Below are 288,358 nucleotides of genomic sequence, written 5' to 3'. Positions count from 1 at the left end.
ATGAGTAAATACTGGCATGATGTGACATTCTTGTTATTTATGTTACATCCAAATAAGTGGAAGATAACCTAGGCAAATTTCCATTATCTAATTATAAAAACCTTCTCATATTCCCATGAAACTAATTTTAATTTGATGAAAAACAGACAACTTGGAAATGGATTTCCTACGATTCAAGCGATAAGATTCCTTCTCAGTATGTTCTCAATTTACCAAAGGCTCCAAAATTGGAGATCTCTATTAATAAAGATTGCTTCTTGTTCATGCAGTGACTTTATGTTATTATAAAAAATAAAATTAAAAAAAAAAAAAAAAAAGGAAAAAACATTGCTAGATTTAGCAGCTCCTCTGCTGCACTGGGGGGAAGGATGTAGGGACTGAGCTATCTTCCTTACTTTTGAGAGGGAGCTGAAGTAGGCCGAGCTGCCCCATGCAGAAGGCAGGTGAAGCTCCTGCTTTGTCCCAGGCTGCTCACGCCTTGTGTTGGCCATGTGAATTTCAAATGTCAATAGCAAAAAATTCCACAAAAAGTTGTCTGTGGAGCACTGAGGAAGATAATTCCAGAAAGCACATTATGATCGTGATCTGCAGGCAATTAAGCACAATGGAAAAAAATAATGTATTTTGATCCTTACATCCTATTAAAGGTCACAAACGTGCAATGCCCTAGTCGTGGAAGTGTCATATCAGAATTTGTTGCAGGGGTAAATGTTACCCTACAGACTACAGAGTCTCTCTTGATACTTCTGCCACGCGGCAGTACGTGAGGTGACCATACATAAGGAGCAGCAGGAGAAACCTCAGCTCCGTGGCTAACGTGCAGCCGTTCAGGCCCAGGTCTGACCGCTTTTCCTGAAAACTAAGCCACGCTGAGCCACACCACCCCTCAATTTCCTGCAAAATCTAAGAGGAAGATCAATTTAACTAATGATGTGGGGGTTCTGTGTCCCCGTGGACCTCACACATATTATTTATAGAATGCATTAATATTTCATCTTTCCCATCCCTAAACAGTCTTTGAGGAGGAAAAAAAAAAAAAAAAGATAGCTTGAGACAGGTAACATTTTAATTGAAATTAATGGGATTGGTTTGATTTCACCTCTGAGAATATAAAAATCATTCATTTTTTTGTCATGAAAAGAATCTTAAATCTCCCCGGTACCTTGACAAGCACGACAAATGGTGGGTCACAGAGAGAACCCACCTCCCGCCTGTCCCTAACCTGTTCTATCCAGATCATCACCAGTTAATAAGAAACCAGCAGGAAAAAAAAAATGCATAGGTTGTGAAAGCGTACAGCCAAAACTGTGTTTTTCCTTCCTTTATTTTAATATCGGTATTGGTTCTGTGATCAGGTGGCGCTCGGGCAGCTGTAGTGCAATCTTTTCAGCGCTGCCTGTCGATGGCTTTAGCCTCTGACCGGAGCAGTACGTAGAGGAGGTCTTTATGCTACCTCTGCGCTCAGCTAGACCTGGGCTGCTAAACATGCCAAATTAATGTGCGACACAGATTGTTGTTCTCCAAAGACTTTGCTGAAACGCTGTTGGACCGTTTACAAGAGCTTTGCCAAATCGCTGCAAAACTGAAGTATTACCAAAAACGATAGTGCTGGCCAGTGGCAGGAATCGTTTCATTACGATCCTTTTATTCATCCTCCAAACAGTCCCGCCTTGCCAAAGTAGACACACGAACCTCTTTGCTTTCATTTATATTAGTAGTATTTATTTTTTCTATAAAGCGCCAGAAGTCGATGTTGTTTTCTACACCACCTGAGTTGCTCAGGAGCACAAACTCACTGGGGGCTGTGCTTTAAACTCATCTGTGTGTTTGAAAACCTGAGTCAATGGAGTCACGCTCCCAAGTCACTCCAGAGCCTCGGAAATCTGACTAAATCCTTCCACAAGCTCCGAATGGCAAACAAACAGATCGGCACCCAGCAGCCCTACTTACCTCGCGGCTCAGCCCCAGCTCTCCTCCGAGCGCTCTCCTCACTTTCCATTATGAAATAATTTTCCTTTCTTCTGGAAAATCTCTTCTGTAAAAGCTCCTTATCATGCATTTTGCAACCATTGTGTCTAATATGTCTAATACGGCACCAACAGTCAGCCTGGTGACTTAGCTGAATTGCACCGCGGATGTGAACTCAGTCCTAACACCAAGGAAGGTCTTGCAATTATTTATCTTCCAATGTGACTTGCAAATTATAAATGGGCAAGTGTGATCTGACTCACAGACAGAGCTGAGGAGCTGGACGAGAGCGGATGGACAAATCAAACTGGCATTCTCCTCTTAGGAGGTATGGAGGGCTACAAGATTTACTTAAAATTTCTTTTTATTGCCATCAAACGACACTGAGTATAAAAAGGAATCCTGTAGGATTTTCTTTTATCTTGTTTGGATCTTTTTCTGTTTGGGAAAGCCCTGGAAACACCCATAAAGAGGCCGTTTATCCCCTGTTATCCTAACTGGAGTCAGGCCAGACCCAGGGCACATGGTTATCCCAGAAAACAGGATCAAATGATGCTACAAAGACACTCTGCATATTTTTCCCCGTTTCAAGCCACACACCAGGTTAACGTAGCTCATTTCAACAAATGAATAAGGTACAACATCAATAAAACGCCTGCTTTGTACAAGGAAGCGTGACCTATATTACGGGTAGGGAAATACTCATCACGGTGACGCACAGGGAAGATCCTAGCATTAAAGGCTCTGCTAATAGCTACAGTTGTATTATTTTTCCTATAGGTGCCCAAAGGATCTTCAATTTCTATTCATGCCCTGTACGGGGCCACCTTTTGTTACAACATTAAAACCTGCTTAATATTTTTTATCATTTCACATCACAGCCACAGTAATTGTACCCTCAGGAGCAAGGCTTCTTCCTGTGTATGCTTTTCAATATTATTGGCATCTTCCTCATTTGGGGACCTGGAACGATCTTTTTTGCATTTTCCCCATGAAATGACAAACAGGGCTGGTTGTGGCTCAAGCACTATTTGGAGCATGACCCCCTCGGCTCCTGGTGTTATCCAAATTAGATTTTGATCTTTGTCAATTAGGTTTTGCCACTGCGGACCTGCTGTGCCATTATCAGGAGAATCGCTGTCAGGGTTGGTACGTCAGTGAACTTTGGAAACCTTTCTGCCACCTTCCAGGGCTGCAGCGTTTACAATTAGCACTGTGGGTTTTTATTGTCATCGTTTTTATTTTTCTGTCCACAGCATTGTTTCTGGCAACCTTTGCAGTGTTTATCCCTAAACCAAGAATCACTTACAGCACAGAGAGCTCTGCCTTCCCATAGCAAAAAAAAAAAAAAAAAGAAAAAAAAAGAACAAGCAATATTCCTTTCCTGCAAGCAATTTGGCTTTCCTTTTGCTCCTTCTAATGTTCCTAGCTTTGTAATGTACCCTGCCATGGATTTGTCTGGGGGCCAGTTTTGCTTCTGGGGAAAAATATAAAAAAAAAGTGACCAACCCGGCAAAAGAGACGCACACCAGGAAATCTTCTCCGGTTGTCGCACAGCGGGACGGTGACGTTGCAATCCCCCTCCTGCACCCTACTTGCCGTCACGGAGACCCAGCACCCCTTCTGCAGAAGCACCTGGACCGCCAGGCTCGGCAGCTGCTCTTTGTGCATTGCCTCTGGAGAAGCTGCTCTCCTGCACGCAGCTGCGAGCTGGTAGGTGGCCTGCCCGGCTTCAGCAGCAGCAAAACTGTAAATATGACGGATAGAAATAAAACGCGACAGAAAAGGGAGAAGAATGGGATACAGGTACAATCTAACGTCTGGTAGGAGAGAAAACAAAAGTGAATTAAGGGATAAAATAAGGGAAAATATACCTAACAGTTTAAAAATAATACCAGGGAAAGGTAGGAAAATGTACCACTAACACAACAACTAGAAGCATTGCAGCATGCAGAAAACATCTCCAAAAAGAGGCAAAACAGTAATTTTCAAACTCCAGAGAGATATATGATTTTCCAAACTGATCAAACTTAATATGTAACACCGGCTGTTGTGGTTTAACCCGGCTGGCAGCTAAACACCACACAGCCGTTCGCTCACCCTCCCCCCTCCCTCTCTGGGATGGGGGGAGAGAAACGGGAAAGTGAAGCCTGTGAGTTGAGATAAAGACAGTTTATTAAGACAGGAAAATAATAATAACAATAATAATAATAATAGTGATAATGGTAATAGTATTAACAATAATAATGTGTAAGAAAACAAGTGATGCACAATGCAATTGCTCACCACCCGCTGACCGATGCCCAGCCTATTCCCGAGCAGCCGGCCCCCCCACCCCGGCCAGCCACCCCTATATATTGTTTAGCATGACGTCAGATGGTATGGAATACCCCTTTGGCCAGTTTGGGTCAGCTGTCCTGGGTCTGTCCCCTCCCAGCTCCTGCTGCACCCCCAGCCTGCTCGCTGGCAGGACAGAGCAAGAAGCCGAAAAGTCCTTGGCCTGGTGTAAACACTGCTCTGCAACAATTAAAACATCAGCATGTTATCAGCGCTCTTCTCATCCTAATCCAAAACATAGCACCCTACCAGCTACTATGAGCTACTTAACTCTGTCCTAACTGGAACCAGGACACCGGCAAAAATAGAAAACAGGTATAGAAATGTACATAAACCATTGCTGTATCACAAACACATAAACCATATAAGAATAAATGTCATATTACTATATTTACTTCCTTGTCCTTCTTACAGTGGCTGGCTGAGTTATACATTGAATATGGATGAGGGAGAAGGTAACATATCCTGAGATTTCACGTATAAATATATAGTTGTAAAACAAGAACAGCCCACAAGCACATATGCTATCCACCTGTCTTTGAGAAGTGAATATGTCCTACAAGCATGTATAGTTTTTGCATGACATTTATAACTTGTGAGGGGAAACGTCCCAAGCCTTCCTTCAGGGGGCTGGCTTGGGGCTGTGCAGGGGCAGGACCCACACTTTTTCATATGCAGCTGAATTGTCACTGACCAGTTCTGAAACACCTGAGCTCAGGAGGGTGATATTTGGCATAACAGCAAACCTCACGCAAGGTCAGATTTTGAAGGAGCTTGGTTTCTGATGGAGTAGAGCATTAGGGTTTGATCCAATGCACTTTGATGTTGAAAAGTTTTGGTCCAAGCACTTAAAATACACGCTGATGATAGTTTTGTACTTCTCAGCTTTTTGAGTGTACTTAAGAACATGTACTAACCTGGCTTGACTACACATTAGCTCCATAGAGAAAACCAGTACTAGATTTTTAGGATATTTTATTGCAGAGCCTGTCTAAGAAGTGAGGCACAGATTTAAAGTTCATATATCATTTTTCAGAATTTATTTATTCTTTCTAGCCAACACAGCTCCAAAACCTCGAGGTCAAGTCCTAGAGATCTCAAAGTCCATAGTTTCTCTACTGACTTCACTGATGGCATAATTTCAAGCATGAAGACTAAGCTCTTGTTTGTAGTTTATTTTCTTGTTTTAGCTGTGCTTTTAAGACTCTTCCAAAAAAATCTCTATAAAAAACATAATGAGTATTCATATTAATGACATTCCCAACTCAAAAACTGACCAACTATCCAAAAAATGTATCAAAGAAAGTGAATGGAAACATGCACGCAGCCCTGACTTTATCAGCTTGTGCTCAAACTTTATAGCACAGTTTTTCAAGTCACCTAGTTAACTATTGCAGTACACCGCTGTATTTTGCATTAGTTGGTGGTTTTATCTGTTATTGTCAACATGTGATATTAATAGTCATGCTTTTATATACTGCAGATTATACTACTGCAAATTAAAGTATGTCTTGCCTTCACAGGTAGCTCCAACACCACAAGCAATTGCACAGGATGCCAACATAAGTATTAAATGCTTCTTAAATGCTACTGATGCCCCGCATTGCTCTCTGAAATGACAAGTGGGCCTTTTGGTGGTATCTGATTAGGGCCACTGTCAACCAGTGCAATTCCCTCTCAGCATCCCAGTCACAATGGAATTAATGGGATAAACGTCTTTCCAGATATGGACATGGACAGATGAGAATGATAAATACAACATAGGACTCATTAAATGTAAAGCTTATTTTCTCACACACCTACAAATATTTCCGTGGATAAGTTGTGAAGGAAAAAAGCCAACTCAAAGACAACTTCCAAATATCCAAATGGAACTCATTAACGTTGAGGCCAAGACTTTGTCAACGGTATGTAAACTGAAGGAAAAGCACCTCATTTAATAGAAATAACATTCTATTGTCATTTTGCATGTGTTTAAGACAAAAAGATAAAAGATAAAAGAAATTGTACATTACATAACAGACGCTATGTTAGCTAATTCTGTGAAATTAAGCTTGGAGGCCATTGGCTACTGTGCTCTGCACTAAATCTCCTTCTTACTTGTTTCCATAAATGATGTAGGAAGTTCTTTTAATGAGGTTTGATCTTAGTTGTTGAAATACATGCCATTTTAATCTCCACAGCATTCTACATGCATCTCCTTACCTTTCTGTAGCAGACAGCAAGTGATGGCAATTTTTAAGGACAAACAGGCTTGTCCATGTATGTGTGTGGGGCACTCTGGGGCAGGAGACACATGGTGTTATGATCTACGTCTACCATAACTTCTACACAATTTCTCACTTGCTGCAACAATAGCTGAATTCTCCAAGAATGACAGCTTCTGACTGAATATAAAACACAGCCAGTTTCACAGATTCACAGATTCACAGATTTTTCTAGGTTGGAAGAGACCTCAAGATCATCGAGTCCAACCTCCGACCTAACACTAAGTACTCCACTAAACCATATCCCTAAGCTCTACATCTAAACGTCTTTTAAAGACCTCCAGGGATGGTGACTCCACCACCTCCCTGGGCAGCCCGTTCCAATGCTTAATAACCCTTTCGGTAAAGAAGTACTTCCTAACATCCAACCTAAAACTCCCCTGTCGCAACTTTAGCCCATTCCCCCTCGTCCTGTCACCAGGCACGTGGGAGAATAGACCAACCCCCACCTCTCTACAGCCTCCTTTCAGGTAACTGTAGAGAGCGATGAGGTCGCCCCTGAGCCTCCTCTTCTCCAGGCTGAACAAGCCCAGCTCCCTCAGCCGCTCCTCGTAAGACTTGTTTTCCAGACCCCTCACCAGCTTGGTCACCCTTCTCTGGACTCGCTCGAGCACGTCCATGTCCTTCCTGTAGCGAGGGGCCCAAAACTGAACACAGTACTCGAGGTGCGGCCTCACCAGAGCCGAGTACAGGGGCACAATCACTTCCCTCGACCTGCTGGCCACACTGCTTCTTATACAGGCCAGGATGCTGTTGGCCTTCTTGGCCACCTGGGCACACTGCTGGCTCATATTCAGCCGACTATCCACCAATACTCCCAGGTCCTTCTCGGCCAGGCAGCTTTCCAGCCACTCATCTCCCAGCCTGTAGCTCTGCTTGGGGTTGTTGCAGCCCAGGTGCAGGACCCGGCACTTGGCCTTGTTGAACTTCATGCAGTTGACCCCAGCCCATCGCTCCAGCCTATCCAGATCCTCCTGCAGAGCCTTCCTGCCCTCGAGCAGATCGACACACGCACTTAGCTTGGTGTCATCTGCAAACTTACTGAGGGTGCACTGGACGCCCTCATCCAGATCATCAATAAAGATATTAAAGAGGACCGGCCCCAGTACCGAGCCCTGGGGGACTCCACTAGTGACCGGGCTAGTGGTCCACTAGTGACCAGTTGTAGCAGAGTATTTTGAAACACCAGCGCAGAACAGTGATGGATGAGTGCAGAAGCAGCAAAATCCGCGCTTCACCATTGCTGATTCCACAGCAATTTCTCTTCTCTAAATATGGCAATGGCCCACTGTCGTCAGCCTCTGTTGCTGACTTGCCTTGGTTTTCCCATCTGTAGAATGGAGGCTATAACACCATTCTCAAAGAATGCTTTGGGTGTTAACTTATTGAGACTATAAAGTGATCACTTTCAGGAAAAAAAAAAAGGAAAAAGTTTTTTTTGTTTTTTTTTTTTTTTAATCTCAGGTAGTATCAATAATATTCTTCATTACAGGGTACTTAAGCACACATACAGCCACACATGCATATTTGTATGTGCTTTTTATTCGTATATGCATGTGTGTGCATGTGTCTATAAAACATATTCAGATCTCCATTGATCCAGGACAACGCTAGAACATGTAAGCTCTAGTTCTAATTCTTTTTCTGCATTTTGCTGTTAATCAGGACTGAATTCACTCATATCTGCTTGAATTCAGTGACAGGTTAGAGGTGAAACCACTTCTAGAACTGCAACACCAGAGGCTACGACAAACATTAAATGACCCAATCCTGTTCCCACTGATTTCAAAAGTCTGGATATTTGTGGCAACACCCTGACCCATGCAGGGTCAACTGAGAGTTTGCCATTGACTGCGATGAAGCCAAAATTTCAAAATCCCTGATCCTGCAACTGATTCGTGTGATGTAGAGGAACAAACGCCTCCTGAGAAGATAATAAAAGTTAGTGGAACTTGAGACAAGCCAAATTCTGACCTGACAGCCTAATCAAAGCTATGTTAGAAAGCATGTAATATTATACAAATATGTATTTTCTCAAATGACTCTACAAACCCACAGGAAATTTTTTTTTCATAAATAGAAAGGAGAAAATCTATATCTTGGAGAGTGAAAAACAAATTAAAGGTTCTCGAAGGGTGTTTCTTAACATTTACCAGTGTTTTTCCCCATGGAAATGATGAAAAATTAGCTTGAACCCTAGAGCTTTTGGTCTTTTGTAATCCGTTCTTTATTTTTTTTCCCACAATGAATATAGATTTTTTTTTTTAATCCTATATACAGAAATTTCACATATTTACATTTGAAAGCTTCCAATCTTGAGATTGTTTTAAATTAAAAATGCATACGGGACTTACCTGTGCAACCAAAACTTAGAGGCATCAGCAAACGCCAGATGAATCTGAGTCGTTTTTGGAACACATTTTTAGAGCTTATAACAAAATATCCTGTAATCAAGAGCAAAACCTTGCTGTCAGGCTTCTTGTGATAAGACAAGGATCTCCGGGGTCTGCTTACATCAGGCTATACGCAGAACACACTGGTGGTCATCTGCAAGCGCTTTGCCAGCTCCCACCCAGGTCTCATCACCACCCCGGATGGTGTACGGTGCTCCAGGAGGTGCAAGAGGACCTCCAGTTTGTGGGATATGCTGTCGGCACCCAGCCGTGGGCACAACGTGCCGGTAGGCAGTGCTTGCCATCGGTAACCAGCAGGGCTGCCAGGCCCAGAAACCTGCCCTTACCTCGGGACAGCACATGGAGCAGACACTGCTCCTCATGGAGCAAAATGGCAAATCCTTCTGGAAATATTAGCTTCCTTCACAGCCCGTTTTAAAGACAGCGTCAGCCAAATGAGATGAGAAGCGCAATCTTAAGGTGAAAACAATGGATAGGGATTCAAAAATCTGGTTTACTTTTTTTTTTTTTGGGGGGGGGGGGTGGAATTACTTCCTCTTTAAAACACTTGATTCTCTGTGAGTAATAAGGGTGGTGTTATTTCTCTCTCCCCCCTTTTCTCTGCACTGCCTATTTCAATGCAAATATCTGAAGGAAGCAGCTTTGCAGTCTCCATGTTTGTGAGCCCTCAAACGTGGACAAATACACATTGGAAGACTACAAATACAAGACAGATAATGTTAGCAAGACAGATGTTATGATACGCCTGATTAAAAAAAAAGAAAAAAAAATTGACTGTTTAAAACAATTCAAACTATCAAGCTGTAATAGTTAAATTAGCTTAAAATAGACAAATTCCTATTTAGATATTCACAATTAATATTTTCAGATGTTTTTGAACACTCATTTCAAAGCTCTGTTTTGAAGAGAATTCCTCTTTCAGGTTTGATTGCAGGGATATTTCTGGGAAATAAAGACCAAAAAAAAAAAAAAAAAGGTTAAGAATGAATTCACTTAGAAAGTCCTATGAACATATGTGAAAAATACTTCAATTGCCATATTTCAAATACAAGTCAATAACTGCAAACCAAGCATGGCACAAATAGGTAATGCAAGGTTTGTTTGATTAGGAAACAATTGCAGAGTGTGACTGCAATGCTAACTTACCTGATACACCCAGACATGTGCATGACTTCCGTGGGTTTGGTATTTTCTAATTTGATGTTTTCTAATTTGGTATTTTCTATTTTTTCCAAACATTTATTTGCCGAACAGTTAAAATATTCGAAAAGAGCTACACCGTACCCTTCTCTAATCCTCAGAAAGATCCCCGTAACCAGACACGCGTGTGCCTGCAGCCATCTGGACGCTGCCCTAAGCTGCCACGAGAGCTGACCTGATGGAGCCAGGATCCAGCACTTCTTGCCGTGGTCACTGGGAGCACATCACCGCTGTCAGTGGGATTTAAGGCACAGAAAGTAGTTTGGAGGCACTTGGCGATGCTGAAAGAGATGTAAGATGAGACTTGTGTGAAAATAAAGCAGAATTTTCCATTTTTTTCATGCATTATTAAAATTGAGATTTTAAAAATTAAAACTTTATTTTTTCCTTTAAAAATGCAACAGATGTGTGTGAAGACAAAGCCTGTGCCTGCACTGCCTTGTGGAAGCCGTTTTATAGTTATGTTAAGCAGTTACCGGAGGAGAGCACAGTGGAATGACTGCGTGTATCTGTCATATGTTAATTAGGTGAATCTGTATAGAGCCAAGTTTTATAACCTTGTTCAATTTTAAGAGGTTTTTACAGTTACTGAATGCATTAAAAACCAGAAAATGTTATGGGGATTGTCCATTGAATTCTGCACACTGGAAAGCTCACTTGTTGGGCCTGTGGGGAGAGCTGATTTAGTTTTGCTATATAGCCATATGCGTACAACAAGCAAAACAACAGTATAAAACTGCAAATCAGAGTCAGCCTAAACCACAAGACACTCAGCAATAAACCTTAATTTGACTGCAAAAAGCAATTTATAAAAGAGAGCTCTTGAACATCTCCAGTTCCTCTAATCACATCTAATTAGGGATAGATATGTTCTGTATGTAGAGCATCAGGAGACACGTTGCATCTTCTCAGGTTGCAACGTTGGGCAAATTTCCCCTCTAATGCCAGTCTGCTTTTTGCCTCAGGACCGCAGGCCAGGCCCTGAGAAAAAGAGATTTGGGTGAAATGTGTTAGATAAGCAGAGGGATTGCCCTGCCAACAAGCGCAGCCCAGAATAAAAGGCGGTACATTTCATACGCAGGTTTGGTCACTACAGCAGAAGCGATCCCACCTACTTTATTTTACTCATAGGAGCTATTCGACCAGCTTCAATAGGACTACTGCCCCTGCACACCTGCAAGGTGTGCAAATACCTGCTCTCTCCCACCTGAGCCTTTTCCCATGCAGGCTGGCCTTGCAAAGGGCAGGGAGGAGCCCACCACCACCATCACCGCTATCACCACCACCATCGTGCATCACAGCATGTCCCTCCCACAGCAGGTCCCCAGGCACCACTGCGTCCCTCCCCAAACCACAGCCAAGGTGCCCAGCAGGAGCTGGAGCGCTTTCTTCTCTGCTCTTCCATCTTCGGACTCTGATGAGCCGCTGGGGGACAGCAAAGGAGGGCCCTGCTCATGGGCAAAGAGGCTGGAGGAGGAGAGAAGCAGAAAGGATCCCAGACCTTGAGATTCACTGCCCACTTGTGAGAGGCTCCCAGATGCATGGGACCAGCAGCACCACACATCGCTAGCAAGGAAGGAAATGGCTGCAGTATGAATTATCACTGCGTAATTCCCAGATAAATTGAGTTAATAAAGCTGTGGCCTAATTACACCCCATCCTTTGTTCCTTCCCTTCTCAAGATGGTGCAAATCTGTGCAGTTTTTATGTCTGGGTAGGGAATCCTGGAGCCTTTACCCAGAAAAAAAAAAAAAAAAAATCCCATTAATGACTTTCAGCATTTCTGCAAGACAGGCCCTGTGATACCTTCAGGTGAAATGCTCTGATTAAGCAGAGAAGATTGCAAGAAAACCAAAACAGCACCTTTTTTTACTTTTTCTTTTTTTCTTCACACAGTTATTTAGTAATTACATGAGAAATGGGCCAGGTTTCTATGCCTGCATTGTCCAATTAACTCTATTGAAACTGCTCACACAAGAATGACAAACAAGAATTGGCTTAACATAAATTTAAAAAAGAACAGGGTTGAATACACAAATCAGGATAGTGATATGCTATGGAAATTTCATATATCTGCTATATATTCACAGAACACACAACACAAATACAACTAAGAGATTTGGCACACCACCCTTATTTCAGGAGATTTAAAATGTAGCAGAAGCAAATTACGTTTTCCACCAGAAAAATGTGAATCAGCAGCTTGATCTGTTCCCACTTTTCTCAAGCAAAGTCGTAAAGTCCCATCTATTATAATCTTGTTTTTCGCAGGCATAAACATAGTGTGAAAAAAAAAAAAAAGAGAGAGAGAAAAAAAATTATGATGAATATGGTTATAGTTATTATTTCCCTTCTGGGGATTTATTAAGCATGTGTTAGGTGTTTAGGTATAAAATGATTTTTTTTTTCCACTACATGGATGCCTTCTGTGACTATCTGTAAAATTTCATTAAGGTGTTACACTTGAAATTGCAGATCAAAGTAACCCCAAGAGATTAAGGAGACCCTGCTAATTGACTAAGGTCATGTACTGCACTTCCCACTGGCACTTTGGCCTACACTGACAACAGAGGAGCAGTCCCATCTCAGAGGACCATTCTATAAAAATACCATTTTCTTTATCTGTAGTCCAGTTTTCACACCACTATGATAACAAGGGATTTCATAAATCCAGGTGGACTGATTAGAGTTTTGAGTATGTAACTTTCTGAGTAAAAAATATACATGATACTTTTGAACAATTTTGACATTTTATCTTACCCTTTAAAACTCACGGGAACGTATTGCACATTAGGTGTTTAAGGATAAAAAGTGTCAGCGTCTATAGCAAGTTCCATCATTCAAACCCGGCACTAAAGAGAATATTGAAAGTGTTGCTGCAGACCATTAAAACCAGCTAATTTACAACCATAGACATTGTTGCATGAAGTGCCAACTTGGTCAGTAATTGGGGCCTGGAATATATATCCAGCTTTGACAAGAGAAAGTTTCTAAAAACCTTTCCCTGTTGATCAAAACATACAATATATTGCTCTCAACTGGACAGTCATTGTTAGTTCCATATTGTGATATTATTGAAAAATATGGACTATCAAGGGGGCGTGGTAAGGAATTATTACTGCTGTCAGCAAGATTTGTGAACCCATTGCTGAGATATGTGCTCCCTACTGGATCCTGCACCAGTGAATGCTGGAAAAGACGCAGAGAATTCAGAAAAGAATTACAGGAAGGGAGCGTGATCTGGAAAATATGCCACTTTTCTGTCATCATCATGGGAGAAGTAAGGAACTCATAGCCAATTGACCAGAAGTTTAAGGGTAAGATTTACAGTTGCATCGAAATAAACAGGGGAGCTCAGATCATATGGCTCATTAATTTAGCAGACTATGAAGAAGGACAACTGACATCAGCAAGCTGAGTGAGAAAAGTGAAAATTAGCTGCCATTTTTCACTCTGTAAGTTATTTACCAAATGATTTCATCAATGTTTTTTCACTAAGAGTCTTAAAACCAAATTTTTTTCTAAAAGTTGCTGTTTCAAACTTTTTTTTTTCTTTTAATTCGATTAACTGATTGTTTTTCTTCAAGTTTATCCAAGTTCTTCTTGATTCAAACTTGAGGCAATGTCATAAGCAATGGGTTTACTGGGTACATTTTAATGATGCTAATGGATGTAGCAAGCAGCTTTCCATTCACTGGATGAAATCTCCATCTATGCAGAAGGATAGTAGAAGGCTTATGACATACATAAAATGTGTGTCGTTTGCATGGAGATGAATTTCAGACTTTAGAAGCCAACAGAATCACATTTTCCATTATGTTCACCCTGCAGAACGGATTTCATTAATCAGCCTATCATCAAGGGCTCAGTCCTACCACATTACTCATAGTAAGTAATACCTAAGATGCAAATAGGTCCACTAAAGCAAAGGACGCATCTGGAGAAGTTGTGTCATTCTGTAAGTAAAGGTGCTTTAATGGACTTTGAGAAATCCCTAGTTTAACAAATGAAATTCTCATATTCTTTCAGCTCTTCTGAAAGGTCTTGGATAAATAAGTTATTCAACAGAAGTATTTAATTGCCTGTAGCACTGGAGAACTATTAAAAAGTTAAACTGTTGAACGATGTTTCTGATGAAAACAGGCAAAATTTACCGTATCGTATTTTGTTAGCTCGTATGCACAGTTATAAATTCTTTTTCATTCAGCAATTGACATTGAACTTTTTAAGCCACCATTCTGAATAAAATATAGGAGGTTTTATATTCCAGAAATATGGAAAGATTTGATGAAGGTGAGACTTGCGTTACTCTTGATTCATTGGAATTCAACATGTTCCCATTTTTTTTTAATATTTCATATAGCCATTTAGCCATCCTATTGTTTATGGTGGCTGGGTTTATCCAGTGGTAAATAATATCCGTGTTTATACAAAATAAAATATTTGTTTTCTATCTAATTAAAAATTTCCTCAAGTTGGTTGTGTTATGTTTTCCTTGTTTGATATCTTAAGCTGTACTATAATGTTTGAATGAACAAACTAACAAAAAAACAAAGCAAGAGAAACCCCAACTTCTGTATCTGCATCCCATTGCACTTTGATAAATCCCATGAAGTTTTTCCTCCTTGTTTTTCTTCAAATGTAAATCGAATGTAGCAAAATTTATTCTTCTTAGAGAATTGAGTATTCTTGTATGATTCCTTGCAAAATGCCTAATAGATGTATGTTATTTGCACCTTTTCATTTAACTAGTTCATTAGTTGTTTACTGTTGAGATCAGTGGCACGTGAATCTTTGAAATACTCTTTGGGATAAAATGTGGAAAAAGAATGATAAATTTGTTAATTGTTGTTGCCTTTCTTGCTATGATCTTTGGCAACACCTGCTGGTGGTAGTATGCAGTGCTGTAGCCACTCTACATACATGCCTTCAACATATAGACCTTCAACTGGCATCTCAAATGCTATCCAACTGCAAAGAGCAAAGACAGGGAGTGGGCTTAAAAATATGAAGCCAAGTTCCTGAAAGCATTTGCATAGAATTTACAGGCTCAAACATTCTTTCATATTAAAATGCACCTGATTTTTTTTATCTGTGCATCTGCTGTGATTTTTGAATGTTGCAATTTTGCACTAACTTAATCCAAAGAGAATTTTTTACAGAAGATCTTCTGTGTACTTTCTAGTAACAAGGCATTTTGAAAAGCAAGATAAATAACATTTAGACATCTACTAAAAAATGTCTTTTTTTTTCCTTTTTTTTTTTTTTTGTTGTTCTCAAATCCTCTTTTTTACATAGTACAGCAGCAAAGCCCTGTGTTGTAGGTGAAAGTCTGTAAATCTGCAGTAACTGAAAAATAACAGAAGGCGCAGCAGCATTCTTTATGTTAGTCTATATTGATCGGCTCTAATGAGCACCAGTGGAGCTGTAGCTAATGGTGGTATGTCTGGTGTTAAGGGCAAATGTGGGAGAAGATTATCAACCCAAGGGGTTTAACAGTTGCTGGACTGCCCTCAGCCCTCAGGGCAATGATGCACTTGAGAGGTCACTGTATCAAATGAGGGAAAAGATTCAGCTTGTGCTGCTGGAAGAAATGCAGCAGGAGCTGTATTTTAGCTGAGACTACAGGCATCAACAAAACAGTTACTATCTGCCATTCGCTTCTTCCCCTCTCCTTTCCCCCGACCACAGCCTAGCTCGCATTGCATCTCTAATGAAGAGCGATAACATCAGCAATCCCGTAACGACCAGCATAGGTTTGCTCCGAATTAGTTAGGCTTAAATATGCACATGGGCAAAGTAGGTATCTCGGCATCATTGGTGCAAGGGACGCACACAAAACCAAGGAGAGTGACAAGTCGTGGTGCAGAATGCTCCCACACCTGAAACCTGTTTATTACCTGGGGGTCACATTGCCATTTGATGTGAATTTGCTTGATATTTCATTCACTGTGTTGCTTGCCACCCCCTTCTGAGATCTGAGAGGGGCGAGATGAGTGACCACCGGAGCAGAGGAGGCCACTGGGCTTCAAGGGGAAGTTAACTGGCAGATACGAGAAAGTGCTCCCAGTAAAATGTTAGTGCAGAAAGGAAGCTACAGGTATTCAAAAAGATAAAAATGAACTCAGAAATGCCTTGAGGTGTATGGCATGTTGCACATTCTATGCTTTAATAGCATAATGGAATAATTTTAACCATGTGAGGCTCCAAAACATACCAAGAAGGTCTGTTGAGAACCAAGCAGTGAGATTTCAAATATTTATCAGAATAAATACTAATATTAAAGAAGGAAAAGAAAAAGAAAAAAGAAGCAGAATATTTTACTTAATGTTGTAAATAAGCAAATTAAATATTACCTTAGCTCCATTATGCCATGGTACCCTGTGGTTATGGCAAATTATTTATTAGGTCTTTTAAAATTCTAAGACATGGATTCCAGTTTTTCCTTAGAGACCTATGATGGGTCGGATTATTAAAAAAATCCTCACAGATCTAATTTTTTTTTTCAGTGTTAATATATAATAAGTCTGAATATCTATATTGGCTGAATATCTATACTGGAACTATATCCAGTTCCAGTCAGGAATTTCAACCAGAGTTTTGCCTGAGTAAGAATGAAAGAAGTCAAGATTTGGTCAAAGATGAAGTATATTCCCAATTACCGTTAGCAAAAAATGAGGCTTTAGGCTGTTACCAGGATGTTGATATGAAAATACCTGAAATAAATGGAGCAGACACTAAAGCTAGCGCACACACTCACTGGGAGCAATGATGCTGGAGACAATAAGAAACATTTTCTGCAAAGAAGCAGGAGCTGACACATCCAATGCTGGCTGCCTGATGGGCTCCAGCTCAGGGGTTTTACATCTGCTGGCTCCCACACTGTCCATTAGACAGGCGCCCACACCAGGGATGCTGCAGCCACAAGTGACACTAATGTGCTCAACTGTTGACACTGGGGAACCTACAGAAAAATGTGTTCATACCCGTGGCTGCATGCACGGTTAAGAAGTGAACCAACCTGGCGAAACAGAGTGAGGGAGCTTGCATCTGTCCCTGTCCTCACGCCTGGTTAATTTCCAAATATCCTAGCAAAAAAAATAACCCACATTATTTTTAAAGTACATCCCGAGATGTGCTTATGCATTGCCTGCTGTACCTTGAATTTGTGCTTGGTTCAGGTAACACCATGCTATTTATGTACAAAATGAACCTATGAACAGATTATGTATGGCAAACTTATGGCAATGTGTTTTCTAGGGACTTGGTTTAATAAGCAGATTCAGCTTGCTCTCTCATTTAGACAGTTATTGAGATTTCTTCCTATCTGAAACACTCAATTGCTATGAGCTGTGCAACACGAGCAGAAGACAACCATCTCATCTAAGCCTCCAGAAATATTACAGGAATACTGGCTTATTGACAAAGCCAAGGCCAGATTTAGAAGCTGCAGAGAAAAGAAATAAGAAAACACGAGATTCCTGAGTAAAGATGAGGCAAAGAGCCAGACAGGTGTTTCAAAGGGCTGCTCACCCTCTTTAAATGTTTTTTGCTTTTGTTTTTGTTTTATATCAAGATATGTGTTTAAGCATGTGTTTCACTCCTGCTGCTACTTTAGTTCTAAGAGGTCAGTTACTCGTATAAAATTGGGCACCCAGGAACACAAAGGACTGTTCAAGCTTCAGAGGTGAGAGCTTGTTTTTATCACAGACTCTTCTGATACTCAAAAGCACCTCTACACTCTTTATTATTAAGTTTTGGGCATAGTTCACATTCAGAAGAAGTCATCAGTAAATTTACAGATGCCTTTTTTTCTTCTAATGAAAGAAATCTTGGTCAATACCTACCTATACAGTGGCAAACACCAGAGTACACAAGGACCTATATTCAAAATATATTTTAGATATTTCTGTCTATACACTTCAGTAAAACATATTGGCAAAATATTTCTCTAAAAGAAGAATTTGAATAATATAACAAGAACAGTTCTGTGATGACTTTTTTCTTCAGGAGACTTTACAGTTTTGTAACGTATTATTTATTTATTTCATACTTTTGTTCAACATACTGTACCTTTGGATACGTGAATGTCAGGGGTTTTAAATCGGCTTTTATTGGTTTAGCTGGACTGGCAAATAAATTACAGGTAAGAAACAATTGTTGTTGAATCATCTGATCTTTCTTTTTCAACAGCTGTATCTCTTTGTTTTTAGGCAAGTACCACATGTGCATTAGAGAGCACATCAAAGCCCATAGGAGAATGAAAAGGAAATGCACCCCGCAGCACTGACAGGACAGTGGGTCTATTACTGGGCTTACCTGGGACCCTGCCGTATTTACCCATATCATGGATGTTAACTCCAAAATCTAATTAATCCAAAATGCCACTGCCAAAGCAAATACAAAAACATAAACGAACACAAACATTAATGTTACCAAAAAGCTAAAACAACTGGTTGAAAATAATGACATTTAGCTAGGGGTTTTAGAAGTGATTTGTTTACTCAGATCTTTTGCTGTAACAGATGTATAAGGGTAGGATCTTGCTCTGACATGTCTGCAACAAAACTTCCTCAGAGTTTAATGATGTAGGAGCCCAGCTAAGGGACCTATCTTTTTTATTATTAGTCAGTATTGACTAGTCATTTTGAAATGTTTGCTTTGAAAAGGACATGCTATTTATTTTTCTTTCCATTTAAATATCAAAAATAAAAGATCTTTCTCTAGCTCAAAACAATAATCCATATAATGAATAACCACCAGCAGCATAACAAGTTTCCTCACTCAAATGAAGAAATATTTTCAGCTCTGGAGATTAAGTAGCCACCAAGTCTACCCCTTTATCCATCAGTCTCAACAAATCCTTCCAAGTCATTATAACCTAGGGACTAAATAAAATTCTTCTACTATATTTTTTTCCACATGTATTTCAACCACTTACATGAAATGTAGCTATTTCAGGGGGTTACAGGAAATACACCTTATTTTCTTTGCACCGGAGGGATTTCACTTTGCACTATCCTTGCCTTCACCCCTTAAACAGAACTAAATCCCATAAGTGATCCCCAGATGATGCTGTTTATCACAGAACTATTATTTCCAATGAAGCAGCAAGTACTGCTACATGAGCATTTGAAAATACAGGAGTCTTGCCAAGTTGTGAGAGGAACCCAGAACTTGAACCCTGTGTATTTTAAATAAAATCAAAAATAATAATAGTCTAAAACCAAAATTTGTGCTAGTTTAAAGCCACTTGAAAAATTAGCCTGTATTATCAAAAACTCTGTTTCATATCCACAGATCATAAGGAAGTCCCTTCTCACAACCAAAAGGACAATTTTGGTGTATCTATTAAAGCTCATTGCAGATGACCTCTTTTAACAGTTCAGTTAAACAAAAGCACTACTACCACCTCCTTCTACTCGTTTCGACCAACAGCTTTCTAGCTTAAGACTTATTCCTAAATTTTTCCTTCCTTCTTCTCTTTTAGTGGACCATCTCTACTGTGTTTTTGTCTCTGTTCATATAAACTCCATTTCTGCATTTGTCCTCTCCTTTTGTCTTCCTTCACCATCTCCTTAGTAAATTACCCTCTTGAGACAGTAATGTTACTCTGTATAATTTACCTTCATTTCTTACTGGTTTCTTAACATTCACACTCCATATTTATGCCCACTGCCATCATGTCACTGGGTTGAAACATCTCTTCATTTATCTGCTTTTTTTTTTTTTCCAGAGAAAGAGTAGATTAAAAAAATATATATGTTTCCTTCAAAAAATAATCTCACAACATTCAAGTGTGTGTTTGATGCTTTTCCAGAATACATACCTGGTTCTCCAGCACAGAAAAAAATTGAAGAGTGATGGTTTTCTATTTAAAGAATTATCAACAGTACTATCACTAATAGTGTCTTGATAAAGAAAATAACAGTAAGTAATTCAATATTGAGAAAAAGTTCGTTGACTGAAAAGAAAAAAAAAATAAAACAAAGAAAAATATCATATCTTTACCTGATTCTATAAAATCATTAGCAATAAAAGAACAGCAAGGAGAGAAAAATCAAGTGCTGAATCATGAAAAGAGTCAGCAGATCAAGGTCTTTCTTCTAAAAAATCTTTAGCAGGGAAAAGAACAGTGGATATTATTTCCAATTATTTCTCAAATAGGAACAGAGAAAGGAAAATAAAAAATACACACACACACACACACACAAAAAAAAAAAAAAAAATCCCTGACTTGGTGCTACTGGAGTTTGTAGCTGGAAGGAAAGTCCTTGCTTATATTGAAGTAAAGTTCTGAAAATAAGCAAAGAACAGATTTATTGATTTTTGGTGAAGTCTGGGTGTAAAAAAGAGAAAGAATAAAGAAGTGCTCTTTGCCCGCTATGTCCAAATGACATCCCCAGTGGCCTTCTTAATGGTGGGGGAGGGGAGGGGGCAGGTGCCTACCCCGGCACACGTACACAACTGCCCTTAGGCTAGGGCTAATGGTATTGGCTGAGCCTGCTGTAAGCCTCTCTTTTCTAATAGCCAACTTTCTCTGTGCGAGAAGACAGACAGATATTGATTGGTCCAAATGCCCTTGAGTTGACAACATCTGAAATGAAAATCCACAAGGCTAGCACAAACTTTCTGCAAGTTCAATTTCTGGAATCTGATTATGAAGCTGGACTGCAAAACCGTTCAGACATGTAAAAGGTCTCCTTTTGTCGCTGGCTTTATACGTGTAATTATAGGGAGGTAAGCGACTTCGCCAGATTTGCCAGACAAATGTCAATTTTAAGAGGCGATTTAAGGGTAATAGCATTTTGATTAGAAGGAGAAAAGAAACCACCTCCATCATGGAGTTTAATGACAAAGGATCTAATGCTCAAAGACACAGGTCACATTTCCATGCTTCAAGAAATAATTAGATATAAATAAATAAAATATGCATTCTCTATTCATCTGTTGCTATAAGGGATGCTTATAAAAGTTGCTCATTGATGGTAGAGAAAACTATGTGAATTTGAGAGAATTCATTTTCAGGGAAGTTAGTTCATCCACACAAAGTCTGAGGTTCAGCCTAACGTCGACTACAAGTGAGTTTAGTTTTATTTTCTAATCACTTTTTTGTCCAGAATCAACACACTGAAGTTACAGTTTACAAATGCTAAGGATAGGGAATAGAGAATGCTGGAGGAGTTTATTTGTATCTTATTAAACATTCCTTTTTATTCTGCAAATTCCTCCTAAATCAATACATTGACTACTGTATAAACCTTAAATAAAGCATTATTAAACTGGAAGCAGTGTTCATGTCTTAGTGAGTTATTTAGAAGCACAAAAGGCACACTCTTAAGAATCAGTCTTATGCCAGGTAAAGTACAGCTGGAATACACATTAAATTTATTCAGTCATTGATTTGTAATGTTGATCCTCCATGGCTTCATGTTTCTTTTCTCATTAATCTTAGTTAACCCTCTCAAAACAATGCCAACATCATCGTTTGATGTATTGAAGATCCAGCATGCAGAGTGATGCTGCTTTCAAGGCTGTGATTCCTGCCATCGGTAGGGCTAAAGTCACAGAACCAGAGAATCTTTTTGCTTGTTTTTGTGTTAAAACCAAAAAAGAGAGTTTCCTTTCAGATGGAGAAACAAATAAAGAATTTGTCCAGAGACAGGGCATCTGAATGATCTGGCTGCAGAGTGCTAATAGATCTACCTACTGAGGTCTCTTATGGGGCGAGGAGAAAACTGCTGTGGTGTTTTCACCAATATCCAGCTCCAGAAGAAAACCACTGTAGGGAAAGACAGAAAGTTGCGAAGAGATCCTAATTTCAAAATTAAGATGTCTGCCATTAAACTGCCTCCAGCTGTTTGATATGAGATTATTCTTATTAAAATATTTCCATCTTCTACCTGCAGCTCCTTCCTCTCCACAATACATCACCACTTTTGTAGAGAAACTGGTCAAAGAGCAAGAGGAGAGGTCATTTTTGGAGGAGCCAAAAGCAAATATGCACAAGTGTGCGGAGACCTGGGAGCCCCAGGCATGCAACTGCCATGCAGGAGGTGACACTCATCATTAAAACCCTGTCCTTTCCCGGGTGGACTGAACCGGCCTTAACCTGTCACTCCTGTGGACTTCACTTTGGGCAAGCAGAAACTGAACTGCCGTGATTACTAGACACTCCTGGAAATCTTGTCTGGGCTCTCCTTGTCAAGCACAGGTAACAATATATTTGTCACCGTATGTCATGACACATGACAAATAGCTGTTCAGACTAAATGGCCTACCTCTATCACGTCTCTTCCTGCAAAACCATGGCTAGGTTCACAGTCGCTTCTGAGGATGCAAATGCTTTTTTTACGCGTCAGCTCTATGGGCTTCCTCTATTTTAGCAACCAGTTTTCTTTTAAATCTGTCTTTTAATTATCAGGTCGAAACTTCCCCTTCTGACTTTTTAGCAAATTTTGAACCCCAACAACACATTATCAATATAAGACAAAAATGAAAGAATTTCTCAAGCTTCCATTTTGCTGGTAATTATTTACAGACAGTATGAGATCAAGACACAGATGAAGAATGTATGTCCGCTTTCATATCCATGGAAGTTGCACTCAGCACCAAGGGGGAAATGTTTTAGCTGAGGATAAACTATGAAGTAAACATTAGAAGCAAATGTGAGTCTTGTTTCGGTAAATCCATCCCTTGAAACTGTTTCTTCCTTCAGTACCAAATAGCCTTTCTAATCTTTTGTCTTTTCAAATAGCTGCGATAATATTAAAACCATGCTTCATGGCAAATAGCATTTCTGGGATTTTCCTAAGAGATGTGGCTTTGGATAAGAAAGTGCAATTGAGTTAAAGCAGTAGGAGAGCCCGGAGTCAGCGGGGTTTGTTGTGATCAGTTGACCACTTCCCAGTAGGCGTCTCTGCAGTCACTCAGAATTACTAAGCACCATTTCAAAGAATATAAGTAATTCAGTCAACCAAATAAATAAATAAATAAAACAGACAAGAACAACAACAAAAATAATAACAAACCCAGCTTAAAATACTTTTTAAAAAACCCTACCAGCATCCAAAAAGTAAAAATCTGTTGAGCTTGCTTTGAATCCTGGTGTACTTAACTAAGTAAAAATCAGATGGCCAAAATTTCTTTATGGAACATGGATTAAAAAACAGGTACTTCTGTGACAACTGAAATATTTTTAAGTTGGAGAAATGACAAATTCAAAAAACAAAACAAAACAAAAACATAGAACATACCACTTCTTTTGTACAAGTATGTCACATCACTTTAGAGAGTAAATAAGAATGCACTATTTGACACAACAATTTGGAGTAGACGTTAAAGCTGAAGAAATTCCTTGCTGTCAGAAAAAAAGCATGTCATGTTTGCCCTGCCTTAACCATGGCTCTCTGTAACCTGGCTCTGATTTTTGCTGGAGTGCCTAGAAAAACTTTGTAATCCCAGTCATATTTTCTCCTAATTTTTCATGTTGAATTGAAGCTGGCTGATAACAGCCAGGACAAACAGCTGAGGAGCTCTCAGGTACAGCTCACACAATTTTCAGCCTCTTGTCTTTTCACTTAAGAGTCCCTGATCTAACATAAAAAAAAAAAAAAGTAAAAAAAAAAAATCTCAGCAGGACTTCCATAGCCACTATTGACACGTAAATGCATGTATATATATATCCATACGGATGTCACACACTTTCCTAAAATACCAGCACATGCAAAATTGAATGAGCACTATCTGCTCTTATTTTACCATTATTGCACTTCTAAGACAATACCCTGCTACCTCTATAAAGAATGATAGGGCAGGCAGGCTGGAGTAGCTGCAGGGGATCCTATGCCTGTTGACTGCCAAAGCTGCTTACTACTTAACAACTGATCAACTGGCCCCCAAGGCAACAGCTTAACAAGCCCCAGTAGAAGTGGACTCGAGATTTCTTCCTCAGCAAAGAAAATGAAACCATTTACCAGGTATGACCAATATCTAGGAATCAAGGGTAGCCACACCAACAACACTTCAGCTCCTGAGCTCTTTAGAAACAGCAAGGCATTTCTAGCCTGAATTCCTAAAGCCGAGCGCAGCTTACTGGCATTGCAGCAGGCGGGGGGAGAGTGGTTGGGGGCTGCCTCCCCCGCGGGCACAGGGGCAGAGGGGGGCTGCTCGGTGGGAGCACCGCCGTGCCCATGTGTTGGGTGTCAGGAGGAGAGAAAGGAGAGGGATTCGGCACCGAAATGCAGCAGTTCCTCTGGGGTCAGATGTGGCAGCTGTTTACCAGCACAAAGCAATTCTGTACAGCCATTTCGGAGAGGAAATGAAGAATACTGTACTTGGCCGAAACTACAGGGGGGATTTTAGGAAGGCAGAATTTAATTACCCAAGTTGGAATTTGGCCAGGACACCAGGGCTCACACCTCTGCTCTCACAAAAAGTGCCAAGGGGTCTTTAATAGTAACAAACAGTCAAGATTTGGGGTTAGTGTTTCACCTAACGACAGTGCCTTCAATAACATTTTGCTCCTTGACAGAGTGCTAACAAAACTTTATTCAAAAATCCTTGGTTTTGCAGTCCTGCAGTAGCGTTACCATGAAGAACGACTTTTCTTATGAAGTTTCTGTTTATCTCAGGACCTTCTAGTGAAAGGTGCCTTGTAACACTTCTTCAGGTCCACTGCAGGAAATGAAAGCAGTCTTTCCCATTTTCAGGTGGGGTAGACTATAGAGACTGGCACCTAATATATCCAGATTAGCTGCATCAGCCCCGTAATCAACCAATAACCTGACACGTTTCCTAAAGCATCTATATCCCTGTTCTTCCATCCCTCAAGTCAGCAATATTCTCTGTAGGAGACTTTTTTTTAGCAATTTTTCAAAAGGAAACTTGAAGCTGGAGGGAGGGCAGGTATTTCTCAGTTTGTTTCTTTGACTTGCTTTTTTATAGTTTTAATCCTGCAACCATCAGGAGAGGCGTGAAGAAAACCTGCAAGGACAAACTTTATTTGAAAATTGGAATGACCTGTTGACGACTCACCTTCCTGCACACAGATTTACTAGCATATGTTACTCAGTGTATTTAGTAGGGCGTTATTTGCAGGACCAGGCAAGCGTCCCCCACTTCAAATTTTTTCTCAGTTTTCTCAGTTTTCACTTCTGCCATTTTGCCATATTTGCCAAATTAAACCTGCAGCTTTTAAAACGTTGTTTGATTCATGCCTCCAACTCTTCATTTCTAGGTCATTATTCAACCTCTCTCTTTATAAAATGTACTGAAGAAGTTGACAATTATGAGTCAAGGTCTGCAGACTGCTGATACGTCTCTGTATTATGTTAACTGGTGTCACATCATTTCTTTCTACTTGTAACAGACTGCTTTAAACTAAGATTGAAGCAAGAATTGTTTTCCATTCTGTGCCACTGCAGTGCCTTCTATAGAAGGGCTCATAAACATTTCTGTGATAATCAAATTACTGCTATTCACAATAATGAGGCACAAGATATCAACCCTGGAAACCCAATAAATTTCCACAGACTCTTCTACTAACAAAAGCTTCTTAGAAAAAAATGAGGTTTTAAAAATTCTGACTAAATCAAAAATGCATGTGACAGCTTCTGAGAAGGTCAGAGTCCTCATGAAGGGGAAACCACACAACAATGAGGTTCTAAGCTTTTGGAAGAGCTGCGCCAGGTTTCAGAGGCAGATTTTTGGCGTTTACCAGCAAGCTCCAGCTTTTCTCATATATGTTCAAACTTATGCATTTCAATCAAGCTTGCAAATAGTAATCCTTATAACATTATAACACTCTTAGACTGTAGGGAGATATAAGAAGGATCTTTAGGACCTTTCTCAGTGGGTTCCAATAAGTAGAAATTGAGCATAAAAGCAATAAACTAGTTTTACATCATACCCAGTATCACATTCAACACATGAGAAATGGATGACATGCTACGTACACATGATCTCAGTGGAAAATAAAGGGGAGGGGGGGGGAATGTTCAAATTTACTCAACAGAAGTATAAATAAAAGCTTTAACTCAAAATTCTAGGCATGACTGCTCTTGCGATGCAGCAACAGTATGTGAAATGTGAGCTCCATGTCTGCCAGCACCAAGAGGATTTCAATATCACAAGTCTTAATGATTTCTATTGCCTCATTGTAGAATTCTCTGAAAGAAAACACAGGACTGGATCAATGTAGTCATTGACTGACTCAGTGTATGGATAACTGATGCACATTAATACAGTCTGCATTCAACTGGAGTGTTCCTCAGAATTACAACTAAAGGTATAACAATGCAACCTCAACCTGAGTAATAGTTGAATTGACTTTTCCAATTTTGTTTTCTAGTAGATGCTGCTAGCTCCATTGCAAGGCATTGTTGCAAGCCCCCAAGCATCCTCTCCATAAAAAGTGAAGTATCTTTGGATGAAGTTACCCTCCAATACAAACCTTCATAGAATACGTCGGCACCGTTTAAAAGTACTTTGCACTTCTAAAGCGTCTCAGTAGAGTATACTGATCTATAGGTGCTTTATATATACTTTTAAACCTCACAGGAGATGGTGTGAGATAAGAATCAATATTCTCAGTTTATAGACGAGCAACCAGATTAAACAACATACCAAAGGCTACAGATTTTTGTACCATGTGCTCTTAAACTGGAAACCTTTTCTGTTGCTGGAATGCATATAGGACTGTCTCCTAAGCTACAAAAGTTATCCTTGTCTCAACTACCATGAACTTGCCTGTAGCATGTAACTATTCTCCAACTTTCCAACTTGCTTTTTTTTCATTTGTTTGTTTTACTGACCCTCTGTATCACCTCTATAACATGGAAACCCAGACAAACCATCAAGTCCTGCTTTCTGACATAGCAGAGCAAGGGGATTAGAGAATAACAGTTCAGCCTGTAAAAGTAAATTACATATACTGTACACGCCATACTGCATTTTATGTGCTGCAGAAGAGATCTTGTCTGTGCAGCTGAGGGCTGAACAGGGTCCTAGGTGTTACACTGTTTATTTCAATGGAAAAGTGACCAGAAGGAGGAAATCCCTATGACCAATAAAATTAACACTGCAGTTCACTAGTACCCAGAGGCCGATGGCAAGCCATACACTTTGAATTTTTGGGCCATGGATACCTAGCAACAAATAATTTATCAGTCCAAGATAACTATCCAAAGTAAACAAATACGAAGTCTCAAACACAGTTTTTAAAAGAAATAAAACCTTAAATATCTTCTTCCCAAGTGTTCATCTTGGAGTTAGATTAGTTCAGTGTTTGGTCCATTTTTTTGCACAGAAAAACAAGCAAAAGCTACTTCTGTGACAGGGGAATATTTGTAAAGAGAAATGAGGGGAAATGTACAGAGAAAGTTTAACCTTTGAACATCCAGAATTTTAGAAAATGAGATTCCAGATTCTGCTTCAGTGTGGTTAAGTTGCACCTTTGGATGTTATTTTGATTTGTTTCAGCACCAAAACTTCCTTTCTAATGAATGAAGAGAGTAAACTGGTACCGTGGTGTGAAACACAATTATGCACAGTACAGCTGCTAACAAAGTCACTGCTATAGAGTTTCTTGGTATATGTCTTCTATATTGATTGATGATGTCATTTAACAAATAATTAATAGGTAAATGTATCAAAATAATGTCAAGATTTGAATATGAAAAATGTGCTTTTTTTGCTTGCTTTTCCTTTATTGAAACTGATTATTCTAATTTCACTGTTAGAAAAGAGATCAATCATGAGAGTCATTTCTGCAACTTAGGTTATTCAGCATGGACTAGTCCTCAGTTTAAAGCAGAGTTCATTGCTTTTTGGTTCCATGCCACACAAAGTCTACCAAATTTAGTAAAGAATATAAGGCATGACTGTGACTTCTGTGCAATAAATACAAACTTTCTCCAACTTTCTCCAATCACCACGACTCTTTGCAGTATCATGTAGGTACCCCTTAGACAGAGATTTATCTATTATAGGTATACACATGGTATAAACTTCAGTTCCATTGTTCTTTCTAAAGAATGATGAGAAATAACTTATTGTGATCTCAGATCTCAGCTATGAAAGCTTTTATTTAAAAAATAAAAATAAAATCTCACACTCCTTCATTTTCTACTTGGTGTAATTTCAGAAGTTCTCAGTAACCTTTTTCCAGTTATTAGCAACTCTCAAACGAGACAAAAGGTTGTCACACATAACAATTGCAGTATGTACAAGGCTAGGTTAGTTAAAATCATACTATTAGTTAAAATCATACTATAAAAAAAAAAGTTAAAATCGTACTATTAAATTTCAATATCTAACTATTTATACATATATCTGTGTTTTTGTTTCCATGTCTTCCTTCATAGAAAAAATTTCCAAAATACGTGTTAGGTTGTCTAGACAGATGCTAGATATGTTGAAACGTTTTTGAAGATTTAAATTATAGCCACTAAAATAAAGTTCATGAATATTTTCATGTCTAGGTGTATCTACAATTTTTCTTTTCCACTGAAAGAATTTCGCTTAACATCATGGGTCAATCAAGTGTTTTAGTCTCAGGAGAAAGTGGAAGAAATCACTTGAAAATGGCTGGAAAAAATCTTAGTTCCAGAAGGAGTTTTGAAAAGGTGGACTCAAGGTCAGCAAAGTGCTAAACGCTGTTCCCGACTCTTGCCAATCCCTTGGTGCTCCCGTTCATACAGCAAGTTGATTAGAACAAGCAGAGCTGACTGCCTTAAAGATGCCTTGTAACTGGCCACACTGTATCTGTTAGACTTGTAAAAATAAGGTATGTTTTATGGAAAATGAAGGTATACGTCCTTATACATCTTAGAAAAGGAACATATGCTCTGAGTCTTAAAAGGTATAAATGTATAAGGTGTGATTTAAGTCATAAAGATACATAAATATATTTTTTGAAATCTCTCTCAATTTGCCTGGAAGATCTGAAGAATGGTGCAACTTATATGTCTAATCAAAGTAGATAGTGGCTTTTTCATGACAAAACTATTTTTCCAAACAGAATTTAATGATAGAGCAAAAGCAGTTCTGAGTTTAGTTAATCCTGTTCTATTAAGCATGTATACATAAAGCACAATGATCAAAGTAATGAATGTCATAGTATTTTGGAGGTTACTGTCCTATCTAGAGAGCAAATACTGCCATTGACCTGAATCCCAATAAACTGACATTATTATGTGCCAACCAGCCATTTTTATATTAAGAATAAGCTAGTACATGTAGAATTGATTATAAAAGCTAAATGTTCTTGTGATCCCCTACGCTGAAAATAAGCTCAACAAGCTCACAGGAAAGCTAAACAAACTGTACAAGCTTGTGAAGCTTTGTTTAGGCTGGAGATATGGGGGGAAAAAAAATAAGGTTTGAAAGTAGGTCTTCAAAAAGATCATTTCAATAACTCTACTGGATTCTTTAGCTAGAAGGAGGTTAATTTTCTTTTATTTTTTTCTTCCTAGTGTATTTATTAATACATCCCAAACCAGTTCAGAACATATTAGACTTCAATAGGTGACCTAGCAATTAGCTGACCATATTAAGTCTCTGACTTTATACAAACTTACCTTCTTGTTTAACTTCAAGGACACAGTTTTCTGCATCCGTAAATTATCAAAGGTAAAATAATGTACACAAGATTATATGATATGAAAATTGAAAATTTTAAACTCTCATAACAGTTATGTTTTGGGAGAAATCAGTATTTTCTTTTTTTTTAACATGCATTAGTGTATTTGCTTTCTAGGCACAATATGTATCTACTTTTCAACAATAATTTCAGAACTTCTGCCACCAATAATTTCAGAATTATTTTTGTAAAGTTTCAAAATGTATTAAGATAATCTAATGCAATATAATAAACTTTTTACCAAAATTTCACCTGTACAAAGCAATTTATGATTTAAACAACTGACATCACTGAGATTTACCACATGAAAAATATGGTGTTCTATATCAAAAGAATAAATTAACACTACTGTATTTTATAACTACCAATTTGAATTTCATAAAGGTAATTCAGTAAAATTATTTACCTAACTTCATTAACACAAATGTCTGAAACACAACAAAGTCAAACCTCAATTTCAAGTCAAAGTTTTTCTGTGATTGATAAACCATAAAAATAATACAACAGCACTATTAACACATTGGGTGAAGAACTAAAACAGGATGTGGACTGTAAACCAAGTTGTTTTTAGCTAGTTTTTATGATTTTCAGAATCTCACAAAGAACCTTATTTCATCTCTAACAAAAAAGCAAACAAACAAAAAACGCTTTGATGCCTACCCCTTTTGTATTATTAAAAATCACTTCAACAGGACTGCAAAAGTTTGGGGAATAATTCCATACCTTTTATACCTGTGCAAAACTTATCTTTCCATGCTCACCTTAGAGCTGCTATATTTCTACAGATTTTCTATCTAATAGGATTACAATGGCTACAAAGTTACTGTAAGCTTTTCATTTTTTATGGATTTGTTCTGAAAATAGAGGTTTAATGCATGAATTCCTTAGTGGAATTCCATGACTGCTTATGCAGAAGGCCAGACTGGATGACCATAACAGTCCCTGTAGGTCTTAACATCTACGAATCAATTAATATATGAATATGATATAATTTAGAGTGTTGTTTTCATGGATTCACTTGAGATTAAATACAAACGGTTAAGCCTTAATTATTTTAACATCTGATATTTGTCAAGCAAATTGCTTCAAAATCAAACCATGACTTTCCATCCTGGTGAAAACATTTAATTACACTAACTACTAGTAAAATTAGTTCAGTCTGGTCTCAAATGCTTTTGGTTAGTGTTAAGTACTGACATGCCTATTTATCATCCCTCTGGGTTCTGATGCTCAGTAATGTTTCCCAGTTCTGTCAAGAAAAATGTTGACACACTCACCTGTAACAGAGGCAACACAACAACATACTTGTGCCTTGTGCAAGCATTTCCAAAGCGCTGAAGTGTAATAAATATGATTATTATGAATACAAGGACATTTCAGAAGAGCTAAAAACATGAATTTTTTGTATAAGCTGAAGAACTTTTTTAAAAGCCCTCCAAACAATAACTCTAAGTCAGTAAAAGAATTGTCGGTGACAATTCCATTCAAATAAAAGGTACCAATGCTTTTGACACACGACCAATGGAAGGTATTCCGATTATTAGTAAATCACCCTTCTGCTGAGGACCTGACAGTTTTTCAATAACGTAACTCACATGGAGAAGGTGGTAGGACCAAGAGGACTATATTTTCATGAACTCTTCAATCTATTTTCCTTGCTGCATCTAAAAATTTCTCCAGGAAAATTCTTCCATGTTGCAAAGATTTTTTTGGAAATGGTCTGACAGTGAGCCGAGCCAAGAAATAGCAGAATTCTGCAGGGAAGCAGAGTGTTGTTTAAAAATGAGACATTTACAAACACCAGTGTTATGTTATTTATGGTTATTAATATGAGAGTGACCACAATAAACTGAGGTAGCGTTATATTATTTTCATTTGTTTGTACTCTACATTTTCTTCATGACAGTGAAAAAGGTTCTCTGGAATTACTCTAGCACTGCATAACTGGGAATAGTACGGTGAAATATAGCAGAAAAAAATAACATTCAGCCAAATAATGTGTTACTTAACACTGTGACAAAAACTGGCTTTTATTACAACAAGTCCACATATTTAAGTATCACATGTTCTGAATGCATAACTCATTCTTACATTCTGAGTTTCACTCATGCGGGAAGGCAGCCTGCTAAAACCCTGTTTTAAATGCACATTGTGATAAAAAATAGTGTCATTGCTTTAACACGAAGATTTCTACAGGCTCAGGTCCTGCTCAAATGCCATCACTGACAGAATAGCTGGCTCCAGGTGTGGGCAAACATTCCTGTGCTGGTGAAGAATCAAATATAGCCTATAAAACCACCTAAGATGAGCAACATACTTAGAGAGAATTAAACTAATTCATACCTATGTAGAATTGAGAAATATTAAACATGAGCATTTTAAGATTGCAAAAAATAATGTACTTTATGTTTGTCCAAAAACCAGAATGAGATAGATTAATTAGGAATTTGCAGATCTGTTAAAATGTATAAGGGTAGAGCTCAGGCTGCAAATGTAACCTTACCTTGAGAACTTCTCCCTGATAGGATCTCAGCAGAACCTGCTCCTAATAGTGTATATTTCTCTGTGTTTGTTTTTTTTTGTTGTTGTTGTTTGTTTGTTTGTTTTGTTTTGTTGTTTTTCTAGGACAAGACGCGCACTGGTAGAAAGTTGTAGTCAAACTTAAAATGCTCTTCAGGCTGGTAGTTCTGATCTCCTTTAATCTCCTTCTCTTGATTAACAGTAAGGGCTTCTGTGAAGGACAATTGACTTGGTGCAATAGGTCATTTTCCGGTCTCAACCTTGACAGTGTAATCAGATACATGGCATGCGTAATAGAGGTCAGTTAATGCAAAGATTAAAATTAACTGGAAGTCAATAAGGGAATAATAAAGGAAAATGATTATCCTGTTGCTCCTACTTTGAAAGAGTAAACCTTACATTGCAGGCCAGTAGTAAAAAAAAATTTAGTCACAACTGATCCAATAGGCCTTCATAAGCCCTCCAGCAAACAATTTAATGATTTCAGGTACCCTTTAAACTAAGTGGCCAATCACTGTTAAATCCTTTGGTATTCATTGTAATAACATTGATCATGATGAACTCTTTTGGTATTAATGTGGATGTAATATATACCTTTTTAATTATAGAACAAGAAAATCCAATTACCCCTTTGCCTCATCAAAGTTCTTTGCTAGCTGTGACTATTTAAACATACATCATGAAACATTCAAACTGAACGAGATTTTTGTGCAAAGCAAGGGCCAGATCCTGCCGGATGCTGACCCCTCTCATCTCACAGGCATTTCGGGAGAAAGCAAGTGTGCCAAGCACCTCTGAGCAAGCATATGGTCCTTTGCAGAATCAGGCCTCAGTAGCACATGGAAGGATACAGAATGTAATGAGCGGCTTTAGGTAGACCCTGATTAAAAGGGCAGAAAGCATTTGTTTATGTAACAGGGTGGAAGCTGTTCTGAATACTTAACACGGTTGGTTGGGACACAATTTATTCTGCAGGAAAGGGGAAAAAAATGATGAGCTGAGCAAACTGATTTTGTTTTATTGCATGTGCCACAGGCTGAATGCTCCAAGTTTTTGACCTGGCTGCAGGAGATGAGTTGTATTCCAGCCCAGGTCTCCCAGCCAAGCACCCAACATCTGATGGCTGTCGCCCACCGCACTGCCAAGCAGCCATGGGAACAGATTGGTCTTGTTGGACTTTCCTGAGATCTGCTCAACCCACTTACCACACCGTGTGGGCACGGACTGTTTACACAAGTAAGACCACTATGATTTCCCCCCAAACCAATAATGAGAAAGAATTATCTAGTGAAAAAAAAAAAAATCATATTCTTCCCAAAAGATTAAAAGCTACTTTCTTATTCAGTTCCTACTTCGGGAAAACTCTGACAAGCTGAGCACAGAGTTTGAGATTTAACTGTCGGGAGGTAAGAGCAAAAGAAGAATAAAGATCTGGAATTCAGCTCTTCTTTTTGAGTTGATCCTCTGATGTAAATAAAGCTAGCTTCAGAAATACATAATTACTCTGTGAATTGCACAGGTTCCCTTACACAGTGGGAACTGACCTTTTTGAAGGATGAGCTCGTGTCCAATGATTACTCTTCATTAGTTAATGAAAAACAGGGGGGCTTGTTCAAATATATCTAGAGTTGCTCCTCCCTAGTAACTGGCCAATCAAAACTCAGCTCAGAGGTTTTATATTTTGTTTGTTTTGTTTTGTTTTGTTTTCTGACCATCCCATCATTTCAGTCCCTCAGAAGCAATATTTATTTGCCAGAACAAGTCCAGCAAAACTTCTTGCTTCATAAAGTAACTAAGGTAGAGTACAAAATATTGCAGAAATCTGCTACTGAAATTAACCTGTTTGGTATTTTCTCTTATTTCGGTTCAAAACTACCACAGAATCACATAAACAAGAAAATTGCATGACAGTATATTAATCCAGGCATAGTTGCTCGAAATGGCAAGTTGCAGTGGGGATAGTAAAGCCCCTGCTTGGTAGGTATGCCATTGGACTAGGGATTGAGTGAGCGATGTACTACAGTGTATAAATATACCTAAATATATAATATATACCTAAACAATATGTGCTTTAACAGCAAAATGGCATTGTAATCATGACAGACTGGAATTCATAAGTTATCACTGAAGGTTTGTGAGCTAATTGCCTGATTTCTACAGCTCCATTGCAACTAGAACCTGTTAGTCTCAGAAGTAGGATTCAGAAGGAACAATACCAAATTTTCACAATGATTTCATGCTGCGTGAGGCAGTTAAGGATTAATAAAGATATTTTAAATGTAGAAAATCTTGTTCTTTCTTTAAAAATTACATTCTGAAAATCTTTCCTAAACATTATTTGAATAAAACCTCATTACTCACAGTCCAAAGAAGTTCATTAGGAGAAGATCACTTTGGAAAGCATTCAACTAACTAGCCTTTCTTCTCAGCAGTGAATTACATTAGCTACTTCCTAGTTATTTAAATCTTGCAATAAAAGATGTAAACGCTACAGTGACATCTTAAGATCATTGGTAAGGCAGGTCTTGCATGCACAAAAATGCCCAGCTGGTCTGGAGATAAAACAGATTGATAATTAGTTGCAAAATGTAACATTTCATCAGGAATATTTTGAATAATCCAATTTATCTTTGTCAGATATGCGGCACATATTTTTTTTTTCTTCGGATACTCTTTGTTCTTGAACATAGTATTATAATTTCAGCCTCCTAATTAAAGCGCCAGTCGGTCGGACCTGCCTTGATGTCACGCGGCGGACGGGGGGCTGGCGGCACGGCGCGCAGATAAGGTGCGTGCCCCGAGCCGCACGCTGCCGCGGCGCCTGCTGCCTCCCACCACCCTATGGAGGCTGCAGCCAGTTTGATACGGGGAGATCAAAGCCGGCCGGTTTGAAGGGAGGAGGCCTGGCTCTTCCGGCTGGGCTGCGCGACCGGGGCCGGCGTACAGCAGCTGGGACCGCTGCTTCTTTGCGCTCTCAAAGCAGAAAGCAGCCCGATGGCGCGGGCTCCCACTGCCGCATGTTTTCTAATTAAGTGATGAAACGGAGCCATCCCTCCTGGCTGCCCATGCCAGGCGTGGAGGTGTGTGTCCCCAGGGACGTCCCAGAACCGGTGGCTGTACCAGCGTTTGGTGTCCCCATCCAACAGGCGAGCGCTGCCTGCCTTTGCCAGTGCCGTCTCGGCAGTCCCAGCTGAGATGCCCACCGCCTTTCACAGCTCCAGCCTTTAGCCCCAGAGCAGCAAAGGATGTTCCTTGAGCACACACAGCTTTTCAGTGCGCCCGGTCAGGAGGCCAGGTTTACCACAGGTGTATCAAAGATGCAAAAAGGGCCTTGCGGAGACACTTGCAGAGCCTCTGAGCTCCTGTCAGAAAGCCCCATCCAGCTTATTCCGTGTCCAGATCCACACGTGTCAGAGAACAGCTTGCAAATGCCAGGAGGCATTTAGCAAAGCTATTTTCTCAGAAGTGATACAGTAACCAAATATCTCACCAGCCTAAACAAGGCTGAAAGGTTTCCTGTTGGCTCTTGTAACATACCTGTCAGCTCTTCCTCAGCCTTGCCATTGCAGCACTTATGTGAAGTTTTGCACGGTCAAGGGCCAAACAAGTTTTTGGGACCTGCAGCAAGAACTCACGCCCACCCATGCTGCTGGCTATTACGTGTACAATACATGATGCAAACTCTGTCTCACATACAAGAGTTTGACTTTTCTAATTTCTATTCATATTTATGAAAATAAAATTAATTTGGGACCTACATTAAAGTTTCTCGCTCGTTCTTTCCCAAACTACCTTCAAGAGGAGATGGAAGTCATGTAGCCTTATCAGGCTGCACCTCTGATATGATAATGATATCTGTACTGCCCAGAAAGTAGGTCACAGTAATTCTTCATAGCAGTTTTTGTAACCTACTCAGGGACTACAAGGCCAGCTATTTTAAAGATAATTCTGAATTCCTTTAATAAGATTTTATTGGATTCAGATAATTGATCCGATTATTGAAACCTGGGGAAAGTGCTATTGACCTGAATATATAAACCAGTAGTTCTGTTTCTTAAACGAATTTAGGTCATTACAAACTTATTACCTCTGCTTAGTATCAGGAAAGGTGCTCACTGCGGGCCTGACAGACACAGGTCCCGTCCTTATGCGCCCTGTGCATACAACACCCAAACTGCTCCAGCAGCTCCTTCCTCTGCATCTCAGGATGGATCAAGGATCTTGAAAGCTGAGATGAGCTCATCACAACTTCTTTCATTTATGACAATAAGAATCATGGCTTTTGCTTTCTTTAAATCTTTTTTTTCTTCCTTTTTTTTTTTTTTTTTTTTTTGGTAGTCAGCAGCGATGTCTGTACCTCTGCAGCTGCTTGTCCTCTCGTTTGCAGTACTCCATCTAGGTCTGACAACTCAGTGCTAGAAAACTCCAGTTTCTTTTCCACCTTACTCTTTGCCTAGTTTCCCTACTCTTAGCTATATTTTTCTCTGTAATTTTTTACAATATTTTTGTCCACAGCACCTAGCCTGACTGTCCTTCCCAGGCTCACTCTGTTCTCATCCATCCTCTCAGAGAAGGAGGACCCAGGAGTCCCTTCCACTCGCATCTCCTCCTGGTGCATCTTGCTCGCTCCCTGCCCGGTTGCCTGCCCTGCTGCAGGGTGGTTGGGCGAATGCCTGGCCTCGACCGTGTGGATCCACTCCACAGCCATTCCCAATCCCCAGCCCAGTGGGGCTGCATTGCACAGAATCTTTCTGTCCATGTGTCCTGCCCAGCACTGGGGTCTGTCCTTGCTTCTCCCAGCTGCACGATGCTCTGTGCGCTTGCACACGCACACATAAAGGCTTTACCTAGGTGTTGTGGAAGGAAAAAAATCCCATTTCTCCACTTCTTGCAGTTTATCAAGTCTTGGTGTGGGGTGACCATTTGCTCTGATTGCCTGGGTATGCCCCGCTGGCTGGGCCATTGCTCACCCTATTTCTTTACTTTAATGCAATGCACTTGATTAGATCTCACACACCAGATACAGCAGTGATGGACATGATAGAAATACGCACGGAGACAGAAAGCTGGAGCATCCTCATTCCCACTGGTCATATATAATGTTACTGAAATTATTTGTACAGCCATGCCAGGGATGTGCTGCTATCATCCCAGATCAGTTCCTGATGACTGGCCTGCAGAAGCAGTGGGTTGCATTCACGAGGAGTTGGAAAAAAAAAAAAAACAAAAAAAAACCATTTTTTTCCAACAATACTCAGCTGTATAGTTGTCAAAATAATTTTTTCCTTGACCTTAATAACCTCACTTTTATTTTGACTATCCAGACTAATTTTTTTCTTTTACCTGGATTTTGCTTTTTACATGTATCTTTTTCTCTCTTACAAACCCCATGCACCACACGTGCTACTTTAAGCATTTTCACTGCTCTTCTGTCCTGAAGCAAAAGACTTTCTCCAAATACTACATCAGCCTTGAATACTTGGCAGCTCCAAGCCAGTGGCAGTTCTACCCTTTTTTCTTTAACCCCTCTGAGTTATTTGAAAAGCTGAAACAATAAGAAAGCTTTATCTATTTAGGTAAAGACACAAAAACATAAAGTATTAACTAGAGAGTTTAAAATAAAGACAACAAGCAAGTCTTGCATTGCATACCATTGCTTTTAAAAGCACTTTCTCAGTGCTCTCCAGTGGTCACCTCCATCCTTTGTGTTCAGCTCTATTTTAAGATGCTTCTTGAAGACTACCTGGGCTGAGTGGCCAAAGCCATCCTGACTTTGCAACCATGAAAGCTCTCCAGAGCTTTACTCCAGCCCTCAGTAACCAACCTGTTCAGTTGTGCTTCTCTGTGATTTCTCCTGTGCTGCTGCTTTTTATTTTGTTGTTGTGGAATTACATGCTCTAATTGCGTAAATAAACAGTCAGAAACCAGCCCAAACCCCTGGGTGTCCTGAGGGCTTTCCCTTCCCTGCAGACTCACTGTCCATTTCCAGGTTCCCACTATCTTTGCTTTTCTCCTTTTTTCCTGCTTGTACTGCCTAGAGGGGAGAATTTGTCACTGAGCGCGAGCAACTCTCGAACTTCTGAGAAAATCGTAAACAGGCTGCAGTCCCCTATGAAAGTGAGGAAAACAAATTTGTGAAAGGCAGAATCAACCATCTTTAGTTTATTTACCATTGGAAAGCTAATTGCACTCATCCTCAGAGGCACTGAAAACACCTCAAAGAGTTGCAAAACCCACAAAATCTTGAGCCAACCCCTGGGATGGCTGCAACGAGCCCCTCTCACCTGTGCTGGGGGTGAATGGAGACAGCGCGGCCCTACAGGCTCCGTCCCCCCGAAAGTCCCAGGCAGGGGTGCAGGTCCCCACCCCAACCTGCCGGGCAGGGAGCAATGCCCCAGCACTGCCCAAGCAATTTTGTTGTCCTACCCTGCGAAGCAGAGGCTGGGTTCCTCAATAATGTCACTAAAATTATTAGATACTTTGTTGGTTTTTTTTTCCTCCCAAGACATTGTTCAGTCAGATGTAAGGAAACTAACTTCATGAGGGTTCAAGTATTTTCCTAAAGCTCTTGAAAAAAAAAAAAAAAAGACTTTGAAATTCAGAGTCCTACAGCATTTATTAGGTATAACTACTGAAAACATCTAAATAAACATACAGTCAATTCCTACAGAAATTACTTAGGAAAAAAAAATAGAATAAAATAAAAATAAAATGAAGAAAGAAAAGAACAGAAATGATAATGTTACCTGGTATTTTCATAAAAATAAATAAATAAATACAAATTTCTACAGTAAGATAAAACCCTCGATTAAATTTTACAGTCTAGTATAAAAAGCACTGCATAAAGGTTGTTATTTTCTATTAACTATTGGGTTTTTCTTTAGGGCTCTCGCTAGCTCAGCAGGGTTTTTCTCAGCCCTGATTTAAGACAGCCGGAGCTCAGACCAAACCAGCAAGGAGGATTTTCTTGAAAGTCAAGGGAACTGTCAGGTCAGAAGAAGAGCACGGGCATGGTACAGGCGATCATTTTCCCTTTCCCTATTCCCAGATGGACAACGCAAGGACAGGCAGAAGCTGGCCCCAGCTGCAGCAGCTCCCGAAGGAAGAGGCTGTTTGCCCAACATTAGGCAATGAGACTTAAAAAATGTAATAAAATACAATTAGCATCTTCTGTAAACACCGGCATCCAACCAGGAGACCGTATGAGGAAAAAACATTCAAACGGGAAGTTAGATGAATAGAAAAGAGAGAAACTGCAGGGCACAAGGGATGGGGTGGTGAGAAAATGTGCATGGTCCCCATCCCAGTGCCCTCACCCCCTATGGCTTTGGGTTGTGACCTGGGGCCCATCCCAAGCCTTCAAGCTCCTGAGTGTGAACAAGGACTTTTGGGGTAGTGCGAATTCACAGAACTCCTGTTTTCCTTTCCTTTGTTGTTGTAAAAAATAAATAAATAAATAAATATATGTTGTACCTAAACAATATTGAATGCATTTAGCACAAAAAAAAATAATTGTTTTTTGTCTGCTTTATCTGTATGTTATTTTGCCTTATGCTTCTTAGATATCTACAAATCTCTAATTTTGAAACATGGGTTTTTCCTTTTTTTTTTGTTGATCCTTTCCGGTGAAATAATTGCAAGTGTGGTTAAGTTCGCGTGTAATCAATATCCTCCTGCCAGGTTAAGGGGCCATGATAACAAGAAGACAGTCCCTCTCCAAAACAAATCACTGACACTTACTATTAATCATTTCTGAAGGTGGTTTTTTTCTCCAAACCAAACATAAGGAAGGAGCGTATTCTTTGTATGCACAATCATAAAGCGATCATTTGAGAGAGCTATAGATTATCTGTGTATAGTATAATCTTTCATTGAAGGTTTATGTTGGATGGGCCACAACACTTTATGTAAACTGTAAATGGTACATAGCTCAGTGGCATGCTGAGATGCATCGGTAAGTCTGCAGATTAACGAAGTAAATGCGTGAGAAGAGGAAAATACCACTTTTTCACCAAATACAAGCCATCATCTTTCCATAGGCTGTGTAAATATGTCATTTCCAATCTGAAAAACACATTTTCAGTAAATTCTCAGTGCACGAATATCAAGATGCTACTAGAAAATCTGTAACATTAGGATGTCTCAGCAGTCCTCTCTTTTTCTCCTAAAAAAGAGGTTTCATTTACTTCAGTAAAGTCCTATTTTAATTCATCCGTTTAGGAAAAAGGAAATAATATTATTTATACCAAATGGAGGTGACATATACATTGTGATATGTCCTAAAATTCAATCGTGAATTAATCATAAAGCAAAAGTAAGTTGAAGTCAGTGTGAAAAGGAAAAAGAAATAAAGCCACACCTAAATTGAAGAACTCTCTCTCTCCAGCAACTTCGTCAGCAGCTCTGACTGTCATCAGGGGATAAATCAATTTGCAGCAGCTGTGGACAGCTATTTAAGTGTGAGCCCTGAATAGCTTAATTGGGGAAGTGTGTTAAAAGTTGAAGGCATGGAGTTGCATGTGGTTTGCAGTATCCTTGCAGGTGTGTGTGCGCGTGTGTGTGTGCGTGCAAGGCAGTTGGAAAATGTGGCTCTTCAGAAAATCTCTTGCTCACCATCCTTGCAGTCATGACACGCTTGTCTCTGCTCATCCATGAAATTCCCAGATATTGTTACCTGATTCACAGAACTTTTTCAAATGAGAGGTCAAAATGATGATGCAGAGTGGACTATGGAACTGATTTAAGAGTTAAATTTTAACTTTTAAGCAGAGGTGGGCCATTGAGGACAGGAGACAAGAGTGCTGATGGTACCAGGAGGATGCATCTCTACCAACAAGCTCCAAAACCTTGGGAAAGGTTCAGGAGATCCCACAAAGCCCCTGGAAAACACCTCCCTCATTCCCCGCAGCTAATGGAGAATGAGATTATACATCCCATAGCTTTACCTTTTTATCATCTAATGTAAATATTGCTATCCAAATCTCTAATTGCTCTTTTTAAAACCCCCGACCCTCTAAACTTCTTGAAATCTTGTGGCAATGCATGCCACATCCATCTGCAAAACATCCATGTCCTTTCGTCAGCCCGAGACATGCTCCCTGTCACCTCCTTTGGCCGTACCTGTATTCTGCATCAGCAGAAGGGGAGAAAAAAGGGTATCCTCAATAATTTCCTGAGGACTACTCGTTATTTGATATCTCTTTACCATTTTCATTCTTGTTAGCCACAAAATTCGTCTCCCGATCTTGACAGCCTCTCATCATGCACAAACCTAGCCCTGTGTCTAATCATTTCCATCAACTGTCTGTGAACTTTTTATATTTCAGCTGTATCTTTTTTGAAATGGAAATGAATACAGCGTTCAAGGCAAAAGCACATCACCCCTTTATGTAACAGTATTCAAATATTTCAGCACTACTTTCCCTCCCGTATTTGCATACATCCTGTGCTGCGGTTTGCTTTGTGGCGCTGCACACAGAAATCGGTTTTGATGAAGGACGCACAATGTGATGCCCACCACTTGCATTCGGTGGGGAGAAGTCATCTGGTTCTCACTGCTGTCACCAAGGGGTGGGTCAATCTTTTTCTCCATACAGCACTTTTGCCCCTAGGACGTTAAGTCTTGTTAGGGGAGTACTCTGGGCACCGTAGGATACACTTATCATCTGTCCCGAGGAGAGTTAAGTTGCTTTATGCAACATCAGCACTTACCTTGATGTCCTCGAGAGACCTGACCACGTTGGGATCTCAAGCCAGGACTGAACTATTCCTCAGATGAAGACCTGCTCCTGACACTCCAGCATCCCAAGGACTGGGCTGTATTGGGCACAGCCAGAAGCCTTTTGCTCTGCTCGCAGTGTCAAACATACGGCATAAAGGCCATGCTCGCTCTGTCTAAATCCATTTGCTTTTGGATGCTTAATAAAGCTACTTTTAAAGCTGCGTATTTACTCATGAATGGAAGTGACACAACAGTATTATTTTTCCAAATATTGGAACCTCAATAATATATTGCACTACTCTCTTAGCCACAAAGGTATTTTATAACTAAAGCAGGGTGTTTTTTATGGGTCAGATGTTGTTGTCCTACTGTACCACAGCTTGTATCCTCCTGATACCACACATGTTTGTTCTCTACTTAATTTTTAATGTATGAATTTGTTTTTATATTAAAATTCAATAAAATTTTAATTATAAAACATAATATATCACACTGAAGTATATATATCTGCAGAGACACGCATCTGTGGTTTTACAACAGATGTGTGTATCTCTGCAAATATTTAAGATGCAGATTTTACCATTAAAACAAGCACTTACCCAGTTTGATTACAGCTGAAAATTTCAGGTAGGCCCAGGTTGAATGCCCCTAAACTAGTCCCTGATCTCACTGGAAGCTGAAAGGTGATAACTAGACACTGGGTGTCACAAGGGACCAGGAGGAAAAGGCAGAATTTGAGTCATGCGAAGTTGAAAGACATGGAGAAACTAACAATTTTAACTAGTTTTTGCACAAATGTGTTTTTGTAGATCTGAATGTTTTCTAATTTGTCTGGATTTTAGCCTTTCTAGGTAAGAACATCTTGCAGTCTGACTTTTCTGAATCTTTTATCCACCTAGCATTCAGTGGCAGAGGAGACATGGCTCTGTAGGTATCTCACATGCCATATGCACAGCATATTTTGTGTGAGGTGCTCTTTGGTAGGACTTTGTACGCTCCACTTCCTTTTCACTTGTAACCAGGAATGATTCTACCCCTGCAGAAATGAATGGCCATTCGTATCTGCCACGTCTGCCATACTCCATACATTCTTTCCTGTGCCACAGATACAAGATCAGAGTCTGACATACACTTCAGAAGACATGAGGGATGAGAGAGAGAGAATGAAGATAATAATAAAGAGTGATCAAAATTTAGGGCTGGGTCCTGTGCTTATTTAAAGTAGTCCAAAGCTTTTTTCAGTGGTCACGTAGGTATAAATAAAAAGGAACCCCAGTAGGATAAAAAAGAAAAGTTATGGGAGGAGAATGGGGTACTATGAAGAGTAGGAATGCAGAATTTTTCAGAGCAAAATGCATCAAAATGCTTTCTTCAGATTAGACCCCGGTGTTCCCAGTTTTACTGGTGCAGTTCTGGTGCCGAGGGAGCACTCTAGATTTACACCACTGTAAGTAGGTGCTAAACGTGGCTCATGATGTGCAGGGAGGTCACCCTGGAGGTAACCTGAGCTTGCACCATGGCAGCAGCCTTCAGGGTAGCAGAGGGAAGCCTCTCACATGGCCCGCGCCATGGGTCAACCAAAAGCCATCGAGGATCCGGGGCCTGGCCAGGATGGAGGGGCCACCAAAGGTCCTCTCTCACCTCCTTTGTCTCCCTTATCTCACAACCAACTTTCAGTTTCTCTTCTTACACTTTCAAATTAAAATGTGGAATATTTAAATCGTCATCTGAATAATAAATATAAATAAATCCCCATAAATCATCCAGAGGAGCCTACTTACAGCATATGACAGCTTGCTCTGCAGTGCCTCTTAAACTGGCATCTTACGCGTTGTTGCACCAAGCATTACCAGCGTTTTCTTTAAAGACAGATAAAATTCAGTTCTTGAAATGCAGCATATTTTCCTATTCATTGCCCACATCATAAGGCTGACCCACATAATTTTAAGTGAGAAGCTGAAATCTTAACCAAATTCCACAGAGATTACATGTGATATTGTTTTAACTGTTTGCTGAACTCTTTCTGTTATTATTTGTCCTTTATTTTGGTGAAATAAAGCGAATAAATAATCATGTTTCACCTGGGAGTATGAAATTCTAACAATGAGTTTTTAGCAATGAAACCATTTTTGGGAGGGATAAGGGAGAAATCTGAGTCTGCGAGCAAGGTCTGCAGGTTGTCTACATGTTTAAAATATTAATCAGTTGGCAACCTTTCTCCTCTGGAACAAAAAAAAAAAAAAAAAAAGAGAGAGAGAGAAAAAGAAAAGAAAAAAGACACATTACATAGAGCCAATAACACAACTTGAGAAACTGTAAGATGATCATTTCCTCAGAAAAATCCATCACCAGTTTAACTCCTAAAACAGAGTTAGTTCTCAGGATTGCTTTTTTTAAAACAAATGAAATAGCTGTTAGTTTTCTTAAAAGTATGAAATGGCTGATACTAACGATGAGTTTCTGTCATAATTGCAGCAAGCTGTCATCAACAAGAAATTTCAGCTAAGACCCTGCTTTGGCAGAACTCCTGGGAAGTACAGCACAAGAGTAAAATCTTCCATGTCAAACTTCTGCAGATGATGCAGATTTATGCTGTCTATTAGACTCCAGTATCATGTGCTGTCGTTCACCTTTTTCTTTCTTTTTAAAAAAATGCTATTACTAATAATCTCCATGGCATTTACCGCTCTGTGATTTCCTTTTTAAAATGATGACTGAATCTGAAATTTTTAACACCATAAATAAACTAAAACCTTTGTGCTTCAACAATGTCAATCCTGTTTGTGTGGAGCTTTCCCTTTTTTCTTCCTTTTTGTTTCTTTCAGAGAAAGACTAAGCACACCGTCTTCTTAAACTTTCAAATACGACACACAGATCTATTTTTAAGCATCTATTTTCAGATGCAGAAATAAACTCTTTCCTTGTTCATGTCTTTTTTTTTTTTTTCTTCCCAAATATTATGGGAAATATGCCTGATGTGACGTTCCCCTCATTCTCAGCACTCTCAGCCAACTTATTCACTGTTCGTGCTGGAGACAGTGAGAGCTCCAAACGTCCAAGCACAACACGCCAAGCCCGAAGTTCAGTCTTGCTCTGCCATCAGGAACTGCAGGTAGCAAACTGGACTTTGGCACCATACTCAATCCTTTGAAAATCGTTGTATTATAGATGCCACTGTTTTATAAGCCATCATCTTTATATTTCTTTTGCATATAAGAATGAAAACCGGACCCTCAAAACCCTTTGTAATTCAGTCTAGCAGCCATGAAATACAAATATTTCCGTAATCCAAGTAAGAATTAAAAGTCAAATTACTTTATGGATTTATTTATATTTGTACACCAGGGACATCATCAAAACAGACCTCAAGAGCTGAAAAACAATTTTTTTCTTAAGCACAGTTTTTCTCCTTCAGTGTTAGGTTAACAGGTTCAACTTTGTGATATTGCAAGCCAAGAGGGGAAAAGCAACCGTACTCAGCGAATTTAATGAATCTGATACTTGTGGTACAAGGCATCTAAACGTGTGTGAAAGAAGCGTGAACATGTTACAACAGCATTTTAGTGCAAATGTTCTTCTCAGACTCATCTGCACAAGCGTGTCGCTGAGATTTGCATGTGGCTGCGCCATGCCCTCAGTTCAGCACAAGCACAGGGTGATGCACCTAAAGGAGCTCCATCCTGGTGCCACAGGGACTGAGGAGTCCGGATGTGTTCCCCTTCCCTGCTGCATATTTACCACACGATTTTAATCATGGCTTTGTGGCGAGTTTGCTTCTTTTTCGCAATAGCTCACCTTTCACATTTGGGGGAATCCAGTCTTTTTACCAGCTGAAATTTGGGATTATGTTAAAAAAAAAAAAAAAAAAGTGACCTTTTGATGCAGCCTACAAAGTACTCCCACTAAACAGGCAATAAGTGAATCTAATAGACACCCCAACCCACGCCAAGTCCCATAAAATCAGGGTGTGAAGCATAAGGGAGAGAGGGATTCATATTAATAATTCATTCCAAGCAACCCCCTGGAGCAGTTTTACTATGATATGCTATGCAGAATGCTTCAACACACTAATTAATATTTTCAAAGTGTTCCATGAGCCCCTTTTAAAAGCACTTTTGCCATTCATTGAGCATTCTGCATTTTCTAAAGGAAAGATGAGTTTTGCCCCCCAAACCAACTGATGAGCTGCCCTCTTCAGCCGAGACTTTCAGAACAGAGGAAAGCACTGCGAAGGCAAACACGCCAAACATTTTACATTCACCGGATTAATAGCCTGTGCATCTTTGCTCTTCAAATCCAAAATTAACTGGAATAAATTATGCTCCCTTTGCAATACATGTAACCAAAAACGCAGGTGACCTCAAGAGATATCTCGTAATTGCAGTGAAGAGTCCCTGCCGCATTCCCCTTCCTAACTAATACGGAAATAAAAGCACTGTAAATAACTTGATATTGATACAGCACTAACTTCTTCTTATGCGCAGTACCTATTGTGGGTTTTTTTTTGCAATACGTTAGAGCATATCTGCTATTTATTCACAAAACAGCACAATTCCTTACTCCTGTTAACAAGAAAATATAGCAGGGATTATTCTATGATGAAAAAGTGGAGCTCTGTGAGGAATGGACTTAACCCAGTACTTCCACATCAGTAGAAAAATCTATCTGTAGCTGCACATCAGCATAGGTCTCCCCATCATATTTCTATTAAATGCACTATAACACGTGAAAAAAAAAAAGACCCAGGGATAACACATGACGTGCACATGCTCAAAAATCATAACAAAAGAATTTCTTTAGTAAAAATGAGGCAGAGCGTACAACGTGAGTGAACTCTGCCCAAATGATTGTTTCCTGTTTTGTACAAATAATCTCTTTTTTAATTAAGTACTGAAGAATTCAACTAGTAAATTATTTTTAACCTCTGACATGCCAGAAAATGTTTTGAAAACGTCAGGGGTGGGAAGCGGTCTTCTAATAAATGAGACCCTAATTTGGCACTGGGATAAGTTGCAAAAATCGGTTGGTTTTAGATTGAAATTGTGGAGAAATAAGCTTTCTGTGGAGCCTAGGAGTGTGGGCCAAATATGTTCAAATCTTCTGCATGTATGCAAAACTGAGGCCCTCCTTGTCCTTTGAAGAGCCATTTTTGCAGAATCCCTGCACAGGACTCGCTGCACCTCACTCTGGGGCAAATGTCAGGGTTTAACCTGAAAGAGGTGCAGTCAGCCAACCTCTAGAACAAATTGTACGTTAAACTATCATGACCCTTATGAAAAAGCAAAAAATAAGATTGTCCACTAGTTAGATGGACTAGTTGCTATCCAACAGGCACAAAGCAGGGGAGTTACTGTTCCTGCACACGTATTTACAGCAGTTCTGCCAATGCAAATAGTAATAACCGAGGTAATTGTGTTGGTTTTGGACACTCCCTGGAGAATGCCCTCGAACCCCAGCTTGGCCATTGTTGGAAGATGCAATCCAGCACAGCTCTGAAGTCCTGCTCCCCACTGCTCCCAGAGGCTCCCCCTTGTACCCAGGAGTGGTAAGGCGAAGCCTGGCAGCCCGCAAGCACCCAGAAAACAGCCAAACTGTTCAGAGAGACACGAGCGGCAGGTAGGGACTGAACCACCATGCTGGCAACACACGCAGCCTATGAGGGAATTAATACGTGAGGATTCCCTGAACCGGGATCAGTGCACACACAGATCAGGCGATCACCCCCCATTCAGCCGTGCAGCATGGAGCCAAGACCCCATTGGTGCTGTTACCCCCCCCCACAGCTCCCCCAGCCCACTGATACCCCCCGCACACCGAGGAGGAGCTCTCCTGCCTGCAGAGATGCTCCCCAGCAGCAGCCCAGTCTCCTGGCACCTTTAGGACGTGCATTACGCTGCTGGCAGGGTTCTGTCCCGTGGAAGGGCTCCTTTTGTGTGCAAGGGGTCAGAGATTTGTCCTTTTTTTTGCAACATTTGCTGCATCTGCCCGTGATTTGGTGACGCAGTGACCCACTGCTACCTCAGTTTTAGAAGGGGTTGCACACAGTTTGGTAAGGTTAAATCAGAGGATGGGCAGGCTGACATGGGGACAGCGGACATGAGGGCCATGGTGAAGGCCCTCTGAGCTTCTCTCCCGGTCCAGCTGCTGCCCTGCCTGGCGCCGATAGGGGTGGGTTTTCCAGCAGTGAGACCTTGATGCAAAACTTGCTTCCCTTGAAAAATAAGTTGGCACATGCTGCCCCAGCAGGAGCAGCGGTACCAAGTGCTGGTGGCTAAAACCTGGTGGAGAAGCTTAAAGATCTGCATCCCATAGGTAGGTGTTACCTTCAGGTGAAGAAGTGAACAAAGGAGCAAGGTCTTGTGCTTTTCCTGCCAGGAAAACATATCGGGTCAGCGACCTGTACGCAAACCCAGGGCAGGCTGCTGGCTGAGCAGCACCGTGAGGCTGCGGAGCCAGAAAATCCTTCCAGACCCTGACCACAAGACCCAAACCCACCTGGCAGGCAGGGGGAAAGGAGCAGAAATTGCTTCCACGGCTGTGCTGGTGTGCAGTGATGTGCTGACTTTTCCGACAGGCACACACATACCTCCCAGACAGGATGATATAGCCATCAGGGTAGCTGCACGGAGAAGAACAGGATCTGCCCCCAGCACCCCTCCACCTCCCTCCCCTCCCACACGCGCTTTAATATGGAGTAAATTTAGCACTCCCAGAAGTTGCCAGATTGATAGCGACGAATTCTTGTTTTTAAGAGACACTTAATAGCGAAAAGTGTTTGAGAAAACAGCCCACACTGACTTTTGTACAGCTTAGGCTGTGCAGAATAAGCTACAAAACAAAAAATATAACCTTTTCCCCCCATAAATGTCCAAACATGAGCTTGCTCTTGGGCTTGCCTCTGTGGGCACCGAGGCTGAGGAGGGGCCGGGGACAACCCGGGACGTTTGGCCTTGGCGGGGGACTCCAAGTTGCGCGCCGCGTCCCCCCAGCTCCTTCTCCTTCGCTTTTGGCAGGGGGGAAAGAAAAAACAGATTTTGCATTAAATGCAGAGTTAAATGAAATTGTTTGAAAGCTTAAGAGTGCCATCGTGTGGATGAGCAGCCCCTGCTTCTAGGGCCGGGAGCGGGGTCGGGGCCCTTGCCCCCACAGCCCCATTTCAGGGGTGCAGCAGCGAGCCCCCCGCTGGGGCTGGTGCCCACCCGGCCCCAGCCCCTGTGCAGAGCCCACCCGGTGCCCAGGGTGCCCCTCGGGAGGAACACCGCTCTGGTACACCGCCATGTCCCCCCGCTGCACGTCTGGGGAGGGGGGGTGCTGGGGGCAGGCACCAAGCCCCCCTGGCACTGGGGAGAACCAGGCAGGGCAGGGGCCAAGCCTCCCAAAATGCCCGAGTGATTCGGGAGCACAGATCCAGCAGTTTCCGAGGGAGCTCGTGAGCCTAAGAAACACAGATGTGTTTCCAAAGCCCCCTTCTCCCTCACCAAACACAGCGGGCTTTACTTTCCTAACGAGTCTATTTTGGGGTCCGCCGACTCATCCACCCCGCACTTGCAGTGCTCTTCACTCCTCTTTTTTTTTTTTTTTTTAAATACAGTCATCATTATTTTTTATTGTCATTGCACTTCATTACCGGTTTAACCTTTTCCCTTTTTTGTTTATAGAACACACTTTGTCCTGGCACAAATCACATGAAACTAAATAAACCATGTTACGGGGAAGCAAGAAGAAAATAAATGTCTTCATTCTGAAGCCATTTCCTTTGTGCTTTTGGACTACAGGGCTATTTGCATCCCAGAGTTTCATGTTTTACTTGACTTTACCGCCAGATTAGAAAATAAAATGATAAACTGCTATTTGTGCTTTTGCTTTTGCAATCTGTAAAAAATTACATTTGCACTATTGAAAATCTGTGAGGTTCTAAATTCCATACATATTTAGGAAATCTTAGCTGTTTCCATTTTTTTACTGAAAGCAGACTACGCTTTAACCAAAAAAAAAAAAAAAAGTCAGGGAAGGCCCTTTTTTCCTTCGGGTTTGAACAGCCATAGGCAACAAAAGACTTTTCTTTTTGTCAGAGTAACTGCTATTAATTAATGAAACACTGTTAACAATATATTTAAATGCATGGGACTGATCCCTCTCTGTACTTGATGGCCAAATTCCTTCCCCATTCAGGAGACCTGGGCTAAATATCTGTGGGTTTTGTGCCAGCAAGGATTTAACCCAGGCCCACTGAAGTCGATGGGGTGGCTCAGGCTGCCTTAAGGGGGGCACGTCGAGCCCCAGGAGACAGCTCTGTCCTTACATATCCGCTCTTAAGCCATCCAGGCCCCACATTAGACCTGCCTCAAAACCATCACGCGCTACTAAAGAGCAGCTTCTGGACTCCAAGCGTTTGCTTCTTTCTTGAAGAACTTCCAAATTTGAACGCCGTGGGGGGAATGCTAAAAAGACAACTCATTTCCATAGGGCCACACAAAAGCAACGCCAGGTCCCCTCTGAGGACAACTGCTCAGCACCTCCTGCCCGTTTCCCAAGCAGCGCGGCCATCAATCACCGCGACGGCACACAAAGAGCCCGCGGCCCTTCCCGGGTGGTGCGGTGCCCGCTCCACTCCACATCCTCTGCATCATCTTCTTACGAGAAATAAAATAATAAATAAATAAAACACAGCCACGCTTAGGAAAAAGAGCAGCATTTTACCTAAAATGCTTTTGTGGGGGTCAGCTACCATCCACCGCACCTCATCCCCAGGTCACCCCCTCTTCTCCGAGTGCCAGAACCTTTCTGGGGACCAACAGCTCCCCGGTGACACTTCCAGCGTGTGCCTTGTCACCAGGAGAGGCACAGCCCCAGCGCCCCACCTCGGAGCTGGGGGCTCCCCCCCAGGGGGCTGCAACCTCAGCTCCCCGCACCCCCGTGCTGCAGGGGGGAGCTGCGCCCATGCACTGCAACTGCACCCAGCAGAACAGACAGACAGAATACCGGGGTGGCAAACTGCATCTAATTTGTTTTAAATCCACAGAAGTCTTAATCTTTTGGGACGTATTTTTACTTTACATATTTGTTAATGTGAAATGTTCCCGTTGCCAAATATGCTTAATATGCAAGCGGAAACTGATTCTGCTTTCACCTCCTTACTCTTCCTAGAACAAAAATAAATCTGCTTTTGCATTACACAGATTTCCCTCGTACACCCATCCTTTAAAATGCCAGCTGAGAAAGTATAAGCACAAATGTCACCGGGAGGGTGGGATTTTCCTTTGTTGTAAAAAATGTTGTGTCAGAAAATTCCTGCGCTCTGCTTTTCTAAACAGATATTGTTGTGGCTTTGGAAGAAATAGTACAAAGCTTTTAACACGGGGCACATTTATTTCGAGTGTTAAATCTCAGCAACTGAAAGTGGCTCTTACAAACTTCATTTTAAAAGCAGACTAGATGCGGGCTATTACAGCCCTGAAATTGAATAATTCATATTATTTGCAAACACTTAGGAAAGCTGCTGAATGCAAACGAATAAATATTTTGAGAAGTACAGAAACCTGTCCTTCAACAACAGGGGAAAAAGAGACATGCTGGCACGAAAGAAGAAAAGCATCCCTGCGTCAAACAGACACATTCTGCTGTGTGGTGACACGAGTAAAGGACCAGTTTCAAGAGCATCTGCCCAGCACAGCCAAATAAAGGGTTCATAGGAAATCGTCTCTGGACGGCCGTAAGCCCAGCCTGACCTTGATGAGCCCAGGCTGTCCCCGAGGGGCTGCCCGTGGACAAGCGGCACCCCCGGCAGGGCCCAGCCACCCGCCACTCGCTACGGGTTCGGCTGTGCGGCCCCGTCCGAGGCACAATGCTCTTTAGGTTCTGGAAGAAGCCCTGCCTAACACGCATTACTTCTATTACTGCATTTGTCATCAGTCATATGATGGTAATAAAATTTGTAACTGTTTCACTTACACTAGTGCTGCGATTTACCTAGTCTAATAGACAATGCAAATGCTAAAAGGCACATATACATCTTCATTATATAAGCTGGTGCCTGAGTCATTTTCCTCCAGAGACAGTTTTATTCATTTTTATACAATTTGCCTACTGTACAGTGCAGATGGTTTCTATTAAGTAAAATATCTGTTTGCTTCCAAATTTTTAGTTTTCATGATTAAATTACTTCAGAATGATGGTACATTGTATTATCCTCTTTCATGACTTAATTTAGTTGCAACAGCACAAGTATAAGCTCTAAAACCCCGTTTCATCCACTTAGAAGGATGGATATTTCGGCCACACGCTGAGAATTTCTTAGGTCTGTTTTACGCCCGCCGCAGCGTTTTCCCATCGGCCGCACGCGTGCGGGTTATTTACCGCATGCACACCCTAACGGAGGGCTTGAACAAAAGCGTGGGACAATGCCACGGGAGGAGGATAAAACCCAGCGAGCGGAGCCCATCGCTCGGCGGCGGGGCCGAAGCGGCGGCCGGGGGTCTCGGAGCCCCCCGACAGCCGTGGCGGTGCTGCCCCCGGGTGGGCGCGGGCCCACGCTGCACACCGCAGCCCCCCGACAGCCCCCCGGGGTCCGTCTGTCCAGCCGGGGACTTCGAGCAGCCGGGGGGCCCCGTTGGGGTGGCTCTACGCTGTTGGCATCTCCCCTTTGCTCTCCTTTGACCATCCCCAGCGCCCTGCTCTGAGCGGCCATCCAGAAGGGGTGGCCGAGGGGGAGACCCCCGTAACCCCTGTCAGTCCCTGAAAGGAGGCTGCCCGAGGAGGTGTCGGGCTCTTTTCTCAAGGGACAAGTGACAGGGTGTGAGGCAACAGGCTCAAGTTGCACCGGGGAAGATTTAGGTTGGATATCAGGAAGAATTTCTTCACGGAAAGGGTGGCTGGGCATTGGGACGGGCTGCCCGGGGAGGTGTCAAAGAGATGTGTGGACATGGTGCTTAAGGACCTGGCTTAGCGATAGACCTGTAGTGTTAGGTGGTGGTAGGACTTGGTGATATTAAGGGTCTTCTCCAACCCAAATGATTCTGTAATTCTACAACTGTGGTCTCTCCCGAGCCTCTCTACTCCCCCGTTAGCCCAAAGAGTGGGTCTGGGTGCCCGGACAGCAGCACATGCCTGTGTACAGGGCCACCCCCCCCCTTACACCGAGCTTCTGCACAGCCACATCCTGCCAGCGCACGGGTACAGTGAATCACTGGGTCCTGCCACACTGTGTAATATAAAAACCCCTTTTGGGACACGGATCTACCACAGCTGGCTGCTTTTGAAGTCTGTAACAGCGGGCAGGGGTGTAGGAGGTGGGTTGGGGGTTGTAGGGTGGGGAAGGGGGAGCGCCAGGCCCTGGCTGGGGTCTGCTGCCTTAGTGAAGCCAAGCACACTGGCTTTGGGGGCAGCAGAAAACCTGCTGGGATGAAAGACTGGCACGAATAAATAAACAAAAACAAGCCACAGCACGTCTCTTAGCCAGTCCTCGATGCCAAATATGACCTAAAAACAAGCTAACAACACTTTCAGGCGTGCACAGAGCTCTACTAAATGCCAGAAATGCTAGCAAGGCAAACTGGTAAGGGAATAAGTGATCCAATTTCATGATCTGCAATGGCAATAAAAGTTCCCTCCCAGGGACCGGAGGATAGAAGCAAATCCTAAACAAGCAGCAGCCCCAAGCCGAAACAGTTCTGGTGGCTCACACAAACAGTAGCATAAACCCTTCCTGTTCCCTGCCCAGCCCAAAAAGAAAGCTTGTCGTGTCTTCCGGGATGTACAAATCTTCTGGAGGAAGATAAGAGGAAGAAACACACATCTGTAACAAGTCTCCACAACGTCAAGTAAAAATCCATTATCAGTACAGATAATCTACTGGCAATGGCAACACATACTCATAAATCAGCCAAAGCAAAATATTACTTTCATATCCGTTTGAGATGTTCAGGGAAATAAGGATCTCATCTCTTTAACTGACACAAAAATTATCTGTTACATCAGAAAAGACAGATTTTGAATGTCAGCAAAAGCAACAAGGATATCTATTATGTTCAGCTTGTCCACAGCCTTCGTCCTTGATAGAGGCCAGTGGAGAAAACATTACAGGAATGAATAGAAGCCTCTGCTGTGGTCAGAGTAGGACACATAACAGACTTTTCACCACAAAAGTTCTCTGGATGCCCACACCACACCCCCAAACATCATCTTGAAGGAGATAGGACATGGAGAGCAGATCACTGGCTCAAAGCACCAACAGGGACCAGACTTATGGTGTATCACAGAAAAGCAAAACTGTAAGCCAAACACCACTCCTGTCTCCAGCCTGGCAGGAAAAATGGCAGGCGAAAATGTTCAGATGAGCCTGGGTAATGTAATCACACACATACAGAGGAATGGAAAGCAACCACAAACACAGATTCCTGATACAGGTTGTAATCTTACAACTGTCTTATCTCTAAATTTAGAGATTTGTTGAAGATAGGAAGCAGGACATTAATACATACAGCATGCTGGCTATCAGTGAAATGTAAGATTCTTGTTTTCCCATCTGCCATCTCTCAGCAGGGTAAAGATCTTCCTCCTACAATACATGAACGGCCTTCCATTTCATAGTTTTTCTATGGAAAACAAATGAAAACTCTCAAACTTTGCATTTATCAAAGCCATCTTGAACAGTCTTTCAAAAGCCACCCTTTCTGATAGTTGCACCAGCTGCACTTAGTGATGCCAAATAATTCCTTGATGGATATCCAGTGAGGTTCAAGATGTAACTGGAGCACCTGCAGTTCAAATCTGCAGGATGACTATATGTGGTTGATAACACAGAGAAATATGGTCGCCAACAGAAACAACACTGCAAATGAATTACAGGTAAGCAATTCAAGTAAAGCCAACATTTTTTCAGAATTAAATCCCACAGTATGATAACCACAGAATAAAATCATTTCCTGGCTCTAACACACGACTTCACTCTCTGTCTACACGGGATCTTTGCAAGCATGATGCCTGAAATATGTAACTACAAAGTTGCTATCAGAAGGATGATGTCAAGCTTACAACCAATGTCCAATGCGAACCACATCACTAAAGAGGAGCAGACTGTGCTGGAGATGGATTCATAAGCAGTTAGCAAGAAAAAAAATGTTGACCTCAAATTCTGAAGATACTACTCAAAGTTTTTCATTTTAGAGCTTCTGTGCTCTTAAGATATGTCTCCATTAGCAATTTTGGGCACTCCCAGGACAGGACAGAATTGCAATGCCTTTGAAGGTTTCTGGTCCCTAGAGTCAGCAGCAGTTTGAATTTTAAGTTCACCAGGAAGTTTTGAACTTGCTGAAAAATGGAGACTGCAGACTAAGTGGAATATACTGAGGTGCCAAAGCAAAAGTACTAAAGTAAATTAAGCATTGAAACAGCACTATAAACCATAAACAGAAACAAAATCTTAGTATCTGGAGTTCTCAGAGAAACATCCAATAATTTCTTCAGGCAGGAGGAGAGGGGAGCAATGTAGTACTTGAAAAGGTACACCGATTTTCAGCTACCAAGCAAAATGATGATGAACAGAAGACACAGTCCTACCAAAAAAGTAGAGAGCAGAAGATGGCCACCACAGGGTCTCGGGTCTTTCAGCAGCCACACATCACCGTTCTCCCTGGGTGAGGGATACCACAGAAACGAGACCTCTGAGTACAAAATTGGCAGACGGTTCATCTAGAAGAGAAATATCATGTCTGTTCTGGAACTGACTTATCTCTTGAATATAACATTAGAGAATAAACCATGATGGCAAAAGGGAATAGTGCTGTGAAACCTTCCAAGGGTGGGAAAGGCCAAAAAGTCAACCACCCCATCGTCCTCCTTGCCCAGACAGAGAGGAGAGATAAGCTCACAGCATGCCAAAATCATGGCAGAAACAAGCTCATACCCTGAAAGTGCAGTGGGCTTCTGAGCAGCCTGAATTCAGAAAGACTGTAAGACAGAAAGATAGTGTCCAATCGAGCTTTACGTGAACCAAATATGGCCAAAACTGAAACTATCTCTCCTGTTCAGTTTGAAGGGCAGAGAGCAAAATAATTGGCGGTATTAGTGATATAAATAAGGCATATCAATGAAAACTCTTACAGACAGGAACGCTTTACACAAAGTTGCCTTTAGTGTTAATGTCATTTCTTTTGAAGTGTTTTTAATGCACAATGATTACTTGTACTTCAACAGAACAGGGAAGAGAAGAAGTGTTGTGATTTAATACCATTCATAACTGACCATGTCAGAGTGGCAGTCCATCTTGTAATGAAGGTGAGCGCTTGTCCCAGAGAACGTTTTGTTACACAGAAGCTCTAGCATGATGTGCTATATCATAATGAAGATTTGGGATAATAATGTGTAAATTGGAATGCAAATGCAGTATTTCAGAGGTGGAGGAGAAAAACTGAAGAGCAGGGGAAAAAAAGGAAAACTATTCTCTTTGTGGAAGAAAAAGCGACTTTAAAAAAATTTTAGTAGAGTACACGTTTTAAGTGCAGTGGTATATAATGACAAGCACCACTGCAAATGGCAAGTGAATTAATCCCCTGTTCAGCAAAATGTTTAAATCATCACCTTGACAGGACCATTCACATGCCTTTGGGATCAAGTTCTCAAAGGGAAATTAAGTCTTGATCTTAAAGCATTGGAGTGTGAGTCAAGAAACATACTTTTCAGGCTCTGCTTCAACACAGGTTTCTTTGGGATTCTGAGCAAGTCACTTATGCACTCTGTACATCCATTACAGTCGTATAAAATAGTGCATCGCTGCTGTGCTCAGGGATAAAACCTTATAAGCACTGAGATGGTCTCTCAGGAGATTTTTAAGGCGCCTTATATAAGGAGAGCCATTTTTAGTTGAGACTGCAATACAAATAAGAGCTGTTCACAGGTATTCCCAAATCAAGGTCAGCAAACCAGGTCTGCTACCACATCCAGAAAAGTAAATATGCACCTTTGTTCATATCTCCTGATATAAATCTGTTTGATTTTTATCTGATATAAATCTGTTTGATTTATATCTCCTGCAATCAAAATTGTGACTTCAACTTCAGACAGGTGGCCAGTCCAGCAAGCTTGTTTCTGTACTGTGGCAGTAGTCATTAAACCTGATAATGGACTAACACTTACAGCAGTAAAGGACTTGCCCTGTCTGCTGAATAACTCAGGTTCTAGTGAAATGAGTGGATCCATCCTGGCTGCAGGCCAGCTGAGAAGTAGAAAGATTTATGAAAACTCTCAAGAAAACGTTTCAAACAGCTGTAACAGAAAGGAAATCCATGCAACATCTGAATCACAGAATTATTACGCTGCCACTCCATACAGTATTACCAGGGTCCCTCCAGCAACTACATTATTTAATAGACCATTTAATAGACTATTACGAATCCAGTTGTCTTCATTACAGCAAACAGGCAAAATGCACAGATAATGGAGCTGTTTTGTGGGTGGAACAACTGCTTGGAACAAAAGGTGAAATAACACACAGCGCAACAGAGAAGCCTCACAACTGGCAGAAGTTAAGAGTGCATTATATGGGCTGAAAAACAAAATTTCAGATACTAAACAGCTTCATTCTCAGGCTATCTTAGACAGCAGGAAAAAATAAGTAAATCAGTTTATATGAATGGGAGGGTGGAGGCATGTGGTGCTAATTACCTGATAGGCATCACATTTTAAAGTGCTTGCACAGATGTTGACCATTTTTTAGGGTGAGTCAAGATACTCTCTGTTTCTTCAGGACAACTCCAACACCTGCAAACAATCAAGATGGAGACAAGGTCCAGCATTTCACATCACTCCTGCTGCATGCGGTGATTTAATATTTGTAGGGTCATGATTCAATCCCAAAACTGAGTGTGGATGAGCCACGCTGTGTCTGATCCGAGGAGGTACTGGAGGCATGCAAGAGAACAGAGAAAAGCATGTTTGGGAACATGCCGAGCGCTCAGCACATGACAGCACCAGCTCCTAAATCAGTCCCACCCGCGGCCCTGCTGAAGCTTCACGGGCAGTGCTGGGTTTGGTGGATGGGGATTACTGCACGGAGCTAACGAACGTGGTGCTTAACCAAAACACCAAGGTAAGGCTGGGGCAGTCAGGAAATGCTCTGCTGTGATGCAAAAACTTTTCAGATTAAAATCAAGAGTTACTTTCAAATGCTAAACTTGTAGCACTTTCCAAAGTGAGCATCGTAAAGAGTTGCTAGTTCGGAAAATATATACTAAAATAAAAATTTACGAAGAGTAAGTCCCTTTTTCACAGTTTCCCAGCCACCTTGGCTTCAGCAATGGCTTAGCAATCGGCCCCAACTGAGAAGCTGACCAAGAGCTTGCAGCTCAGAGCTCCAGGACATTCCCTGCCTCCTGCTGGTGATAACACCAGAACGCAGATTTCTTCCCCTTTTTGAATCAGCAGCACTCTCCTCTGTGACATCTGCCAGGGCTGCAATGGGGAGGAGATACGGGGTTCTCGTGAGCCCAGAAGGAAATATTGGGTGTTATTTCTCCTCCTGTTAACTCCGTGCACAGCCAGCTCGGAGCCAGAGCAGCAATTCCTCCTGAGCCTAGTGTGCATGTGGCTGTCCAGCCCTTACGAGGATCCTGGGTGTCTGCCACCAAAGGGGCCTCCCGTGTTACTTCCTGACATGGCTTTTAATGAATCATTAACTAAATATTAGAGTAAGCCGCCTAAAATGTTTTCAATTTTAGTATTTCATAAAGCAAATTCAAGATAACTTCAGTATTTTCTATATTTTAATGAAGCAAAATTCAGGGAACTTATAAAGTTTTACCTGTTCTTACAACAAGGTAGTGTATCTGCAGAGTAACGACACATCTGAAGCTTACAGAAACCTCTCGCAGCGTTCCTAAGCAAAGAAGGGGTCCCACTGAAAAGCAGAGCGACACAGTATGTTTAATACTCTTACACAAATAAGGGAAATAAGTATTCCATATAGCCTCAAAAGGAGTCAGAAAAACATATAGCTAATGTAAGTTATTTTTCAGACCCAAGCCAGCCAGGCATTTTAAGCCTGATCTCCCACCCTCTCCATGTCTCGGGGTGCATTGGGGCCATGGTGGGTGCGGACCCATGCAGACATCCCAGGGCTGCGGCCGTCAGGGATCCCACACCTGGGCACAAAGGAGGATTTGTTGTTGTTGTTTTTAAACCAGTCTTTCAGAAGAGTTCCTCGTGGTTCTGTATTGCTAGAAGAGAACTAGCGACTAATCTTGCTTTCCCGCTCTCTGTGGTGTAAATTAAAACTCCTCTAGGACTGTTTACTGCAGAAAGACAACTTTTGGTAGTAACAAGCCATTTACAGCAGTGAACCTGAAATAAACAATTTGGACACTTTGATTCTCCACACACTTCAGCTTGAAAGGGAAGTAAAATAAGCGTGTGGACTTGCAGCTCTGCCCATGTGCAAACAATTTTAAAGACAATTAACCTTTCATTTATAAGACTAAAATATAGTGCTGTGTTGGAGCAATCTATCGTGCCTGTGCTTATATCCAGTAGCTCTCACTTCTGAAGGTAACTTAGAGAAAAAGCAAATCCACTCTTTCAGAGCCTCTGCTGAGTCTTGAAACAAACAGGAATCTACTATCATTCACATTAAACATGCTAATATAATCTGAACAGAAAATTGGATCACTAGGAAAAATAAATTCATATATGAAAATTTTACCAGAGCCATCATTAACACAGATCAGGATATCTAATGTAAAGTGTGTGCTCCAGTGGTCTTAAATACAAGAAAAAGTATGTCCTGGTAAATTAGTTCTCTGGAGGCCAAAGTTGAGAACAGAATAAGAGCATATCTTCATTTTCAGCAAACATCAATTCTTTTTCATGGTAATATCATTAAACAATCCTGTCAGCACAAAATTTCTCAGGGAGCGTTCCAGGACAAAAGTCCTTTTTCCTCCGGGATTTTTATCATGCCAAGCAATCAATATTTTAGCAATGTTTCACCCATTTAAGTGCGAGCCCTGCCATAGCAGGCAGATGATAACGTGTTCATCAGAGCTCAGGGCATGTTGTCACCTGGTGCATCACCACATTGTACCATGCGTTTTAACTTTTTCTTGGTCACAGGAAGATAAAATCACTAAAGAGGTGCTAAAACTGAATATGTAACACACGGGGAATTTTCCTTGGGACTGAGCTTAATTCTCCCTTTCTGCTGAAGATGGGCAGGGTGAGTTCATGGTAAACAGATCCACTGGAAGTGCAGGAAACCAGCGCTCACAGCCAGACCTCGCTCCATCAAACCAACCAGGAAGGCATGTTCCCATCTGGATATTAAATAAGGAAGCGGCCCTCTGTTTTGAATGAGCCCGACATCCACATTTTACTATGCTAGCCACATTAACTAGGTTTTGCTTTTTCTAATTTCACAGTGTATCAAAACAGACACAAAATGTTCTAAATTACCAGTACAAAATTGTAACCCGCTCTAGAGCCAACAACAAAGCCTCATAATTTCCTAGGAAAAACACATTTTTCAGCAAAACTGAAAACTCAGAAAGTGTAAAATTTGTACCAGCATTTGCATCAGCATCCAGGGTGCAGGTGCTGCTGCACGGAGCATAAAGAAGAGGAGAAAATGGGAGGTTTTCTTGCTTTGCAGTTGAGATTCAGCCTTCACCAGTTGTGCAAGACTCCTCACCTCACAAAATAATTTCAGGAGGTGGGCTTTGAAAAAGAAAAACATTTAAATTAAAAGGTGTCACCACCTGCACGTAACTAAATGAACTTTCTTACCTCGTGGTGCCCAATAAACATTAAAACTTTGGCTTTTATTTGTCCCAGTTGTAATCCACGGAGTGCTACCATGTTTCTTTAACATCTGGGACTCATCTTATCTCTGCTAATGACTCACTGGTCTGCAGAAAAGGCATGCTGAGGCGCAGATGTGCAGTGTCACACAGGCTTAATGGCATGCAAAGGGAACAAATAAAAAGGTACGTGTTAACGATTACGGGGGTAAGTGCACGCAGTTCAAAAGGTGGAGGATTTACATTGCGAGTGGGGAGGCAGCCAGCAAAGCGCTGCAGTCGGGAGCAAGCAGGGCTGGCTTCCTCACTTCGCCATGGTTATTAGGTTGGGGAATGGGCTTCGCCAGAGATGCGCAGCGCGAGGTCTCGCCGTCTTCTACCTCCTCCGTGCCAGCAGCCGCACGTTGCCGCTGCTCGTGCTGCACCCAGCTGAGGCTACGGAGGAGACGGATATTTAGAAGACACGTAAAGTTACGGTACGCAAGGACACATCAGTCAAATCCTATTTCTGCTAAAGAAAAGGGAGACTTTTTCAAAAGTGGTCCATTAACAGAAATTTGACTTTGCCCAAGACATGTATCTTTAAACCGCACCGTTGAAGAAAAGCTATTTCAACAAGTATTTCTTTTATAATAAATACAAGGAGATTCGCAACCAGAAAGGAAATTGTATTTAGGAATAAATTTGTGTTAGGATTTTATTACTAATTCATTACATTCTTAATCTGAAAAATCCTGAAGCAGCACAACTACTTTAGAATTATCATTAATAATTACACTGATACTGAATTCTTTTATGCAAATAGTACAGTAGACTTAGAGATAGGACCCTTTGTAAACCTCCTGAGTGTTTGCAGGAAGTTTAATTCATTTCATATCTCCTCTAGTTTGCAAATGAGGTGTGAAACAATTGTCTGCTTCTGGAAGGTGTCAGCATTCAAGTGCCACACGGAGTACAGACGCAGCTCCGTTAAGTTAATGGATTGGTATATACTGTCGTCCAATATATCCAATGTCACGCAGCCATCGAGCGAGGTCATCCAGATACTATTAATTATTACAATTTATTGAGCGCTGACAGTGTGCGTGGCACCGTACGGCTGGCCTGTGTCACTTCACAGCGAGCCCGAGGTCCCCAGCTGCCTGCCGTCCTGTGGGGAGAGGCGGCAAGGGGCGCATCGCCCATGGGAAGGGGGCCGGGCATGGCCCAAGAGCACAGGACCACGCTGGTGAGAAGGGGAACAGCTCGCTCCTGCCATCCGGAGCTCCTCTGCCTTCCCCAGGGAGGGCCGAGCTCCTCAGCACATAACCATCGGGATGGCTGATTAACGAGACGCTGTAACCAGCCTCCCAGATACCTTTTTTAATATTTTTTTTTTTTAAGGGAAGACATCTTGTTGCCAAATATTTCTGTGAAAGAAACAAAACAATTTTGCTAAAGAGATTTCATTTGAATATGTTGTGTCTGAGCCTCATCCTGGAGTGTCTCAGCTTTTGCATCACTCTCTGCTAATGAGTTTATCTCCCTGGGTAGTATGTGTCTGGTAAATTTTTCAAGAACTGATCATTAACAATGTTTTGTATATTTTATTTTCCTGTTTTCACTGTATATAGAGTTGTCATTTTTAATTCATTGCCCACCGGAATTTTATGAAGGAAAACTTGCATTCTCTTAAAAATAATACGAGCATGTTGGTACAGATTTTAATAGAAACACACTGTGCTGCAGGTGAAATTTTCTGATTCTACCACAAGCACACGAGAAATTGGGTGACAGAACCAGAACTGCGCTGAGAAAGCGCAATGGTTATAGAGATGAGGAATGTGCTCTTCCCATGTAGGAGGAATATTGCACCGACAGGTTAGAAAAGAGTCCTAAATCTTCCCTGTACATACCACGGCCACTGCAGTTTCTGAAGCACATCGCTCCTTCTGGACTCTGCCACCAGATTAGAGAACTTGAGCTCAACAAATTGGGGATTTTGTTGGTGGAAAACCCTGAAAAATGCAAGTTTAATCCTGATTTATGGGGAAAAGAGTAACGTAATCTTCTTACATTATGGTATTTAAAAGCACATAGCAGAATTATCAAGTAGTTTAACTTAATTTAGCTTTTCTTCTATTAGATTTGAAAAACAAGACTAAATAAAATTAGTGAGTACTCGCATAATGCTTCTTTTCATAATGGCTCAAGAACGATTCTGGCAAAGAAAATTCCATGTTGTGCTACGGTGTTATAATGTAATACAGCGCTCACTGTTAATGCATTCTTACTTTTCAGTTTACTACACCACTACATCAGAGTGCTGACGTTTTTCTATATTTCATCATACAGGAGTTACGTGTGATTTGCACTTTGCTGCGGTGTCTCCCAAGTTGCAGCTGAGCCCCTGAAGTGCTGAAGGAGATCACCAGTACCACCTCGGTGAGCTTCCCATTCAGCACAGCGTGTCCTGGAAATAAAACCACGTTTCCTTTCTTCTCAGCTGTCTTCACCCATTTTTTCCTGCAGAGAAATGCTGGGCTCTGTGGAAGCACAAAGCACTCCATCCCCAACACCTTCCCACAACATGGAGGACCGTAAAGAAGTCCTGCTAATGAAGCCCGGGTCTATAAAGCTATACATCGCAGAAGCTGGTGGGTCTCAGTCATTTCTTCCTCCTCCTGAACTAAACCTCATAACCGCAAAGCTCAGAGCAAGCAGCTCCTTTCTTGCAGCTCCATTCACAAGAGAGCAAAGCTACCTGCGCAGCCTTTAAAATGACCTCAAAAGCATACTGATATGGGTTGCTTAGCTGCCACCACTGAATTTGAAAATCCCAGGTTCAGAGTATAGTGTAGAAAGCAGATTATATAAACAGGGCTGTTTTCAATGCACTTGACTCAGTATTTTAGAAACCATTTTCTCTTGCACTTTCGCACTGAGAGAGCACACAGTCTGGTTTGGGATTTCACTTTCTGAAGCACCCCAGTAGTGCAATGCAAATCAGCCGTTATCACAGCCCGTCCAAGCATCTTCCTGATGTAAAGAATCCAGTTTTCACATCTCTGAATGTGTCACAAACTAAAGAAAATCCACCAGAACATCACGCAGAAGACTTCTGAATTTCTACTTGAAATCACAAATGTCTTTGCTATGATGCTCATTGATCATGAGGCCAAGAATTTAAAATATCGCAACAAAACATACTGACAACTCCAGTGTCTCTCAAGGAACATACAGAGCAGAACAACGTGGACATTTTGCTGAAAACTGTGCATATTATATGACAGCATATTTATCTGTTTTTGTTCATCCTCTGAAAATGTGCTTTATTGTGACTAAAGAAGATGGATGGTCTGAATAAGTTATTGGGTAACTAAGCCCAGATACCAGAGGACAAGGAAATATTTGACATCTTAGTGGTAATTTTTAATCAGAAGACCTGCACACACAAAAAAAGAAATGAATACATAATAAAATGATTCCACAAGAGAAAAATGTATGACTTCAGTCTTACCCATAACATTATAAATGGATTTTGTCAGCTTGCAGTCTTACAAAGCTCGTTGATAGTAAATTAAATTTGGTCAGTTTATAAAGGTATTGCTTTCATGTTTCTCTCATAAGATCTTACATTCCTCTGAGGTTTGGAATCACCTTGCTTCTCCTAGCTTGTCTTCTGTCTTCTATTCTTCATTACACAACAGATGACCTATCAGATATTCTTCTTCTACTCCAACAGATTTCCCATTGCCAACCTTCAATGAGAATAAAGCCTGCAAGCCTTTTTATCTTCATTCTGCTGCTGTTTCCATCGTGTGGTTTTGTTTTTTTTTTTTTTTCCTAAAGATCGTTTGCCAGCACTGCTTTCTCAGTTTTACCCAGTGGAACAAGCAGTGTCTTCTGAACTGACAATTCTGACTTTTTGCTGCTTGTGATTTTTCTAAAGCATGACAACTACTTGCATGAAGACATGGCAAACCTTTTCAGATAAGGAACTCAAAAAAAAAGAACAGCCTTTCAAAGAACAGTAGTGGTTACTGCAGAATGAAACAAGTCTCTTATGTATTAATTTAATTCAGTCATACCTTTTCCATGGCAAGAACAATTAGAATCATGTGGTGTTTTTTTTTCTTAACACATTGTATTAAATTATTTTTTCTTTTTTTTTAGACAACGTGCATTATTATACAAAATTCAAAATGTTTTTTTTTCTAGCAACATACAAAAAAATATTTGATATTTTTTATTCTGTATGAGAAATATAAATCGAAATAAGTAGAAATTGGATCACCTCCATTATATTACAGGCAAAGGAAGGTCAGGGACATTATTTACTGAAGTATTATTCTCTGTGTGTATGTGATCTGCCACTTTGCAAATTAATTACTGGTCTATCAGTAGTCATAGGCGGGCCGAGATGGATGCCATGGTTGCTACTGGTTGTTGTTTATTCTTGGTAATTAAGCATGAAGGGGCTGACAGAGACCCAGCAGCATGTCCCAGCTTCTCATCAGGAGCAGGTGAAGCTGCAGAAGTGAAACGCTTCCATCCCCACGCCCCAGGTGCCCCAGCTTTTCTCTGCCAGAACGCGCTGGCTCCCGACTGCCCACGTGGTTACGTGGAGGGGCAGCACGCAGGTAATGCAGAGGGTAAACCAGCACCTCTGCACATCGCACGGCAGGATACATTGGGGTTTGATATTTCTTTAGCAAAATGTCTGGGAGTTTTCCCTCTCTTCCTCCCCACTACTTTTAAACAGGAACGAATTGTCAACTCTCCGCCTTTTTAGTGCTTGCGAGGGGTAGGGTCTGTTTTTCAAAAGGCTGCCCGAACTATGAAGAACTAAAAGAAAATGACTTGTTTCTGAAAGAAAGAAAAGGGTCCTTGAGTGCGTGCCTAGGAACTGCTTCTTTAAAGCCCCTGGTGTGACTAATCTAGCAGTGTGAGTAACGAGGCGAGGCCGGGGAGGGAGCAGGGGCACCGAGGGAGCTAACAGCATGGCACTGCCTAAGGCAACAGCTGGGTGCTGGGGTGCGACAAGGCAGGCTTACGGGCAGACGTGAAATAAATAAGCAGTTCTCCAGTCCACAAGTCAATATTGATGGTTGCATCAAGGCCCTGCTGTGCAGGCTGCAAGAGGACGAGGCTGAAGGGGACTTGGACGATGCTGAGGCAGCGAGGGATGCTGTCAGGGGAAGGCTTTCTCAGGTCTGCGGTTTGAGTTGTAAAAGAATTACTAACAGTGATGACAGAGGCGGTGTTTGTTTTGCACAGCTCTCCATACGGCTGATAGAAGTTAGAGGGGGAAAAGCTGGATTCTTTTCAGAGTGAAAGGCATCGCCCGTGCCTTTATCTCTGCTCTTCAGTGGGAGTTCTCATCAATACCCCACCTAGGTGAAACGCTACGAAGACATATAGTACTGAGGACAGCAACTGCTATAAATGCAGCTGGAGGAGGGTAAGTCAATAGATCCTTACCTACGGAAACAAAACTATTTTATCCCTCTTCCATAATGGATTGGGAGTACAGCTATCAGGTTATATTATCTTATTGTAAATGTGAATGGAGGCAAATAGCCTTCTCCAGTGCTAAATTAAAAGGAGGATTGAATCAATATATGTGAGAAGATGAATCAAGTGTCCATTTCCTTGAACTGATAGCAAAAATAATGTGGTAATGCATGAGAAGCCCTACTCTAACGTTGCTAGCATGTAAGTATAGGGTTTTCGCTCAGTGCCAGCAAGAGAATGGGGCTCTTCTGGCTTGGGAAGCCAAAAATGAGAGCTGATGTAAAATGCATTGCCAAAAGAAACAAGCACTGTGAGTTCAACTATTTACCAATAACTTTAGCTCGGCAGCAAATCTGTCAACTCATTTGTTTTTCTTGTCTGCCAGACTGGAAGCAGTGCAAAACAGATCCTTTAAAATCATTTATTATCATATCTGCTATTGTCTGTGCATGCTGGCAGCACCTCCACCATAAGTGATGGCCCTGTAACAATTCCAAACTGGCTTTAGGAGTTATTTTGAAAAACTAAAAGGCAGCAGTCAGTAATACATCACCTGCTATCTGCTGACTTGCCTAAGGCCAGGCAAAACAGTTTATAGGTGAGAGCAGGCAATGTGATTCGATCACACCTTACCTCCTCACAGTGTATCTTTCTTCTTAATGCCATCAGCACTGCTCATTGCCTTAAATTTTTCAGAGAATTAAACTGCAATTGCAAAACAGTGCCGTTGCCACTGCCATTATGTTTTCAGCAGTACTGATTAATCTCACAAGCTTTCAAACAAATTAGCAAGTTCCTCACTGAGATAATGTGCAAGGGAAAAAGAGGTAAACGAGATGGTTATTGACATTATTAATGTATTGATTTTGGAATAAAGAGCCTCTATTCTGTTTCCAGCCCTGTCACAGACTTTGGATGTGACCTTGAGCTTCTCACTTTCTTCATCTCATTTCCCTACCTGTACAATTGAGACAATAATAATTCCTCACCCTTCACCTTTGTGCTGCAACGGGCAACACAGATTATCTTTTGACAGCACATTAAAGTGCCTTTCCTGAACACACTTAGGTATGATATAATACAGATATGACCTTTTCCTCACACTGACAGTTTTCCTTAAAAAATAAACATTTAAAAAAAAATCTATATGAATATGGTTTAGAGCCTGCTTAGTATTTCAAATAGCCTTACCATATACTTGTACTATTGGTATCTGCAAAATAATCGTGCAATAACAGGTTGGGAGGGACCTCAAGAGAATGTCTAATCCACACAGAGCAACAGTTTTAAGCTTTTGTTCATAGGTAATAAAACTGCACAATACGTTTGCCATTGGTTAATCTAAAACATAGCCCAGAACAGCTCAAGACAGGACTATTCTGCAGTACGCCAGCAAGAAGAACTCCTTTTTCAGGGAAACTAAGGCCAGTTCTCTAATTCTGTCAACAATCCTCATCTTTGTTTCAGTCCTGTTTCAGCAGCCTCTATTCATCCTTTGAAATCCCTGGATCCATGGGCCTTTCTGGAAATCATTGCTTCCCTTCGGTTATCGCTTTCCTTCTTTGCCTGACTCTGCTGAGCACCCAACAAGGGACCTCGACCCCTGCTGGCGGTGAGGTCAGTGGCTGAGCAGCCAACCCACACAGACGGTGTAACGTCCGTTTTTACAGCAGTGGCTCTCAGACCTGCCTCTTCAGTCACATTTTGCCTCCTTTCATCGAGCAATGCCTTTCGCTCTCTCTTGACACCTATTCTGCCACGCAAATTCTAATTTAAAGTAACTAAAATTGGACTCCTGATGCGTCCTCTTAAGACAATCTCCTTCCTGAATTCGCTGTCGGCCTTGTTAATGCTCTCATCTCTCCTGTCATTCAGAACTGTAAATGAAGTGGCCATTAATGACGGCACCGTGTCTTGAACATTTTAGCCAATTAACAGTGACTAAAATGACAGAGATGTGAAGATAATGAGTACCTGTGCCATTGTTTGTATCTATGCTCAGCTAGAATTTCAGTTTTTGTCAGTGAAAAATATTATCTTAATGTACTTATATAGAATTAATATTGTACATAGTATGGATGTGCTAAATCTAAAATCTGGAAATAAAGCCTATTAACCATTACTGGTTTTCTGTAACGTCCCTGAAAAATATATTACATATTAGCAAGAACTGTTTAAAAGGGTCCCTGATTAGAAGTTTTTAATGGATGATTGATGAATAAGATGAATAGGATAAAAAGATGAAACATGAAAGTTTATATGTTAGATCTGCACTTTTAGAAAAGTAATGCATTCACATTATCCCTACATATATCTAATTCTTTCACAGCCCTAGCAAGGTCTTACAGAGGAATTAATGTGTTTTTTAAAAAATGTATTGCGGGTGAGGATGAAACTCCTGTATGTTCATACACCTTTTAGCAACAGGGACCTGATGAAGGTCACTTTGCTTCCACGCTACCCGGTGAACACAGAACCTACCGGTATCGGTCCTGCTCAGCCCAGGCTCCCGCATACAGACCCGGGTGGAGAGCTGAGCACCGCGCAGATCGACGAAGCATATGTTCGTGCACCGCAGGATCTCAGCAGTCATCATGTTTTTCCCTGATCCGTTACTGTGTGGTACTGTTAGGCAGAGGGAGGGAAAGAAGAACTAATAAATCAGCAAAGTGCAGGAGGGAGAATTATAGGCGATACTAGATGAAAATGTAGCTCTTTCCTGTAAGAAGTAACTAGTGTAAGGACTAGCACAAAGGATGCAAGCCTCTGAAGTTCTCTGCGTTCTTCCCACATGCAACAAAAGTTGTGTTCCTTGTAATTAACGCAGAGATAACGAACAAAAATTCTTGTGAAAACTTTTTTTCTTTTAAATCGCAGATACTCTAATATATCTCAGGTTTTATGCTTCCCTTCCTACTTGCTACAACAGTTTTTTAAACATAATAATTACTGACTTAGCCTGCCAGACTCTGTCATGTGGAGAAGCTACAAGACCCTTCTCCTGCTGCAAGACTGTCGTCCTGCCGCATCTCTCACATGCCTTCTGGCTGTAGATGCTTTCAAGATCCCCCAAAGGCTTCTTCACTCTGTCAGAAAATAAGCGAGCATCTTGTTTCTGTGCAAGATGTTGTTTTCTAACTTTTGTTTTTTTTTAAATTTAAGGTCTGGAACAAAATAAGGCATTGTATTGAAATGGAAAAAGCACACACTCTGCTGTCTGCCAGGTCTTGCAGCTGTTTGAGGAGCATCAAGTAAAGTTGTCCTGGCTGAGCTGTGCTTTGGTTCAGAGAAGAGCGTTCAAAGTTCACAAGGGGCAGAGATTCCCCCTGTGAAATCACTAATGGCAGGTTTGCAGAGTCTGTGTCAGTCCTGCAAAGATACTTAACACAGATCAGACAAATTAAAGTCTTACACAACCTCAGCTGGCTCATTTAATTCACTGTAAATGCATCTTGAAGCTCCAGATGATTCTAGGTGCTTGCATGAAAAGAAAGTAAGTCCTAGATAACACAAAGGAAAATTCAGAGTAGAGCTGAATAATCTTTTCCAATCAAAGACTCATTTGGGATTCCAGCAATGTTGCCAGCACAAATGAAAGCAAGACTTGTCATATTTCTTACCAAAAAAAGAGAGAGCGAGCGAGCACATATCCCAGCATTGTCTATTGCTAAATGATCGGGACTTTCATCTGGGCTGCAGGGACTCCAGTCAGTCCCTGTGATCTGCTTGATTCAGATGAAAAAGCATAAAGGTGATATTTCCTGGACCGAGATGAATAATCTGACCACATTGGTATTCTTGAACTCTCACACCCTGAGCATGAATTTCATCCTGAAATGGAGACATCTCTTCACAGAGAAGTTTTTATCAAAATTGGAAGTTCTGGCTTTTCTTGCAGGTGTGCATCTATCGAGGGAAAAAGAAAAAGGCAGTAACACAATTCCAGGCAGGGCAGTTCAAGGAGTTCTGCGTAAGGATATAAAGCAGCTTTAATACATAACATTAGACATATTAGCTGAAGGACAATTTGTTAGACTTCTCTAATTGGGTGCTGCTTCTAGCACTGCAAACGTGGTCCTGGCGACACCGCCTCAGCACGGAAAAGTACCGAGTGTTTTCTGAAAGTGGCAATTTGTTCACATAAAAGTGAGCAAGATACAGTCAGAATTGCAGTCACAGGCAGTAATGTGACAGTAAGTCACAGTCTGGCTATGGCTGGACCACAGGGGAGGCTGTGCTGGGCTCTTGGGGGCATGCGGTGGCCCTCAGGGTTGAGCCCCCCCAGCCAAAGCTCTGCTGGAGCCAGGCAGGGGCAGCAGCCACAAGCCAACCCGCACAAAGTCTCCTTCTCATCCTTCCATAAACCAAAAACATATATGCAGAAAAGCTCATAAAACTTGTGAAGAGCACTTAAGTAAACAGCTTTAGAAACTCTATTAGATTTATCATTAAAAAAAAAGAAAAAAAAGAAATCAAAGGAAAGGGAACTATCTGCCCCGAGGCAATAGTGCACTGTGCCAGTAAGAGATCTGGCTCGCAGCCTTTTAGCAGCAACTTACTTTACACTTATTTGGGGTGAAACCTGTGTTAAAAGCAATGGCTTCACACCTTGACTCAGCCTCTCCTGCAGCAGCCCCCATTGCTCGTCTTCCTATCGTCCTTGCTCCTCTCAAACCCACGGGGTGCGGTTCGACACCGCAGTCACCTGCATTCCCCCAGCACGCTGCAGGAGCAGGAGATGGGCAGGAGGAGTCCAGCATCCTCCCGCCTTGGCCTCTGCACCCCAAAGGCTCATCCCCAAGGCAGGCATCTGGCTGGTGTGCTAAAGAAACCTTGTGCTTGTCGCATCGGGGCTGCTGCTGGTTGCTGCTATGCCCTGGAGTGGTTGTGATGTTGTAGAAGAGCAGCTGAGAGCAGCCCATAAATACACGCTTGCAGCTCATTCCATATCGAAGCACTTTGATTTACTTAGGAAATAAAGTATCTTCTGTTGCTCCATTCAAATGTTATATACAGATTTAATCACAGGCCCCATGATACTTGGTGTTTTTCACAAAGCTGTGCTTCTCGACATCTCAGATTTCTTTCTTTTTTTTTCTTTAAGTACCCATAAGGTAAAAACCAAACAACAACAACAACAACAAACACAAGCAAAATACAGGGACGCCAATGACATTTTGCTTTTTAAATCTTACTCTTAAGCCAAATGACATGATCTGGGGAACTCACCTCAATTCTGAGTGCTTGGGATTGCTTGTGCACTACAAGACATGCTCTGTCACTGGCATATAGCACATCACAAGGATTTGAATACCACAAGTGACTTGACAATGCTGTAACAAAAAGGAACGCAGTCTGCTGGGGGGGTAAAACGAGGAGGAAAGGAACAGAAGCAAGCTCCTGGATTCAATTTAGGAGAAGAAAAGGGTCCCTTGAAAGCAATAAGAGCTTAGGAAAAGGAGTAAGGAGAACAAGCTAAAAATAAAAAATTAAGAAAAAAAATGGAAAGGTTGAAACAAAGATTTAAAAGGATCACACTTGTATAAAGATGCTTATCTAAACCACCAAAGCTTTGTCAAGACTGAACTTCTGAACCTGCTGAGATATCAAATCCATCTTTCACTTCCCTGGACTCCAACCACGTCCTCACACTTCCCCTCTGCGTTTCTAACCTTCCCTCCCCAGCTGCTCTCCAAGACATTTATCAGTCCCCGGGGAAGGGAGCTGTGGCTCAGCTCGACCCCTGCTCGCAGGCCCCCAGGATTTAGCTCAGAGACCTTCAGCAGCGGCACCGAGGCTGGGAAGCGCAGGAGCCACGGGGCTGGGAGCTGGAAGGCAGCACCAGAAGCGAGGAGGCAGCAGGAGGAGAAGCAGGTGCAGCGCTGGGGCTCAAACCTGCTCAGGCCTCCTCGATTTGATATGCGCACTAGGTTCAGGAGAGCTTACACTTACTGGCTCTGCTGGTCCTAAAAACATACTACTTGTGTGCCTGTGTGTATATATAAATGTATGTATATATATTCCAAAACTATGTGGGATAATTTATGAAAAAGACAGTAAAAGTTTTCACAAGAACATATTGTTGTGGATTATTGAGCAGATAAAGAGAGAACAGCCATAGCAAATCTGGCTTTTTTTTTTTTTTTTTCCAGAAGCACTTTTGGATGTGTTTCTGTTTGCTGGAGGGTCTCTAAACACCTTACTGAGCTTTCCTGGTGGCTTGAGGTCATTCACAGATTATCCAACTTGAAAACCTTCTGGTTTACTTGAATACATTACTTTTTCACAGGTATCAAAACATCTTAATCCTTGGAAACTGTACTGACAGCAGCCTATCATGCCATATCCTCTGACCTTGGATAATTGCTGACTTTCTTCATAAATACTTCATGAATTCTCACTTAAAATGGACCATACCTCTGAGCTCTCGCTTTCAGACAGCCTCTTTCATTCATCTTATAATTCAGATTATAATTTCCGAAAGCATTGTTGGTAGTCTTTTGCACTGAATCCTCTGAAAACTTCTCCTGCTCCTCTCCTTCACATGTTGTTTCTATTTCCTAAGCCATATTTTTGGTGCTTCATACAGTGTGCCTTGGAAAAATAATTATATATACCTTCCAGAAGTACTTTTTAAGGGCACAATGTCCCTTTTGCTGCTGTGCTAATACACTTCTCGCTGCCCATTTAAGCCAGGGAGCCTTGTTTGGGGGGAATCCTTTGATTCTGTTCCCTGACGTGTTTGCCAGCACTGACTGCATCACAGACAGCCTAATTGCAATTTGGCAGCCTCCCGCATCAGCGGAGGGAAGTTTGAGAGCAGGTGTAGGATCCCCCAGCCCCCAGGCACCCCTCCGGTGCCTCCTCGGCGACTCACACATCTCCTGGCCGAGGTGCCACCAGCGGCGACACACGGGGACGGGCGGCGAAGAACCAGGCTCACAGGAGCGCTCCAGGGACGGATGGACAGCAGCACAACACCGGTAGCACGAAGGATGTTCAAAGGATGAAATGACTGCTAAGCACCTCAAAGAGAGAAATGCAGAAGTAGCCTTTGTCTCTAAGTAGAAATGTACTTGTTATTTTAAGCAGTTTTGTCTTTCCTAAATGTCTGGCCATAGTCAAATTTTCTTGCCAAATTCAGCCCTGTTGTAATTAGCATATCATTTATCTATAAATTTGTTTCTCAGTATGCCATTCCTCCTGCCAAATGCCTATTGCTATTCCAGTAATCATAACCATGAAGAAAAAAAATAGATTTATGTACCTCGTGGCAGTGTTTTTTTGCAAGGCAGATCTGCAACTTAAAGCACATTTCCCCTATGTAACTGTGGCAATCACCACCCTTTTACATTTGGGGAAGATTGTATCTGGACTGCCAAATTTGCAGGTCAAATCTACATCGATTCGAGAAAAATGGACACTCATATTTCCATCAAAAACCTAAGCCAGCAGCAGTCGGGTGGGCGAAACAAAACCAGGCTGGAACAATCGGAGCCGGGGAGGGACCGATCCAGTGCCAAAGGGCATCTTTGGGAACGGTCCCACCGCCCTCGAAGCCTTGCTGGACCGAGCCGTCAGCGACCAGGTGCACGTGGCACCCACCTGCCTTGCGGTAAGCTGTAGCTGGGCTCTGACACAACGACACGGTCAGCTCTCGAAAAGTGAGCAATGAATTATTACTGCGTCCTTCAGCAAAGGCATTACGGGAACAAAATGCTGGGCACCGGACCGCCCGTAAATATGTCAAAAATCAGAGCAGACGCAAAACTTAGGCTGCTACGGTTTAAGTCTTTCCTCTGTCTTTCCTGGAGCCACAGCTACACCCCCCTGCAGATACACACGGTGCAAGGCAGAAGGCAAAGACCCTGTGGAGCCCTCCGCACTTGCAAAGGTATCTGGTTAAAACATAGCCACATGACAGAACCAGGTTCAAGGTATAAAAACCCAAGGATTTAAAACTTTGCTCATATATATTCTTCAAGTGGTGTTTAATACCGCTTCTTTTGTTTGTTTTGACAATGGATCTTATCTTTTGGTAAGGGCTGTGTTCAGGACTATTATTACCCTATATAAAAGCCTCATAGTCTTTCTTTCCACTTGTTCAGCACACCAGAGTGGCATAGCAAATTTAATCGAAGAACGCAGCTCCAGGGAGAGCCTTTTGAGACTCTCCCCTTTTTCATAATGCTGTTATCTCCACTTCCTTGTGTTGGGGATGCATAAAAATCACAAAAAAGTCATTCTGAGTATATTCTTCCTGATAATTATTGTCAGACTCCGAGATAAGTACCCTACGTGATGTAATGTGTGTTAGAACCGGCTCTCTGAATGCAAATCCTGCAACTCTTATAGGCCCAGACAATGGTAGCCCTAAACACTAGGGCCTAGTATTTTGCCACAGACAAGAGAGAGCTTTGATTTTTTGTGTTTTGATAAGGCACAATCTGGGTGCCTTTATCTCAGCTGTTATATTTAAAGATGACATTCTAGCCTTGCAGCCTTGCCTATTGTTTTGACCCTGATTATCTCCAAATGTTGTTGTTTAGTCAAACTCACCAGTTTAATGAAAGGCCTGCTCCCAATTTAAGGAAAATTATTTAAATGCAGAGTATCCTATACACTGTGGTTTCGAAAAGAACTAGGCGGTTAATCAAAAGTTAATTGTATAATTCTCATGCAGATTAGGGCCTCTTGCAAATGAATCCCAGGTTGTGATTATTAAAAAAAGGGAAAGTGCTGGAGAAATGCACAAGGGTCTTCAGTCTGGTAAACAATCAGCTAAGGTTTAATTTGTGGTAAACAAAGTGCTGATACACTAGGGGTCTCCAAAGGAGACAAAAAGGTGAAAATAAATTAAAAAACAACATACAGATATGATCTTTTTGTTTTTAGGCATCTTTCAAAAACACCAGCTAAATGAATAAAAAGTAATCCATTAATATTTACTGGCAGCATCCTGGCAATATGCAAATGACAGCAGTTGTATAATTATACTCCAACCCTCGGACAGGGATCTTGATCATGAAATGTCGCCACCATCTCCAATAAATACCTATGTGGTGCTCCCAAGTACAATAAATGGCTATAATGAACAGTTTGATTAATCGCAAACTGTTTCTCTATATGCCAATAAACAACCTTGGCAGAAAAGAGCACAAGTGGTATGCTTAAAGCCTGTAAGTATGCTTTGTATGATCTGAGCAAAGGAATAAACTAGTGATGCTTTCTATGCCAAATAATTATTACAAAGTTAAAAAAAAAAAAAAGGTTGTTGAAGTCAATCTTCGAAGCCTATCATGCTGAAGTGGTGACAATTATACTGACTGAATTGGTTTTTTTTTAGTAGTTAGAGCTATCTGTATGAAAAGTAAGTGATGTGGACACATTTATGGGAAGGCCGTATGTGACTGCAAAGCCCACTGATGTGGCGCTGTCAAGTGGGATAGGATAGCAAGAACCAGAAATGCTTGTCTGTCTGCCAAGAATTACTCTATTATTAGCTTATTTACTTACTGATGACAATATGCTTGGTCCTGTTCAAACCAGACCTCGGGAGCATCCCCAGACCAAGACACAAACCGCCGCGTAAGCCCTCATCCCGAGAGACGGATGTTTTTTGACTGGTCTTCAATTTAATACAGGGTCTCATGGACAACTGTACAGCTAACCCTAGCTCTTCAACACACCCTGAATCATAATTTTTTTCTCTGCGATGAAGAGACTTATCCTTTAGCTTTCAATTAAGAACAGGATCCTCAGCCAGATACTGCTGAATTAAGCAAAAACTTCAAATGTCTTAGCTGGCCACATTCAGGCAGACTGAACAGTCTCCTAGAAGACAAGAGGCTTCTGTATATTTGGATAATTATATTTATATATGCACAGGCTCACAAATATAAATATATATACATCTCTGTCTGTATATGTATATTTAGGTATGTATAAAACTATAATAATCATCTTCAGATTTTCAGCAAGAAATAATAATGCTATAGCAGCAGTCACAGTCAGATCCAGAATGAAAGCATTAGCAGAACATGCAGAGGTTTTACCAGAACTTGGCACAGTTTCTGAATGCATGAAATTAAATATGGAAGGAGGAAAGAAAAGCAGGGACTAACTGCAAGAAACTATAATTCTACCTTCAGTAACAAAATGCTACCATTAACTACAGTTTCAAGAAGAAATAAATGCAACACATTTCTAAATACTCAGAAATTTAAAAAAAATATATAATAATCTGCCAAGTATGAGGATTTTACAGAAATCATTGCAATATTTTAAAGACTATTTATTTAAAAGATAATCACCAAAGATAGCAAGCCTTCTGTAATTCGTACTGCAGCATTCATCTGGAGGTGAAGGGAATGCTATCTGACATTAATTAGTAATTAAGGCACACTTGTATTTGCCAGTAAATTGAAAAAGATTACTAAGAATCAAAAAAAAAAAGTCTCTAAAGGGGGGTTTTATTTTCTTTTTTTTTTTTAATTATTTATTAACTGTATTATTCTTACTTACAGCATTTTATTTTGAATGGAAGGCAGGAATAATGCTGCCTTAAAAATAAACACCTGGAAATTATTAATTGCCCATTTGTAGCTTTAAAAAACATCTACTTTCACTTCCCTATATGTGTATCATCATAATTAAAATAATTTCCCAGGGAGCTGAAGTCTGCCTGAAAACATTTCAAAACTCCGCCGTGGTATTAATGCATGCAGCTGTAGGTGCTCCAGAAGTGCGCTACAGTCAAATAGCTCTGCAGCAGGAATCTGCTGCGCCAGGTCCTCTGGATGGAGCTTGTTTTGCGGTGACCTTTGCAACCACATCTGCAAGTCATCTGCCACCATCTGCCCCCATGTTATTGGCATGGTTTTGCCCTGCATTTGTAAGAGCGGAAGCAAATGACTTTCCCTGCAAAAAGCAGGAAAGCTGGAGCGTCTCGAGACGCCGGGCCACCATACGGGCTCCTGGGGCAACAGACGAGCGATACCCACTGCACACAGAGTTTGAGATTATTGTTTCTTTTAACAGAGGAACCCCAGAACATCAGAGACCTTTAAATAGCATTGCTTGGGGTGCAGGTAAGGTTAGCGTTGACTTTTCACATGTTTCAATCAGACCTTCGCAGATACCTAATAAATCTTACATCAGAGAAAGACTTTTGAAACTAAATTGTTCAGTAATATGCATTTTCAATCAAAACACAAGGGAGACTTTAAAAATTTACTGAGCATAAATAAAATATTTGATCTTTCCGATTCTTATTTTCCAAACCCTTACAGACACTTCATACTAATATTGACATTAAACTTCAATATTGATGTAAGAATGATGAAACAGAACTGTGCAGTATAAATATTTTAATAGGATGCAGTGGGACATTTCCACAAAAATAAGTGTTTTTCAAGGCATGCTCAGGCTCGCTTCACCGCTAGCATGAAACACAAGTCCAGGGTGGCTGCTCCCACACCTGACGAGGCAACCACTGCCCCGTGGTTGTACCCACAACCTGCAGGCAGGGAAACAGGGCAGCGGCAGCAAAGTGCTCAGAACTGAGCCGGCTCTTACCTTGCTCTCAATGTTGGTGGTCCCCACTGCTCCCTGGCTCCAGCCAAGTCTGCAGAGATGCTTAGAGAAGGCTGCAGACTTCTCCCCAGCCTCAGCATGGATGGCAAAGCCCGGGAGCAAACAAATCATGCCCCATGGATGCACCTCTCTGATGTGGTCCAGTCCCATGTACCTGGGGCTGTGTCATTCATACTCCTCAGGTGAGTTGAGATGTCAACGGAGTTATAATTCCTACTAAAACACATTAGACGCCTGCTCAGCCTAGCGAGTAAAATCACAGTCTCCATGGCACATATTATTTTTTTCTTGAAAAGCATTGTGGTGTCATTTTCTTTTTTTATGAAAATCCCCTTTTTACATTTAGTCATGTTCTGATTTCATTGTGGAGGAAAAAGCAAGGGATCTGAGCCAACGTAAAAAAAAAAAATAGAGTCTAATCTACTTTAAAAACAACAAAATTCAAATAATTAGAGCCAGGTTGCATGGGAATCATTACAGAAGTCAATATCCAGCACCAGGAAAGTTATCTACAGAGTACCAGATGGTCACTAGTAAAATAAAAGGATGTGAGAACTCAAATGCGATCTTTCAGGGAAAAAAAAAATAAATAAATAAAAAAAAAATTGTGAATTTTCCTTGGGGGAAAACAAAACTAGTCGAAATTACATTCTTCTATTTTGTCATGAGTTTGTTTTGCTAATCGATATCTAAACATAAAGGCTGGGCTGCAGGGTAAGCTCCTCTTGCCTTTCACATGAGTAGAGAGGCCTAGCTTTGAGGTACTCATGCAGTGAATTCAAAGCAAGAATTCGTCAAAATACTTGTCTGAATAGGACACAGCATATGGAGTAAATAAGGAGAGAAGGGAGCACTCATAATACCTCTCCTGAGGTACCTCCAGGCCAGCAGCATCCCTGGGCTACGTGCCATCTCCGTGTCCCCCCAGCCAGGGCCGAGCACTTGGGCCTGGCATGGTTTGTCCTCCTCATGCGGCCTGTCCTCCTCACACGGCGTGGCCTTCCTTCGCAAGGCAGGAGGTCCAGGACATCTTTGCAAAGGCGTGCAGACATTTCTCCATTTTTTTTCTCTTATGCAATTGTTGCAAGTGAAGCTCAAGAAGTCACTTCCCCAATTAACCTTGGATAACAAAATTAACTAAGAACTCTTCTCACGTCCTCCTGAGAACTTGCTTTTCACACCATGCTTTTAGGCATCCTGTGGCATCCAGCAAAAATCTTCTTTTACTGAACAAATGAGACTTTGCCTTCTTTGCCAGGAATGGAAGTGTGCCCGTGTGGTCGCTGTTTCTATCTAAGAGAAAGTTTGACTAAAGTCTCCAAAAAACTGATTGCACCCACTGCAAATTCAGAAGAAAGTCTCGACATAAATATTTAGAGATACATATCAGACTGCCATTTCTACGGCATACTTTTCAAAGTGGACTTTTAAGGTACAATAGGAAAGTAATGGAAGGTGGCAGATCCATTGTTAGCAGAGATATTCAGAGTACTTGAAAGGAGATGCATCTTGGCCTGTTGAGGGTTTTCTGTTTGGTTTTGTTAGGCCTGTTTTGAAGTGATCAGTATTTGCTGATATGCAGGCAAAAAGTAGGCGTGTGCTGCCTACTGAGGCAGTATTTAATTACAAATGTGACAAGGAGAAAGGTCCCAGCTGGAGACAGCTGAGCAACCAGCCCTGGCCACCTGAAGGGTTTCAGCAAACATCCTGGGATCATCAACTCTGCGGAGCCCAACAGCACAAACGGGGAATTTTGGGAGCCCCAGGGCTGAGCTGCACTTGGGCCAGGACCTCTGCCCGCAGAGACGCGTCCTAACCACAGGCTCAGCAACTCCAGCCTCGAGTTTAACCGAGGCACTTCCTTCTGCTTTACCCAAAAGGAGGCCCAAAACCAGTGATGTTCTGACACACGGGACAGCTAGTTCACCCACAGTGAGCCTGATGGATGATGGCAAAAAGCACACACAGCAAAATCTGATTTTTAGATGAGGAAGTCCTTACTTCATAGAATTTTTACTAATATTTTGACTATGGCTGAAGAGAATAACAGCTGAAGTACAGGAAAAAAAAAAAAAGAAAATGAAAAAGAAAAGAAAGAAAAAAATCAACTTGGAACAAACTGTCACTGATTTCCTTGAAGTCCATGAAATTAGGCATATTTAATCCAAGCATGTGTTAGGTTTTTCAGCCCTGGGCCTAGGGCTGAAGTGTGCCTCAGAGTATGGTAGGTAGGTGGCCAAAGTAAAGCCAGGTGTCATTTTTAATTCTCTGAAGCCTCTTTGTGATGTAGGGTTGAAGTCTTTTGCAATCTGTGACTTCATAAACACATAAACATGATCAGTTTGGCATGAATTTGGCGTAGGTTTTGATTGTATTTAGATATCACTCTGAGCAGTCTGAAGCAGCCAATAATACCGTTATTTCAGCTAAAGAATAACTTAATTGCCTGGTAATTAAGAATTGGACAAACTGAGGAATGCTAAACACACTGCCCAACACCTATTTGGCTTTTCTGTAAAGGGTTCAGATAATTTTCATAATTTTATATTTACCTCAGGTTTTAAGGCACTGAGGTCACCTATGCAAATTCCCTACTGTTAGCTTAAGTGCAGAAAATATGCAGAGGCATTAAACTGGTAATTTATACTCTTCCATGAATCAGTCAAGGGCTGTTTTTGTGAATGTCAAGACTGCAGAAAAAGAGGTTAGACGGCAAGTATACATTAAAATCATAAAGCACTCAGTGATAAACATCTAGAAGACCCTGTTTTGACTTGTACATTATTTCTGCCATCTATTAGATAACAGATCAGTATTTCTACTATTGCAATGAACCTTGAAATACTTTTAAGCTCATACAAAATGAATTCAGCTGTACAGCTTCATGGATGTTACATTTGGTGTAACAACCTACAGAGGAGTCACTTTATTTTAAATGAATTAAAGATGAAAAGTGACTCCATGACATCACCCTGACATTTCCTAAGATGGCAAGAGCAAGCTGATGTCACACATACTCTAAGTAAATATGTTGAAATATATTAGCTAATATTTTTATCTGGACAGCAATCAAATTAAGTCAACAGAAAACAAAATAGGTTGAAAGCAAACATTTCAATTTTTACACTCTTGAACAGGAAAGAACAAATTATTTATAACACTGCAGTTTTTTACATGCAGGCAAGACCTTCTCTTTAGACTTTAGAAAAAAAAAGAAAGAAAAAAAGAAGTATTACAAGCGTGCTTCTTTTCAAGTCTGCACAAATCCAAATTTCATAGGTGTACAAGCCAAAATACCCAGAGGACCATGATTCATAATTCTATCTAGAAATGGGCTAAGTAGCACTTGTTCTAATGTGAACATTGCGAGAGGTTGGAAAAAATACCAGATGCCTTTTTTTTGTTTTTGTTTTCACAGAGACAGACACTGTTTCTGTCTCTCATCCCGGTCCCACTGTGAATCACACAGACAAATACTGGCACTTCTCAAAACTGCATTTCACCCAAGCCTAAAAGGCAAATGGCAGTGACTTTGCAAACCTAGAGAGACTCATTCAGAAGAGTTTGAATCTCTGTCAAACAGCTTGCTGCAGCTTTAAATAATAAATAACATTTTCCACATTATTGACACATTTGTCATACAAACAAATGATGGGAGAGAGCAATGCCCATCTCTGTCTCCATGAGCCTCGAGGCCCCCATCCCTCACCTGTTGCACAGCAGTGAGATTGAATGCCAAACCTGACACCAGGTAGAAAGCTGTTTTTATGGTTTTATCTCTTTTTTTTTTTTTTTTTTTTGTGTTGGCTTCACACCCAATTTTGTTTTCAAAGATAAAGCATACTAGAGTCCTTACATTTTAGCAGAAATATCTGATACTAGGAAGAGATTACAGCAACAGCAAACACGGCAGCTCAGGCTGAAGCACAACTGTGATTACAGCCGTCCTAACTCAGGTGCTCTTCATTTTCTCAAATCCCTATGGGGCTGAAATTTTCCATGTTTGCTCTCCACCCAGAAGCAAACAGTTTGTTGTTGAAAGAGTCAACGGAACCTGTTTTGCTTTCTGCAAATGTTTAGGGAAAAGTTCTCTTTAGTCCTGCAAGGCAGCAATGTTCACTTGCAGTTCAGTGACAGACCATTTTTGACCATTTCCAAGTGTCTATGAGATAAAAATGAAGCTTGAAGAAAAAAATGTTTGTAGGTTGGGAGCTACAACTCTCAGAAATTTTTAGAAAGCTCATTTTTATAATTGGATTTTTCAGCTAGGATTTTTCTAGATTAAAGTTGTGAGCACTTGTTATTCAGAAATTCTCTTTAATTGTTTCTTATGGTAAAATATGCAAATATATAGGCCTTTCAAATAAAAACTGAAGGAAGGAGAAGCATTACCACCCAGTTTATTGATGCCAATACCAGGCTGCTGAGAAATATTGAGATCTTTTGTCAGAATGAAGCTCCCTTTGTATGACAGAAGGATGCCAGAATCAATTTGGTGATGAAGATAATTCAATACCAGAATCAAGATCAGAATGAAAGTTCTTGGGCAACGTCAGATTTACTGAACTGGAGCATACCTCCCTGTGCCCAAGTTTTGCCACCTAAAGAACAGATAAAATAATCTACCTTTCTCATTAGTAAAAAGAGAACACCTATCTCGTACTCTGTTGCCAAATCTGCAAACATGGAAGAGGCAGGCAAATTCTTTCAGCCTGTAAGAGAAGTAAAGCCTTAATCCTCATCCTCAGAAAGATACAGCTTAGCAGAAATAGTTTTGTAGATGCAGAAGTATATTTTATAAAAATAAGAATGAAGGTACTCACTGTTCCAAGTAAGCTCTTTGGCTTTGCTGAAAGAGATGGCTAAGTGCTCTGAACATCTGCTTTCAAGTATTTATCCGTACTTATCCACAGCTGCAATCTTTCACAAGGCAAGATCAGTCTTTACCTCCATCTGGATATACTACATTACATACAGTGAACTCAGTACATTTTTCAGAGAATAGCATATAAACTAAAACCTTTTCTGCTCTGTAGACATTAGGAAGCAAATGATGCTTTTTGTAGAAGTAAAGGATTTGTATAACTGTCCTTATATTAACCTCCTTTATGGATGGTTGTTGGACAGCATCTTGCACATCAGTGGGCTGCTGCTCTCCTCCCTGAGAAACGGTGGTGTCCAGATAGTTTCATTTGTAATGGTTAAGTAAAGAAGAAAGAAAGAAGATTTAAAAGGCAAAACAATATCGTGCTGAACTTTGCTAAAATCTTATTGTAGTAAACCCTGCTGAACTGAATTTTATACTAAGACATCCCCTAGGTAATAGATGAAGCTAAAACGACACTGAAAGAGAGTGCCGGCTAGTTAATCAGACCAGCACAGCCACAAATTTTGCCTGATGGAAATGTGCTTAGCTAGTGCCAATGAATTAACCAGGTATTAAGTATGCAGAAATTATGCAATTTTTAAATTCACATATTGCTAAATTAAGATTAAGAGATTTCCTGGGTACTCAAGAGAGGTTGGTCACAGGGAACCAAAGTTTCAGAAATATTAAACCAAAGAGCTCTGGAAGTTTCAGTGTTAATTCTTCATTTTCTCTTTAACCAGAATAAAAAGGAAAATTCTGTGTAAACCACGGAACTTTGTTTGCAATTATAAAAAAATGGCCAGTCAATGGCCAGAAACTTCAGAAGGTCTTCTAAAACCTTCCCATCTCCTTCTTTTTTTAAATTGTTTTTGTTGTTGTTGTTGTTGTTTTTGCCAGATAGAGTCAAATTTTTGCTAAATAACACAATACAACCATAATGATTAATCGTATTGTACACAGAAAAAGACACCATTACTTGTGTAAAATACGTTTCCATTGGAGTAGCCTAAAAAACGCAAACAGTAGGTGTTACTCAGACACAACTGAAACTATCTGCTGCTTTTGCATTTGAGAAAAATCTCACACTCAGGACAAACAGTGTACAAATTCAGCTTAAGCATTCATTTATTCAGTATTATTAATATAGTCACCTGTTACTGAATTTACCTGAAAAAAATAGTCTGCTTGTGTTAACACAATTTTGTAACATTTGAACTAAATGAAGAATAATGAAAAAAAAAAATCAAATTCTTTGAGAACTGATTCTTTTCATGTCACAGACACACATTACAATTGTGTAGCTTGCTGTATTTCTTGCAGTTGTTTTCCTCAAATACTTTTTATGTTGATCTCCAGTACCAGCTTTTTGCACAGGACAGCAGGGGCTTGGGGCATATCTTTTCGCCCCATTGGAGACTTTTTCCTTAGTCTCCCATGCCATGGAAATGATACAACACAAGTGATGCTGAATATTGCTCTTGCCTTTGTAACATTTCAGTTCTCCCCAGTCATCTAGTGTATTTTAACTAGCTATGACGAATAACTGCTGGTGGTCTCTTGACACATAAACCAGATGTTTAGGAACAATAGAGCTGAAGAACGTAGCTTTGGTGCTGACTTGTTGGCAATGCCCTAACACAATGCTGTTCTTGTCTTGTTTATCAGGATATATTACCAAGATCTCACTTTATAACAGGGCATGAAGACAGTACGTATGGAAACAACTACACAGCATAATTTAATGACTGTAATTGTCCAAATTTCACAGCCATGCAGAAGAACAATGACAACAGCTTCATAGCAGAAATGTATTGTTTGAAGCTAGCTACCACTTTTATTCTATGTATGTCTTTAATGTCCCAGATCTTCTCAGGTTTTGTTATTTTCTGAATAGTTTTTATCACCACCTGTGTCATATTTTGGGATAACAAAGTTTGTCTACAGGTCTTATTCCTGCATTATGCACTGTAAGAGTCTGAAACAAGACTTGCTTTCACACGCTAAGTTCAGACCAAACCACTGGACTATGTAGGCAACAGTCCTTGCACAGCTGCCTAACCTGCATGCAGCAGTTCATGGCCACAACAGCTGCCCTGTGATCTTCAGGTAGCATGGAGTCTCTGCAGACTGGCTCCACTTTCAGGTGTTTTTAAATGCCAATTTTGTCTAAAACAGTAGATGTTTAAATGGGAAGCTGCACAGCCTTATTTTACATCATATTGACTGCAAGGACTCTGCCTTTGTTCAAATCAAATTTGATGGTCACCTGGCATAACGGAAAATGTCAACATTTTCCAGTTTTTCTGGGCATCCATGTTTGTGTAGAGGTTTAAAAAAGCCTTCACCTGTATTGACAATGAAGGTTTGATTTAATACAGCAAAACTCACAAGTCAGACTGGGAGCCAAAGTGACTTTCTGGAGGAATCTTTACAAGCAGCCTCACTAACAAATGAACAAATGCTGATTTTTTTCTTCTGGCAAAGGCTTTCCATCAGTGGAATGTTATGAGATTCATGGGTGGCTGAAAAACAGATGATGTGTAATAGTATATGTTCAACAAAACATACATTGTTCCTAATGTTCTAAGGATTTTACTTCTAATTGTATATATACAATATATATATACACACACAAAGTTTGAGCTTCGCTGCACATAAATGCATGTTTAGAAGACGGCAGCAAACACTAGTCTATAGTACAGGCTCCCCGTGAGACAAATATAGACTTACTTCATCTTTCAATTCTGGCATGCACTCGGATTTTATGGGTCTGGTAAAAAGCCTGCTGAAAAATCACTCCATTGACTTCATATTGCTTTGAATTAAACTCATCTTGACCAAAGCACCAACTTCTAGTGTAGGTTGGCCCCTGGAAATACAATTTATTTTATTCATTAACCACAAAGAAATTAATTCCTAGTTATGTATAAAGTTCCAGGTCTCTCTCCAAATTTTTCCTTTTGCTTACACATTTCTGCCATTGTGCTAGAGATATTTGGCACTAAGTTGAGGGCCTTGGTATAGTCCTCAGTAAATATAAGGGACTATACAAAAGCAGATGAAAGATCAGATGTCAGACCGCTTCCTCTTTCAGCTCTGAAAGGCTGAGCATTTTGAGAGCAGCTGTATTGGCTCCGGTGAATGTTTTGTGGAGCTCTACAAATTAGTTTGCTGTAATTCTACTGCTGAATGCCAGCAGAAGGACAAGTTGCTCTTTTTTTTTTTTTTTTTTTTTTTTATTGCTTCAACTATCCAACCCACTCACGTATTTTAGTGCTCAGAGGCTTTACTTGAGAAGAGGCAGTGATACCCTAGATTACCCCTAGGCGGTTCCTTAGCAGTGTCCAAGCATTATCGCAGGAATCTGGCCATGTTTGCATGTTTGTTCAGCTTTAATAGAAACCTAGACACACAGATTTTCACTCAGTTTTTCTTTGAACATAATCCTGAAGCACCACTTTCCAGTAACTGCAAGGTCACAAACTATTCCTATGACAACAAACAGTGTTCATCAAAATCTGTTAGTGTTTTGAATGGGATTGCTCGGGATGGGATTTTACTGGGATCGCTCAGGAAAATACCTAGTGAGTGTAGGAAAATACCTACATTTTCTTGAAACATCAGTAAACTATATAACACTCAGGCCACAACATCTAACAGTTAATACATTAAGGTACCACTGACCAAAAACAGGCTAAGTTTCAGGCTTCATCTGATAGAAATTAACATAAACCCACTAAAGTACACGGAACAGCGCAATCACATTGACTTATCTATTTCCAACACCAACAAAACATGCACTTATGTGGCAACATTTCTGTGCACAACCCTACAGCATGTTTTTTCTCCTCTGTTCCTCACAAGAATTTAACTCTACCTGCCTCACATCAATGTGTTTTTTATATTTCAGGATATCTAATGTGTTCTTCAAGACATCAGACAAGATCTTAGCAGGTTCACATAAATAGCAGCCTGGACAGAACTTTTCAGGTTTAGCTATCCCCCCCATTTGTCTTTTCCCTCTGCAGTACCTTTTTACTCCAGATCATGCTTTATTTTCTGCCATCTTCAACCACTGGAGTGCTATATAACATTGTTTTGTTAGTTAGTGCCTGCTAGATATAACACAAAGATTCAAGACCTAAGGAGCAAGAAATCACAAAACAAACACAAAGCATTAAATGGCAATGCCAAAGTGTAGGGGGGCAGAAATAACGGGGAGCTGACAAAACACAAGGATGGAAGCAACATTCCAGGGGGAGATGTTTCAATTATGGTGAGGAAAGCATAGCCAGTGGTGAGCCTGTCCTATAAATGATCTCAGCCTTGACCCAGCTTTTGTCTCCCATTTCTTTCTGGGAAACACTTTGGAGATCATTCTCAAGGCCATGTAGCTCCAGTTTAGTAACCTTCTCTCTAAGCCACCACTATGTGATCTACTTAGATGCAACACGTAGGGACTGAAACCTCTCTAAGTTCCCATAAGCAGTTCTGAAGGTAGAACCTTTGACCAACTCCTGACCGAGCAATAATATTGGATAGCTGTGAAGACTTTGAAATCTTCTGGTCTAATTCTCATTTAGGTGAATGCAAAAACATTATTTTTTTTTCCTGAATTGCTCTTTGGAGGACAAAATAATTAAAACAATTTTTTTAAAAATTATATTTTGTTTTCACCCTCATTGAGGACAAATATTTTTGAATGTTTAAAGCAATGTAGTGCATAGATTTAAAAAAAAATCAAAAAAAATATCCTGGACACAAAAAGTACAATACTCCATTTTTGCTACTGCTTTTGAATAAGCACCAAAGTGCACCTCTCTGGAGATGTGTGCTCAATATGTGCTCAGAATCAATTTGTAGTATATTGCAGTGATGGACTGGACTGGAGCAGCTACAGTCTATTGTGTCAAAGTGTATTTTGGGCAGCCTTTAATCTGAAGAGCCACTCGAGTGTTGTGTAACTATGTACGTTAAAATCATGACATTTTTGATAGAGTATAGTAGGTCCCTATTCACAACAGCCACTTTTAAATTTGTGACTTGACTTTTTTTTTTTTTTTTTTTAAATAATAAAGACCATGGTCTGCATCACTATCTGACAATATTCAAGACTGCTGTATAGAATAAAGTAATTTAAAGTGACAGTGGTCCTCTGAAAGGACTCTGTAGCCTGAAAATACTGTGTATCATCATGTCTTCATTTATTCTTTTCATATCTATTAAAAAAAATAAATATCATAGATAAAAGGGGGGCATTTATATTTAGGTTAACAATTCATTATGCATTTGTACTTGCAAAGGTCAAATATTTACAAATATTAGCAAACATGAAGCAATGCAGTGTGAATAAAAAACTTTTGTAGAAAGAGGGAAATGAGAGAACTTCAGGGACTTGCCCCATCTTCACACTGGCTTCCACGACAGCAGCTGATGTCTACTTACTCTTTCGCTCCTCAGAGCAGGACTGCTTTTTGCCAGGATTCCACTCTGCACAAGTCCTAAAACAGAAAATGAAAATGAAATGAAGGATGTGTTCACTTGCCCACCCTGACAAAAATACCTCTTTCTTCCCACTTTGCCAGAGTTATTATGCTGTTCGCAGAACCTACTCTTTTTCTAAATGGTCCTTTGCCCGAGGAACACAAATAGATCGGGCTCTTTATGAATTACCATACCCACTGTGACTATAGCTGATAGTCTTCAACCATTATTGACTTCTAAAAGCAAGGCTAGGGTGGGGACACTGCAACTATCATTCAATCCCTTGTTGCTGAAACAAAAATCCACCAGCAGAAATTCCATTTAGCAGGGATAAAAGATAGATAGCAGAAACTGTATTAGCAGTCCCATTCAGCTGCAGCTCTGGGTTTTCTCTTTCTCTGAACTCTAACCTATTCTGAACTGTAGACAAGGCACCTGGCACTTCCCCAGAGGAAGGAACACATCTCCGCTGAAGAACTTCTCATCCAGGCTTTGACCTGGATGAGCCAGACTTGGAACCAGGCTCTGAGGGTGCCTGGCTTTGCGGTGGAGCTCTCAGCTTTTTCCCAAAAGTAGTCCTGAAAGAAAAGCCTGCCGAGAATAAGCAAACTGATGTATTCATATGAGCAAATTACGTGCCCCTTGAACTAGTACACTCCCGAACATCACCAGTGTTACTCAGAAAAGCTAGAGATGCTTGTGAAAATAAATTAAGATAAGCTTGGGTCCACTTGAATCAAAGGTCAGGAAAGACTATATGCAATCAAAATATCATAAAGGAGACAAAAATAATAATAAAAGAGTTAATAACAATGACATGCATAGGCTTAGGACATTACAAACTACTAATTTTTCGGTGCTTTCTCTCTTTTTGCTGGGCACCTCAGAGGAAGCAGGGCATGAGACACTTTGTAATATATCTCTACATAAAGAGAGGTGAGATGGCAGCACACTTTGTTCTTATAGCAATGATTAAAAAATTACCTAGCAATATGCTTGCAACATACAAAAATCTCAAATGTAAATTTGGGTGTGAACCTAGAGCCTCTGGGTGACAAAGATGATTTACAGCCAGACAGAAATTTATATGACATATAGCTAGATATACAATATAAAGATATTAGATACAGCTACACCAGGCTCAGAAAAAAAGATGGCTACAGAGATTACAAGCAGTTAAGAATTATTGATACCCCTTTAGAAAATGGATAACCCTTCAAGCCACGTGATTCATTTCTTCACCACTTAAGTTCTAAGGAAGGGAGACCCACCATATGGATGTCCTATGTCTTGGCTCTCTGTTCCTTCTCTCTCCTGAATTCACTCGGGCAAAGACTTAAACTAGGGTTTCTACAAGTGAAGTACAAGGTATAACATCTGTCTGTAAGTCTGCAACAGGAATTTGGGAAAGAATGAAAGGTTCAGTTGATAGCCCAAGAAATCCGACACTTTCAGAATCAATAACGTGTGTCCTGTGCTGGGTTATCAAAATGATGTGGCCGGAGTACTGCCTGAGCCTCCCAGTGGTCCTGAAGATGATGAGAAAATAGGAAAGGAGACCTACAGCGGTGCCAGGGCCTGAGACGGGGAAACGGCGCTTGGCAGAAATCCTGGACTTGCCTCCTCCCGGGCTCAGATCTGCTGGCACTTGTACAGGGATGTGATGAGCAAAAGTTTCTGCTTTTGCAACATTTTCAGGATAGGGATTAAGAAACCATTCTGCAGGCAGGACTTACTAAGGGATGTTATGGAGACCCAGAAAGCAGAGAGTTTTAGGTTGAATTAAAAAAAAAACATATATATATACCAAGTTCACAGACTAATTGCATTCTAGCATCTAAGAAAACATATATTAGTTTATATCAAGGGAATCCCAAGGTGCATGGGTCAACCCTGTTCTTGGATCTCAGTCTCGCCCCTCAGCTGGAACCACGAGAGAGCAGGTAAACTTCACCGGTCTGGACTCACAGTTTGCAAAAGACATACGGATGTGTCTGGATGCGATGGCCTTGGTTTTGTGAAGAACTATTGTGAGGTGTTTTCAGGAAGTGAAGATACCAGAGACACTTTCTCGTGTTCCATGTATTGTGCAAGGCAGCTGGAACCGGCTTTCCAACTGAAGGCTCTGCATTGCTCTGACCGTTCCCCTACTTGCTCGTGACACTGCAAAACACTTTTTGACCCTTAAAAGTCAGAATATTTCCAAAACTAACCAGATTAAGTAAATCTGAAGACTTGAAAATGAGTCCAGACAAATCCTGTCTCTCCAACTTCTTTGCAAATTGATTGTTAGTAACCTACTAAGGCCGATACTTATGTAAAATAGCACTCTTCACTCTCCTGCCAGTCTCTTTGATATCATATTTAATTCCCTTTCTCTCTGGGAATATTTCTAAATATCTAAATATTCCTGCTTAGACTAAATGTCTAACTATTTCCTAGTGCATTCAAATCCCACTTTACCATTCACCACACAAGAAAAGTGCAAGAAAGTGCATTCTCTTCAGAGCAGAGGGAAATCTTGTCAACTCTTCCCATACTACAGGTGAAGAAAAAAAGAAACGTAGTCACCCTGCTCCCCAGTCCAGGAGAATTATGCTGAATTATCACTGAAGATAACCCTGAGACATGATGGCACTTGAGATACATGCAGTTTGCAAACATTTGATGGGTGGTTATAAAACCATCAGAACAGCTCAGTGTTGGAAGGACTGGTGGAAAGACCATTGCCTGCTCACCTGGAGAAGATGAACAAGAGCTCCCTGTGTGTCTTACCTGGTTACTTACTGAGGGACTTCTGTAGCCCAGACCTGCACTGGAATGGTAAGAGCAACTGTTCTGTTCGGAGCTCTGAAAGTCCTCTTGGCCATTGGTTTTTACAGACCCCTCAGACAAGTTCCCTGGCCTCAGCTGTACGAAACTTCTCGCCTGGGCTCACCTGAACCTCTGGGGAAGAAATATCTTGGAGGGTATTCTAAAAGAAACACCAAAACCTTCATCCAAACCTGAGAGAGTATATAGGAAGATCCTATTTGGTTCAGGTAATATTAAGGAAAAAGGCAAAAAGAAACTCTTTCTTGAAGATATATTGAGAATTTTTGATGACAGGAGTTAGAATAAGCCAAAAGTTCAATACTTAACGTCGAGCACTATTCCCCATTTAGGAATGTTATGATTTTCCCTCCATTTTCTGCAAGTTTAAAAAAAAAAAAAAAAGCCTGGATATTGGTGATGAAGGGTACGTCTATGTAGACCTTAATATGAAAAACGGAACACATTTTGTTTGAACATTACAGCCGTTGGCATCTGCTCAGCTGCTTATTAATTTTTAACCATACCTCTCTCTATGCCACATTCAGCCCACTTTCACTGAAGCCGACGGTGTTACCCCAGGGGTGAGTTTGCCCCACTGCAATGTGCTGCATGGTGGCCTCTGGTGACCAAACTAGCATCTTTCAGTTTCCAAGAAGGTGAGCAAAAGCCCTTTAAAGCTTGGTAGAAAAAAATAGAATAAAATAAAATCCTGCCAAATAGTAAAATTTGGCCATCATTATTGCTGACAGTGCTTTTCTTTTAGAAAGCAAACTTTGTTGTCAGCTAATTCGGGTTTCCAAAATTAGGTAAACTTCTATTCTGAAGTCTGTTAAACTACAAAGATCTCTCCTATGGTTTTCAGTCTGGGTTGACGCACAGGTATTATTACTGTTATTAATAATTTATGTTCATAACAAAATCCGACTTACATTTCTGTCACTTTGTATCAAAATTCAAGCCAATTTTCTACAGAAGTTGATACAACTTTGGAATTGCCAACTTTACTTAATGTGTCACAAATAGCATGGAAACAATAAGGTTCAAAGTATCAATGGGATATATGAAATATTCAACAAAAAGGTCAGAAATCCTGTTTCTAGATGCAGAAACTTCATGATTCTGATTTTCTGAATATGGGGAACAATTGTTGTTTGTTTTGTTTTGTTTTTATTTTTGTTTGAAAACATGTACAGGTGACCTGTGCAGGGCAGAATTACATGGGAGGAGACTATTAGAATTGTGCTGGAACTAATGGACTGACAGGGGCAGCTGGCAATCTTTATCCCATGATGCTAAATTGACAGGACTAAAAACAAAAAATTCTACTATAAAGTGGGAGATTATGAGAGAGAAATGAAAGTGCAGGAGATAAAATGTACATGTTGTTTGTAGGCTGATCCCAGTGAGACAAGGATTTCAGAATAATGGAAAGGAACTATAAATACTTGGCAATTCCTAATCTATTTTGATGTTAGTAGTGTGTAAATGCCTGCAACAACAAAGGACTTCTTGGACAAAAGAGAAAGGTGAGAGTCTAAGAAGAATCATATTTTACAATTTTGTAAGATTAAAAGTATTGTAGCAAATACCTCATTCACATTTAATTGCACCATCTTTTCTAAAGCCAAATCTACTGCAAATTCTCTTATACTTGTATCCATATGCTTCATAGTGAATCCTTGAAAAGTTTTTCCTCCCATTATAGTCTCTTTTTGAAATATACATCTGGGAAGAAGAGCGTGTTTTTTTTGTTTGTTTGTTTGTTTTTATCTGTTTGTTTTAACCTGACAAGAGTAAATGCTTCTAGTTGAGGCATTTATAGGCTCATTTTATTGTAAGAGGAAGTCAGCTTCACATACAATCTATATAAATCACACATTTAAGTATGTGTGTTTTTAATAAGTGTTCTTTAAGAACACAGATGAAATAAGATCAGCTCAATATTTCAAAAGCAAAATTATTAAAAGTTTTATTCTATTTCTGCCTAGACTGAGCATCTGCTTCGCTGGGTGATGGATGTCTCTTGGCATCAAGTACACATGAAGCTAAGGGAAAAAATGTCAGGAGAACAGTAATAAAATCTAAAGAAATGGTTCCAGAGTAATGTTTCTTTCTGCATATGTTTTTCTATCACTCCAACAATACCTCAAACAAATCAGAAAGCTTGTTTGAGTTTTTTCACTTCTAAGGCTTTGATTTTGTTACTTCTGTAACTTTGGGCTTTCATTGTTTGATTTTACTAGTAGTTTATAAAAGGACAGCTTTCATGTATGCTTATTGTATATTCAAAAATAATTAAACTGCTAATGGTCAGGTATTTACAAAATCACTTGCAGGAGACAATACAAATCAACTGCTGATGCCAGAAAATCTGAAGCAGTAAAAAGATGGGTCTTGGTACATGAAGGTTACTAGATAGATTACTTAAACTGCTGTTCCTAGAGTAATCTCATGTTATACTTTTCAAGATTTTTCCCTAGGAAAAGAACAAGACCTATTTATATTACTTCTCATTTACATTTTCAGCCTTCTTCATAGACAAATATTTACTTACCTGTCTTAACATGATTTCATTCTGAAAAGGCATTCGTATAAACCATTCAAATGAAGTCATGCTTCTGTATAAAAATAAGATAAATGTTTAAATTATGGGCAACCAGTTAAGCTCCAAACCAGAGCTGTGCAAGGTGCTGAGCATTTAACTGTCACTGACTTCGGTGGGTAGTAAAGGTGTCCAGAAACTTGCTCTTTCAACCACAAACCTTTTGTCTGCGTAGTAAAGCACCTATTAATTAAGTACATGACAGTTCATAATTCTACTTTAGAGAACTGGGAAAACAGATTTTTTTGTACTGATAACATGCAAAACCACTTCTTTATCAGCTGTTTTCTACCGCTACTGTACCTTTGTCAAACAGCAATGCATTGTTATTTGGTCATGAGTAATAATTCAGTTGCATTGCTTCCAGAGTACATTACACACTCAAATACGCATTGTGAGGAGGCACTAGAAAATAAACTTCCCTTTTGCATTCTTCAGCTTTGCATGCTAATTGTCACGCTCCTACAGCTGAGAAATTACATCAGCCATCGCAGCGCTGGAAACGCTCTTCCATGCTGTTTTGCCAGTACACTTCAGTCCTGCCCTTCTGCATCCCTGTTATTCCAGCCTTTGCCCTCTCTTGAGCAGACGCTGCCAATTGTGTTAAATTGGGTAGTGGTTTTGGAATTGAACAAATTGGGACTAGAAAAAGACCCCAAGCTCATTTTCAATTTTGTTCTGAGCTCCTATTTGAACTCAAGTAGTTAGGAAAGCAATAAATAGGCCAGGGCCATAGGGGAACAGCACTTGATGTACATTTGGGTCAGGGGCTACCACTAGGATTTCTTTAGAAATCCAGATGATATTATATTAAAAAAAAAAAAATCAAACCACAAAAAAGTTTTGTATGGAATATTTTGGCTAGTTACAGACACACTACTTCCATAGATACTACAATAACAGCAAAACCTCAAACGAGGTAAGAATAATATTTAGAACAAAGTTTATTTTACCCAGTTATTTACGCATAGTAAAGTTAGCTTCCCACATGTCTCATCTTCCATTTTAAAATTGTTATTCTACACAGTTTACAAATAATTACTATGAAAAGACAATAATTGTGGAGATTTTATGTTTAAATCTGTTTTTAATAAAATCTGTAGTTTAGTCTGTAATAAATCAATAACAGCTTAATAGCAAAATTTTAGTTTCTACTATTATTATACTATATATACCATACTATATACTATATAGTATAGTATATACTATACTATTATTATGTATATTATTATATATTATATATATACTTTAAACTACATTCATGATTATATTATCCAAGTTTCTTATAGCTGTATAATTAAGCAAGCACACTGATCCGTCTGCACTTTTTTGTTCTCCTGCCTTGTTATTTAGGTGATTATAAAGGAATATGGTGATGGAAAATAGGTTGTTTATTTTTAATGGAGACTTTATTATACTTGTTTAGAGTTTGGTGGGCTATTTAGCTCAAGTTTGCTATACTTTTCTAATGCAGAGCCTGTTCAGGATTTACGTTAGAATGGGCAAGCTTGAAGAAAAGATATTTGTGCTTAGAATGGAAGGTGATTATGTTTGCAGTGCAAACACACTCCCTGGATACTGGACACACAGTGACGTGTTTAGCTCACAGTGTGGCAATTTAGTGGATTTGCCCCCACAGAAATTTCCTCGTGAGATTTTCATCAACAGAATTAAAAATATAACTTTAATATCTTCAGCCGAAATTTTTGGAGCATCGAGATCAAGACTCTCAGTGTTACTATTATAGGCATATCCAGGTTATCACATGGGACAAAGTGCTCCATGAACTGATGCTATGCATTCTAGATGTGGGGTGATCGAAAGAATGGGATTTCTGTTTTAATTGTATCTTTGCTGAGATATTATAATCTCATTATTTTAGAGGGCTCTACTTGCTTCTTTTAAAGGCACTTTTAAGGATATGCATAATTAATAGTACACGAATTCTTTTATGTTCATTATTGTCATGACTTCTGAAGTAATGAAGGGGATATTTTACTATTCATACAAATAGTTTTGATTAGTGCAAACAACAAGCAATTGTTGTTTACCTCTCCTTCCTTCAGGTTTGGACAATGTTTATTAATGCTAATTTCTGAGTGAAAGAAAACAATGAAATAGTTCTTTTAATTTAATGAATTATCCAAATAAATGACCAAAGAATACAAATATATATATATACACATACATATACATTTGTGTATATATATATATACATACATATATATATATACACACATATCATGAAACACCCACCTTTGCTGGTATGGAGATAATGCCCTTTAGGGACACCCTGGTATATTTCACTAACCCTAAATTTACTTCCAGGGAGAATAAAATCCACAAAAATCTTCAAATTGTTTACACAATTTTCAGAGTGGTATGAATAGTAATTGGAGGTGATTATTCTAATTTTCTTTCAGATCCAATTTCTATCACTTTAGCAGTCAGAAGTTTACAGCCCTTTCAATGATACAGAATATGTTCACTGGATTAGAAATAAATTAGAAAAACAGTCTAGGAAAGAGGGATGACAAAGCTTAGAGCTATAATATGGAACATTCCAAGAGCAGAACATTTGGTTTAAAAAATGTAACTCTTACCAGTGATATGATACATGCTGGATTGCACAAAGGTTTGCCACTTTGGCGCAAAGGGAGAAAGTTGTCTGAAGACAGTAATAAGGGTACGTGAGCAAAATGCTCCAGTCAGTTCACACAACTAACCATAAATATCTGAATAAACCTCACAACCCTTGAAATAAATCTAAGTTGTCTGTTGAGGAATTGACTAAGCTTTCTTCAAAACGGGACACAGATTTGGAACAGCCTGTTAGTATCTGTATCAATATTATTTGTTGGTATCCAAAAAAGACAAAAGGGATTCTGAAAAAAATAAAGACCTCTTGTCCATACAGTGCCAGCTCCTGAGGCAGGTTGCTACTTTGGTCTTAGACCTGTGTACAATCCTTTTATCTAAATAGAAATGATATTCATTACATTAAATGCAGAAGAGCACTGGGTTATAAAATCCAGAATGTCTACTTACTGAAAGATCTTTCAGTCATGCTAACCACAGTGAAACAAAACTTCATGAAGTTGTTAAGTTACTTTTTGGTAAGAAGAGCATCTAAACAGAAATATATGACCTGGTTCTGGGTAGATCCTGAATGACATATAGATGTAAAAGAAAGCGTTTAGTGAATATGGAAATACCTCACTATTTGGTAATTAGTTATTACACATAACCTTCAGGTTTATGTGAACTGACTTCCACCAGCCATATACACCACCACAGCCCTCTCATAATCTCATCTTCAGCTAAGGTGAGAAAACTGGAGACTGGGGTAGGACAGACATCACAAGTGAATCTGATCTACAACAGCTCTAGCGCCGGTTTCATGCTTTGCCAAGATGGTGAATGAGGCAAGGAAACCCTTCCCTGTGCATGACAACATCGGGCAAGGCCAACAAAGTTGCAGTTCCAACTTGCAAGAAGTTTTGGCCGGGACTGGTAGCCAGCACATTGCATGCTCTGCACGATGCAAAGGTAGCACGTAAGCAGCAAAACCTTACCCTCCAGCCCCCAGGTTGATAACTTCTTCCTAGCAAGCAGCATGGCAGTAGAGAAACACCTGTAATGAGATCTGCTGTACAATTCATTTTTAATTAATAAATTAAAATAAAATAGTAGAACTAAAATACAATTAATAGAAATGAAATAGAAAGTTATGGAAATAAAGTTACTGGTTAAAGCAGAAATAGTTTGGAAGATCACACCTTCAGACAATTAAGAGCAAAAAGGATGCATTAAACATTTTAGAAAAGTACTCTTCCAGATCTAATAACAGCACAGAAACTTCTGGAGGAGAAAAGGAGAAATTAGACTTTTCTAAGTCTTGCTACAGCTGTTTTCTGCTCCTCTGCATATGGAATAAACGAACCTCTTCGTTTTCACTTAATCATCTTTTTATGCTTTAATTTAAGCTTCAGTGTCAGCCATTTAAAAAAAATGATAAAAATTCATAACTGTTAATCAATCTATCTTTTTTTGAACATGGACATTTGTTTGAAACTAATTTACTTGAAATCAGGTTATGTGACTGTAAACACTAAAACTGCATCTGTAACTGGCCTGTTCTCAATGCAGTTGAGTGACTGAGTGACTGATGCCACGTCAGAATTCAAATGAATTAAATGATTTCAGTTTAACAAATCATTGCCCAGAGTACCTACATGTAAATATTGTACAGCTGGTTACTCACTTTAATCTCTCAGTGACTTAGACAGAATTAGCTCTCATTATATCTCGAACTTGCTGTTTAAGCTGATTTCTAGTAAGGGCTACGTGGTCCTGAGCCATGTATTTTGCACATTGAAAAAGTCGTTCTGTCTTCATTCCCCGAGGCAAGTGTATTTCCTCTTTCCTTCCTGCTTCTCACAAGGGAACTGGTCTTTTCAAAATATTAAAAAAAAAAAAAAAAAACAACCTGGAAAAGGGTATCACTTTCCAAGATATTAAAAAGTTCTTAGCATTTGTAGTCTAATGACTTCTCTTAATTACCAGATCGGCTCTGTCAGATCCGCTCCTGGCTCTGTGTACATGTACAGGTATGAGAAAAGGCATGAAAAGGCAGAGAACAAACTAATAAACACCAACCCCACAACCATGTATTTCAGGATCAGAATTTCAGAATTTAGCATAAGCCAGGATCTGAGGCAAGGTGGGGATATGCTCTGCTAAGGTAACAAAGCAGCTTGAGCTTTTTTTTTTTTTTTTTTTTTTTTTTTTTTACACAACAGCAACATTTAACCTGGCGTTTTAAAAGATGATACTCACAAATACGGTTAAGTCATGTATTCAATTCTGCCCAACTACTGGTGTGAAATTTTAATCAAAAAACTAGAGAGCTCATTCAAAAAAGAAATTAGTGAAAAAACTTTGGTCGTCTCTCATCAGTGAAAACTGATTTAGTTATGCAAATTACTGCTATGAATATTAAACCACTGATGAAAGGTTTTTAATGAAGGGATCTTTTGTTTTGGAAATGCAAGGGTATATGCTTTAATTTCTTGCTAATTTACTGTTCTTTGATAATGTTCGCATTTTCCCCAAAGTGACTTCACTGATGGGTTTAATACTGTGAATAGAACTACAGGCCAACAATACTGGTTTTGACAAGCCTTCCCCTGTGTAACTATAGATCATGATTTGCAGCCCCTTATGCACAATTCTATTAGGGTGAATTTTGTCTACAGGGCTTTCCATGAAATGAATTCTCATTTTAATGTTAGCCTCCTGCAGTTTTTAATTTTTAATCTGTAATATGAAATTGCAAATTTTACAAACATCATTTGAAAAAGCCACTAGGACAGAACCGAATGCCAAAGTTTACATATTGCCTAATTAGACTGTTATGAGAAGCAGCTTATCAATGTCAAGCCAAAGATCATCAAAAAATCCAATTACTAATTTGAAAAACACATATATTTATAGGTTCATTTTGTTTAATTTGCATCCGATTAGCTTAATAATTGTTTAAAAATTGTATTAAGGTTAATAATTTTGGTTCCGTTCTCAACACACCTGGGCTGTGAAAGCAGTTTAGCAAATTAGTCCGCTACCCTGCCCAAAAGAAAGCTCAGTTGCAATCTATTCCATCATAAAGCCCAGAGAATTCATTGCTCAGATGACAAGGCAATTTTAGGTACGAAAAGACGTTAGATCCACTTACTGACTGTTTCTCTTCACAGCTGTATTAGTGGCCAAGTGCTAAGAAAGGGAGCGCTCGTTCTGGGGGGGCACTTTGAACCTTTCCGAGGTAGGCCCCTCGTCCTGCAGCACGGCGCCTCGTACAGGACAGCCGAGGTCTGCCTCGCTAGCCTAGCACAGCACAGGAGGATTTGGACTCTTAAAAGTTGGAAATAAAAGCGGCAACGCAGCTTGCAACGAGCTCTAAGGGTTCTGTTTGCTTTTTCCAAACTGTAAGGGAAACTTTAAAAGCACACTTTTATAGTTACAGTGATGAATAGGTGTGTGAAATAGATGGCCCCCTCAACGTTACTTAATGACTTCAATTCACGTGAAAGGTTCACCCCACTGCCATTCCTCCTTCGTTCCGTCTTCCCGGTGAGGCCAGCAGCGTCCCGAGAGCACACAGAAGTGAGCCCAAAGGGAATCGCCGAGTCCGGAGGCAAAAGGTGCCTACGGAGCCAGGCCGGGAGCTGGGCCGGGGTGAGCTCCGTCGGGTGGCAGGACCGGGCCCATTTCCACTGCGGCGGACGAGCAGCCTTCGCCCTGAAACTCAAAAGTCAAACTCTGGCGGTGACTTCCTTTATTAAAATGGGAGCGTGGTTGAGAGGGGCCATCTCTTGCCTGGGGATGCCAGTCTTTCCCTGTAGTTAATGGAAAGAAGGAGGCTTCTCTAGAGGGCGAAGGCGAGCTGAAACCTCAGCTGGAGTGCCCTGGAGGTAGTGCTGTGTCTCCGCTGACTACACAGGGATCTTGGGAGGCAGGTCTCTGGGTGATCAAATTAGTCTTTGTGTCTGCCTCATTCCCTAATTGTCATTAGATATACCAACCAGCGAACAATGTACGGCATAACAAAGGAGGCACACGTATAAAAAGGAGAAGAATTAGCCTGCGCTAATTGGTGGGCCTGACTTTGCTGATAGGAACCGTGCTGTTACGAGGAGGGCTAGGAAGTAATTCACAAACTCTAAAAGACACCTCAGAACACAGTAGTAAAATGATTTTATCTTGGTAATTTGACAGACTAGAACATAATAAGAGAACATATTAAAGTTTTTTTGTTTGTGTGTTTTAACCTGGTCCAGCTACCAGGTCAGATTGCTAGAAGTCTCAGCTGTAGCTGTAAATTTAGTTGAAGGTTTTGGCTTGAAACTTGTTCTCAGTGGGTCCAACTAAAGTGAATTTGGCCCTCCTCTTACATGCGATTTCTGACAAAATGATCTGTCTGACCCTCCCACAGGGCGTTACCATTGGCCTTTATTTAAAAATAGGTCATTCAGAGCTTTATGAACATATGCAAAATATTAATTACAAAATTCACACAACTGGCACATTTGGTTAGCTTGTGGAATATCTCTCTCAAAGAAAACCAAAAATTTACAACAGTGTGCTTTGCCTTACTTTGCCTTAGTAAATGTGCTTTTAGGTGGTTAAGAAGACCACAATTTTTAAATAAAAATTACAGCTCTAATTAATTGATTTTTAGGATTTTTTTTTTTGACCTTTTAAGGGCAAGGATACCTTTTTTTTCTTTTTTCTTTTTTTTTCCCCTGGTATTCAAAGAGAATTCATAACGTTGAGTTACGAATACCAGTATTCTGGCATTCATAAAGAGGTAGATGCAACTTCCTCCGAAACTAAAAAAAACAAGTTCGTGAGCTCATTTCTAAGCCATACAGTAGCCATTTAGATTTCCTTCTATTCTTTCATAACTATCCAGGAGCCTGGTAAAGGCTCTTAAATGCAGAAAATCCCAATTTCCACTCCGCTCCACGAGCACTTCTTTAACTATGCCTTTTGCTCCAAAATACAATCCTCTCACTGAAGGAAATAATACAGAGGAACTGAAATACAGAAGTTAAACATTAACTTTTTTGTTTTGTTTTTCCTTTTTAGAAAAAAAAAAATATTTGAATATACTCTTCAGAGAGTATATGTGGCATATACTGTGCAGTCCTTTCATCTCCCACTCTCAGTGGCAAAAGATGCATTTCTGGAAACGGCACACAAGTTTTATGGTTAATGAAATAGTTTATTGCACCATTATTGTTAAGAAGTTTTCTTGCAATGGAAAAGCATTCAGGTGCACACTAAAACAACACCAATCCCACAAAATATTGTGTTGCATTCAAACTTGATTAAACTTCTCTTTCGAAGTACTGTTGCATCACAGTTCAGTGAGGCCAAATCTCTCCTAATGCTTGGACACTTGCGATAAAGGATTTGTGTCAGGAACAAGTTTTAAAGTGCTGTTCTGAAATCGGAATAGTTCTAGACAGAGGTATTCAACTACCTGCTAGGGATAGGTGCTCAAATTAACCATAAGAAGGTACTTGTATCTACCCTGAGTACCATAAACAGCTATCAGGTGACCCGATATACCTGACAGTTAAAATTCTACTTGGATTTTCATCACCTTTTTAATTCCACGAAAGGAAAGGTTACTTCATGAGATCTTCTTCCAGTGTATTGCCTCCCCAAATTTGAGTCTTTCAAGTACACATACAAGTGCAAGTCACAGGCTTTTTTTTTTTTCTTTTTTTTTTTTTTTAGAAAAAAAGGGTGCAAGTCCCACCTGTCTCTGTTGTTGTTGTTGTTTTGTTTGATTTCTTTTGTTTTTCTTCCTCTGCTGAGGACAAGGCATAAATTATATCCAAAAGAAGCAAGAAAGGAAGCTGAAAGAAGAATCTATGGAGACAACATCCTCCTCAAAGATCATCAATTACCTGATATCTTTTAATCTTTGAGAATTGGCTCCATCAGATCTCAGCCTTTGGGAAATTATCAAACCTGACAGTGTTTACAACTCAGCATCAAGGTTAACAACTACAATCACACTGTTCTCTCAAAATAGCATTGCACCTTAGTGTCAAGTCAGGAGAGGAATGCCACGGAAAGATACAAATTAAAAGGTGGAAAATTCAAACCAATACAGGTTTTCTTGTAATTAAGCAGAAGATCTTGCTGCCAAGAAACTTTTTTGAGCTATGAACTCACAGTATTCAGAAAGGATATTGGATATGAAAGAGGAAGTCAAGAATAAATGACATATCTATACATAAACTATATCATTGATTACAATACAGGTTTGAAACATTAAAATCCAATGTTGTCAGGATTTTTTCTTTTTTGAAGTCTTTTAAACTCTCCACGACAATCAGGTTGCTTTATTAACCTTATTTATGCAATGAAATTAGAAAGTCCTTATATTTTTAATAAGTGTGGAGATAAGTTTACAATATAGGCTTACAGTTTACACGTCCCAGAGTGAACCAATGTAGGCCAGTGACGACCAACAGCCCAGCAGCCAAAATGTCATTAAAGGCTGTTCAAACCAACGCTCCAAGAAAAATAGGACAAAGTCGCCTGCTGAAATGTTACTAAGTCAGCTATCTCTATTGAAAATAAGGCCAAAAATACTTATTTCTTCTTTAGTACTGGTTCAAGATTGCTTAGAAAATATGAATACTGAGTTAACTAAAAGCCTTGCAGTGAATATTTTTGTGACCAGTTTTAAAAAAGTGTGACCAAGCTCTTAAACACAAAAACAAACAAAAACTATTTCGACTGCATATTTATTATCTTACTGTATCCATGTTAAATATTACTCAAAATTTCATTTAAAAACCTTTGTAGAGAGTATATATTATACCATTACTGAAAATTTTATTATCTTATCATACTTGCAGGTATTTATCGAATGTTCTTGTTTCTTTTGGACAGAAAAAAATATGTATGTTTTTGCCTTTCAAATATAATTTTCAAATATATTGAACGAAAAAAAAAAGTCTGATGCACTGTCAGGCACCACAATTTCTTACACTTCTTCCTCATTTGGTCTAAAGCAAACAGTCTGCTGATCAAAAGAAAGGAAACTATGATATTCTTTCTTATTTTTATTTTACCTGGCCATGGATATTCACCACCACTCTTCACCAATGTTATTTAGTAGTCATTCTCTACTGTTCTACTGTCTAAATATCTCTCTTCTCCTTAAAATATATTCATAAATGTAAAAATATATAGACACATATAGAGAAAACTATAAATCCAAATAAAGTCATGAGTAACTGTAAGCATAGTTTTAGGAATCCCTGAAAGCTACATTTATTATTTAAAAAAAAAAATCAGAATTAAAGTCAACTTTATGTACTATTGTCAAACAAAAGCTTTCTAGGGCAAGGCATTAAAAGCAGTGAGGCATATATAGAAACTTAATTACATTCTTTCAAAATCCATCATCAAAACATCCTAGTTCAATGGACAAGTAATACATTATGCGGGGTACAAAAGTTTTACTGCAAATAAAGACATTATGGTGACATCTGCCTTTAACACCTCCTTATATTAAAAATTACATACACTTCCAATGCTAAGGATGAGCTGTTTCTCCATCTTACGTTTTCAGTTTATGCCTCTTGAAAAATATAGAGATGTTTCTTTAAATGAAAGCCAAACAGTGTTTGTTAAAAAAAAAATAAATAAAGTCTTTGCTACGATCACTTACACCTGGGGACAGAAGAAGACACTGTAAAGTCACATCCCAAAGGTAAATAAATCAAGGTAGTGATAGAGTTATAAATATCTCCACATAGGATATTTTACAATTTATATTGAAAATAAGCATTACAGCATTTCTGAGCTTCTCTTAAATTATTTTTGTGTCACTTTCTTTCAGAAGTTCTGCATAGGTACCCTCATTTTTCCCTTGAATATTTACCTAGCATAAGACTCAGAATATTTTAGCATGAGACTCAGACCATTTTAGAAGATATTTTAGTGTAATAAAAGAATTGCAATTTGCATTCTTTAAGGACACCACTACCTTTTGGGGTTCATTTTGCCACGGAGTTTCATTAGAAAAGAAGCAGTTGCAAATCCTTTACCTGATTCCTGTGCCTGCCCAGCTGATTTCACCTTTTATAGGCATGAGCAAAAGAGGGTCATTCAGAAAAAATCAAAAAGCCTACCAGAAACACATTAAATGAGGCAGAATGAAATAGAAGTAGGGCAGTTTGGGAATTATTGTCAGCTGTGTTGCAGCTCTGAAGGGCTCTTTCAAGCTCGGCATTTAACATAGGCAAAAATATTTGGCTTCTGGTAGTGTTTATAGCCCAAAGGGTATCTATTTGACAATATCAAAGTCGATGAAAATTCCTGGAAGGAGCTGAGTGTAGGTGTACACTCAGGAGATGTCAAATGACACAAGACATGGGATGACCACCACACATTCATATTTGCCATCAAAATGTTTGAGAGAAAAGTTACCTTAATTTGAAACTCCTAGCTATGCTTGAGAACAAATTGCAAGTTATTTATATGGACTATGTTACAGAAAATAATTCTATGTCTTGCATTTTTCCTTGTTGCACCCTGACTGTGAGGCTCATGAGATGAAGGCTGTCCACCTTCTGCCCACCTGAACTACCGTAATGGTACGGATCTGGTCGACACGCCACTGTTTGTCTGGGGATGGATACCATTTTTTCTTTACTCATGTTTAGCTTGTACTAAATATTAATATAAAAGTAGCAAATGAATTAATTCACTGCCACACAGATATTAAATGTATATCAAGTATTAATTATGCATTTAGTATGTTCACAAATTGGGAACTCAGCTCTAAAAGCTCCCTTTTTATTCAGCTAGAAAACAAAGTGCTAAAATAGCTCAAACCCTGGGATCCAGTCCATAGATATAACCCGTCTAAATTTGAATTTAATGTTGAGCATCATTTTCATTGAAGGTGGTCTTGACATAGGAACGCATAACCCTTATTTAACTGTTTTCTCCCTGTGCTCACATTCACATCAACTCACAGCAATTTTCTAAGAACTGCTTAAGGTTCATAAACTCAAGACTTAATTCAGGAACCAGGTTCTGGCACTTTGCCCCCAGGTTTGCAGAGAGCACCTAGCTGGCTTGGGAAATGCTGCTGCTCCCTGGACAAGTCTAGGCAGAATCTGGCCAGAAAGCAACATTTCCTCCCTCTGATTACTGATCGATTACTTAACTAACTGTAAAAAAATAATTATCATACTAGGAAGGAATTGTTCTCTATATATTGGCAAGGCAGAATTCAAACTTCCTTCTACACTGAAAAATATATTTAAAATAAGTGTATAACTTTGATAACTTTCTATGCATACTTTACATAGACATAGAAAATGAAAGAATTTAAGGGATTTGATGCTGACAGTAGGTTTGAAATGAATGAATAATAGTGCAGTGATCACAGTCTCCATTAAAAAAAAAAAAAAGCATTCTAAGGATGTGTAGCATCAGTGAAGTGCACCACATTTAATAATGAATTAAATATATTATTAAAATACGAATCACACCAGAATAGCTCACTATTACCATTAAAAAAGAAGACAAATAGGGTGGATTCTTTAAAATTATGGCAATGGTGGTCGGAGAATGACAGGCAATCACCAGTCTCAAACTTCCTTAATCACCCAACTTCAGCAGTTCGCTTTGCTGCAACAAAGTAGATTTAACTTATACCAACTGCATCCTTCAGAGACACAAGACTAATGCCCAGAAATGGTCAGAAATGATATTGCTATTGAGTTCTTCACCAAGAAAACGACAACCTCCACTTCCTGACTTTATTTTATGCTCCATAAAATAGAAACCCAAAAGGAAGAAGAACTTTAGAATAGTTAGGTTTCTGAGGAATCAATCAGGCTCACCTTTACTGAGAGAAAAAGTTCATTGCTACACTTTCTGTACCATTTTTTCTATTTTTAAGCTCATGTTGGCACGCTACCAACAATGATGAAGTGTCATTACAGAACACAGAGACAAGGTAATTTGAAATTCTTGTAAGGGAGAAATTTTTCTAGAGCAAACAGAAGTGTTCGGCTGTATTTCTCGACAACATTATAAAGTTTGCATATGTGATGATGCAGTGGAGATTTTCATTGTAGGTGTGATGATAGGACTTTGTTTTCCCTCTGAGATTCTACAACTAAAGTAGGGTTTTTTTTTTGTTTGTTTTTTCCCCATTCTATGTTAAACAGGTGTGTAATTTACCCCAAACCACTGTTGCTATTCCTCCCCAAAATGATGTGAATAGGCTGCTGAACTTTAAATCCTGTTAAAATACGTGTATATATATATATATGTTTACTAGTTTTGAAGAGAAAAACTTCAAAACACATCAGGCACACCAAATACTTCAGTTTAAAATCCTGTTTAAAACGTTTAACGTGACCTGTGGAATTACGGGATCTGACAGTCACAGATGACTCTACATGAAAGTCACAGATGGTGCCTTAAATACCTGACAGGAGCACGGCACGCTTTCTGATAGGGTCAGTTAGGACACGACTGGTTTTTAGAATTTGTTTCTTAGCAAGGACAAAACTAACAATCATTTTTAGAAGGGAATTCCTTGCAGTGCCCGAAAAAGCCATTAGGACCTCTTTTGGTAAGCAAGGCCTCTTTTTCTGTAGTATCTCAGCATACAGAGTCAGCTGCTCTTTATGGACTATTATTTACTTATTAATTAGATATTTCAAGTCAATTTACTTAGTCTGGGCATTAGCTGCTCAACAGAAAACAAACACAAAGCAGTTACTTGCCTGTGGATCGCAGCCCCAATTAATAAGCCCGAGTGGCTGCACGGGGAGCGAGCTCAGGCACCGCGTGGCAGTGGGGCTAAGCACAGTCCCAGCCTGGATTCTAGCACGCTTCGTTAGCCCTGGCTCATCAGCAGACCCGTGCTGACCACAGCCGAAGCGGTGGGATGTGTGTTACCGTAACGCGCGGAACTTCTCAACATAAGCCCGCAGAACGGAGGATGGGTGGAGAGAAGCAGCTCAGCTCCGAGCACAGGCTGAAAAGCACCGGGTCTTCAGTACGGATCGGTCAGGTCCAGCCGACACCGAGCAGGCTACAGCGTCCAGGCTCTGGTGTTTTTTCCATTATCTAAAGTATCCCCAAACTCCATTACCCCAGTGACAGGGATTACAAGTTCCCTCTGTAGGGAAGCACCAAATCCAGTAGCTTGGCTAATCAAGAACAGTACAGCAATTTCTCATCTATCTGCCCCAAAATTGGAGTATCGTGGCAGGCTTAGATGAAAACGTAGCTGAGACTTCACGTATTCTAGCATTGCTCTGAAATACCTACTGCAATGGAAAGCTGCTGGTCTTTATCTTCCTGTGCACTGGATGCGTGCCATATGCAGGTGTATCAAGTAAAATATTGCAAGCCTATCTTTCTAACATGGAAAAGCAACTGAAAGAGTTCTTCTACAACGAATAAAGACATAAGCTACTTAAATCCAAATCAAGATGCCACTTTCCTGTTTTCTTTTGTATGAGGAAGTATTTGCCTGTTTTTCCGGAATCCCAGACTGTCTACTTTCAGGAAAGGAGCAATTGTACTTGTTAACACCATTTTTCACCTTAAGGAGCTTGAACGGGGATAAAACATGGACATTTGCATTTGGTGGAATGGGGAGCAAAAAGGATGAAACACCAGCACCCACTAATGAATAAAAAACCTGAAATGTTTCTGCTGCTAGCTCAGGTGCAATGTAAAAATCATTGTGTATCCAGGATAACTCAGTGTCACAAGTAAAAGACAGCCCTCTACGCTATGAAGTCAACAAATCTCAGCCCCTGGTTCAAGGAGATCTTTTCCTGTACCGTCACCTCGTGCTCACGGATTCATAATCTCTAGCGAGAAGGCACAGGTTGGGGTATATTGAAACACCGCTGCTCCAGAAGCAGTTTTTCATCCATTTGCTGTGACCCACACAGATCCCCAGCACTTGGAAACCAGGATTATTTCTTAAAAAATTAACTTGGTCATGAGATCTAGCTCATTGCAGTGTGCCAGGTGTTATGAAAGATGATTTGCTCCTAGTGGTGCTATCTAGTTAAGGGCGTTCTCTCAGTTCTTTTGCAATAGCTTGTGAAAAGGAGCTGAGAATCCCCCCTCCAGCTTCTTTCAAGAATTTTGTTTGAAAAAATAAATAAATAAATACTGCCCTGTTAGGAAAGCCTTAAGCAGGTTTTATACAGAGACTAGAGCAACATCGATGCAGCAGAATGTATGCAGCAATGTATGATAAGTGTCTAGTTTGCACAACCTGTGACACTCAACAAACATGCCCGTGTGCTCGTCTCGTTGACAAGCTCTCCACTTTGCACAACTCAGCACAAATAGGCCAATATGCCCTCTTACATCCTAATTGCAGCTAACAAATGAAAAACAAAGCAGCTCCTTCACTGCAGCGATGGAAATTTCGCTAGTATTCTCTCTCTACCCACATAACTCAGTGCCTGTGCTCAAGGCTTACATCTCCTCTGGTATGGAAGCCTCCTCACCATTGAACACGTACTAGCTAAATTAGGGAAGATGGTATGATGCCTTATCATTAAGGCTGTGTGTTATGCAATTCAAGTGGAGCATTTGCTCACAGAGCAAGAGATCAGCCCTGTTTCCTCTTATTCTGAAAAAAAATAAAAAATTGGGGGTCTGCCTTAGGACTTCGATTTATTGTTAGAAATTACTGCCTTAAATAACTATAGGAAGATACTGAAGACTGAAAAGATGACAGAGAGCAACTTAGAGATACTTGCTTCTCTTACATAGCTGCGAGAACACAAAATTTACAGATGGGAGCACAGAAAACTGGAGGGCTGTGGAGCTCACTTGGAAGGGTACTTACATCAAGAGATTCAAGAGGTTAAAGCACTACTGTTATTTCCTTTCTACCCACGTTTCATAGGGAAAGCTACCGAGCTGAATTAGGAGAGCTTGTTGTAACCTTGCAACCAGGGCAGGCAATAGGAAAAACTGCTTGTGGCTCAGTGAAACAAAGGAGGAAACTAAGCAGCGGTTGTGTGGAAATGTGAGGTGCTCGGCCCAAGTGTTCACTGAGATGGATCAAGTGGTGGGCAGGACACCACAAATGCACGTGATGTCTTCAGGTGGAGAACACCAAGACAACTGAGGGTGCTCCAAACATCCTCTGCAACTCCAGACACGCAGATTAAAACATTGGCATTTCTGTAAACCTAGCACAGCAGTGCCCTCCAACCCATTTACCTTGGTGCTACATTCAGCATTGCACTTCAGTGTTGTCATTCATTACTGGGTACTAACAGCTCTTCCCTTCTGGCCATCTTCTGCAAAAAAACTCCAGCTAGTAGACAACTATGCTGTTTTCCCTAAATAGCAGGCCAAATACTAGGAAAAACAGGGCAAGCTGTGATATGATGCTAACAAAATATTCCTTTTAGCATAACTTTGAAATAACAGCATGGCATAAACTGCAACAGTGTCTGCAATACTTAGGGTCAGGTTTTTTTAAGCCTCATAATGTACATGATAGTGGTAATGGGGTTCTGACAAATTGAGCCAATGCACATCAACTTCAAGGGGTTACAAATGCCAAGCTACTTTGTCCTGTTTCTCTTGTGAATCTGTTGGTGGCTATCACCGGGTTTCTCTGGAAAACAACCAAACCAAACAAACCAACCAACCAACAGGGATACTTCTAAGTAGTGGCCAGCAGGGGCTGATACAGGATTAGGTTCACGAAGATGGCTTTGTGAAGTCTCTGTTTTGCAGTTAAGTAGACCTAGAGCCATAAACAAAGCATGAGAAAATGAGTAGAGTGCAAGGAAACTGGAGAAGTTGTTCAACATGCAAGGACTTCGTACAGATCCAGTAAAACTGGTAAAATTCTGAAAAACTCCAGGATTACTAGTCTAGACCTACTGCTTCAGTTGTAGCTTCATGCTTCTTGTCTCAGCAACATCACCTGGAGTTTGGGATGATCATAACTCCTGCACCACAGACAAGAATAAACATTTTGGGCGAAGATGCTCCTCTCATTTCAGAGGCTGAAACCTAAGCTGGTGGAAGCAACCCCTCACTCCTCTTGTGGTAATACTTGAAAAAACAGATTTCACAAATCAGAACTTGCCCAAATAGCCATTTGTCATCCCCAAAAGAAGTCCTAAGAAGAATGTCAGAACATAAACTCTATCTGTCCTTCCACAAAAATCTGTAACTCCTCATATAAAAATGCAGGTTCTTAACTGTGATCTTAAAAATGCAGTTAGATACCTGAGCTGAGTTTTCTTTCTTTTTGCATTTAATAGAGTCGCAGAAAGCTACCGCCCTTTGAGATGTGTGCACACCAACATTATCCACGGGCCGCAGACGTTGCTGACCTCTGGAAAATGTTCTCCAAACCACATTCAGTACTCCACATCAGCTGCAGCTCTGAAAAGGGCAACATCACAACCTCATGGGCTCACTGCTCCCTTCCATTTATAAGCACTGCACAGCATGGCCATGTTTACAAGAGAATTGCCTGAATTTCAGAGGCACCCACAGTACACTTCCAAAAATTATGGCATGTGGCTAAAAAAATTAATCTTTTAAATATGGTTGTAAGAGGACAGGAATAATTACATCCTTAATTATTCCTAAGAACACAAAACACAGAAGTCCCAAATTGTTTAGAAATTTAATGGCTTACAAATCTATACTCAGTAAAATGATTTTTTTTTTAAAAATAGCAATTTCATTCATAGTAGTTCTGCTAATAAATCTATAGTTTTTAAAAGAATATTTACAGAACTTTAATGGAAAAATAAGACTTAAGCGCATAAAATTTAAGCAGAAAATAGCTTACAATTAAACTGGCAGTAAAGTAACGTGGCTTCCTGACTACTGTACTCATTACCATAAAAAAGGGGATAAATACAAGTATAAAAGATTTATTTTTCTGCTTGCCATTCTGCACAAGCATCGCATGGCTTAGGAACCAATACACGTATCTACTAAAATATGCATCGTCATATCTGTAAACACATTAAGAAAGGTACTTAGATGATAATATCAGCGATTGCTTTACAAAATCTGAACTTAAAATCTGAGTGCAAGGTCAATTCACATTAAAAATTCCTATTTCAATTACTGAATCATTCTAAAAACTGGTTCCTCAACTGTTAAGTCTACTTTCTCGTTCTTGCACTTGCTCTAGTGCTTGATCTTGTTGTCCTGTTCGTCCCTCCAGCAGTCTGAGTTGTCTTCACGTCGCCTTCAAGTTTTTCTTCAGTTTTGTTTCTTTTTCCTTTTTTTGGTGATCTGTTTTCATTGTTCTCTATTTGTAGACAGAAATATTAAATTTATATCATAAATCAAGCATTTTATAAAAAGTCAATCTTCAGTTACATTGTTTTTGAAGGGAGATGTCCCTAATGACTACGTTCCAAAGACTACATCTATGAGTTCAACAAACCAGTTACAAAACCCACGCTTCTGCACATCCAATATCCTTTAAAATAGATCCCCAAGGACTTCCAGCTATTTCTGAAAGTAGGTTAACATTAATGAGAGCACCAAAACCAATTAGCTATTGTTTTAGCTAAAATTCCTTCTACCGATACGTAAAACTAAAACATACCGAACGTTGAAGGAAAGAAATCAGCAAAAATGAATGCATAGCAACTATTTCATTGTCCTGCTGGAACTGCAAAGTCAGGCTTTTAGTTGTAACAAACACACTGGACACCTATGGAAGAATCTAGATGGCACAGATCAGTGAAGCTGCTCCAAGAGATGAGCATTGACCCAAGCGCCACCAGTATATAATATACACCACCAATATATAATATACAATAAAATCCATGTGGGGAAAGATGACCTCCCCCAAAAAGAAACTATCCAGACCAGTAGAAAAGCACCAAAACAGACCAATCCTCTGGGAAGCGCATATAGTAGTTAGTAGTGTCAAGAAGTGAAAACTAGCAAAAAAGTGTGAAGTCAGTAAACCAAGAGGGGAACCTGGCAAAATAGATGTACGTGGTACATTTGGATAAGCACGTGTAACTGAAAAAGAGACGAAAAGAAATGCAACGGAGAGCATGATCAAATTTAGGATTAATGCACATAACCTGCCAGAAAATTCCTCAACGTGTATCTGTAAAGATTCATTATTTCCATTTGTATATTTTTATTTGATAATTTCTAATTACAACATGGTATCTTCAAAATTATATCACATCCAGCTGAAAGGTTCAGGGAATATTTCAAGTGTCTGAACCTAGAGTTCTATTGGCTTGGGGAAAGCAAAATCGAAAAAAGGGAAAAGTGGGAGACACGTGGAACTTTTGCTGTCTTTCTGAGCTCAAATACAGCTTCAAGCCCTTCTAGCACCAACTTCATTACAGCACTGATGACTAGTACAAGCTACCCAAAACCCAGACATACAAGAGCAGGAGCTTAGATGGTATTTAGGAGAAAACAAGCACGAACAATGGGTGCTACAAATTTAATTATCGTGCTATGTTCATCACCACCTGTAAGTTAGTTAATTGCTGTATTTAACCTGTAAGTTACAGAAGAACATGAGGACATTTGAATAACTCAGCAGAAGAGGAATACATCTGTCAGATGCCATAAAATCAATCCACTCTACTTTGGAGAAACATCTTGTTTGTATAGGATAACCTAGCCCCTTCTTTACTTAAGTCTCTTTGCTACATTAAAGATCTACTCTCTATTTACATTAGACTATGGCAGCCAACAGTAATAACATGTACAAAATTCCAGCTTAGCTATATGTAGAAAATAGAAAACAATTTTTTTTTCTCACCTGATTTTAATTTTTTGGGTGGTAAGTCATCTGCTGGAAACAGACATTTTCTTCTGCGAGAAGTGGAAGTTGTCTGCTGGGTAGGGTTAACCTCTTTTCCTTTTCCAGACTGATTATTTTCTTCAGAACCAGTGGATATCAAACACTGAGTTTCCAAAATGTTGCCATTTTCAGGCAAGCTGCCATTATCGTGAAGAGAAGTAGAAGTAGCTGCCTCTGATTTGAATTGTACATTTTTCCTTTTATTTCTCAGTTGCCTATGTGTTTCCTGGGATGAATTATTTTCCAGAGCTGTACCTTCACCTTCTTTAAGAACTCCCTTTTGAGCTCTGTCTTCAGGCAAGACAGGCTTTTCCCTGAGAAAAGTTGAACTAGTTTCTTCAGATTTGGAAGGAACTATTTTCCTTCTGCCTGCTTTCAATGGATTTTCTTTTGCTGACTGGGTTACTTCCAAAAGTATACCCTGTTGCTCTTCAGGAGTTTCATTCTCACCATCTTCTGGCAAACCCTGAAGTGAACTAGAACTATCAGCCAGTGAAGTGATACTAATCTTTTTCCCTGAGTACCCTTTTGAAAGATTGATTTTTTCTTCAGAAGAGGGTTTTTCAGAAATCATTTTTTTAGCTTCCCTACGATTATTCTTTCTGCTACTTTCTTTTGATAAGTTACGTTTTCCCTGAGCAGAAGTAGAACTTGTAGCTTCTAACAAGATGGCAGCTTCATTCCTTCTGCCTCTTTTCGGTTCATCTTCTGGAACATTTTGATCTTTAGGAGCCTCTTCTCTACCATTATCTGCTGGCAAACCACGTTTTCTTCTAAGAGAAATGGAATTAGTTGTGTGTGACGCTGGAGGAGTTTCTTTCCTTCTGCCCCTTCCTAATGGCTTTTCTTTTGCACAGGACACTGATTCCAAAAGCATGTTTTGTTCTTCATTAGTACTCTCCTCTTTATCATCAGTTTCTGACAAGCCACGTTTTCTCCGGAGAGAAGCTGAACTTTTTGCCTCTGCTGCTAGATCAATCTCTTTTCTTTCATCCCTTGCTGATGCATTTGCTTTTGCCTGCAAAGTGTTATTTCCCAATGCTGGATTTTGATCTTCTTTCACAGTCATCTTTTTATCATCACCTTCTAGCAACCCACGTTTTTTTCTGATAGAAATAGAACTCACTGTTTGTGATGCTACAGCAACCCCTCGCCTTGTTCGTCCTCTCAGTGGAACTTCTTCTGTTGAAGAGGGAATAGCTTCCAAAGCTGGATCTTGATCTTTTGCACAAGTCTCATCTTTACTATGATCTTTAATTAAGGTTTCCTTTTTCGTAAAGGTAGAACAAGTTGCTTGTGGAATGGAATCAACGCGCCTTCTTTTGCTCCTCCTTACTTGTACAGGATTTTCTGAAGCCTCATGTTGATTACGTTTGCAAGTCATTCCTTCCTCATTCCCAGGTAAATTCCTTTCTTCTCCTAGAGCTTCAGAACTGGCTTCTTCAAGTTTAAAATTAACTTTTCTACCTCTCACTCTTCTATGTGTAGTTCTGTTATTTTGTGTTTGATTCTCTTGCAGGATTTCAGTTTGCTTTGGTTCATTTGCTTCCTGCTCATTTCTTGTCCGTTTTTGACGGCTCTGAGCAACGCTGTCGCTGTTTAGAGTAGTTACTGATGGGTCAGCTGTGTTGTTCTGGTCTTTCATTACTTGGTGTGACTGCTTGACACAACTAGAGGCTGAAGACTCTTTGGGAGAAGATTCCCCTGTTTCTGACCTACATTTAGGCATAAGATCTAGGCTTTTTACATCCTGGGCAAATTCATCAGCCTTTTTCTCTGAAGAGTCTTTTCTCCCTCTCCTGCTTCTAGTTCTGTTTGCTTCTTGTACTGAGCTTTTGTTTGCTTCCAAGTTCAGAACAGTAATTGGCATTTTATCCGTCTCTCCAGAAGGTGATTCTGACTTTAATCTTAGAGATGACTTTGTTGTATTTTCCTGAGCATTTTCTGCTTCATCTCCCAGAGATACTTTCCTCTCATTTTTGGTGGGTGATTGTGTTTCGGTAACAGTTTCGTTTGAAGTTTCCTTTGCTTTCTGAACATTCTGTGTATTTTCAAGTGCCATCCCGCAAACGTCTGCTTTTACTTCCGTTGGGTGTTTTCTAGCATTTCTTGAAGACTTACCTCTTTTTTCTGTTATCTTTACTTCAAGTTTAGTTCTGTTTTCAGATTCTTCTGTGGGGGCAGTCTCAGAAGTCCACTCATCACCTTGTAGTAATTTTGCTGATTGGTCTTTACGAAGTTTCCTTGTTGTCCCATGAAGCTCCTCTGAAGAAGCTTGTTCAGCCTGTTCATTCCTAGCTCTTCTTCCTCTTTTAGGTGGAAGCAGTGCTTCTGTGTTTTCTATTTTTTTCATTCTTCTAGACCTCTTCTGATGCAATAGAGGAATTTCTTCCCTGTCTTCTACACTACCTTTGTCAGATGTGTTTTCAGATTTTTTAAAATCTGTTTGCAGTTGATAATTTTCATCCTGACTGCTACTAGATACGATTTCTGTCTTTCTGCTTTGATCATCTTCGGTTACAGATGTGTCATTGATGTCATACTCCTGCAAAGTCTGTTTCCTATTTGCAGGATCTTTTTGTAGCACTGAAGAATCTTTTTCACAAGACTCAAGATCCTCACTAGGATGTTTTAACTCCTTTGGTTCTTTAGTTTTGCCTCTTCTTGGTCTTTGAGTATCAACTTGCGTTTCCACAAGTGAAACGGTTTCAACTGTTTTCTCATCAGGATGCTTTGAAACAATTTCTTCTTCCATGCAAGGATTTGTTCTCTTTCTTCTTCCTCTATTTTTAGCTATTGAAGTTGAAGTACTGATCTCTCCCATCTCTTCTTGGATGCTCTTTTTCTCCAGACCTTGCAGTTCTTTTAAATTTAAATCCTTTTCACACTGCTTTATTGAAGTTGGATGTGCAATCTTCCTTGATCTGCCCCTTGTTAGTCTCTGGGTAGAGTGGTCTTCACTAGTTGACAAATCCTGTTGAGAATCTTTACCTTGTGAAGTATTTCCTGGGTCTTCTAAAACAGTTTTATTCCCCCCTACAAAGTTTTTATATAGAAAAGAGCACAATCAAAAGTTATACATTACTATGCCTGATCAAAGTATCTCTGAGTTTTGATTTTCCTAGTAAGGCAGTCTTGCTCAAACAAATCATATTTAATTTTTAAAAAATAATAGGGATTTTAACTGAATCCTAGAATAAAACCCAGTTTAGTACACAAAAGTTGTTTTGACAGGTAGCACTCAGCTTTAAAGATATGTTTTGAAAGTCTTTGCAAATAAAGGTGATTTTAAGTGGGTACCTTAGCATCTTTTTAATTTTTTTTTTATTATTATTATTTTTTACACTGATATGTTTGGAGATGTCACCATTACTACACCAGCAAAATACTACCCCATTTCTTAAGCACCGATAGAATGTCAACACTGGTGTTCGTTACAGATTACTGCTCAAATTCTGTGAGATATTTGCTCTTTGCATACTATATAATTTGGAATTTTTGGAACACATCTTGAAACTTCCTAACAACACATATAGTCCTGTGTATTCATTATTACTCTAGTTAAAATAAAAGTATTTGTATCTACCATAGTCACGACTGTCATTAGCACAAGGAGGCACAGCATCTTCTTGCTTAGGATCCATAACATTTTCTGACCTGACCTAAGGAAATAAGCAATAATCAATACATTTCTGTGTGTCTGACAGGACAAGAAATAGTAGTTAACTAATACAAAATTGAGAGTGAAACAGCTGAAAAAAGTTTTGCCAAGTACTTTATGAGTGTTTTATTAGTACTTTATGAGAGTTTTAAAAAGCATTCAGGAAATGAGCTGAAAATTGTCTAATAAGATCTCAAAAGGAGGGTTATTGAATCTAAGTCATTTGAATGTTTTGAAGTGTTTTATTGTAGTTCTACACAGACCAACAATACTCATTTTAATCTATGGATCTGGGAGCCAACAAAAATCAATGCTAATAAAATACACAAATGACAAGAGTGATGAAGGTGTGAATTGTAAGGTCAAAAAGGTAACCCAGAGCAGCCTCAGTAACCATTTAGATAGGGTTCCTTCAAGCAAAGTACATACTAACGCAAGCAAACAGAGTTAGTTATCTCTGTAGAATCGGTGTCCATTCAGCAAGCAGTGAATGAAAGCCTTATGGGCACAAAGAGCAACCAACTGACTACAGGGTAACACAAAATTTTGGCAAAAGCTCAGTGCTCTTGGATGTTTAAAGAAAAGAGACTTTTGAATTTAATCTACAGGCTATGAAGAAGCTGTACAAAAACAAAAACATGCATATGCCCTACTTATGAAAAGGAAGGCAGAGAAAAAACTCCATTATAGTTTGTAAGTAATTTAAGGGTGCTTTAAACATAACAGAAACAAATGACTAGAAAAAAAGTGCTCCTTCAAATTTGTAATACGCTGCATCTTCTAGTTTTTACCCATTCGCCTGGACAAAGCTACCAAGGAAAACACAGGTTGCCAGCTTTACTGTTTTCAAATAAACATCAGGTGCTCTTCTAGAAGGCATTTGTCAGCCAGAGGTCTTGTGCATGAGATATTTTAATGAAAATACAATGAAATATAACATGTCTTATTAGATGGCCTAAGAGGTCATTTCAACCACAGGTTCCAAGCTTGAATAAACTCTTCCCAAAAGATAAAGAAAATATTTTACCTTTGTTTCCTCACCAAACATTTCCTTAACTCCAGCATAATCCAGTTCAGAATCAGAATTTTTCTGTCTGGGTTCTGCCATAAGCCTCTTCAGACCCACAAAGTCATCAACTGGATGATATTTCTCTCTTGGAGTCTGCACTAATCTACTAATTCCAAACATATCTTCTATGGGTTCAACTTTTTCCTTCGGAGTTTTGAAAATACGGCTGACCCCAACCATGTCTTCTACTGGTTGATGTTCCAATTTTGGATTTTTGGGGATTAAATTAACTCCTGTCACATCTTCTACTACCTCCTTTTTTTGTACTGGAGTCTTCAGCAATTTTTGTACGGTGTTTTCATCTGTAATAGGTTCCAACTTTTGCTGTGGGGTCTCCACGACCTGCTTGATGCCTGGTAGGACCTCAGCTGGCCCCAGCTTTTCTTCTGGGGTCTCCATGAGCTGCTTGATTCCCGACAGGACCTCTACAGGCTCTGGTTTCTGCTTTGGGGTCTCCGTTAGCTGCTTGATGCCTGACAGAGCCTCTGCAGGCTCTGGTTTCTGCTTCGGGGTCTCCATGAGCTGCTTGATGCCTGAGAGGGCCTCTGCAGGCTCTGGTGTCTGCTTCAGGGTCTCCATGAGCTGCTTGATGCCCGACAGGACCTCAGCTAGCTCTGGTTTCTGCTTTGGGGTCTCCACGAGCTGCTTGATGCCTGAGAGGGCCTCTGCAGGCTCTGGTGTCTGCTTCGGGGTCTCCATAAGCCGCTTGATGCCCGACAGGACCTCAGCTAGCTCTGGTTTCTGCTTTGGGGTCTCCACGAGCTGCTTGATGCCTGACAGGGCCTCTGCAGGCTCTGGTGACTGCTTCGGGGTCTCCATGAGCTGCTTGATGCCCGACAGGACCTCAGCTAGCTCTGGTTTCTGCTTTGGGGTCTCCACGAGCTGCTTGATGCCTGACAGGGCCTCTGCAGGCTCTGGTGTCTGCTTCGGGGTCTCCATAAGCCGCTTGATGCCCGACAGGACCTCAGCTAGCTCTGGTTTCTGCTTCGGGGTCTCCACGAGCTGCTTGATGCCTGACAGGGCCTCTGCAGGCTCTGGTGTCTGCTTCGGGGTCTCCATAAGCCGCTTGATGCCCAACAGGACCTCAGCTAGCTCTGGTTTCTGCTTCGGGGTCTCCACGAGCTGCTTGATGCCTGACTGGGCCTCTGCAGGCTCTGGTGTCTGCTTCGGGGTCTCCATAAGCCGCTTGATGCCCGACAGGACCTCAGCTAGCTCTGGTTTCTGCTTTGGGGTCTCCACGAGCTGCTTGATGCCTGACTGGGCCTCTGCAGGCTCCGGTGACTGCTTCGGGGTCTCCATAAGCCGCTTGATGCCCGACAGGACCTCAGCTAGCTCTGGTTTCTGCTTTGGGGTCTTCATACGCCGCTTGATGCCTGACAGGGCTTCTGCAGGCTCTGGTTTCTGCTTCGGGGTCTTCATAAGCTGCTTGATGCCCGACAGGACCTCAGCTAGCTCTGGTTTCTGCTTTGGGGTCTTCATACGCCGCTTGATGCCTGACAGGGCCTCTGCAGGCTCTGGTTTCTGCTTCGGGGTCTTCATAAGCTGCTTGATGCCCGACAGGACCTCAGCTAGCTCTGGTTTCTGCTTCGGGGTCTTCATACGCCGCTTGATGCCTGACTGGGCCTCTGCAGGCTCTGGTTTCTGCTTTGGGGTCTTCATAAGCCGCTTGATGCCTGACAGGACCTCTGCAGGTTCTGGCTTTTTCTTTGGGGTCCTTAATAGCTGCTTGATGCCTGACACAACCTCAACTGACTCCAACTTCTGATCTGGAGTTTTCCTTTTACTTGCCAATTTCACCTGAGATGCTTGTTTCTCTGTAATTATTGATACACTATCCACATCAAGATCTTCTTCCAGCACAGCTTGTCTTCCTTCAGGAGTTTTGGTGGATATTATTTCAAACACAGACTTTGGAGATTCCTTCTCTCCCAGAAGATATGAGATGTCTTGACAATCAAGTTTCTGTTCTGAAGCATCTGGAGTATTTAATGGTGACACCATCATCTCTCCTGAAATAAACAGTAGGTTTATATAACTTGGCAAACAAACTAAGCAGAAAATCCAAACATTCTAATTGCTGTATAACTAAGTAAAAAATGGATTCAACCAGCCAAAGCGTTCTACAAGCTAAAATCCAAAAACATGTTTCAGCAATTGGTTTGATAATTAGCAAGAAGGCAATTAGCTCCTACAAGGCACAGCATACATTTAAAAAATTAAGCATAAAAAACCTTGATGATTTTGTATTTAATCTGATAAAAATCATTAGTATTACTACTACGAATATTGGATAATTTATTCTTGATTTTTGTTGGTGATTCACTAGATGTTCACTTTTGCTAAATTCTTAGGAAAAGAGAATTGAAAGAATTGTGAGTTATTTAGGAACACGACTGAAATGCAAAGTCATACGCAAAAGACGGAAAAAAAGCTAAGTATCATCTTAATACAAATCTTCCTAATCTGACACTTTTTTCTTAAGTAGAATCTTTGCCTGCAAAATTATACAACATAACCACTCCCTGCCATAAGATTTTGTCACTGAATCTCGATGTATCCCCAACAACTGATTAAAGAATTGCCATGCTTCAACACAAGATTTGCCTGAAATAGTACTTCAGCATTTAGAAGTTCGATATAAAACTGAACGAATAAAAAAATAACACCTACCAAAAAATTAACTGGAACTACTAGAAAAATGCCTTCCAATACATGATAAAAAATATCAACGGTTGCAAGATGCTTCATCTCCACACCAAGTCTGCCTACCATTAGGCTACACACTGCCACTAAATTGCAGACACAGCTACCCCTAAGTATACTTGAATATTTCTTTCCAACTAACAACCATACCAGATTCTTCAGGAGTATGCAGTTCAGAAACGTCCACTGCAGTGCACGTTGGTGTAAAATCACTGTTATGAACAGGGCTTGAAGGTGATCTTTTTCCACTCATATTTTCTGGAGTTTTAAACATCTCACCCAGTCCTATAAATTATATTCAGAAAAAATGAGCACATTTTGAGAAAAAGAACTACCCAGTTGGCAGAACCAGTAACAGGTTTTAAAATCTCACAGCTTACCTGTGAAGCTTTCATCCATATTCAAGTTTTGTTTCAAGATCGGATTTTTCACCACTTTAGGGACCTGCCCAGCCGTTCTAATAGTGGTAGAGTAAGCTCTACCTACAACTATTGTAGCGGGAGACTCTGCATGACCTGTGCTAAAATGACCTTTTATTTTTCTTTCTGGAGTCTATAAAGGAAAAAAATAAAAATTAGGACACAAAGATCCCTTTTATTTAAAACCTAACCAGAATCACTCAAGAGATTCCACAAATTTATTGGTCATGTTTAGCTAATACAGACTGCTGGGCATACAGAAGTGGCTAAATTGCAGATACTTTAAAGGGCTGATTCGTTGTGAAATGCAGCTCATATATTCATTTAAGATTTGAGTGACCATGCTCAATGAGCACCTGAGACAAGTTTTCTTCGCTTTCAGAAATGCTCAGGGATTATCCTGGGAGTGCTTCAGTCTTACTCCTTTCCACCTTCATAGAATCCTTTAGGTTGGAAGAGACCTTCACAATCATCCAGCCACCAACCTCATCACCACGTAAAGTGGTTAAACCAAAATAGAAACCCTTTTAAACAGTAGTACAGCTTGAACTGTAGACAAGGAACAAATAATTACTCCATCCACCCGACACATTCTGTTATTTAGATACATTCTTAAGGTGCTTTAAATTAATACATTACAGTAAATTCAAGTAGATTTACACACTGTGAGAAAGACATCAATACCCATTTAACACCTTGCCAAAATCTCATAAGCTTCCAGTTTCTGCAGCAAGACACCAACAAGCTGTTTCGTGGTTTAGCAAACCCTTAAACCTTAAAAAGCAGTAAAAAGAATACCTTTGGTGACTCTGTTATCTTCTTCGCCGGTCTTCCTTTTTGGGTACGTTTTTTAACAGCCTTTGCCTGTGGTCTTGCAACACCTAGTTTTACCACTTCTGCCCAAGATTTCGCAACTACAAAGCAAAACAGGCACAATAACCTTAATTCTCAGCTGTGTAAACAGGAATTCACAGCTATTTATGATTCCAAAGGATTTGATGCAGTCAGAAATAGAAGTTATATTGTTTGATAACAGCAATATCAAACTATGCTCAAGAGCTATGCGAAAACGCAGTTTCAAGCTGAAGTTGAACGAGTGTCTGAGCACCCAGTACGTTTCCACAACAAAAAGCGCCACGCAGCATCATACATCACAGATTCTGGAACCGAGTGCTGACCTCATTCTGTCCTCACTCTCTGTTGGGAGTTCAAGAAGCGTTTGGACAGTGCTCTCAGACACATGGTCTGATTTTCTGGGTGGTCATTTGAAGACCCAACAGTTAAACTTGATCATCATTGTGGTTTCCTTCCAACTCGGCATATTCTGTGATTCTATGAAATATTTTCCTCAATACAAATTTGCCATAAGCCTTTCAGTCCTGCACTTTATTATCCCTGAACTCTTCCTTGACAGAATGTAAGGTTTAACAGCAAAAAATGTTTTTTAAGTGAAACATATCCAGGATTAACCAGGAAGGCCTGTGATTTTATCTCACCATATAATGGGACTATCACTGGGACACTGCATGCAGTATGTTATTCAGAACTTTAAAATGATACTACAAAAAAATAAAGACAGTAAAGAATAATAAAAATTGCCAGATGAATGTTGATATTGATAGGAAACTTTAAATTTGACTTTGAAAGAGTCAAATTTATAATCTGTTTTCATAAATTAAAGACATCTTGTCTTTAAGTGTCTTCACAAAGATTAAATTTTCAAGAACCAGAGCCCCTCTCAATTTTTCCAATGGTATCAAAACTATTTTGACCAATATTCAAAGTTGAATGTTCAACAATTAAAATATTTGTGGCTCAATGGCTATCATCCATGATGTCTGCCATATACCCAACAGTTACAGGCAATGCAGTCTACAAATGACAGTGTGTGAACTGTTTAGGGAAAAAGGCATAAGGAAACTAAGCTGAATACAGATAAAGTGCATGTTTTCACCAACAAAAATTATATAATTGATACAATTTTAGTTCAATACTACTCCAAATTGAGGGACTTGGAGGATCAATACTGCAATTAACCTAACAAACAGAACCTTAATTCTACCATTTTTCAATTTCTGAGTACTAAGATTTATGTTCTAAATACCATGTTATATATTGCTTTAGCAATTGGATTTATAAGTGTGAAAATGTAAAATTTTGCAATTCTCAGATGGTTCAAAAAAATCCCCAAACCATCAGAATATATGCCAATCATTTGGTGGTCTCTGTATAAAACTAATAACAGGACTATTTCAGTTTCGTAGCTGTTTTTTAAAGCAGTAGAATTCATATTAAAATTAACTGCTGAAACAAACCTAGTAAATTGGCAGTAGAGGCACCGCTTCTTCTTCTTGCATTGATAACTGCTACAGCACCACTCCTCCTCTTCATGGGAGTCTTCTTCGAACTACGTTGTGAACTTTTTGTTAACTTGTTAGGTGTTGCCATTAAGGCGTTATCATCTTGGCTAACATGATTAGATGTAGGTGTTTGCACTTGGTCACCACTCTTCTCCTCTGTATTCATATCTTTTTCAACACCATTCTGCTCTTCTGCAATTGGCGATGGTGTTGTGATGAGTGAAACAGAGAAACGTCCTTTTGTGTAAGGTGCTGGAGAGCTTGTAGTAAGCTCCGGTGTTGCTTTTCCAGAGTCAAGGGAAGAGGCAGCTGGGGGCGTCTGGGCTGGCAAATTTTCTGGTGACATTTTTTCTTTTTGCAAACGTACAGAAAGTTCCTGGTAGAAAAAGAGAAAAAAATTACTGTGCAAAGCTGAACTACATATTCTTCTCTATCTCTGAAAAGTAAATGCAATAGTATAAAATATCACCAGATCAGTTGAAAAAGCCTTGGATGTTACTCTCTAAGAAAAAACAAATTGGCAACAATTTTTAAATTTCAAAAGCCTCAAAAGGCACGTGCAAATCCAATTGAACAAGTTAACTTTGTTACTCTAGTTTATTCAAAACAGTCTTATTCACATAAAGTGCACTATAGGCTTTCACTAGTTTAAATCAGCAGCTGAATGTTTTCAGACTTCTGGCCAAGCCACATGGCCATAGCTTGCATAGTCTGGCAACAAACCACTCTTCTAGATTGCGTCTGTTTTCTGCTATTTATGATTAACTGGTGCCAGTAGATTCTGCTGTTAAGCACAAGCACACAGAAATATGCTCCTAAACATGCATGAGAACAAGCAAAAACATGCGGTGAAAAAAAAGCACACCCACTGGATAAAGACAGGTAGACAAACAATAAGCTGCATACCCTCCTTTGAAGGAAAAGGTTTTAAAATGGTGATTAAAAAATACCATTTTAATTCCCAATTAATATGTCCACTTCCTAATATACATCTTCATTATTCATTTTGAATTCATTTTTAGAAGTCTTTGAATTTACTTAGCTTAACAACTTGATTAGCCTTAGCATTTATTTACCTGGACTGCAAAGTGCTTCAGTCCCTGAGCCTTTTTCAGCACTGCACGTGGGGTGTCTCCAAATGGTAAGCTCAGTCTTGCAGGGATCGCACCTCTTTTAAGGGGCGAGTTGGGAGGCAAACTTTTGTCAAAGAGTTCTGGACTTAGATGACCACCAAAAGACACTCTTTTTCTCTTTCCTAAAGGCTGAGGTAACAGATCACCGCTCTTCCTCTTCTGAGATGCTATTTTTGTCTTGCCTTAAAAAAAAAAAGCAATAATTGAATATATCCACACAAATCAAAGAATCCAGGAAGTCACCATTTTAACCAGAATAGAAAACAGTGCTTACTTGGACATTTTAAAGTTGGAAACATATTAGAAAATAACTCGTTTATATTCAATTAGGTAAACTTTTATAAAAATTATTGGGTATTTTTAGGGTCATATATATAAAAACATGATAAATGTTACAGAACCAATGTGTCAGCAATTAATTATACATTTAGATGGAAAAATTCTCAGGAAAAATTCTCATGAAAACTAAGAGATTTTCTCCAATTCAGTACCAACAAGGAATGAAATTAAAACTATTTACCTGATTCTTCTTCAGCCAACAGGCCAGAAACACTCATTTCTGAAACAGCCTCATTGCCTTCCAGTACATTAGCACTTCCAGAAGACCTTCTTCTTGACGAGAATCTATGAGGTCTTGGAACACTGGCATTTTCCAGATCTGATTTCTGATTACACCCATTGGTGGCCAGATCTTGTTGAGTTCCACTGTCCTGACTGTCTACAGTCTTATTGTGGTGTTCTTTAACTGCATTTGTCTCCGATGCTTTCTCAGTTCGCAGCAGTTCAGAGGTCCTTTGCCTACCCCTTTTTCTTCCAGAGCCAGATTTCTCATTAGCAGGAGATGCCAGTTCTGATTTTAACTCTCCTGAAGTTGGTGTCTCTGAATGGACACTTTTGTTTACAAATTCTTTACTTTGTCTGACATTTCTTCTGGGACTCTTGGAATTAGAAGCAGGAGACTCAGAATCTCTCTTTTTTGAGTCTACATTTGTCTGATCACAGATTTCTTTCAGCACTTCTACTCTCGCTGATTTTCTTGGCGTATGTTGTTTACTATTTCGTCTCTGTTTTAAGCATTTATTTTCTGCCAAAGGCAATTGTTGGAGGCTATCATTTCTGCACACTGGATCTTCCCTTTGAATTTCAGCTGAAATTTCTGAAAAAGACTTACGTTCCAATGACACACCTCCTCGAGTTGTTGGAGTACCAATATTTACAGAATCCACCCCAGTAGCTTCTTTGGTAGGTGACGTGAAACAAGATCGAGGACTCTTCCTTCTGGGGGTTGGTGTAGACACTTGTTTACCTACTTCAGAAACATTTGTCATGTTTGTTGTTTGTGCTATTTTCTCTGCTGTTATTGCAGAGTTGTAGATTTTCACCTTTTCCACATAACCCAAGCGCTCTATGGAGCATGGCTGCAGCGAACGTGCTGCATTGCTGTCATTCTCCTTATTGGGTTTGGGTGTTTTGGCTGTAACTTCAGTGCCTTTAGATTTACGTGGCGTACTTACTTCCTTATGATCTTGCAAGTTACTTCTCTTACCAGTACCTTTTGTCATCTCCTTTGAAACAGAAGTTTGCGGACTTCTGGTAAAACATTTCTTGGTAGCACTTCCTACTGTTGAGATTTGATTAAATTCTGAACTAATTACTTCTTGTTTCATCTTATATTCTTCATTATTTTCACTTATGCCTATTTCTTTTTCTTTAGCCGGGCTTACAAGATCACAACTTGATGCAAGTCGAGCACTTGGTTCTTGCAGAGCACCCTTACCACCTTCTGTTTCAGCTTTTTCAGGTACATTTCCTTCTTGCAGAGTTTTTTTCACTTTAATCTCATGTTTCAGTGTTTCATACAGTCTACTAAACGGAGACATTTCATTTTCCTTTTTAATGGATTGTTTTGTCTTATATGAAGATTTGGGTGTTTGTAGCTTAACTGGTAAGGCTTTGGACATATTTTCCTCTGTACTTTGTTTATTTTCATCAGCATTTTGTTCTTTGCACTCAGAATGATCTACAGCATAAGCAAAGCAAAAACAAAGTTAGGTAGAAAATGCAGAAACTCAAGTAAAGTTCCTTAAATACAGATGAGAATTCCCTCCTTTCCTCTACTAAGACTAGCAACCAGGCTCCAGGATATAGGACTGTAAACAAAGCTCTGTTTACAATAACAATTCTCTCCTAATAAAAACATTAGTATTGAAATGCTTAATGAATTTTAAGTTGCAATCTGGACCTTATCCCATATTCAGATAAGGCAATTTGTATTTCATGCTGCTGTTTTTCTTCAGTGGCTTATATACATATCTTTCACGGCTGCCACAAGACAAATCTGTAAACATAGAATTAAACAATCATTCAGATCGGCTCACCACAATTCAATCAGTTTTCTGTCTTGCATTTACACATGTGCTGTTTTGTTCTAACTGTATCAATGCTTCTCTAGGGCAAAGCAAGACAATAAAGCAGAGCTAGCACTTCCCAGATGAGACAACGCAAGTGACTGCACTCATGCAGGAAGCCTGACGTAACATGCTTCGCTTCACATCTTCCATGCACAGAGTAGTCAGCTAGTAGGGTTCATCCAAGAAGTTGCCTTTCTAAGCCACAAGCTGAGCCCTTGTGAACATCTATACATCCACAGTCTCAACGCTGCCATATACCAGCATGAACATCTGCTAAAACAAATGCTGACATGTTGACTTCTCTTAGATGCAACGGGAAATACACGTAAAGATGTAGAGACTAACATACAAGGAGAAAGCATGCTGATCAACTTTTGGAGAAGGAGATTGGGGGGCGGTTAGGAAGGAGATCTTTAAACATGATCCTTTTGGATTTCAGCAAAGCTTTCAATACTGTTTCTCACAGTATCCTGGACAAAGCATCCAGCATACAGCTAGACAAGTACGCAATACAAGGGGTGCACAATTGGCTGATGGGTCAGGCTCGGAGGTTTAGAGTAAATGGGATTAACTCAGGCTGGTGGCCAGTCAATAGTGAGGTTCCACAGGGCTCCATTTTAGGGTCAGTTCTCTTCAGTGTTCTCCTTAATGACTTGGACGCAGGACTTAAAGGTATACTAAGTTTGCATATGACACTAAATTAGGAGGAGCTGTTGACTCCCTCAAGGGCAGAGAGCCCTCGCAGAAGGATCTTGCCAAATGAAAGGGCTGGGCAATGTCCAACCACGTGAAGTTGAACAGGAGCAAGCACCAGATTCTGCACTTGTGACAGGGCAGGCCTGGCTGTATGTACAGACTGGGGGACAAGAGGCTGGAGAGCAGCCCCACAGAAAGGGGCCTGGGGGTTCTGGTCAACAGCAAGTTGAACACGAGCCAGCAGCACGCCCTGGCAGCCCAAAGGGCCAGCCGTGCCCTGGGGTACCTCAGGCCCGGCACTGCCGGCCGGCCGAGGGAAAAGGGATGTCCCGCTCTGCTCAGCCTGCTGCGGCCTCGCCTCGAGCAATGTGTGCGGCTTTAGGCACCAGAGCATAAGCACATAAAACTATTAGTGTCCAAAGGAGGGCTATAAAGATGGTGAAGGGCCTAGAGGGAAAGGTGTATGAGGAGCAGCTGAGGTCCCTTGGTTTGTTCAGCCCAGAGAAGAGCAGGCCGACGGGAGGCCTCACGGCAGCCTGCAGCTCCCTAATAATCTGAGATAAAACCACCCTGTTAGTTTAAAGCCATTATCCATTGTCCTATCACTACACCCCCTGACAAAGAGTCCCTCCCCAGCTTTTCCGTAGGCCCCTTTAGGCACTGGAAGGCTGCTATAAGGTCTCCTCAGAGCCTTCTCTTCTCCAGGCTGAACAACCCCAACTCCCTCAGCCTGTCTTCTGTCTTACTCATATTGCAAACTATGATTTCAATCAGCAAAATTAACTCTAGGTAACTCCAAAGCAATACCTGTTTCAAACACTGATTAGAAAAGAATATCTTAGATCAAAAATACTCGTTCAAGATGATCTAATATTTGCTCAAAAGCAACCTGTTCATGTATTTTTATCACAAAAGTGTATTTGTGATGTTCTAGCTTTTTGCTGCTGAAAAGTAAAATGTAATAAGCATTAAGTTTCACCTATCAGTTTCAACTGACATTTGCATTGCATTTGCACAACTAGTGTACCGAACTCCTTTCTTAGGTATAACCTTTGATTTAAATGATTTGTGCAGATTCAGTTTACAATATAAACATGTTTTTGCCGATTCCAGTCCAAGTGTTACTGCCCATTTGTCAGGATGCAACTACATGTTTTCCCCTGGCAGGACTTCGCTTAGGTAAATCACAGCATTTAAGTACAATGCAGTAGTGCACTGCCATAGGAAAGCACGCTGTGCTCAGTTTGAAAAATCTTAAAATATATTTCTTTTGCTCTTTTCAACCTTGTTTTTCCTCCAGATGCTAAGAATTAACATAAAATTAAGGAGGAAGATGAATGCAACCCCCTTCTAATACAGGTACCAACCTGAAGATCTTTTAGATCCTGAAGTTTGCTTATGTAATAACTCCACTTCTGCCACCTGCTGAACATGAAGAACCTGTAAATTTGTACAACATTACAGCAGAGCAACAAATATTTATTTAGCTTTCTACTGAACACTGAAAAACACTAAATTCATAAATGTGTAAGCATTGCATACTGAACAGGTTTAAAAGCACTCAAATTAAAGCAGAGTATTTCACCAGTTAAGAACACTAACCGATACTCTACATAGCAAGAGCTCAAGTTTTCTTTTATCATCATTAGCTCTAAAAGCAGCTGTAGCACATGAACATGTACAAGCACATTCTAAGCTCACTTTTTTACCAGACTTAGCAGAAGAATTTTATTTAAATAAGAGAAACATAACATACAAAAAACTTCAATAGCCAAAGTACTCACTATGTAACAACATCCCCTTGGAGGGATAAAATATTGTTGGGAATGAAAAAAGAAACAAATGCAAATAAATTATTAAAAGGTAGACTTAGTTTGATATTTATAAATTCCAACAATACATTAGTTTACTAGCACATAAAACAACGTACTTTTGGAGTAAAAAAACGCTCAGGCTCTAGGGCAAACAACCCCATTTAACAGTACAAGTATATCCAACGTTAATACTTTGTTTCCTGCATCCTGTCATCTCCTCAAAAAAGCTAAGGATTAGTTTTTAATAGGTTACCTATAATCTTAATAGATTAGTAACAGATCTATTAACAGAAACTGATAATTCTAAAAATAATATATTGAGTTCTAAAAAAATTATCTAAAGGAGTTCATTTGTGTTTTCAAACAGAAAGCTGGCCTACAACTGAAAAAGTATTCATTAAAAAAAAAAAGCAGACAAAACCCACACTGAAAATGGAAAATAGAATACCTTATCAATACTGATACCAAGTACTTGGCAATAAATAAGCCTATCACCACAAAATTACCTGCCGCGTTTCATCTTTTAGAGATCTGGAACGCCTCTTCCTTGGAGTTGATTGGAGAGGATATTCAAACCTGGATAAAATATTTTTAAAAGTAAAAATAAGCATTTTTTGGTTAAATAGCTGATAACTAAATTCCCGTTATTAAGATAAATGACCTACAGAGAGTTGTCCCACTCCCAGCAACACAAACATATTGCTTTAAAATACTTTAACTACATCAAAATATTCTTTTCTCCTAGAAATATGTTTGTCCTTGAAACAAAATCAAAGTGATCTCTCCAGACAATTCTATCTTTATTGATTTAGCTTAATAATATTTATATAATATATATTAATATAAATATATTAATATTTATATAATATAATATATAAAAGTAATAAAAAAAATCTTTAAGCCGTCTTGCCTTCTGGAGAAGCTCTATAAGACATTGTAAAGAGATACAAAATAAACTAAGTTATCTTTCTGAAAATGGTAAAGTGACATTTTAGGTTTTCCCATTCATCTACTGCTATCTCCTGTATCTTCATCCGGCACGTAGAGACTGTGCCCACAGAGTTCTCCGCACTGTTTGGCTGCAGAACACGTTCTAGGATCAAGACATTGTCTCTGTCAGACACAGTTTGCCTCTGTCACTGGCACTTACCTGAAAGAACGATCAATAATAGTTAACACATCTCCGTGCTTCAGAGGTACAGGTTGCTGAAAACAGCTACCGTTCAGCTGCGTAGGATTTACTGTACTTAAATTTGTCAAGATTGCCTAGAAAGGAAACAAAAATTTCAGTAGTCTGATGACGTGCAACCATGAAATAGAAATGTCATTAAAATATGCATATCTTACCTCCTCGTTTTCATTTACTTCAATTTTACAATGTTCTTTCGAGACCTGAGGCAACTGGATGCGGATGTCACATTCTGTTCTCCTACAGGTGAAAATATAATTTGAGTTTCAAGACACGCAAAAGACAAAAGACAGAAAAATCTGACTGCTGTAGAATTCGCTGACTTCCCAAATTTCAGCTAATAATTTGTACAACAGCACGATACTTTCTTAAATTTGATAACAGAAATGCTGAGGTTAGGGTCCGTGTTATCTCCAATCACCACAAGTGATAGAAGAAAACTAAGAAGCCGCACGCTAGAGGCTTTGCCTGTTCTATGGACTGCAGAACAACACCTGTCATAGTTGAGTAGCTGCAACATTTATAACGGTAACTGTGTTTAATTAAAAAAAAATAGAACCACAACCACCCTACTTGTTAACACAGACAAGAACACTGAAAAACAAAGGGATAAGAAAATACATTTAGTGAAATACTTAACGTGATGTCTATTGCACTAACAGAGTTTGGAACACTAGGAAAAAGCCAGAACGTTATTACTACCACAGGGGAAACCTTTTCTCCACCAAAAAGAAGTGAATGCGATGAGCAGTTTAAGTTCCACCACTTTTCTCTGGACACGTACATTTAATATACGCCAACAGACCTAAGCAAGAGACTAGTCACTAAGTGCTCCAGGTAAGAAACAGGGGGAATGCTATACTTGGTGCTAATTTCAGTGATGAAAAGTGGTGGAAAAAACAGCACAGCAGTAAAAAGGATAGAAAAAGAAACAAATCAGAGAGAGAAACTTGGAGTCTAAAGCTTAGATTCTAAGTCACGTTATCAGCAAAATACACTCCTTCCAAAATCTGTCCTAATGCTAACATTATAGAGATCAAAAAAATAGGGTCTCGGTACGGCACGGCTGGCTAAGAAGCAGCCTTTTCATCTGCCAGTAAAACCAATTATTACAGGACTGGCTCAAGTGTGAAGCCGCAGATTACCATTAGTGGCCAAAATGGTTAGAATGCAGGCTTGCCCTGCCTAACCCACCAGGGAGTGTTGAACTCATTCACCTTAATTGGATAAAAGAGTTGAGATCCTGAAGACAATTAAGTCTGGAAAAAAAAATGCAGGACACATTAGGCAACGAATGGGAAGAAATGAACCACCTAAGGCTTTCAACTGTGACAAAAAATAACAGGAGCTTATGCTTCCATAACGCCAGAGAATCCATACTGGAAAAAAGGTAAAATAACCTAATTCTGAAAAATCAGTTCATGACAAGCCTAAAAAGACACATGTACATATATGTATATGTTATATATATATTTTAATTAATCTCTAGTAATTTTGACACATTACATTTTGTGGGTCTTAGGCAGCAAATGTAACAGCCGTCATACCAGGCATACTGTCCACAGAAGCACCTCGCACCTCTCACCGATGCAGATGACAGAAATTCATGTCTGTAAAACTAATTCTCATCTGTCTGAGCAGCTCTGCTGAAGCCAAAGAAGAGTATTATTGACACTGCAGTGCTTCCAGTAGACTGGCACTATGGAATCTGATTCAGGACTGGATAATTAATTAAGATATCAATCAGAAAAGTACTGAGCAAACCCAGTTCAAGAGAAGTAAAAACATTTTACTTATCAATTCTTGATACTAGCTCATGCATTCCATTACTGAGGTCTTGGAGAAACAAAAAAAATATTGCAAAAAGCACTGACATGATCACAGTTGAATGCAAACCACACTCCCTTCTGCACTGGTTGGTTCTCTAGGACCTGCCCCCTGGTAAGAGTACCACCACTTGCTTATTGTATATACGTCATGTGTAGATTACTTGCAATTTCATAGCTTTATCAGATCTCTTTGCTAAATTTCTCTTGGCCAGAAACTTTGGGAAAAAAAGAACTTTTAGCAAGGAAAAGACAAAAAGCAATGACAAATAGTAAGTTCAGCTCAAGTAATGTTAGTCCGATAGCATCTTCCCTGCCCTGAACACTAGTGACAAATACAAATATTTGTTTCTTGCAAGTGAGTATTAAAAAGATTCTGTCTGCAGGAAATATCACTAATATTATTTCAATGCATCTGAGTACTCAACATGTTCTCACCTTCCGAATAAACAAGAACTTGCAGTGAGCGGAAAGTGAATCCCATCGGTCCCATTCCGTTTAATTACAATTATTTTCCCGAAGAGCGGCATCTTCAAACATAAGAAGTCTTACCTACACGAGAACGTCAAAATTACTCACCCAAGCAATGATTTATTCTCATAAATATGTAAAACAACGTTACCCTTTTTTTAAAATGCTGTTCAAGACATTTTCTGAAGTACAGCAGAAGAACTTTGTGTACATGCCACGTGAATTAAGTGCCATTTATGTGTGTTTCCCTACACAGGCACCTGGGAACTATCCAACACGAGCATTCGCTGAAACTGTGCACGGAAGCTGAGGACACCACACGTTTGGAGCAAACAACGCTTACAAATGGTGGCAAGAGCAGTCATCACGTGCTCACATAAACTTAGTAATACCGCTTTTACATATGCGGTAACTACTTGTTATCCACCGGAGCCTTTGCAAAGAGGCAGGACCACGCATACAATATTTCATTCCACAAGCGATTTAAAGCTGTTTTCAGGTAAGCAGTCACCCCTCCTCACCTAAACCTGGCACTTTACCTTCCTCTCATCTACTGGGACATCCTCAGACTTGGCTTTCAAGTAAAGCTGACTTTGAAGCAAGTCGAGGCTATGTGACTGTAGCTATAACTATTTGTCTGCTGCTCTCCGTCGCTGCCAGTTCTTAAACCCGCAGCACAGTTTCACAGAAGTCCTGTTGAAGGTTGGGTCTCAAAAGCAGTTGTGTCTCCTCGGCTCTCAGTAAGCTGATAACACAGTAAGGGGAACAAACCTGCCTCGTCGTCTTCCCCAAGGAGGAGGGGGAAGCACCCGTCATTCCAAAAGGATCAGGGTCCCAAGCACTGTGTTAAACCTGAATCTGACCGCGCCACAACGTTTCTCACCCCATGACCCATCAGCGAATGAAGGAGCAAACGGGTAGCGCTTGGAAGGAGCCCTGCAGGAGGGCAGCGCTGGGTGAGGTGTCAGAGCGGTGCCGGGGTACCTGGCAGGCTCGCACAGCCACAGGCACAACGCGGGCAGCTGGCACGGGGCTTGCCCAGCGAGCTGCGTGTGTGACAGCAGGGACAGCGCTCCTCCGCTGGGCGAACCCCTGTGTGTGCCACGAAGCGGGACCGATCCTCGAAACAGCCTATGCACGGCGCGGTACCAAACGTTATTAATTTGGAAGTAGCTCCTACGAAAACGCATAGGATTAAAGCCCAGCGTCTCTGCACCGCGAGCAGCGTGCCACGCACCGTAAGGACAGCGCCAAGGAGCGCTTCTGGCTTGCTTTCAGCATGCTTCCCGGCGCCCCGCTTCCCCGGCGCCAAGCAGTAACCGCGTGCATTTCTGAAGTTTATTTACAGCCCAAAACGCGGCTTCGCCACCCGCCTCCGAGCCAGCGGCGGTGCTCTAACCGGCCTCACGCCGCTATCCCCGGCGGCACGGTGCTGCTTCCACCGCTGCCGCAGCCCGGTTCCTCTCCGGACACCCCCTAGGGACGCAGCCAGAAGCCTCCCGACCCCCTCCCGGCGCTCACCCGCGGCGCGGTGCCGGCTCCCTCCGGCTCCCTCCTGCTCCCGGTGCCGCTCCGGGTGCCGCTCCCCGCCGGCCCCGCGGTGCCCCCCTCCCGCCCTGCCCGCGCGCGCCAGCGCCGCCGCCCGCTCGTATCCCTGCGCCGAGCCGCTGCGGGAACCAGAGGCACCGGGCGGTCCCGGCGCTGCCCGGAGCCGCCCCGGCGGGACGCGCCCACGCACACCCAGCCCCTGTCGGGCAGCCCCGCGCCCCCCCGGCCCTGCCCGGCGCCGCTCGGCGGCCGGACTCTTTTAGCCGTAACGGCCGGCGCTGCGGCGGAAGGAGACCTGACCGAGCGTAAGGCGCTTTTGAAAAGGCGCGCGGAGAGCCGCGATTGGCCCAAGGGGAGCGGCGCGTGGCGCGGCGCAGCCAATGGGGGCTGCGGAGGGCGTTTGATTTCAAATGGCTGCCCCTGTCCCGCCCCGCCCCGCCTGCACAGGGCGGGAGGCAGCGAGCGGGGTCGGCCGTCACTGTGGGGCACCCGGAGCCAGAACCCGCTCGGGAGGTCCATCTTGGGCAGCTGCTCGCTAAACTAACGCTAAACTAACTCAAACAGCCGTGTCTGGCTTGTGTACCGCTCCTCCCCTAATTCAAACTGTCTTCATCATAAAAACAGGGCGCTTTGAAGGGGTAACAGTAGAGGGAGCACGGAAGGAAATCAGCATTTTAAGTCTGTTGTCGTCACCTGTCATTACCTTCCATTATGTACAAAAACTTATTCCCTGACAGGAATTGAGTACTAAGGCCTAAATTTGAGACTGAACTCGAGACAAACACCATGCTGCTCTGTATGTGAAGACAAAAAAAAAAAAACAAAAAAAAAACACCTGGTGAGGAGCCAGGATGAGTCCCACCAGAAGGCCTTGCACTGCATAAAAGCAGAAAGCTGATATGAGAGAAAATCGTCATCCCTACATCCAACGTCATGGCCATCCCCATCCTTGGCCAACTCTACGTTTGATATCTCTGTCATTTGAGCAAACATTAACTTCCAATCAATGAGATAATATGGTATGAAAAATGACAAGAAACCCTGATTTGAAAATAGCCAAGCAGAAGAAGATACCTTTGAGCCCTTTAAACATAGACTCAAGTCAGAAACATTTTTCGGACAGGAAGGACTCCACCTCAGCCCTCTCTGACATAGAGAAGATATTTTTAAAATACTCTTTAAAATATTTATGCACAGATAAAAATTAGCTACATTAAGACATGTAACTTCCATCAGTATGCTCATTTCTTTCTTCATTTTGAACATTTTTACCAGTGGCCTGGAGTTACAAAGCGCAGGCCCCAGCCACCTCACGTTTCATTCTCCAGTCTCCTCCATGCGGTACATAAAGCCAAGTTTAAAAGCAAGCTACGTATTTGTTCTCTGCTGATTCTCTATGAGGCCTAAGGGAGTCACAAAAGGTTTTGGACTTCTATAAAAGGGATTGGAGGGTACAGCTGTCTTCCCCTCCATGAAACAGGATAGGAAAGTACTTAAAAATGAGGGAGTAGAGATAGGCCAGGCAGCAGATGGAGATGCAGGTGACCTAACGCTCCTCCTGCTCTCTGGACATCGGCTAACCTGGCTGCTCGAAACCTCATTTTCAGGCTGTGGTTTCACAACAATGAAAGCCAAACTGACCTTTACCTACTGCCAGAGTTAAACAAAAGTTGAATATTTAATATAAGCATGAAAGAAACAAAGTATTCCTATAAGTTCTGAGTAATTTGACAAAGAGGGAGAACAATTTACTCTTACGGATTAAATTTAAAATAAACTTCGGCATTGTTAGTCAGTCAAGGGAAGTGATTGACCCGCTCTGCTCTGCGCTGGTGCGGCCTCACCTCAAGCACTGTGTGTGCTTCTGGGCACCACAGTACAGAAGGACATGAAACTGTTGGAGAGTGTCCAGAGAAGGGCTACAAGATGGTGAAGGGCCTAGAGGGGCAGACGTATGAGGAGCGGCTGAGGGCACTGGGCCTGTTCAGCCTGGAGAAGAGGAGGCTGAGGGGGGGACCTCATCGCAGCCTACAGCTTCCTCACGAGGGGGAGCGGAGGGGCAGGCGCCGATCTGTTCTCCTTAATCACCAGTGACAGGACCACAGGAATGGTGTCAAGCTGAGGCAGGGGACGTTCAGGCTGGACATCAGGAAGAGGTTCTTCACTGAGAGGGTGGTTGCTCACTGGAACAGGCTCCCCAGCGACGTAGTCATGGCACTAAGCCTGTCAGAGTTTAAGAAGCGTTTGGACTGCGCTCTTAGTCATATGGTCTAAATTTTTGGGTAGACCTGTGTGGAGCCTGGAGTTGGACTCGATGATCCTTATGGGTCCCTTCCAACTTGGGATACTCTATGATTATGTGTATTATGCAGGGTATTCATTTCTGGTATGTCTCCCACAACTTCCTAGCACCAAACACAAACTGGTAACTGGCACTAAAACCTGGCTGCGGTCTTGTAGGATGACCACAGGATAAACAGCCTAAATGAGCACTGTGGGCTTCAATTTACACAGTATTTTTGATACTTACCATCATACCAACCACACAGAAGCTAAAATATTGCAGTTACTGGGCTCCTTCAAAAAGCAAACCTTATTTTTTACCATAACTAATTTACAGCAAAGACAGCCTCCTCCCGCAATTCATGCTGTCTACCAACATCATGCTTGTATGGTTCCCCCTCAAGATGGAAAAAAAAATCCAAGGGAAATTAGACAAGTTGAGCGATGCCTGTTTTTTTTTTTTTTTTTAATAATAAATGTGTGTAAGTGGGGTATAGAATCTGGTGACCTTAACTGCAAGTTATCAAAGTTATACGTGTGTGCGTGTGTGTGTGTGTATGGGTGGGTGGGTGGGGTGGGGGGGAATACAAAGGGAGAAAGGCCTTTTACAAGGTCATCCAGTCTCTTGTGCTTCGGGGGATAAATATCCTAATATTCAGATCTTTCACAAAGCAGAACTCCTTTTGATGTTATTACTTTTATAATTAATTATCTAGTTTGCCTCAAATACTATTTTTATGTGGTAAAATGACTTTAGGGGACTTTAGATACGATAAAGTTAGATGTAAGCAACTTAGTAATTTTTTTTTCTTTTGAATTAAATTACTCTGAAGTCTATTTCATAAGTTTCGGTAGGGGGGTTAATTTAGTTTAACATATTAACACAAATTTATCATCTCACCTTCAGCTTGTCATGATAGCTTTATGCTACTGGATGATCTTGTACTTAGGTGTAAAACATAAAACATTCAAGCAAAATCAGAATTCTAACACGGGGTATCATTGCTAATAAATAGATCTCAAAGTCAGATCCTTTTGGGGGTCTTTACAAGCGCGGTCGTGACTGAAGTTACCAAAACAAAAGGATTATGCTATCAAAACTCTTTGAAAGCCTAATTCATTACAGTGTCCGTTAGCCTGCATTGAATTGAGCCAGACAGCAAAATAGCAATTTTTCCACTATCACTGTATGGGCATTTTTATGTTGACAAGGGCTCTGGTGTTTTTACAGGAGAAAAAAAAAAAAAAAAAAAAAAAAGTAGTGTTCTGCTATATACCAATAATTGTATATTCTGGTATGATCATACAGTGGTTTATTAGTGCACTTACCACACAGTACCTTATCACAACCTTTGTGATAAACGTCTCTGCAACAGAACAATACCTACAAGAAAACACAAATTATAAAAAAAAAAAAGATTTTGAGAGTGCCTTGTCTCAAATCTGTCTTCAAGAGCAGCAGTGGTCTCTTAAATAATGGATACACAGATATTTGCAACAGTATATCTACAGGAGGGAAAAAATGACATTTACTTCAAATTTTCTGTTAGGGTAATATTTGGCTGTCAACATTTAATTTACTAGGATTACAAGCCACCACATACAAGTTGAAGTAAGACAACTGACTCTCAAAATGTGTTGAAAAGTACTTTTATATAGTACTTTATATCAGTCCTTGAATGTCCTTGCCAGCTTAGACATTTTTTAACTTAACTTGACCAATCAAAAGGGAATTTAGGAAAAAGCTACTTCACAGAGATCCACCAGTCCGGCCCTGCGAGTCTTTTCAGGACTTGGTGATTAGGCTTACCAGTGGAGGACTGTGACCCAATAATACAAAAAGGCCCCTAATCGCTAAAACATACTGGGGCTGAAGGCTGGAGCCAGGAGCACAATGACAAAAAAAAAATAATAATAAAAAAAAAAAAATTAGCATCTTAATTCCTCACATGAAGGTCCTCATACAAGACCATTTGTTCTAGATTCTGAACAGGTGGTCTGGGAGCACTGCAAGGAATGAAGTTTATTTCTCACAGATTTGTGCTATTGCTGTTAATCGGCTGAAAGTCTAAGAAAGCACAAGTTCCAGTTAAAGCTTTTAGTGGATTAGGGCTTTTATGATGTATATAGGTTTTAAGGTGAATAAGGCAATAAACTCAGGCAGCAACTTTGATATTAGTGAAAGGCCATCATCACTAATCAGCCCCCAGTTTTAGAAAACTGAATTACCTTTGAATATGCTAGTATTCTCTCAGTGTACATGTAATTTGGCGTGTGTGTCCAGAGTATAGAGTATGGAAATGAACAGAGAAACAAAGCAATCACGATAAGCCTTGCTTCTAGAGTTGCCAAAGTTAAAAAAGTTCAGACAGATTTATGCCTGGTAAGCGATGAATAAAACTGCTAACGTCTAACAAAAGTGTTGATGTAGATGGGATCAGTGTAAATTCAGTTGGCAGCTGTCATCGTGGATCACTTCTCAATTTGATTTAATTAATGATTTTTTCTTGGGCATTCTGAGGAATATATACTTCAGGCTACTGATGCTGTGTAAAGCAAAGCCCAGTGATTAAGTAAGTTATTTTATGATGAATCTCTGAAAAAGTATCTATTTTGCAAAAGGCTTCCTCTCATAAAATGGTTTATTGCACTGACATTATCACACCTAAGGTTTTCGGATGCACGTATTCATACAGAGAACCAAATTTTGACAACTTATTCTCATGTGAGAGGAATCGGCCTAAGTTTACGAACAAATAGGATAGGTTTTCCAAAATGGTTCCTATCCAACATGTCTGCTGTTTGTGTATGACTCAGTGATCTGTACGCTCGTTTATTGTGAACGGGGCAGGACTCCACTGAGCTTAAATAACTTAAAAGCAAAATACGTTATCTACTTCATAGGGCCTGGGGCAGTTGTGGTGTTTCCAAGAAGACAGGAGCAGAGACCACGAGCACGACAGACACGGCCTACAGGTTGCTCACTGCCCGAAACGAAGGCACGGCCCGCAGCCTGTTCTGCTGGTATCAGATCGCTGCCAGCGAGTGCACAACTTGAGCTTCATAATCTGATACCACTGCCAATGTGCTAATTGATTCCTGCTCGAGCTCCTTGAAAGCGGTACAGTTTTGCTCTCCTTGGTGTGCACCCAACTGGCATTCAGTAACAATTTAGATCTGCTGTTCAAGGGTTATAAACGGGTTGAGCGCTGTTCATGAAAACACAGGAACAATGGGAGCAGGTGAAGAAAGGATTGTTTGTGCAAAGAACTTCCAGGACAAAGTCTCAACCTGATTAATAATTTGGTAATTCGCACACTGTGAGAAGTAGCATAGAAAACGTATAAAAATCATTTGAAGAAAGCTCTTATTAAAATATTGAAATTACAAAATAATCCTAACACATAAAATGAAGAACATTCGCAGTAAAGTCCAATTGCTTGAAAAATTCTCAGAGGCACTGAACAATTTCTGTATGAAGGAAATCTTAGCTTTGACTTGACATTTATGCCCTATACAGAACAAATACGGCTTTGTTCTCGGTTAGTCTATATTGCTTAAATAGCCTATAGAAATAAATGTATTGCGTGAGTAGTTTAAAATGGAAGTTTGTTATTTCTAAAGGCTGCTTTCTATAAACAGAACTATCTCCAGCATCACAAGTTGTAAAATGCAAAATCTCCAGAAAGAAACACAAGTTCAAGGACCAAAAAAAAAAAAAAAAAAAAAAAAGTGCAGATTCTCATCTGATGAGTCAAAAAATTAATTGCTGGAGAATTGCAATGACAAATGTAGGTGTCACATATAATCTGTGTATATAAACCGACTGCAAAAGTTACAGGCTTCATACTTTGTGTAGTTGCATTATTTCTTTTGCTACTAAAATGGGACATAGTAGAGAGCAAGAGGGTATCTGTTGTAAGAAGAACATTTCCACTAGTTGGATTGTAATTACACCATCACCCTGTCACTGAAATCTCTTTTTACTGGATGTTAGAGGCAAATCTGAGCACTTTATTATCAGTACAGTATCTGAACAGCAGTGTGTTAGCAGCTTTAAGGAATGGAGGATCGTTATCCCAAGTCCTTTCTGCAATTTTAGGTTTGTTAGGAAAGGTGCCTTTTATCGTGCCTTAAATACAGAAAGAGACCAACAGGAGCACACTACGATGACACAGGAGAAAAGTCATTCTTTGTGTCTCATAGCATATAACCCCTACTATTCTAGTATGATACTAGGCGTATCATACTAGAAATTGTGCAGATAAGTAATAATTTTGATAATAATTATTTAAAATAAGCAGTAAATAGTCAATAATTACCGATTAATAATTGAGATTCTTCTTTTTTTCTGAAAGCAAAGGTATCAGTCTGTTCCCACAGGACTGACTTCCAGTGGCCTTACAGGCTGTGTATCTTGATACATGCTAAAACTATGATCCAATCGCACAAAATATTTTGTCAGTTCATCTGGAATTACAAAAAAAAAAAAAATCATCTCCTCGTCTCCAACCTGAACCTCCCCTGGCACAACCTGAGGCCTTTCCCTCTTGTCCTATCCTACTCTTGACTGATGACAGGCGACAGCTGAAAGCTAGGCCGCCACATTTATCTTGGTGCGATACCACAGCGTAGCACAGCACTCTCAAACCTGAGGTACAGCAGAAGGGAGCGGTGGTGCGTGTGCCGTGAGCGAGGCCTCCCCTCACGCCCCTGCCCGGCCAGGAGTTGTGGCCTGGTGCAGGCCCCGTGGTGCCGCCGGCCCCCACTGCTCCCCAACGCCCCCAGGGCAGCGCAGCCCTGCTCCGATGGGAAGAATGAGCAGAAGGACACGGCTTTGAGCTGTCTGGGAGCTGTACGAGTGTCCCGGGGGTTATCCTTGTCAACATACTGCAGGGCCAGGCTTCAAATCATTGAACTGATACTTAAGGGAAGGCTGCACGGGGCCTAGTCATGTTGGAGCTCGGTGCTGCACGGGGCCTAGTCATTTCAGAGCTCTCTATCGATCACCAAGTCTTAGTTATTCATACTCTTTGAGAAGACTTGGCCTGCTAATTGCTACCCTGAATTTATCTGCGTTTTATACGCACAGTGCTTCAGTTACGACGCGAATCAGCATTACTTCCAAATAACTACAGGTGATAAGCACCGAAGAATTACCTACCTAGGTAATGGCTTTTCAATCCTTCGGAATGGTTAACTTAAATGAGCACGCAGGACAGGAATGAAATTAAAAGATTTAAAGAAAGTAATACGGTGTAAGAATAAAAACAGAGCTTTGTTCTTGCATCAGAATGTATTAGATCTTGCAATTTGCATATACAAATAATTCAGCAACATTCACTGGCATTAAAAACACAGCAAGATCAAATTATAAATGTAATAAAAGAAAATAATAGTAGCTGAAACTGTATAATACATACATATATTATAAAGATTTGACAAATTAAATACAATTTGGTCATACAGAAAAGTTTCAATAACTTTACATTAAAAATGGTACTAGGGAAATGAAAACATTTCAAAATATTGAACACAGACGGTCAGGCTCATTTTAAAAGTTTAAAAAACTGATACGTAAAAATACCCTAAAAAACACTGGTAATTACAGTATGCATTCTTCATTAAGGCCCAATTCAGCAAAGCACTTAAGGGATTGCTTCAGGAACCAAGAACCTATGGTGCTGTATGTTTTGTGGAGTAGAGATGTCGTAAAGCAAATGCTTAAATGCTTCGGTGAACTGGAACCCATCTTAACACGTGAAAACAGTCAAGTCACATAGTGACCAAAACCACATACCGATCAGAATGTACAACTTCTAATCAACTATTTGGCATTTTAAAGTAATTTCATGCAACGTAGGAAAATTTTTAAAGAAAAATCAGATATATCTATGTCAAGATACAGCTCCCCAGTTACGAGGCTGCTGCAATAAGCAGCTTATTCACTAAACACAACTGGAAAGCAAGCTTCTCAGATTTAAAAAAAAAAAAAGAAAAAAAAAAAGAAAAAAGGTCATTATGTTTGTGACTTCTGAAATGTGTTACATTTTTTTCTGTTCCCTAATTGATAATATAGGTAGCAACTAAAATTGGAGTACCCACTTAACATTTGATGTTTCAGCTTAACTCCAGCCTGCTCTTAGCTGCTGCCCATCGGGTCCCCGTAACATCACGCTGCGTTGCCGTCCAGCTGAGGAGGTCTGCTTCACGAGGCAACTCTCCGTGTAGGCTTTTATGTGAGATCCCTAGGAGATGCGCTGTCTGATAGACAAATTATTTTTCTATTGTAAAGTAAATGTTTGGAAAGATCCTAGGATCTAACGGGACCATCAAATAAGCTTCTTTGGAAAATGGTGAACATTTCTTTGCATTCTTTTCTATCGTCATTTAACCTCTCTGATTCTGTCTGTGCTGCAAATGATCATACCGAAAACCTCGCTGCATTGGTTTTCATACTGAATTTATTTGATGCCTTTTTGAAATTTGATAGAATTTTAGCATGCAGTAGTAATGTAAACTTTGCGTTCTTTTACTCCTCAACACTTTCTGTGTTTTGAGAGTATCTTCTAATGACAAGTCACAAAGAATGTTTAGTCTTTAAACCAACTTTTTTAAGTGCATAATTTACTGTACAAATAAATACAGAAGTGCATCAATGGGAAGACAAGAAGCAGTAAATGGCAGTGTTCAGAACAGTGTGCTTAGAAATGTCTAAACTGCACCTTTTCCATCCACTAAGAACTGAAAGGAGAGGGATGAACACCTCCCTTGTTCCTTGCGTTGTACGACTGATTCTATTTGTTACCAGATACGAAAAATGGTCATGGGGCAAAATAGTGCAAGAACAGTGAAATGATCAGTTTGTTTAATTTTAAATAAGGCTTTTATGTTTGCATTGAAAAAACCTAAGCAACTGGACAAGACAGGACTATTGCATATTAGTTAAGTAACTGAAGTACAGACTTTGTGCTCATTAATTCATATATGTATGCATTTTAAAGAGTGGAAAAGATATACTTTTGAATTATTCAACATTCAGATGCCCTGTGATTTTTTTGGATTTTCTAACCCCCAAGCACATCCTGTTCTGGGCTATAGTAAAAGACTTTTAAAATTTATTTCACCAATTATATTATCAGTAGTAGTTTCATTAAAAATATATCTATATACACAATCATATAACCCTTTTAGATAAAGGAAGCATTTCTTTTTTTGATAACATACACGGGAAAGTAAGAACATAAAGGAGCTTTCTGCTACAGTGCTCAACGTTGCTAGTGCTAAAAATTTACTGTGTTTTTTTTTCAAAATTTTAGGAAATACTATTAATTATTTTGTTGACTGTAATCAAAGAATGAGAATTTTTCTTCATCAAATTCTCTTTTGCCTTTTCTCAAAAAGGTGAGAAAATATGCACATGTACATACAGAAGCTTTATACTGAGTTTCAACAACGGCTGTAGAGCCTCTTGAAGTAGACAAGTTCAGGAGCTGCAAAATAGACTCTTCTGATATGCAAAATATTCTCAAATAGTGGGAAACTCGCATTATTGTATTTCTAGATTGATTTAAGCTGGTGTAATATTTAGGAAAGAACAAAATAAATGGACTTTTAAAGTTATATTAAATCAAAAATTTAAATCTGTATTTATAACGATTATATCTTATTAAGACTCAAAATAGAACTGCCATCCACTGGGAGGTTCTTAAAAACAGACTTTAAAAGCAATTATATTTTTCAGCTATACTGTACATTATTACACAAAAAGGGCCATATTCTGATAGCTCGAAGTCTCTTTGCCCTTCAGTGAGACCATGAAATAAATTACACGTAAGCGTGAGTAGGTTAGCAGTGTGTGTCCCCAGATAAACATCTGTTTTCATTTGCTGTTGACGTCAGTGAAGAAAGGTTTATGGCCAAAACATGTTTAGTTTAAACATATATACCACAGTTCACTTTTTTAGTATGAAATGTAAATCACCTGCGTAAAGTTTCAAGAACTGGGAGACAGCATTATTGATAAATAATTGTAAGTGGGAAAAAAAAAGAAAGAAATAAAACTTCAATAATTAATTTAACTGTTATTTAGAATAAAGATTTCTCTACCATCTTATAGTAATATACTGTATATGAACATTATACTTTGCTTTAGAAGATATTTATATTTCAGAAATAATTTTGTACAGCAAATGCAACTTTTAGAGCAAACACAAAGGCATATTTACAATAAAAGTCAATCAAAATGACATGGAATAAATTAATATAATATACAACTATTTATACAGACAAATTAAAAAATAAGGCAGGAATTTTCATTTGAAATTAGCATAGTCGGAAAATATGTCGATGAAATCTTGTACCACTCTGTAGCAGAATTCATACTGTTCCTGAAAAACAGTGAGAAGATATCAAAACGTGCTTTGGTCACATCATATGATTACATCGGAAAAAAAATCATTCTTATGCAAATCCTAGTGGTGAACGCAACGTCTTCCACTTTGGAAGACGGCACGTTCACAGCAGCTACCAGTTCAGCCTAATCGCCCAGTGATTGAAAGTTTCTGATGGCTGCCCGAAAGTTCTGTGCTCTTGGCTTCAAGTCTGCTCACACCTCGCTGCTGGCTGGTTCCCGACCCTGTCACCGCGAGGAGCTTTGAAACCAAAGGCAGGTGACCGGAGGACCTCGACATGGACCTCAGCACGAGCCGCGCCATGGTTTCAACGTGGGTTCTGACCCGTGGCAGTTCTGACATGAAAGGCTTCGCTCTCATCTCACATGCAACCAACTTTTAATAACAGGCGGATGGTAACACCCTGACCCTCAAAGAGCCACCAACCCGTCAGCAGGGTATTCTCTTCAAAGCTGCCCGTTTTCCCTTCATGTGCAGAAGGAGCTGAGCACTAGTCTATCCTGGTTCTTTTTTTTCTTTAATAAAAGCAATGGTACCTCTCTTTTGTCAAATACAGGCTGATTCTTGCCTGTCGGTTAAAATGATTTCTTTAAGCTTTCTAGGGGATAGTTCTTCAAATGAACGTCAATTCTTAAACCTGTCTCCTCATTTAAATTAAGCTGCTGACTGCACCTGGCTGTTACCCATCTCGTGCTAAAGCAGGGAACTCGTCCTGCGCCCTCCCCAGGGAGCCCGGCTGCTTAACTTCAGGCTTTGAGCTCCACAGCTGAAACTATGTGACAACACAACTTCAAATGTACAGAACTTGAAAAATACCTCTAAGTTCATTTTTTTTTTCTGAAGTGGAGTTTCACTTGTAAATGCTGTCTGTGTATACTTATCCACTGGCTACGTCAGCCTGCTGGCTAGTCCTCTGCATCCTAAAGGTGGGGCACACCCCGAGCTCGTGGGCATGCTGATAGCCTTCGACGTGATTTGCTGGATTACCAGATCTCTAACGCCTGATAATGAACGGAATCGGCATCTGAATTCACTCACGCTGGAAAGCAGAGTTTAGCAGAAGCCTTTCCACAGGCTCAGCTGGGAATATCAATTCAATAACGGCAATTACACCCTTAACTGACACTATTAAATCACAGAGCCAGAACCCCAAAAGAAAGATTTCATCCCTGTCTGAGCGTGACTGCAGATAATCCAATTCCACTTCTTCAGCCTCTTTCCCCTATCCATAGTACGGAGAAAACATCTACCTGGGAAAGCAGCTTCGAGAGAACTGTTTCTAAAGAAGTTTCTCATCACCTAATGGAAGCTGCTATCAAAATACCAAATATCGGCGTTATGTGTTTTCCAAAAACACACCTCCATAAAACTTGTTAACGTTTATTCTGTAAGGGAAAGTGTCAGGACCAAGCTTCGCATATTCTTTGTAGCTGACTTTCAACAAGTCAGCGTTCCTCCCTTTCAGTGATGAACTGCAAGCCTGTTTAAGTCTAGACACTTTCAGGTAAAGAAAGAAAAACTGATATATACAGTTTAAAAGGCATTTACTTCATAAGTTTTGTCATCTGTAACTCTCAAAAGATTTTGGTTTATTTAACTGTCACCAGTTCCTAAAAAAACACAATGTTTAGCCAAGTTTTACTTTTAGAAATGCCATAAAAAAGTCTGTAAAAATACAGATTTCTGATAATACCTTGTACATACACAGCCATCATACATAATTTATTTCAACCTGCAAAAAAAAATCCTTTGTTCTCTTCCCACAAGAATATTTACAAACACACATCCTTTGACAAAGATCCGGGTTGTTAAATATCATACCAGTGTTTGCACCATATGTGGCCTCTGCAGTCTTAAGCTCTTCACAGCTTGAAATACATCGAGGAGCCCTTCAGCCTTCACTCGTTCCAGGATATTGCTGAGCGCTATGAACGTACCTGTTCTGCCAGCACCAGCGCTGCAACATAAACACGCCTGGTTGGCATACAGCAGGATAAAAACGCTAAAAATAATATTGATAGAGAATAAGCAAGCACTAATATCAGCCTATGCTGGCACTACTGCCACGTTAGAAGGGAGCCAGCAGCAATCGAAATCAATCCTGAGCCAGGCAGGAGCTGCTCCAGCGCCGTTGCTGACAGCTTCTGCCCTCAAACGGGAGATCGCGAGCAGCAGCCGCAGCGCATGGATGCCCTCAGCACAAGCCTGGCACTTGAATTATGAGCTGGCAAAGCTGCTTCTTCACCTATCCATCAGTCTTCGGCAAAGAAAGCTTCCTATCCCCTCATGCTCTGCTTTCAGTTTTAATCTTCGTGTGGCAGAACACAATCTTTAGACTTTGGACGAAACTTGGTTATAACACAGAGAAGCGCTGGGCAATCAAACTCGCACGATGGGATTTTTGTTATTCCAAAGCAATTTGAGGGAAGGTGTCCTACCCCATTAAAAGATGTCAGTAGCTCTTACGATCCAAGCCATTTCCTTTCAAACAGATATCTTAATATAAGGAGAAACTAACGGAAGGCTGCATACAAGGCTGTACAACATACTAGAAACTGAAAATGGCTGTTCTGCCTCCAACCTGGCTATTATAAACAACCTGACAGAGCCCAGAGTAACTACAGTTCCTTTTGTTTCGGCATGCTTCACTCGGTATATTTTGTCCCTTTATCTCTGTCAGATCACAATTCCATGCAAGCAAAATATATTTGAGTAACTGTTATCTGATTTATTATGCCTAGTATCAGAGCCAAAAAAAAAATCTGCTTTCTTAATCACACAAATTATGGACTATTTGTCACCAAAAAAACAGGGGCTGTGCACTGGAAGGCCAGCAGCTTTGATAGGAAATAACTAAAACCAGGATGGAATGTGGAATTTGGCAATCACTGGTAAGATGAAGCAGAAGGTCACTGGATTGCTGAACAAGGATAAGCACAAAATAATTTATTAAATTTAAAATTTTCATGTTTTTTAATCATTTATAGCAGGTGAAGTGTGATCACACATCATTGCTTCTACCTTAATTCCATCAAATGGAAAAAAAAATCTGATAAGCATCGTCTTACGAAAAGATTAAGTGCAAATGCATGTATCCTCAGCTGGATACATTAAAAGTGCGACTGGAGGGAAAATGAACAGGTACAACGTATTAGATGCACTATTCCCTTCAGACAATTACTTTTATCGGATTAAAGAAAAATGCAAAATCTAAGAGGGTTCAGGTTTATTTGTCGTTAGCTAATCTGTAGTAACCTCATGTGCTTTCTAGAGTAACCCATGAGTGATGCACTTTGGAATAGGTCTACATCTACAAAAAGGCGAGGAAATAAAGATATAAAGTAAAGCTGCAGGCAGACATCATCAAATGTTGCTTATTCACTTATTCACACATTGTTCCCCACTCCATTGCTTGTACTGCTCGTGCTAGGTGCTCTCTCCTTCTTTCTTCCCAAAACATCTTTTTAATAAATCCTTAAAGTCCATATAAGTTTTTTGGCCTGTTTTGTTTGTTTAGCTGTTTTTTTTTTCTTTGCTTGTTTTTTTTTTGTTTTTGTTTTGTTAATTGGCTGAAAAATTTTGGTATGGAGAACTAAACTGTATTTGAAATGCAGGAGAAACACATGTGTTGTCTCACAGGAACACGGCTCTACTCCTTTCATACTCACTTCCCTCTCTGTACTTCCTTTAACACTTTTTTAAAGGGAAGATAACTTTTCAATTTGACTCTCAGGCTTCACTTCTTGAGACAAAGTTCAAAAGCAAAGGATGCTCCAAAAGGCACAGATTGGCCAAAAGAGTGAAATAAGGGATCTTTAAGCAGTCTTGCCTGGTTTATTACGGTGTAGAGAGGAGGAGACAGCAAAGAGAGAAAAAGCGCAGGTAGCTATGAGCTAACCAGAAGGCAGCAGGAGACCCTCACTGGAAGGGAAGGGACTTAGGATTTAGCACAGACTGGCTTTGAATTCTGTTGGCAACTCAGTTAGCAAAGCCCTTCTGAAACTATTTAGTGCTAGGTCTTTATTCCACGTTAAGAATTATCGCTTTTAGCTGCACCTGAAACCATTCATAAATAGTTGGAAAAAATGAACAGAGGGTTTCCCAAGTTTACGTGAATGCTCTGAAAAAATCAGTCTTTTACTTATTCATACATTTACATTAATTTATATTTGAAGACGCAGGTATGACTGCGCGGAGCAGTTAAAGTGCACTGTACATACAGGCTGTCAAAACAGGGGCAGGACAAAATGTGCAATATTAAAAATCCTAGGATACACCGTGCGGTTGCTTTTATTTTCTTGTTTAATCAGTTTTATAATCATTGCAGTCATTTTTAAAAAATCTAGGAAAAATTCATGTCAAACGATTAAGCTGATGCTTCAGAGAGGCTGCAGCTCTAAAAACCCAAAGAAGTAGAAGCAATATATACCTCAGCTGGTTCTTATCTATCTGATTTGTGTATATCAAAGACATCGGTTATTTTAACCTCTTATTTTATTGGTTAGAACTAGCTGATACTTTACCCACTTTAATTATCATTCAGAATTTTACCTCCCTAGCGTTTACAAAGAAGCGGCTGTTAGAATTGGTCAAATTGAAGCATCAAACACAAAATATCATCACCACCACCGAGTTCAGCCCCCATGGGGTGGGGGAACCCACAGTCCCTTAGGGAAAATACATGAAAACAGCAAAGAGAAAACGCTTCAGAAGTAAGGAGGAGGAGGAAGTTTTGGCAGTTAATACGCATTACTGTATGATCCTATCCCAAAACGCCAACAGATCCAAGAGCTCCCGGGATCATTTTGCTTCAGCAGCTGATGAAAATACTTGTGACACTTCAGATAGCCAAAATACAAACCGTACTTCTCAGTGAGACCCATTAAAACTCAAACAGGAGCAAAGTGAAAGCCGGTGCACACTGCAGAGAGCAGCTCTAACAAAGCCTTTCCTAATTCTAACTCGAAGAGCAAGCATGTGTTCTTCTAGCAAAACGCCTCCAAACGGTCAGTGAGCATACTTCCCTGCGGATAATGCTACAAGACAATCTGAGTGTCACATAAATCACTACTGTAATTTCTGCAGCATGAAGAAGAACCTGTTGGGTGTTCTCTGCAATGCAGGGAAGCCCCAGCAGCAGCGCCAGACAACGCCGCTGGCTGCCAGAGTGCTGGCGGGCACGGCTCCTGCAGAGAGGGTCCCTGTCGTGCTACAGGTGCCAAGCACTGCTCAACAGTGGGATCACAGAAAGGGGAAGAAAATATTACAGTTAATAAATGTTGTTAGATATAAAAATAGCAGGATCTTGTCCTCTGTGCATTGCTTGAAGGAGACCACGCTCCAGCAACAGCAGCTGAACTCATACAACATGCTGAAGAAGAGAAGATCTCATGCTCCAGCATCTAACGTGGATTCAGTTACCAATTCTGAGGGCAGTGAGAGACAAAATGTGTCATGGTTGGGCTCCGATCACAACAGACACTCTACTGCACAAGGTCTCAGACGAACGCAGCAGAGATGAAGCCCCTGCAAAACCCAGTCTGGGTGAGAGCAGCACGGAATCTGCCAGCACCTCTCCCGCAGCAAACAGGCCCACGGAGCCCACAGCAGCGAAAAAGTTCATGTCGAAGGGTGACCTCTTGAGGTTAATAACTTCTTATTTAAAAGACAAAACAAACCAGGCAACCTCTCTTCTGCTGACTCTGCCCCTGTGAACTGTCCGTTTGACTTCGTATTGACCAGAGAAAAGGAAAAGGCTTTATTCACTTATAAAAGATCAAGTATTTTAAAAGGAGAGTGTTATTTCTGAATTAGGAGGAGGCAGAATAATAGTTTTACTACTACTTTTAAAGTCAGCAGATGTAGTACAAAAATGGAAAAGAACAATTTAAAAGACTGATAAAGAGAAAAAAAATACTCTAAGATTAGCATTTGAAAACACAGAGGAAAAGTCCAAAAAATACAGCTTATTAAAAGAACTACGGAAAAAGAAAAAGTGACAGAACATTGGTTTCTCTGACCTTCCTGCTTTCAAAAACAGAGGTACAGTTTGTGTTCAAATTAGATTAAGGATATATTTCATTTTGCCAATAATTTGATTACTTTGAGCCTGATAGTACCTTTGAGCACTGTATTGCTGGGGTGTTTTACACCCCAAAAAAAACCAACAACAAAAAAACACCACTACTGTTTTACATTTATGTAACCTGAATTTTTCCATTTCTCTACCTTTTATTTCTTAATTTTTCTTTCTTAAAGGATGCAGTCTACACCCTTACAAATAACAGCCATAACAGCAACCAGTCTAGAGAAAAAGTTAATCAGCTAACTGTGGGAAGGGGAGGGGAGCCTTACCTGCAGTGCACGGTGATCGGGTGATTCCCTGTCTGCTGCTGCTGCTTTTGGACAGCTGCGATCAGGTCAATCATCCCTTTTCCTTCAGCAGGAATTCCAATTTCTGGCCAGCCATGGAAGTGGAACTGCCGAACCAGCCTGCTTTGCTTCTCGTGGTTACCCTACGTGCGTGCAAAAACCAGATTCACCCAGCTGTTAATTCCAGATGGAAACGCACTTCTTACATTCAACAGCTGTAGCATAATTTTTTTCACCATTACAGTAAAGTGGGCTAACTTCAGCCTGGTCCATAATACATTGCTCATGCATACCTGATAGCTCTGTTCCCACATTCCCCATGCACTGTGCTAAAAAAAATCAGCTAGTGAAATCCACTCATCTTTGCACGATGCTACCTGTTACCCTGAAACTTAAAAATTATTTGTCTTGTCTTTATGCTTGCTGACTGAAAGTTTAAATAGGTATTAATGTCATACTAATTCTGCCAGGCAGCCTGAATATTACATCGTTATTTCATAGCTAATTAAACAGGATTGTTGGGAATGGACTTTGCCAGTGGTATTAAAATACTGATCTGATAGATAAGGAAGAAAACCAGAAAATAATCAGAGGAAAAAAATAAGACAATGCTTTAAAATGTGGGCTTCTTTTAGTGATCTGAATGGCAGTAGGTGAATTATCTGATTGTGTGTTTCTTAGCATGCTCCTAGAAATGGCTTCTGAAGCGAACTGGTTAGCAACTCGTTCCGGCAACGGACATGCAAGTTTGCAGGACTCTCAGGCCCAATACAGAAGGTACTCATATTTCTTAGATGTGCTGCAGCAAACACTTCTAACAATGCATTAAAAAATGCTGCTTGGAAGTATCTAAAATTGCGTTACTCGGGTTTTAAATACTTTCCAATATGACATAAGTCAACACAGGGACAAGGACTCCGTTATGAGCACAGTGTGTACTTGTGCCTTATCCACCGCTCTCCTTCAGAAGGAAACGCAGAGCACTTTAAAGTCCTTTTGCTTTGCATGGGCCAACTATTTAAGTGTATAAATTACATGTAACACAATACGTAGTTAAATTAATGGTATTCTAAATGGCAAGTAAATTTTTCTTTCAAACACAGCAATGCAAATCAGTTCCTAAAGAAATGATTCAGTGAGTGAAGAGATGCATGCCCAAAAGTTCAAAAAATAGTCATCTGTAGAGCATGTCTGTAGCAGAGCAGCATTAAGGAACAGCTGGTAGGCAGAGAATTTGTATTTGTGCTGTAAAATGCTTCCCAGGAATTTAAAAACCTGAATCAAATTTTCTGTAGTAGATATATGGTAAATGGTAGAAAATGCAAGACCAGCAGCAACAGCAAAACATTACCAAAAAAAAAACCACACTTTGAACAAGGACGTGTTTTACCGACCAGGATTTTCATGGGGCTTTAAGCAAAATGTTCCCTATAAGTTTAATCTTGACTGCTAAAATGTCTGCAGTTATCTTCAGATAGAAATTCCAGGATTTAAGTTACGTAATTATTATTTGTAAATGCCTTCAAATGCAAAAAAAATTTATGCAATTTAAAAAACATACCTGATTATATGTAACTATGAAGTCTCTTACACTTATGGCATCTAAAAGACTGTCATTCTTTATTTCTACATTTATGTCTCCGTGAGTTACTGAGCCCTCTGATGGCCAGTACTGGAAGCATTTTTCCTGCAAAATTGAGAGAGAATTGTAAACATTCCATGATATTACTTTTTTTCCCAGTTATCTGCATTATCATGAATCTCTGATATAAAATGTGACATACAGCATAACATGTTCTAGACAGTTTGCAATGAAAAGGCTAATAACCAACAGTATAGGAATAAAATATTTCTACAATGTAAACCATAAAGATGAAAAGGGCTCAGAAGTCATAGTTGATAAATCCTGTGTTATAAATAAATTAGAAGAAAATTAAGTAACTCCTCCAGGCAATGCAATGTAATGTTGTAAAAGAGCCACCCAAGAACAACAACAGAAAACATTTCAGAGCACTAAAACACAAGTTGAATCCGGAGTCTGCAACACTGCAGGGATACAGGTCTCTGATAATTCATGACAGAGGATGCACGAGGAGAGGTTCAGAAGCTTATAGTGGCAAAACGGGGAGGGAATTCTTCAAGAAAACGTTGTCAGCTGTTCTCAGATCCCAAACAACTCTTCCACAGGCATCCGCACCAGGAATCCCAATAATAGTTGTGCTTTTAATGTGAACTGGGCCCTTTTAAAAAACACAATTTCCAGTAGCTTGGGCGTTCTTTCTGACAATTTGAGCAAAACCAGCAAACACTGGCCTACAGTGAAGCAAGAGGTCATTTCTGAAAAGGCAAAAAATCTTGTATTGCTAAAATTTGTATAAGGGTTTATACAAATAGTATAAATAGTGTAAGTATTATAAATAGGATGTAATAGTGTTTATGTAACACAGAGGCTCATCTTTATTGCACTTTCAAAATGCAGCCGTGCAACGCATACCTGCTCCCTCTCTTGAACTTCTGTGAGCATAACGATGGTGTGGCACTTCCACTCCCACACCATCCGCCAGAAATCCTCCACGGTATGGGGCAGCGGTCCTTGAGTGGCAATGAAGTAATCCTTCTGGCGATAGCCCTGCAGAGAAAGAGACACGTGTGTGTAATGACTCGCGAGGATGAGAGTGACCGAAGCTGGTATTCAGAGAGCGCAGCACCCAGCTTCTCTCCGAGCCTCGCTTCAGCTGGTGTCCCATACGAGATGGTCGCCCAGGTCCCTTCCATGCTCTGGTGACACAAAGCCCACCCAACTGTCACTCGTTCTCCCAGATTGGAATTGCCAATGTGCAGTCACGAGGTGTAAAAGCTTGCGTGCTCGATACTCTTTTCTTGTATGTGCGTCATGGTGGTAATGCGTAAGTGGCCCCACCATCATCAGGGGCTTTACCCTGGTCTTATTTTAAAGATGACGATCGGTTCCTGCAGTTCCCTGTCCAGGTTAGTTCACCTTGTCTCCTTTCAGAAAGGAAGGTTCACAATCCTGAGTCGTATTTTATGATTTTTATGGTCACGGCTGAAGGACTGGAGTTCTGCAGTGACAGCTGAAGGTTTCCACAAGGAGATTGTGAACACCTGCAGCCACTGCCCTCACTACAGCATTAACATTATAGTTTTTGAGCTACAGTTCTATTTACATACTGATGTGATCTTCATAGCTGTAGTATCCACAGTCCTCAGTCACTAATTGGGTTTTACTGCTTTAGGATATAATTCATTCTTATATTTAAATAAAAATAAAAGTGGAAGGCGTTGGTCAGGTTCCGTGAGGAAGCCAGGAACAAAGCTGGCAATTATTGCAGGTCTCCCCAGGTAAATCCTGACTCCAAACACTCTGAAAGCCTTTCCCCATGCTAAATATGTACTCCATCCCCACCCCCCCTCTAAGTTAGAAAACCACGTAGTCAGGATACCTGTTAACGTGGATGCAGAGAATAGAACCTGTTTCACTGCCTGGTTTTTTAGGACTTAATACAAACCTTAGTTTATACATCTCACATCAGCAATGTTTAAATTACACAACTATTTAAACTGAAATTGAAAACGCCAGATAAGAAACGTATTTGGAAACTCTCATAAGCCAAACCCAAACAAAAAAGCTACTGTTCTTCATCAGCCAAGTTGGCCGTGTCTCTTTAAGAAGACTTACAAGCAACAGCAAAATATTTGACTTGTAGTCTAAATATATCAAAAACATTTGTACTTACATCTATGAAGGAAGCATTGATGTAGTCTGTATACTCCTGCCCTCTTTTCATTGACAGAATCACTCTATTAAAATCATCTGGAAAAACAAACAAACTCATGTCTATTCTTTCTTTTGTATGCTGACTGCTCCACTCTTACATTTGTGAGAGAACAACAACAAACGTTTTAGCTGGAAGCCAGAAGGAGTGTCTTAAAGATCTTATCCAGGATTTACTGAGCGAGTGGAGGAGAGCACTAGCTTTTCTGTGGTTTATTTTTACTTTCACACAGGATATGGCAAGCAAGGTCTGAAACTTATTTTCATGAGCAGACATTACAGTGCTGCTCCAGACTGGGCAAGGAAACATACAGAAAGTACGCTGGTTTAGTGGGTGAAACTGCTGAATTATTTCATTCAATCCTGAAAAATATCTGCCCATTATATATTTTACATTGATAAAGTTAAAATAAATAAATAAATTGTGCGCAGACGCTCCATAAGGACGCTACACTTTACAGGGACAGGATACTCTGTCTGTATCGTTGCCCAAACATTGAGCAGCCATGTCTGCAAAGGGGATGACAAAACCAAAGGGAAGCTAACTAAACCCTCAAAAATGTGGTCTACCTAAAAATGAAACAAAAACAAAAACTACCACTCTGGACAGTACAACAGTTTTCAAAGCATTTGAATTTTACAGGTAGCACATAAAAAATTACAACTTTTCCTTCCTTAAGGCATATGCAGTAATTATTTTCAGAGTTACAGTTTCCAGGTCTGGGCTTTCCTCTCTTCTGGACCCAGCCAACACAGCCATGTTCTGATATGAGGTGTGCTGGTGTCAACACGCAGGTGTAATGTTTACTTACGACAACCTTAGGATAGCCATGTACTTATAGCACTTGCTTCTAGAGATAAAGTTGATCATCTTACATGGGATAATCTGGATGACTCTAGCTTTTTTCATATTTGCTGGAAGGTTGCCGGTTCTCATGTTTTCTTTCATTATTCGGACATTTGTTAATTTCTGTAATAAAACACACAGACGACGATGAGGACTAATTGAAACAGCATTGGTTCTCTTCTCACCGTGCTCCTCATAACCTGTACCCAGAGGATTCGTTATCAGGTACAGAGCAGTGCTACAGTCAAAGCCAGGCTGACTTTTCAGAAAAGCCACTCTGTTGCCCTGTCCGTACCGTATAATTAAGAGTGACAGTTATATAATTTCCTTCATACTAAAAAATATTTTTGAGAATCTGAACATGTTTCCAAAGCATACCAGTAAAGTTTAAGTGCAACAAAATGACAGCAGGTTTTCTTTTTTTTTTTTTTTAATGACACTTTTGGACTATTTGAGCGTGGCTTCCAGAAGCACAGAGTGCCCACGCCCTTTGAAAAGTTTCTTCAATTTGAGATTCAGAAATTGAGTTTCACGAATTTAGCCACTTTTGAAAACCTGTCTGCATACCTTTTTATCAAATGAATTTCATTTTTGTCTTCCCAGCCTTTAAGCAAGCAGAGGAAGGCTGACGAGCACACTGAACACCATTCCACTCCTGCAGCTCCAGACACTGCCCAGGAGCTCTGCACGCCCAGCGCTGAAATAGCGGCCGTTTCATTTCCACGTTCTTCTCAAGTGCTAAAATACTTCTCTTTCATAAACTTCACTTCCCTTATCATCCAAGCACAAACAGATTTCATATGCATTCATACTCATATCCTTGTTATTAGCAGCATAATGATCCTTTTCAGATTATTAAAACTCTGAGACACACCACTGGGCATAACGAGGTTGCATGAATTTAGGGACGGCTGTGCACCACCTACTGTAACCAGGCTCTCTATATTTTTGGCTTTTGCTAGCAGAGGGACCAGAGGATAGTGGTATCCTCTGTTATGTATTCAGTACAGGATGACAGCATTCCCAGAAGACAAACATTGCCCTAGCCCCAACATTTTTTTGTAGTAGATTACACATGAGATTGTGCCCACTAACATCAACAGGCTGCTTCTGCTGGGCTGGGACCTGCCCATTAATGACTGTAGTTACACAGCTGCATTTCAGCAGCTATTTAGTACAAACTCAGTTTACATTTATTTTAATTTAATTTTCAAGCTGCAAGCAATTTTTCAGGTACTTCTCTGTATTTGCCAGACGCTGAGCAGCAGTACATCCTAATGCCAGCAAAAGCTCTAGTACCAGCAGCAAACCAATAAAAAGAAACCCCCGTATCTCAGAAATCACTTTTCAGTTACTCTGTAATGCTGTGCTTAACAGACTTTATGTCAGAGAGTCTGGTAGCGGTTACAACAGAGTTCTGCTCTTCTTCTGTGCAGATCAGCTCAGTGCTTCTAGGCCATCTAAATGCTTTTCAGAATACACTGCCGAACTAAACATTGCTCTCTGTACTTTGTGCAGCCTTGCTAGCACAGTGGACAGCAAAAAAAAAAAAAAAGAACTTAGGAGTTCTGGAAAAAGTGGAATATTCAATGTGTTCACTTGCTTCCTTCCCTCAAAGGGTGTAAATCTTTTGAATGTTGAAATTGTTGCTGTACTTTTCACTTTATTTTCTTTTCCCACTTCCCAATTTCTGATTAAATTAATCCTTTAAAGGAAAAAGAGAAATTCAGTTAACACTGAATTCATTTGATTAAATGACTGATTCATTTAATGCCTTCGACCCATATATAGAATAAGTCTTTTAGCATAGTAAATGTCACAGAAAGGTTCTAACTATTTCCTCAGTGCAGTTGAAGTCTATTTTAAACGGATCATGAAAGACACCGTCACTGGTTTCTCCAGTCAGGGCTTCTCCACAAAACAAGAATGCCTTATTTCTCCATTTTTTTTATATGTATTTTTCCCTCCTGGTAGTTGTGGATATTCAGCACGAAAGCTGAAAACTCTCCATAATTCACTCTGCTGTCAGAGTGGTGACTGAGTTAACGTTTCTGTTGACGTGCCAATCGGTCAATGTAACCCAGCTCCATTTTCCAGCACTATCTGATCTGGCATCCAGTACAAGACTGAAAGAATAATTCCATTTTTCTTCTATAAGCAAACCAAATGCATATAGGAAAATATCCATCAAATGATGAAGGTTTGAATGAGCATTTTCCGAACAGGATGTTAAGGCAAGGCCTCCTTCACTGATCCCACAGGATCCATTCCCAATTGATACACTATAAAATGGGTGGTCCAGTCTTGACAGTCCCTTTCTTTCACGGTTGCCCTTCTCCTGCTTCTGAAGTATCTTTTTGTCCTGAGTGTTTCAACATTTGAAAATCTTAGAGCAAAGGCCATTCATACTTACTTTAAATTCTTCTTCCAGCCCTATTTTGACAAGGTTTGGCGCTGCACTCTGTGATGTCTGTAGATGTTTTTCTAAGGATGACACATCTAGCTCCGTGTCACCGTAGAGGTAGTATTCAAGTAAGGCTTGATAAATGAAGGAGTACTGCATCTGGAACAAACAACGGGCATATAAGCATACTGCGCGGCAAGGAAGCCAAACCACACCACGTCTGGCACTTCCATTCATCTCAATTGGCCTACAACTCTTTGACCAACGTATACCTTAGGCTAAAACAGAGATCCTGTTACATCACTCCTTAAAATCAGCTCAATCGTGGAAGGGGAAACCCTGGACATGATACCACAAGATAACGTGCATTACAGTGATCTCCATGCCAAAGACTGAACATGCCTCTATCTCCTTCCCCAGCATTACCCTTCTTCTGGGCTTTGCTCATGTCCCAGTTACCCAGGTGTGCAACAGAACAGGGAATATCACAGTGGAGATGCAGATGCACATTAATCGACTTGAAGAAAACTGGAAACTTGAAAAATTGCAGTTTCAACCGACTACTACTTACGTCAGTCTGAACCATCTGCGGACGCTGATTACGGATTCTTGAAACAAACTCAAAAACATCAACTTTCTGTTCAGCATGCATCATGTCTATTATGGCATCTATAACGATAAACGTGCCTGTTCGGCCCACACCAGCGCTTAAAAAGGAGGGAAAAAAGAAATAAATTAATTGAACTACAAAGTTTGCAAGAGTTGCTACAGCAAGGACAGAGGTGGAACTTGTGCTGTTTCTACTGAACTGAAATACTCACAGTGAAACACAAGTTTTCATTTTTGATTTTAGTAGTGACAGCAACAGAAAAGGATCTAAGTTTTTAACCTAAAAAGTTACCTCTTCTAACAGCTTAGAAATGGTAAGATCAAAATTACTCATAGACCTCTGGGGAAAAACAAACAAACAAACAAGGAAAACCTGTGCTTGACCAGTTAAAATAATTGTGTAAAATTAAATTTTAAATATTTTTCTTCTTTGTTTTTCTCTTTTCTGCATGACTGCTGTTGCAAGTTCTACACTTCCAAACCCTGCTATCCCCAAACATATATATTTTTAAGTATCCTTCAACAGCCACGAGAGGGAGCAAGATTACTATAAATTATATCGCTCCCGATTTTCAGCTCTTCCTTTCAGAGGAAAAGGGCATGGCATCCTGTGCTAGGCATTAATAGCTCTCCCTTAACCTCCTGTTAGCTTACTTCATACAGCAACTGCCGTAACGCCCAGAAACACCTTCTGAATCACGACAAACATTTCTCCCTTCATCCCCACGTGTCCAAAAGACGCAGATTAACTTTCAGCAAGGAAACAGCAGGTTTTAAATCATCTCAGAAGAAAACAATTACCGCATGCGGCCATTCAGTGCAGCCAAGGCCTCCCTTCCCTCTCGCTTCCTTTCATTCACGTTTGACCTCTCCCAGAGCAGCCGACTCCACCTCGAGCCCTACTTTCTTGACCCACGCTTTACGGAGATTTTCCTCCTCCTGACGTGTCCCGGAGGCCACCTCTGGCCGTGCTGTGCTCCCCTCAGCTCGCACTGGCCCTCTGCCACCCACCCGCTGGGCTCACACCCCAGGGCCCCTCTCTCGTCCCTCGCACGTGGGCGCCCACGTCCCCTCTGCCTGCAGTCAGCTCCCTGCAGACCAACATCCAATTCAGTATGACAAAAATGTGTTTTGGCGGAAATTGCCAATTCCCCTCCCATTATTTTACCTCCTGCTCTTTACTTCCAAATGCCAAATTAGCCTTTTATTATCCTTCAAAAACCTCTGACTGAGCAGTTTTTACTCAGAATGACTGGATGATATTTTTGTAAAAGCTCCCCCCAAAACGCACGGTTACTCACTATCGATGAGTTTCCCTTTCCTCTTCCCAACAATTCAATCGTGTCATATCCTGCCTGTAGCGGAAATTAAGTGTCACCTTCCTCATTCGTTACTTCTAAAGCAGGCCAAAGCGCCACATAAGCCCCCGCCTGGCATGTAGTGCAGTTACTGCATGCTGCTGGACCAGTATATTTAAATATAAAATATCTCATTGAAAGTTTGCAGAGATTTATCTTTACTTTCTCTCTACTTTTCTTGATTAAATTAAACACAGAACTTCCTCCCGGTTCAAAATAAAGCTCAAACCCAGTATTAGTCTCTACAGAACATCACAGCTGAAGGCTGAAAAAATATAGTGGGTTTCTCAAACGAAAGGTTACGTGAGGCCACTCAAGTCTTGTTCCTTCTGAGGCTTTTCTTTAAGACTCTTATGTATGACACATGGGCGTGAAGATAAATTCAAGCATGGCAAGGCCTGCGTGGAAACAAAAAAACAAGAGGCTGGCTGGGCAAGACAACCATGCTCTTCCCAGTGCACAGGGAGTCCTCAAGGACTCTCGGAGTATTTCTAGATGTCCAGCAATAGTAAAAGAAAAGAAAGAAATACATGAATCTATCTACAACCCTTTCCTTGAAAACAAAACCCAGGAAGACAAAGCTGCTATTCTTTTCTTTTTACTCTAACCTCGCTCGATATGATAATTGTTCCTAAAAAGACACTTCTTGCTCATTTGTAACATTACAGTTGCTACAGAGATTGTAATTATTCCTTTAAAAATGATTTTTTGATTGTGGTTTCATTAACATTTAATTTCAAACACCTTAGCACAAACTTTTAACAGCAGCAAGTTCATGTGTTTGCGACTGAATGAGTGGGATTATGTTCTGCTTCAGTATGTAGTACATTTCTTAAATTGCAGCATTTCAATCTCTTAAATGCAAGCCTTTATTTCAAAGTTTCTAGGCATTTAATGGACAATTTACATAGCAAACTAATTTTATTGTGGGAAAAGTGGAGGATGAATTCTCAGAGGAGCATTTAGTGGCAAAGGTCACAGATTTGTATGACAAGTCTGTTTTTCTGACAAAGAACATATTTATACCAAAGATCACCCATGGATAAAACAAAACCTTCTGTCTGAGTATTAAAGCGACAGCAAAGACCTATCTTTTGAAACTGTTCTTACCCCTGGCTCTAAAAAGCTTAGCATAGTCTTGACCTTTATATGCATATGTACACATGCGTGCACAAAAAACCTCATAGCCTATTAGCAGAAAATAAACATTCAGCCTAAATATTCCACGTGTAACCCCAGGCCAAACTAATGGAATGGTTTGAAGAGTGCAAACCTACCTGCAGTGAACCACTACTGGCCCAGCATGGGCAGGATTCAACGTTTTGACTTTCTTCAGGAATTTCAGCATCCCAATAGGTGTGAAAGGCACTCCGAAATCAGGCCAGCTGGTGAAGTGAAGCTGTGTGACAAGCCTCAGTGCTTTACAACCGTCATGCAGCTGCAGGGAACACGCAGACTCTGAGTTTGACATCTCATTTTCCATGCCGAGATTTATAAACAAACTCCCCTGATTATGACTTGTATTCCTGCAACACCTGGATCCTGACTCAAGGATTAGACACTTAAAGCATATGTACAATATAAACACGGAGTAGAATTAGCATATATTCCTAAAACGCATGTTTGCAGAGAAAAATGGAATAATCCCAAGTTACGGTATGTGAATAAGATTCACAATTTATGCAAATAATGGATCAAACCTCAAGCCCTTTTTCTCTTATAAAATCCTCATGACACTTCTTTTAGCAACTTCACATGAAACTCAGCAAATTCACTCTAAACATTGAAGACCTGCATCACTATGAGGTGCCAAATGCCAACTTTAGCAAACTGCTTTATCATGAAAAGCTGAAAGATGGGGATAAACATTTCACATCAACGCATTAGAGGACAGCTATGAGTATTATCCACTGCTTCATGTAGCCTGTGTTGACTATCAGCACTCTGTATCATACATGAAAAATAAAATGAAAGTAGTTGTATACGGCTGTACACAGCTTATAAGCTCTCACTAGACATACTACCTAAAATAAATATTATGATGCGATCTGAAGACTTCAATCTGCATTGGACTGTAATTGCATTACAAACACAACAACCCCCTTTGAGGGGTGAGGATCTTTAGAAGCTTGTCCCTGTAAGAGGCAACACACTGTGGATGTGCACGCAGTCATCCCCTCTGTCTCTCTTGTGACCTAAAGCTTTAATTGTGCTGAAGACCAAGGTTACGGCAGAAGCCAAGCTGTAATGCTGTCTGACTTCGGCCAGCCGGTATCCACAGACCGCTCCAAATGCCCACCTATATTCAAATTTACTCATTTATCTATCTATACAATTTGTCCCCAAAAGTTCAACACTCTGCTCCTCTTCTCTTTCCTTGATAATCAAAATGAATGAGTCGCTGTGGCACTTGGCTACAGGCAAGAAGAAACCTGAGCGGAGCCTACTGCAATTCATTAAACGGCCGTGGCCGCAATGCATGCTGCCACACAGAGCCCACCAGCCGGCCCAGATGCGGCACAGCACCCTTCTTGATTTGCAAATGTTTAACCTACTTTCCGAATCCATTTGATTTTAATTCGACATTGCAACAGTTTGCTTTAACAGTTCAAATGAACGCAGAGAGGAGCACTGTTACTGACCGACTGAACGCAGAACTTGCGAATGGTGTAGTCCACGAGAACGATGCAATCTTCCACCGACACGCGGATGTTCCCGTAAGTCCAGCACCCCTGATCAGGCCAATACTGATAGCATTTCTCCTGTACAAACACACCGTGCGTTTTGTAACACTGAATCTGACTTCACTGCTGGTCACACACAAAACAAGGAAGGTATTTGAAAACTGTGCACAGAAGTACACGTTAGAGTATGCGGAGTTAGTCATCTGACAGAAGACAGCTTTAGCACTTTGCCAGTGCTATCGATGATTAAATTTATGCAGAGAAGGGTGTGAAAAGCTTTGAAGCTGTTTTTTAAACTATCCAGATCTAAACCACACTGGGAGGGGAGGAGTAGGGGGGGGCTTTCTGATGATAGAGAGAGAACTTTGATGTCTTGACCCTTTATTTTTAAGCTTTGGGTGTAGTCAGTGAGAAATGTGAGGGAGTCCTCACGTAGGAGTCATCAGGAACATCGAGTTTTAACAGCTTAACGATTCTGGCTTCTCAGACTGGAAACAAGCTCTTCTTACAGACTGCTTTGCTGTTTAAGAGCTCGGTCAAGCAATGCTACAATTACAGCAAAATAAAGCAGAAGTACCACGGTGAACAGGCAAAGAAGGAGAGCCTTTCCTCATCACTGCTGTGAGATGAGAGTACCTGAATTATCTTCTCTTTCTTGTTTTAAATAAATAAATAAACACAACACAAATCCACTTATGAAGGCCAGCGTGCCATTTCCCCCAAGCCACGCGCAGCCCACCGCCCTCCCAGGGCAGGTGCCGCTGTCACCACCACAGCACGGCTGGCAGGAGAGGTCGCCTCTGAGCAGCACAACAGGCACCAGCAATCTGCTGCTCCGTGCCCGCTTTGCCTCCTGGCTTTCACAGCTACCAGGTAAACGGGGTTTGCTTCTGGGGTGCGTGGTTTGGAGGACTTTAGGTATTTATACAACAAGGCTGTAGCACAAACGGCGTAGCAAACTGTCCCCCAGAAGAAAAAAAATGACTACTTCAGCATCTCTTGTCAAAGTCTCTCGTGATGGTGCACTTCCTTAATGTTTTGACTTAGCTTCTAAAATCTGCGAGGCAGGAGAGAAGTTAAATGTTTGAAGCTCGCTGCGTCTCGGTGCTCAGCCAATACGCACGGAAAGTCTCACGCAACAGGAGGAGCACCGCGCGCCGGGGGAATGTGGGAACAGGAAGCAGCAGAAAGCTGCTCACAAGAAAGCAGCCTTGTTTTTCAATTGTTGCGTGCATGCCCCAGAAAGGATTTTGAAACATAATACTCAGAATACAAATGAATAGCGTTTTTCTCTTCATTTCTAAGCAAAACCACCCACAAGTGCAGTCCTATGCTGACAAAAAACAAAGGCACAAGAATGTGCCTTTGGCTATGGGCTACGCAGGACAAAATCAGCTATCAGAATTTCGTCCTCAACATCTACTAGCATAAATTTGTACTTTGGGAAATTAAAAGTACATTTACTCTCAGGCGCTCAGATGAGCTTTTAGCTCCTTTTCAGGGCTGGAAAAGGAAGTGGTCAGATACACGGCTGGCCAGGTGCTGAGCAGCCGCAGCTACTTTTGGATCACAGCTTTGGTAGAGACATCCTCTGTCACGCTGAAAGCTCCTTACCTCTTTCCTTTCTTTCAAGTTTGTTAACATGACGATAACTGCAGACTTCTGCTCCCATATCATCCGCCAGAAGTCATTGACCGTTTCTTGCTTGGGTCCTGCACGCAGAACACAGCTCTGCTCAGCAGATGAGCCAAAGACCAGCAGCACCACGGGACGCGCCAACACCCCCTGCGCTGGGTGCCCACCCAGCGCTGTTTACTACCAACTACTCGTGCTTTGACCCATACTGCTTATTTCTTAAAAACAGTAACAATAATATTTAAAAAATAATAATAAAAGAAAAAAAAAAGTCCTATTTTCTTTTACAGAATTATTTTTCCTCACCCAAACACCCAGATGAGAAAAAAGAAGAGAGCAACAAAGTGGAGATGGAAGCGGAGAAAGGCAATGCTCCAAGCTAAGAGCAGTACCTGCAGGTTGAAAGGCAGTGGGTGCCCTCATGCTCACTTCACTTTCATTTACAGTCTAACCTTTAAAGCTCACCTCACATTTGGCCACCATCTGAACCCGAAAATAACCTTTATAAAACTTCTAAAATTAAATACGTTCAGCCATAAAATGCACATAATAGAGAGATGAGAATGAATTACCTTGTGCTGCTATAAATTTATTCTTTTCTTTATAACCCTATGGAAATAAATATCATAGAGTTAAAAAATGAAATGTCAGTGTGTGCTGGCAGAAAAATGCCTTTTTAATATTAATTTACAGTAAAAGTTAGCAGTTTGGCTAGCAGTGGAAAACTGAACTTACATCTATATATGATGCATTAATGTAGTCTGAAGGTGGGACTCCATCTATTTGGGACAAAATCACTCTGGAATGATCATCTGGGGGGAAAAAAAAAAAAAAGCATTACAAGCACATTTGCATTTGAATCAGCCTTCAGTATGTTACTTCCTTACAAATATCGGGACAGGCTTAGCATCAGCTGCCTCCTAAACCGCAGGCTGGACCCCAGCTGGCTCAGAGGTGCTCTGCTCTGTTCCAGCTAAACCCTGTGGACACCACGAGTGGGTTTTGGTGGTCCTCCACCTCCTCGTGCCAGAGCCTGGGAATGGGGACTGTACTTGCATGCTGCAAAGCGCAGCACTTTCATTAGGGTCTGTGGCTGCGAGAGCCAGACCTGGAGGAGGACATCGCTGCCCAAGGGAGCTGCGGGGGCCCTGCTGAGCTCAGCAGCAGCTGCGGGCTGTCCCCAGCTCTCACTAAGAAACTTCCTCCACAGAAGTCTTGCTTTGTCCTCACACTTGAGGGTTCCTGGGACCGCATCTCTAGAACAGTGGAAGCCCAGACTTCACTCTTTTATTTAAACACTGAAATACCAGTTTGACATATAATCGTTAGGCAGAACACCAACTGTTACAGGTTTTATATCGCAACACCTGATAAGCGTTATAAAAAAACATAACCTAAGATGATCAACGGCTAGGCATGCCACAGCAAAATAAACAGGTTTTACAGAGATATGGAGAACACCTGTGACCAGTGAAATTATGTTACTTGAGCATTTTCAGCAAGTGAACACCACCACCATGCTCAATGCCAGACAGATAAAGCGTCTGATTTAGAAGAAAAGGTAACGTCTTACATGGAAGGATGTTAGGGTATCTGTTTTTCTCCCTGTTTTCTTCCTTATTTGCCATTTCAAATGTTCCCTGCACATATCCAGGTGTTAATGACTGAAAAAAGATACAAAGAGTCAACGTGTTATAAAATAGCTAACTGCTGACTGCACACAGCATAGGAAAAATCTGCATTTCTACATAATGCCTCTCATCCAACAGAACTAAACATATTTTATTTTTTCCAAAAAAATAACTTTCATTACTCTAAAACAGGAAACCATGTCCTGGCAGATTTCACTGCAGAAAACGAGTTCAGCAGTTTTGAAAAATAAGTAATTTTTCCACCAGAAATCACAGTTATTTAGAAGACTGTTAAAATCTGAGCTGCTGCTTTAAGACGCCATCTGCCATCATGATTCATAGCGCCGTGACCCAGCCATGCGGATGCATCGCTCTGTCAAGCTCTGCTCCAATAGCTACTTTTAGCAATAGCAGTTGGTTCAATAACAGAAACAGAGTTTGATTGTTAATAGCTCAGCGCCGAGAACATTAAATATCAATCGTCTTGTCCAGATCTACAGGTGAGGCTCCAACTCTGGCACAAAGGGAGGAAAAAAATAAATCACAATTCTTTAGTATTGAAGCTCACTGTAAGAGCGCAAGTAAAAATTTTGCTTGTAATCAGCAAGATCTAAGGCTGCAGATAAATTTAGTCAGGCTTAAAAAAAAAGTCTTTCAGAACAATCAAATGAAAAGAAGAAATGAGAAATGGAGAGGAAGACGGTGAAGATAAAAAGGAGGAGGTGCCAGAGGTGGAACTGCTCCATCTCCACAGTCAATGCTGATGGGATACCATCACCAACAGGCCATGGGGGCTTCCCTGCAAGCTGGAGAGATGTGGCTGCTATGGAAAAGGCCCGTGGAAAAACAAGGAATGCTGCTCATCCAGAGACACGGCATGAGACTCGTGTTCCCTGCACTTTGAGATGCCCCGCTCATGACAAAGTGTAAAGGAGCATGGAGGTCCATCGGGTTTGTCACCTTTACCTCCTCAAACAATGCTAGTGTATGTTGGATCACAGTGAGGTAAAACCCCAGCAGTTTGGGAGCACAGAACCTCCTTCTCCCACCCCCTTTCTACCTCCCCCACTTCCCCCAAATCTGCTCAGCCTACTCTGAATCACTTAGGGGAAGGGAAAATTGGGAAATGACTGTATTTTAAGAATTAGCTTAAAGCAACTGTCCCTGCTTGTCTGTCATAAAGCACTGTTTGGACTTTCCCCTTAAAAACAGAAATCAGTGTTGTCAGGGTTACATAGGATAGAAAGGGGGAGGGAGGAAAGGAGGGAGAACCTCACCGACACGGAAAGAACAGCAACTTGCATTTCTGTTTTTTGTTGGTTTTTTTTTCTTTATATCACTTAAACTTGTGAATGTAAGAGAAAGGAGAGAGAAGGTTAAAAAAAAAAAAAAAAAGAAAAAAGAACTACCGGTTAGAAAAGAAAGGTACTTCTAGTAAATTGCCTAATTCCTTATTCAATTGAAACCCGTGCTTTTGCTAATTAAAACTGATCAAAATACAATTACAATTTTAAGAAACAGAAATTGAATTTATGTTTTGCACAACAGTAAATAATTAACACTCATTCTGAAGTTACCTAAAAAAATACCCAATGAAACATCATATTAGTCTTGCATCTTTATGTAAAAAACGCGTGAAAAATAATTATCACTCCACAGTAATCTTTCCAGTCCCTGCTCCTCACTTCTGCAAGGCCACGACACCTCTGTGGACATTTCCTAATGTCACACCGCGCTGCTTAAGGAGTGCTTTGGACCCCACGCAAGGACACAGCCCATTTCAATGGGCTTCACAACCCAACCACCTCCAGAGAGGAAGATGAGATTCAACAAAGATGCACTTGGTCACGTCCTCTCCATCCTCCCACGCATCATGAGGAGCTGATGAGTCTTGGTGGCACTGGGTTGTCTGCCCAGTGGGTACTGGGTCACTGCGATCTTATCTGCTCCCACTTCACAGGAACCCTAAAAAGCTCCACGAAGTGATAGAGCGGTATGACCTACCCAAGCATCAGCACGTTTTCTCATTTTTTTTTTTCACTGCATGAACCACAGGGAAATCTTAAATCAAAATTAAAACTTCAAAAGCAAAAGGTTTTCAGACATTAATCTGAAGATTGAGGCAATGACCTAGCCGTCATACACTTCAACGAACAGCCAGCACATTTTGCATTATGGATAATAAAGAGAGGTAAGACTTATCTGAGGGACCAATACAGGAAGGAATATATTTGTGGTTTTTTGTTTGTTTGTTTTGTTGTGAAGAAAGAAAACACACTTCCTAGTGCCCTATGTTTACACAGGAATCAAATAAAATTAATAAAATGAAGATACCGAGGGTGGGAAACTGCTATTTCAGTGTACAAGTGCAACGTGTGCAATTTAGGGTGGTTTAGGCTTTAAGGGTAAAATCAAAAGCACTGAAGAGCACAATCAGGCCCATAAATCTAACAGAACTGTCCTCAAAAATCCTTTCTATCTGCTGTGCACTGTTTGCCTACCAGTGCTTGCTTTGTTTTACTTTCACTAGAAAAATCCCTCGGGGCCCAACTCCTCTGGGCGGTGCACATGCGCAGCTGCTGCTGGCTCGCAGGAGTGCCAAAACACCAACTTCAGCCCAAATCTGTTTCATTCTCAAGGGAGACCATGTATCTGTGCCCCCCGGGATGTTACAGAGGCCCAGCGAGGTAATCCTGTGGCCGGCCTGTTGGGCTGCCATGGCCTGGTGCCTGGCGGGAGCTGAATTTGGGCCTCTGAAGGAGGGGCTGGCGTGTAGGCCTCGCCGTGCTGGCAGGTCGCGATTCCTCAACCGTTTTCCTTCTTGCATCGCAACAGCAGACTTCTGTTTATCCATTTCCCTGTTTTATGCCATCATATTGATCACTGACGCTCAATTTTCACCTTTCCTTCCCCTCTCAGGCTTGAGCAAGCAGTACATATATGTACGCAAGCAGCCACAGGCAATGTAACGGGGGAAAAAATCAGCACAAAACCCATCAAGCAGACGTTATGTACCATCACCCCCAGCCACTTACAAGCCTGCTCTACACGTGCCTGTTCATTTACAGGTATTGGACCACAGTTTTCAGACTTGGAGCTTGTGTGCAGACAGAAGCTCACCCGCTCGCAGCACGATGCAGAAAACGATCCAAGCAGAGCAGGTTTTAAAATAAAAATAGATTGCTTGTTTCACTCCTGACTGTGGAACATATTAATCAGGAGAGTCAAAATTCACAACTGTGCATCTTGACAAATTAGTTTTCACATTCATTTTGTCGAGTTAGATAAATATCTCCACAACGCTGTGTCTCTTGCAAGGCAAAGAAATTATACCTTTTAAATATAACCATCAAACAAATTGCAGATATAAATATGCTACCAATTAAGAAGGTAACATAACAGACTGTCTAATTAATGCATGCATTGGCTTTGACAACTCTGTATTTGACATTTAATCTACTGCTCTGTGCAACTTGCTTCTGCTGCTAAGGGAAGTGAAGAGAAATAATGAAAGTTTGGTAAAGGCCCATGAAATCATAGGCATGCGAGGGCGGGCTGGCAGTGCCATGTTTCCCCACGGACACCGGCTCTGCAGCAGCTCACCGCAGGCTCTGGTTAAGACTCACTGTCACAACCACACGCAGCTGAAGTTTGGGTTACGTGCAGAAAACAGAATCTCCCTTCTGGCTAAGGCAACACTTCAAAGAGAAACCCTCACAGCTGAGATACTTCATGGAAATGTATCTGCTAGGGCACCAAGACCTACAAAAAGGGAAGTGATGGAAGGATAACAGAGACCAAAAGGTCAAATCACCAAAAAAAACCCCAAACCTCATTAGGGCAATATTACAGGCCACATTCTCTTCTACCCTAAGTACTTCCCATAGAGGTGAGGCACTCACTTGTAAAAATTGCTTCCCCCTATCAACAAGAAAATCAAAGCTAAAGAGATTCTTATTCCACTTTCCTCTCTACCACAGACCTTCTTTAAATGCTAGTGAGTTTATGTATGACAAATTTGGCATCACAGTCTCACACAGCAGTTAACCTTTCAGATTTTGCCACAGGGCAGTGCGACCCGGTGTGCAGAGGGGTAATGCCCAGGACATGAACGCTGAAGCAGAACACCCCCCTCTTCAAATGCCCCAAGCAATGCAATAAAAACAGCATTTCGGCCTCAAAACTGACCCAGACAAAATGAAAAAGTGTTAAAGGACGACAAACTATACCAGCACACTCACATAACACGTGCTAAGGTTCTGAGATACCAGCATCACAACATACAACATTTTTTAACAAATTGTTAACATTTGCAGACATTTTGATTTGCTCCCTATTTTTCACTATGCAGCTGTTCACCCCAAATCTGATGACTTACATTGAACTCCTCCCGGAACAGTTTCCCTTCATCTGCTGATCGGATCCTTATTTCCTCTTCAAGATTTTCTACTGGAATAGGGAAATACTTCTTTGGGCCTGAAGGAGACCTGCTGAGCAGCATCACCCTTTGCTGTTCTGTCAGTTCAAGGAAAATAAATGTTAAAGCCATGCTCAGAGCACACCAATAAATTAATTCAAATTGCAAATTAATTTGTATGTTGGAGGATGTCAAAACATACTCCTGAAACGAGCCTTAAATCAGTGATGAAGCTGCTTTTAAATGAAATAAGAAACCAAAGCCACAGGCCAAGTGACTTCTTCAAGACAAACTCAGCTCAAGTAGAACCACTACTGGTAAAATCAATGGTTTCTGTACTCCCACCAGATTACACTGCGACCAAGTTTTTGTTTAGGAAAGAAGAAGGTTCCCCTTCCTCTGCTGAGGAACAGACAGCAGCCGAGAGCCACTCTGCAGCACAGCAGGGACCGGAGGGACAATTTTTGGTATTTATCTGCAGGAGATACTACTGGATTACTTCACACATAAGGCGAGGGGCACCTGTAGCCTGGTAGACGAGCATGACTTCCAGCAGCCAGGCTCCAAAACTAAACCCTCCCAATGAGTGCATGAACCACTGATGGTGGCACGGAGATACTCCAGAGCAGGTTCAGCTGGGCTTGTGCACAACTGCCGGGACTGAACAGGAAGCACCCGGGGTATATTTAGAAGCCTGACTTTCTTGACTTTTTCTTCCACATTACCTTAACTAAGCCTTCAGTTCAGATGTAGCATTGTGGATTTGACAGAAAGAACCACCGTAACTGGTCCATTTTATTACATTTTCCTCTTTGTCATGGCCACAAAATTTATAAGCAAGAAACTAATGGCTCCTCCACATGTACTACGTCTGAACTTCCTGAGCCCCACCGAGCCACCAGCCCTGGGGGCTCCCTGCTCAGGGAAATAAAAGCAGCACATTCAAAAAAGCCAGGGGAAAACATTTATCAATTCCTGGGAGTACTTTATTTTAGCCCAACTGGCTTACAACACATCCCTATCTCATCCCCTTGCTTGCCTCTGATTATGTGCAGGAACAACTTGCTACTTTCACAAAGAGTTAAGGGCTTTTTTTTTTTTTTTTTTTTTAAGAAGAAATATTAAAATCCTTTCTCCTAATATAATGATCACAGTGCCAGAAACTTGGATCTCAGTCAGCATCCTAATAAAACATTTATAAAGAACCTAAAGAACATTTACAAAGAAGTATTTGCTGCATCACAACATAAAGTGAAAGTTATTTAAAACCAAAAACTGGAAGTTAAGATAGATACAGATAGATATAGATAGATAGATAGACAGACAGACAGACAGAGATAGAGGAATAGATAAGTATGGAACTCTTTTGTTATTTTTGTTTTTACTATTTTCTCTTTATTAATAATCTCAGAATTTACATTATAAAATAAGAGGCAAGCATAATTAACGCTTGAATAATTGAATTCTTGATGAACGACAGAGTGTGTGCATACACACACACAATTCACACAGACAAGGAAAGCAAATTTCTCCTTACCTTGTTCTTCTAAGATTCCATTTGGCATCTTTTTGTCACCGGAGTTCACAACAGCTTTCCGATGTCTTCTGAACCTTAAATACATATTGTATATATAATACACGTTAGTCTGAGAAACTAGGTTTAAAGGTAACATGCTTTATTCCAAATCAGCCTTTACCAACCACGTAAGCCTGGAGAAACTGTTTCTGTTCATCTTCCTGCGAACTGCTACGGCGAGAGCCGCTAGCACCACGGCTCCCTGCCCTGCGCTGTGATGGAGGCTCCTGCCGCACCATGCGCACGCACGCTTTCGTTTCCTCATTAGATCATATCAGAACAAGACTGAACTAGTTCTGCACGCAGAGCTCCGCACAGACGTACCTGAAAAAATAGCCAGCCAACAGAATGAAGATGATGAACACCAGCAGCAGGATCAGCATGGAAGTCAGCAGGTCCTTGTGTAAATTGTTCTCCTCTGTAGAGTCTGCAAAATGAAAGACAGTGAATGTGACACGGTACAGATGCAGACTGCCTCATCCAGCACAGGCAGAAACAGCTCGGGATATCAGAAATTGTTGGTTCTACGCAACGATCTGCTTGCACTTACTAAACAGCATCACAAATTTATTTAATATATGCAAAGCTGAAATTAAAAGCTTTTTTTTTTTTTTTTTTACCCCTCAAAGGCATACACGCGCAGAGCACTCACTATCTGTTGCTGAGAGCGTCACGTATATTTTGGGGACGACCGGTTAGCAAAAAATTTACTTGTAATTAAAATAAGTTTAAGTGCTGCAAGGTCCTGAACTACATTTGAAGCCCATTCAACAGGTTTCCTTGTGCAAGTATCCTTGTGCACAGCAACTGCTTTTCAGCCAGCCAGAAATCATCCAGGAGCGCCACCCCTTGCTTAGACTTTATCTACTCCAAAGACATGGCGTCTGTTTAAAACACATGTAACTTATCCAATGTGACACGCCATGATGTACGCAAATACGGGCAGGGATTTTTATAAACGCTCAGAATAGAGATAAAAACAAATCTATGTTATATCCAGTATGAACTGCAAGTCTCACCCTTCTGTTAACAGCGGTTTTTTTCCAATGTATGTAGCACTTCATATTTCAGTTTCAATGTGCTTTCTGTAACCTTTTAATGCTACTGAACAATACATAACACATTATAATCACAAAAAAAGAGAGCATGTTTTGTTTAAGCAAACAAAACTCTCCGCCTTAGTCTTCAGCAAGCAAAATGCAGCCTTGCTGCCCGTTTCTCCTTCCGACCAGGCCCGTAAACCCAAGTTTCAGCATCGGGGTGGGGCAGATGGGGCCGGGAATTATTGCCCAAAGCTCGTGCAGGTGGGCAGAGCTCTCCTCGATCGCAACTGGACGACAGCCCTGCGGTAGCAGCCTGTGCTCACGGCATCTGCCAGAATGGGTCTTGGGGCCCCGCTTCTCTGTCCGTACAGCAGCCTTCCTCAGCCTTCCTCATCAGCTCTTTTTGTCAACCTTCTTACCATCGTATGCTCTTCCAAAACGAAGGCAGTTTTGGTTGCTGGCGGTTTTCTTTTTAAATTACATTTACACACCCTTAATGAGTTCCTCACGATTTCTACAGTGGTCTTTGAACGTGGAGAGAGGCAGCGGTAATTCTAACACCTCTTGCATTCACGCTTACCTAAACTCTTCCATTTTACTTGCAGCAAACACTTTTTGAATAGGCCACAAGCCATGACATAAAATATCATTCAATCACAAGATTACAATAACTACCTAAAACTACAAAGTGGTTCTCCTAACAACACCAGCCCTGTACCAAAGAGTATTTTTCCACGTTGTGGGTAATCACCGCTTCAAAACAAATGAGCCTAGTCATATTTAAGTCACGGGTGAGAGAGCAGGAGGCAAGCTTGATTAACACTGTTAAAAAGAAACTCCACAAAGAGGGGAAAAATAAAATTTGGAGAGAAGAAATGTGAGGGTTCACAAGTAGCATATTAGGGCCTGGAATAAAACCTCCTTTACAGGCATAGCCATAGGGCAGGCAAGGAAAGAAGCTACCTCAGTCAACATAATAGTACAAAGAAAGGCAAGGCAATAAAATACATAAAACTTGACATTTCAGTGGTATATGAAGACAAAAGTGACAGGCATGACAAAATCGTAATCAGAAACCAGCGCCTGACAGGCTTTCAGAAAATCACTGTTGTAGGAAGTGTCTGGATGGAATCACAGCAGGCAGAAGCAGCCTAACAATTTCTGTGCAGCATTTAGCGATACTGAACTCTCTGTAGAAACAATGATCTGGCAAATAAAGAAACAAGAAGTATGTATTTGCCTCTCACGGGCAAAATGAACCACTTTAGCCCACTTCTGTAGTTAGGAAATTTGAGACTGAGTATCTCAGATCCGCCAGGATTTGGGGGTTTTGTTAGTTCTTATAATCGGTTCTGTTTCAAGATGGCTAAGACAAAATGACAAGCAGCAAAAAATCTGAGTCACGGGGGAATTAAAATTTCCCTCAGTCCATTACACAACACAAAATCCCCTGTCTCTTCCTTTCCGAAGAGCTGACACATCTCACACCCTATTTTTGAGGGGACTTTGGAAAACTGATTCATGAACAAGGGCCACGAACAGCCTCCAGTGCAACCCTGAGCAGCGCAGCCTCCTGCCACGTTTCTTTCAGGACAGGGCAGCCCTGCAACGACCGGTGCAATTCTCTGCAACGAGATCTTTCCTCTGCCCCTACAAGGAGATGAGGTCAAAACCCATGAATGGCTCTTTCTTCCTCATTTGTGGGCACATCTATTTCTGAAGCCTTGCAGTGGCACATCAGTGGCCTCAACTCTGCAGAGCCTGCACGTAAGGCATCGCATGTTTTTAAACAGTTGCATTTATTACCTGTATTTTCTTCTGTGTCTGCACTGGTGGTTTTATAAACACAACCCAAAAATTGCAACAGAAAGCTGTGACGGGGCTTAGGCCACTGTAGATTTATAGATGGAAAGACCTTTGGCCAACATAACTCTCTATATATGTTAAAATCCGGGAGATTTTAATGGGAGACTGAAACAGAGACTTGAAATATTTCTTTAATCACTGCTGCTTCCAAAGTTGACAACTGAAACATGAGTAAGTACATGCAGAAAAGGCAGATGTCTTCTAAAGCATCTTCTGTACCACAGCCATGCTGGGGAAAATTTCCTGCTGCTCCAGCACAAAGAGAGCAGTGGCCCAGAACCACATGGTTCTCTGTTCGCAGCTACATGAAAACAACTGTCTAGGGGGTACGTTTCAGAACTACAATGAACTAGGGACTTTCAACTTGGCAAAGGATGAGGATTGTCACCAGAAGGATGGTGACAACCCCTCGTGCTTCCCCTGCCACCCACCGAGTCTGACTCACGGGTTCTTCCCTGCTTTATTCCCTGCACTGCTGTCCCAGATGTCTGTGAGGCTTTTTCTGGAAATGCCTCACCATTTCCTTCAGGGTTAGGATGTTCCTAGTTTCAGTGTGCTAGCATTAAAAACAAAAGCAACCACAACAAAAAAGGGAACTCACGGCAGTATCTACACAACAGCGCGTGTCCTACTGTCCTCCTTCCATGCTCCCTCCACAGCTTTGCTCCTCTTCATCCCTGGGTTGCTTCCTTTACGTGTAGGACTGGGACGGTGCAATGGCCCATTAATGCAAGTGACAGCAACGCCGGTATGTAGGCAGCGCTCCCGTCAGACCGAGGCTGGATGGAGGAGCTCGTTGCCACGTCTCTGCTGAAGATTTAAGCTCAGCTTGCATCAGATTTTGCACCCAGCTTGCCTGGTGGCCACGCAAGACCTCAGGCCATAATTTTCGGGGAGATGTCAGACCAAATGATCTACCATTACATTACTCCCTCACTTACACCACTAAACCTGTGTACGTTTCAAAGAGCAGCCAACATCTTCACTGTTTATTGTGGCCTTTCAATGCTCCTCACAAGCCCCAAAGGGCAGATAACTCTTTCCAAACTCACCAAGAGTAACTGCAGGGAGCAGCCAAGCTTCCCAAAGCGTGCAGCCCTGGCACAGACACCCTTTCACACTGCTGCTGAGCTGCAGGTACTGGGGATGCTACTTGCATTGCAGATGCACGTGTGGCATAGGCAGTCCTCGTGCTGTCATTTGGACTGATTCTGCGGTGAAGACACACCCGAGAGACATACTTTGGGCAGGCCTTAGCACTTTTCATGGACATGGGCAGTTCTGAAATCTCAGGATTGTGCAAGTAGCAGAATATTTAAATATTTTTTTGCTGCTGTAACAACTTTTTCAAGCGCTTAACTTCGGTTTCCCCTCAGCAGGTTTAACAGTGATTGATTTACCATAAGCAAGCCTCTTGCACGTTACTGTGTGCTTTACAGACTCTGACAAACCTTAAAGCTACCTCACTGCGTGGAGGGCTCACCTCCTTCCTCAGTTTCCCCGGAGCTGTGCTGCCTCCTGCAGGCTCGGCTGAACTCGTGCTGTGAGGCAGCGCAGGACAAGCGCCCCATGCAGCGGGGATGCCTCAAGTCCAGCCCGAGCCCCCTCAAGCTACTTTTGGATGAGAAAACCCCATAGCAGTGAGTTGCTACGCTCCGCGGTGGCTGCTTGCAGAGAGGAAGCAGACAGACAGCCAAAAACCGGGAGCTGGCTTTGATAGGCATAAAAACATAACCAAAGTAAAAAAACAATCCTGAAGAAAGGCTAAAGGAAACAGAAAGGTGGGGGAAACAAACCAGCATCCAAAGCTTGCTTCTCTCCTCATGTTCTTCAGCAGCAAATGAAATAATCATGCTGGCGTTTGCCATCCTGAAGACCAATTTTGGACGGCTGGACTGAGCCCAGCAACCTGCCACCATCAGCCACAGCCAGGTATTTATGAAGTTCTGCTTTTCCAACAAATTATTGGAATTGCGCTTCAAAGGAAAAAGTATCTACCAGCAAAGCAGCACTTTGGCTTTTAAATATTAAGTAAATTGGGCCAGCCCTTTTTTTTTTTCTTTTTTTCTTTACAAGGAAAAGCACCACTCCAGCATCTAGCATGAAGGTCAACACCTCTGGGTTCAGTTCTGGCAATCCCACAGTAAGACTTCATTCTTTCTATACATTTCCTCCATTATTTTCAATACAAGAGAGACCGAGACACACTGCAAATTCTGAGACCGACAAAGGGTTATCAAGATAATCAAGAGACTTGAGCACCACCCCTGTGAGGATAGGCTGAGAGAACTGTGACTGTTCAGCCTGGAGAATAGAAAGAGTAGAGTAGAGCAGTTCAATTGGAAGGGACCTAAAAAGTTCGAGTCCAACTGCCTGAGCACTTCAGAGCTAACCAAGAGTTAAAGCATGTTATTGAGGGCATTATCCGAATGCCTCTTGACCACTGTCAGGCATGGGGCATCAACCACCTCTCCAGGAAGCTCATTCCAGTGTTTGATCAACGTCACTGTGAAAAATGTCTTCCTAATGTCCGGTCTGACCCTCCGCTCGTGCAGCTTTGTGCCATTCCTGTGCATCCTGTCACTGCTTACGAGGGAACAGAGGCCGGCACTTCCCTCTCCACTTTGCCGGGAGCTGCAGCGAGCAATGAGGCCGCCTCTTGGCCTCCGTTCCTCCAGGCAAGCCAACCCAAGTGTCCTCAGCCTCTCCCCACGGGACATGCCTTCCAGCCCTCTTACCAGCTCTGCTGCCCTCCCCTGGACACTTTTCAAGGACCTTTTCATATTGTAGAGTCCAGAGCTGTATACAATATTAATTATGAGGCCACACCTATGCCAAATAGCAGTGAAAATCACTACTTTTGACTGGCCGGTTATGCTGTATTTAAGGAGGTTTGCGGGATCCCATCCATGTCCATAAACACCTGGTGCTAAGAGGACGGACCCAGGCTCCCTTCAGCGGCACCCAGGGCCAGGCCCAGAGGCCTCGGGCCCAAGCTGGAGCCCCGGGGGCTGCCCCTGGCCCCCAGCAGCACGTCTGTGCCCAGGCTGCCCAGAGAGGGGCTGGGGGCTCCTCCTGGAGAGCTTCAAACCCACCGGGACCTGGGGCTGGGCACCCTGCTCGGGTGCTCCCACTCATCTGAGAAATTCATTGTCTCTGCATCTTAATACATCGGTAGCGGAAAGAAAGCGTAAAGAGGGGCATGAAAACTATGAACCATTCATGCAGCAAACACTGCTGAAGTCCTTTCCAAACATTTAATTTTGCAGCTCCCAGAATGCTTTCACATTTAAATGACGTAACTAGTGTAAAACAAAACAAAACAAACAAAAAACAAGAAGTAGTAAAAGAATCCTGACTATGCTTAACACTGGATAACTAATTAATATTTAAGCAACCAGGAAATATTTGAATTCAATGGACCGGCATCATCTCTAAACAATTTGTTACATGTATTTGATAGCATAAGGTTTTATCTACTTGAAATGTATGTGCAAATCCAAATAAACAAATTTAGGCAAATCCAAATAAACAAATACTGTTTTATATTTAATGCAGTTGAATGCTAAGTAAATGGCAGTACAATTTCTCCAGTAAATGGCGGTGCAGTAAAACCCAGAATATTCTGATTATATTAAATGGAAATTTCACGGTAGCAATTTCATGGTACTTCTGTAGGAAGCAAAATGATAGTAGTGCTGAAAAATTGAGTAATACTCAAAACCGTCCTATCTTTTTGGATCATTCATCAAATCTGCATGCAAAATGACAACTCTTCTCAGTTATTTCTATACTCTTTTAAATAGAGTTTTCTTGATACTTTAATCGGAAATCTTTTTTTTTTTTTAATTAAAAAATATTTTATTAGCTCTGTAGCTATTAAAAGTATTAGATAATCCTATTATCTTGGAACTCTCTATACAGCAATCTGTTTTCAGTATGCATGTTTTGTTTATCAGACAGAACTCTGCTTCTCACAGCAAAGTAACGAAGGCTTTGATATTTCTAAAAAAAGAGTTTAGTTGTACTAATAATTTCTAACTCGTCTCACTGAAATTAAGATTTAATTAAAATATGGAAGATAAGATTACTCTTACCCACATTATCATACTCATATTGAACACAATTTTGAATTAAGTTGTGAAGGTGAACAGCCTCTATGTGGAAAGTATTTATTTCTTTTTTTTTTTTTTAAATATTTTCATTAAAATGTTCTAGGAATTGATAAAGCTACCGAGTTACTTCCCGATTCCCATATTCTTACATATTTAGACAAATATTAATAACTTGTTCTTCTAAAGCTCCAGGTGCTATACAAGAGGCAGGGCAAGACAACTACTAGGCAGTATTTCAACAGAGCTGTTTATTAGCATTTTGTACATACCTTCATTTTTATTTATATTAACAATTTATTCAATTTGAAAGACCTAAGCAAAACAAGGGAAAGCAGCACACTGCCGGACCTCTGCTGCCCTGAAGTCTTACGTCTTGCTGAACACAAATGCCTACGACCTGAGTTGCTACAAACACAGACCAAAACGATGAGCGTGGGATCCAAAACCCGCCGGTGCCGCATGAGTTTTTTGACAGCCTGAAGAAACAGCTCTGAAGCGCGAACAACAAAATTTATTTCCAGTCTTGCTCGACTGAATGTCAGGTGGCATTAACACCACAACAACCAACCAACCCAAGCCAGCCCTGCTACCAACTCTGTCCCTTACAGCTGGATGAGAAAAGGCCGTGCTGCCGCGGCCCGGGAGCTCAGCCCCCACGCAGACCCGCCAGACCGCGGGCACTGCCATCAGCCACGCTCACCAGTTGGCTCCTGCTTGACTTTCCATCCATAGGGGTGTGAAGTTCACAGGCAGATTAAAAACAAAAAGAAAACAGCAAAAACACACCCTTCTATAAAGGCTGGATGACAACAACAGCGACCTGAAAAGTTACTGAGATTTTAGCGCAGTGTTTATATGGAACACAGTCAGTTTTGTTTTCCTTCAGCCAAGGCCACGTAGAAGCTATTCATTCTGAAATCCATCTCTGAGGTGAGCACAACGCCGTGCACGGCCACTGCCTAAACAGATAAATAAGCGCTCAAACTGCCAACACCCAGCACCATCTGCACAGGCACGTGAAGACACCTACCTAGGTTTATGAAGGATAAGGACAACGTGCAGCTCAGATTTGCCATCCAGTCATAGAACATAATAGCAGAATCGATGGTTTTAAACGAATTAATTAAATAAATAAATAAAATAAAATAGACTTGAACTAGCCCCTCTACAGGACTGTGCTGTGTTAAGCCAGTTACAGGAGGTCTTGAAGCAAGAGGAAGAAATGTCAAAGAAAGAAGGAAATGAGGAGAAACAGGAGATACCGTGGTGGACCAGAGAGTAGAAGATTGCTCTCTGGTCTTCGAAAAAAAAAATGTTCTATTTTTCACCTGACCTCACCTTATGCAGGATACCTGCACTATTATCCACCTCCAGCTCTGCCTTAGATAGCTCACATCACTGAAAAGACAATATAAATATTGTAGTTCCTCCTGCTGCTCTCTCTGTTGTTGAAGCAACTATGCCTCTATTTCAAAATATCAGTGTGTAAGTTGTATATTTCCCACACACGGGTAAGAGAAAGTAAAGTTACAACACCAGTCAGAGAGAGGTCAAACACAGATGTCATCAGGCAAGATTAGAACATGATGGAAAAATATTCAGGATGTCACCGCAGGGACCTCACCTGAAGTCCTTTTCCCTCCCTATTCCCACCCCTGCCAACTAAATGATGGCCTTACTTGTCGTTGTGGTGGGTTTGGGTAATTCAGTTCCATTTGGTGGTAAAGCCTGCACGAACAGAAAGCTAACACAGAGTAGCAGGAATGAACAGGGATGTTCCATCCTGGATCTGAAAGACAAGAAAAGCGTAAGATAAATTTTTGGGTCAAATTACTGTTACCTTTTTCCACTCTCCAGAACAAAATTAAAGAAAAAGCAACGCGTGCTTTACACAAGGGAAGTTTTAAAACTTGTTTTATACCCTCCCATCGCCTTATCACTTAACTTTCTTTTTTGATGCAAAGGGGAAGGAAATGCAACTTGTCCGCATTAAGAATTCATTACAAATGTTTTAAGTGCAAGAACAGGAAGACAGCATTCAGCCATCGTTCAAAGACAATTACAGAAATCGGGCCAGAAAAGCCGTTCTGTGTCAGCAGCACACGGCAGCTGAGGACATGGAGGCAAGGAATCTGGAAATCATTTCCAAAATACAGAAGTACCGGTAGCTGGCATCGTGCGAGTAAACACAGAGCAGAAATTGGGCACGTAGGTCTGGTGGATCCTGTCCTCATTGCAGGTATCACACCTTTTGGGGCTCTGAGCTACCTTTCGGTGTTTTCTTACGCTGCCTTCACTTTCCACGCACACGCACACAGAGCACCACGATGTATTCTTTTGGAGAACACGTGCCATTAACTATCAAGCTATAAAACATGGCATCAGAGCCTTCCAAACACAGAAAAAATTGTATTTTATGAGACCAGAAAATAATTTCCAATGTAGAAAAGCTTAGAGTAAAGGTGTGATGAAAACGGGCTGCTCTGGGGACTGTAGACAAATTCAGGAGCTTGCTGCAGGAGCAGGGTGAGTCGGTACCTGTAGGCAGACAACGTGCTCCAGAAGCACTCCAGTCCCTCAAAACTGAGGCACATTTTTATAATGGAAAAAAATGAATCTTGTTACTAATTTGCTGAACAGTTATCTAGTCCCTAACAGTCAGGTGAATTACAGCAGGCTGCCACCCCAGGCAGCCCGCAGTCTTGTTTGATTTCCAAGTGTCCTCTTTGGCAAAAACGCTGCACCCAGGCACTGTGCGTACGCTCTGGATTTCACAAGTGGCAGAACGCGGCCAGATGGCGGGTCTGCGTCCACGGCTAAAATTGTAACAACAGCACTACGGCACGACAAAGCTCCCCGATGTTATCAGTATGAATATTTTAATAGCACAATTTACACAGGACATTATATAGTACTGCTTAACAACAGGCCAAAAAAACACCACCCCAAACCAAACAAAAAAATAACAAACACAAAACCCACAGGAACGGCAGTAGTCATTAGAATAACCACGATGAAAAACCTCCCTGAACAGCAACTTTCACCCCCCTCTTGCCCATTCACCATGCCCATGCCTGTTACCCAAACCTCAGTCCCAGTCTCTTCACTACGCATAGGGCTACCTTCAAATTCAACTGACAACTCGTATTATTATAAACAAAAAAGGTAAAAAATAAGAAGAATTAAAACAACAACAGAACAGTGAGACTTGAAACTTGTTGATCTCGTGCTCAGCAGGAGATTGCCCCCGCGGGGCAGAGCCCCTGCTCCCAGCCCACCAGCAGCTCTGGGATGCCCACAGGTTCCACAAGGAAGTACGCAAAGTCGCTTTTGCATAATCTGATATTAAAGCTTATTTATTTATTTATTTATTTATTTTTCAAGGCTCCGTAAGATGCCGAGTAGCCCTCCTGCCCACCGAAATCACGAGGTAAATTGCTGAGGTAGCTCCTACCAGAAAAGACTGCCTGTGCCGCTGTACGTTGCCCCTAAATCTAAATACGTGACATTTCAAACTCTTACAAGCGGTGTGAAAACACAGAAGTTAGAAAACATAGCATGAAAATAAAAAGACAAAATGCATATTTTTAGCAAAAAGCACACACAAAGCTTTCTTACATGGGACCACACACTCAATAGAATTTCTTTATTCTTGCTTCCATTCCTATACTTTGGAAGCTTAATGGATCTAGCTGATTTTTTTTCTTTATAAGAATGAACAAAGAAAGAATAATTAAAAGCATTAGCATCAGACCTTATTTTCTTAAATTCCCCTTTTCAGTCCAGCTTCCTACTTGACAGGTTTACTCTATCCGTTCCCCCTACTACAGTTTATAATGTAAGCAGACTAGACATCTTACACTACCAGGCTCAGCAAACAGCCAGGTTAATCCTGAACCGGCCATTCATGGGATTAGGTAACTAATTATGCACAACAGCTAATTGCAAACTGCTTCAGCGGGACTGCTGCACCAGACCTGGTCTGCCAGCTCCGACCCAGCCGAGCCGAGGGATCCATCCTCCTGCTCTGAAACTCCCCAGGTGCGAGGCGCTGCTTCAGCCAGGTCTAACTGGATGAAATCAGAGCCACTGAGAGCTTTTTACGGCAGTCACCAGAGCGACCATATCGCTATTGACTACGTGAAGTTTTATGCTAGGCTACTGGGAGTGAGCTAAACAAATGTATTTTTTTTTGTCTTCTCTATCCACTGTAAGAGTCAAGTAAGAAGTTAATATTTAGACATCGGAGGGTGAACGGGCTGTATCCACAGATGTGAGACAATCACCTGCCCTAAAAGCCTGGAAGTCACCAGGAATTGTTCACTTCAGCAGAATGAATACCCCCAGTGGAAGTCAGCGTAATTTTGGAAGCAAGCCATGTCCAAAAGGCTGAAAAGTGTAAGGAGCAAAGTGCCCCACAAACTTGCTGCTGTGAGGGTTTTGCAGACAGACAGACTGTGCCAGGCATCTCGTATCTGTTCTCTTGAATGTGATAAAGCGTAGCTTGATTACACATTCGATGCCCCCAAATTTATCAGAAACAAATGCAACTACAAGGTTTATGCAAATTTTGGGATCTCATTTTTGTCTGAAGCCATGATTAAGTGCTTTGTATTCTTGCTTGCTAAAGGATGGATGAAAAATTTTGGCAAATTTTGGGGGCAGATGCAAGAGACTGAGCTCAGTACGATCTAGTTTTGCAAAGCACTGAGTACTTGTCTTCAGACGGGGGTGAATAGGGAGTAAGCAATTTGTATAAAATACATTAATATACTGTAAATTTTACCACGTATGTATATTTATCTGCTTCATATGCTGAAAGGCATGCAATTACTACAGGACCTCAGCTACAGAATTTTCTGAAACCAAAAAACCCAACCCCTGTAGACAGAGCAATGCTTTCCCTTCTCCAGGAGGTGCAGTGTCACAATAGTCTGATAAAAAAATAAATAAAAAATAGAACAACTCATCTCCAGAAAGAGCAGGCAGGCAGAAAGGCACCGCTGAACAGGAAAGGACAACCGTGTACACTAGAGAAGCCTCTTGCTGATAAAATCAGAAAGGAAGAAAGCAGGGTGTGAGGTGCACGCTGTCGTTATTACACAGCTTTCACAGGGCTCCAGGCCACCTTCCTTCTGCAAGACCACTGCTGCCTGCCTGCAAAAAGCCACAGCAGCTGCTTTGGGAACTGCACGAGCACGTCGTGCATTTTTGCCTGCTCGTATCCCACGACATCCAGTCCCTATTTCATGGATATTTGTGGGTAACTAGCTGAGACACTTCAGCTTTAACTCCCCAGAATCCCATTTTTTGTAGTACAGGTTATTAGCTACTCCTGATTAACTAAAGCCCTAAAATGTTGAAACCTGTTAGAGACTGCTGCTACAATCACAGCTTTATAAGTCTGCATTGTTATAGAAAAATGCTTCCGTGTCCAGCAGAGAACCTGAAAGCATGACCAAAAAAAGTCACTGTGAAACTGCGTAGCGAGCTCCAATCCTGCCCAGGAGACCCAGCGCTCACCATCCAAATGCAATCCTGGCGTAGAAATCCCAGGAAGATGCAAAGCCCCTGCCCAGCATTTGTCACTGCCACTGGTCCTTGGGTGGCCCAGTGGATGCCACATGGCACAGTGGATGGCTCAGCCCCCGAAAGTGAGAAAACGGCACTGCTGTCGGGGATTACTGCACTAGGACACATTTAATTTCTGTCTTGGTCACACAAGTGAATCCTCCTCAGGCCTGACAGCTTAAGAATAAAACCTGGGCTTTAAGAAATTACGATAATAAAATCTGCGTCTTGCTGCGTGGTACTGCTACACCCATGCCATCCCCTTCAAGGAACCCGATGCATGAGCTGCTTCACAGCAGTTTCATTGGACACCCGTTCCCTGCATCCTCCTTGGGGTGCGCCCACCAGGGAACCCCCTGCACGCCCAGCAGCTCGTGTTCGTGGTTGGGCTGACCACAGCTCCTTCCTCTCCCACGAAGCCTGCTGTTATCCCCACCAGGTGTCTGTCCCACAACACACCACTCCAGGAGGACATAACCCCCCCGCTGGGACAGCGCCTGGTTACAATTTCACTTCAGTGCAGATTGCCAGACTTTGCTTTCAGTTAGGACTTTTCTTGCACCATTTTGTCATAAGGTGGGTAAGAAAGCACGACTACTACAGCACTTCAAAGAAAACCACTCATTTGATCGTGGTTTTCCAAAATGACTTGGAAAAGAAGCGCACCTGTCCAGCAGGGATGCCTGTTTATGAAACTCTGGGAATCCTGCTTGAGAAATTAGTGCAGAATAAATGAAGCGCTTGCTTAATGTCAGGGTATTGCGAGTACAGAATACAGAACTTACTTCATAACCCATAACTAAGGATTTAATAATGCCAAAAATAGAGTTCCAAATGAATACATGGAAATAGGATAGTGGGAAGCCCTAAATGAAAATTTCAAGAAGTTTGATAAAAGCTGAATGTTTTGATCTGCTTTAAAAATTATGAATTTTAGAAAAAATAAATACCTTAAGTATCTTTTTTTTTTTTAAATTCCTGTAATTCAGTATTGCTCAGAGAATTAAGATATCCTAAAATCCAGAGGAAAAGGAAAGAACTTGTGATAGTTTTTGTCTGCATTTGAGCTAAAGGTTAGCTCAAAACTGAAAGGCATGTTTGACTTCCAACAACTGATCAAGCTGCCCTCCTGCAGTGTGCACTAGGAAAAAAGAAAAAAGATAAATGCCTTTAGATATATGAAAATATAAATATATACATATATATACCTATACACTATCTATCTATCATACACACAAAGGTCCTCATCTGGGCAATGCAGCGGTATGGATGAGCCTGGCAAACTGCATGAGCTGATGGAGCAGAGTCCTATCTCCTTCTGTAATGACACCTGGAAGCCAAAAACACAATGAAAGACTGCAGTAAGAAACTAAAATTAGTATCCTGAGCTACTCGGAATGACTTGAATTTGTCTTTCCAACCTCCGCTCTTTGTGACTGAGTTCATTTTTCAAGGTGCCAGACGAGCCGATGAGCGATTTCCACATCGCGCGCAGTGGAGTGCCTTTGTGCATGTGCATCCCGTGCAGCTCAGCCAGCAGCAACAAGAAACTCTGCCAGGGATCACTCTACGAAGGAGATATTCCTAAAAAATCAGCTGCACAGCCTGCTGCACAGCCATTTCTTAGAGGTGTTATAAAAACACTGCGATACCACCAGAAAAACCTATTCATTTTCAAATGGGACTGCCTACAGCACACTCGCTGCCATTTTTTTTGGACATATAAATACATGTTTTGCTACTGGCCTCTTCAGAAATAGCAAAAGAATGTAAGGGATAAATACTTAACATTTAAAATCCTGTATAATTTAATAGAACTGCTACAAAATTGTATCTGACAATAACAATTCCTGATGTGTATAGACTACGTGCAATAAAGGGCTTTTAAAAGAGATGGAAATAATCAGATTAAAGACTACAAATTAGAATAACCATTTACACGTAAGAGATTGAGTGAGGCAAAGTACCAATTAACCGAATAAAATGAATTTTCATTTAGAATAATGAAGCTTGATAGACTGTCTTACTCACTTAGTCACTTCGTCCCTAATTCACACAGACAAACTATTACGTTTGTTTTCACTTTCAGACAAGGGAAGGTCAGCATATGTAGCACAGAGTTTGTGCCTGGCAAAAATTCACAGCAGACAGCTGAGAAATGTAAATTTCTGCTCTGCCAAAGGCTAGTTTGGTAGGTAATCACGCTATCTGCAGGCACACACATTCATGGACTATACACAGCTTAACAAGAATTCATAGGGAAAACATGTTATCTGTATCTTTAAACATAACTTTTTGGAAAACATCTTATTACAGAGCAAAATATTTTTTTTTATTATTTAATTTTTTATTTATTTTTTTAATTCCACTGACCATATTTAGCTGGTCCTACCTATCTTTCTCAACATCACGAGCATGTCTCCAACCCTACCATGGCTAACAGTAGTTCAAATCCATTTCAATTAGTAATGCTGAGCTCTCCAGTGAATATAAATCACCGGTTGTCACTAGCAGATTAAGCACTGCATTAGCAGGTCTGCTCCGCAAAGGATTAAATGACAGTGTTTGCAGTGGGGTTGACATGCCACCATTAAAAAGTGACACTTGCCGCATTAAAAATGGCGAGAAATTTTTCAATCAAACAGACTTTACAAATACATCAAGGAACACGAGGCAGTTGTATGGAGTATTACAGGTTTTTTTTCCCCCTTTTTTTTTTTTAAATTTTATTTTCTTGACTTTTTGGCACTGCTACTTACCGGGATTAGAATCAAAGCAATTATGGAGATGTGCCATAAATCATAGCAAAAAGATAATTGCTTTAGAAGTGTTTCAAACCAGGAACATATTGAACTTTGGCTGTAGCCTTAATTTTTGGAAAACTCTCCATATTCAGGTAATGTATGCCTTATCTGAAGGGATACTTCTTTTTCAGGCTGTGCTGAGTGGCTCTCAATGAAGCAATAAAAAGGCTGTGGAGCCTTTAGGGATACCATATTTAAAATTACACAGGTGAGACTTAGAACTGTCAGTTTCCACATCACAGAAATCCCAAATCAGGAAAACATTACACAAGATCAAGCCGACAATAACAGTGAAGGAAGGACAACTTCAGAGAAATTAAAATTGTTTTCAAATTCAAAGCTATGCTTCCATGTTGAAGTAAACAAAGCTTAGGACAATTACTGCATTGTCTTTCTCACAGAGGTACATTTATCTGCAAACACTTTAAAGAGCTCTTTTCACCACTTTTGCAGTTGTCTGATCAGCTCTTTCAGTAACTCTCAGCAGGTGCTTTTCTGAAGTGGGGATGCTCAATCTCCATCAGCTAGCACTGAGTTGAGATTGGGCTAAGGTAAGCAGGTCCACGCTTAATGAAGTATAATTAATCAGGATGAAGTCAGCAAGCAAATTATAGTTAATAAAATAGTTTGCCATATGATCACAGAATGATTTAGGTTGGAAGAGACCTCCAAGATCACTTAGTCCAATGACTAACAGAAATACTTGTAGGTGCAACGCTTTTTCTTTTAGCTGTGATGAGTATTATTAAGCATGTCTTTCTCTCAAATCTGGACTGCTACAACCAGGAGCTATAGAACCACAAAATATCCAGGGCTGGAAGGGACCCACAAGGATCACTTTGCCCAACCCCTGGCTCCACAAAGGACTACCTAAAAATTACACCGTATGTCCGTTGTTCCAAGTGCAATGAGCAAGGACACCATCTCAAAACTTTCATACCTTGTATACAGAAAACTGTTTAAATACTCCTGAAAACTTCAAATAAAATTCCTGGAGTTCCTTCCATTGTAAAAAAAAAAAAAAAAAAAAAAAAAACAAAACTCACACTTATGTTAACTAAAAATCCCCAAATAACGTTTTTAAAAAAGATTCACACCCATTAACACCCACAAACTGAGGTTTTAATCACAAAGGAATAAGTTAAAATAACTCAAATCTGAGGCTAAGTGTAAAGCCGCATGGTTTCAATGTAATTAATGAAATGAATCATTTTTATATAGGTTCTTGCACAACTGCAAGACTCTAAATATAACCGTGATAGCTGTAAAAGCACTGAATAACACAGCTGAGCGAGAAGGGCCCTCTTTTGGCAGATCACCTCAGCCAGACCTACACCACTTGTGACGTCTGCCTGAAGCGTGCTTCTGAATCTCCAGCGATGCTTTTCAGCACCCCTCAGCAATGCGTCCCAGTCCTCCACTTGTCTGGGTTTTCTTGTTTTGCTTTCTGGATGCTCCCCCCACCCTGTGTGGAGCCATCCCATCACTCCCACTTGAGCTTCCTATGCTTGCAGATGCCCAGGTCCCTTTGATCATCTCTTTAGTAAGCTAATTAACAACAATTCCTTCAGCCTCTTTGAACCAGCCACTTCTAAATCCCGGTGATTCTCGTCACTCTGACCTCTCCCAGCCCAGATCTTTCCCCAGGTGCTCGCAGGGCACTGGGGAGGCCTCACCAGTCCAAATCCGAAGGTCTCGATCCGTTCACGGCCTCAGAGGTTGGAGCACTGCACGCACCGCGGCACGGGACGGATCGGCCCGGGCCCTCCGAGGTTCTGCTGCGGAGGCACAGCACTTCCCCAGCTCGTGCTGCGCCGCTCGTTGCTCCTGCTTCTGGCTTCTGCACCTGCTCTGCATCTGCATGCTGTCCTCTCCACAATGGTTCCCTAATTACTCAAGGCTGCTTTGAATGCCATTAATATAACACTTCCCATGCAAGCCAAGCCGTTAACAGACACAATACATAACACCACACAAGGGACTGTGAAGGCCACACACCTGCACTCCTCAGGGCAGGGTTTTTCCAATTAATCGCTGCTCTGAAGGCCTGGGTTTCATCGCATCCATCTTTCCCCGACTTGCTTCTCAGACAGCATCCTCTGAGATGGGGTCAGAACCTCACGGCAGCATCTCTGGCTGCTCCACACGGGGCATGTCACACCGCCACAGGAACACGCCTGATACAACAGGACATGCCATGTCATCTCTTACACATCTTTCCAACTGCTTCCAGGGGACCACTGATATATAATTGTTTTGGTGTTTGTCCTGGAAATGAAGGTAAGCTGACCGGCCTGTGAAACCTCCAGCTCCCCCTCACCTCCTTCCCAAAGTGGGCCCGTACGAAGTCCTCTGCCAGGCTGAGCAGTGCCTGCTGGCCCCCGACACCTCCCAGACACGGCCCCCGTGGGGCTGCTTGGTCTGGGTTGGAGACACCGAGCCCCTCAGATCACCGTTTGTCCTGGCCCCACCACAGGCCGCACGAGTGGCCACGATATGGCACCGGTGCTGGGTGGCCCGAGTGGCCTGGGCCCCGCTCGTCCCCAGGCAAGGCAGGAGCCTGACGAGCAGCGCTGAGCACCCCTGCGCGGGGAGATGCTCTTGCAGACCTTCTTTCACCTATCTATTCACATGTCGAACCCCCAACCGCTTCATTCAGCGACACCTAAGGCAAATCGATCCCAGTCATCTCGTTAGGGTACGGCTGGTAAAGGAGGGGAACAAATTCAGCTCTGCAAAAACAGAAGTCTTGTCAGAAGGCAAAAACTTCACAAGAAGTTGGTTCTTCTCTTTTCAGTCACAGGGACAGGTGCTCTTCCTCCCAGCTTAGCTGGAATTCACAGTCCTTCCCTCTAACTGCAAGCACAGTTCAGCAGAGAGACAACAGGGGTAATCTGGACCCCAAACACCAGATCTGAGCCAAACCAAGCGTCCACCACACTACAGCTTCAGCCAGCAGGGAGGAGGCAGAGACTGAACCCACAACACCAGACCCTCGATGCCATCACCACGTCCACCTGCCCCTCACCCAGCCGCCGGCCAGTGACTCCACACGCAGCCTCGAGCCTGCTCCCAGGAGAAGCACAAAGGCCGCTGGAGACATATTTCCTGAGCTAAGAGAGCTGGATGGCTGCGGTGTTTACATCTGCAGTGCTCCTGCAGGCTTGCCAGGTAATTCTGTATGGTGAAACTCCATGATATCCCATTTTTTTTTCAGAAAGAACAAACCATTACCAGCTTTCTGCAGTTTTCTTGCTTCTACCTCTTGAACTGATTCCCTTGTTTCCTGACCACTTTCCCCATTTCCTTTTGGTGACGTGCCTGGTTGAGGTAGTGGTTTCTGCAGCGCAGGTCTGTGTGCCTGACAAATAAAATCTACCCTGAGCTTGTAGAGAAAAGCATTACAGAGAGCAAGTACTGCTGCTGCTCGGGGCAGAATTTAGCAAACAGTTAACAGAGCACCTCACATCACGTTACCAACATCCTGAGCTGGTCCCACAGTTTTATATGCAGAAAAGCTTATGATCGCTGCAGAGCCAGGCCTCCTTTTTCCCCCAGTCCCTTGTGCGAGAGAGTATTATATCAGCATTTTGGTGAACATTTGAATAACCTTAGCTTTTGGAGCACACAAAGAGGAGCAAACCTACTCAAAGGGTGTAGGAGGAAAGGCCTCAGCTTATTTTTAGCAGAGGAGGTTTATAAATTGCTGAGTTATTACTTTCAACCTCAGCTCACCCCATTGATCCCTTTGCTACCAGGAACCACTAGAAATTCTCCATCAGAGGTCAAATCCTATGAGACTAGTTCAAGTTTTGTGACAGATGCTCAGCACAGAAGAAATTATCTCCAGATAATGAGTTATAACGTGAAAAGCCTGGGTACAGCTGTGGCGAGGAGCAGCTATAACCCATGTCAATAGCACAGGCTGCAGCGGCATGAGAAGCCCATACTCCCCACTGCCACTGAAGCAAAAGGCAGAAATAACACGGCTCCAGCTGCTCTGGCACTGCACAGCACATGGCCCACCTCACCAGGCACAAAACCTGTGTTTTTCGGTCACCAGTGCCATGGGCACACAGCCTCAGCCCAGCTGCGGACCCCCAGGTGATGCTCACAGCAGAGCTGGTGTTACGGGCTGGCCCCCACCCCAGGGCAGGATCGAGCCACGAAACTCTGAGTTGAGATGAAAGCACAAGTAGTTATTATGGTGAAAAAGGAAGGAAAAACATTGAATTATTTTGTAAGGAGATGTCTACCATTAGGTCTACGCCACAGCCATTTTACAGCCCTATTTCATATCCAAACGTGTCTCCTGCTGCATAAATATTCATTATCTGTCCTTCTTGGTCTAATTTTAGTTAAATAAAGATCTCTGCAGCAAGGCTGTATTTTGAATTATTTACTATTTCACCTATGAGCTCACCAAAGGAGTAAGTTCACGAAGACAGAAACATGGAGAAGGAAAAGAGCTTTATTCAGCAGATAGTCTGGCTTTTCAGGATACCAAGCAAACAATTAACGTGGGCCATCGAAGAAGTTACAGGGCTTCCGTCTAAAATCTTATAGGAACTAACACTGAAGGACAAACATCTTGACTCATTTTAAAGTCTCATTAATATCTTCAATAATACTAAGCAATTGCTGCCCACACCCTACATTCATTACACTTTACCGAACACACACGCAGAACCTTGGCAATGAGCACAACAATTTGCATTTACATTTTTGCAAGTTCCAGTATCACTTTTTTTTTTTCCCCCCAATAGGCTTGTACAGGAGATTGAAGTAACAAATTAGGGTCACCTTTCCCCGTGCGTTGTCAGCAAATCAATTTGCGACGCCTTTCAGACAGAGTTCATCCATAAATTAGGCAGTCTGCAATTGATTCACAGAAGAAACCCTAGAGCAGCAGAGTGAAACACCAATAAAATTTTACAATTAACTTGAGAAGTTGCCTTTTGTTCCATCCCAGTGGTCCTTTTATTTTTCAGATGCAGAAAACATATCATCATACAGATGCTCCCTTGTAATAGATCTATATGAATATTTAAAATCAGTTCTTGAGAACTAAAGCTAATTACATACGATGGAAAATACATACAGGAGAATTATATGCCACACAATGCCCAGATTAAATGCTTGTGTTTCAGTGGCAAAGTATTTCATTTGGGAGGGAAGGAGGGGAGGAAGGGAATAACAAAAGCACAATGTATGGGCTGTCTGCGTATTCAGACAAACCAGAAAAGGAGAACATGACGTCTGGATATTTGAGAGCTCGCTCATAGCACATCAAGAAGATGTTACACAAAAAGTTAGGTAGCAGCTTTGTGGCTTAAATATGCCAGCACCACCACAAATCACACTGCTAACTGCTCGGGTTAAAACGAGCCTCCCAGGCTCTGACAACTTTCTTTGCATGCAGAGACCTTTCTATAACCGTATTCAACCCTGTTCTGAAGTCCCATTAAAATGTGATAACTCTACAATCTGGCGAGTGCAGACCTGGAAATGCAGGAAGGATGCAGGCACCCCTGCACCCAGTCTGGCATCCCAGTAACTGGGAACCCCCGCAGGGCTGGGAAAGGACTGGAAACCCACACACTGGCAGCAGCGCTAGCCAGAACCTTCCCAAAGACATGGGAGCAGCAAGAACAGTGGTTTGGGGGGGATTAAAGCTGCGGCAACAGGAGCTCCTGCTACCCAGACTAGCACAACACGGCCAGGGACTGCACTTGCAGGACTCGACCCCGCAGCTGCCCGCAGCTGCTTGTGGAGCCTGTGCCCCAGCACAAAATCGTTCCCACTGACCAGCAACGCTCTCTGGCAAACAAAATGCGTAAGAGACCATTACAAAACCAAGGAAGCGGGCCAAGCCAGATGTTGAACTCATGCCCCGGATAAATCCTTGTGCCACCTGCTCTGAGATGGCTCCGCACGGCGAGGCAGCGCTCTGCGAAACACGCCGGAATTCACTCGGGGTAACAGCTGCTTGTGCACGTAGGGGCTGGCTGGGCATGCACCAAAACCTGCTCCTCGGGTATTTATTGCAGAGACACAGCTGCAGCGGGGACAGACGGCAGCTCCAGGGTCCTGCAGCTCCCCGGCACCGAAAGCCGCAGCGATAGCCGGGCCTGCTACTGCACATGTACTGCAGCAGCTGGTGGCAGGGGGCCGTATTTCTCTTCTCCTGCAACAGTCCCTAAGTTAGTAGATAAATTTAGCTACGTAAAGTAAATATATGACAAAAAGCAGCAGCTTTAATTCAAAATCAGGCTTTAGGACACGAAACGCATCTGATTTTCTCATGCATTATTAAGTGCTACGCCTAACAATAGGCCATTTCTCTCAAAAAAAAAGATCATTACCAATGCAAATATCTAGGGATGCTGAAGTTCTTTACAGCCTGGAGTCTCCAAAAAATAAACAGAAAGTTCTTTACGGCCTAGAGTCTCCAAAAATAAACAGAAGCCATGCATTTACTATTAAGATTAAGCTAGAAAGCCTCTGAGCTATTGGGAATGTAAAACCCAGGCCAGCAGCCTGTGCTGCACCCCAGGATGCAGGCATGTATTTCAGGGCAGATTAGGCTTTCTTGGGCAGGAAGGGGCAGGGAGGAGATTTCCCTTTGCTCAAGTTTGAAAAAAAAAAAAAAAGCAATAGTATCATAAAAGAGGAACAAGAAATAAAAAGTTAACCCTGAGAGGAAAAGCGCTGATGCAGGCTGGAAAAGCCACCAGGCCAAGTGACAAGTGACAGCAGCGTGCAGCCCGGTGACACCGGTGCTGTGCAGCAGCTTCCCATCACAAACACCGATGCCGGGCTGCGAGGGCGATCCGCCACTGAAACAGGCTCCGTGGGAATGCAGCAAACTTTCCAGCACTTCAGCTCCGATCGGCACCAGACTGCTGAAATGTGCATAAACAAGATACAAGGAAGCAGCACGGCCGCAGCAATGACGGCGGCAGACAGACAGACAGACAGACAGACGTGCTGTGCCAGCACTCGGACCCCAGCCGGGCTCAGCGCCTGCAAACACGTCCTGCACCGACCACCTCTCCAAGCCCCACGGGCGCCCGGTTACTAGAGCTTATGGCTGGCTTTTTGGGATCACAGCCATGAATAGCATCAGACAAAAAACGGCCTTTACACTTTTATTTCCTTTAAACTTGCTTTTTACGGGAAAGAAAAAAGCAGACCCATTAAGACAACAAGAAAACAAAACTCATTCCAGCAAAGTGCTTCAAAATCTCTGCACATAGTCTGCAGCTGTTTATATTAACATGAATCACTGCACTCAAAATTCTGCCTTTTTTTTTTTAATGTCCTGTTATATCTTTTAAGCTTCTATCGATCACTTCAAAGAAAAAAACCATAAGCAAAACAAACAAAAACCCAACAGCTGATCTCTGCAGAAGCAGTAGTTGAGGAGCAGTCAGGGCGCTGCCGGTAACCCCCCAGCAAACAGCTGAGCTAGGGCAGAGCTGCAAAGCTTCACCTCTCACACGTGGCCCTGCAGAGACACGCCACAGCACTGCAAATAATCAAGGACATTTCCCGGTTTGTGCAGGTGACTCAGAACAGGTAGTCTTGCACATTGGCAGCAAGCTTCCTAAATGAAAATCTATTTCTTTTTTCTTTTTGAATTGATGTCAGAATAAGGAGGAATGAGTACCCGAGGCAAAAAACGCTTCTGTTTCTGTGGCTGGCCCCGGAATACAGCTCGACATGTCTATAATAGTCACTGGGACAGCACAGCCGACCCCCAGACGTACATATTACGAGGCTCCCCATGAAGGTCTCCCCGAGCAGAAGCCGGCAGGGCGGCGTTGTGCAACCCGTCGGAGGCAGTGTTGTAACCCCGCTCCCCCCGCACAGCACTCGGCACACGCACAGCGTGCTGCTTTCCCTCTCTCCTAGCCCAAGAGGAGAAACATGCAGTGGGGCCAAGAAATAGACACCTGGGAGAAGGTGAAGATTTGGGGCCTAGAAACCTACTGCACTGATTAGGCACTCTTCAGCATAAACTGCACAATATATACAGTAAGCTTTAAAAAAAATCTTTACATTAGGCTTAGAAAAAAGGAAAAATCTTTACAAAGTTAAAGGCATTATTCGAAGGACCACTGTGTGCATAGTTAAGCTCATTTTTTAAGCTGTAAATTAGCATACGCTTTGAAATGATGCTAGGTATTCCATGGCAAACGAAGACCATTTCAGATAACGGTGGTTCTGAAATCAGAGACACGGAGACTTGAGGTAGAACCCACCAAGGAAGACAACGATCTCTGGTGGCTACGCTGACAACAGGCACCGAGCTGCCTGAACCGCCAGCAGCTGCACTGCCAGAGGTGTCCTTCACACGTGCCTTCCTCACCTCCCCTTCATCGTCCTTGTCTCAGCTTTACAGCCCTACAAACCGATGGATTCATGTCCGTTCCTGGAGGCAATGACACTTGTACTGTAAAGCCAGGCTCCTGACATGCTGTAAAAAACTAATGGGCACTTCAAATTGGGGCTGGAAGCGGTAACTTTCCTCCGCGATTACCATTATGGGGAACTGGGGGATCTCTGGGGTGGGCACAAACAGCACGGCCAGCTCTCAGGCCACCCCAGCCTGCTCACCTTCCCAGTTAATGCCTGTTCCCATGAGAAATCAGACAGAGCATAGCTTGAAGATGCTCCGATCAAATGGTAAGAACTTACGTGTGGGACAAACCAACCCAACCCAACCCAACCCAAGCCAGTTCACCCTCTCCCTCTTTATTGGTATTTGGGCAACACTTCGGACTGTATACATACCTAATCTACACAGAAATACAGTAAGAATAGTAAAACTTCCAATATATAAGGAGGAATGCGAAACAGTCCGAGGAACAGGTTAAAAGGTCATCAGAAGGTTTAACATACAAAGAAATCCCTGCTGGAACTGTGCCCCCTGCTCCCCCCTGCGTTACCTGCTTGGGGCCGGGAGCCCTCGGCCTCCATGTGCCCGTGCTACCGCCCGGCTCCTCTTCCTCTCCCTCATCCACTTACCCAACCGCACGTAAGTTGCACTCTCTGTATCTCCAGCCTGATGAAGCAACACTCTTCTGACAAACACTCCTTACAGTTTCACATATTTTTGCTACTCCAGTGAAGGAAGTACCTCAAAACAAAAGTGAAGGTTGCTGAATTGTTTTTGGTCTCGTTTGCTGCTGACCACACTGCTCCTTCGGCCAACCAGCAGACGGTACAGTACTGTTCAGAAGCTGCTAACACACTGCAAGGAAATCTCTAATCTCAAATTTTCTCTAAGGAAAACCCACAACACTTTCTACTTGCTGTTGGTACGGAGAGAAGGACAGGCACCCAGGGTCCGTATGGCTCCCAGGAGCTGCCTTGAGCCGTCTGACAGCAGCACACTGACCCAAACCCCTCAACTTCCACATACAGAACCCTGATGAGGAAGCTGCTTTTTCACATCTGCCCTGGACAGAGGTAAAGCAGTCCTGTCCAAAGACTAGGCTGGTGGAAAAAGTGAATTTATCTTCAGAACAAACGCTGTGAGGTTATTCTACTTGTCGTCACTAAAAGAAACACAGCATCAAAACAGTGAAATGTTATCCAAAACCACATTTTACACTGAGTCCTTAGGCATATTTGAGGTGCTATCAAAACGATAAATACTGACCCAAACCTGTTTTCCTAGGGAATCAGAAAACCTGCTACAGACCGTTCCATTTGGGCAAGCCAGACCTATGGCACACTGGCTAGCGAGACCTATCTGCCCAACAGACATAAGCTTACAGCACTTTAACCAGCTTTAAAAACATATTTTTAGGTTGGCTAGGAATGATGGGCTACCCCCGATGCTGCAAGTCCATGCGTAACAATGTCCTGCCCATCAGTGGCACCCAGACAACTAGTATCTCACGTAAGAAAACTGGATACTTTAAACTTTGTTAAGTCAAAAAATTACTTACATTCTCATTTGTGTATTAAAATACACTGACAAATGCAAAAATAAGTCCACTTCTCTTTCGTAATAAATCTGCCTGCAAAGCTCCTCATTTCAGGCAGAAAGCTTAAGACTGCAGCCTTCAGGCGTCAAGAGCCCCACAGATAATTCTCTCTTAACTTTTTCTGTCTAATGTCAGCTGGATCTAATTTTTTCTTCTGAATGAAAACGTAAATTTCATTACTGGAACATTATTAAACTTTTCGTTTCTTAACCTCTTCTGAACATCGATAATTCACTCCCAAAACAGGGACAATTTCCATCTGGGCTTACGCTTCCCTGATGAACTTGCAAGAAGACGAAGAGCTCCCCGCAGCCAGCTGCTGGCAGCCTGCGGCACGGGGTGAGCACCAACACTCGGTTTCCCCGAGCAGCGCTGGGTGCTGCCGGTCCCTGCTTCACCAGGGATTCCACCAGCTTCCAGCTTCCCATGACAGCAGGTCCTTGCTCAGCCCCCTCTGCCCTCGCAGACACCATGCGCAGAGCACCACGCCGCCATGAGCAGCCCAGCAGGCTGACACTCACCTTCTGCTCCTGCCAAGCCAGATGGATGCTCATCCTCAAACCGTGGCCTCTGGTTAGCCCCTGCTTGCAGCAAACAACACGTGCTGGCGGGTCGTCACCGGACCCAAAGCACTTATCAGCTCCCTGTACATCACCAACTTTTTCTACCCGAAAACGCAGCAGCAGCATCTGAGCATCCCACGTACCAATTACAGCAGCCTTAGCCTCTTAACTGCAAGAATTAAGACTTAAGTAAGACTTAAGTTAATTACTGATTACTAGTCAGTAATTAACCAGGAACGAAGCTGAGCGGTAAAACACAAGCTATATATTGTGCTATATAGGCTATATAGGGTTGTGACTCCTGGTACCTGTGAGCAGCTCTCAGTGCCCGCACTAGTGTACAACCTCAAGTTTGTGATTTATTATGCAAGTCAAGAAAGCTTGCCTTAAATAAGGACTCCTGACTGCATTGTTTTTCCTTTTTCTCCTTTAGGTGACATGACAAAATGTATGTCCCCAAATACACATCTCTTCTCCATTACCTGCAGAATGGCAGGATGCCTTGCGACGTTTCTGCATTGGCCAGTCCTCTGCTCCTTTCTACTCAGTTCAGTCTTAAAGGAAAAAAAGAAAAAATTTATCCTGTTTCTATGATATCTCAGCTTCTTCCTTGGTGTCTGAAAAACTCTTCACAGGCAGTACAATTCGCTGAAATTATTATTTCACAAAGTGTTTGCGTGCACATGTATTTTATGCTCAGCATCGTGCAGCCCTGTGCTGTACAACCAAGGGTTCTGCACGCTCAGGGAAGGAGCCGCCAGGTGAGCTCCAGAAGCTGGGTAGGGCTGAGAGCGCATGCGTACTTGCAAGTCTGCCAGTTCGTTTCCTCACGCTGGAAGCCTGGCACCCCTCAGTGCATTCATTTAAAGCTCTTTAAACCTGGACTCTCTCATCCGTCCTTAAAAGAAGGAGGTAAAACACCCAGGAGCCTTTTCCTGCTTTCCCAGGACACTTGGGGCTGGTGGGCCGGGGACGCCGTGGCTGGAGTCACGCAGGAACAAGTTCCACAGCCGACACGGCAATTCTTTGTAGTGCAGCTTTGTAGAAGGAGCGAGGCATTTGCAGACACACCGATTGCTCTCTTCTGCCTCCTTTCCAGCCCCCGCTACCCCTTGGTTGCCGCGACTTCCCCAAAGCACTGCAGAGAAAAACCGCAAGGCAGCGGCTGGAGAGGCCGGCAGGGAACGGCAGGGAACGGAGCCTGGCAGGCAGCACCCCATGGGTTAAACTGGAGGAAAACCAAACCGCGTTATCCCCAGGGCTCCAAACCAAACGCTGAGCTGCGGGTGCTTCTCCTGAGAGCACACGCCTTTCTGAGCACATATGTTTTTCAGGGATTTTAAAGAAGTTCAGGAGGTGGGACTGCTTTTGTACAGCCCAGCGCACTGTTACGTGCTCGCAGTATTGCTCTGCAGTGTAAAGATAACAGTCCGGGCAAAATACATACTTTTTTCCAGATAAGACAGAGTATGAGCGAAACTCAGCCCATCTCCCTTACGTCCCCTCCCAGAATCTTTCAGGTATGCGCTCTGCGATATGTGCCAGGACATACATCTGCAGCCTCCTTAGCGGGCTAGGGATGCGACTTACAAACGTGAGAACACTGCAAAAAAAACTCACTGTTCGCAGCATAAAAAAATCATTGATAGCACCTCATCAGGAGCAAAAAAAAATAGCAATATGCATCTCTACCTAGTGCCTTGGAGCCTTAAAGACATTTGAACTGTTACAGCCAGAAAACGTTCTCTGAAATATCCACTGAAAAAAAGTAGTGAAAGTCAGGTGTGATACTCAGTCTTACACAGTGCACTTTCGATTTATTCTACACCTCATTGCTACCACCCACATACTAATATACTAACGTTCAAGATGATAAATTGCAGGAAAATTAAGGACTGTAAAGAATGTGCAGTAAACAACAATGGAAGAACAGCTCGTGCAATATTTATTGGGTCCTGTAACCTTTAAAATCTCCAAACCCTTACTGATGCAGAAGACCAAGATTAAGATGGCTTTTATTTAAAAACCTCCCTGTAATGCAGTAAGTTCTCAGATAAACATGTATTTAGGTCAGTGGCTTCCCCGCTCTCTCCAAAAAGTGTGCCACTTACCCAAAATACGGGAATCTCTCTCCGGTAGAGCTGCTGCGTCTTTTGAGAGGATGTATAATTAGATCCAGCACCCAAGGACATATCACTTATTTTGTCCTAATGGCTCCTCTACGTTTTTGCATCAGGATTTTTCTCTCTTTGGTGCCACATAAGAGCAGCCTTCGAAACAGAAATAGGTTTTCTGGTCAACTGTGGTATTTATTATGAACCATTAATACTGCAACTTCTGCAGCAAGATCCTCTTTGAAAACCTTATGGAAGAATAACCAAGGTTACTCACTGGTGCTTAAAACATTTTTGTGCCACAAATTTTGTTTGTGAAACTCATTAAGTGCCAGAGACTTCATGGCTGTGCACGGACCACGTTACACTGCTTTGACAAAAGCAGACTCTCTCCTCTTAAACATGCAGGATAACTGCAGAGCCTTTACAAGACTTCAGCTGTCTGAGTACTCAGAAGAAGAGTGGACTTCATCTATTTTAGACCTTCTTCCAAAAATGCTGATTTCTGTTTTGTCTAACTTTTTACTACTTAAAGCTTCCTGTTGCAACTTCAGCCCGCTATATTATGCATCCACAAAGGACAAAATTGGGCCAGAAGATGCAAATTGTCTGAAGAGAATAAATTGATTAATGAAAAAGAGAGGAAGAGCAAAACTAAGCACGGACAGCTTAGCCATCCTGTAGCACCCTGTGGGAACTGCAACATTTACGTTTGTCTGTGTGTGACTGCAATCCTGCAGTGCTACTGGGCCACTCAATCCTAGAAATTTAAGCAAAAATAAGAACAAAATGAGTTGGCCTGGGGGGCTTATGCAGTTCTCCCCGTGCAACATCTGTTCCCTCTCTCCTACCCACAGCTTCTGCTTCCAGCCCTGATGCAGACGCAGGGCGCTGCACACATCCGTTCTGCTCGCAGGTTTTAAATAAAGCTGGAGATCCCAACTTGATTTGTTCAAAACGAGCACGATGCTCATTTCCATACGCACAATGGCCAAGTTTTAAGCATCATCCATTTGTGCAATCGCTGCTGTTTTAAGAAGCTGGGTTTAAAATGCGAGCGCGCAACACGGGGCTAAAGCCAAGTAGGCGTGATGCCAGCCACCCGAAGGGTGACCTCCCAAAGGTGGGCACAAAAGCAGACGTGAGCAGCCAGGGGCATTCCCCCAGCCCGTACCGGCGCACAGGGCTGCTCTGCGGGGCAGGACCTGGCATTTCTCCTTGCTGAGCCCCACGTCCACCTGGAGGGCAGCACAGCCGCCACGTCCCACAACCACCACGTCCCCCAGCCGCTCTTCCCGTGCCGCCCGCAAGCTGGCCTCGGCGACGGCCAGGTGTCAAGGGGACGAAGATGCTGGAAGCACCCCCGAGGGACCTGCTGGGGCCCATCACCCAGCCGGACATCACGCCGCAGAGCGAGCCTGCTTTGCCCCACTCATGCCCCCCTTGGAGCCCCCCCAGCTTGGCCAGGTTTTGGGCCACCCCGCTGCCCCTGAATGCAGCCCGCACCTCTTCTAGGCTCTCACACCCTCACTTAGGCATTTTAGTAGTGCAGGAGAGCAGCATAAGTATAGAACTGTATGCATGGCCTCCAAATTAGTTTCATCGCTGCCTACGCACTCAGCAGTCACATTCACCACTTCAGAAACACGAACACGAGAATGAGCTTTTCTTGCCCCAAACAAGAGCAGAGAATTATAAATTAAATATCACCACTATATTTAGAAAATAAGCTCTCTTTCCACTGCAGTGATAATTATGGAAGTGTCATAACAACTTCAGCTTCCCGGGATAAATAAGTATTATCTGCAGCAAAAACATTTAAACACGGCACGTCCTCACCTACATTAACGGCTGCGTCAAAAAGGTGTAGGTCAAAAAAAAAAAAAACCTTCCCATGAGAATCTGGTGTAAGCAAGCATGCAGTGCCAGTCACAGCTCTCGTCCCCTACCTCCCCACCTTCTCCTATTCCCAGCCCCAGAGAACCCAGAGATCTGGGGTGGACACTGATTGTTTGCGGTATGAAAAGTCAAGACAACTTCTGTCCGTCAGAGATGAGCAGAGGATGCCGGATGGCCTTTGATCTGAGAGGTTTACACTCAACCTTTTATTTTTCCTTCCTGGATACTTACATCCTGCTAGCTCAGAAAACCGGGCAGCAAGATGCACACAGCGACCTCCTGAAGGGCGGCTCAGATCCTTCTCCTGGATGAGCACCTGTGCCGCATTTTTTCCTTAATCCTAAATCCAGGGAGAATCTTCTACAACGATAAATCTTCCATTTAGCTCTCTCGGCATCTCAGCTTTGCTAAACCACGATTCCATGCAAAATTTATCGCTTCAGTATTTCTAAGATATTGACCAAAAAAGAAGGGATTAGTATTCCAAATACACAGACAAAATTAATCCCGGAGAAATTAAACAGAATCTGAAATGTGACAGCTCCAAAATGTAGAGCACCGATGATCTGAATCACAATCTGCCTTACTTGAACTTCGCTCCGACCACGGAGCAAGCAGAATGTTTGTGTGTCATTTCTAAAATGCATACCCGGATCTCACAGCACAGGTTTAGGGCTCGGTTCTCCACCGAAATGAAAACTACTTGGAAAACAAGTCCTGTTTATACGTAAATAACCGTCAAAGAGGCAGGAGCAGTCATTTCTAAGATTTTCAGGATTTTTACTTGTCTTTTTATACTCTTGTAATCTTTCATTCCTTTTAATCAACATGAAATACATTGTGTATCTGAAACTAAGCACATTTTTGTTTGGCCGTAAGAGGCATCGCACACCCTTGGAAAGCGACGCACCGACACAAGCGGGGGAACCCCTTTTCGACAAGGACAACACCTTCGATCCAGGCTCTGCATCCCCTGACGGGGCAGGAGGACGTGTGGCTGCCTGCCGGGAGCCCTCTGGTGAGATTATCTTAATTGTGACCGCATTTAAATTACTTAGGTATTATTCTGACTGCGAATAACTTGATAAACGTCAGCTGCAGAGATTTTTTTATTTAATTTATCTGCTGGAATGCATTGAGACATACCCAAAATAGGCATTGCCTCTATGCAACTGGTACCTTGATTTAAAGGAAAGACTACATTGCGTGGTGAAAGGCAGACTAATACACTGCACGCTCATAACAATGGACGTTGTAAGCCTGTAATACTTTCCTGATCCATTCTTGTTAACCAAAGGATTACAATCCATTCACATCGCTGAGTTTTCCCAGCCACTTAAGCTAGTACAGCCAATACATATTTATTGAATTTCTTCAAGCAAACCCAGCAAAGCCCTTCAAATTTAAGCCCAAAGCATTAAAATCAGCTTTAAGTTTTCTTCGGGGTTGTTTTAGATGCATATTTTATTTAGGCTCACTGGTAACATGGTAATCTAGAATAATCATGAGGGCTTAATGGCAAATTCACAGAGCGTTCGCAGAAATGTCCAAAAAGAACTGAAAATGTTCCATTTTGATGTTAACTTGGGAACTGTTCTTTGAAAAAAATACAGCTTCAAACAGTCGAGTGAAGTCTAACACATACCTCTAACGTACTTGTAAGGTGTCCTTGGAGCTTCAGCGTTCAAATGCAGCACAAGCGAAGATTACAGCAGTAATTAAGGCACTTTCTTTTAGAACTGGTGCCAGAGATTCTTCTCTATCCCTCAACAACAAGGAGCCACAATGGACTGCAAAAGGCAACACTGGCTAGGGCTCGCTGTACTGGCTTCTGACAGAAAAGCAAAGCTTTTTATTTGCTTACGTATTATTTGCGGAACACCCAGGGCAGGATCTCTGCAGCTGCACGACATCCACAAACCAAGGATCATTTAGTCAAATCACAGTTTATTAAACCTGAGAGCTTCTGATTCTCTAATTTCAGGTATTTATTGTCACTACGCGTTTTAAGCAAGTGTTTACTTTGCAATTCAGGCAACTTAATCCTAGCTTTAATATCTCAATAGAGACAAGAATATTCAAAATAATAGGTCTGAATGACCCAAATGATGTACAGACCATACTCGTCCTATCCGTACATTCAGAAAGGACATCCCACCTTCTCAGGAAGGAAATGGCATATGGAGCTAATCTATTCAACTGTCAGCTTTTTTCCACGTATAAACAAACAGAGGAAAGCCATCACAGTCTTTAAATGTTAATAACGGGAGGAAAGGGGTAGAGGTCAGCTCTTTATTGCAAACTTCAAGTTCCACCGTAGGAAAAACAGATGTAATGGACCAAAATGTATTTCCCCAAAATAACTTAATTCTAAAACTGCAGTTACAAAAAACAAACAAACCAACAAAAAACAACCAACCAACCAAAAAACCCTTAATGCGTCTTTTCCAAGTAAAGCTTGTTCATTATCTTCTTGAATTCCTAGTTAACCTCGGGAACTGGTTTTACACGCTACGTAGAAGTAGTACTTCCCAAGTTATGTAGAAGGCTAAAAATATTTCAGCAAGTTCCGTCCAATTCTAAAGTTTCTATGAGAAAAGTAGTTTTCCCATAGATAAAATCACAGCATACAAACCTACAGTTTGAAAACAGTTCATATTCACTTCCAAATGTCTTAAGAGTGAGTAACCTCTTTGGTTACTCACTCACTTTTGGTTAAGTTTGGCATTGGAATGGGCTGCCCAGGGAAGTGGTTGAGTCACCATCCCTGGAGGTCTTTAAGAGACGTTTAGATGTTGAACTTAGTGATATGGTTTAGTGGAGGACTTGTTAGTGTTAGGTCAGAGGTTGGACTAGGTGATCTTGGAGGTCCCTTCCAACCTAGACGATTCTGTGATTCTGTAACCCACCGCATCCGCTCTTCAAATCAGGTATAAAGGGAATTGCGAAGGGGTATTTTAGGTGTAAAGCATGGTACCTCCATACTTTGGGAAACCCCATCAGGAAACTTGTGCTTCCTTTAAATATCCAAAAATGTATGGATTTAGGCTTTTAACCCAAAATGCTCCAGTAGTTTAAAATATCAATATGGATAAATCCCAACTCCAGCCACCTGGAGCAGCACTACTGCTATTTGGAGACCCGTGGGTGTATTTCCCACCCAAGGTAAAATACTGAAGTCTTACTTTACGATAGAGGTCGGGGTCACTGCGGGCAGGGCAGTGAGACCCGTGCCATGAGAGCAACCGGCGAAGCTTGACAAGCTGGCTGGGCTTCTTGTGAGAAGGGGTAGGGGCGCTCTGAAATTTTACATTTAGCATTTAGTGGCTAAGCAGAAGCAGAGTAAAATAGGTGTTATTAAAACGCCATATGTAATATCATATGGTATTTTCTTAAATAGTTCAGCTTCTTAGCTGAAGAGGACGTGAAATGATAATTCAATGCAAAACAGGCTCTGACTCAGTAGCACACTGCTTTGTAATTATCAATTTTACATTTTTTTCCACAGTTCTGTTCAAGACTTTTAATAATTCAGTAACTTCCAGATAAAATTTAATACTAATTCTGCAGGTTTTGCATATAAAGAACTAGAGTGAACTGATGCACTGAGGAGCAGCAGAGGAGCTCGCTATTAAGAAGACGTTTTGCAGTTAAGAAAATGACTGATGCATGGATACGTCCTCCAACGGCTTTAAATAAGAACAAAAAAATGTAACTTAAGCTTCCCTTACAAAATCAAAGTGTTCTGGTGGTTGGTTTGTTTTTACACATACGTACAAACATTCAAATGGGGATATACACACACAACTTACACTTTATAAATGTAATTAATGCTGCATTTCTTCTATACTTTGGGTTTATTCCCTTTTATTTTTATTGAGCCAACAGTGCTGAACTACAAGGGCCTTTACAAAAGCATTAGAAAAATACCCATCGCGATTTGTTTTCAGCAACGAGAAACTTTGAAAGAAGAATGTGACAGCACTACAGCCAGACACTAATAATACTTCTTGGCTGCAAGAGAATTCGAGATCTCTCATTTTCCCAGAAGGGGCCCTTATTTTCCTGGGTTGCCATGGAGATTTTCCAGTATAGCTGCTCCAGGTCCCGCGGCTCCCCTTGGCCAGCGCACAACCTGACGGCTCGCAAGGTGCAGCACCCCCGGCGACGGCGCCCACCGCGGGGCAGGAGCGAAGGCGGTGCCCCCGCGGGGCCATCACAGTGCTGGAAGGAGCGACGAGCTGGGCGGCAGAGGAAACGATTCCTCTGCCTTGCAGCACAGATTAACACACAGAGGAACATCCTCGTTAACTTCTAAACAGATGAAGCTAAACCACGTTCGTTTATCCCTTCGTTTCCTACCTACAAGAGAGGGGTTGCATCACTTGCTATTGCTCTGTGCAGCTTGGATATGCTGAAATACGTACTTGAGGACGTTTTTCAGTTTATTCCAGCGAAGTTGCAGGCTGCTGCATTTGTCTTCGCTTCTGAAACGCAGGGGCTGGTGCTCTTGAAGCACGCTGCGGAAGAGGAGCAGTCCGCAGTCTGATTTACTGCCAGGTTTATACGCTCTTAAATGGGAACGTGAGGCACAGGCAGCAAAGGGCAGGTTGCTGCGGGTGCCACCACCGTGCCCCCTCTGTGACGTGCCAAGGCCCTGGGCTCCACTCACTGCCCCGAATGCGAGGCCTGTGGTTTCCTGAAGCGGCTGTTCCAGGGGGGAGGGCTCTGCTCTCAGGGGGGATAGCAGAGAATGATTCTGCAACAGCTCCTGGCAGCGATTCCCTGCATGAAGGAAACCTTATTTCCCCATAAAGTCCCCTTCTGAGGGCAAAATGCCCCTCAAACTAATTTACATCCCAGGGCCATACCTTCTCAATAGGCAGCATTTTATTAAAGCAGGGAAAATTACAGAGATAACTTCTCCAATATTTTCTGACACCAAACTTTTAAATTTCTAAGTATGGCACATAAGTCAAAATAATAATAATAATAATAGTAAATGAAAACAACAAAAAGCCCCCAACAAGCCGTGTTTTCAGTTTGTTCTCTTCCTTTCATAATAAAGAGAAGCTGTATGACACCAGCGGAGTGATTTAGAGAATACCTAATGACTTTAAATCTGATTATATATTCCTAATGAACTGTGCTGCACGTGCAGATCCGTGCAGCAACGTGTCCTTGCATCAATCTGTCACACGACAGCAGAGCAGGCTGTTAAAGCAAATACCCTTTGGATGCAAACACGATGGGGCTCAGCAGAGACTGAAAATAAAAACCAACAAAGAAACCTGCTTCGCTTCCCTTTACTGCTTATACTTCAAAGAAAAGAAAAAAATAAAAGAGGTCAAATCAGTTTGGTTGAAGTCAGCTGAAAGTGTGTATTTAGGTCTTTTGGGGTGTGCTTTAGCACTGCAAATCCTGCCCTGGAAGCACGATGAGAAGGGTGACGATGCCCGGCTGGGCTCCTGCAGAGAAGCGCCCGAGCCCTGCTGCCCTTCCCGGGGCGACCAGCACAGGACACCGAGGGGACAAGGGGACACGCACGTGCCATGTCCCCACTGCCACCCCCAGTGTCACACCCCAGGGGGAAGCCACCGGTAGGGAGACTAGGGAACACCTCTGCGCTTGTACAGCAACTGGTTTTGTAATTATACTAACGATCCTAACTAAATTAGGTAGCAACACAGAAAAGGAATTACTAAAAAATTTTTTTGAAGACTTACTTTTCCTACTTTTTCACACTTTTTTGGTTTGGACCAACTGGAAGCATTTCGGTGACAGTGCACAAGGCACAGAAGACAGGAACTGACCATCTGCTGGAGGAAAATTCCCTTTCCACCCAAAAAAGAAATCTGCTGGTGCTACCTGCTGAGACAGACACACATCTGACCTTCCCAGTCACGGGGTACAACATATGGCACCGGAAAAAAATATACCGAAGGAATACTAAAGGAAAAGGATTCGCCAGCATGGAAACAAACCTGCGAAGGCACAGCTCTTGGGCACGCAGAGCCCACAGCGCTCGGTTTGTCTGAAAATTAAGGTTCTCATTAAGGTTCTCACCTGCAAGCCAGACTGACAGCAGACAGATGCTCAAACACCGCCAGTCCTGGCAGTAAAGCCCAAATTTTCTAGTATCTGAAATATTTTTTTTATTTTGTGCACAGGCCGAGTTACAGTACCTGCCCGTATCAATAAGCATCACACGCACATTACGGCTGGGTTTCTGGAAAAGACAGGCACTGCACAAGATTATCGTTGTGAATTGCCATCTGGAAGGCAGATAGTCCCTAGTTTCAATACTTGCTGATCCCACAGCCTAAAAGCAAGCAAAAATGAAAGGTTTGGCTTACCCAGACCTGTAAGGAATGCAACAGTAATAGTTCTATTTGTTTTTTTCATATAATACATCTTATTTTGCATCACAGGAGAAGGCTGGGCACAGCCGCTGCAATGAGTGTTTTCTCAGGACCTGCACAAGCGTGCAGCCCAACAGTGCCGAAATTTCCCCCACAAACACCAGTCAGTAGGGACCGCATACTCTAAGAGATGGAAACAACGTGGTGATTGCTTCTGGGTAGATGATGTTTTCGCCTGGACTGTTACTCTGAACCTGCAAACAAGTCTTCCAATTCCGAAGCAGCGCACAAAAAGGGTCACAGTTCAAGGAAGACAATACAGCTATGCACCCTCGTTTCTTTTGACTATTCTCGTTTTACACCTCTGAAATAAAAATGCAGCCCAAGAGACATCCCGGAGGGTTGTTACGGAAGCGGTAATGACAAAAGAGGTTTTATATTATAGAAGAGTGCTGTGACCAGAGCGCGCTGACCTGGGCACTCCTCCCGGCAGCAGAGCCCGCAGCCCCTGCTCGGGGAGGTGCCTCTCCTCCTCCCCGCCGGCCATCCTGCTGCGCTCCGATGCGAGGGAGGCGTGGAAGTATGGGGCAGGAAACACTGGCCCAGCCCAGTCCCACCACGTGCTCCTCACATCTCAGGCCACCACCATCACAGCTTTTAGTGCCGCTAACACCGCACAGACAAGCACGGCCCAAGCCAACGCTGGAGGGGAAAGGCAGGTGGTGAACGTAGCCCTTCCCTCGTGTCCGCGCACGCTCTCAGGCACCAACGTCCTCCTCTGGGGGCTCCCCTCTAGGCTCACGTCAACCCCACCTTCTCCAGCGACGCACCAAGCTCTTGCCTCCAGTTAACAGCACCGCTCAAGGGTTAGCAGAAGGGCTTTCAAGGAAGGAAGGAGCTAAGCAGGAGTTTTACAACCTTTGCGTGTGTTTTCACTCTCCGCTTCCACCCCCGTAATCCAACTGCTTCATTTACTGCATTGAAGCCCCCAGAAGGCGGCAGAACCACCTCACCAGTTTCAACCACGGTTTGAAGAGACTGGGTTAAAGCGATCAGAAAAATGCATTTGCAGCGTATGTAAACAGGAGAATGAAAAACTTGCAGCGGATGGGAGCAGATGGATGCCAGCTGGTTTCTGAGACACAGCTCGAACTGCGCACAGTTACGTGGAATCAGAAAGGCACACCGAAGGAAAAGTTCAGCACTGAACGCAGGGCAGCCCTGTTCCCTTCTGGAAGGCTCATGGCTCCTCTGGGACCTTAACAGGTACAAACATCTCAGCTTTAAAGCCAGTGTTCAAGTCGTGGTGGGAGGAAAATGGCAGAATGTGCAAGAGCTCCCCACTGCAGCGTTAGCAGCTGAGGCCAAAGGGCTGCACTTTGCCATTACTTATTCATTAATAAAGTCCTCATGAGTCCTTCTGAACTTTTTTTTTTTTTTAAGGGGGCTGGACTTCAAAACTTGACAGCGCAGTGTTTAATTAGCAGATAATTTTGAGCAGTGCATTTCAAGCAACACAGTCAGGTTGAAAGCGTCGCTCAAGATGGAAGGAAGAGGAACTGGCAGAGGCCCAGTAGCTGGGAAAATACAATGAGAAACAAATCAAAAGATGATGAGACGTCTTCTCCAAAGCAGAAGCAGAGGCTTGCAGGCAGGACGGCGAACCTTCCTGGAATATCTGACGGCAACACAAAGCCCTGATGCTCCCCAGCCTGGTCGCAGGCAGACCTCACTCCGTGCACCCACGCTGGCCATTCGTCCCACGTGCTGTTAATACACAATATTAACGTACAGCCCCCTTCTGCTGCTGCTCGGCTGTCGACGACGTTAGCTAACACTAAGTGCGCAAGCATATGCTAACGTGAGGCGGTATCATTCAACAGAAAGAGGCTGCCAAGAGGCAATGCCTGATGGAAAATCCATCTATTGATTTTCCTAGGGGTTGCCCGATCGTGCAGGAATTTTGCTGCCGCTGCTCCTGCTGTCCACAAATAAACAACCCAAATAATATTTGCTTTCCAGAGACAGCAAGTGTCAACGACAGCATGTATTTACTGTCCTTTATTCTCCAGAATAAACTGATATTTTATTATTTAATGTGTTTTAAAATCGCCGCTGGAATTCCTGATGGCGTTACCGTTGATAAATACACATGTATTTTCAATCCCTGACAAGGCACCGGTTAGCATTCAGATTCTTATCAATTCTTTTCAAGAACTGATATTAAGAAGAATTGTTACACTCAAGCACATTTACTAAGGATCAGAAGGGGAAAAAAACCAACTGTATCAGATTAATAGTACAATAACAGGAATAATATAGAAATGTGCTCTTGGGAAATATTTATCACAAGCAAGTGCTTCTCACAGTATTTACGGCAGATTTTGTTACGGCTCACAAAAAAGATAATTTTTTAAGGATTTTTAAAAACACTTATTTCTCTTCCTTACTCTGTATGTTGGATTTTGCACAAAGGAATGTTTTTCTTTATGAAAAGGGATAAAAAAAGAAAAGTCACTCTGTTTTCCCACCAATCCTTAACAGCTTTCTTTAAAAGACAACACATGCGGAAAATACAGACAAGGATCTGATTTGGAGCCTTCTCGGAGTGAAATGCATAACAAGTTGTAGATTTGACCATTATGTTTAGAGATGCTGGGCTATTTCATCCAAAAATATTTTTGGTGGAAAATACCCATCGGTCAAATCTGGGTTGTTACCATGGGAATAGCTTTTTGGATCGAAACTGTATCCTGGACCCACGATCAAAGAGAATTTTATTTCTATTTTGGAAAAGAAGAAGTATGTTAATTTAAAAAAAGAATCCGGCGTTTGTACAGGACACTCCGTTCCCAGTCTGCAAGCTTTATTTGCACGAAAACGGGAGCAGACAACAGCAAGAGCAGCGCCTGCAACCCAACATGGGGGAATGGGCTGAGGGGCACCGCTGCCCTCACTCCCCTTGGCTCTGAGCAGCACCCAGCGAAATAACGGGGTAGGGAAGTTCCTCCCATTGCAAAACCCGTTGTTTCCTAAAGTGCAAAATTATTGTTGTTTTTTTAATTAAAAAAAAAAATCAAATTTTTATGGCCCCAAGGTTTATTACTGCATCCTCTGAAGTAATAAAGCTGGCAAGAGCTGCATGCCTGCCCAAGCCATCTGCTGCTGCTGCCGCCGAACCTGTCCTCCAGTCAAGGCATACACCACCCTTACTTCACTTATTTCATGTGGCACACAGAGGGCAGGACACAAGTAGGTTTGGGGTGAGAAGGAAGGACTGATGAGAAGCACGTGTCACACCACAAGGGCGCCTCAGCAGCCGCTGCCCGCCCGGGGGGCTGCGGAGGTGCTGGGGTCCCTGCTCCAAGCCGGGCACCCGCACGGCTGCTCCCAGGGCAGGCATCGCATGGTAGAGTTATGGTTTGTTATTCCATAACCCCCCACACCCTTCCTTCTTCTTCCCTGCAGAAGAAGTAGTACCTGCACACAGCCACCACAGCCCTCAGGGCCCATTTCAGAAGATGCTTTTGCTTTTAATATGGAAAAGAACGTGAAGCTTTCGCTGAAAGTCTGATTTTATAGGTATCAAGCCAGGTTTTTATGGATCAGAATAGTGCACTCCCATTACTTCTTCTGACATAAAGAAAGAAGAAAAGAGACTGGCAGTATGACATAGCTAATTAAACAGCAGCTTTTTAATAAGACAACTATAAAACTTGAAGATGAGCCGAGATTCCCTTAGGCTACAGCACCATAAACACCTAATTTTAGTTTGCCGGATACAGAAAGCCTCCAAAATTACTTAAACGACACTTTTACCTTCAGAGAATATGAAACACAATGGTCAACCTTCCTTCCTTTTGACGACCCATGTCGGAAATCTTCAGTATGAAAGCAGCATAATGTACACATGCACAGGTACTGCATGCCCAGGTGTGCGCTCCTCCAGCCCAGCACCTTGCAGCATTTGGGCAAATTTACCCTGACACGTCAAGACAGGAGGCACACACCACCTCCTGTATCTCCCTTCTGTAGTCCCAGAGAGCGCACACATCCACAAGTACAGACACATTTGTTAAATTACAGCATACAAACCGATTCTTTGTATTTTCCTTTTATTTACCTGTTTTGCAGTCGATGCAGAACTGCATGAGACCCAGCGCCGCTGCCCCAGGGGATCCATCTTTTCAGATCACCTGAATGCTGCTGCCTGTCAAACTCTTCCTTCACAATACTTCAGCCAAAAGAAGGGTGAGCTGTTTTATAGACTAAATTCAGCATGCTTGTGTAGTCCCTCCCTGGCGATGGAAACCTTGATTTCTGAATATTTTGCTTGCGGCTTTAGCATGTGACAACTGCTCATCCCACGGATTCAATGGAATAACCCAAGACGCTCTGGCCATGCTAAAACATTAAAATTTTCCTCCTGTGACTGGAAAAGGAATTGTTCAGGCTGATGGATGACTGGCTGAAGCCACACCAAACTCGAATCCTCTCTTTTTCCAGCCGAGCAGCCTACTGAGAGCCTGGCCACAGTGCACGTATTTGTATGCTGGGAAACAATAAAGAAAATCAACCTGTGATACAGGTAAATTAAAAAAAAGTCAGCAGACAGTCCTCAGCGTCATCCACCAAATCTGAAAACTTTTGGAAAAAGTAAGCCAGGTTTTTTACGTCCAAGTCAGAGTGTTTAAACCACAACTCCATTTTCAGAGTCCCAAAAACTGTCACACACCAACCTCAGTGGGCCCACGGGGATGTCCTGACAGCCTCCTGCCTCCTCACGTGTGGCCTTCACGGCCATGCAGACCTACTAAACCTCTGCGCACCGTTCCCCCTAAGATGGAGATGCTGGCTTGTCCCTATTTCACACACCTTAAACAGCAAATAAATGGAGTTGTACACACGGCACTGCAATGATGGAGAGGAATGGAACAAGGCTACATTTGCAAGCAGCTCTGCATTGTGTCTGAAGCAGATCCCTTCCTTTTCCATCACATCAGACGTTTGCTACAGAAACCTGCCCTGTGGCACGCATATTTTGTGCCTACGATCTTATTTTCCAGCTGAAGTCATTAATGTACAATTTAGTGCAAGTTAGCTGTCTCATAAAGCATATCTTAGCCTTATCAGAAGTAGCTCCAGAGCAATTCTCAAAAGAAATCATACACTGAATTCTTCTCCCTTTATACTCAAATGCACCACATACATTTCCTGAAAGGCCACCAAAGAACCGTAGTCATATTACTGGGGAAAAGAGAGAGAAAGAAAAAAATAATGGGATTGTAATTCATTTCTAGGCTCCAACTGATTTTGCACCCCTTTCACTATCTGAATTTTTTCTCTGTATCATAGGACTAAGCTATATAAAGATTTAAAAAAAAAAAAAAAAAAGAGATTTTAACAAAAGTGATGGTAACTAAATATAGGTCAATTTCTGAATACTTCACGTACCCATCTTGTGTCACAAGAAAAAGTACATCAACAACCAAACCCTATAACATATAGGATCAAAACACACTGGCTTCCAAGAGACCTTTTGTCCACGGGTCAAGTAGGTCAGCGCCAAAGGAAAGAGAAAGCATACTTGTGGGAGGAGGGCAAATAAAGTTATAAACATCCCATGACACTAACTCCACCATGTCTGAAGAAAAGGTTTCCAGCCATCACCAAAACTGCCATGAAAGCTTTACAACTGTGTGGAAAAAGTGCAAGAAGCAGCAAACCAAACTCCTCACCTTTCTGGACCTCATGGTCACCCCTTTTGTACCGAGGTCAGTGAAAGAAAATGCACACATACAGCTGCAATAAGAAACGTGCAGACAGAAAGCTGCCTTACAAGAAGTGGAATGAAGTATCAGGAATTATTACAGGTCAAAGTACAACAGGCAGTGAAATGCTATTTCCTGGTCAGGTCAATCTCCCAAACCCCTTCAGATCAACCCAGAAGTTTTGCTGCCCATAACAGGTTCAACAGTGAAATGAGTGACACAGTTATGAACACAGCAGGGTTAAAGGAAAGAGAAAAAATATTTTCACAAAGCTACACAAAATCCCGAGATATGCCACAAAACTCCTGTTTTATGGAAAACCTTTAGAGTTTTCATTGATTGACATCCTATAAACTTTTTTCTCTCTCTCACACACAGGCACAAACAGAGCTTTGATTCTTCCAGGGAACTAACCAAAGGCACTAACTAAAAATAAACAGATCAGCTTAAGCATCTCCCTTAAAAAATATTCTTATTTCACAGCATGCTAATTAATACAACAGAACCAATATTTTCATATCAAGATTAAGAACAGTTCATTTTCAGCATTTTTCTCAACAGCAGATCAATTTAAGATGCAATTACCACCAATGCAATTATCTGGCAATTTGCTCACTAAATGACTTTCAAATATGTGTTACTGAGATAAGGCGATGCCTTCCTTAAAGTGACTTTGAGCTGGTGAAAGAAGAACCTGCAGGGAATATTTTCTAAATGATGTACATCTTGATTCTTCAATAATAAAACAAACCTCTTGCTTCAGGAGTAACATATAGGCACGCAAACAAAATGTACAGCTTTGTGGAATAAAGAGGAGGGGATCACTGGGAATAATACTGTGATACAAAATGCATCCAAAGGTTTTCCTCAAAAAATATAAAACTGACTTCAAAATATTGATGTCATCATATATCTAACCACATGACACAGGTGGCAAACCACCAGGAGGTGAATCACTTATTTCTGCCCTTTACTTTTTCTGCTCTAACTACTTACTGTTTTTTCACAACAGTCTTTCACAAGCAGCTGCACTGGCATCTTGACAACACAAATGAAAGAAAAGCCATTCTTCGATGACCTGGAAAAAGGACAGATAGGGAGGTGACAAAATCTGCAGATTTAAAGTTATTTGGTCTGGTCAAACTTTACATTTCCCAATTAGAACTAGGGAAAGATATGACACAACCCAATTATGCTCAATGCGAGCTAGTAAAGCGTGGAAAAATGCTTCCTGTGCACCCTGCTGGTCATCTCTAAACTCACCAGACAGCAACGATCTTGAGGAAATCTCACTGTCCCTGAAAACGGCAGCAGAGAATTCAAACCTCAGGAGAAAGCCTGGAAGAACTGGAGCTTTGAGCAGCTTCTGCACCTCTCCAAAGCAGCAGACTTTGGCTTGGCTCTGGGGGCCAAATCACAGGACCTAGGGACACCCACCATTGATGGTCCTGCCTGAAATCAGAACAATTCTGCCAAATTACCCGTGCAAGCAAGCATGAGTGCCCCAGGCAGCTGCTGCCCCATGCTGCCTAGGCTGGAGAGGGATTTCCCACTGAAACACAGAGGTTTGGTGCTCTGTTAAATGGTGTACCACAACCATGGGGGTCACTTATGGCTCCTGACCACCGACTCTGCCTCCTCAGCGCTGACAACGAAGCACTTCTCTGCACAACAGAGGCCAAAGGAGCTCCTCTTGTGGCTCACTCATCATTAGCTTTTCTCAACCAACGCAATTCCCCCAGCAGAATATATTACTGAACTTATCTGCATATCTGTGTAGCTTCCCAACCTTCTCCTTCCACTAATACCTAAATCCAAACAAATTTTGTGTTAATACTTGAGGCTTGCAGAGGTTCCTCCTTCTATTCTGCGGAGAGAAACCCTTCCGTGCTTCAGCTGGAAGACTGAAGAAAATCATTAATGATCCATGACTTTTAACAATCTATGACTTTTAATTAGTGCATGCTTATTCGGATATGCAAAATGCATTTTGAAAACCGCAAAAGCAGACTTACCGTAAGACTAACTGCACCAGCGTGACCAAAACTGACTACCTACAACTACCTACTTTCAACACAGAAAATTCAAAACAGACCAAAACTTTTTGTTAGCTGTGACAAATCAGTATCTCACTTCCTTTACTAAACCTTCCTGGTTTAGTGAGGTAGGAATAGCACTATCTTTGATATAAATATGATGGGATGGCTCGGGAAGATGAACTCTTTCCAGAGGACAGGAGGTGGTGACTGACCAGTATTCAAACAGGTTATTTTCTGATCCCTGAAATAAGGATTTACTTTAGTTTCTTTCAAAATTGTGATCTATGGACTCTGATGATGCTTTTACCAACAGTTTTACTTCAGGAAATTAAGTATAATGATCAGATTTACATTACAGGCAAACAACAACTATTTCCAGGTGTAAACAGAGCTCTCACTTTGCTCTACAGTCTGCTAGAAGCACTAATATTTTGAGCATTACTTACACGTAAAATTTTGCTTTCTGCTGAATCAACAGAATAGGTTTTGATTTTTTGTAGTACAGCAGCTAACATGGCTAAAAATAGAAGCATAACAGTACAGCCACTTTATGAAAATTAATTTAAAGTATAATTCAATGAGCAGGCTACAGACAGAGGCTGTTTTAAAGCTATGCATTCCCACAGAACAGCACAAACATCTGCAGTGATTAGCTATGCTGTTCCGTCAGTACAAACTCTCAACATAAACGATAAACATTTTCTTAGACTGGCCATAATAATAACGAACAGGTTAATCAAATTGATCATAAAAGCTTGCAGGATCTCCCGTGTTTTGGAATAACACTGTATGTACCTGAGTGCAGTTGGAGTTGCACAGAGATGTCAATTCTCTCTAATAAGACATTCAGAGGATTATTTTTTTGCCCTTTTACTTTTTTCCTTAATTCACAATTACGAGGGATTTTAGCTGGGCATCAGTGCTGGGTGAGACAGGATAGCTTCGGCTGAGAAGGCCCTTTGGGCAAGGCCAAGCTCTGGCAAGGCCAGAGGGCAAGGCCGAGCTCCAGGCCGGTGGGACGGGTGCCCATGCTGCTGGCTCTCTGAGCGGGGGTGCTGCAGCCTCACTGGGCCCCTTCTCCAGCACTGTACAACACTCTCACGAGGAATTTTCATCCCACCACACAACCAGTTCCAATTTTTCTTGCTGCAACTCGCACCCACTGCCTCCTGTCCCCGTTCAGGGCAGAACCTGACTTGGTCTTCTCCATTGCTGCCTTCAGGTAGCTGAAGATGGCAGTTCAGGCCTACCCTGCAGCCGTCTCCCCTCCAGTCTTCACAGAGGCTGTGCTTTACTCCACGTCCTCACGGCCTTGCACTTGGCGTTGGCCAACACCAAGAGGCTCCCCACGCTTTCCCCGTTCCCTGCAGGGCAGCCCTGCCCTCCCAAACCTGGGCCACCTGCCAGCCCGCTGAGCGTGCACTTCATCCCACCATCGCGGTCACCGACAGAGATGTTACACGTGAATACACGGCTGAATATCGTCCAGCAGAAAATGATGTGTAAAGAACTTTGCTCCGCTGTTTGTTCAGATTAAATGAGGAACAGCTGCTGCGCAAACGTGACTTCAGTTTGCTCTCTGCTAGAGCGTGGTAGCAGTCATTTCATTCTGATCCCACGGGGCCGCAATGATAAGGAGATATCACATCACACAAAAGCATGAATGATCTCCTGGAAGGCCCATCCTCCTTCTGACGTGCAAAGCATGCCAAGTTTCACTACCTACCTTCCGCAAGCTTCCACAGATGTTAACTTATTTGCCAGTTTTCTTCATGACAGAATAAATAATTTTTTAAGGGTCCTGGCCAACATAAACAGGAAAAAAGCTCTGCGTTCAAAGGTCACGCTGTGCATGCCTTCTATGTTTTTGATGTACAAAGGATGTTTGTGAGGATGTTTCGTATGTATACAGAATACGAAATCGGGAGGACATTAACTAACATCCAACTCGTCCACTGCATCTTAGAGAAACAACAAAAATTGCTTCTTGATGCATATAAAACGCTCTAAGAGCTGCAGTTATTTCAGCAGACTTCAATTGCTAGCGTTTTGACCATTTGCCACAAGCACTCAAGAGAGACAAACTCACAAATGTCACTACATCTCAATTCAGCAGGAAAACGGCTCTACTCAGACATTCACTGATAGGCGTGCAACTGCATTTATTTCCATCACACTGGTTACTCTCCTGCATTTCTAGATTTTTTGGCTCACCTCCACCCCCCAAATAGGGCAAAAAAGGTTGAAATGGGTTTACGCATGCCTCCCAAAGGCTTCTCTTAAGCATTCTTTTCCACCTGAAATAAATTAATTGCATCTACTGACAAGATTTCAAGTCCCGAAAGAAAGGTGTTTTTAAAATTGACCACAGAAAACTCAAGGGTGGCAAGGAGCTCTGGAGATCGGCTGCTCCAATCTTCTGTTGAAAGCATGGCCTTAGGCTACGTCTTCCCGGGGCCTGTCAAGCTAGAGCCACAAGTATTTCTTATATCTATTTAGAATAGAAATTACGACAATGACTTTTACCCTGTGCACGTTCAGGAACTTCCTTGTGTGCATGAGCGAGGAGCACCAGTGTGGAAGGACTCACTGCACACCCCGCTGGGGATAACCGCGCAGATAAGCTCTGATGATACCAGAGGGTGGCACTACCCCAGGACCAGGCCCTCAGCAGTTACACAGCTTTCTCATGGACCTGCCCTCCACATGCCTTCGACTTGCCTTCAAAACAGCTGCTCTGCCTAAAAAGCAGTGAAAACCGCTTTGTGGGACATTTATAAAGCTGTCCTCTAGGTCTCTGTAATAGTATCACTTTACTACATGGTTTGTCCTGAAGCAGCACATGAGGACATTAGGGAATGCCTCTTCACCTGGACTTCTAGGCCTGTCCACACTGCTGGACAAGGCAGAGGAGGTAGCACCACTAAAGCACCACACAGCACCTGCGGTCACACTCAGATACAAACGATGGTGGTTGATGTTCCTCTGCTAATCCTATTCCATCTAACCCCCCCTGGAGCCAAAGCCAGAAGGGACCAACCTAATCCCAAAGAGAATAACAGTTTGCACTGAAATTTTACATAACTTCATTCAGTCATTTCTCTAACATCTGGGCCTAAATGAAACAATGAAACACAGCAGATGCAATGCAGGCAGCTTGCAGTGTCATTTAAAATATTCAACTGGTACAGTTTTCACCATAAATGCGTAAGCTGGCCCTAAGTCCGTCATCTTAGCCTACTAAAATTTCACAAGGAATCACCCTGCAGCATGTTTCTTGGCCTCAGATGACCGCAGTCCCCAAACAGTCATTTATTATTATCCATTCCCAGCACAACGGAGTACAGCAGTTTTACAAGATAGTTTTAACCATCTTTATAGTTCACTCAGGGTAAGTCAAGTCAACTAAACACAAGAAAAAAGAAATGAAAGCCTTTTTCACCTTTACTCGGCAGCTATCACTTGTACTTTTAAATACAGCTTTCCTACTGCCTAAGCCATGTTTGCAGAAAATAGAAACCCCAGGAGCCTGAGACCTACCTTAGCAGGCTGATTCTCCTCAGAAACCTGCCACTGCAGGTCTAAAGAAAGACTCAGCCACTTGAAATCGGCTTCCACCATAAAACTCAGTAAGGAGACACTTCACCTTACGATGTCTTTCACTACTGCTTCCCCACGTATCATCAGCCTTCACACCTTCAGTCACTTTTATTGACCAGTTATACCAGAAAATAACACCGAGACTTTATGGTTTTGACCGCAGAGCAACAGATGGGAGACAGGTTTGGGAAGTAACGGTGGAAGAAAAACAAACAAAAAATACAGAAGCCACAAATTGAACCCTTCAGCTGTTAGGGAGGGAAATCCTGCAAGCCAAAGCAGTCTGGTGGCTGGGATCACTCAGTTCTCGCCAGGCACCTCCACCTCAGCTGGCATCTGCCACCTGCCTACAGGATCATCCCCACTGTGTGCAACCAACAGGCCCTTACACCGGGCTCTTCATGCTGTCCATCCGACACTCACGCTGGCATTCCAACCTTCCAAAAGCTAACTCAAGCAAAAGCCTCCTCAAACTGCTGAGCACAGTCCTCTACTCTTCTGCCAGATCCTGACAAAGTTCTGTGAACTCCTCATGAATAACTCCTCCGTAGCAACGAACACTGCTGTATTCATTTAGAAAACAAAAAGCGTATTATAAGAAAATATGCTGCTCGCAATTCTGGTGTAATATCCTCAAACAACAGTGTAATGTCAAAAATGGCATTTTGCTTTCTCTAACTTGAACAGTGAAATTTCTGGCTGTCTATAAACAAGCAGAATTTTCAGGTTTTCTTCTACAGCAGAAGACCCATTTTTTCAAGACAATTTTATTACAAAATAAGATGTCTAAATCACTTTTAATGACTTTGTTCTATTTTTCCATTTTAATTACTGTGTCTCAAAGCTCCTCGTACAATTAGAGAATTTGTACAACCGCATACATCGTACAATTGCACAGAGAACTTGTGCCTGCAGCAAACCGCCGTTCTGTTACAAAATGTCACAATGCTCACTTAGAGCTGTCTAAACTCATGAACATGAAAAGAAATCCTAGCATCTCTGCCCCTGCAGTTTTTGCTTCTTCCGAAACAAAACGAATGAACCTAAGAGAAACTCTTCCAGTTTCTGGGAAGACGGCATTCATGCATTCTTGCTTGCTGCCACCTCTCCCACAGTGATGGCCCTGCCACCATCAGCTTAGCTGGGACCAAATGCACACCTGAGGCTGTATTATCCATACTACTCCTTGGACTTAAGGTTTATGCACTTATTTAATAGCACATAACCAAACACAAACAAAACACTGCAATATTGTTTAAAAATATGGCTATTTCCCTGTTGATAGCCCCATTCCTTCTGTTCTTTAGTAGGTATTGAGGAGGAAGCACAGTGAGTACAGAAGTGCAGCATAGTACAAGACAGTCATCTATAGGAAAGTTTTTTCTTAATTTCCTCAATATTTACATACTATTAAGATCACCTACTTAAAAGAAAATTGGTGTACGTACACTATATTTACGAGCCATGTAACAATTTCCATTTGTTACACGGAAACATAATTTTCATAGCATTTTGGAGTTCTCTGCAATAGAGATGCATTTCCTTTAAAAAAACATACAGGTATTTACATTATTATTTTTTCCTCCACCTTTGAGGTTGCAAAAATAAAGCTTTGGCTATTTAAATATGTGATTCAGATCAGATATTAAAGAAAGGTCAATGCTTACATTTTGGCCTGCAGTCTCTGAGATCAAACATGTAGAACTGCAGTGCTTTAAAACTTACACTATAATTGGGAAATGAGGTTCCAAAAACAGTAATAGAAAAGAAAATTCATTTTCATCCTTAACTTGAAACCTCAGCATCGCATGAATATGGATTTTGCAGTTTATATATATAATCACAAGTTTGTAAGGTGCCTTGGGACCTTTGAAGAAGGCACAGAATAAATGAAAATCATTTTAATTAAAAGCAAATTAAAGGGCCTCCTAATCCAAGCAGCAGTAGTAAACCCATGGAGACTTTTTAGAATATGGATCCTTGAAATTACATTGCTTATAACCCTCCCTAATTCCAGTTTCCTTCCCTCACTTCCCCCCAGCGGAGGCTCTGAATCTGTAGGAGATCAGGTTTATTATGAAAATTCTGTTCCAGTTTCTAAAAAAAGATTTTGCTCTAGTTTCTGAGTGGCCAGAAGCATCAGCATCCACATGGAGCAAATAAAAACAAAGAAATGAAAAAGGGAATGTTTTTCTCACTACAGGGAGAAAAGCTAAGAACCTGTCTTATGCTTTTAAAAAGTCATTTCAACGCTGATTAAAAAAGATGGAGTTCCCTTCCTTGAGAGGAGGCTTTTTAAACACAGCTCAAAACCAAAACAAACCAAACAACATGCTAAAATGCTATCACAGAAATGGTTTCATACTAGAAATCTTACAAGTTGGAAGAATGTTTAGAAGTAAAATAGACATTATAATTGTAATCTTTTTCTTTGCTGTTCTTACAGCAGGAAGACATTACCCATGAAGTAAGTCTCACAGGTCTCTTGCCACCTGTCCCTGGTTCACCATGACTTGTTCTGGTAAATAAAAGAATTAATTTACAAGTACTACTAAAAATCTAGAAATCTAAAATCAGCAATAAAATCTTCATTTCTATCTGAAAGACATTTTTACATGTATTTATATCATTAAGCTATTACATGCCTCCATGAAGAGAAAAAAATAAATCCCAACCTTGATGAAAAAATCCAAAACAACTGAACAAGAGAACAAAAAATGAAAGTGGGCAAAATGCCTAGAGAAACAGTGCTTTGATTCTGACACATGGGAATAAGTGGAAAAAATATTCAGCTAACTCTTTTTTAATCAAAACAACTCCCATCTCGTGTGCAAATTTCAACAGCTGAGAAAGCATCCTACTCAGTCTCCCCAAACTGGTGTCAGCATGTTTTATGTAAATACTAGTTAACAAGGGATGTGTGTTTGCAGCAAACATTTTAGGGTTCTACTTTGTAAGTTCTGGATTTACCCCCGGTGTTGGAGGAACAATGGTAACGCTGAAGAACGTAATAGTAGATACACACAGAGGACACAAGAGAGTCTCCATTTTTTAAACTGACAAGAAGACACATTTGTCATTGAAGGCGTTTAAGTAGTTATTTAACAAATGAACAGGAGGAAGATTTGATGACTAAGCTCTGCATCAACATGCAGCAGTGTATGTCTTGAAAACAGTTTTATTCTGCAACGTCCAGAAATAAGGCTAGGGTTTGATAACAGACTCTGTCTGAAACGATTACTGAGACCAAGATAACTCCCCCCGGGCAATCAGAGAAGTGTCAAATGAAGTACAAATCTGACAAACTAAGCTGTACAAGAGTACGCTCTCGAACAGGGAAATCAACGGGAAGCAACAAATTGAAGTCATCGCCCGCGGTTATCAGGCAACACCAAACTCCTACTCCAAGGGCAGTGTTGGCTATGGCTCCTTGTAGCATGGCCCAAAGAAAGGGCAGCTCCTTCACAGCCATCCATGCTTCTACGGAGACACAGATCTCTGAAGCAAGTTTCATACTGATTCAATAGTAAAAATGCTATTATTCTTAGCGTTCAGTTTCTTTTCTTTTGTATTTTTTGGGTATCTTAGACAGGACCACCAGCTGTGACGTGGCCACCCTATGGCTTCTTTCCAAAGTTATGCTGAAAGGAAGCACAGTTCACAGCACTGGGAGAACAAGCATGCAGCATGTGGATGAATGCAAACAGCAATAAAAACAATGTCCAAGATCAAATGTAAAAAAGGAGGCTTGAAACATACTGGGAAATAAGACAGTTCTTTTGAACATCACGCTGAGGTTCAGGAGATACGGATTAATTTTCTGGGTTCACCAGCTCATTTCTATGGTTACACTTGAGCTTTAGTTTGGGCAGAAGACTAGCCTGAGAATCACCCCAGCCACCCCACAACACACCACCATTTCCCTTGGCACAACCATTTGCTATAAACCTAAGAATCTATCCAGTTTAAAAATAAAATACTAAAGCAAGATCCTTCCAGAAGGAAACATTTCCCTGATCTGATTTACAGCCACAAATAACATCATACATCACCAGTAAATGGCAGCTCAGACGCATGAAAGCAACTAAGTACAGGCAGAAACCTATAACAAACTTCTGCTGGAAGATGACAGCCATAGAACCTTAACAGCCTTCATTCACAATGACAAAACAAGAATACCACTAGTTCATTTATTTCAGCCTTTGTCTGTCTTCTCTATTTAGTTTATAACTTTTTGTGTCCAAAACCTCCTTCAATAATGGCTTCCTGGAGGCAAAAGCAAAGACAAACAACCCAGAGAGACCGACCCCTCTGAGTGAAACAAATATGAGCAAATCTGAGCCATGCTCAGACTCTACTCACAGGTCCCGTAGTCATCTCCGTGTAACGCTTAAGTAAATTGTGAACCACAGCAAAGACTGCAGAAGAGTTATTTCCAGTGGCAGAAACCACCATCCAAGCAGAGACCTTAGCCCCGTTCCCAACCAGAAGGACGTCACCAGCTCTGCTGCAATGGGTGCTCCTGGAAGCAGAGTCCACGCTGTCAGATCACTGATAAGAGTGAATAAGTTACTTCCTTCCATTCGCTCTTCCACACCCCATTTCATTCAACGCTACTTCACAAACTTGACAGATTGCATTAATTATTATTTAAAGGATATATTTTTCCATCAACCGGAGTGCCTCAGAAAAACTATTCCAAATATAATGGCACAAGTCAGTGGATGGTAATTTCTGCTTTTATTCCTCTCTGAATTTTAGCAGCTTGAAAGAAAGGTAACTCCCAGGTAAGTACAACAGAAAAAGATACAAGAGCATTGCGTACTGAGGCATTAAGTTTTATCACAACAGGATTCTCGCAATCACACACCTCAATAACAGGGAACATTTAAATATCACCTTAATCTTCATTTTAGCACAGCCTTGCCTTAGACCTAGCAATTCCATGATCAGTAAATAAGAAATACTTATGTGCCGACAGCTGCACTGTAATCTAACGCTGCAGTATAGATGTGACTTCCCCCCCTTACGACTAACAATTTTCATTAAAATTGTGCTTTGATAGTAAGTTAAACTATAGCCTTTTTTTTTTATTTATTTTGAGTTTAAGAACAATCATGATGAAAACAACCTGTTTCTCTACAGTTTGCAGAGAAGAAACTACAGTTTGGCAGAAGAAACTTCCAGCTTCAAATACGGACCTGCCTGGAGAGGACCCTTCCCTGGAAGCCATCTGCAGGCGCGCAGAAAGGAGGACAGCATCCACCACAGAGACTCGCAGTAATACTTTAAAGAGCAGAAGATGGTTTCGGGCTTGTCTTCTGTCACACTGAGGGGATAAATAAAAGCTACTGCCCTCAGGGAGCATTTCATGTTTGCATTTATACAGAGTTTCCTTGATTTAAATACACTGGATATGCCCTACAGGGACTTGACCTTTCTGCTTGGATGCTGCCATCCTAAGACCATCTTGCAGAAACTCAGAACCACTACTTCCTCAACATAGGAGATGAAAAACAAAAACTGATATAAGTTTGAGTTATTTCAGCTATTCTTCCACACAATTATCCAAAGAGAAATGGTGAACTTTGTTCCACCTTAAGTCAGTATTTCTACTGGCTCCAGAAGCACCTCAGATGTTCCTGTTTGAAGCTTGGATAAACAATCAGAAATCCAGATGCAAAACAAAATCTACCAGGGGAGAGTGAAATGAAAATAGATAAACCTCCTTTCAACAACGGGAGATTTCACACGGAGCCTTACTATCTTCTTATGTTTATAAGAGGAGGATGGAGTTGTACAACTCCAGGGTGAAACAGATAACAAATACCTAGCTCAAGGCTGAGGACAGTGACAGGTACTGGGACTCCTCCAGAGTCCCGTAACTTCCAACATTTTTTCAGAGTGAAGTCTACACATGGCAGGTTTTTTTTGTTTGTTTGTTTTAACGTCAAGAGGTCTCATAATTGCATGAGTCTACAAAGCTTTTGTGAAAGCCTGTGAACACACTAAATGCACCAGATTTCCACATTTCCACACTTTCCTTGTTAAAGAGGGTGGGGATTCAAGGTGGAAGACTAAAAGACTCCGCAGGGACTCTTCTCATGCCCTACTCTCTTTCACCCCTTAAACGGTGGAGAGTTATGCCCAGTCACTGGCAGATGTCATCTATTTTTCCACAAAGAAAATGCCTTCTGCGACTTGATTGCCTTCAAAAGGCTCAGACAAGAGGGCTTGTCTCTCAGATGAGCCTTTCCCTCTGGTACTGGTGGTCGTGTAGGCCTGCAAGGATGAATTCAGCTGCAAGCAGCAGAGAACCAGAAATCAATTATCAACTTAGAAAGGCCTTCCCCACTCATTTGCTCTTCTCTCCACTTGCTCCAAGGCTGAAGCGACAGAAGGAAGGAACCAAGATGGCGCTGGGACCTGTCAGGCCGGCCCACAAACCAGCCACAGTGACGGGAATTGCCCAAAGACGTCCCACCGACGCCTGGCCATGGCCGCATCACAGTGCATTCCTCTGCTGCATCTCTCCGGGGAGCACAAAGCATCCCCATAGCTATGATTCCCATGGAGATCTGTTTCCGAGGGGACAGAAATAGACAGGGCCTAGGGTTAACCTTTTACTGTTTTCGTCCTTCCACACGAAATCAGGGCGCGTGAGCTCAGAGCCACGCTCAGTTCAGCAGCTTCTCACCAGCTGAACCACACCGGCAGAAAAAAGAGAAAGACTCAGAACCATGCCCCAGGGACTTCAGAAATGAAATGATGGCACCAGCACTGGAAGCTGAGGACAATTACCAAGTCAAACTCCTCCAATCATTACAATCCTTTTAAAATCTTTTTGAGACAATATGCAAAACGCCTGAGTCACTTTTACCGATGGCAGTAAATACATCTGTGCATTTAGTGAAGGCACAGCAGTGGTGAGATTTCTCTCTCTTCATTCCTCCTGAATTCACTGTGAAGGCTACGACCTCTCTGTAGCTCTTCTTCTGCAAAACCTACGTTTGCCAACAAGATTTCTTCAGTTCTGAGGCAAATTATGTACGTGATCATGAAAAAGGATTTTGTCGTTTCCTATGTGACAGCTATCCTTGTTCCTCTAACAGACAGGCAACATAGGTATCTCTGTCTTACCACAGACGATCACTTCACGCTTTAGTAAAAACATTTAAGGAAGCTCCTGTGCGACCTGTCCCCACCGGGCTGCCAGCAGAGCCGAACTCACTCAACTCCCCGAATTACCTAGGCAAAGGGAACAGCCCAACATGCCACAACATTAACGTACGTACCCACTGCTGCCAGCTCCTGAACGCCACACAGTGATGTACACAATATCATATTATGTCCACATATATGCTTTGTTCCCAATAACAGTAAGTGTTTTATTTCAGGGATAGCAGAAGTGCTGCTGACTGCACGGCCCACGTTGGTTAGCGGCTTGTCTCGGAGCACAACCAGCCGCTGAAGTTAACTCATCAAGAACACGCAGCAAGTTTGTTCCGTTATGCAGAAACACTGCAAAAGGAAAAAGTAAGCGCAGAAAATTTTCTTCTTGAAATGCTGACAGCAAACCCTTTATTGAAAAGGTGTCCCCCAGCAGCTGAACTGACAGGGAGCACTGCTCAGACACAGCCACGCACAGTAACCGCTGCTCAGTGGTCCCAGCGAGAAAGTTGTTCCTTCTGTTCTCCAAACAACCCCAGAAACACCCCAGTTCTAACAGGCTGGACACAGACAGCACCAAACTGGACATCTGCACTGCTCTGAGGCCAGGCCTGCGACAGCGAGGTGAGGCCCCTGCTCCGCATCCACCCCCGGCACCCCTTGCCCCGCATCGCCTCAGATTTAACATTTCCAACTACTTCGGCTCCAGCTAGATGAACAACACAGTTTGTCTCAGTAACAAACGCCCTCATTATCAGGGAGTGTAGCGATAAAGCACAGAGTAACGGTTTTAAACTAAAAAAAAAACAAAGGGGGAAGTTTAGATTAGATATTTGGAATAAATCCTTCCCGCAGAGGGCGGTGAAAATTTAGGCACAGAGGGAAAGGGACTGCCTGGGGAAAAAAAGGACAGAGAAGGGCCTAAGAAGGTAAGCATGGGCACTGCAGCAAGGTGTTTTTCCCTTGCTTTCACTTTTCCCATTTCCTTTGGCTGTTCCAGAGCCTTTATCCCCATGTGGGGACCTAAGCAGCCCGTCCTGGAACAGTAACGGTAAGTTAGCAGGAAACAACACTTTAAAATACAGTTTTAAACACATGGAATAATTATTCAAAGGGTGGAAGGAGCAACAGTCTGGATTCAAGCCCCTGGACTACAAGGTGACCACACAGTTTTTGTTCCCTTTATGAACCAAAACTACAAAGGCTCCTGGCTCATTTAGATACAAGTGAGATTTGGAAAAAATTTTGAAAGATTTCAAATTACCTGGACAAAACTCAGGGGCTGACACTCAGGACACTCAAAGAAAGTCTATCATCGAATGCCATACTCAGAGGCTCCCTCCTGAAATGCCATTTATTTGCAGAATTTATTTTCCTTTTTTACTTTCGTTTTACCTTCTGGCACGACACTAAATCTACATTAGTTGGTTTGATCGGTGTTGAGAATTAATGTTTGCTGAACCTTTCAGACACAATGGTACACCCCCAACAGATTAGCTACTTTGCCATCCAAATAATAACCTGCATCTTAAAGTAAAAGTTAAAAAGATGAGGGATAGAAGAGTCAGATACATTTCTAAAATAAGAAAAGTTAGCTGTCCATTTGGAATTTTCCGTGATTGCTCAGGATATCAGGTCAGACTTATTAAAAGCCATTTCAAAATAAAATATGTCCCAAAGGCCTAATACCAATATCCTTTCTCCATTGTCCTGACTTTGTTTGCTTGGAAACAAAGAACACACATGATTCTGGCATTCCAGAAACCTTATAAACAAGCTCATGTGCCCATTCCTATTACAGAAAGACATGACAGCATAAACACAGTCAACACCTGCTTGTGTGCCTTGGAAAAAAAAAAATGGAACAAGAACTGCTGCCACACAATCCAGACGCAACACGGGCTGTGGGGATTCAGTTCAGAAAAAGCTCTTGTTTTGGGACCCTGCAGCTTTTTGGAACTGCTACCATAAACATCATCTTTGCTTGATCATTTAACTTGACCACAATTAAATAGACAAAAAAAGTATAGGTTACTGTCCCAACCAACAGCAACCAGTTATCACTGCTCACTATCCTGGCACATCAGCTTGAATCTGATTATGCATTTACCACAAATCAAGTATGAAATGATTTAAATGACACAGTATTTCACAAATTCATATTACCAAACAACATGTGTTGCAATTAAAAGATCTGTAGTATTTAAAAACTGATCAAAAAATGGATATGTGATGCAAGCGTTTGTATGTTTCCAGGGAGACCTAAAAAGCTAGGAATCCATACAGGAAAAAGAACCTGTTGGTCTTTAAAGGTTTCCAGACGAGTTCTTAAACATCTAGTTAAAGATTTTTTTTTCCTTTTTGAAAATTTACAAAAATATTTAATAGATTCTGTTAATGTATTGGCTGCTGTCCAACTGCTGCAAGTCCCTGAGCAACAAACCCCAACATGCCATCAGTTCTCAAAAAATGCAGCATTTCTTGCAATTTGTACATATTGTAATCTTTCTAACTATTGCTTTTATACACTGAAACTGGCCAGAAAGTTCCCCTTTCCTTCTGTTTTCAATCGCAATAATATTTTGAAACTGCATTTATAGTCTTTAGATACAATTCATCAATACACGTATAATCAATACAGTATTAGGAAAATAGACAAGTACTAGGAGGAATCTATATAGAAAGCATTATGTCCTCCTGACCTAGTGAGTCTTTAAAAAAAATACCATTTAAAAAAAAATAAAAAAATAAATAAGAAACATAAAAATAAAAACAACAACAACCAAAAACCACAACTCACTTGTGAGGAACGGCAAAGAACGGCCATAAAGCCCGGGCAGAGGAGAGCTGCTGTCACCTGCAGGGACTTCCCTACACTCCTGCCTCGCTGATGGCAGGATGAAACAAATTGTTGCTGAGCGCAGTTATTTTTCTCAAGCTTTGTTCTGTCCCAGAGGAAAATTCTAGTTTCTATGCCCAGATAAAGATTGCTGTCAGCCCCTTGAATCAGCCGGCATGAATAGCTCCAGTGTTAGGCGCTGCGTGACGGGGAAGCTCCAGCGCCAGCACAGCGCACAAAACAACGGGGTTTTGTGGTTCCTCACATTAGGGCTGAGCACCAGCCTACCACACAGCAGCAGATGTGCTTTTATCACCTCTGCTAAAAAAAATACTCAAATAAATACAATAGGTTTTGGATTTTTTTTTTATAGTCAGCTTTTTTTGCTTCATTCTCGTGTTCACTTGAATTCCTAAGCAACCTGCAATATTGCAACTGCCATAGCCATGGAGCATCCCAAAACGAAATGCAATCAGAAAATGTGTTTACCTATGTGAAAGCTACAAAGTGGCCAGATTCAACTCATTAAAAAAAATAAATTAAAAATACGCTGTCCGATTTTGCCATAAAAATCTTTTTCACATCTTTTACGCACATAAGGTATTCTTTGGATTCAGATTTTCATACTTAATACTGAAACAGAAAAGTCCATTACTAATCACTGTTGCTGCAACATTTTTTTTTTTTCCAGCTATTTTTTTACTGAAACCGTTAGTCTGATACTGGTCTAGCAGTACAGGTCTTTATACGTGCCTTATGAACTATTGGAGAAGGAAGCAGCAATTCCCCAGGGACACTACTTGCTGTCCTAAGGCTGGGGAAAAAAAAATAAAACAAAACAAACAAACAAAAACACTCCATTTGAATTTCTTTTAGCTGTAAGGAAAAAAAATCACTACAAATGTGCAAACGCATATGAAACGTACATTACCCAACATTCAGACTTGACCAGCTAATCTCCCCACGCTTCCTCCATCACTCAGGGACCGGGCAGGAGACGCAAGATGCCCTCTGTAGGGCAGGAGCCCGCTGCAGGTGCCCGAGCTGCCCCGCAGAAAAGTCTCTTCAAAGACCGAAGGGAGAGCTTAAGGAAGGCAGCTTGCTAGCTCGTGGGTATGGTGCTGGGTGGCGCACGTACCCAAGTTAATAAACTGGAAAATACAAGCTTTTAAAATTCCGGTAATACTAAAATAGCAATATATCTAGGATTCCTGGGGGCTTCAGTTAGGCAGCGTTCACAACAGGTTTCCATCCTGATCACGGCAAAAGCAGTGCCCTCAGAGCACGGCCAGTGCGAACACGCGTTTCTTATACACGTAACGGAGAGCTGTGTGTGTCTAGACACACAGAGGGAGGAAGGCAGAATATCCTTGCTCCAGCCTGAGCTCCAGCTGCATGGGCGTGAAGCCCTTGGATTCAGCACCTCTCCTCCACCAAATGTCAATGTGTTCACCATTTAAAAGGATAGCATACGAACCTGATCATTAAGGCAGGAAGCATCATAAAATAGCTTGTCATTCTTGGACAAGCCTTGCAGGTGCTTATTTAAAAAAAAATAAAAATGTTTTAAAGAACAAAATATAGTAAAAACATTGTTCCTACGTTTACTTTTATAAAAGGAATGTTTTCAAAGTGGTCCTACAAGAACATTTCCTAACGTAACTATTACCACATGAAACCAGTCTGCCTGCCCACTGTTCTTGAATTGCCAGCCCCTATTTCTTGGCCGTATTAACGCACACCTCCAGAGAACAGCAAGCGAGGAGCCTATGCTGGTTTCTGTAACGCAGCCCAGGTACTTGAAAACCACTTGAGCCACGTCACGCCCTTACTGTGTTTGTGACAGTGACGGCGCCCCCGTTATCAGCCCTACAATCACACGGCTGCCTTCTGTGGACAGCTGGTACAGGGTTTATCAACAAACGCGCAAGCCCAGGACTGCAGATGAGATGCAGCTATTCACTTATTCACTTCCAGGCAGGGTGCACGTATTTTAGGGGAAATAACCATCGCACGTCTGAGTCACTGACAGCTTCAGAAAAAATATTTTGCAAGCAGCTTAGTTTTAAAAAAAAAAAAAAAAAAAAGAAAAAGCCAAACCTAGCGGATCCACTGAGCGATGAGGATGTTAAATACAAGCTGCACAAGCTGAGATGCAGCAAGGTGGAGGGCAGCAGGACGGGGCATGGCACAGCTCCGCAGGACAGCCCCGCCAGCAGCACCACCGTCACCGTGCGCTGAGCAATGCGCTGTAAGAACAAACAAATCCAACCTTCCAGCCTACCTCTGGGCAAGAATATCACCACTGAAGAGGTTAAGAGCTGCCCAAAGCACTGCTGGAGAGTTACAGGGATACACAATGGGACAACAGTACGCAGAGCAGGGGAGTCTGGAGGTGCTGGACAAGGAGACGATGTTCCATGGAAGATGTTAAACTTGGGACTTTGAAACAGATTTAAAAGCAGGTATGAAGGCAAAGAAAGCTTTACATACACCTCTGAAAACTGGTACGCAGCTGTGAGCGTGCTTCTAGCCTAAAACCTAATAAAACACTGCCTCCCCCCCCCTCGCCAGAGGCACGCTGTGCGGCCCTGCAGGCCAGCCCCTTCCTTTCCCACGCTCCAGCAGCAGTTCGGCCTCCGGCCTCCAGCCACAGCGGTGTCACTGCATGGCACCCGGCCACAGCCCCGCTCCTTGGGGCAGCTGGGACAAAGCTGGGGATGCTCTGGCCCCTGATGACATGATACCACTTATAGGGGCAGAGCAGCTGGGCTCGAGAGAGGACAGGGCGCAGCAGAGCACAGCCAGACGGGACGGGAGCAGTGGGTTCCTCTTCATCCACCTGCCAAGTGCCCCGACGTGAGTTTCGTCTCCAAAATCACCGAGGCAATTCAGGGTCTTGCCTTGGCACAGTGGTTAAGGTAAGTAAATGCACCTTCTCAAAAACCTGAAGGGTTTCCTCTTGCTAGCATATTTCTAGACGAGCAAGCGCTGCATGCCCTTGATCTCATTTTGCAAGCAGGATAAATTATCCGATTAAAAAAAAAATTTACAGACCTCCCACCAGAGGGAATTTTCTAATATAATCTTCTCTCTCCTTTCAGCATTTCATAACCAGCTACCTTTAAGTCCAATTTGAATACAAGTACAGCAAAAGCATTCTTAAAATCTATCTTGAGCTCCGTCAGCATCCTGCAGCGTCCAGCGCTGATGTTTTCAGCGGTGTGGTGGCGGCTGAAGACAGCGGCACCTCCCAGCAACCCTGCGCTGCTCCCTCTGAGCCCTCCCCACATCTCAGTTCTTTTACACGGTTCCCAAAGAGGAACAGAAGGTACCCCCAGTGACCACAAAAGCTGTGAAAATAACAGCAGCTAAATATCACCCAGAAAGTGAAACGGCTTCCAAAGAGATGCTGGTGGTGCACGCAAGACTTTCTGATTCCTTTAGCAGCGACACAGACACATTGCACATCAGTATGACAACAATGCGAGTCGTCTCCTTGCACCTTCCTGCCTGTAGAATCACTAAAACACAAACGAAAACACGGAAGGGTTTGGAGTACTTGGGGAATAAAACCTCTCTCCTGCAGATACTGTGACGTGGAAGAGACCGGTAGATGAAGATGGAATCAGCAAGGAAAGAAAGAAACACAAAACCTCACCAAAATCTAAAAGTGCATGATTAACCTGCTAAAATTTCTTACATTTAAATGCAACATTGCCAGAGGAAAAAGCAGTATGTAGACCCACTGGCAGGGCAAACAGCAGCAGCATGCTATCAGGACTAAACTTGAAGATTTTATTTGCACACAGAATTACACTAGACAAAATCTGTAATTTCTTCTGGAAGGCATTAAGCTTTCATTTCAAATAAAAAACTGCTAACCAAGCACCTTTAGAAATGTAAAACATCATTTACAGATAAAGTGTTGAGGGTTCAGTGATTTTTTAAGGAAATTGTTTAAGTTTCTTCCTCTGAAGATCTTGGTAAACGAGGCTCAGTTTCAGGGGCAAATAGTTTGATCCAATGCAGCAGTTTTCAACCTTTTTCAAAACAAATTACAACTGACATTCCGAAGTTACATGCATGCAACTTAAATTACTTTGTTGTTTTGCTAGTCAAAAATATTCAGAAAGAAAAAAGTGAAGGATCTGACTGCTCAGAGCTTTTCCTGCACATCGCTCTGTATTTGCGGCAGGTGCCCGTGTTAAACAGAGGGAGGCTTGCAGCAGACCAGGAGCGTCTCTCCTTGGAAAACATCACCCGGTATGACAGCACCAATTATCTCAATACCCCATCATCCTACGTTTGTTTTTAACTGTTTAAACTAACTAATGCAAATAGGTCACTATTTGAATACAGGTCCCCGTTTCCACCTTTTCCTCCTCTCCCTGCCTTCCCAGAAATACTGAAGGCACCACAAGTCCCTCTCCCAAAGGTTCTGCTGGGAACCAGGGAGGTGCCACAGGGGAGAGCTTAGCCTGCGAAAACCAGACCAGAACGAAGTGTTGTACCCGTGGCCTTGAAATGTGCCCACAGCTGGGGTTTTAAATTAGCTTTTCAAGACCAATCAGCACACATGTAATTTAAAAGCAATTTGAAGCAGCAAGCTAGGTAGTTTAACTTCAAATTAATGAGCTTTTGACAACCGCAAACAAAATAATAATGTGGATCCATTTAAACTGATCCCTATATTTAACAGGAAAAGCATATATCATTTTAACGTGGTTATACAAAGGCTTTTCTTCTGCATTATGAAAGCTGTTTAACCATCATCTAGCTCTCGGTAGCAATTTGCAAACTTTGCCCAATTGTACAAGATCAGCGGAATGAAACACGGCAGAGATTCAGTTTTTCAACAATTTTTTTTTCCGACTTTTAAGAGACACTGTGCAGTATAATTAAATACGCTCATGAAATACAAATCTAAATTAAATAACTCAGAAAGTATCCGAGATATCCAGTCCCTCAGAACACAGGATACAAGCAGTGGTCATTGCTTGTTTGAACCAATACTCCACTACTCAGGAAAAAGCACCACGCTGTAGCAATATACACCACACTACAACAGAAACTAAAGCAAAGACAAGTAATGATCAAACGACAAGATTAAAGGACAAATGACACGATAAAAATGTAATTTACTAAGAGAAACAGTAAATAAGGTGAAGGAAGGGTTAATGCACTGATTTGTTTTGGATAAAGGCTGGTTTTGTTACTTTGCTTGTTTGCTTTTTAATTTAACTATTAGTTTGGAACTCAGTTATGAAAACAGCTACAAGGGAAGAAATAGGCAGGTGGAGCACTAAGATCTTTTAAGAAAAACAATAATTTAGGTACACTTTGGCAGATTCAAACTCCTAACAAAGTTCTACAGCACCGGAAGCTTAAAAATTGCAACTGAAGCATACTAGGAAGCGGTAGCAGATGCAGCCCTAGAGTTAGGCAGGTTACAAAATAAGTCACGTTACAAAAATAATGTCCTCATAAGTTACAGTAAATTCTTGGTAGAGTTCACACACAGACATGCTTATAAATTGCCACACTGTACCAAAAAAAAAAAAAAAATTAAAAGCCAGAAAAGTTGGTTGAAAAGAGAATTGGCCTTCTAAGAAAATTAAAATGCACCCCATGTAGTAGCAAGGACTGCACTGGAGCCAAATAGTGACCAGTCTTAGTAAGGAAATATTTGCAAGTGGATGACCGTCTTCAACCACAAGTTCTCACAGTTGGCTTCCAGTCTCGATCACAAGGTCTTTCTCTCAATGGTCAAACCCTCATCCTTGATTTCTGATGAACATTTTCATTAAAAGCAGCAAGGGAGGTGGCAAATTCTGAGAGCAAGTGACAAGATCAGTGGCATGGTTTAATGGTGGACCTGGCAGGGCTAGGTTAAAGGTTGGACTGGATGATCTTGGAGGTCTTTTCCAACCTGAATGATTCTGTGATTCAAAGAGATCGCAGAACCTAAGATCTAGATCCTAGGACAGATCCTGCGGATACGGCAGGAAGGTGACGGAGCACAGCCCCACGCTGGGACCACTCAGACAAGGCAGCAGCAGACCATGAGGTGCCACGACCTTCAGGTTGCAGGACCACAGGCCCTGGAAGCAGAAGCCCTGTACAACCCGACCAAACTTCTGTCCTTGGTGCATTGCACATTACAGCACATCCACGGGAGAGCGAGTGACATTTACGAGCCTCACGCTCCCACAACTCATCTCAGTCTGATTATTCTGGCAGATAACACTGGGCTGGTCTTGGGTTAGTGCACTGCAAGGGGCGCTGCCATGAAGTGCGGCAGCTTTCCGTTTCACTCGAGCTTTCTTTAATAGCTATGGCAGATGAAAGAGATGGTGATTTTACTGAAGAGGAAGAAAACTCAAGAGCTACAACTAAAGAAAAACCCAACCATCAGAAAACACAAAACTCACTTGTATCACAGCATTGAGATTATCACGAAGAGACAGTTGCGTATTTCTGAGTTATCTTCTAATCCCTCCTAGAGCAACCAAACCTAGAGGTAGGAGGAAACCTCTTAAATCATCTCACTCCCTGGTTTGGGCAGAAAAGTTTGTCCTCCGATTTATCTATGTGTTCTGCTTATCTTAACCAACACGGGTAACACAAGTTTCACTAACTTCCATCGTGAACCTTCTGCGCTTTCTCTTATTTGCTTTTACCTAAAAATTCATACTGCTGTTTATGCAAAGCTGTTCCCAGACTGCATCCTTCCCGGTGATTCCTGACCTTGCTGTACCCGTGCAGGTGTGAGGTGTTCAGCAGCAGCGGTGCAGTCGGTGCAGGTTCCCCCAGACATTCCTGCATGAGGCACCCATCCCCTGCACAGCCACACATCGCTCATTTTATAGGTTGCATCTCACCTCGCCTCCACCTGATTTGCAGTTTTGTTTTTACCTGTTCAGATCCCTTATTCTTACTGATCATTATCACTTTACGGTCAAAAAAATGCAGATCTCCGATAACCTAAGTTTTAAGGCCTGAACTCTCTTTACAGCTGAGATTAAAAGGGACAGAGAAATCCACAGCTGAGTCATGCCATGAGTTCCTGTGACAATAAAATGCCACTGCAAGCAATAACCGACCCCAATAAATTTATTTCCACTTTTGTTTCTTCTCTCGGCCAGATTACACCCTTGATAACAGACAGGACTGTTGCCCTAGATCCCTGTGCCCAGATCTTTTTTACTTTGCCGCTTCAGCGGTGAGGCAATAGGAGTCAAAGGCAGAAGGGCATTTTTAGGGCATTGCTGTATCCTTCACACTGTCAGCAGATGTACTCAGCGGGCCAAGGAGCAAAAGAGAACGGTTTACAGCTCACTTGCCACAGCCTGGGAAAAGCGCAGCACCCAGGGACACGCAGCGGGCACCCAGGCTCCCCTGCAGCACCTCGCCTGGTGAGGCCACCCGGCTGCCCCCGGTGCAGAGGAACAGAAAAGTAGAAAAAGCAGCCTTTAACTGCACTCGTGTCCAGGGAGCTGTCCCACTGCAGGTAACTGGATGGCTGGCTCGCTGTGAAAGAGAAATCCGAGCGCGCTGCAATTCAAAATACAGTGCAAGGTATCAGCCTCGCCTATCAGCAAGGAAATCTCCCGTCCGTTCTGCCCTCTCCCAAAGGCATCCTCTGCAGACAACACAGCACACTGTGGCAGGTGAAAGGATTAACTGATGGAATCATTACACCTGCCAAAAGCCGACTGAATTAAAAAGACAACACTGTACACATGCCTTAAAAATATGTTCCATGTTGTGAGTTACTCAGAAAAAAATACCTCCTGTACAAATACTTCAATAAATTGCTGGTGTAGGGTTTCTCCTAATCTCTGCCTTACCAGCATCTTACTGCAGCTCTGATTCACACAATTCTCCCAGTCTGTCTTATTTAAGACATCTACATGTTAGCAAAAAGTTTGGAATAAATAGAACCATTTAAAAAAAAAAATACAACCCTTATACACATAGAATTTGGGACTACAGAATACTTATTATTAGCCAGGACAAAGACTACACCCGGATAAAACGTCATGCAGAAGGGCACAGGCAACGAGGTAAAATAGAAGATTTCCGTGAGGAGAGCTGCAGAAAGCCTGCGCGTAGCAGCCGGGTGGCTCCAGCCACTTTTCATTCAGCCTGAATTCTGCTGCATCACGTCAGCTCCGGCAGCGTCTGAATCCCTCTCCCAGACCGCTCGCACCCCACGAGACGAGCCGCGCACGCCGGCTACCGCACGCTCAGCTCCGCGGAGAACGTGCGATTCCGAACTCCTTAATAATGCATCAGTGCCATTTATGACGCTCTTGATTGAGGGGAACCACGGTGTATTTTAGGTTATGGGAGCCTCTGTTTTCCTTATATCGCATCCAGAGACCAGCACCGAAAAGCCCCATGGCCTGGGAGCTACCTCCGAGCCGTGTGTGTGGGCAGGGAACGGAGGGGGCGAGCCCCCAGCCCGCGCCCCCTGCTCTCAGCACCGTTCTTGCTGCCCTGTTCACACAGCCGTTTGCAAACGGGTATGTGTCTGAAAGGCAGCCTGACAACCCAGGACTGGGCTAAACCACACGGTTACCTCCCAGCTCCAACACACCGCTGGACAGCCGGCCTTCCATTTTAAGCAGGCCGCAGTTCCTCACGCATCTCCCCGTCTGCCTTGAACACATCGCTCTTGATAACCCTGACGGAGCTCCCCAGAGTCCTTTCCAGGCGCTGCTTTTCAATAAACTCACACGTGTGCCAGCACGCTGAGCGGTCTCCCCTCCTTGCCCCCATCAGCATCATCCTCCCAAAACAACGGGCCTGGTGTGGGTACCCTGGGCCCCGCTGGGGCTGCCTGGTTCCCCCGCTCCCCGGGCAGCAACACAGCCCCATCTGTCCCCTCCCTGATGACCTCCTGACGTGGGTGGATCGGCACCTTCTGACAAAACGCGGCTTTTTGGCAACTGCTTGCACTGAGAAGTTTTTGTGGTACTTCAGACAGAGCCATCCAGCTTGGTGCTCCTACGTAACCACAAGGCTTTCCCACTGAGCCACGAACGAAGGTAAGTGCGCTGCTACGACTTCCAGACGCGGGCTCTCGCTGGTGTTAAGCCCTGCCACAAATCCATGCTGAAGATTATTTTGGAAACAGCTTGAAATACTGTATTGTATTTACAGAATGACACACTCAGAGGAGATACAAACGTAATCCTCAGACTCTGATGAAGGTTCCTTTTCATTTATACCCAATGTTTGGCATCCTGCACACCGTTCAGCACTTGCCTTGTCTTGTTTTTGTTCCTCGCTGCGGTACGAGTGACCTGCTCAGGGATCCTGCCGGGCACACGCACGTGACACCATCAGACACGACGAAGTACAAGGAAGCAACGCGCTGATACCCGCCGCAGCTGGCAACTCAGAAGAGGCACGGGGAATCTCTGAGAGGTGGGATTGCACCGCAGACTTCCTATGTCTTTCTCACTTGGCAGCTCGGCAGCCCCTATCTGCCCGTTTTCCTTCGCATAACCTCTCCCATGAACAAGGTCGCCAAGCTCCAGGCTTGGAAAGGATGACCGGGATCCCACTTGCTCGCGCACAACGCGAGGCCCCCGGCCCTGTGGAGGAGGAAGGCTTTACACCGAGCTCTGCACTGCCGAGCGCCCAGACCAGGGCTGCCCAGCTCATAGACATTTTGGGCCATTTCAGGCCAGCCGGTGCATTTCTGACACCGTCAGTGGGCTGCCTAACGCAGGAGCCAGGAAGGCAACGGGGGCAGGGGCAGAAAAAGAGAACCAAGGAAAGTTGGGGTTCGAGATGGGAACTCTGGGATGGGAGATGGGAACGATGGGACTGAGACAGCACATAAATAAGCATAAACATATGAACTGGAAGGGAGGAAAAGAAAACAAGATACAAAAGCAAACAAGGACCCAAATGTGCTAAAATGATCACCATCACACCTGCACTTCACAGGCTCAGGATAAATTACTGCAGTCCACACATCACAATCCCACTGACTGAGGTATATGAAGATTTCTGGTTTTATTAAAGGTGTCTAGGGCATAGGAAGCTTTCAGTAAGGAAGCTTTTTACTTTTTACCTGGAAAAATACACTAAATACGTTTAGGAACACAGCATATGGTACTTAAAGCACAGCCAGCGAGGACGGCTGGTGCGACAGAGCACAGCACCCGCACAGTTCTTTAATTTGTAAGCAAAGACAAAGCAAATTAAAGGAATCACAGACTACGCCCATGTCCTTTTGTTTCTCCCATCATTTTCTCCCCCTTCTCCCACATCTCTCCAATAATTGATTTGGTTACTTAAGCAAACAAGTGCTTTGAGCTCAGCCCCCCTCCGCTCACCCACGCACAGCGCTGCCTGTGCTCGCCCGCTCCGCGCCTGCCCCGGCAGGGCACGGGAGCCAGCCCCGGCCCCAAAGCAGCCCCCTGGCAGCATCAGGGCCAGGACCAGGAACAAACCGGGAAACCAACACGCCCCCAGGCCAGGAGAGCTCCCACGTACCCACAGAAAGCTCCCTGCAAAATGACATCGCCAGTTTCCAGCTGAATGCCATTAACTGCCACCAAAAGTTAATTTCCCTGTTCATTTTCACAGTCCCCTAACGCACAGAATATCGCCGTGCGAACAGCAGCGTTTCCCGACGTCTGATATTTCCCAACACGTCACGTTTCTCATTTCTCGGTGCCTCTGTTTCTGCTTCCCAAGTTTTCTCACAGAGCGCGTAACACCTCGGGGAAGGAAGCGGGGTCAGCGATGCCGTCCCCTCCAGGCTGACAGCCCCGACACCGCGCAGCGGTTCGGCGGCCCCGCAGCACCGCGCACAGCACCCAGCTCCCCCGAAACAGGCGGAAGGAGGGGGACCTCAGGGAAACGGCGCTCAGGGCCCCCCCCGCCCCGTTACACACCGCCGGTCAGGCTCGCAGCAGGCACCCACCAACCCTTTTCACGACCCGCAGGGCCGAAGCGCGACGCCGGCTCCTTCGGGGAGCCAGCTCGGAGCTGCCCGTGCGTTATTCCCTCGGAGGCTTGGCTGCGTTTCCCCCCCCCCCCCCGCGTGTGAAGCAAAACCACGAGCAGGGGAGGAGAAGCCGCAAAGCCCCCGCTGTGGGCAGCGCTACAGGGGCGCTGCCATCCCAGCCCCGTGCGAGCCCTCCCCGCGGGCTGCACCGCAAACTTCTCGGACCCCGCCGGGCTGCGAGCAAGGGGAGGGGGGGGGGGAGGCCAGCACATCCCCGGCACCCAGCCCCGACCCCCCCCGGCCCGGCCCCGAGCCCCCCGCGGACACGCGTGGGGAGGGCGGCACGGGGATGGGGACCCCCCAGCGCGCTGCCCCGCGGCCGGGCGGCTCCGGGCTCCCTCCTCCCTTCTCCCGGCTCCCCGGTCCCTGCTCTCCGGTCCCCGGTGCCCCCCCCCCCGGCCCCGCCAGCCCCTCGCCCCCCCCGGCCCCGCTCACCCCCGGGCTCTCTCTCGCCCCCCGCCGCCGCGGCGGCGGCTCGGTCGGGCCGCCCTGGCGTTCTCCGGCCCGAGGCGGCGGCAGCCAGGCAGGAAATTTCCCCCTCCTCCTCCTCCTCCTCCTCCTCCTCCTCCTCCTCCTCCTCCCCTCGGCACCGAGCGGCCGCGGAGCCGCCTGGCGGCCACGGCCCGCATCGGCCGCCCGGGGGGGGGCCCCGCGCCTCGCCCCATCCCCGGGCTGGTTCCTGGGGGGCCGGGGGAGCCCCCGTGCAGCCCCCGTCCCGCAGCCCCCAAGGGGGCTTCGTGGGGTCGCCCCCTGCCTGCAGAGGGCTGCCGGCGCGGAGCGGGCCGGCCCTGCTGCCCGAGCGTCTCCGAGCATCTCCCTGCTCCCTGCAGGGGCCGCGGGTGCTCGCCTCCCCTCCAGCCGGGGTTTGGGCCCCGACCTCCTTTCCCCAGGGCTCTGGTGGGGCATGGCTCGCGGGGGGGACCCGAGCATCCTCCGGGCTGCAGACGCAGGTCCCCACCGCCGGCCTCTCCCCGTCACTACCATGGCACGGGGCGGCCACCGGTGGGGTGGGAGCACCAAGTCGGGGCCCTTCGCACCCATCCGCCCCTCCAGAAAACCTCTGCAGCAGCCCGGGCTGCAGGAGTCAAGGCGGTGAAACCCAGAATAGAAACATCAGGCTGAAAAGTAGGGCAGGGAGGAGGGGATTGATGAAAGGAAGGAGAGAATCAAGGAGCCTAAATTCACGTCTTGCCTTCGTTTGTCTCCAGTCCCTAGGATACCTCATCCCGAGACTGAGGAAATCTTCCTGCGGCAATAACCCTTCCTCCAGGAGCTCTCTTCCTACCTTAATGATGCTGTGATTCTACGACTGGCACACATGCGACTCCCAAAAACCCACGTCCACGTGCGCCGTGTTGACTTGAAGAGCACCGAAGGATGGCAGACAACCAGGGGCTGTGGCAAAAGGCCGTCAAACCAAAATATTGCAACTCCTGTGAATATTTGTGTCTTCTGCGGAAAACTGTATCGTATCCTAACGACATCCCTTTGGCATCGTGTTGACTAGGAGGCAGCGATTTAGTACACTTCACTTTTTCGGCAGCCATGGAGGCACAAGTGGGCACAATACCAGGAAGGAGTTTGATTTTAATGAACACGTGTGTAGATTGAGTGACTTCAGGTCAGCAATTCTCTTGCGAGTAACTATTTACAAGAAATCGTATATGAATTTGAATGGCTGCTTGCATCCAAGCAATAAAATAAATGGGATTACTATAAATATTGGATAAAATTACCACTTTGTATTAGTGCAAAGATTAGAAGTCCTATTGTATTGTGGTTCAAAAATTAATATGAAGCCGAAGCTGTACAAAAAAGAAACAAAGACAACGCACATGATAGTTATTAATACAATACTTGGGGAAAAGAGATTTCCTGTAGGCAATGGGAATGTGTAAAGAAATCGTACAGTTGTGAAATAAAGTTGTGAAGGAAGCTTGGCTGGGCTGTACACTGCGTGCAAGCCCCGCGTCATTGCGGCGCGGGGCACAGCTCACACCCGATGTCCCCGGGGGCTGAGCGAGCAGGAGGCCACCGGCCCGGCCCTCGGGGGCTCACACGATCACTCTTGCTCTAGCACCTCCTGTACCCAGGACACTTCTAACCCCTTTTTGAGGCACTGATGTGCTTCAGGATACGCTAACGAGCTGCAGGCAGATAGCAGCCAGTAAGCCTCAGGCTGCACTTGCTGGCTAGAGGAAAAAAAAAGAAAAGCAAAAATCATATGTTCCCTCATACAGTGCTCTATCCAGAAAACTAGGACGGGACTCCAAAAAGTCCAGGGTCTGGTGATCTGGAGAGTGAGGCCCCTGTAAACCTGTTGTCAGTTCTCTCCAGACAGGGTCTGAAGAGAGTTGATGCTGTTGTAAAAGGGCAGAGCATGAAAAGCGAGGCTGTTACGGCAGAATTTGGCTACGTCGACAGAGCGTGCTTGCTTTATCATAAAACAAATTAAAACAAATTGGAAAACTGAAATGCTGCGGCAAAAATAAGGTAACAAGCAGCGGCTGTTTACGCGTTTGCCCTGACAGAGCTCCAGCAGCGGCCTTTCTTTGTCCAGCTCACGGCCCGCTGGTCGTCTGTCTTTTCCTCTCTTTCCATCGCAGATCAGGCACGCTCTCAGCAATGTCATCTCTTTGGCAACCGTTCTGTCCTCCCTTCCAACCTGCCCCAGGAGCCGCCAGACCTCCGGCAGGACCCAGCTCCCGCACCTCTCCTTCCCCGCTGCGCCAACCCCGTCCTCGTAGCAGGGGTGGAAACGTTCCCGTGAGCAATCGCAGTCCCTTTGCTGCTCTCCGGCGTAACGAGCGTCCTCTTGGCTTCGAGGTAAAGAAACACGGGGTAAGGAATACACAGCATTTTAATGCCAACAATTTATTTCAAGTATTCCAGCGTGGTAGTGAGCCTCGTAGCAGGAAGAAAGGTAAAATTGTTTCCTGCTGCCTGGACAATGCCTGTAAAAGCAAAAGACAGTAACGTATGATCACAGCACCAGAGAAAGGATTTCAAGGAGGAACATCTATACTCTTATTAAAGTATGTGACAGAATATAATCCTTCCCTTTCCTTCACTTAGAGAAAAGCTCTCAAAATATTTACAAGCTTTCCCATTTACTGATAAGTGCCCACTATACACTGGGTAGCAGCACAGTGCATCAGTCTCTTTACCAACATGCTGGAACACAAATTGTGAATGTGCTGAAGAAATAAAATCAGAGGCAGCACGGCAAATAACAGACACAGACATCAGTTTTGTAACTGCAAATATATCTCAGATGAAAAATACAGGATAAATTCTTTAAAGCACATATAATTGGGAAAAAGCATGGGAATACATAACATCGCAGCAGTAGCTAATTTAATGACTTCAAAGATGTATTTGGCTAAGATTTTTACATTTGGAGTCTGAAACTATAAGTATCTGGGAATATATTTAAGTATTCAAGGCTACATATCTTTATAATTGTTACAGAAATTGCAATAAATGAAAGCCTGCTCTGCCAGCTCTTCTCTCTGTTTCCACCTCCAGGATTTGTTCTAAACATTACAAACCTTGAAGCAGATCAAAGCCACATTTTATTAAATTGAAAAAAAAAAATAAATTGCAACAGTGGTGTTTTCTGTTTCACACAAGACCAGAAGGTGTTTCCCCTCCCCCTTCAATAAGCTACACTGGACCACTCAACTTGCGGTATTCAATCAGGAATAACAGCAGCTTTTTGATGCCTAAGATTATTTATTTATTTATTTTAAAGTTTTGCACCAGTCATCTTTGGGCCATGGAAATGATACCCTCGGATGTCTTCAAAGTTTTGACGGAACAATGGCACTCAGCGGTTTCGGTAGCTGAAGTCACCAACATTTGGGGTTAAAGAAAAAAAATGGGAAACATCTCTATGCTTTCAAAGGTTGATTTTTTTATTTTTTTTACTTTGTTTTTGTCTTTTTAACTTCTTACTTTATCAGGATGGACTACACCACTCTTTTCAAGCAGCCAAGAAGTTTAAGAAGCTGGTACAGCCACGTGCCCGAGCAGCCACACACAGCAAGTCTCATTTGGGCAAGGAGCTCTCACAGCAAGCTGAACATGACTTCTTCTCTCCCAGGATGAAGCACATTCAGCCACGAGCTCTTCGGGTGCCTGAGCACAAAACACAGTTGCATTATAATGATATTCGGGGGTAGCACAGATTGTGCCTGGGGATACCAGAACAAACACCAGCCAGCTCACTCAGATGGTGAAACTGAAGGATGCTCGTACAGGAGGCGATCATTTTAAAAACCGGATTTTGCTCATCGCGTTTGCACTGATACCAGTGTGGTGGCTGTGGGATCTTCTGCCTTTTTTTCTATCAACACAGAAACTAGCAGTCACTGCTCCCGATAGCTGCTCACATGAAAGGATGCTGCTCTGGAGGGGCCGGAGGCAGCGCAATATTCCAGCTGTCACTCCAGGGCTTACCAATACCCTTCAACGTCAGAGCTCAGGAATCAATAACTATCTAGTGATGGAGTTCTCAGTTGAGAAGATTTAGTCATTTTCTGGGAAGAAATCCAAGCGGCATTTGAAACGTGTTTGTTTTTCTTTCAACAGTGCTGTAAAAAAGATCAGAGCAATAGAAGAAAGAAGTCGGAAGATGTAAGAGTACAAATCCACTGCGCAGCGGCACCGGGAACAGACACACAAAAAATGTTATGATCACATCCAAGGTTCCCAAACAGTTGTTGCTATAATTTTGCAGTTCAGTTGAGCTTTAAATTTTCATCTCCAGCTACAATAAAGTTCACGATGCCTTATCCAATTTCCCTCACCCAGTCCAAGAGGCACAAGCAGATTCCTATTTCCATCACCGCTCAGAAAGCTGGCTGAAAAGCTACCAGAAAACAAAACAAACAAAACAAAAAAATCAATCTCTTTCTTAGTATTCTCTGTTACATTTATAGCAAGTTGTTTCAATTACCTGTTATCCAGCTTAGAGGAGGCAGAGACAATTAATAATGCCTGGCCTGATCCTGCAATGCTGTGCACACATGGAGCATTATCGACCCCCTTTTGGAGCCAAGAGCAGCTCAAGGACTTGCCATCTTAGCTGCTGTGCTCCTCTGCAATTAGATGTGGAAAAAGGGAAACTAAAAAGAACATAAAAGCTTTGTGTGATCTGCCAGGGGGCGCCTCAAAGGTGGAGTCTAGGGAAAATCATAAATACCAGCGCACCTGCCAGCCAGCCACAACGCGAAATTCACTTGCCTTATAGCATTTTTCTAAACAAAAGGTTTTAACTAAATATGGAATTTTATAAGCTGACAGTAACGGTCACTAAATGCTGAGGTTGCAGTAGAACAGGAACTGCCCTGCAGTGGCTTCACCCTGACTTCTCCCCGGCTGTGCTGGGCACGGATGAGCGCACTGACCTGCGAGCCGCTCCGCTGGGGCTGCTGCAGCCGGGGGGTCCTCTGCCCAGAGAAAGCATTTGCCGCATAGAAAAAGAAATACCTATGAAATGTCATAAGCCACCACAGGAAAATGTCTTTGGGTTAGCTAAAGGAGGCTGCGTAGCCTGGCCAGAGGCCTTTCATGTAGCCTTGGTTAGCAGGGGCACAGTCTGGATCAGCAGCAGGCTTGAACATTCAGTTTGCAAGTAAAAGCTTTCAGTTTATATTTTTTGTAGCAGATCTGGATGCCTGAAGCAAGCTAACTTGTACATAATTATGATATAAATACATATTCCACCTTTAAAAATGCAGGGCTCTATGCAATTTTATTCCACCTCTCTCTGCTATCTGCACGACGGTGAATTGCCCTGACTTCTCTGTTCGACTGCTGTGCGGGACGGCGCCCTCACTGGCTGCAGCAGAGCTGGTAAGCTGCTGGTGGGGAAACATTTTATCTCAGCTGGAGGAAACCAATCTCTTCTCTTTTCTCTGAAGTGATGAGGCGTGTCACGTCAAACTACAATTTCCATGTGAGTGCCTGATCTGGAGTAAGGCACAAAAATACTGCCACTCGAGGAGAAAGCTCCTTGCGTGAAGCTAGCCTGCCACGGGGACTCGGCCACTGCTCTGGTGAGCCCCTGGACCCATTAATACAACCCTTCAGATTTAGCAGGAGCAGGCACCACCACGTTGGCTGGTGATGGTTTTGCTCTGGAGGGGCCGTGAAATGCACAAGTGACGTGCAGAATACATGTTATACGCTGTTTTTTTAGGTAGCTGTGAGGAGAAAAGATACAAGCAATTGTACCATCATAGAAGGATAGGTTAACTACAAGGTAACAAGAAAAGAAAGGGCAAATTATGGGCTTATTTGCAGGGCAATTCCCCTGGCCTCAGGAGATTTTCGACAATTTGAGCCGCAAAAATTTGAGCGTAGTCACTGAAAAGTAAAGATAATTAACATTACATGGAAAGGAAGTACAGATCACCTCCTGCAGCTCTTAGTCTCTGTTATTTAGCATTTTTAAAGGCATAAATACTCAGCTCACTTGTATTTGGTTGAGTCTGCCAAAGGAAGACCACTGAGCAGCAGCTTAAAATGTCTTCCCTCAAGTTTAGTACCACGACAAAGATTACTAGTTAAATGTATATTTTTAAAATGTATTTCGTAGAGGGGGCAAGTGGCACAGCTGAATCAGCGCAGAAACCCTTACAATGGGAGCAGTTTCCTGGGAGAGGACCAGCAGCACCTCCCTGTGCACGGAACCACACGGCAAGGAGAACGGCTGGGTTAGCAGACCCATAGCGGTGACCAGTCTGGTGAAGTTTACCCATATTTCTGGGGTTAAAATTTAACCGGAGGTCTGGAAGGAAAACGGAGACAGGTCTTTTGTTTCTTATTTGCTTAGGAGGGCCGAAATGCTTCCCTTTGATCTTCAGTGCGTAAATCATGTATGTGAGTGACTTCTTCTATGTACATAAGCTAAATTTGACTATATATAAAGTATATACATGATTTATAAACAAAATGTATAAATTCAGAAAAGCGATGACATCGGAAGTATCATTTAAATCCCATATAATGAGGTATATACACACAAGGCCATATCATATGAAAGACCGGTTATACATCTCAGAAATAAAATGCAGTGATTTCAAATCTGGTTACTGCTTTAAACCTTTGAAACAAAAAATCCTAACACTAAAACAATTACAGCATTACTGGATTCCCAAACAGACATTTTCCCATTTTCTCCTCCCAAGAAGTTCTTTGCCTTTTCAAATTCATAAAACTTTAATCTCTCGTAATCTTTACCACACAAAACAGTCGAGCTTCAGGAATACATCTCAAGAGGCTAGTATAGCAGCACTGTTAAAAGAGACTGCTTTCCAAAGGTTACAGTCTATGATTCTATGAAAATCGAGGTGATTCAGGAGCACGGCTTTAGAATATCATGTAATAATGATGTTATAATTAAAAAGAAATAAGAACTAATAGAATATTTTTACTTCATCCTGACAAGAGATATTAATTCAGGTTTCACACTTCACACAAACAAAACAGGAAACTGAATAGCCAGCTTACTTAAAATTCTAGAAATTCAGCTTCAATCTTATTACTAAACAAAGTATTTTCTGGTTGAAATTGTGTTATTGGTGTCTTTTGTCCTTTTTTTTTTTTTTTTTAAAGTCAATTTGGGCAGAAATACCCTTCTTTCTCTGTAGCCCAGGGCAGATTTCCTTCAGTATTTCTTCCTTGACATACCCACTACCACACTGAAATGAATCCCTATTTAAGGTATTTGTTTCCTCCCTGTAGAGCACTTAGGCTCACTAGCAAATAATGCATATTTCATGTCTGAGCTGAACAAGAGCTGAAGGCTGAAAGCCCCATTGGTAGAGTGCAATCAAAGATCATTACACATTTAAAGCAACTGATGCTTAGAGAAATTAACTGGAACTTAGCAGAGTCCAAACAAAAACAAAACAAAGCAAAAACAAGGAAAAGGGAATAGTTATTGTGGGAAAATATATGGAATTTAATTAAGAATTAAAACTTTTTGTTAGGAAATAACTCATTGATACTACATAGAAACTCCTTACCCCCCAAAAGCCTGGAGCAACCCAGACTTTTTGCAAAGAGCATCAAGTATTGAAGAGGCCTCAGAAGAGAGCTGTTAAGCAAGCAGGGGATCTGGACAGAGGAGGAACATTTATCAATTCTCACCATAATAAATCAGAATCTATCCCTTGCTTCCAAAGTGGTCTAGATACAGAGCTAGCAAAAATTGCTTCTCAACTAGGTACCAGCCTTTCATGAGAAAAGGCAAGAACAATAGGGAAATATTGTTGGGAAATAAAAATCTGCCAGAAAGCAGCAGGAGAGCTGGGAGATGGAGACCTGCTCTCTCTGGGCTCCAGCAGAGCTCTGGAGATCGGGGATGTGAGCAGCTCGGCTGCCCTTGGTGCCCCTTGTGGGGCAAAGCCGCACCAGTAAGCCCAGTACGTCACCTGCTGATGGCAGCCCTGGTGGCAGATCCCTCCCGGCCTTTGTCAGGGGAGTTTGATTGCAGTCATGGCAACGCCTTTCCTCCAGACCAAAGTTCAATTATTTTACATTTTTATTACTGCTGCTGTTTGCTTAAAGTTTACCAGGATAGCGTTCAGCTAGCACGCAGAGCAGGTTCCAGAGAGCGAAAGGAGAAAACCTCACGCTAAGCAGGGCCGGAAGGAAGAAAATCCCCTGAACCCGTGGAAAATTTCTGTCTGCCAAAATGCCGACCAGGGAAAAAAAACTCATGTTTGGAGCTGCTTTTTTAACCAGTGTTTTATCTTTCGTGATCATTTGTGCCGTTCTCGGAACCCAGAGGTGGATCAGCAGCACAGTCGACTTTTCCCAAACAAACGGCACCGTTTCGGTGACCGTCACCTACGGACTTTTCAGCGGCACCTGTGCCCAGACCTTCCAAGCCGGAGTTCAGGTTTCAGACACTTCTTTCCAAGGTAAGCGGTGCGATGCCTGGCGACGGAGGCCGGGGGGCTGGTGGCACAGGGGCACCGTAGGAGCAGCCCGGCCTTCCTGCACCCGTCCGGGGCTGTAAGACATCGAGGGAACGCAGGGACACCTACAGAGCAGCTCGGGGATTTAGGTGATGTAAAATCAGACCCCGAAACAGCAGATAAATACTGAAGCATTCTTGCCGATAGCACCTTCTGATTATCTGCGACCTTAACCTACGCCTCTGAACAAGTTAAAAATACAGGGTAGGAACTCCGTGTGAAAAGGATTTTAATTTTCAGAAGCTCTAAGTGAAGAATAGGAAAGCAACACTCTATTAGCATTTCATTAAAGGATTACAAACCTAATTTGGTTTCCTCTAAATTTCATTATGTTAAATTAATTGTTTGATTTAAAACATTTTGCCACCTACGATCAAATTAGCATCATTTTAATAGAAGGAGGTTCTGAGAGGAACTGCTGAAGGGAGAAGAACCAAAGGTGTAAAACTAATTTAGACAGATATGGTGTTTATACTTGTGTTTGACCTAAACTTCAAGGAAAGTATTCCTTTTATTTCTTCCTTCAAGACCACCCCATTCCAGTTCTAAGTGATATTATTAAACTGAAGCATTTCATATGTTCAAAATGTATACTTGCTCATGTCTTTTTAAAAATAATAGCCTATGAAGCATGTAATACAACATAACTCGTCATCTTTTATAAGGCCTTGCTTCCCCCACCCAAGGCATAGTTTTCAGGTGACTCCTCATCGTCATGACTTTCCAAAAATATCCAGGATAAGATTTTGAATCCAGGCTATTAGAATAGCACTTCAGGAAAAAAAAAAAAAAAAGATTCAAGTTAAATGTTATCTTTTGTTGATATGTAACACGGCTTTTTTGTGCAACTACAGTTCTTGGTATTTATCCCCAGTGGTAAAAGTCTTACCAGAAGGAGAAAAATTAAAATGGTTAAATAATTAAATAGATACAAAGAGAACGGAACAATTGAGGGTCTAGGGAGGAGAGATGCTACACGGGAATAAAATAAAGGTAAAAAATAAGAGGAAAAGTAGAAGGGGGCTTACCTAGTGTGACCTTTGAGAAAGTAATGACAGAAGCATAAAAATCCTAGTATGTGGAACAAAACATGAGAAAAAGCAGAAGAGAAACAAGAAGTGATGCATACCAAATACAAACCGCAGACTTGATTCTGATTTCACACAGTTCAGCAAAGTTGCGTTTACACACAAGTAGCTCTGTCTATGTTAATGCAAGTATTCAAAAAGCCCAAAGGTAGATAAGCCTGGACACTTCTGCAAGGTTCAAGGATTTGCGCCCATTTTCTGTGTCTTTGCTGTCACACTGGGTTCAAAGCAGTAATGCCCACACACACCTCTGAAAGTGAAAAAAAGGCAGTCAAAAGAAACCTTACTACAAGAGTATATCAGATAGTTTTGAAATATGAGATGTACTTTAAGATTTTTTTTTCTTTTTTTTGGTAGGATGTAGTCCATCACTACGATCAAATAAACCATGTAGCTGGAGCACAGCAGATCTAAGCCTATGAAAGGTTCCCATCTCCCAGCTCTTTCCCACTGTATTTAGTACAGAAATTGTATCTGTAAAACAGGCACCCCAATTACCACAGTGACAGAGCTATACCATGCAAGCCAATTGACATTGTAACGATCAAATTGTAATGAAAAAACTGAGTATAGCAGTGTTCCTAGTAAAGCATATAGTGAATATTGAGATCACTGCCTAACAAATGTAAAATCACAAGTCATTCGAGCCAATGTATTTACAGTCATATCAGAATAATCAAAGTGATTTTTAGAAAAGCAAATATACATTTATAAAAATAGTTTATAGATGATTATATCTCCTCATGCCAGTTGGATCTAGCCCCAGACTTTGCTCCATGCAGGCGGGCTCTTGCTGATTTTAATAGGGTGCCATGTGAAAACAGGAGTCCACCCATGCAGAGCTGATGGCAGGGCGAGGATGCAGTCTGGCAGGAATTCGGGGCACGTGTCTTGCCTTTCCCTGCACAGGAACTAACGCCACCAAATCCCAGGGTCTGGGCACTAGCACCCTATATATTTTAACCACAGTTAATAACAAGCATCAGTAAAGGATTCAATTCTTGGCATGGTCTACATGCATTCGGTTGTTGGTGGTGATTTTTTCTCCAGATTTAATTTTTTGTGCTCTTCGTTTAGGAAATGTCATCGCAATTCTCACTTATAAGCCATTTATAGATGAGCAAATCAAGTGAGCTTCAGGAATTGCTAGTTGTTTTCAACAGCTGCTGAAAAAAATGCTTCATCCGTAGTCTAAATGCGGATTTGCCCGCATCCTTCCCCAGTTCAGTCAGGCATATCTTCAAGATAAAATAAACTCATTTAAAATTAATTCTTAGGCTCTACGCTAGGTATGATTGCCACTTTTTGTATTAAGTAGGATTCCAAGCATTCTGGAAACAGGAGAAATACTTCACAGAACTGCATGCATACATGCTGGTTTTGAATTGAAATAGCCAGGTTGTCCTAAGACAGTAGGATGTCCTTTAGTAAATGGATTGCCTGTACTATGGAGAAACAAATTGTCATGATTTCTCCACTCTGACATCTCGAGCAGCAGCAGGCAGCGTTATGAACACCCTTACACAGCACAGCATGAGCTGGCACTCAGCAAGCGTGCCCTGATGAGGTCTCTGGGTGTTTTCCAGATGGCACTTCCATATTTGGGTGTAAATCAAGGAGAATGAATGGAAGACACAAAATAAATACTGAAGAGTAATTCAAAGAAGATAAGTTGGCTATCTAGACTACTTGTTAGCAACCGTCCAGGTTGGCTACAGTAAAAGACCATATGAAAGCAGATTATCAACAAAGACAACAACACTCTTTTCAAAAACCACGCAATGAAAATAAATTTTTGAGCATAAAGATGAAAGACAAAAAAAGGAGTACAGATTCCACAAGTATACAGTGCCTGGACTGCGTGGCCAGGGCAGACCCTTTAACAGAGTGCCACAAGCGATCTTAACAGAGCAAGAAAATGACACAGCTGCTTCAGAGGCCCTGGGGATGAGCAGCATGATCTGGCCAAACGTAGATATTATTGAGTAGCGTCACTCCTTAGAGCCTTCATTAGCCTCTCTAGTCATTTGTCTCCGAAAGATACAACCTGTTCACGTAATAGGTTGCAAAAGGTCTTTTACAGCTGTGCTCATTTCCAAGTCAAACACATAAAAACGGTGAGCAAGGTGCAGGGAGCGGCACGCCCGGGGAGCCCGTCAAGCCAGGGGTCAGCTGGGCGTCAGCAACCAGCGAAACAACAGCACCCAAGGAAGTCTCGGAAATTCACTACAGCAGAGGGGAATCGATTCATTTTCTATCTCCTAAAAAAAAAAAAGTTTCCATCAGTTTCCAGGTGACCCATCAGTTTCCAGGTGACCTCATGAAAAGTAAAAAAGTTAAACTTTCTTTTTCTTTTTAATGAGCAATTCATTCTGTGTGATAAGTGATCACAGACCAGTGAAAGCTGCCAGATTTACACTGCTTCAAAAAGGCTTTAAGGCTGGCTTGAAGCCTTTAAGCCATTCACACATAGGTCACTAAAAGCTTGGGAAATTGAATCTGACCACACAAGAGTTACAGATGAAAAAAATAAAAAAATGATACAGAAATATAAGGAGAGATGGTTGAGGCAAAAACCTCTGCTTTCATTCTGGAATTAGGCTATTTTGCACTCATGCGAAGGTTATCCAGTTGTGGGTTATTATAGATCACATTTAAGTAGATCAACTACTGTAGAGTCCTCTAGTTCGTTTTATTTAGAAAAAAATCTTCCACCACAAAAACAACATTTTATTTAAAACCTTTAGAAGTCCTGGGCTGTTGCAGGCATGCCTGCAACAAGTGGAATCTGGCAAAATTACATCTCTTAAATTGCAGCTCATTGTCAGGGATGAATGAGATCAATGAGGGGGTGCCGTAGATGTAGCCAGTCAACTCTGGAGATGTTCTGAGTGATAAAATGAAGTGAGGCTGCCAGAGGGAAATTATCCACACCTGCCTGGTTCAGCTCCGGACCTATTCCTTGAGGTAGGCAATACCCCAGCAGCGAGGCTGCTTCAGCACAAGCACACGGTGCAGCTGGTGTTGTGCTCACCTCCTTTAATTGAGTGATGTCCCCTGAATGCCTCTTTCCTATTCTTCTAGGAGAATTGCTTAAATTTGCATCTGATTTCCATAACACATCCTTACCTGCCATTTGCTCAAACAGAAATTAACTTCTAAGAATAAAATGGTAAATGAGATAGAAGCTCTCCTTTTAATTTATTTCCAATAGCTCTTCTTTTTGTTCTGAGTGTTTATTTTCTTTTTATGTGCTCTTGTTATGTTTTTGTTATTTTCGCTGCTATGATTTCTCCAATTTATATGCTAGATGAATGCTGCAGTAAAGGCTTTGTATTAAAAGCAGCATAGAAGGGAAGTTTTCCTGTAGATGGCTGCCTATCACAATGCCTTTTGAACAGAGCATGAAAACACTGATGTCAAACTTGTTATAGGTTAAGGCAGCCACAGGCACATTATAGATGCCTATTCAATCTGTAAATTGAAAGGAAAATAATATATTTCAATGCAGCTATACTGCAATTACACTTTGAGTATATTGCACCCATATTTGTGTCTCTTATTATCAGCAGCATATCAAATAACTAGGAGGATTTAGGCAAAAATAATAAAAACGGTTACAGTCCTGGAGGGAGTGACGACTGTACGTGCTGCGCGCCTATGGCCAGCCGTGCATACAAATACAGAAACTGCCCTGGAACAGCAAGCACACGGAAAGCGCAACAAGCTGCAGCACGAGGCAGAGGAGCCAGGATGCTCGATGCTAAGGTGTGCAGCAGCTTCTCTTCACCCTCATGGGGGAGCAGAGCCCTGGATGCACCCGTCCTCCACAGATAACAAAAGGCAGGAGCTGCTCTTTTTTTTTTTTTTTAAAAAAAAGAGAATCAAGGAGGCATTCTCCCCACCCATTTATTTTCTGTGGGACATGACAAGAGACAGATCCAGCCGGGGTATGAAGAGCAGCTCAATGGCCAGCCATACCTCATCCGTCCACGGGTGGCCACGCTCAGGCACATTTGTCCTACAAACACACCTGACCCTGCCAGGCTAACAGCTTTACTGGACTTGTAGAAGCTGTTCCGTTTGTCAGATTTATTCCACTTGAGGGGACTGCTGCTACATTAAAAGGAAATAATCTACAGTTAGAGCCAAGTTTTAAATCAGGCATTTGTAGAAGTCACCAGACACCTGGGGGATGATGGGCAGGAACAGCTAGTTTCCTCATCAGGCTTACCATAAAATTTCTGTCGAGCTTTGTCAAGATGAAATATTCTCAGAAATAGTAGGGAAGAGAAGTCGGCTACCCAGCCCACTGCCCATGAAGTTTGTGTGCCAGCAGGATTAGCAGATGCACTTATTTCAGATGACGATACCTTCACCCCTCTGCAGCTTTGGGTTCATGCACTGTGCCAAACCTACTGCTCCTGCTACAGCTGGGTCTCTACAGCTCAGCCACTTCTCTGCTTATTAGCTTTTAATTACAACCAGCTATGTAGCAGTAAACCCTTAGCTCGCCGGGCACATTTATACACCCCAGGCACTGAATCTGTCCTCCTCTTGGTGAAGCTGGGCACCCAGCACTGAGCCGCTCTCTTTCAGTTGCAGAAACGCTGAACAGCACCAGAACGAAAGGCATCAACGTCACGATTATCGTGCTTCTGGTCCTCAGTTTACTGAGCTCCCTTCTGAGCTCAGGGTTTACATTCACCAACGCTGTGAGCAATCCCTACCAGACGTTTCTGGGACCCATTGGAGTCTATACCTGGAACGCCATAGGCGGTGAGTAACGTGTCCTGTATGGAGCACTTCCTGCGCTCTCTACAGATTAATACTATATCCTCATTGATCCCAAGGTTAAGAAATATATATTTAAAAAAAGAAACACTTGAAAATATGTTCTGTTCAGCCGGTTTTGTTTTTTAACCATATCTGCTGGGTTATCTTAAAGCTATATTTTACATACTGGTAAAACAGCATTGCTGTAAGCGATGGTATCAGCCAGCAGGAAGCTGGATTCGCTGGTAGCAAAACGCACAAAGTGATGCTACTGCACCTGTTGGGGTGTCACATCATTGCAAACACAACGCACATCAAGGAGAACAGAGTAAGCTGACAAACACAACGTTAAGCCAGAACAGAATTGTGTCCATGTATGTCGCTACAGCGCAATTTGTAACCTCTTAAAGACTCTATGCCACTGTTTTATGGTATTTATAGCGTAACTGTTCCTGGGTTACCTGCATTCCAAATTAGGCCTCTAAGGTCTAATCTGTGGGATGGATAATAGCTTCACTTCTGAAAAATGTGTTGAATCAAACACATCTAAACCAGCATTAACATCAAAGGGGAGGTGGTTAGAAGGGCAGAGTCACGGCAAAATTTATTTCCCTCTCTAAAAACACTTGCAGAGATCAAAATAAGTTTTAACATTCCCTAAGCAGAAAAAATGGTAGAGATGCTGAGCTGTCAGAGCCGTGAACTCTGCCAAACAGCTCCCTGGAGGTGCAGGCTGTCATTCAACCAGCAGGCTTGCATCTGGCTTCTCCTAATGCACCTTGCTACACTCTTCATCTTGCCACGGTAATGACTGCAGCTCTCACACTCGATTCGTCTCGAGAGGATTACGCTTTCCTCTAATACTAGGTTAGCACTGAGAAAAAATTCCTTTTAAGACATCTGATTATGGGGTCCTTCAGCACAGGTCCCTCAGGCACGCTCCAGGTCTGCGTGCCCACCTCACCTGCAGGCAGCTCGGCAGCAGGGCTGCGCACCACGCGCTGGTCCCCAAAGCCCTCAGTGCTCTGCCTTGGTCAGAATCTGACCTCAGGGAAAAGGGAATCACATTCAGGGATAAGAACAGCCTTAATTGTAGCAAGTACAGGTGTGAAAGCCACCCTGCTCCAGCTGCGACTAATGCAGCAAGCATATAAATATCGATGCTGGAACAGCTGGGGATGTCTTGAAACATAGTTTAAAAAAAAAAGAGAGCAAAAGCCTAAATTACACCATTACTCAACTTTTGGGACAGCCAGATTGGTGTCTCATCGCAGAAGGCGGCCCAGCTACCATTATATAGCATGGATCTGCAAGAATTGACCTGAAATGAAAGCTTGCCAAACGAAATATCAGTGAGAAAGTAAACCCACACATTGACTGAGGATTGTGGTTACTTTTTACAGCCCTCCAAGTGCAATGACCTGGAAGTGTATCCTACCGTGGGCATATTTTTTTTGAAAAATCACGCATCATTTGATAAGTATCTAGAAGGATCTTAATCTTGCACCAGATGGCCTGACATTCCAGTGTCCTCCTTGCAAAAACCTGAACCTCTGTGAGCAGGAGAACTGGCAGGCTGGTGCATCTGGAGGGAAGGAATGGAAATATTTTCACCAGGGTACAGAGATTGTACCTCTGCTAGCACTATGAAAGCAAATAAGTAAAAACATTATTTGGCTAAGTATATCAAAGTAACTGAACTCCATCTATATTAAGGCAACTGTAGGAAGTGGATACAGATCCAAGACATCTCATTTTGGCTCATCACAGTAGTTGAATAATTTGGGTAGGAAAGAACCTCAAGTCTCCAAGTCTAAGCTCTTGCTCAAAGCTGTGCCAGCACTGAACTCAGGCCAGGTTACTCAAGGTCTTAGCCAGTTGTTATACCGCATATTCCATGAATTTGCATTCATATCAAGAAGGCAACCTGCAAATCACCTAAGGGGTGAATATATTATATGCATCAGCACCAAATGCAATGGGGGGGGTGGGGGTGGGGGAAAGGACTTTACATAGCCTTATCTAAAGATAGTCAATAAGAATCCATTCATTTTAGCAGAAGATAGTTTCCAATGTCAAAACATCCACCCTACTAGATGGTACAGAAGTTCTTTAAATGCTCTCAGGTTTTATTAACAGAAAGTATTACTCTCATTTGTTCTAGTCCTGGCATTCTAACCAATTTAAGTTGAATCCTGACAAGTAGCAATTTATATAGGTACTTAATACAAATATTTATAACACATAATATTACGTTTCCGCCTCTAACATTTGCATTTATATTTTCTAGGGTTCTTCACGCTTGTAGTCATGATACTTTTTGCCGTGAACGTACAAGGCAACAACCTGTCTGTAGAGCTGGCCACCAAATGTGCTTCTATTCAATTGAATCATACCAAATCTGAACACAATTACGATTATTCCTACTGGATCCTGCTGCTTCACATTCTTTTTAGCTGTGGTACTATAGTCATCATTTGTTTCTACAGCTGCGCAAGGTATTCTAAGAAGAAAGAGCAGGAAAGACCAATTGAAAATGCATCAAAAGACGTCATTCTCTTCTAAGGATGTCACTGAAAAGAGGGTGTAAAAGAAAGTCTGACTATTTAATGTGGACAATCACGACCAATAATTTATGTACAAATTGAAGGTATGTGTATAGCTCAATTAACAAAATAGCCTGTTGCACCTGCAAAGCAGATTGATTATACCTTACAATGTTAGATGTTATAAGCAAACATGCTGCCTAGACGCCCCGAGCAGAAACACCAGAAGTGCCTGATGCCAGCGCCAGCCATCGGGCTGGGACTTGAGGCACCATACAGGGATTTTATTTTATTTTACCTTTATTTTTTAATTTTGCTGGAGGGATCGCTGCAAATGCACCTCTAGAAGGGAAGGAGCAGCGGCACGAAGAGCTGCCGGCCACTGCAAGCCTGAGGGGCCTTTGCAGCCATGGCCAGCCCTGGAGAGCCCCAGCACGAGGCCTTGGGGGCAGCTCGCTTCTTCATGCGCTGCCTCTGCCTGTCTGAAAGCCACGTCTGTGCCAGCCCTGCTGCTGCACAGCACGGAGCGGGTGTTCCCACCTCCTGCTTTTGGGATCTTCCGGGCCACAGGACAGAGCTGCCCTGCCTGCCTTGGCTGCACCGACACCAGCGCGTTGTGAACGCAGCTCTGCTTCGCCCTTTGGGTCCAAAGGTGAAGATCAAAGAGGCTGGATTGCGTTTGCGCTCTGGGACCTCAGGGGCAGAAGCAGCGCGAACGAGGAATGCTGGAGATAAGCGCTCACACGGTATCGGTGCTTCATCCAGCCTGCAGTTCTCGCTGCTATCCACTCCCTGCTCCGGGACCTTCTCCTGCAGTCCTTACTACACGTCCCTGGCAAACAGGGGTGGGCTTGCGGCCCCCTTTCCACCTGGACAAGCCTGTTCACCACCAGTCACTGCACGCCAAACCCCACAGGGGTGCGGCACCGACCCCTGGCCGGGCTCAGCTCGTTCAGAGCCCAGCTGGGGCGGCACAGCGCCGCAGTAGTGGGAGGACTGGCAACAGCCTAAACAAGACAGCGTAGCAGCCCTGTATCTAAGTCCTTCGTCTATAAAAACCTTAGCAGAACCTATTCATAGACATTTGATAACACAACCATAAAGTCCCATAAAGCCGCACCTGCGTTGGGTGGGGCTGGCTGCACCTGGCTGCTCTCCCACAGGCTGCGTTAGGCTGTCGTTTTGCCCCCATGGAAATGCCAAATAATGGGCTTTATTAGTGATTTATGGACAACTTTCTCATCCCTACGTACAGCGTAGCTGGTATATAATGCCTACACAACCATACATAACAGCAGAGCTACGCAGGAGGGGTGCGCTCCCATCCCACTATGCCAAAGGACATTTAGCAGACGAGAGCGACCTTTCCCTGGGCAGGGACACGGGGAGCACACTGCCGGGTGAAATCACTCTCAGCACACATGTTCCTGGAGACGAGCACAGTGCAGAGCAGTCAGCACCTTCTGCTCCTTTGCTCCATACCTCTGCAGCTACAAGAACAAGTTTTTATTGCACCTTTTTCCTTTACAATAGGATTTTCACAGTCACGCTTGGTGTCTGTCCTATGATGCCAGAGATATTCATAAAGGAAAAAATAGCGTCTCTGATGAGACTACGAGAAGATACAAGAGGCGACTTCTCACTATTTATGTCAAAAAATAAAGCTTCAGGATTAAAGTGCCCTATACTTTTTGCAGCTGTGCTCTTTGAAAGGAGTCAAAGCAGAGTGTCTGTTTTGTAAGCATTTGACTAAAAGTAAGATGAGGCAGAGTGGCGGGGGTATAAAAGAGGGTTTCTAAGACTTGAGGAGTGGGATGGGTCAATGCAATAAGCGATGTTATCTCCTCTCCACTGCTGACAAGAACCAGGCCTAGAACTGCTGTAAACATTTCAGTTAAAACCTCATATTTTGCACCCGCGAGCTAAACTGGCGGGAAGTCAAACATTTGCCAGTTTTGCTTTGGCTGCAAAAATTTTCACACAGTTCCAGCACGCATCTGTCACCGTTGCGCTACGCCAGCATCCATCACGCAGCACAACTACGCTCGTATCAGGCACTGGCTTGGAGAGAAATGAAGTTGTAGCAGAGTAGTGTCGGAGGGGAGGAGGCTCCTGCTCTGAAGAGGAGCGGCTCACCATTGCTTCGGTGCTTCTGTCATACTGAGGTGCTGTCTGCAATGGAAGAAATGGGAAAACAGAAGCGATTCTTTTATTTAAATGTTCCCATTTCTGGGTGCCTGCTTGAACTGGGTGCTGAGGAGGAGGCACAAACCATGCGGGTCACGGCACAGGTGAGCTCACCCACAGCAGGTGACGGATGCAGAAAAGCACTGCAAACTTCTCTTTCTGTTTCCCCAGAGATGCGCTGACAACCCTGTAAGGCAGCAGTGAGGTGCTGGGCTGAATGGGGGCTGTGCAGGATGCTGAGGCACGAGGAGAAGCGCTCCCGTTTCTAAAGAGGCCACAAGTGTCAGCTGTTGGGTAAACTGCCTGGATTTGAAAGCACCTGCTCCAAGATAAATTACAAAATATGAGCCCTCGGGAATAAAGTTGCTTGTGAGAAGAGAGCAGAGCACACAGCTCTGCGTGGAGGACTGACACGCAGCACACATACTCGTGAGGAAAAAGCAAGAAGTCAAACAGTTTAGGTATCCATTTCCTGCATCAGAGTTTAGTAAGAGGAGATTATGCATGTCCTTACAGCCCACTGCTACCAGATAAAGGACAGAAAAGAAAGAAAAAAAGAATGCAAAAACCAACCTCGCATTTTGCTTTTAGGATATCAGAAAGAAACTGGTCTGGCTCCTGCCACCCAGCCAGCCTTTGAAATGAATGGAGCTGCATTCAGCGCATTTCTCCTCCTAATGAGAACAAATCCTGGCAGTTTACCCTTAGGTTAAAAAAAAAAAAGGCAAAAAGCTTGCACTGTCAGCTTGATGCACTCCTGAAAGAAAAAAAAAAAATCAAGCTCCCATCTTATCTAAAACCAGGGTAATTTTACCCATTCATCACTCACCAGCAGTTGAGGCCAGGAGCTTTTGGCCAGGAGCAGCGTCTGGCCAGGCCCTGGGAAGGCTCAGGGATGGGGCTGGGCAGGGCTCCGGGTGGTGCTGAGCACAATGCCAGGCACACCCAGCACCACGCCTGCTGCCAGCGGGATCCTGCGACCCACCGCAGCTCATGGAAGCCCTGCCGGGAGCATGGCAGCTGGAGAGGAAGGAGGCGAGGAGCATCCAGCGAGGCCTCTGCCCCTCCTCTGACAGGCATAGCAGGTCCCTTTGCCTCCTTTATTTGCCCAAGCAGAAATCCACAGCAGCCCCTTGCCCCTCCATCCCCACCAGATACTCTGATACCCGCACGTCCGTGCAGCAGCAGTGGCTAAATGAGTCACCCGGGTGCTTCTGCTACAGCGGTCACAACCAAAACTCCTAACAGGTATTAAAATAGTCAGATACAACATTATCTGGTCAGGAGTTCCCACTTCAGAGGCCGTCTCCTATTTACCCGAGATCTGTTTTAGCTCTGTGGTTCACTCGAAAAGTTTCAGCTTGCATAACAGTTGCACCAAGCTCAGCAACTGCAGAAATGCTGAGAAGCAGCAGCTTTTCCTTTGAAAACGTGGAAGATCCACGATACCCAGTAAATTGTCAGTTACCTTAATGATTAGCAGCAGCTGAAAACATTTAATAGCACACACCACAAACCTCACAGCAGGCAAACGTAATAATTTTTGATGTCGGAATATCTACTTGACAACACGGCAGAAGCTAGTTAACTTCACAATTACAGAAAAAAAAGAGCCAGCACGGCTTTGCTGTTAGCCACAGGCAAAGCAGCTCAGTCAATAAAACCAATTCCTGTCCCCCAGGAGCAATTCTGCTAAAGAGTCATCCGGCTCACGCTATTTAAAAATCTCTGCTCGTGGGAGAGCTGCCAGAATTAACAATCAATGTTCTAAATCAAGCGCGGCATCGCCGACGCGGTAATGATTTTTATTATAGAAGTATCAGAGAATTAAAAATAAATCTCTCCCCCAGCCCTGGGGCCGTACAGCAGGTCTGGACAGAGGAGCCTGAAGCCAGCACAGGACGAGCAGCAGCGTGCCCCAGGGATGTTGGCTTTTGCCAAAGTGACGGGGGGCAAAGCACACGACCACAGCTTTTCCTCTGAGCATCCTTTCTCCGAGGGAAGTCTCTGTGACAGCTTCCCAAATACAGGCCGGCTCAAAGCATTTTTGCATGAAAACATACAGGAGAGCTTTAGACTGACGCTGATACAAGCATTTTATCCTTGTGGTAACACATATCAAACACCAGGTTGCAGTGCCTGGCGGGGTGTGAGGTCCCTCTGGAGGGGCGCTCTGCTGCAGAAACCCCAGAGAAACCCCCTCTTGGGAAAACGTACTGCAAGGACACAAATCTTTTACCTGGATCAAATTTAAGTGTCCCTTTTCTGGATTTTTTTTTTTTTCCAATCAGTGCTTCGAGATCAGCTCTCCTCTCTGCTCCTTTACCTTTGAGGGCCTCTCAAGTTATCCTTCGGGGAGGACGCTGTGGCACCGCTCGCATCACAGTGCAGCAGTGCTGGGGACAGGAGGAAGGACCTGGCAGGTGCGAGCATCTCAGCTGGGTAAGAGACCTTTTCAAACTGAGATCAGCGTCAAAACGCAGCTCAAAGGAAGGAAACCTGCTTAAAAACAGGCTCTGGACAGGCAGTGAGACTGAGACCTTCCTGCTCTTCGCAGCGCTCCCCACGAGGGGCACGGCTCCCAGCAGAGCCCAGCCAGCTGCCCACTGCTTTGGGGGCTTGGATGAACAAACTGCAAATCCTCGAACACGGACGTGGCGTGAAACTCACTTTTCTAGGCGACAGGCTGCATGTGGTGGTGACAAACATTTCTACGAGCAGTCCCGACACACTCTGTTAGGGAAGCGAGCCTCCCAGCATCACCAGGCTGCTGCTGGAGCTGCGCATCTGCAGTGGTCAAACTGCACCAAACCACAGGCCTGCTGGTAATATGCATATTTTTTTTTTTAAAGGAATCATCACCCAAAATTAGTGTGAACAGACACATGAGCCATCTATACTAGATTAGACTACTTTACCCAGATTTGTCATTATTCCACATCAGAGTCACAGACTCCTAGCTGCACCCAGCACGAAGGGTGCCCCTCCACCCGCAACACACCTCATTTCTGCCAAAAGACACATATCACTAGACAGCACTAAGCAGCAGCCGTGGTACTTTTCCATGACACAAGCATGTTACACTTACACTGAGATTTTTCTCTCGATAAGCATCTCAGCTAACACACAGTTCCCCTTTGAGATGGGCACCATAAATGCCTGAGTGGGTATACAACAGCCCATCCAAACACAGCCATGGATTTACAAACTTTTATTCTACATATCCTAATCCCCAGACGTGCCAGAAATAATATAGTTGACCATCGCAGAGCTCATACTTTTAAATATTACCATTCAAATTCTGCAATTTATGCCAAAAAACAACCAACTTCTCTTATAGGAAAAGGGTCTGAAAAGCAAGGGAAACGAAGCCCACAAAAACAGCATTCTCTGCAATAATCCCGGACACAGAGAGTTATCTTTTCCTGCCCAGCCTGTCCTCTCAGGCAGCTGGGCTCTGCTCCTGTGCCTTGCAGGAGCCCTTTGGCAGGGGACCGGGGGCTGCCCCCAGCTGCCCACCGAGGACCTTCCCCGCTCTTCGCCTCGGAAACCATGAGAGGGCAGCAGCCTCCTTCCGAGGAGGAAATACCTGCCTTTTTTTTTTTTTCCTTCCCCTTTCTGCTTTGTTTTTTTTGTCTTTGTGTGTACATTTCACACGTGCACTCCGAGACAAGAAAACAACAGAAAAGCGTTCCCCAAATGGCACACTGGTTTTAGGTGCTCCGCTCGACCACCCCATGGATCTGTGGGCACCCTGGAACAATCACAACAGGTATAGCATAGACTGATGGCTTGCTTATACAGGACCCCTGGAAAAAAGTTTTCTTGGCTACCTACCAGTATTAGAAGAGAGAATTACCAAAACAACCAAAAAAGAAAAAAACAACAAGACGACAAACAACGATGCACGTGAGCCTGGGAAGCAATTCAAAGCCTCTCAATCAGAGCTGATGGTGTGAATTCTGCAGAGCTAACAAAGCTATTGATTAATGATGGTTGGGAATATAGAGTGAAAGAGAAAACGGGATTTCATCCGGTCCCAGTCCTCAAAGTATGGTTAAAAATAGCGTTTTGCAGAGATTACCAAGAGAATGTTCATTTATATTTCTCGACAGCATCCCAAATAAGAATAAAACAATATTGCTCAACACTATTTTCCAAATATTTATAGTTACCTTGTGGGTATAGGGAAGAGAAGACATCCATGACCACAGGTGGGGTGCCTCTCCCATTCCTCATCTTAGACTTTTAAGAAAATTATGCATAGTGGAGTTGTATTATGCTGCCACTTGCATGCACTTTCTAGTGATGAAGTAAACTTTTCTGATGAAGAAATATCCGCTTTTCTTGGATTAGAAAAAATCAAGGACATTTAATTTCCAATTTTTTTTTTTAGAACTTTTCTGAAACTACCCCAAATCACAAGATTATGAATAGGAAAGAAGGCCAGCCCTTAGCCCCTGTTCTTTGTTTTGGTTTTGCATGTGATTAAAAGGCCAACTTAAAAAAAAAGTTATAATTTTACATTTTTCTAAGTTTTCTGACCAACTCCAGAATTCTGATGGATTTTGCTAATGATTAGATGTGCTGTGTGTATATATTTTTCACATGATACATATTTTTTGTGAAGTATTTAAAGGAAAAATTTACCCTAAAACATATTTGAGGTAATTTTTCAACACTGTTTTTGATATACTTAAAAATGTGGTTTAACTACTGTTACATTTAAGTCAAGTTTTCCTTACTCAAAAAATAAAAATATCCTGGGGTGCTTACGTTTCCCCAGGTGCTGAGGATTTGAGTGGTCTCTGCAGAGCAGCACTTCTGCAGCAAAATACGTGCTGTCCCTTCTCCTTTCAGTGTTGGAAACCCTGCAGCGGTGACCAAACCAACTCTAAACAGTATTTGGACCATTTATTTTCATGCACATTTTTTCATGTTAAGGATCAGATCAACCTTCCATTGCTCATCTCCCAGTGCTCCCATCTGTCTGGTGGGACTATTTGAGAAGTTACCATTTGAGAAGTGTCATTCAGTGCAGAGAACCCAAAGTGATGGGAAACGCTCACCGACTACTGCGGATCAGGGCAGTACATCAACGTGCTGGTGCTCGGTCTGTCTACAGCCCCAAGGTAACTGTCAATGCTAATAAAGCCACTCAAAGATGGATGATATCCTAATTATAGGAGCTTCAAAGGAAATCCCTAATTATAACAAAACTACAGCTTAATTTCCTAAGGTCTTTGGGGTTTAACATACATATTGCCTTCTCCTGCCCATGCTCTACTTATGTGCAGTTTCTGGCCTTCCTTCTCCATCTAAAGACTCCATTTATGAAATGCCATGGCAAGGAGGAAACAGAAGCATTTAATGTAATGTGCCAAGAAATCATGGGTTCATATTTAGTCACACCTCCCCCCCAAAAATTTAGTAAATCTGGTGAATTTCACTGCCAAATGCTTCAGCAGAAACTGTTTTAGCAGTGGCTTTTGACAGCAGTTTCCCAGCTAGCATAGACTACGTGTACAGGTTAGATATGCTCCCTCTCAAAAAAAAAAAGAAGGGATGCATTACTGGAACGGGTTCAGAGAAAGGCAACGAGGGTTGGAAAGCATTCTTGCCTGACCAGTGACTAAGGCAGCCAGTGCACAAGCTGCCAGCTGGGGCTGACAGCCACAACCCATGCCCACGTTTAGACACCCTACTGGTGTAGGCTGGAGCACCAAGTGGAAAACAGGGTAAAGTATAGGACCAAAAGTCTAGACGTGGTGTAAAGTCTAGGTGTAAAGGGTGTAAAATCTGGAAGCCTGTCCCCTTGTGAGCAAGACCCAACACACTATCTCATGGGACAGAGAGGAAATGTTCTTGCAGCCAAAGCTGAAGATCAATGCCAGCTGGTGGCTTCACCAGCAGTTCCCAGCTAGGGAGTACGCCCAGAGAAGTTAAAACCTGGATTTGTTCTGCTAAGGGGGCTAGAGACAAGCACCAGGACCTCATTCTCAGTCTGGTTTGGTGCCTGAATGAGCTGTGGGGTCAGCAACACACATGGATGACACAGGGCACGGGGGGGTGCCCCTCTAATGGCCCCTGTCCTGGTGGGAGCCTCCCACCACCACATTAGCCCCAGGACTGCCGTAGCTCCACTACTCACACCTGCTAGCACTTTGAACTGCCTCTTCAAAAAGGCCTCTTCCCAAATCTGTGACTTTATTCTTTGTGACACAGAAACGCATTAAAGCAGTGGCTGAAGTCTTCCTTTCCCAGGGGGAGCTGCTGGGTCTGGCTGGGGAAAAGAGTTCCGCTGATTTTATACAAAGCAATTGGAAATAGGGAAGAATAGGAACTTTCATTGTCCTTAGTGGGCTTTGAATGAAGTTGTGAACAAACTAACATGATGATAACATGGGTCTCAATGTTTACCCTGCAAGCAAGGGATCAGGATATCTTCACTAATCTTGTCTTCCTTTCCCCACCTCCACTTAAAGATAACATGGATTAGAGAGACCCAAGAGCAGTTTTTTCTTCAACTACCAAGTTCTTGAGAGCATTCGTGCATCTGTGTGTGTGTGTTGGGGAGGGAGGGAGCTACTTTAAAACCTACATTAAAGTCATCTAACAGTACTGAAAATCAAGCACTTCTGCACACACATCAAATTGTTGCTACAACACTGATACACTACTGAATTAAAAAGCACAAGAGCTTAAGCACAGCAATAAGTAAAGTGATTATAGCTGTGCCATGTTTAGAAAACCTCAAAGTTATGGGCATTGCAAATTAACCATAGTCAAGACTTTCAGTAATACTTGCATATAACTACTGTTATCAGAACTAGATATTATAAATACATTACTATTAGCCAACACTAATACATTAGACTTATTGTTTAGAAGACTTGTTAGTAGACTTATACGTTTAGAAGATCACAGGATGACCACACTCAGAGGTGATCCACATGAAGCTCAGACAAGCTCTTCAGGACATGCTGTCATATTAAATTTTGCCTGCATCATAGCTCAGGAATACCTGGGCAGAAGGTGTTTGCAGACATCGTAGCCCACCCTTGTAGGAGCCCTGGGACTGCACCCCAAAAAAAGGCGTGAGTTTTGAAAATAGCCAGCAGAGGCATTACACCAGAACTTAGCAGCAAAATCAAGAAGAGAATATTCTGCTTGTACAATTAGTTAAAAATGTTTCTTTTCTGCTACAGGCAAGCTACAGACTTAATGCTGATTCTCTCAATAATTATCATTAATTTTCCCTATTTTACATCACTTCAAGAAAACAAGCTACAAACACCCTCTACTTCTCAGTTTTGCAACTTACTCATTTTTCTACAGCTCAGTCATGACAACTGTTTTTATGCATAGCTATGAAGCTAATACATAAACATCGATCTGTTAGTATTTGCTCTTGTAGAGGCGGTTTCTACCTCTTTTTACAGTTCTGAAACATGGCCAATGACAATGCTGTAGCGGGAAAAGGACAACGTATTGCTATACAACTACCAAATTGTTGCAAGTCAAGCCTTCGCAGTTGTAAAATAAAACAGATTACAGTGTTGAGTGACAAAGATTGAAACCTGCATATCTTCTATTCTTTCTCAGCATGAGAGAGATGACTCATTTGTAAGAAACAAATCTCCACTTCCCAGTAGGTGACTAAGTCTGGAACTTCACAAATGCTCCTCTATTGGAGAGTTCAAGATATGGGCTTAGTTTTCTTTCAGTTTTACACACACGATTTGTACCTTTTAGAATGTGGAGATGTCTCTGCTCTGATGTCTAAATCAGAGACAAAGAGCTTGTAGTTAAGGCTCTGGTCAAGGTCCTGGAAACACGGGAGCATCAGATGCGATCACTACTCTGCAAAGTGGTGCAAAACTTCCAGCGGTGAGGCTGAACACTTGGAAACCACAGTCCGGGTTATAACCATATCATACTCATAGGCAGTCACATCAGTGGTTCCAAATACTGAATCCACAAACTTATTGAACTGAGCCAGGCAATTATAGCCTATAAATTCAGCACTGAATTCATCAGAACACATCACAGGATGCATTTGCCCTGATTTGTATGCCGTGACCATATTACCAACAGCTGCTTTCTCTTGCCAGGTTATCATCACACATTTGTGTCCATAATACACTTGGAGAATACAAGTTGTTCCAGCCCAGACCTGTTTTGAAGGAGAGGGCATTCACAGACATGGACTTTCAGCATTTTCAGCATGTGTGGAAGAGTCTGGAGCAACCAGTAATCTGCATGCACTAAATGTAGAAAACCAAAACAGCCTCATTTTCCACAGCGGCCTCAAAGGGGAAGAAGGTGTGGGGGCTTTTTGTTTGTTTGGGGTTTTGAAAATTAGTATTATTTTTTTCCCCCGATGTTTCTAGAACTTGAGCTGTTTTCTTTAGTTTCAAACAATTTGTTTAGATGTTCATCTTACAGACCACAGTTTCTTTGAAGAACCTGAAAGGCTATTTAAGTAGATGCAATATCTTCCAGAGACTTTGGACTCTGAAAAGCAGCAGATCCTGTTCCCATGCTTTCCTCATCACTTTACACCTGGGTACCTTCCCGTATGTGCAAGACAACAGAGGCAGTGCCCGTAATACACGTGTTCTTCCTGCCATCCTCTCTCACCAGCAGGAAAAATCCCCTCCCTGCTCAGCACCAACTGCCTTCTCATACATTCCCCACTTACCCCTCACTTCTGTCTGATGCCAACACTTTGGGGTTTGCAGTGTAAAATGAAAAACCCCAGTATTGCTGGGGTTGTGTTCCCATCCCCTGTGTGGGGAGGGTGGACCAGAGGCACTCAGAGGACATGCCGCTTGCCAGGACCAGCAGCACTGCAGCCTTCATACCCGTATCTTAAGGGGATGTTTTTACCAGAAATCTGTAAGAGACAAGTTTTATGAGCAAACCCCTGCATTTATCAGATTTAACATTCTGTCTGTGGGGAGGAAACAACAGCAAAAGATGCTAAAGAAACAGCATCATGCTATAGACTACAGGTTATGTGCTAGCCATCATGCTGCTACCAAACCTCCGCCGGCCAAGGGAAAACAAAATAGAAACCACAGTGAGGTATTCACAGGAATAAATCTGCTGGTGTCTGCAGAGATCGGTGAAGTCTGAGCTGCTAGGCAAAAGACACTTCTCAAGTAACAGTTTCTAATTTATAAAGGTTGCTCAGACCATAAGTTGCCATTTCCCTGGCATGGCATCTTACCTGCAACACAGCCGTAGAGGCTGATGAGAAAATTGACAGCTCATATTCATCCATCTTCATTTGTCTGTCCCGATTGTGGGGAGATAAGTAGGGCCCCATTTCAGAGCGCTGGCTTTTACTCCCTGATACCATCTTGGAGGTTACTCACCTCCACCCCCCTTTGCTCCACTTCCCTCAGTCCTGGCAATATGCGTTGAGACATGTTCAAGAGACCAGAGCTCCAAGACTTCAAAACAAGGTTTTGTCCTTCCAACAACTTGCTGGACATGAAACTTTCACGGAAGAGATAGAAATAACACCACAAAGGGGTACCATTCAAGACAAAGTTTAAATAGGCACATCACTTAAATTTTGAATGGGATTTGCAGTCTCTTGTTGCAGTGCTCCCTGCAGATCAAAACTATGGCACGTTATATTGATTTTAATAACACCTCTAGCTTTAATATGAGATAATGAAAGAAATAAGCCCACAGAAGTCAAAGTGCTCTGCAAGCTGGCTGCAGCATAACGATGTGAATGGATGCCTGAGGGTGACTATTTCTAATCTGGAAATAATTCCCATTACTGAAAGCAAAGAAAAAGGGTTACTGAAAAGCACCTATAGCTCCTGGTTAATTCTGGGATACCTTTATGAAACCCAGGTTGAAAATGCTTTTAGGCAGCTAATCAGTGACCAGCATGACAAGTACAGGTAAGGCTGGTAGGAAGCTACAATATGTCAGAGTATCCAAGCCTTTAATCAGAGAGGAGTGCAACACATTAAAGAAACTATGGTATAAAAGGGAATTGAAAAGGATAGGGGTTTATTTTATTCACTGACTCCTTTTTTAAAATAGGTCAGTGACCTTTTCTGTAGATACTTCTCTTCATCCTCTGTAGAGGCAAAAGGACATTACAACTTATTCCAAGAAACATTCCCTGGAATAGACTTGCAAGAATAAACACCAGAATTTTAATTGCTTGCACTGGCTGTCCACAATAATTTCAAGAAACATAGTGTCTCTATGAAGCCAGCAAGTGCCACCCATGCACTCGCAAGGATGCAGAAACCTACATTCCCATGTATGCTGTTGTCTGGTAGTTTGGAAGAGACAACTTTTGTACAGACAAGTATTTTGCATATACGGACTGTTGTCAAATGAAACTGAAGGCTGAATCTGGTCATGTATCCTGGGAGGTTTTCCTCTTGCAAATTCCAAGCAGCTGTAGCTACTTGTTAGCATTCATTAAGACCAAGAGCACTCATCCTCATCTGCGGAACAGCTTGAAGCCCAAGGATGGTTTTATTTCCCCAGGTTGAAAGAAAGAGATCCCTCTGATCTGCTGGTGCAGTGGAACTGATTTAATTACAGCTGCGAAAAAAACACTTACAGAGCATTCACGAGCTCGTTCTCATCGCACAGCAAACCAAGACATATCAATAAATGTGGGACATATCTGTGAATGCACTTAAACATGCCCAGGTGGCGCAGACTGGTGCTCATGTCCAGGGGCAGCTGGCAGGGCCTCCTCCCCTGGTGTCAGGTGTATCGCTGATCAATGGCAGGGAATGCGCCTGGGGGCTGCTGCTTCCTCCAAATCCTTTTTAGAGGAAGATATTGAAGCCAGTGCATTCCTTCATAGAAATGGCAGGCAAGCCTTATTTTGAAAGTCTAGCCAATAAAAGGACTCAATTTGTCAGTGTCAGAATGGGGCAATGATCTTTTCCCTTTGAGCAGTAAAAAAAGCTCCCAGGACCTAATGGTGCTTGGTGCTGAGACATGATCAGATGGAAGGAGCCTCTCCATTTGAAAGCAGATCTCGTTTTAAAAGTTAGTCTTTTTAGGCAGGGTATGGCAAAGTTACCACGAACTATATGTTATAGCTCAGAAAGCGTTCACAAACATTTCCAACAAGTCTGTGAACTAATAAATGGGGTAAAACTCATGAAAAATCATTAAGTATAGTTTTCCTGGCATTTCAAGCTCAAAGCTTGTGCGTCTTACATCTTTATGCTGGCAGTCACACTGCTTACTGTTTTATTTCCCGTGTACCTAGCGAGTCTGACACCCATACCCCCATTCTGAAATTCTGAGTCCCGGCACCGTTGTTAAAATGGAGGAGAGCACGAACCAAGCCAGATGTGGTGTGGCAGAGGTGGGAGAAGGCCTGCTGGCATCCGGACAAGAAGTGGCAGCTCAGAGAAGGCCAGTTCTGCCCAGGTGGTGCTGAGAGCTGCTGTTCATCCACCTCCGGTTGTGAAGTTCCCCAGAAACCTGGCGTTGGGTCTTCGGACCCAGAGCTGTCCTCCTTCACCTGAAGGAAACCAAGTTGAATGTCCCTCCTCCCGCTGGCATCTCCATGCCAGATAAACATCACAAACAAAAATCAACGGCTCAGTTATTACCTGAAACGAAGAGCAAAACCCCAATGGTTCACATCCAACATCAGGATTTTAGAAGACAACACTGGTGCATTTAGAGAAATGCCTCACTAAATATCTTAGGCATACTGGCCAGAAACCCCAGAGAAATGAAGCACCTCTGGAATACATCCAGGTACCTTTAAGGGGATAGCAGGCTCCTGCATTGACATTAGAGCTGCAGTCTACTCCAGAGGAGCTCTTCAGAGAGCAGGACTATTTTGGGGCAGTGCAATGAGGCAGTACTGCTTGGATGAGTGCCCTGGTACATTCAGGACGTTTGCAGAGTAGCTGTGATTGAGTTTTATAAAGACAGCCTAAAAATATAACATGTCTAGAAATTACTACAAAATTTACCAATTGGCATATGATTCAAGTAGGTCCCAAGGAACTCAAACAATGGGGTTTAAAGCCTTGTTCTTCTCTGCCTGCAGGAATCTCTGGTGAATGCAATAGATATGACATGAAACAAAGAATAAAGAGATCATAAAGGTCGCTGAGGTCTAGGGAAGAGGTGAAAGAGCACGTGAAATTATAAAAGGGAGCAGAAGCATGGAGGAATGCCATAAGGTCAAGGCCTGAGGATCACTGCAGTAAGTGCTGCCCAGCAGAGCACTGCTCGCAAAGGATGGATTAAGTATTTTAACTATGCACTGCCAGAGGCTGTAACAAGGATTTGAAGTTTCATTAGCCTACAGTCTATACTTTTCTTTAAAGTCTTTCTTGCTACGCTATCCAACATTACCCAGTCAGTCTCAAACCGAAAAAGCCTGTGATAGATCACGATCAGATGGAGAAACAAGCCTTCTCTGCAAGTCCTGCGGGTCTGTGAGAGCTTCAGCCCTGCTGTTGCCTCAGTTGCTGTGGGGATGCACATCTGCAGCCCGCCCAGGGCGGGTGGCTCCATGAACGACCAAGCACACGCGGTATGTGCAGTCACTGCTTGCTCCGTGCACAGGCCAGCACGGCGCTTATACTTTATGCCTCAAGTTTCTTTGTGACAGAATGGGAGAAAGACAAAATTATGAAGTGATTCAAGTAACTTTTACTGAAGACTCCTTTCCTTTCTCTAGGATATTTCTATTCAAGGCACTGAGTAATTGCTTGCTCTCAGACAACTCCTGGTTTACTAAAGGTTTTCTTTGATTCACAGTTATCCGGCCAGCTACATTATTCAACTTCTTTCCAAGAACTTCTTTCTGTGGCCTTTATTTTCTCCACTGTAAATCTAAGTGTACACTGCTTCAGTGTCCACCAGGGACTTCTGAACAGTCACTGGCAGGAACGTGCAAACCAGACTTCAGGTCCTTGCCCAGAGCCGTATCAGGAAACCAAGCCCAACACCTAGACTGCAGAGTTCAGCTCTGCTAATGCCTGCTTTTTAGAGTTCAGAAAGCTCTCAACTCACAAATAGGTACAAGAACCACATCTTGGACATGCACAGAAATATCTATTACTGTAAATGTAATTTGTTAGTTATCTATTATCCAGCCCCAGGCTTTGACCTTTGTGCAGTTAATACAATAATTTTATTTTTCTGTACTTAATATTCTATCTTGGAATTGAAGCCAAATCTCCACAAACAAAAACTTTATTAATAAAAATGGCTCGAAAAACCAGTGTATTACTCAGGAGATCCTGGTTTGCAAATACTGCTCCCAACAAGCAGATTCAAATGACTTAATCCAGGTACACAAATGTCTCATCTTAAATCCAGAGAGATTTATGCTGTGTGGAAACCATGCAAGGTGCCTGAAGTTAGGAAATAAAATTTGATGCAGCAATTTTATGGCCTTGTTTTGGTGCCCTCTCCAGCCCCTGAACTTCAGGAAAGACTGCATTTTACATTGTCTTTACTGGGCAGTGCAGTATGGACTTGGTTAGTGCTTCTGTCTTGCCAGTTAGGTCTCTACTGCTGCTGATTAAAATTTGCCATTTATCCAATAGAAAAACATGAATGAAAATCTTCCAAGAGCTGTTAGTGAATTTCAGTGATGGAAAGATAAATATCAGTCATCAGAAACAGGATGCTTCTAGAGAAGTTTTTAAGAGAAAAAAATGGCCCCGCTAGAAGCCCTTTAGAAAGGCAGGAAACCATAGCCCTGTGGCCTAAATCTTTCCAACTGCATTAATTTAAGGTACAATGTTTTGTAGTTAGAAGTAGCTGTACTAAATGCATGTACATGAAGTGATGTACAAAATGCTGGGTGGTGTGGGGAATTGGTGGCCAAAAAACCCACAACCATAAAGGATAAAGGATGCCAATCCATTTCTGAAGCCCTCCCAAAGTATTTATTTTGAGACACAGTGCTTGACATACATAAATACTGCAGCAAACACCTGCAGAGATTACACGAGTGGTTTAGAGCAGAGAAGAGATCATCAGTCCAGCCCTTAAGGATCACAAACCTAGCAAGAGGCAGCACAGGTTGGTATTGCTCAGAAACTGATGAAGATTAACATTTTATTTCTCTGTAGAGAGCAACATAAAATGAACAAGACTCGCTGGCATTTGGTTAATGGCGTCTCAACAAAAAAGACTGAGCAGATTAGGAGATGGTGAGTAGTTTATGATCAGTTTAATAAGAATAGGCAATAAAGTCTGGGAGACAGCATGACTTTGAACTGAGTCTGGAGTAACCTAGCAAGCATCCAACCTCTGAAAGGCAGTGAGTGAGGATTTAGCCATCATCCTTTTTCCTACTTTAATCATAAATCATTTCCCAAGACAAGTACGCATCCAGCTGTCTCCCTCACAACTAAAAAGTTACAACTATTGCAGGAAAAAAATGTTTTCTATCATTCCATTTCCGCTGCTAATATTAGAAAATGGGAGCAAACAAAAAATGGTTGCAGAAAAGCAAGACAAGGAGAACACATGAGCTCAGCTGCATGAAGGAATAGTATATAAACAGGAGCTTTCTAAACAGATAAGGTTGTTCCTCTGACCTCCTGTGACCCTAGTAAGGTACTAATTACTGGGCTACTAATACCCTTAAACCCAAAGAAGTGTTAATTTAACCTGGCAAAGGATTAATTAGTTAGGAAAATGACCAGGGAAAGAAAGGATGCCACTACCATTCCGTTTCCAGTTTTGTTTCATTTGCAAACCAATTTTTTTTAATACTAAACTACAAAACCAGGTGTGCAGCAGCTCTCAGTTGCAAGAATCACAATGTAATTGCATGCCTGAACAGCACAGCCCTTACTCCTGGGCTGTAGCACTGGAGGCAAACAGGACTAAAGCTGAAGTCTATTCCATCCCAAAGTCTCCTGTGAAGCTTCCTATCGCACGACATACAGTCCTTCCAGATAAGAATTTGAGTGCAGCCATAGGCCAAAAGGAATTGCTGTTCAGTCAGATACAAAATGTCAAGATATTTGTGCTACAAAACTGAAGAGATTGTAAAAGACTTTGTATAGAAACAGCACAGCAGGCAGCTTCCCTCCTGCACGTGCTGGGAGGCCAGAGATCCAGTCTTCGACCTCCATGCTGGTCATGCTTATTCTCTGCTAGCAAGTTATTAACTCCAATGTTTCACAAGAAAAATAGATTCTGGAACTGAAGAAATGCAATTCTTTAGGCAGCTAAGAAATGAAAAAAAATTTGGAGCCCAGCATGAAAGAGAACACCAACAAGGCTGGAGAAGACTGTGTCTTGGTCAGGATTCAGACACACTGCTTGGGGCCAGGGAGGCAAAGCTCAATCCAAGTCAGGCAACCCATCCTGCCAGCCCAGGGGCTTGTTGGCACTCAGATACAAGAGGATACCAAAGTTTGAAACTTGTAGAAACCAGGAATAAAGCTGTATTTGGAAGGAGCGGGTGCAGATGTTCAGCTTGAATTTGAGAAGGAAAATAGTCCTTTTTTTCCTGAAGCAGGGGAGAGCTCAGGACCACGGTAAAAACGTGCAAGTGAGGGGTTACCACAGCTCATGTTGGTAGAAGTTATCAGGCAGAGGTCTTTCTGGGCATTGCTCCACCAACGCAGCCACCAGATACTAACTGCAAGGACCAGGAGGATCTCAGGTCCCCAGGGTGGAGGAGGGGATGGCAGCACAGACCCACTTTGCTTAGAGATAAAATTGTATCCACAGCATCTCCTTAGACAGCATTCTTCTCTTTGGCTTTGTGGACGGGGGTTGTACCCTCTCCTTGAAGGATGTCCGAATAGCAGTTAAAATAATCAATAAGAGCTACATTGCTGTAGCAGTGTAGCTGATAACTTCTCCCTTTTTCTGAGATTGGCACCTCTGTTTTGGTGTTACCATAGTGACAAAGAAATAACAGTGCAAACTGAAATAGATACAACAGTATTTCAAAAAAAAAAGAAAGAAAAAGAAACAGGAAAACAAGTAAAGGTTCTTAAAATAGTGCCCACTGGAGCAGAAAGTCAGAAGTCTTCCTGGGCTAAAACCTAAGGATTTACAGGGCACCAGGCTCCCAGGTTCGCTTCTTTCCTCCCCACTTCTAACGTGCGTTTTACCCTCTGGTGCCAGGTATAAAATTATGCTGTCTGTATAGAAACTCGTATTTCAGCCCACGTGGGAAACATTTGGACAAGTGTGCTTTCTGGGAGAAAAGAAAACATTTTAAGACCCACAAGTATTTCGCCTCAGGAAATTTCCCCTTAATCTTCACGCTGACACCTTTCTCAGACACTCCTCAGCACTTTAAACCATGCAGGAGGCCAACAGCAACTATTCCCAAGGTATTTAGTTTCTCCCCACAGATTTCTGCAATGATTATATGACTTCAGATCTGAAAGACTACTCTCCTTGTTAAATGACAGATAATTGAACAGGCACACAGCAAGGGGCTGAACAACGATGCTTCCTCTGGAGCAGCTCCTTTTGCCCACAAGGGCAGCAACAACTGTTTCTTCCCTGAAAAGGTGCACAAGTCTCAGCCAACAACTTTTTTTAAAGAATATATTCCATAATAAAAAAATAAATCTAATCCAAATCTCTGATTAGACTAAGAGATGCAGCAAAGACCATTCCAAACGTGACAAAGCGGTAACAGAGCACCACAAACACTGAGTTTTCAGGACAAACCCAGCTGCAGGGGGTTATACCAACACGCAAGGAGCATCTCTACAAGAACAAGGTCTGCCCTTCTTGTTCAGCCCCTCCTGCCTCAAACTCTCAGGTATATTGCAGACATCTACACCACCCCAAGAAAAAAAGTCAATTCTCTTGTTGAGTCAATTCTCATCTAAAAGAAGTGTCTACTTATACAGTTAGAAAATCAAACATCTAAAACTTTAGATGCATAAATGACAGCTCTCAGCCTCCCCCAGACTTCTTTAAGAAAATACCATTTTTAGTGTAGCATGAAAATTGCTGCCATGGAGAAGGAGCTGGGCCATGGGCATTACCCCACTCCCCAGCATCTGTGCCGTTCATTTCCAGTTGATCTCAGACCCATAAACTTCACCTTTTTTCCCTGTGGTCAGGTGCCCTCCTGCTCCTGGAGGCAGTTCCAGACGTGGAGCCCCCCGTGGGGATGCAGTTTGGTGCGTTACTAATCTCTGGGGTTGCTGGAATGGTGCTGCAGGGATGTGCACAGGCAGCTGTGGAGCTGTGCCACCAGCAGAGCAATCATATCACTCCAACAGCATCTCGGACATTTTATCCGGGCTGGGAGAACAAACAAGGGACCTGCTGCTGGCCTGGAAACACTCTGGAGCTATTCAGTAATTTTATTTATACTGCTAAAAGGCATCTTGCGTTGTCCCCAGTCCTTGCTTTTGCCATGCTTAAGCATGTAATGTGTTTATTTTCTTATATATCACTGTTGTGGAGGCTTGAGTCCTGGGGGAAAGAAGATGGATTTTGGCACCCCTGGGCTGTGAAATCCCTGCCATGCTGCCTGCCCACGCTGCCAGGCTTTCTGGACAGGTAGTGCTGGAAATGCCAGCCCAGAACTATACCCTGTTAGCACTGGGCTCCTTTCAAAGAACATTATTATAGCTGACAGCACAAGATAAATTATAGCACTTCTGAGAAATCAGCATATAAAGTTATCACATTTATATAAGGTGGCAGATCTTTTTATAAGAAAATGGAAATATATAGTGAATTTGGATGAAAGTGTTTAAAACTTTGAGTCATTTAAACATTATTCTTATTCACTCTGGTTTTCACTAATTCTAATCTGTAGCATTGTCAAGATTAGCTTTTTTCCACCTTTTTCTTCCTTACATGAGATGGAAAGGAAGCTGCTGTCATAATCCATGGGCACGTGCAGACTGCTACTTGTTCTCAGCTCTGCACCTGTCAAAGTAAATAAGCTCTGAGGACATGGAAAAATCCAGGTTCTGTGCTGAGAGAATTACCCTGGAGTGGAAGCTTTATAGAACTAATCATAGCAATGTTTCCAAAATGGAAATAAAAGAAATCTCATACCACCATCTGTAAGAGAAATCTGTTTTAAACATGACTTTCCAGATCCCCAAAACAGATTTGCTGCTTTACCAATCTAGAAATTATCTTCACCCTCTCTAAAACTCACTTAAACATCAGAACTAAAAGATCAAACAAATGATTTCTGAGCCTTGTAATATTTTTTGACAGAGTGAAGTAAGGTCCTGAACTCAATATCAATGCCTTCCAATCAGAGCAATACTGTATTTTTCCCTAATCGCTGCCCAAATTCCCAAGTCTCCTAGTTTCTAAGGAAACTGGAAAACCAGAAGGCAGGGGAAGTCTCTGGGTAGAGGTAAGTTAAGTAGCTCTTTTATGACAGCCATTTATCACCCCTGCCCAGCTCTTTCACCTTGGCCGTACCCATGCTCTCAATGGTTTCAAGCATCGAGTGACGCCTGGCAAACCCAGGGCAGGACCTGCAGAGAGCGATCACAAAGCCACACGTGGGGAGGGAGAACGTCCGCCTGGGTCCGCTGAGGGGCCGAGATGAACACCCAAGCGTCAGGATCAGCATCCTGTGCTTGCAGCGAAGGGTCGCTGGTGCACAAGCAGCCTGGGTTCTGAAAGCAGAGCACGATCGTACACATGGGACAAGAAGAAAACACTCAAAATACCTACTGCTGAGGGAAGGACGTCAGGGCGGAGATGGGGTTCAAGCAGGACATGAATCAGTGTACACAGCATACTGCCCTGGGGTACCCATACCCTCAATTTTTTTTTCAGAGCCTTGTCAGAGGCATTTCAGACGCTTTTAACACCTCTTTCCTAGCGCATCTCAACAACAGGCGGAGTCACAGGCAGGGAAATCCAACAGGTAGACCTCAGTCCAAGAACACGGTAACTGATAGCTGGATTGTAGCACTCAAGGATTTCAAACAATTGGTATTTTCATACCCAAATTACATAGTATAGCATGACTATGCATTGAATGAAAACAGAAGGCTGCCTGGGGATGGGGGAGCCAGTTCTGAGGAGGAGTCAGGAGGAAGCTTTCCTCAGAGCCTCCTGCTGAGCTCCACACCGGAGCACAGAGGACAGCTCCCAGGGCACGCAGTACCGGAGACCTTCCCTTCCCTCACCTTCTCTCTGTGAAGCACACTGCTCCCACCTGCTGTAAGTTTCCTGTTTTATCCCAATTTCCTGCTTTACCAGCCATCGCACAGCACCTGGTAGGCTGATGTGGTTCAGCATCCTGAACCCAAAGCAAGACTGAGCACAGTAAAAAAAAGCAGTTTTGCATTTTAGGGCTGTACTACCTGCTTGGGCTTTAGGATCAGGTCACTTGGCCAAATGTTTGTGTTTGATGCCATCTGACTTAAAACATGCCTGGGCTGAAATAAAGCCAAGCAAACCAAATTCTCCCTCTCACAAGTGCTTACCCTAAGCCAACACTTCTTTTTTCCCCACTGGAAATCAGGACCACAGAAGCTGAAAAGGCACAATAATATTTCAGTGCAGGGCACAGCACTATGAGCTACTTTGCCATTTGTAACCTTTCTGTATTTTGATGCCTCAGCCAAAGGTAAAAAGGTAACATGACATTATTTTGAACTTTACTGACAAAAATAGTCTGAAGCCCTTTCAGATGTTGTGCAGGGAGGGAAGACAGATGTGTTGATGGTTGTCAGAACATGGAAAAAAGATGGAAAAAAATACGTCTAAATGTTTACAAAAAATATCTTCCTCAGAAAAATACCTTCATAATATTTTAAATGGTAAAATGTGTACTTGCTTTGTCATGACAAGAGCACCATATAGAAAACTGTTACAGGTCCTTGCACCAGCTTTCTGACATAACCAGCTAGCCACTATAAACTGACAAAACTTGTCCAAAATAGAAGTCTCCCCGAAACAGGATTTTCAGGGGAAAATTTCCCCCCTGAAACACGGGAATGTTTCCGCCTTCCCCAACCCAGACCAAACCAGTACCTGCTGCAGTGCTATAAAAGCGACCGATTTCCACATATAGATTTTCTTTGCCATCTTCCTCCTCACTTCCCAAGGCAGGACGATATCTGGCCGTCATGCTCCAGCCACAAAGGCGCCATGAAGTTAATCAAACTTAAAATCGATTTACAAAGTGCAGAAGCTAAAGGACAGGAGATAAATCAACGCAAGTAGTGCTGACATGAAGGAAGGAGAGATCTAAGACACAGTGTGCACATGGACATGGCCATCCACAGCCGGACGCTTGCAGAGTGAAACTAAAGTAGAGGGCTTAAGAAGCTTTTTGCATGTCAAGTTTGCCTCTTGATGGTCTTTCAGGGAGGATATGGACTACCCAAAGGGCCTTTTGTTAGCCTTTCTGTTTTGAGCTATAAGAAGTGTCAGTATTTTGTTGAATTGACAGAAATAAAATTTAATCATGGCATCTTATTTTGACAAGAGGGAAAAACAAAGAACTGTTTACACGGCACGATCAATAATAGTCACGAAATAGTGCTGCAGGACATTTTTAATCAAACACTGGTGTACACTAGACAAGACAGATTTCAGGCTTTAAATCATTCTGGAGAGCCATGCAGCAAGACAAGCTGTCAAGACTTTACCTGAAATTTTCCAGCTATATGATATTTTTAAGAGAACCTGGACCTTGCTAGAGGCTCTGCAATGGATGGTACACTGTCTCTTAATAAGATTTTCTTTTATTCTCTGAAGTTTGTGACAATGTCTACCTTGACATATTGCTTTCACAGTGACAGTAAGTAGGCATTTGCTCAGAGTTTATAGCTGAAATAACTGAGGCATAGACGTGGCCTAAGATGACTCACAAATGCCTTCTTTTAAAATCTGAAACACGAGGTGCTTTCAGCTGCCTCACTGAACAGTCCTTAAAAGCTTGCTCAAGTTTAAAGAACAACCCAAGAACAAGATGAAGCACTGAGAAAGACTTTTTTTTTGTAATTACCTTGCTTCTTAGAGGTGCTTTGAGCATCACCACTAACACTGAAGGCAAGTCTTCAAAGTCAGAGTTTTTTTTGGAGTGTAACAAAGGGCACATCCACCTGGGGCAGGGACAGAGAAGAGAAGAGCAACAGCTCCTGCCCCAGTGCTTCCTGGCTTGCAAACTCTCAATATATATACCAAAGAACACAGGCCATGTTTCAGCTAACAAAGCACTGCTAAAGTGATCCAGTTTTGAGGACACTTTCCCCTCTACACAACAAAAATATCTAACTTATTTAAATGGAGAATTAGGACATTTCATATCAGCATAGAATTATTATAAAGAGAGAGAAATTAAATTTGAAAGTTCTTTTTTATTTTAATATGGTTATCACATCTTATGTTCTCCCAGAATGGTTAATGCTGAAGTAACAACATTGTCCAGTGGGTGTAACTGCAGCTTATCTGCACCTCCACGTTGTTTGGCATCCCCAGAAAGATTTTATCCTTCAAGAGGGCCCTGCAGGAGCAGAATTAGATGTTCTATGCTCCAATTTCTAACATCAGTTAAGAAAGCTTAATTCAGCACAAAGAAAACAAGGAAAATTTCCAACAATTCCCTGTATTTTAATTTTGTTCACAAGTATTTTTGCTCATTCTCATAAAGTTTATGAAAAACAAAAAGTTGATGTTAGGACTACTGGTAGGAGTTAGGTATTGATATACACACCTGCCTGCAGCTGGGAGCATACTATGAAGACAGGATTTCTAGAATAAACAAAGATAATTCAACCAGTCCAGAGAGAAGCTATCCAAACCAAGGACTCCACTATTTTGCATGTAACAACACTGGTCTCAGAATTAAAACCTTGTAGATGCTGTGGAAGCCCACTCAAACAGGTATTGTTGTGTGCAGCTATCAGAATATTTACCATTTTTATTACAATTTCAGCTCTTTCTGAGGTAGGTCTTCAACCCATAAACAGCACAGGAGCAATGGTGTTCAGTTTTGTTTGGGCAAACAGTAGCACTGGCCAGTCGTGACTGATCAATGGAAAGAAGTTTGGTGGAAGCTACGTACAGATTTTGAGCATTAGAAAGTTTTCGTCTCCTTTACCATACCAGCTTTTAGCACCGTCTTTCAAAGCAGCAGAGCAATCTTTTCACATCAGTTCACTCCCACAAGCAGTCGAGTGATAGATCGGCTTCCTTGCAGTCACTGGAAATTAAAGGAGTTCAACGCTTTACAGCCAGCCTCCAATTGTCCAATGGGTGCTATATTATACATTACTTGACTATTCCATACACACACTGCTCAGATCCTGCCTCCCAGAAGTACTTTTTCAGGGAAAGAATACAATTTTGATTTATTCCTAGGGCAGTGGAAAACCGCAGTACGGAATTACTCAGGGGTAGGCTGAAGCATTATTAAAATACATTACAAGCCCAGAGAACAAATTAAGTAGCCCCTGTGCAGTGGGAGCAACGTCAGAGCCTGAAATCAAGTCAGAGGCTCACGGCCTGTGCGCATCGCTGGGAGACACGTGGGCTGCTTCCCAGCGCCCCGTCACAGTTTTCCAGCTGTAAACTCCTGAGCTAAGAACTGGAAAAGAACATATTTCACCTGCCTTCTGGAGACAGCTGCAGAAGGACTGAAAAAAGGGCTTTATGGTAATAAATAAAACATAGGAAATTAATTTTTAGGGCCCTGAGCTACCATAACATTCTAGGCACTTCATAAGCAACGTTAGAACCATAAAGAATACAACAAAAACCACAGGGTATTGGAGGCACATAAATATTTAACATTTTATCTCTGTGCCTTTGTCATAAAGGTGTTCAAATCTTACAAAGATGTCCTTGCACTCATCTTCTGGCACATAATCCTCTTACAAGAGGAGGCCACATGCAGGCTGGAAGGGCTGCACCGCACACCCACCTGCTTTTGCTTCAGACAAAACCTACGTGGCCATTTTCTCATTTCTGAGGGGGTGAGGATGCTCAGGAGGGCGCTGGGGTGACAGTACAACTACCTGCAAGCTGTGCGTGCTTTATACAAACACTATATGTTAAGTATGGAAAGCTATTCGGTTCTCCACCAGCCATAAACTATGCCTCGTTGTTCGTGCCAGAACTGTGGCCTCTGGTTACAACTGAAACATATCAGTAAGTATCTGTGTAGCAGGAGCTCAGAAGGGCAGAAGACAACTTGTCCTGGTGGCATGCACAGTGAGGAACACGTCAGAAGGCCATATTCTGGTGATTAATGGGGAATCCACGAGCCCTGATCCTTCTGTTGCAAAGGGCAAGGGAAGCTACACAGGGTTTCGATCAAGTTAGAAATCTTCACGTTATAGCAGACCTCAGACTTGGATCCAGACAATATATCTTGATCCAGCTGTGATGCAGAAGCCACTTTCAAATCTCAGTTCTCTATAACACAAGCTTTATAACTATTAAAGCCAAGCCAATAGCAAGATAGGAACAATTATCCAGACAAGACCCCAGAAATACATATTATCTGATTTCATTGAAATTTTGTGAAAATTCAAGTGCTGCATAAGCAGAATAATTTTTTGATGCTCTTTCAAGTTGATATTATTTTCTGTCTTTTTTTTTCTAAATTAGTCAGGAAATGAAGCTAGGAAGTTCTGTAATTACATCTAAAGCAATCAACACGTAAAACATTTTGAAGTGTTCATAAAAAGTCAAGTTCTTACACTTGAGAGAATAACACACCTTAGTCCTCCTTAAAACAGGATGGGCACTGAGGAAGTGCCCATCAAACAACACTGAGTTTTCACTTCAGGACTATGGGTCACAACAAGAGTAGACAGAAAAACATACGGAGACCCAAGAGTCAAAGGAGCATATTTTTAGAAGTGCCTTTACAGGCTTTCTAATCCAAAATGCTTGATAAGTCAAAAGATAACTTATAGACAGTCAGAGGTTTCAATAAGAAGCTCATAGCATTTTTTTTCCTATTCCTCATAGGAACTTTTACTTATAAGCCTAAGATTTTTTAAATATAAAAAGGAAAATATAGAAAAAAAATGCAACTACATGATTCCCAAAGCCAAGATCATGACAGAAGTAATTAATTCACTATAAAAGAGCAAACTAGCAAAAATTTATCTCTTTTACAGAGTTGGTCATGGTTGGAAGTTTAAAACAAGTATAACACCTTAATTATTCTGTACCAACAAATACACATTGGGTGTTCAGAAAAGTGGCTTGATTTACTTAGCTATTGTTTTTCTTATTACTCTGATAAAAGCTTTTCACAGTAAGAAGAAGTAAGATGCAAACACAAGAAACGTTTAGTTACCTTTACCGAAGACTTGCAGCTCTTGCAGCGAGATCCCCACAATATTACAGCCTAAAATAAGCCGGTTTGGTTACAAAATTGTGTCACAGAGACCTGAACAACCTACCACAGCCAACGTTGCTCTGAATGAAGGCTTCATTGAGAAGCAGGGACCACAGGTCCCTATTTAGCACCTCTTATTTCTTGATTGACAAAGTCAGATTTAGTGGGGGGAAAGGGAATTAGAGCTGTTCTCCTGGCAGGTGGTAAAAGGCTCATATAATTGTTGGTTAGATCAGCACAGGTTAGGCAGAAAAACAAATCAGAATGAATCACAGCTGGCCCTATGGTTAGGGCATACAGTTTTGTATAATTAGGTGAATCCTAATTCACCTCATTATGGAGTTTTGGGTTTTTAACATTTACTCCAGAGTCCAACTAGTGACAGAAACCTAAAAAATAAAATTAAATAATGCAATAAATGTTTGTGAGAGCAACTGAGGTGTACAGGTCCAGCTTGGAGGAGATGTTAACACACATTTGTATTTGAACTAGTGATCCAGCAGGTCCTCTTTAAGCCTGCAGCACATGTATGTGTCAAAAAGATATGGATAGAGTTCACTTAAATTTGACTTTAGAGCTCAATTTCTTTAAGGATAAATCTTTGCCAGGGTGGATGTTGCATAACATTTGTGCAGGTTCTTGCTCTAAAAGGACTGGGAATGCCTTTGTTTCTATAAATACTTTGTGCCACTCTGCTTTAATTTGCTCAGAATTTGGTTTGCTGCTGATGTCTGCCAATTTCCACGCACTTTTTAATTTGCTTCCTTTTTTTCTTTCTAACCAATAGCTCTTACTGCATTCTAGCCATACAGTTTTGGAAGCGGCTTTGGGAATGCGGTTAGCAATGCGTATAGAGCAATATTTATTTATAAGAACACTTCCAGTTGACATAAAGGCAAAGTTCAGAACAGCTGTCTGAGCCGCTGCCTGGAGGTGCTGTCAGGAGAGGAACGAGGTGGGGATGAAGGACAACTGGAGCAGTGACACGGGGCCTTCTCATATTGCTTAGAATGTTACAATTGCAGGTTTTAGGACCAATTTTCCAAGAGTGTGAAGAAAATTAAAAAAATAAATAAATTACAATGTAAGTGCTTGAGATTGCTTAAGACTAGAGAGCAAGGCTCTAAGTGAGGAAGAAATAATGAGGTGTGATGTATGATATTTATAATAGAAAATTTTACTTTAGCAAACTTTTTTTTTTTAATCCCACTGCTATTACCAAGGAAATAGACACAGAAATACCCCTTCATTGTGGCCTGCATAGTATGTAAGAACCAGTGAAATGTGTAGGTAATGCCTGTTTTCTCACCCAGTGAATCGAACTGAACTTTAATTTCCCTGATATTTCAGTGTTTACTTAAGATACATCCAACTCAGCATCTCACCTAAAATAAGTAAATGCAAACTGCATCACGTTGCCATACCCCATGTATCAAAACTGAACCTGAACAGACGGGCAATAATTTGTACTCAGATAGCACAGGCTATTAGGGAAAGCAACATATGTGGAAGGGTAGTGTTGAGCTTAATTAACGATGCTAACACAGGAAGCTAATTTTACTCAAAGTATGGTCGTTAGAAGTCTTTGATGTATGTAATTTATCCACAGCCATTGCTGACATGTGCGTATGGAGATAACTCAATGAAGCATCATTTTATCAGTGGTAATGCTATGCTTTCAAGGACAATATTTGTTTTAAAATGAGAAGCTGCTTCTGCCTTGATAGAAAATAATGACCCTGAAAGGCAAGAGGCTGCAAGTGTTGTCTGCAAGTAAGGCTGTGGTTGTCCTCTGGAAGGCCACGTACAGGTATCCTTTAGCAGCCTGTCAACCTCAGTGAGGCACCGGGAAAGTCTGAGATTTCAGCCTCTGTGACACTGCCCATCATGAAGATACATTAAACTGCAGGAACAAGACATTTCGAGGGCAGAGGTAATCCCGAGCATTTTATCTCAGCCTCAACAATAAGCATAATTCAGCTGTTGAGATGAGCCCTACCCAAAACATGGACAGAGCTGGACAGTTTCCTGAAAAGCCATGTCAAATACATCATTTTTGTGACATACTTTAAAAACAAAATAAAACATAATTTCCAAAAGAAAAAGAAAGCTGTAACTGTGAATCTCTGTGATGGCAAGGGAACCACATTGAGTGCATATCTCACAAAGACGTGCTCCCAAAAGTTTGTTCCCCAAGCAAGCCTTTTGCATTAGTTAAAAAAACAAACAAACAAACAACAAACACCAGAAAACATTATAGCTGAGAAAAAGAAAAAGAAAACATTAAGAGGGCTATAAAACTGGTCCGAATCACTACAGAACAGCACAATGTCCTTCAGGGGCTGTTTCCCAGCCCAGTAGTGCAGAGCCCAGCTGTGTGTGCAGCATCAGGCAGCCAGGATACATGCTACGAAGCACTTGCAAAACAGTTCTTTAGTCCACATTAAAACAATTTCTGAAGACACGATGCTTTTACAGTGTATTGCAGTGCATGCAGTTACAAAAAGAAAAGAAAAGAAAAGAAAAGAAAAGAAAAGAAAAGAAAAGAAAAGAAAAGAAAAGAAAAGAAAAGAAAAGAAAAGAAAAGAAAAGAAAAGAAAAGAAAAGAAAAGAAAAGAAAAGAAAAGAAAAGAAAAGAAAAGAAAAGAAAAGAAAAGAAAAGAGAAGAGAAGAGAAGAGAAGAGAAGAGAAGAGAAGAGAGAAAAGAGAAGAGAAGAGAAGAGAAGAGAAGAGAAGAGAAGAGAAGAGAAGAGAAGAGAAGAGAAGAGAAGAGAAGAGAAGAGAAGAGAAGAGAAGAGAAGAAAAGAAAAGAAAAGAAAAGAAAAGAAAAGAAAAGAAAAGAAAAGAAAAGAAAAGAAAAGAAAAGAAAAGAAAAGAAAAGAAAAGAAAAGAAAAGAAAAGAAAAGAAAAGAAAAGAAAAGAAAAGAAAAACAGGGAAGGGGTTGAGGTGAATTTCTCAGCAGCAGTTTGTAGAGACAAACCTTCTTGCCCGGCTCCGCTCTCCCACTTGAGAAATTTTAACATGGGAAAGAGAATTAAACCCAGCGTGCTATTCAGGTAGATCTTAAAGCAACTGGACTTTTGAAGATCCTCTCGGGAAAAGGAAAGTTAGTTAATGGTGTATCGTCTCGAGAGTGTCTTCCTGAAGCCCCGGAGGTGCCAGCTAAAGCCATTACTGCCTCATTTACAG

The 288,358-nt window shown here is 42.1% G+C and overlaps 3 protein-coding genes and 5 long non-coding RNA genes across 27 annotated transcripts; 3 read left to right on the top strand and 5 right to left on the bottom strand.

Moving 5' to 3' along the window:
- Positions 1 to 57,189: 57,189 nt before the first annotated feature.
- On the top strand, positions 57,190 to 65,811 carry LOC310902193. Of its 2 annotated transcripts, XR_014586549.1 has the most exons (4): positions 57,190 to 58,153; positions 60,889 to 61,040; positions 63,189 to 63,278; positions 63,366 to 65,811. It is a non-coding gene; the product is annotated as an uncharacterized lncRNA (long non-coding RNA). The 2 variants fall into 2 exon arrangements; XR_014586550.1 differs by having other exon boundaries at positions 63,189 to 65,811.
- A 22,149-nt stretch (positions 65,812 to 87,960) lies between these two features.
- LOC310902648 lies at positions 87,961 to 105,618 on the bottom strand. Its single transcript, XR_014586869.1, has 4 exons — positions 104,292 to 105,618; positions 93,668 to 93,731; positions 91,075 to 91,245; positions 87,961 to 88,316 (listed from the first exon to the last, which is right to left on the bottom strand). It is a non-coding gene; the product is annotated as an uncharacterized lncRNA (long non-coding RNA).
- A 5,012-nt stretch (positions 105,619 to 110,630) lies between these two features.
- Positions 110,631 to 134,752, bottom strand: MKI67 (marker of proliferation Ki-67). 6 transcript variants are annotated; one of them, XM_083844483.1, is made up of 17 exons: positions 134,415 to 134,752; positions 132,861 to 132,974; positions 131,814 to 131,855; positions 130,755 to 130,836; positions 130,558 to 130,673; positions 129,914 to 129,983; positions 128,961 to 129,033; positions 125,007 to 126,506; positions 124,430 to 124,668; positions 123,309 to 123,729; positions 121,792 to 121,907; positions 120,955 to 121,126; positions 120,725 to 120,859; positions 117,830 to 119,880; positions 116,728 to 116,803; positions 113,100 to 116,177; positions 110,631 to 111,605 (listed from the first exon to the last, which is right to left on the bottom strand). In XM_083844483.1, the coding sequence occupies exons 2-17, from the start codon at positions 132,950 to 132,952 to the stop codon at positions 111,457 to 111,459; spliced, it is 8,412 nt and encodes a 2,803-aa protein (XP_083700609.1). In that variant the 5' UTR covers positions 132,953 to 132,974; positions 134,415 to 134,752; the 3' UTR covers positions 110,631 to 111,456. The 6 variants fall into 6 exon arrangements, with proteins under 6 accessions (XP_083700609.1, XP_083700611.1, XP_083700612.1 ...); XM_083844485.1 differs by having other exon boundaries at positions 128,961 to 129,018; XM_083844486.1 differs by having other exon boundaries at positions 128,961 to 129,015.
- A 7,249-nt stretch (positions 134,753 to 142,001) lies between these two features.
- On the bottom strand, positions 142,002 to 241,900 carry PTPRE (protein tyrosine phosphatase receptor type E). 9 transcript variants are annotated; one of them, XM_083844491.1, is made up of 21 exons: positions 241,692 to 241,747; positions 215,570 to 215,651; positions 181,168 to 181,277; positions 172,789 to 172,891; positions 172,426 to 172,499; positions 170,850 to 170,986; positions 166,414 to 166,504; positions 165,576 to 165,652; positions 165,413 to 165,449; positions 164,820 to 164,917; positions 163,164 to 163,283; positions 161,799 to 161,959; positions 159,126 to 159,261; positions 158,564 to 158,713; positions 156,180 to 156,273; positions 155,266 to 155,342; positions 154,005 to 154,139; positions 153,072 to 153,197; positions 151,493 to 151,653; positions 146,960 to 147,095; positions 142,002 to 145,114 (listed from the first exon to the last, which is right to left on the bottom strand). In XM_083844491.1, the coding sequence occupies exons 3-21, from the start codon at positions 181,268 to 181,270 to the stop codon at positions 145,040 to 145,042; spliced, it is 2,091 nt and encodes a 696-aa protein (XP_083700617.1). In that variant the 5' UTR covers positions 181,271 to 181,277; positions 215,570 to 215,651; positions 241,692 to 241,747; the 3' UTR covers positions 142,002 to 145,039. The 9 variants fall into 9 exon arrangements, with proteins under 9 accessions (XP_083700617.1, XP_083700615.1, XP_083700621.1 ...); XM_083844489.1 differs by lacking the exon at positions 215,570 to 215,651 and having other exon boundaries at positions 241,692 to 241,900; XM_083844495.1 differs by lacking the exons at positions 215,570 to 215,651; positions 241,692 to 241,747 and adding an exon at positions 230,183 to 230,414.
- LOC310902647 lies at positions 189,875 to 191,653 on the top strand. The gene is made up of 2 exons (XR_014586868.1): positions 189,875 to 190,143; positions 190,661 to 191,653. It is a non-coding gene; the product is annotated as an uncharacterized lncRNA (long non-coding RNA).
- Positions 241,901 to 246,265: 4,365 nt separating the features above from the next.
- Positions 246,266 to 285,658, bottom strand: LOC310902645. 6 transcript variants are annotated; one of them, XR_014586861.1, is made up of 4 exons: positions 285,127 to 285,658; positions 252,044 to 253,598; positions 251,379 to 251,587; positions 246,266 to 248,052 (listed from the first exon to the last, which is right to left on the bottom strand). It is a non-coding gene; the product is annotated as an uncharacterized lncRNA (long non-coding RNA). The 6 variants fall into 6 exon arrangements; XR_014586865.1 differs by lacking the exon at positions 246,266 to 248,052 and adding an exon at positions 250,151 to 250,284 and having other exon boundaries at positions 285,127 to 285,657; XR_014586862.1 differs by lacking the exon at positions 246,266 to 248,052 and adding an exon at positions 250,181 to 250,314.
- CLRN3 (clarin 3) lies at positions 248,073 to 260,343 on the top strand. The gene is made up of 3 exons (XM_083844502.1): positions 248,073 to 250,192; positions 255,937 to 256,116; positions 258,404 to 260,343. The coding sequence occupies exons 1-3, from the start codon at positions 249,964 to 249,966 to the stop codon at positions 258,676 to 258,678; spliced, it is 684 nt and encodes a 227-aa protein (XP_083700628.1). The 5' UTR covers positions 248,073 to 249,963; the 3' UTR covers positions 258,679 to 260,343.
- Positions 282,165 to 282,909, bottom strand: LOC310902646. Its single transcript, XR_014586867.1, has 2 exons — positions 282,731 to 282,909; positions 282,165 to 282,318 (listed from the first exon to the last, which is right to left on the bottom strand). It is a non-coding gene; the product is annotated as an uncharacterized lncRNA (long non-coding RNA).
- Positions 285,659 to 288,358: the final 2,700 nt, after the last annotated feature.

Source organism: Anser anser (genome assembly GCF_964211835.1).
Source record: "Anser anser genome assembly, chromosome: 7".
Taxonomy (NCBI): domain Eukaryota; kingdom Metazoa; phylum Chordata; class Aves; order Anseriformes; family Anatidae; genus Anser; species Anser anser.
This window is presented reverse-complemented; position numbering and strand designations above follow the sequence as displayed.

Coding starts and splice junctions, on each gene's coding strand:
- MKI67 (XM_083844483.1), bottom strand. CDS start 132,952: ATGCCGCTCTTCGGGAAAATAATTGTAATTAAACGGAATGGGACCGAT. Junction 130,837..131,813: donor AACTCTTTTATCCAATTAAG/GTGAATGAGTTC, acceptor TTTCACCTGTAG/GAGAACAGAATGTGACATCC. Junction 116,178..116,727: donor TAATGACAGTCGTGACTATG/GTAGATACAAAT, acceptor AAAACTTTGTAG/GGGGGAATAAAACTGTTTTA.
- PTPRE (XM_083844489.1), bottom strand. CDS start 241,885: ATGCGGGCCGTGGCCGCCAGGCGGCTCCGCGGCCGCTCGGTGCCGAGG. Junction 159,262..161,798: donor CCAGTAGTGGTTCACTGCAG/GTAGGTTTGCAC, acceptor CTCCTTTTTAAG/CGCTGGTGTGGGCCGAACAG. Junction 156,274..158,563: donor GGCTGGAAGAAGAATTTAAA/GTAAGTATGAAT, acceptor GTTTTATTACAG/AAATTAACAAATGTCCGAAT.
- CLRN3 (XM_083844502.1), top strand. CDS start 249,964: ATGCCGACCAGGGAAAAAAAACTCATGTTTGGAGCTGCTTTTTTAACC. Junction 250,193..255,936: donor TTCAGACACTTCTTTCCAAG/GTAAGCGGTGCG, acceptor GCTCTCTTTCAG/TTGCAGAAACGCTGAACAGC. Junction 256,117..258,403: donor TACCTGGAACGCCATAGGCG/GTGAGTAACGTG, acceptor TATATTTTCTAG/GGTTCTTCACGCTTGTAGTC.